Source organism: Neofelis nebulosa, chromosome 13 (assembly GCF_028018385.1).
Source record: "Neofelis nebulosa isolate mNeoNeb1 chromosome 13, mNeoNeb1.pri, whole genome shotgun sequence".
NCBI classification, from domain to species: domain Eukaryota; kingdom Metazoa; phylum Chordata; class Mammalia; order Carnivora; family Felidae; genus Neofelis; species Neofelis nebulosa.
The window spans coordinates 6980122-7194093 of record NC_080794.1 but is presented as its reverse complement, the minus strand read 5'-3'; the positions used below and the strand labels follow the sequence as shown (position 1 = coordinate 7194093).

At 43.6% G+C, this 213972-nt stretch overlaps 2 protein-coding genes and 1 pseudogene across 11 annotated transcripts; 1 reads left to right on the top strand and 2 right to left on the bottom strand.

The window, feature by feature from the left end:
* The first annotated feature begins 68686 nt into the window (after nucleotides 1-68686).
* On the top strand, nucleotides 68687-145492 carry ERO1B (endoplasmic reticulum oxidoreductase 1 beta). 6 transcript variants are annotated; one of them, XM_058696223.1, is made up of 18 exons: nucleotides 68690-68970; nucleotides 78820-78939; nucleotides 84880-84963; nucleotides 94616-94657; nucleotides 96907-96989; nucleotides 101434-101507; nucleotides 106392-106512; nucleotides 106633-106679; nucleotides 110281-110292; nucleotides 112161-112187; nucleotides 116021-116113; nucleotides 116240-116486; nucleotides 117273-117342; nucleotides 121527-121613; nucleotides 122782-122915; nucleotides 128508-128564; nucleotides 131417-131624; nucleotides 144769-145492. In XM_058696223.1, exons 1-17 carry the CDS (start codon nucleotides 68869-68871, stop codon nucleotides 131586-131588), a joined length of 1572 nt encoding a protein of 523 aa, XP_058552206.1. In that variant the 5' UTR covers nucleotides 68690-68868; the 3' UTR covers nucleotides 131589-131624; nucleotides 144769-145492. The 6 variants fall into 6 exon arrangements, with proteins under 6 accessions (XP_058552210.1, XP_058552208.1, XP_058552209.1 ...); XM_058696222.1 differs by lacking the exon at nucleotides 144769-145492 and having other exon boundaries at nucleotides 131417-135566; XM_058696227.1 differs by lacking the exons at nucleotides 84880-84963; nucleotides 144769-145492 and having other exon boundaries at nucleotides 68687-68970; nucleotides 131417-135566.
* Nucleotides 123033-186548, bottom strand: GPR137B (G protein-coupled receptor 137B). Of its 5 annotated transcripts, none has more exons than XM_058696230.1 (7): nucleotides 185946-186546; nucleotides 164765-164814; nucleotides 158494-158716; nucleotides 155568-155717; nucleotides 152692-152820; nucleotides 140033-140157; nucleotides 123033-123164 (listed from the first exon to the last, which is right to left on the bottom strand). In XM_058696230.1, the coding sequence occupies exons 1-7, from the start codon at nucleotides 186357-186359 to the stop codon at nucleotides 123110-123112; spliced, it is 1146 nt and encodes a 381-aa protein (XP_058552213.1). In that variant the 5' UTR covers nucleotides 186360-186546; the 3' UTR covers nucleotides 123033-123109. The 5 variants fall into 5 exon arrangements, with proteins under 5 accessions (XP_058552213.1, XP_058552212.1, XP_058552211.1 ...); XM_058696229.1 differs by lacking the exon at nucleotides 123033-123164 and adding an exon at nucleotides 131842-131976 and having other exon boundaries at nucleotides 185946-186547; XM_058696228.1 differs by lacking the exon at nucleotides 123033-123164 and adding an exon at nucleotides 137670-138527 and having other exon boundaries at nucleotides 185946-186543.
* Nucleotides 186549-213364: 26816 nt separating this feature from the next.
* Nucleotides 213365-213693, bottom strand: LOC131492574 (cytochrome c oxidase assembly protein COX20, mitochondrial-like; annotated as a pseudogene).
* Nucleotides 213694-213972: the final 279 nt, after the last annotated feature.

The following is a 213972-nucleotide window of genomic DNA, read 5'->3' as shown; positions in this document are numbered from 1 at the left end:
GCCAGATCTCTCCCATATTACAAAATCCCATGGTAGTAGCATCCCTTGAATAAAATCTTCACTACTGCCTTTAGTATGTGTCCTGAGTAATTTGTTTTTGTCTTAATAGTCAAGAAGATGCTAATGGAGAACCATGACAAAAAGCATAACTTCCTATAATGGCCATTTGTTGGGTTTACCTGACAAATATTCTTTTCTTCTTCCTCCAAGGTACTATCCTCCTCAATTCCAATGCTTGGTAGAACTGCCAGCTGGCCCAGGGGTGGGCAAGTGAGTCAGATGAGGCCAACATTAAAATTCTGATGAGAAATTGAATCTTGAGGATTCAAACCAAAGATGAGAAGGGGTTGATGTTCCATTATTCTGATGGTCCATTCATTCTTGCTTTCTTGGTTCCTGGATCTACTATAGCTCCTGCCTTTCTGAAGATAATGACCACTCATCTGAGTACACTGTTCACAGAGTCCCTTTATAGTGGCCCATGTGGGCCAAGGTGATGGAGCATAATACGTTTTGGTAAGTTTTTAAAGATGCCTTTGTCCCCGTTGCACATGGCCATTGGAGACAAAAGGTCTGGGTGGGAGTAGGATGATGGGAAAAGGTGAAGTTATAGCTACCCACTGATTTTGTGGTTGGTGGAAAGAAAGCAACACCCACATACAGGGCCAGGGGTGTAGGTGAGTGGAGTGAGTATTCTTGACCCTACGAGGAATGGGGGAGGGAGAGATATTAATAATCCTTGTCTTCATAACTGCCCCTGAACCTTCCTCACAAAGAAAAATGTCCTAGTGTGGCCCTCCTAAACTTTGGCAAGCCCCTTAAATTTAACTGACTGCTGGGTCTGCTATTCCCTGCCAGATAGCTCTGATCATGATTTGATTGCCATTTATTTTAACTGGACAGAGGAGGCTGCTGGAAACAGCAGGTGATGGCCCCAGCTCCCGCACCTTCCATGCAGAACATCTGTCAGCACCTATGGACATCTTCCCCACCCCTATTCTTGTAAATGTCACTTAGTCGTTACATGGGATAGACAAATGCTGCTGGTTGGTGGTATGGACACACCAGATAAGCTGGGCCTTCAGTAAAACGAGGGATAGCTTTAATGACTGAAACTGAGCTGGGAACTCTAGGATTTACCAGCCTGCCAGAAAGTCACCCTGGAGGCACTTAACCTTTGCCCTTCCACAGATGTGGGCTTCACTTGGGGGTTTCCAACAAGCACTTTCTTTCTAGGGGCCCCACGTGGACCTCTGGCACTGCACTTCTTGTGTGTAATTCAGGCACTAATTTGCCTCCTTCCTGAAAACATATGGACTTGTATTTTTGGGGTGGGCCTAAGAGACCTTCAAGTGTTTAAGGATACACCACCAAGATGTCATGTAGCCCTAAGATGATTGCAGGGATCTACCTACAATAAGGCTACTCTTCGGTTACTCAGGAGAGTATTTCAGAAGAATAACTGACTTATTACGTATGCACATATTGCAGACAGTTTTCCCTAAATGGGAGTCATCTAGTCAGGAAAGGTGGTACAAAACTTGTTCCTGACTTTAATGGACTGATCACCAGTTTGGCCAGGGGAAGCCGTCAGGCCAGCCTAAACCCACTGCCTGGGGTTATTATGGATGTCAGAAATACCCTAGACTTCTTCCTTGAGGACCAAGGCAAAGGCTGTGCAATCACAAATACATCCTGCTACACCTGGGTTAATGCCTTGCAATGCCTTGCACCCCATGGAAAGGTCAGTACAGAACCTTAATGACAATAATGGTGTATAAGATTTGTTCAACTGGTTGGGTCTAGGACCCTAGAGGGCATGGCTGAGTTTAATACCACAAGATGGCCTCATCCTGCTGCTTAGGTCCTATTGATAGTAACTTTAAATGCTATATGAGACCACAGGAATGGATTTGCTCCTAGCCTCTATTGGTCAGAGTTTCTTACTTGAAGGAAAATTCACAAGAAGCCAGGAGAATATAGAAATAAGGAGTAGATACTACGGGAGATGGTTCTCTCCACAGATCTTTCTATTTCTGCACATCTTGTGTGTAGAGGCATTGAAAGTCTTTGTTCCAGACTGTCTTTTCGAGGATGTTTATATAGTGAATATCCTTAAAATATTGAAAGAGTATCTCTTTCCAGAACAGATGACAGGTTTGCTTCTTGTCCCGTATAATAATGATGATAATGTCTCCCTCTAGGAAAAGTTCAACCAGACTTACTGTCCATTATAAAACACTTGGGGTCCCTAGTCTCAGGGATCCTCTGAAATGCAAGCCAGCCGTGTGCACAGCATCGGCCAGGGCTGCCCCATGTTACCTTCATGGTACCTGGGGAATGGGGGAACCAACGTGAACATGAAGTTCATGCTATTTGTTGTGCCGTTAGTAATAAAGTCCTTCGTTTCTGACCTAAATACCTTGTTTTCTGCTAGCATCCGTGACATTGTGGCAGGCTAGCCACAGTAAAAATTTCAGACTCTTCACAATTCCTGATAAAAAGTAAAGTAGGCAGTTGAATTTCTAGATAGGGAGTTCAGAGGAACGGTCTGGGGCTTACAGGTCCTGAAACATCCCTCATGTGCAGATGAAGAGTCTGAACCTTAGAGATGAACAGCTTATCCAAGGTTATGGCAAGGAACTTAGACCCAGGTGTATGTGCTTCTTGGTTAAGAATGGCTGTGAAATCGAGCTGCCTCAAGTCTTGGTTCTTTTTGCTACTTCTTCTCAGACCCTGTTTCGTAATTTAGGAAATGGGGATAATAACAATATTGGCTAATGGGTTATTCTGACTTTTCAATGTTTTAATCCTTGTCAGACATTTACCACAAAGCTGACAACGTGCGTGCACACACACATGCACACACACAGCACTCAAAAAACTGTTTCCTAATATTAACATTACTTATCAGTGCACTTTGTACCCACCACCAATTGGCTGTTTTGTCAAAAACTGATAAAAGCAGAACCGTCATATTAGGAACTCCTACGCCAAAGCATAAAGGCTACGAGAACTGGGAGGTTTTGTCTCAGCTGTGCATCCATGATTAGAAGGTGACAAAACAGGCTGTGGGGACATGAGGCTGTTTGCCTCTTCATGAAGCATCTAGAGAAAACTTCAGGAGTTTTCTCTAAGATAACACCTTATCTTCCAAAGACCACCTAGGACAAGCCGGTGGTCTGTTAAAATCAGAGTCTTGACTCAATAAGGTGAGGGAGAACGTTCCACAGGCACCATAGAGTGCCGCTCGTCACAAGTGAGGAGAAAAGCATCTTTTTCAAAGTTGGGCTCCCACTGAAGGAGCCTGAGACAGGTGCATGGGAAGCAGAGGTCAGTTCTGGATTGGATGCTCTTTCAGAGGCGAAATTAGTAGAGGCAGGAATTAATCAGGACTTGGGTGCTGCCTTAGTCAGGTCAGGCTGCCAAAACAAATGACCATAGATTGGGTGGCTTAAACAGCAAACATTTATTATTACTTGAAGTTCTAGAGGCTGGGAAGTTCAAGATCAAGGTCCTGGCAGATCTGATGTCTGGTGAGAGCCTGCTTTGTTGTTTGCAGACAGCTGTCTTCCTGTGGTGTCCTCGCATGGCAGGTGGCTGGAGAACGAGCTCTCACATCTTTTCTTAGACAGGCATTCATCTCATTCACGGGGGCTCCAATCCCATGACCTAGTCTGAAAGGCCACACCTCCCAATGAGCGTTAGGATTCTGACATAACGAACTTGGGGAAGACACAACATTCAGTCCATGACAGGCGTTGTCCATGAGGACAGGGTAGCCTAGCATTGGGTATCCCCAGTAACACATGGGACTAGCAAAGCAGATGAGGGGGCATCACTGGTAAGAGACCAGTAATTCCTCAATATGGGAGTCCTCGCAGCATTTTACAGTTATCGTGTGACCTTGGAGAAACAGTGATTCCTGTGACCTGGGCACCTGCCCTTATCTGCGCCTGGCCTCCTGGCCTAATTCTCAACATGGCTGTTTCTCCCATCTTCAGCACAAACTGATCTCCACTTTTTTAATCCTGATACATTTTGGCCCTTTTCGAGTTAGTACATTGTCCTTCAGAATTTGGTACTTTTGTATCTCCAACCATAGGAACTGCCAAAGGTCCAGGGTCCGAGGTCGCTGACCCCAGCCTCTTTGCTATTTCACAACGTAGGGACTCCAGTCTTTCCTGCACCCTGTGCTTCTGCCAAAGGGTTCGTGTACATTGGCTTCTTGTTGTTGTTGTTGTTGTTGTTGTTGTTTTTAATGAATTGCTTATCCATGTGTTTGAATGGTGGCAATCACAAAAGCCGTCCACAGGGCTTTCAGTGAAAATGGTGTCAAAGCTGCACCCAGAAGTCGCTGGAGAAAGTTCCAAGAACTCTCAGTCGCTATGAGGCTAGAGGGAGAGAAAGAAAGAAAGAAAAAAAAAATCTGCCTCTCTAGTTTTTGAAAGTCTGGGCAAAATGCTAGAGCTGTGCATTCAGCAGATGGAGACTCCATGCAGGGAAGCCCTCCTGGGCCTCATTCCTTGTGCTCCTCCTCCAGGAGTGATCCTTAATTTGAGACTAGCATTTGGGAAGGAAGAGGAGCAGAGTGGGGTCCAGAAGGAGGGACCCACAGACCGTAGGACACAAGAGGGCGGGGTGCAGACTCTGTAGCCAGGCTGGTTCCTCCTCTGTGTTGACGTACAAGTGGGCGCAGTCCATCAGGCACAGCGGTGCCTTTGACCCCTGTGGGGGGCTGTGCAGCACCACAATCTTGGAAAGAGAAACGGCTGGTCGAGGTGACTTATTTTCGGCCCGGAAGGAGATGATGGCAATGTAAATAAAACAACTAAAGAATGATGTTGGAACTTGAAGGATGGTCTTATATATCTCAACTTTCTCTCCTGGCTTCCCTCTCTCGGTATTGTGCTCTCAAACAAACTTTGGGCTCAATATTCCTGTTCGTTGACTTACTCTCGTGTTGTGTCTTTTCTGCTACTCAGCCCAATCTGGCAAATTCTTGAACTGCGAAAACTCCCTTCCCCTCTCAAGATCTCGTCTCAATACCTCGTCTATTTTCTGCATGTGCCATTGTCTCTTAGCCCACTAAAAATGTTAACTACAGGTATTGTAGAGCCCCATTCTGCCTTTAAAAACAGATTCTCCATTTATAGAGATTGTCACATCTCTTTCATGGTGTCAGTTTTTCCTCAAAGGCTTGTGATGGTTGGTTATTAACAAATCTGACTTGAGAGTCCCTGATACCTTGTGCTCTCTGCACCACAGAGGGTGGCCTGGGAGGAAGTCGTGCCTGAAGGCAGACCCTTTTCATGCTGTTGCCTGGCTCAAAGTGAGACATGAAGCCTTCATGTGTCACTTTCCAACTTTACGTCAAGGTGATGATAGGATGATCTGATACGTCAAAAAAAAATTGTATTTTTATTGTGTCTTCATAGCTTAGAAGTGAACAGGCATATATTATGGGGATGCCGAATAAAAAAACATAAAATATTAAACATTACTTTGGGCTCTTTTATAGAAACTGCTATGCAGAAAAAATACTTTGCATTGTCAAATATAGAAAGAATTGATTTCTTTTAAGTCATCTTATAGATCCAAAAGCTGTCTTCATGTAATCATAGAGAATATTCTTCTCCAGTTCTTTTTTTTTTTTAATTTTTTTTAACGTTTATTTATTTTTGAGACAGAGAGAGACAGAGCATGAACAGGGGAGGGTCAGAGAGAGGGAGACACAGAATCTGAAACAGGCTCCAGGCTCTGAGCTGTCAGCACAGAGCCCGACGCGGGGCTCGAACTCACAGACCACGAGATCATGACCTGAGCCGAAGTCGGCTGCTCAACCGACTGAGCCACCCAGGTGCCCCATCGAGTTCTTAATTGATAATTAAGTAGCAACAGACAGATCCTCTATCTTTCTAGATTTCTCTTGAAGCTTTTGTGTTAGCAACCCTTCCAATAAAAATCTTGAATGCTGATGAAATACAATTATTAGCTTGAATCCTACTAGTAACATGAATCTCTGAATCCACATAAAATTGAAATATGTTTTAAGTTGAGCTCAGAATTCTTCTGTCTATTCATGCTTCTTGGGGAGGGGTTCTTGGTACCCTTCAGGTAGACAGCCAAGGGCACATATAGTTCTCCACAGCTCAAGCTTAGTCTTATGGAAAAGCTTGAACTAACAAGATTCAAATATAATATTTCTCTTTTATATTACTGTCCTTCAGATGCATTAATTTTTTTTAATCATAAAACTGTATTCTAGCGGGCTTATGCCAAGGGCAGGATCAGACTCCCCAAGATTGTAAACACATAGTATTTTCCTTTTTGGAAATTCCCTCTCTTCTTCCCTTCCAAAAGAGAGGAAATTTTACAAAACTAGACAAAATACATGAGGCAATAGTTTCCATACGTTGTGCCAAAGTGACACAGATGACAGCCCCTGAGAGACGGGACAGTCAGGATGTGGCTCCTAGAATGGCCCCTAGCACTCAGTCTAGGGACAATTTCTTGACTTCAGTGCAGGTACCTGGCATGGGGGCCCCACTTCTGTGAAGAAGACCCTGGTGTGTGGGGCTACTGGGGTGGCTGAATCCTGCCGGGCAACCACAGGTGGGCGGTCTCCCCACAGCCCACAGACCATGGCGCCCACCACTGTGCTCCAGAGCTTTCTGTGGCCTGCGATCTGAGCTATGCTCCTTTCTCCCATCTAAAAAGTAGAATGCCTGTCTTGTTATTTGAGCTTGAAAATATTAATTTTAGGGGCACCTGGGTGGCTCAGTCGGTTAAGCAAGCGGCAGAATCTTGGTTTTGGCTCAGGTCACGATCTCATGGTTCATGAGATGGAGTCCCCCGTTGGGCTCTGTGCTGACAGTGTGGATCCTACTTGGATTCTCTCTCTCACTCTCTCTCTGTCCCTCCCCCACTTATGCTGTCTCTGTCCCTCTCAAACTAAATAAATAAACTTCAGAAAGAAAGAAAGAGAGAGAGAAAGGAGGAAAGAAAGAAAGAAAGAAAGAAAGAAAGAAAGAAAGAAAGAAAGAAAGAAAGAAAGAAAGAAAGAAAGAAAGAAAGAAAAAGAAAGAAAGAAGGGAAATATTAATTTTAGGTAAGGATAGCTAGGAAGATTGTGAACAGGGTCGGGAAGCTTGGAAGTCCTTTGCTATGAGAAGCCGATATCATCATTGGCACCACTCTGGTGATTTTTTTTTTAATGTTTATTCATCTTTGAGAGAGAGAGAGAGGGAGAGAGAGCATGTGCACATGCTCACACAAGCGGGGGAGGGGCAGACAGAGAGAGGGGACAGAGGATCCTAAGCTGACTCTGAGCTGACAGCCACGAGCCTGATGCTGGGCTCAAACTCATAAACCACGAGATCCTAACCTAAGCTGAAGTCTGACGCTCAACCAACTGAGCCATCCAGGCGCCCCCCACACTGGTGATCCTTAAGTGAATAGTTACCAGAAAGCCAAGTGCCAAAAGGACAGTATAGAATGTTGGCCTTTTGACTTTTCTGTCGGCAACTGTGAAGCTGGGGAGATCCTGGCCTGGCTGAGGATTTTGGATTTCATTTCCTCCTAGCCCTTTGACCTTTCCCTGAAGCCCTGAAATAAAATGGTTTGATCCTGCGCCCCCCCCACCCCCGCCCCTCCACGAAAGAGGACATTTGGAGCCAACTGCACCCTGAGGAGTTCTCTGCTGTGCTATAACTTAAGAAATATGGTCTTACCCTCTGCTTGTGTGATCGTGGTTGGTCCGTAATTCTTGATTTCTGTAACCGTATGATCTGAGATGCTCGTTTATGGCAGCCATATCCAGTACCCAAGTGCTCTGATATCTCACCTATCGGTTAGTATGACTTCCTCCACATATAAAAGACTAGACCCCAACAGTGTTTTCACCTTAGCAGAATTCACTGGAGGAAGGGCTTCATTTCCTTTCACCTGGACCAGAGAGTGGATGAAGGAAGGATGCAAGAAGGATGAGATCGTTATCCCCGAGTAGTACAGGGCAGAAGGCGCCACCATTAGTCCTAACTCAGCCTTTGCTAGAATCCATACCAACCACAGGGCGGAGACGGAGGGAGGCTAAAACATGACAGCAGCAGGCTTGAAGAACAAATGTCCTCTGTGGGGGCCCTCATCCTGCTCCACATAATTGTAGTTTATTGGGAAATGTCTGTAACTTGAGTTCAGGTGCAAAAAGACACAAAGTATTTAAAAATTTATTTACATTTATTTATTTATTTTGAGAGAGACAGAGACAGCGTGAGCAAGGGAGGGGCAAAGAGAGAGGGAGAGAGAGAGAGAATCTCAAGCAGGCTCCACACTGTCAGGACACAGCCTGACATGGCACTCGAACCCATGTACCGTGAGATCATTACCTGAGCCGGAGTTAGATCTTTAACTAACTGAGCCACCCAGGTGCCCCAAGACACAAACTATTTATTTATTTGTTTGTTTGTTTGTTTATTATATTTATATATTTTTTTTATTTAATTTTTTTTAAATTTACATCCAAATTGGTTAGCATGTAGTGCAACAATGATGTCAGGGTAGATTCCTTAGTGCCCTTTACCCATTTAGCTCATCCCCCCTCCCACAACCCCTCCAGTAACCCTCAGTTTGTTCTCCATATTTATGAGTCTCTTCTGTTTTGTCCGCCTCCCTGTTTTTATATTATTTTTGCTTCCCTTCCCTTACATTCATTTGTTTGGTCTCTTAAAGTCATCATATGAGTGAAGTCATAGGATTTTTGCCTTTCTCTGACTGACTAATTTCACTTAGCATCATACTCTCCAGTTCCATCCACGTAGTTGCAAATGGCAAGATTTCGTTCTTTTTGATTGCTGAGTAATACTCCATTGTATATATATACCACACCTTCTTTATCCATTCACCCATCAATGGACATTTGAGCTCTTTCCATACTTTGGCTATTGTTGATAGTGCTGCTATAAACAAAGGGGTGCATGTGTCCCTTCGAAACAGCACACCTGTATCCCTTGACTAAATGCTTAGCAGTGCAATTGCTGGGTCGTAGGGTAGTTCTAGTTTTAGTTTTTTGAGGAACCTCCATACTGTTTTCCAGAGTGGCTTCACCAGCTTGCATTGCCACCAACAGTGCAAAAGAGATCCTCTTTCTCCGCATCCTCACCAATATCTGTTGTTGCCTGAGTTCTTAATGTTAGCCATTCTGACAGGTGTGAGGTGGTATCTCATTGTGGTTTTGATTTGTATTTCCCTGATGATGAGTGATGTGGAGCATTTTTTCATGTGTCAGTTGGCCATCTGGATGCCTTCTTTGGAGAAGTGTCTATTCATGTTTTTACTCATTTCTTCACCGGATTATTTGTTTTTTGGGTGTTGAATTTGATAAATTCTTTATAGATTTTGAATACTAACCCTTTATCTGATATGTCGTTTGCAAATATCTTCTCCCATTCTGTCGGTTGCCTTTTAGTTTTGCTGATTGTTTCCTTTGCTGTGCAGAAGCTTTTTACTTTGATGAGGTTCATTTTTGCTTTTGTTTCCCTTGCCTCTGGAGATGTGTTGAGTAAGAAGTTGCTGCGGCCAAGATCAAAGAGGTTTTTGCCTGCTGTCTCCTCGAGGATTTTGATGGCTTCCTGTCTTACATTGAGGTCTTTCATCAACTTTGAGTTTATTTTTGTGCATGGTGTAAGAAAGTGGTCTAGGTTCATTCTTCTGCATGTTGCTGTCCAGTTTTCCCAGCACCACTTGCTAAAGAGACTGTCTTTATTTCACTGGATATTCTTTCCTGCTTTGTCAAAGATTAGTTGGCCATACATTTGTGGGTCCATTTCTGGGTTCTCTATTCTGTTCCATTGATGTGAGTGTCTGTTCTTGTGCCAGTACCATACTGTCTTGATGATGACAGCTTTATAGTATAGCTTGAAGTCTGGGATTGTGATGCCTCCTGCTTTGGATTTCTTTTTCAAGAGTGCTTTGGCTCTTCAGGGTCTTTTCTGGTTCCATACGAATTTTAGGATTATTTGTTCTAGCTCTGTGAAGAATGCTGGTGTTATTTTGGTAGGGATTGCATTGAATATGTAGATTGCTTTGGTTAGTATCAACATTTTAACAATATTTGTTCTTCCTATCCAGGAGCATGGAAACTTTTTCCATTTTTTTTGTGTCTTCTTCAATTTCTTTCATAAGCTTTCTATAGTTTTCAGTGTATAGATTTTTCACCTCCTTGATTAGATTTATTCCTAGGTATTTTATGGTTTTTGGTGCAACTGTAAATGGGATCGATTCCTTGACTTCTCTTTCTGTTGCTTCATTGTTGGCGTATAGGAATGCAACTGATTTCTGTGTGTTGATTTTATATCCTGCAACTGTGCTGAATTCATGAATCAACTCTAGCAGTTTTTTGGTGGAATCTTTTGGGTTTTCCACATAGAGTATCATGTCATCTGTGAAGAGGGAAAGTTTGATCTCCTCCTGGCCGATTTGGATGCCTTTTATTTCTTTGTGTTGTCTTATTGCAGAGGCTAAGACTTCCAATACTATGTTGAATAACAGTGAAGAGAGTGGACATCCCTGTCTTGTTCCTGACCTTAGGGAGAAAGCTCTCAGTTTTTCCCGATTGAGAATGATATTAGCATTGGGTCATTCATATATGGTGTTTATGATCTCAAGGTATGCTCCTTCTACCCCTACTTTCTTGAGGGTTTTTATCAAGAAAGGATGCTGTATTTTGTCAAATGCTTTCTCTGCATCTATTGAGAGGATCCTATGGTTCTTGTCCTTTCTTTTATTGATGTGATGAATCACGTTAATTGTTTTGCAGATATTAAACCAGCTCTGCATCCCAGGTATAAATCCCACTTGGTCATGGTGGATAATTTGTTTACTGTATCATTGGATCCAGTTGGCTAATATCTTGTTGAAGATTTTTGCATCCACGTTCATCAGGGAAATTGGTCTATAGTTCTTTTTAGTGGGGTCTCTGTCTGGTTTTGGAATCAAGGTAATGCTGGCTTCATAGAAAGAGTTTGGAAGTTTTCCTTCCATTTCTATTTATTGGAACACCTTCAAGAGATAGGTATTAACTCTTCCTTAAATGTTTGGTAGAATTCTCCTGGAAAGCTATCTGGCCCTGGACTCCTGTTTTTTGGCAGATTTTTGATTACTAATTCGATTTCCTTACTGGTTATGGGTCTGTTCAAATTTTCTATTTCTTCTTGTTTCAGTTTTGGTAATGTATATGTTTCTAGGAATTTGTGCATTTCTTCCAGATTGCCCATTTTATTGGCATATAATTGCTCATAATATTCTCTTATTATTGTTTTTATTTGTGCTGCGTTGGTTGTGATCTCTCCTCTTTCATTCTTGATTTTATTTATTTGGGTCCTTTTCTTTTTCTTTTTGATCAAACTTGGTAGTAGTTTATCAATTTTGTTAATTCTTTCAAAGAACCAGCTTCTGGGGCGCCTGGGTGGCGCAGTCGGTTAAGCGTCCGACTTCAGCCAGGTCACGATCTCACGGCCCGTGAGTTCGAGCCCCGCGTCAGGCCCTGGGCTGATGGCTCGGAGCCTGGAGCCTGTTTCCGATTCTGTGTCTCCCTCTCTCTCTGCCCCTCCCCCGTTCATGCTCTGTCTCTCTCTGTCCCAAAAAAAAAAAAAAAAAAAAAAAAAGCGTCAAAGAACCAGCTTCTGGTTTCATTGATGTGTTCTACTATTATTATTATTTTTTTTTGTTTCAATACCATTAATTTCTGCTCTAATCTTTATTATTTCCTGCTGGTTTGGGGTTTTATTTGCTGTTCTTTTTCCAGCTCTTTAAGGCATAAGGTTAGGTTGTGTATCAAAGATCTTTCTTCTTTCTTTAGGAAGGCCTGGATTCCTATATACTTTCCTCTTATGACTGCCTTTGCTGTGTTCCAGAGGTTTGGGGTTGTGGTGTTATCATTTTCATTGGCTTCCATATACTTTTTAATTTCCTCTTTAACTTCTTGGTTAGCCCATTCACTCTTTAGTAGTATGTTCTTCAGTCTCCAATTGTTACCTTTCCAAACTTTTTCTTGTTGATTTCGAGTTTCATAGCGAAATTATGCACGGTGTGATCTTGATATTTTTGACTTGCTGAGGGCTGATTTGTGTCCCAATATGTGGTCTGTTCTGGAGAATATTCCATATCCACTGGAGAAGAATGTATATTCTGTTGCTTTAGGATGAAATGTTTTGAATATATCTGTTGAGTCCATCTGGTCCAGTGAGTCATTCAAAGCCATTGTTTCCTTGTTGATTTTTTTGATTAGATGATCTGTCCATTGCTGTGAGTGGGGTGTTGAAGTCTCCTACTATTATGGTATTACTATCAATGAGTTTCTTTATGTTTGTGATTAATTGATTTATATATTTGGGTGTTCTCACATTTGGTACATAAATGTTTACAATTGTTAGGTCTTCTTGGTGGATAGACCCCTTGATTATGATATAATGCCCTTCTGCTTCTCTTGATACAGTTTTTATTTTTAAAGTCTAGATTGTCTGATATAAGTATGACTACTCTGGCTTTCTTTTGTTGACCATTAGCATGACAGATGGTTCTCTATCCCCTTACTTTCAATCTGAAGGTGTCTTTAGGTCTAAAGTGGGTCTCTTGTAAACAGCATATAGATGGGTGTTGTTTTCTTATCCATTCTGTTACCCCATGTCTTTTGATTGGAGCATTGAGTCCATTAATGTTTAGAGTTAGTATTGAAAGATACGAATTTATTGCCAATATGCCAATTCTTACTCTATAGCTTGTAGAGTTGGAGTTTCTGGTGGTGTTCTCTGGTCCTTTCTAATCTTTGTTGCTTTTGGTATTTATTTATTTATTTATTTATTTATTATTTATTATTTTTAAAAAAAATTTTTTTTATGTTTATTTTTGAGACAGAGAGAGACAGAGCATGAACGGGGGAGGGGCAGACAGAGAGGGAGACACAGAACCGGAAGCAGGCTCCAGACTCTGAGCCATCAGCCCAGAGCCCGATGCGGGGCTCGAACTCACGGTCTGTGAGATCGTGACCTGAGCCGAAGTCGGATGCTTAACCGACTGAGCCACCCAGGCGCCCCTATTTATTATTTTTTAATATATTTTCATCTTTTCTCCCCTCAGAGAGTCCCCCTTAAAATTTCTTGCAGGGCTTGTTTAGTGGTCACAAACTCCTTTAATTTTTGTTTGGGGAACTTTTGATCTCTCCTTATATTTTGAATGACAGCCTTGCTGGATAAAGAATTCTTGGCTGCATATTTTTCTGATTGAGCACACTGAATATATCCTGCCACTCCTTTCTGGCCTGCCAAGTTTCTGTGGATAGGTCTGCTGTGAACCTGATCTGTCTTCCCTTGTATGTTAGGGACTTTTTTTTCCCCTTGCTGCTTTCATGATTCTCTCCTTGCCTGAGTATTTTGTGAATTTGACTATGATATGCCTTGTTGATGGTTGGTTTTTTGTTGAATCTAATGGGGGTCCTCTGTGCTTCCTGGATTTTGATGTCTGTGTCTTTCCCCAGGTTAAGAAAGTTTTCTGCTATGATTTGTTCACATAACCCTTCTACCCCTATTTCTGTCTCTTCCTCTTCTGGGACCCCTATGATTCTGATGTTGTTCCTTTTTAATGAGTCACTGATTTCTCTAATTCTTACATTGTACTCTTTTGCCTTAATCTCCCTCTTTTTTCCTGCTTCATTATTCTTCATAAGTTTGTCCTCTATATTGCTGATTGTCTATTCTGCCTCATCCATCCTTGCCACCAGGGCATCCATCTGTGATTGCTGCTCAGTTATAGCATTTTTTATTTCATCCTGACTAATTTTTACTTCTTTTATCTCCACAGATAGGGATCCTAGTCTATTTTTGACTCCAGCTAGTATTCTTATTATCGTGATTCTAAATTCTGGGTCAGACATCTTGCTTGTGTCTGTGTTGGTTAAATCCTTGGCTGTCGTTTCTTCGTCCTCTTTCTTTTGGGGGTGAATTCCTTCGTTTCCTCATTTTGAAGGGAGAAAAGGAATCAATGAGGTAGAAAAATGAAAATGAAAAAAATTAAAATTAAAAAATATTAAAATTAAAAAATTAAAAACACACACACACAAAATTGAATAAATGATGCTAGATCCTAGGTGTGTTTTGGTCTGGGTGTTGAAAGTGGCTTGATAGATTAGAGAAAAAAGGGGGGGGGGAAGGAAATCATTTGAGAATTGGAAAAAATGAATACACTGGAGTAGACTAAAATGAAATAATGGAAGTAAAATAGAATTTGAGAAAATTTACACAAAAGTAAAGAATATAGTAGAAAAAATTAAATAAAAATATTTATAATAAAAACTAAAAATAAAAATGATTTTTTCTCTCTGTATTCAAGAAAAATAAAAGAAATGAAAAAGAGAAACAAGAAAAGTAAAAAAGGAAATTGTTTGAAAATTTGAAAAAGTGAATACACTGTAGTAGACTAAAATAAAATGATGGAAATAAAATAGAATTTGAAAAAATTTACATAACAGTAAAAAATATGGTACAAAAAATTAAAGAAAAATATTTTTAATAAAAATTGAAAATAAAAATGAATTTTTTTCTCTTTCTGTATCCAAGAAAAAGAAAAGAAGTGAAAAATAGGGGAGAAAAAAAGAAAGAAAATTGAATAGATGGACCTGCTAACAGATTGAAATAGGACTGAAATTACTTCATTTTCCCCTATAAGTCAGACTATGAAGTGCTTTATAGTCCATAAACTAAGCAGGCGGTGAGACTTGTGTTCTTGAAGAGCAAGGTTGGCCCCATTGGGCGGGGCTCAGTGTAACAGCTCCGTTCTACACTAGATGGCGCTGCTACACTACTGGGGTGGAGTGTTGTGGCACTCCTAAGTGCGTATGCGCATGCGCGGGAGTGGTGAAAATGGCATCACCCAACTACCCAGTCTCTAGTATCAGACCTCTGTTCTCCCTGATCAGCAATCGTGCACCCGTGCTCTGTCTTCAGCTCTCATCCACTCCCTCCTTTTTCACTGTCCATGACCAAGCCCCAGGCAATACCTCTCTCCCGAGTTTTGTTTCAGATGTGGCTGTTTTCCCCGGCCCCTTACTTCTGAAGGACCGCGGCTTTGATTCTTTCCACCCCTCTGTGGGAGGGTCTCACCGAGCAATGGCCGAATGAATGTCAGCTGCACCCAGGAACGCTTGCTGGACCCTTCTGCTGCCAGTGCCCCGAGACTGCGGCCAGGTGCCACCCGCCCCAGAAAAAGTTCGCGAGATAGTGTAGCAGCAGCGCCTCAGGGACTGTGGAAAATCACAACACACATCTGGCACCAGGCTTCACCCTTACTGACCTTGTTCCAGCACCAGTGAATGTGGCTGTTCTCTGGGGTCTGTTGGGACCAGGTGGCCTCAACAGTCTCTACAAAATGTCCTTCCAGCAGTGGAACCACTCTTCCCTGTGTGGCCCAAGAACCTCCCAGAACCCACTCTGTTCCTGGGGATTCGCCCTTCCCACCAGAGCACCGCCAGGTATGGAGCTGCAGAGTTGCAGACAGTGCGCTCTCCTTGTTTACGGTCTTAATGGAATTTAAATCCTCTCCTTCCTCCTTTCTCCCTTTTTAGTTTAGTCCCTGCGGCTGTTTCTCATTTTCTACTTTCTCTCCGGCTGCTTTTGGGAAGGGGGGCTTTTCCTGTATCCCCCATCCCCCCTCCCCCCAGCCTCTGTCCTCTCTCCAACGGCAAAAGTGGCTGCCTGCCTGCTGTGGCTTCTCACTCCCCAAGTTCACCTCTCTCCGCCATGTACCTGCTGAATTCTGTGGTTCAGGTTGTGCAGATTGTTATGTTAACCCTCCAATCAGTTTTCTAGGTGTGTAGGATGGTTTAGTGTTGGTCTGGCTGCGTTTCATGGACGCGAGACACACAAAAAACTTCCAAGCTGTTCCACCGTCTTGGCTCCCCCCTGCCCCCCCTCCCCGCTCTGTGTCAAGACACAAACCATTTAAAACTATTATTAGCAATCCTTAACTAATGTATTAGTAACTATATGATTGATATTAGTAATTTAAGATTTTAAGCTAGTTTTTTAATTTGAGATAGTAATTTTTTGTGACATTAATGCTTCAAGATAATAGAAACTAATAAGCATTTTATGGAGTTTACGTATACACATTGTAAGATACCAGGAGATGGACAAGCTGGATAGCAAGGGAGATGTCAAATTATTGGACGGAAACACACATGGTTAAAGAACTTGCTGTAAATTTGATATTAACATACAGCATGGTTTATATAATCTTGGTCTTTTAAATATTGTTTTAAATTTTCATGTCCTGATAACATGGTCCTCAATAATATTATGTTTTACTGAGTATTGTCAGCTGATACCTCTATGGTAGGCCTTGGTCTGGAGAAGTGCTGAGAAGGTCAAGGTACAGCATCAATTTCAGTACCCCCACTTCGACAACATTAAATACTATTCATTCCATGCCTTCTATAAAAATTAAAATAGCAGTGGGGCACCTGGGTGGCTCAGTCAGTTGAGTGTCGGACTTCGGCTCAGGTCGTGATCTTGCAGTTCGTGAGTTCGAGCCCCACATTGGGCTCTGTGCTGTTGGTGCGGAACCCACTTCAGATCCTCTGGCCTGCTTTCTTTCTCTCTGCCTCTCCCCCACTCACGCTCTCCTTTCAAAAATAAACAAAACATTTTGGGGCGCCTGGGTGGCACAGTCGGTTAAGCGTCCGACTTCAGCCAGGTCACGATCTCGCGGTCTGTGAGTTCGAGCCCGGCGTCAGGCTCTGGGCTGATGGCTCGGAGCCTGGAGCCTGTTTCCGATTCTGTGTCTCCCTCTCTCTCTGCCCCTCCCCCGTTCATGCTCTGTCTCTCTCTGTCCCAAAAATAAATTAAAAATGTTGAAAAAATAAATAAATAAACAAAACATTTTAAAAAATTAAAATATCAGCTAATGTTTACTGAATGTCCACTCTGTGTCAGGGCAGGCTGTAGGATCGAGGATCTCATAGAACAAGATGAGCATCTTCCATTTAAAGAAACTGAATAAAGCTCACTATTCTCGTTGAAAGTCCTTGTTTTGGTTTTTAAAGGCATTATTTAGTGCCGCTGGGGGAAATGGCTTCTGATCCTACTTTCAAATGACAATCGCTTATTCTGTGAACTCACAAAGCCAAGCCTACGCCAATGGGTTCAGGAAGGGATGGGGGACTAACAATTATTTCCCAGTTGAGTTTCAGTGAAATCTAAATGTAGTAGGTACCTATTAGGTGGTGTTTTTATCTTTCTCCACTGCCACCCCCAACCTGCATCCCTTTTCAGAAAACTGCTCATTCATAACTACAGGTTGGCTAAGGGAGCAGCCACATTTGGATAACAGGGCCTTGAACCTGGTACAAGAGTTAACCGCTTACCATGCTGAACCAACCAAATCCATTCGCTGAGAATTTGGAGGGATTACCAAGATATCCCTTCACAGACCCAGGTGGGTTTGAAAAGGGAGGGAGTAGGAGCCTGGCACCTGGGAGTGTCCATGTCCTGCTGTATAAACTGAGAAGCAGAAAAGGCTAGTCCGCAGTACAAGGCGAAGAGGAGACAGATGTTCAGAGAGGAACAGGGGTACGAGAGTGTGGATCCTGGTGGTGTTTGGTTGCCCACTTCTGGTGTGTTTCTGGGATTAGATGTCCCGCAACCCCCATTCGCCTAAGCCAACTTCCGCAATCAGAACGCTAAAGACCAGACTCCCATATTTCAAAGAAAATATTTTCCTGTTTACTAAACACTGGAGAGAAAACAAAAATCAGAAGCACTTGTTTCAAAATCAATGCTAGTATATTCCAGGAGTCATTAATATTTTGGAATTAGATGCCTTCTCCTCCTTCCACACCACTCCCTTAGAAGAAAGGTAAAATCCAGTATAAGGTGTAATGACTGAGGTAGAACTATCCTGGTCCTGGGTCCACAACTTCGCAGGACTGTGACCTTGGATGAGTTACTATGCTTTTCCAAGGAAAGAAAACTCTAAAGGTTGCTGGAGGATTAAAAATGTTCAGTACATGTAAGGCTCTGAGAACAGTCCGGCACACAGAAAAATGCTGAATAAATGGGAGCTACCATTGCCCAGGCCATGCTGTGTTCTCCCCTTGCCAGAACAGAGTACAAGGGGTCATTTATACCCTTTCCCCACCCTGCAATAGATGCTCTGCACTCTAGAACTGTCCAGTGATCAATCAGAACTCCAAGTGAGTGCTATTTGAGTCAGAGCCAGCAATGTTAGCAATACTTCAAAAACAACTTCTCTGGATTATTTGTTTTTGGGGGCATTGAATTGGTAAGTTCTTTATAGATTTTGGATACTAACCCTTTATCTGATATGTCATTTGCAAATATCTTCTCCCATTCCGTCAGTTGCCGGGTGTGCTGTTTGAAGGGACACATGCACTCCAATGTTTACAGCAGCATGATCAACAATAGTCAAAGTATGGAAAGAGCCAAGTGTCCATCAACAGATGAATGGATAAATAAGATGTGGTATATATATATATATATATATATATATATATATATATATATATACACACACACACACACACACACACACAATGGAGTATTACTCAGCAATCAAAAAGAATGAAATCTTGCCATTCGCAACTGTGTGGATGGAACTAGAGGGTATCATGCTAAGTGAAATTAGTCAGAGAAGGACAAATACCATATGACTTCACTCACATGAGGAATTTAAGATATGAAACAGATGAACATAAGGGAAGGGAAGCAAAAATAATATTAAAACAGGGAGGGCGAGAAAACAGAAGAGACTCTTAAATGTGGAGAGCAAACTGAGGGTTGCTGCAGGGGTTGTGGGAGGGGGGTTGGGCTAAATGGGTAAGGGGCATTAAGGCCTCTACTCCTGAAATCACTGTTGCACTCTATGCTAACTAACTTTGGTGTAAATTAAAAAATTAATTAATTAATTAAAAAATAAATACATTTTAAAAAATGAAAAAGAATAAAAACAACTTCTTCTCATAGCTCCCTTAGAGGAGGCTGTTGGTCACCCATCATTGCAGAGCATTCACTTAAATATATATAAGTATATATTTTTATATTTATATTTATATTTATATAATGCATATAACTGCATGTAATAATTATAATGGGTATAATCTGTATCTTATGATACTTTGTTTTCTGTGCAGCTTTTATTAAAGAACTAAAATTTTTTATTTCAAAACTCCATATTTTGAATATGTTAAAAAGCCAGATAGTAAAATTAGAAATCCATCAATTGTGCTGGATGGCTAATGTATGGGGAGGGACTGGAAGGAAAGAGGTGGCATAGATGACTGTTGTCACACTGGGGGACACACGCATTTCGGGAAAGAGGTGGCATAGATGACTGTTGTCACACTGGGGGACACGCGCATTTCAGGAATGTGATTCGGCCTGGCAGTCACTCCTATTAGTGATATGGAAAAACAAAAATCCTGTTAAGCACTCATTTAAGGACCAAGTGCAAAGGACTGTTTTAAAGACCTCTAGAATAGGTACTCTTGTCTTTTTTCCAAACAAGAGCACAGCATTTGAAATATAAGCTACAATTTTCTTTTTCTCTTAATGTTTTTTTTTTTTTTTTGAGAAAGAGAGAGAAAGCACGTGTGCGTGCATGCGAGTGGGGGAGGGGCAGAGAGAGATGGGGACAGGGGATCCAAAGCAGGCTCCTTGCTGACAGCAACAAGCCCAATAAGGGGCTCGAACCCACGAACACCTGAGCCGAGTTGGAGCCTCAACCGACTGAGCCACCCAGGTGCCCCTAAGCTACAACCTTCTTAAGGAGAAGGTGGAGTCCTTGAAGGGAATCAGAAAATGGAAACCAGTGATCAAGGACTGTGACAAGGCAGAAGGGATTCTACCCCTGAGTGGAGATTGGGGCACAGATGGTGGGGAACAGAACCTCGCCCCACTGAGCCTGCACAGGAAGCACCAGACTCTTCAGGGGGTTCACGGGTCTGACCCTTGGAGAAGCAGCAGCACCAAGCAAAAGGGAGCAACCACATAAAACCAATAAACGCGGTTTTGAATGAACCAAGGGAAAAGGCAGTGAACTTAAAAAGTTCCAGGCTGGTGTAGAAACCCAGTGTTGCGAGGTTCCCGATGCCTTGGGGTACAGATTGACAGGAGGGAGGAACTCAGGGCCAACACAAACTCCCCTCCATCAGCCTCCTATGACTCGAATGGCTGTGCATTCAGCCTTTCCCTGTCTGCAGTCAATAGCTCCATGACCTTGTCCCGTGCTACCCCAGGTGATGTTTACTTCCCACTGTCTAAATATCAGTGGTGCTGATGTGGAAATGTTGGGTTTTGGAGCCGACAGCCAAGAAAGAATTCCTGAGACGTCTTTGGTACAAAAAGGTGGCTTTATTAAAGCATGAGGACAGGGCCCGTGGGGACAGGGCGCTGCACTGGGGTTGTGACGGGTGACTGATTATCTACTTTCAAGCTGGGAAGGAGTTAGAGATAGTGTAAACCTCCAAGGAATTTTGGAAGCAAGGTTTCCAGGACCTTGAGGGGGCTGGCTGTTGTTAGGAAAAGGTCGTTTACTACTGTCTACTAAAACCTTAGTTATGAGACCCTTCATATGTATACAGGGGGCCATATGCTTGGAGGATGATTGCTAACATATCTCTTGGGGGGTTAGAGATAAAGGAAGTTTCCAAAGGAATTTTTATATGTTAAGGTAGATTTACAGTGTCCTGGAGCTTGGGATGTTAAGCTAAGATTGCCTTTTGCGCTTAGCAAAGTATCAACACGGACTCAGCTGAGCTCCTAGAAGAAGGTCACTCTGCCTGTTTCAAGGACTTGTCAATGGGCTGTAAGTACTAAGAAAATTTAATTTTTTCTTTTGCCTTTGTCCCCCACAGCAGTACTAGTCCTCACTGTGACCTCCCCAGGGTGGAGCAGGCTAGAGTTGGAAAGCGGGAGGAGTTAAGAAAAGGGTCCTAATGTAAAGGGTTCTGTTACATTACTCCCTGATCTGTTTCAGTCTTATTAAGAGTTGCAACATAGGGGCACATGTGTGGCTCCGTGGGTTAAGCGTCCAACTCTTGATTTCAGCCCAGGTCATGATCTCGATATCAGGGTTGTGAGCCCCTGTGGGGGGCTCTGTGCTGAGCATGGAGCCTGCTTGAGATTCTCTCTCTCTCTCTCTCTCTCTCTCTCTCTCTGGCATTCCTCCACTCATGCGCACAGGTACTCTCTCAAAAACAAATAAATAGGGGTACCTGGGTGACTCACTCGGTTAAGCACCCGACTTCAGCTCAGGTCCTGATCTCATGGTTTGTGGGTTTAAGCCCCATGTTGGGCTCTATGCTGACAGCTCGGAGCCTGGCACCTGCTTCAGATTATGTGTCTTCCTCTCTCTCTGCCCCTCCCCTGCTCATGCTCTCTCTCACTCTCTCAAAATAAGTGAAAAAATAACATTAAAAATAAATAAACATTAACAAAAAAGAGTTGCATTATACAAGTTAATGTGTGAAGAAATGGGGCAGAATTGTGGCATGAATTTTACCAGTTTTTTAAATCTTAGAGTCTCTTGAACATGTGTAGCACATTGAACGCTAGCCAAACTCATTATGTTGGTGATTTTAAAAAGATCTTTCTCCATGTGACATTTCGTATTATATAAACTCAGCATTATTAATAATAACATGAATTATTTCATGTTTTTCTCTGTTGTATGATAAAGAGAAGAAAGTTTTATTTTCTTTTTTTTTTTTAATTTTTTTTTAACGTTTATTTATTTTTGAGACAGAGAGAGACAGAGCATGAACGGGGGAGGGGCAGAGAGAGAGGGAGACACAGAATTGGAAGCAGGCTCCAGGCTCTGAGCCATCAGCCCAGAGCCCGACACGGGGCTCGAACTCACGGACCGTGAAATTGTGACCTGAGCTGAAGTCGTCTGCTTAACCGACTGAGCCACCCAGGCGCCCCGAAAGTTTTATTTTCAAGAAATACTTTAGGGCAAAAAAATGGTCTCTTTCATTTTGGTTACTCTTCATTCCTATTATTATTTTTTTATTCTGCATTTGATTTTTTGTTTTTTTAGAGAGAGAGGGGCAAGCATGAGCCAGTAGGGGAGGGGCAGAGAGAGAGAGAGGGAGAAAGAGAATCCCAAGTAAGCTCCATGCTGCCTGCACAGAGCCCGATGTGGGCTCGATCCCACAACCCTAGGATCATGACCTGAGCCGAAATCAAGAGTTGGACATTTAACCAACTGAGCCACCCGAGTGTCCCATTCCTATTATTGTTTAAAAGAAAGAGAAATGTCTTGAGAAAAGGCCAGAAAAACTTAATGTCAAGCAAAAGGTCACTCGTATAAGTCACAGATACAAATCACCAGTGTCCCATTTACAGTACAGTGTGGGTAAGCACCAATATCCAGCTGGTTCACTCTCACAAATTAGTCTTGCCATTAAAAATACAAAGTATGTTATTATATTTTCGTCCCAACACTGTCATGTTGAAGTAGAACACCCCGTCGACTGTTTCCTCTTTCATTAAAAAGACAAGTCAACCAAAACACAGTCACGGTAGAATGGCAATACGTTTGCTAGCATCATGAAAATGCAGACAGTGCAATTGAAGTCGCACAATCTCTTAACACTGTAGTAACCTAACAAGGAGTTCTGGAGCCTTTGTTATTTAAAAAAAAAAATGTTAGCCCTTTAACATGGTGCTTCAGAGAAAACCTCTAGCTGATGGGATTCTATGTACTAATACTGAAACCAGTAACCAAAAGGTTAACGGGACTAATAAACACAGCTGTAGACTAATAAGCAGAACTGCAACTTTTTACCCAGGTCGCGTTCATTTGCCTTTGCATTTCCCTGACTCTGCTTAGGTGAGGCAGATTTGAGGCTCTCCTTCGGGTCTCCTCCTTTGGCTGCCTCTCCAATAAACTCTTTCCTTGCTGCAGATTCCACGGAATCGTCTTCCCAGGGATCATCTTCCAGGGATCGTCTTCCCTGTGCATCAGACTGGCACACTTGGGTTTGGGTACACAGCAACAGGTAGGATGATCATTTAGACATTCCGACTCCGATGAACTTCTTGGAAGAAGGTACAGCAAAACCCTGGATTGCGAGTAACTTGTTCTGCGAGTGTTCCACAAGACGAGCTAACATTTCTATTACATTTTAACTTGATAAACGAACGATGTCTTGCAACGCAAGTAGTATCTGATGTGAAACATCACATGATTACAACTGAGCCAATGGTTCTCCTCTCTCATGTGCACGTGCTGCGGGATTGTAGTTGGTCGTCTCCCTTGCTCGGATGCTGGCTGGCAGGCCATGCTGTTTGGCCGAAATCAGTGATTTTTCAGAATGTTGGGAGGTGCCCACAACTGGCACTAGTGTATTTTTTGTCACTTCAAAGTGCCTATGGACAGTCCTTTGTTTTTCCATACAAGAGTGAGCTTGCCTGCAGATATAGACCCTTTCCTCTGCTGGCTTATTGCCGGTTACATGAAATACAGTATATGGCAAGAGTTTATTAATACTGTACTGTAGTCAACAACTGTGCAAATGTATGCAATGGCTCCCATGCAGAAAAAGGTTCAAAAGAAAGGCGGTAAGAAGAAGGAGATGATTACAGTGGAAGTTAAAATGGAAATCGTCAAGAAATAGGACTGAGGTATGCGAGTGACCAAAATTGCAAGATTTTATAAGAAGTCTACGTCTGCATCTCGTCTGCAGAGGAGGAGGAGAAAAAGGTGGAGAAATCCCTCTGTTCAAATGAGATTAGGGAGATGTGTAAAATGGTTGACACAGTGCCAAATTTTGCATGTGTTCCTTGTTGAAGTTGCATGAAAAGAAAGAGATTCCATTGAGCCAATAGATAGCAGTGATTCCATTAGTGATAGTGAAAGTCATCCTACACAATAACCCTCCTCTCTCTTGTCTCCGTCACACCAGCCATGAAGCTTTTCAAAGGTAAGTGCAGGTGAATTTGTTTACTTTGTCTTAATATTTTGTATTTTCTTATTATTTTGTATTATATGACAGTATTGTAATCATTTTTATGTGAATGTTTTTGAGTTGTGCAACAAATCATCTGAGTTTCCCTTATTTCTTACGGGGAGATTCACTTTGATATACAAGTGCTTGGATTACAAGCATGTTTCTGGAATGAATTATGCTTGCAAACCGAGGTTTTACTGTACATCCTTTGCTAATGAAAGATCACTTTTCATCTTACTGCCTCTTCAAGAAATGCCAAATGTAAGCCATCTAAGAGAAATATTTAGGATATTGGAGAAATCTGATTCATCTTTTACTTAGGTAAGTCTCTTATAATCATGAAATGTACTTTTCTGAAATAAGCCTTGAGGAAGAATGTCAAGACAAAGTATCTTAGTACTTTCTTCCTAGAAAGCGAATTCATGCCACATATATACTGGTGAAGTTATAGAACAAAGATACACTAATCATCATGGTGATGGTATATACATTAAAGCTTGGGTGAATAAATTCAATTTCTACAAAATATGAATTTAAAGATTATATTTCCCTGTAGCAAAACATAATATAGTATTTTACAACAAACATGTAACCCTACACTCAAGATTAAGAATTAAATTCCAGGGGGTGGCTCAGTCGGTTGAGTGGCTGGCTCTTGGTTTTGGCTCAGGTCACGATCCCAGGGTCGTGGGAGTGAGCCCTGTGTTGGGCTCCGTGCTGAGTGTGGAGCCTGCTTAAGATTCTCTGTCTGCCCCTCTCTACTGCTCGTGGGCTCGCTCTCTCTCTCTTTCTCAAAAAAAATTTTTTTTTAAAGAATTAAATTCCGGGGGTGCCTGGGTGGCTCAGTCGGTTGAGCGTCCGACTTCAGCTCAGGTCACGATCTCACGGTCCGTGAGTTCGAGCCCCGCGTTGGGCTCTGGGCTGATGGCTCAGAGCCTGGAGCCTGCTTCGGATTCTGTGTCTCCCTCTCTCTCTGCCCCTCCCCCATTCATGCTCTGTCTCTCCCTGTCTCAAAAATAAATAAACATTAAAAAAAAAAATTTAAAAAAAAGAATTAAATTCCATAGGAGAAGAAAAAAATTTTGTACTTAAAAATAGATTATTACAAGAGACTGTTTGCCCTTCATAGAAGAAAATTAGCCAGAAACTCAGTTTCATAATGCTAAAAATCACAGTATATTCAGCTATGCCTTAACCCCGCTTGGCTAAAGTTTTTTGCTCTTTGTGTCATTATGATGACTGATAAAGTCAATATTTTTCCTCCCCCTTTTTTCTCTCTATCCAAGAATAACAAGTTCAGTGTTGCTTTCTCAAAAGTGCTTGCATCATTGATCTTACCCTCTCAAGGAAATATACTAGGGTTTTTTAAATTAAATTTAAATTGAATAGAAGCTAAATCAAAGTATTTAGGGTTTATAGTTTTTCTTTCCACAAGAGGCACCAATTCTAGGATGGTCACCTGAGGAAGCCTTTGGGATTAAATGGAAAATTTAAACAATATCAATGGTTCAATCAACAGATACTTACCAACAAGTGTGTGAAGGTGAAGTATGTGTGGTTGACTTTCTTGGTCCAATCCAGAGCCACTGGGCAATTGCCATGGTCATATTGAAATGGCCCTACCCTAGGACTTCCCTCATCCTTAATCTCTTGTGTCCTAGGCTTTCAAGCCACCCCCTCTCTCCTGTACCCAATGCTTTGCTTCAATGTGGATTAGGTTCTATAATCTTACCATCACCAAGTTTTAAAGAAAATTCTCAGCTTTCATCTATTTCACGATCTTCTAAGTTGCAGTCCTGCTCAGAATTTTGCCTTCTAACACTACCTGGGTCACTGATCATTTTACTTCCCAAACTGTCATTAATTACAGATTTGCTAATCAGGGATTTGCAGTCTGAAACTTGAGCCATGATTTTGTTAGGATCAGAACAAAGAATATAGAGGGCTCCAGAAATAAAATAATTGAATTTAAGAATTTAGGAAAGAATAACACAAGTGTCCGGGTGCCCGGGTGGCTCAGTGGGTTAAGTGTCGACTCTTGATTTCAGCTCAGGTCAAGATCTTACTGTTCTTCAGTTCAAGCCCCATGTGGGACTCTGCCCTGTCAGCCCAGAACCTGCTTGGGATTCTCTCCCACTCTGCCCCTCTCCTGCACTCTCCCTTTCTCTCCCAAAATAAATAAATAAACTTAAAAAAAAAAAAAAAAGAATTACACAAGTGTCTGCCTATACACAAACACTCCTCACGGCCCCCCTGTTGTTGAAAACTCAGGAGAAAGAGAACATGTCCCCTCTCACCTCCTCAGTCTTTGGTAGCTGGGGTTGGCTTCCTCACTAGGAAAAGCAAAGGATCTCCCACCCACTGCATTGCCACAAATTTGTGGTGTGATTTCAGACAACTAGAGTAACTTCTTGGTATTTTGGTACTAACCCCATGGGACTGTTGGAAGAATTAAATAGGTTAATACTTGTAAAGGGAAAAGGACGATGTCTGGCACGTAACAGCTATAGCAAAAGTAATACTTGCTTACCATGCAATCCAGTTTCATGGATGTCAACATACCCTTGGTGTGTGTGTGTGTGGGGGGGGGTGGTTTGCAGAATTTCAGAGCAGGGATTTAAAAAAAAAACTGTAGGGGCGCCTGGGTGGCGCAGTCGGTTAAGCGTCCGACTTCAGCCAGGTCACGATCTCGCGGTCCGTGAGTTCGAGCCCCGCGTCAGGCTCTGGGCTGATGGCTCGGAGCCTGGAGCCTGTTTCCGATTCTGTGTCTCCCTCTCTCTCTGCCCCTCCCCCATTCATGCTCTGTCTCTCTCTGTCCCAAAAATAAATAAAAATAAATAAATAAAATAAAATAAAATAAAAATAAAAAAAAAACTGTAAGAATCCACTACTTTATTTCTAAGAAATTGGGGGAATTTCTGTGGGACCTGAATTTTAAAGTGTTTGACCGAGAGGACAATAATTTTGAATCCGGAGAAAAGTATTGCTATGGGCATAATCACCCCAGTGTGCATCCAATATGCTCACCATAAAAGTCAGTTACATTTCAACAGTTTTCTGGGTTACCTCTTGTAAGCTTAGACCTCGTGGTGCTCAGGTTGAATGGTATAAATAGATAAGAAATCTGTTGGCACAATGGAACAGTGATTCTCAGACAATTTGACAGTTGTCTATGGGCATTTTTGATTGTCACAACTGAGACAGCACTCAAGGCCTCACGGATAGAGGTCAGAGGTGCCGCTCAACATCCTACACTGAGCAGGACAGCCGCCCCATACCAAAGAATTATCTGGGCCCCAATGACTGTAGTGCCAAGGTTGAGAAATCCTGATGTAGAGGAAGGATTACCAAGACTTGGCATGATGAGAATATTGGCTTTGAGCCACATGAATGTTATTTTCATTCATGCCCTTGCTATGGTCCCAAAAGGACAAGAAAATTATTTTTATCTCTTGCAGAGAGAACTTTTTAATTAAAGACACAAGACAACCTGGTGTCTGGATGTTAGTGTCCTGTTTCCTTGGCCAACCCAGAGCACTCATGAATCCATCATCCTGTGGCAGGGATTCAAGTTATGTGCAAGTTCAGTAACAGGGACTTCTGGTCCCCAGTGTTGCCGCTGTGTGATGCCTAATTTGCTGGCCACCGTCATTCACACTGAACCCCAACCTGGCGCCCTGGTCTGAGATGACCAGCCAGCTACCTCGTAGAATGCCAGTGACTTTGGACTTCATTCTTCTTGGAAAAAGGAGGAATTTTTCCTTCACCAGGACAGACACATTCTGCATTTGGATTTGCCTTTTCTGTCTGCCCTGCCTCCCCAGCATCATTATCTGAGGATTGTCTTTTGTAGCAGGAAATGATCAAGACTCAAATAATGGGACAAGCCATTTTGGACTATAAAACACAGCAGAACAGGGGTGCCTGGGTGGCTCAGTTGGTTGGGCGTCAGACTTTGGCTCAGGTCATGATCTCATGGTTTGTGAGTTCAAGCCCCATATTGGGCTCTGTGCTGACAGCTCAGAGCCTGGGGCCTGCTTCGGATCTGTATCTCCGTCTCTCTCTGCTCCTCCCTCACTCGTACTCTGTCTCTCTTTCCCTTTCTCAAAAATAAATAAACATTAAGAAAAAATTTTAAAAATCTTAAAAAAAACCCTCAGTGGAACACATTAGAAAGAATAATCGAAAGATTTTTTTAAGATTATAAATCAGATTGTTATATCTCCTGGTTTAAAGGACAGTTTTATAACGATTACCCTCATTAAACAAAATTGGATGTAATTTATCACTAAACCTGGTTTAAAGATGGGATAAAAGAAGTAGTTTTAATTGAAATAAATGGACAGGAAAAGCAACAAAAGATCTTATTAAAGTACAAATATCACTGGTTACAGTAAATATATATATATATAAGCAGAGTATTGGAATTGTCTGATAGTGGTGGATAAATAAATTATAACACTAGTGCACAAGAAAATGAGCAAATGTTTGGGAATAATCATAACCACAAAAATCTGTAATGTATACACAACATAAGGAATAAATTCTGGTATCAAAACTTAAAAAGATTATTTTTTTAAATAAATAAAATTTTTAATTAAAAATTATTTTATCATGGCTTGTGTAAAAGAAATACTATTAAATTGCAAGAGATCTGTTGCACCACTTAAATAGGTGTTTGATCAGTAGTTGAAATGTTGAAGAACAGATTAAGTTCTGACTTTCTGTCGATTAATTTGGAAAAACAATTCTGTTTTGAGAAGTGTGCTTTTAAAGCAAATTAGAAATGAATTGTGTAAGACACTTTTCCAAAAGGAGACATCCGGATGGCTAACAGATAGATGAAAAGATGCTCGGCATCACTCATCATCAGGGAAATACAAATCCAAACCACAATGAGATACCACCTTACACCCGTCAGAATGGCTGAAATTAACCACTCAGGAAACAACAGATGTTGACAGGGATGCGGAGAAAGAGGAACCCTTTTGCACTGCTGGTGGGTATGCAAGCTGATACAGCCACTCTGGAGAACGGTATAGCTGTTCCTCAAAAAATTAAAAATAGAACTACCCTGCAACCCAGCAATTGCACTACCAGGTACTTATCCAGAGGATAGAGGAGTGCTGGTTCGAAGGGGCACATTCACCCCAATGTACATAGCAGCACTATCAACGATAGCCAAATTATGGAAAGAGCCCAAATGTCCATTGACTGATGGATGGATGAAGAAGATGTGGTATATATGTAATAGAATATTAGTGATCAAAAAGAATGAAATCTTAACATGTGCAACTATGTGGATGGAACTAAAATGCACTATGCTAAGTGAAATAAGTTAGGGAAAGACAAATATCATGTGCCTTCACTCATATGTGAAATTTGAGAAACAAAACAGATGAACATAGGGGGAGGAAAGGAAAATAAGATAAAAAGAGAGAGGGAGGCAAACCAAAAGAAACTCTTAAATACAGAGAACAAGCTGAGGGTTACTGGAGGGGAGGGGAGTGGGGGGGGGATGGGCTAAGTGGGGGATGGGCATTAAGGAGGACACTTGTTGGGATGAGCACTGGGTGTTGAAAGTAAGTGATGAATCACTGGATTCTACTCCTGAAACCAATACTACACTATATGTTAACTAACTTGGATTAAATAAAACAATTTTTTTTAAATTTTTTTTAACGTTTATTTATTTTTGGGACAGAGAGAGACAGAGCATGAACGGGGGAGGGGCAGAGAGAGAGCGAGACACAGAATCGGAAGCAGGCTCCAGGCTCTGAGCCATCAGCCCAGAGCCCGACGCGGGGCTCGAACACACAGACCGCGAGATCGTGACCTGAGCTGAAGTTGGACGCTTAACCGACTGAGCCACCCAGGCGCCCCGAAAATAATTTTTTAAAAAAAAAATGAATTGTGTAAACACAAGAATACAAATCTCATAACCTTTATTAAATTTTTAAGTAATGCTGCAGAAAAGATTGCAGACTACCTTCCCTGCAGATCACAAGATAGCTGCTAATAGCTTCTAAGAAAGGACTTCTTTGCTTACCTCTATCCTGGTCATAGAATGAAAGCTCCTTCCAGAAGTCTGACTCGACCAACATTGGTCACCTACCCAACCTTGAACCAATGATAATTGTCTGGGGTTGTCATGCGTTGATTGGTTCTAACTTTGGTTTCTGGTTCTATTACCATAAGACCAATGGACTCAGCATATTTGGCTTCGAGCCCTGTGGCTAGGAGAGAGATTATTATCTCTAGAATCACATGGATCATAAGGGGTACAAATGATTGATGAAAATGGGGGATCTGATGTAAAAGAGGTGGGGATGGATAGGTGCTGAGGGAAGAGTGTTCACAAGGAGCAAATTCTCTTTCCCTTGTTGTGAGAGTCAGTGCCAACACTAACTCTAACTCTCTCCTTCTTGTCTGTTTTCCTGGTTGAGCAAAAAGCCAAAACTAGTCAATGGCAACACCTATTTCAGCAAAAAACTTACTATGTCCTGGGGGTGGTATAGAGAGAGGAAGAACACATCAGTAAAACCTTTGGACCTGGAGAACGAAGGGTCCAGGGGAAAGGAAGCAGATGATTCATGAACTGTAACTCTGGGAAGAATTCTCTTGTCTTTCCCTCATCCAGCTCTCCTCTTGGGTTCCTATATCTCTGCATTCTTCTATGGGGAAAAATAAAACTGTATGTGTCACTAACTCAAGGCATCTGAAAGGCAGCAGCCAATCCCCCATTATAGTCGCTCTTGGTAGCATAGATAAAGCCGACTCACAAGGGAGGGCAGACCAAAGAGAAGATTCCAGAAACTGAGCAGGGCTTTGATAAAAATGTGCCTGAAACCTAATCTACTTTCTCACTTCCCGTTCATGAGAAAATAAAATTCATTGTTTTTTTATTCAGTTCTAAATGGAGATTTTGTTATCTGCCCACTGTCTCCCCCAAAGCCTCTAAATTGATATTTTGTGATACAATGAGGTCATGAAGAGAATAGTGACCCTCTGAAGTCCATTCTGGGATCTTCCTTAATTACTAGTCCTAATAGCAAAAATGCATGAGGACTACTCTTACTTTGCACTGGCAAAAAGACCATGAATTCCGCCCTCAGGAATAAAACTTCAGGCACTCTGCTAAGCACAGATCCCTGACCAGCAGAGCTGCTGGCCTGATGGGGGAAGGAAGACGTGAACACCAGCTGTATCCTCTGACCACGTTTTACTTCAATCTGTACTTCCTGCTTTTCTTTGTCTTCTGTTTATTTAAAAAATTTTCCTTCTCTTTATGCCTACCTCTCACATCATTAGCAGGAGTTTGGGCAATGGTTAAATTCACCGTGGATTTCAGCATATTAAGAAAATATTGGGGGGGGGGTGCCTGGGTAGCTCAGTGTGTTAAGCGTCCAACTCTTGATTGCGGCTGGGGTCATGATCTCAGGATTCATGAATTCGAGCCCAGCATCAGGCTCTGCGCTGACTGTGTGGAGCCTGCTTGGGATTCTCTCTCTCTGCCCCTCCCCCACTTATGCATGCACGCATTCGCACACACACACACACACTCCCTCTCCCTCTCTCAAAATAAATAAACTTTAAAAAAAAAAGTAAGGAAGTATTTGGATGGAATAAGAAATGGAATGTACTTTATTGGGAGCTTGTAAACTCTAAAAACATCTAAGTCTTTATTCTAGATGCAAGAGGTAGGCATGACTTTGGGTTGTTTTTCATTGGTCAGGGAATGAAAGTGTTTACAAGTTGCATATGGAAATTTGCAGAATCTCAGGAACATTTTGGGAAAGCCTCAGAAGAAGGATTTATAGTGTACATATGTGTGTATTCTGGCAAGTTAAGTACTATAATGTGGTGATGTTGGAATATAGGTGTGTTTTTTCCTGCCCAGCACCCATCCTTTGGAGAGTACCCACTCCATATGGTACTTGATATGGGGAGGGAGCAGGAAGAGGATGGGAGAAGCTGGGAGAGCTGTCAGACCTGGATACTCCCAGGAATGAGCTTGTCTCACAGCTGTGCTGAGCTCACTGGTGGGCTGGGAGCAGCCTGCGGGCAGCATGGGCTCTGAGCTAACCTAGCGATAGATTCCAGAGCACAGCATCTCTGAGATCTGAGAGGTCCATTCTCCTTGCCTGCACGATCAGTAAGAGAAGGGAACATGCCAGCCTATCCACTCCCACTACAAAGGAAGTGAGACTAAGCGGGTCAATGACATACCCTTTCAGGAATTTCGATTCCCAAGGAGAAAACCCACAACAGACTTAAGGTCAGAAGCAGAGTCACACTATGGCAGGACCCACAGGAAGGTTCCTGCTGCTGAAGACTTTGGTGCTGCCATAATCGATTCCAAGATTTTTTTGGTTCAGCACTTTCTTTGACTATATGAACTGTTCAGTATAATTGTAATACATCCCTTTCTTTTGAAAAATTTTGGAATTATTTTCTATTGCTTGTATATGTCAAAGAATCAGCTGAGGTGGGTGAAAGGGGCTAGTTTTTGAAAATAAAGAAATGCTTTTAGAGAAATATAAAAGTTCGTACATGGTACATAAGTGTAAAAATCTTTAAAAATTACATGGGGTGCCTGGGTGGCTCAGTTGGTTAAGCATCTGACTTAGGCTCAGGTCATGATGTCATGGTTCTTGAGTCTGAGACCCATGTTGGGCTCTGTGCTGACAGCACAGAGCCTGGAGCCTGCTTTGGATTCTGTGTCTCCCTCTCTCTGCCCCTCCCCTGCTCGTGCTCTGTCTCTCTCTCTTTCTCTCTCAAAAGTAAACATTGAAAATTTTAAAAATAAACAAAAATCTTTAAAAATTACATACATGATATTATGTGTTCTGGAAAGCTGGTTTTTTGTTTAGTATATGTTTCAGATTTCATCTATGTCTATAGTTCATTACGAAATACTCCACTGATTGAATATACTGTTCATGAGAATGGTATACCATTCTTTTCTTCATGAACAGTAAGAAGAGTTATACCTTTTTGCAATTACAAAGCTGAGAGTACATGTATGTGTCTTTTGTGCACCTATACAAACATTCCTGTAGAATTCATACCTAAGAAGGTAACTGCTGTGTCTTAAGGTACCCACTTCTGGGTATTGCAACTGGGTATTGCCATTTGCTCTTCATAGTGGTTGAAAATTTTACTCTCTTTCTTTAGGAATACAGCAAATTTCTCATTGTTCCACATCATTGAAATACTTGGTATCTTTAGATTCTTAATTATGGCATACTTACAAAATGGAACATTATTTGACAGTAAAAAGAAATTAACTGATACATACTACAACACAAGTGAACCCTGAAAATACTATGCTAAATGAAAGAAACATGTCCCAAAAGACTACATATTATAGGATTCCATTTGTATAAAATGCCCAGAATAGGCAAAGTGACCAAGACAGAAAGTAAATTAATGATTTCCAGGGGCTGAGGGGTTGGAGGGAAAGGGGGGATGCATGCCAGTGGGTATAGGGTTTCTTTGGGGGATGATGGAAATGTTCCAAAATTGATTGTGGCGATGTTTTCACAATATTGTCAATATACTAAAGACATTGGACTGTGCACTTTAAATGGGTGAATTATATTGTATATAAATTATATCTCAATAAGGCTATTATCACAAAAAATGTTTGGAGACTACTGGTCTACATAGAGTAGGAAATACTAGACACAGTAATAGCGTAACTGATGGAGAAATGTGAAACAGAGAAGACACTGATTTGTATTGCTTACCGCAGGTGGAGTAAATCAGAGGTGACAGAGATTTCAGATAGACTGACAGAAATGTGGGATTATGAGTTGAGATGACACCTATGTGGGAGAGTGTACAGATCTTGTTGGCATCACTTGTGTGTCTCCAACAGCTGTGATTTCAGGGACTGTCAAAGTCTAGTGATGTTGAGTGGCAGGGAGCTTGGGTGTCCTACACAATATAATAAGTAGATGCTGCCTTCTTTCTTTCTGATGTGCTGTAGTTAAAGGATTTTGTGAACATCCAAGTTAGCCAAAATTGCAAGTTCTTTTTTAAATATTTAAAGGACAGAAAGTAATTTTAACTGCGTCAAATGTGGTACATCGAGGACTAGGATTGACTTCAAACTACTGTGTGCACTTCTTATTCTTTTCTTTACAAGTTTTTATTTATTTATTTATTTATTTATTTATTTATTTATTAAAAAAAATTTTTTTTCAACGTTTTTTATTTATTTTTGGGACAGAGAGAGACAGAGCATGAACGGGGGAGGGGCAGAGAGAGAGGGAGACACAGAATCGGAAACAGGCTCCAGGCTCCAGCCATCAGCCCAGAGCCTGACGCGGGGCTCGAACTCATGGACCGCGAGATTGTGACCTGGCTGAAGTCGGACGCTTAACCGACTGCGCCACCCAGGCACCCCTACAAGTTTTTATTTAAATTCAAGTTAGTTAACATACAGCATAATATTAGTTTCAGGTGTTCAGTGCAGTGATTCAACACTTGTACATCACCCGGTGCTCATGACAAGTGTACTCCTTAATCTCCAGCACCTATGTCACCCATCCCCCCACCCTCTCCCCTCTGGTACCCATTAGTTCCTTCTCTATAATTAGGAGTCTGTTTCTTGGTTTCTCTCTCTCATTTTCCCTTTGCTTATTTGTTTTGTTTCTTAAATCCCAAATATGAGTGAAATAATATATATTTGTCTTTCTCTGACCGAATTATCTTGCTTAGCATGATACTCTCTAGCTCCTTCCATGTGTTTGCAAATGGCAAGATTTCACTTTTTATGGCTGAGTAATATCCCATTGTATATAATGGATATTACACACACACACACACACACACACACGCCACTTTTTCTTTATCCATTTATCAATTGATGGACACTTGGGCTGTTTCCATACTTTGGCTATTGTAAATAATGCTGATATAAACATGGGGATGCATGTATCCTTTTGAATTAGTATTTTTGTATCCTTTGGGTAAATACCTAGTAGTGCAATTGCTGGATTGTAGGGTAGTTCTATTTTTAAGTTTTTGATGAATCTTCATACCGTTTTCCAGAGTGGCTTCATCAGTTTGCATTCCCACCAACAATGTAACAGGGTTCCCCTGTCTCCACATCCTTGCCAACACCTGTTGTTTCTGGTGTTGCTGGAGTAGGATGCTTAACTGACTGAGTCACCCAGGTGCCCCCCATTTTGAACTTATTTTTGTGTATGATGCAAGAAAGTGGTCTAGTTTCATTCTTTTGCATGTTGCTGTCCAGTTTTCCCAACATCGTTTGTTGAAGAGACTGTCTTTTGCCCATTGGATATTCTTTCCTGCTTTGTCAAAGATTGACTATATAGTTGTAGGTTCATTTCTGGGATTTTTATTCTGTTCAATCTATGTGTCTATTTTTGTGCCAGTACCATACTGTTTTGATTACTACAGCTCCAGCTTTGTTTTTCTTTTCTTTTCTTTTCTTTTCTTTCTTTTTTTGTTTTTTTAAAGTAGGCTCCATGCCCCAATTCAGGGCTTGAACTCACAACGCTGAGATCAAGAGTCAGATGCTTAACCAACTGAGCCACCCAGGCACCCCTGTTTTTGTTTTTCAAGGTTGCTTTGGCTGATTGAATCAGGGTCTTTTGTGGTTCTGTACAAATTTGGGGATTGTTTGTTCTAGCTCTGTGAAAAATGCTATTGGTGTTTTAATAGGGATTGTATTAAATGTGCAGATTGCTTGGGGTGGTATAGACATTTTAGCAATATTTGTTTTCTAATCCATGAGCATGAAACGTCCTTCCATTTCTTTGTGTTGTCTTCAATTTCTTTCATCAGTGTTTTATAGTTTGCACAGTACAGGTCTTTCACTGCTTTGGTTAGGTTCATTCCTAGGTATTTTACCTTTTTGGGTGCAGTCATAAATGGGATTGATTCCTTAATTTCTCTTTCTGTTGCTTCTTTATTAGTGTATAGGAATGCAACAGATTTCTGTACATTGATTTTGTATCCTGCAACTTGACTGAATTCGTCTATCAGTTCTAGCAGTGTTTTGGTAGTCTTTCAGGTTTTCTAATATAAAGTACCATGTCATCCACAAACAGTGAAAGTTTGGCTTCTTCCTTACCAATTTGGATGCCTTTTATTCCTTTCTGTTGTCTAAATGCTGTGGCTAGGACTTCCATTACTATGTTGAATAGAAGTGGTGAGAGTGGGCATCCCTGTCATGTTCCTGACTGTAGAATAAAATCTCTCAGATTTCCCCATTGAGGATGATGTTAGCTGTGGGTTTTTCATATATGGTCTTTATTATGTTGAGGTATGTTCCCTCTAAACCTACTTTGTTGAGGGTTATTTATCATGAATGGATGTTGTACTTTGTCAAATGCTTTTTCTGTGTCTATTGAAATGATCATATGGCTCTTTTCCTTTCTCTTATTGATGTAATGTATCACATTGGTATGTTTTCAAACACTGAGCCTCTCCTGCAACCCAGGAAAATATCCCACTTGATCTGGTAAATGATTTTTTAATGTATTTTTGGATTGCGTTTGCTAGTATTTTATTGAGAAATTTTGTATCTATGTTCATCAGGGATATTGGCCTGTAGTTCTGTGTTTTAGTGGTGCCTTTACCTGGCTTGGGTATCAGGGTAATGCTGGCCTCATAGAATGAATTTGGAAGTTTTCCTTCCTTTTCTATGTTTTTTTGGAATAGTTTGAGAAGAGTAGGTATTAACTCTTCTTGGAATGTTTGGCCTGTGAAGCCATCTGGTCCTGGACTTTCATTTGTTGGGAGTTTTTTGATTACTGATTCAATTTCTTTGCTGGTTATTGGTCTGTTCAAGTTTTTTATTTCTTTCTGTTTCAGTTTTGATAGTTTATACGTTTCTAAGAAGTTACCCATTTCTTCTGGGTTGTCCAATTTGTTGCTATATGTAATATTATATATTATATATATATAATTATATAATATTATAATTGTTGGTATTTCTGTGGTGTTGGCTGTTATTTCTCTCTCATTTGTGATTCTATTTAGCACTGTTTTTTCCTATTTACTTATTTATTTATTCTTTTGAGCCCACACACTCACGTGAATGGGGGAGGGGCAGAGGGGAAGGGAGAGAGAGAGAGAGAGAGAGAGAGAGGGAGAGAGAGAATCTTAAGCAGGGCTCCACAAGCGCTCTCTCAGGACTCCCCCTCACAACCATGAGATCATGAAATGAGCCAAAAGAGCCAAAATCAAGAGTCAGTGCTTAGCCCAATGAGCCACCCAGGCACCCCTAGCCCTTCTTATTCTTGTCGGAGAGCACACCTGCTTGTCAGCACTGCTTTCTCATTCTTTTTGTTTTGTTTTGTTTTCTCATTCTTGATGGAGAAGTGAAATTATAATGCTTCTTATACTATATAGTACCTGCTCTAAAAGATGCTAAATAGAGCATAAATCTGGAATTCCCGGTTAGTAATGGGAGAAGCTACATTCTTAATTGTGGTTTTGGTGATATTACTCTCTTGGTTCATAGCCACTTACATCTGAATGGGTTTTTATTATATATGGGACTATAGTTCTAGATTTTCCAGAGGTCTTGATTTAGCATGGTTTAACTATTGTCAAAAATAATAAACAGTGAAGGATATCTAAAAGTGATCCAGAGGGGCGCCTGGGTGGCGCAGTCGGTTAAGCGTCCGACTTCAGCCAGGTCCGTGAGTTCGCGCCCCGCGTCGGGCTCTGGGCTGATGGCTCGGAGCCTGGAGCCTGTTTCCGATTCGGTGTCTCCCTCTCTCTCTGCCCCTCCCCCGTTCATGCTCTGTTTCTCTCTGTCCCAAAAATAAATAAAAAATGTTAAAAAAAAAAAAAAATAATAAATAAATAAATAAAAAATAAAAGTGATCCAGACTAGGATATTCCCTTAGAAAGTATCTCTCTATCTACATGTCTATCTATCTATATAACATTTATATGTTATATATTAAATACTATAAATATATAAAAATATAAAATCTCGGACCATATATACCAACTTAGAGGTTTGAAAATTTCCTCATGAAGAGTTATCATGAATAAAATTCTCTCTTGAAAGACTGTAGTTTATTCACTTATGTCCATACTATTTTAAGAGTTTTCAAGGAATAGTCACTTCATAAGCTAGCTCTATGTTGATCATCATTATAGTTTTCTGCAAGCATGACATTTGGAACATATTATCTAAATAATTCTGGAATTTGGACTTCTCATTTTTCAAAAGCTTCACTTGTGAAATAAAAACTTTAAAACACTATGGTCTTGGGGCACCGGGGTGGCTCAGTTGGTTAAGCATATGACTCTTGGTTTCAGCTTAGGTCGTTATCATGGTTCGTGAGTTCGAGCCCCTCATCAGGCTCTGTCTGTTAGCACAAGATTCTCTCCCTCTTTCTATCTCTACCCCTTTCCTGCTCATGCTCTATCTCTCTCTCTGAAAATAAATAAAATAAACATTAAAAAATTTTTTTAAACGTATAGTTTTAAAATGTATATATTTTAGAGGTACTTGGGTAGCTCAGTCAATTGAGCATCAGACTCTTGATTTCCACTCAGGTCATGATCCCAGGGCCATGGGATTGAGCCCTGCATCAGCACCACACTGAGCATAAAACCTGCTTAAGGTTCTCTCTGTCTCCCTCTGCCCCTCTCCTTCACTTACACGATCCCTCTCTTTCTCTCTCTCTCTCAAATAAAAAAAAATAGGGATACCTGAGTGGCTCAGTTGGTTAAGCATCTGACTCTTGGTTTCAGCTCAGGTCATGATCTCATGGTTCATGAGTTCAAGCCCCACGTTGAGCTCTGTACTGGCAGTTCAGAACCAGATTAGGATTCTCTCTCTCCCTCTCTCTCTGCTCCTCCCCTGTTCATGGTCTCTCTTTCTCAAAATAAATAAATAACCTTTTAAAAAATAAAATTAAATAATAAAAAAATAAATAAATGTAAATATTTTATGCTCTGAAGATGATTTGTTATCAAGCAAGCCCTGCCAAAAGACCATTTGACAAAATGGATTTTCTGGATGCCTAGAATCTTTATTAATAACACCATTGCCTTAATGTCCTGTAAGGAGATGTGTGCATTTTAGCAAGGCTAACTGTTTTTTAACCTGGAAAGAGCCCCTAATTGAGTAAATGAATCTGGTGAAACGTAATAGGCATCTGGTGAAAAGGGCTGATGTCAAGGAAAAATCCTAAAAGGCTGGAAAAAGGATGGCCACTTCAGTGGCTATTAGGAGTCCGGGAGGTGTGGACACTAGTGAACCAGGCGGCTGGGGGTGGCATGAAGGGGGTCTAGGGGAGTGGTGCACCGACTCATTCTCATGGCGGCAGCATAATAGTCTGTAGGTCAACAATTTGCAAGCCAGAGGGGTTGGGCCAGAGGAGTCTGAAACCCTCACAGTGGAACATTTCCCAAAGGAAGCTGAAGAATACTGAGCGTTGAGGTTGACCTCTTCTTAGCTAAGCCTAGGGCTAACGACGTTAGGGATTCTCCCCTCTGCTTTGGTGGACTCTCCATGATTAAGCTTCACACAGTGTCTCTGTGCACCCGGCCAGCTCCTTCCCTGAAGGTGGAGTTCAAAGTCAATCAATGCTCAATCCCTCACCATTTTCGGAACCAGCAGAGGCCCTTCCTTTCCCAGAAGGCACAAGTAAATCTTCTGCGTTGAATAAAATTATGGGAAATGCAGCTGCTTCTATTTCTGCCAGGGATCTAAGAGCATGAAACATATTTCCCTTATTCCACTTTGCTCCTGTATACTGATTAGTACTTAGGTTCTTCAGTAACAAATCACTGAGAGCTTGGAGAATAAAAGTCAGGCCAGACAGACTCTTTTTTTTGAATATAATTTATTGTCAAATTGGCTTACATACACCACCCAGTACTCATTCCAACAGATTTCTTTTAAAATGTTTTTAATGCTTATTTATTCTTGAGAGAGACAGAGCATGAGTGAGGGAGGGGCAGAGAGAGAGGGAGACACAGAATCCGAAGCAGGCTCCGGGCTCTGAGCTGTCAGCCCAGAGCCTGACACGGGGCTCAAACTCACGAACGGTGAGATCATGACCTGAGCCAGAGTCCAATGCTTAACCGACTGAGCCACCCAGGCTCCCCCAAACAGCTTTTTAAAAATGTTTGTTTATTTTTGAGAGAGGAGGGTGAATGGGGGAGGGATAGAGAGAGGGGGGGGACGGAGGATCATAGTGGGCTCTGTCCTGACAGCAGAAAGCCCGATGTGGGGCTCGAACTCACAAACCGTGAGATCATGACCTGAGCCGAAGTCAGATGCTTAACCGACTGAGCCACCCGCGTGCTCCCAAACAGACTCTTAAATACAGTGGTTGCCAGAGGTGAGGTGGGTGGGGGAGGGAATGGGTGAAATAGGAAAAGGGGATTGAAAGGTACAAACTTCCAGTCATAAAATGACCAAGTCACGGAGAAGAAGAGTACAGCACAGGGACTGTAGTCAATAACGTTGGAATAACAGATGGTGACAGCACCTGCCATGAGCATTCTGTAATGTACAGAATTATCGGACCCATATGTTATACACCTGGCATTAATATATAACATGGTATATTAAGTACAGTTCAATAAAAAGGAAAAAACGCGCCAGGGAGTTGGTGTTAGAAACCCGCTACTAAGCCAGTTAAGGTTCCGCAGTGGTTGCAGAACCCGAGCCCCGGAACCAACTGTCTGGTTCAAACTGTGACTCCACTGCTTCCTTAGTACCTGCCTGTGCTTAACCCATCTGTAAAATGGGGATAATCAACTACCTCTTTATGAGGTTGTTGTGAGGATTAACTAAGTGAATACTCAGTGCACCATACAGCTTGCTATTATCAGAAAAATGTTATTTTGGAAATGTGAGGAAAGCTGGGCCTCAGAGAAGCTAACCGACTTGCCCAAAGTCACACCACTTCAAAAAAAAAAAAAAATAGAAAAACTAGGTGCCGAAATTTGAATTCCAGTATAAATCTAAACATAGTCCTCTGGGCTATTTACCCCACCCCCCAATTTTGTCATAATGATGTTGAGTTTGTGTGATTGCTTAATATATGTGATTTGTGGGGCGCCAGGGGGGCTCAGGCAGTTGAGCATCCCACTTCAGCTCAGGTCATGATCTCACGGTCTGTGAGTTCGAGCCCCGCATCAGGCTCTGTGCTGATGGCTCAGAGCCTGGAGTCTGCTTCAGATTCTGTGTCTCCCTCTGTCTCTGCCCCTCCCCCGCTCATGCTCTGTCTCTCTCTCTCTCTCTCTCTCTCAAAAATAAATAAACATTAAAAAACAAATAAATAAAATGAAACTGAATGCTTGTGATTTGTACGTAACCAGGTTTTGCTACAAATCCTGGTCACACTGGAATTCAGTATATTATAGGAATCAATTGCAGTAAGTATCCTTACAAATGACTGTTTGAGCTCTTCAAAGAGGAAGACAGGTTCAAGGCAATAAGGAAAGATTCATAAGGCAAAGCTGGTACAGGTCCTATAACCCAAAAGGCAGGGGAGGAAAAAGCCTCTCCAGAAACATCGGACCCCAGATAAAAAGGTTTGTCCAAAAGGAGAGAAAACGAAAAGCTTATCACCTGGTACTTGTTTTGGGGTGTGCAAGAACAACTTGGGGTTGAGGGGCAAACTGGGTATTAAAGTCTAGAAATCAAAAGAGGCCTCTTGGACTAAATGGCCTGGCAAACTTAATGGACACCAAAAAGTTCACTCAAAAACATTTTTATTAGTTCAACGTCTATCAGCAAAGGCCTTATACATAACAAGTGTTCAAATCATAGTCATAAAACCTCAGCTGAAAAGCAGCTTCGTGATCGCTCACAGATAAGGAAAGCGAGGCCAGGACAGAGAAATGACTCGCTCAAGGTCACACAGCTGAATCGAAGCCGAATTAAAGTTAGACTTCAGGAACACGGATATCGGCAGTTAGGGCCATGACCCTGGAATCGGATCGCACGGAGCCACATCTGACATCACCTCATGCTTCCTCTAGTACGTCCTGGGGGGAACTGTGAACTGTCTCTGGACTTCCACGTCCTCATTTCAACAGCAGGACGAAGAGCAGTGCTTGCCTCATTTGGTCGATCCGATGACATGATCCGCAAGAAACCCCATAAAACCTGGCGGGCAGCGAACCCTCCAATGCCTCTGCTGCTGACATTATTGGAGGCCAGCTACACAGTCACAGATCAGTCATTTCATGAATAAATGATTAGAATGGACCGTTTTGTTGGGCTGATATAGAAAGGAACTTCCAGACCTTTCTATCCGCACCCCCACATCCGCTCAAAGCAGTAAAGCCATGGGCAACTGGCACCTGCTGGTATAATCAGGCCTGGCACTAGGCGTCTCCTGGAACAGGTTCGCTCGGGGGCACCGAGCTCGTGAACAATGGGTGCCAAACAGGGTCTCAGCACAGTGGTCAGCCTGGAGGCTACCCCGGCACATTTGGGCTCGCGTGCTCCTTTCATCAAGACTAGCAGCTTTCGGCCTGACTTGCAGGCCCCTCGGCTCCCTTCTTGTGTGCCCCAGGTCACAGGCTCCCCCTTCTTCCTACCCACGACTGCTTCCTCCTTAGTCTGCTGGGGGAACCTGGAGATACCGAGAGAGAGAGAACTCCAGCTACAAGGGGACGGTCCCAGAAGGGTCTGGCTGAGGGAGAAGTTAGTAAGCTGGGACCTGCAGAGGAAGAAGGGAGGACACTTGACCTTTCAGCTTTCACCCGGGGCCACCGGAAGCCGGAGGAAGAGTTTTTGCAACTTCTAGTGATTGAAACACTGATTCTGCAGTCTCTCGTCTCCTGAGACGCGCGCTGTCGAACAGTACCGGCTGGGCCACGGAGGTGTTCCCCCCTTGGCAGGTTGTCGAGGGGCTGCTGGTGGTGCTGGCTTCGAGGGGCTCCTCTGAGGCACGGGGAGGCGAGGGCAGGGACAGGTGCCAAGTGCAGCCAGGACTACAGTGGGTGGGTGGGAAGGGGCTAGGCCCTTATGGTGATTTCTCTGGTGGAGAAGTTGATGAGAAATGACGCCAATAAAGTCACTAAAATGTAGGCAAATTAGTACTAGAAGGTTTTTTTTTCCTTGTAATGTTTATTTATTCTTGAGAGGGAAGGAGGGGCAGGGAGAGAGGGAGACACAGAACCCAAAGCAGGCTCCAGGCTCTGAGCCGTCAGCCCAGAGCCAGACACGGGGCTCGAGCCCTCGAAACTTGAGATCATGACCTGAGCCGAAGTCGGACGCTCAACCGACTGAGCCACCCAGGCGCCCCAGTACTGGAACTTTTAAATGTATCTGCCATGCCTCTTATCTTTGGGTGAAATTCGTCATTAGCTGCTAAGCTCGTTCTCCTATATAACCCAGAGTGTTTTTGCGTGTGTGTGGTAAAATATACATGATACAAAGATTGCCATTTCAGCCATTTTTAAGCGCACAATTCAGTGGCCCTGGTGCATTCATAATGCTCTTGCAAACGTCACCACTGTTCATTTCCAGAACTTTCCCATCATCCCAAACTGAAGCTCTGTATCCGTTAAACACTAAGTCTCCATTCTTCCACCCTCCCTCCTGGCCGCTGTAACTTTTATTCCACTTTCTGCCATTATGAATTTGCCTGTTCTAGGTACCTCATGTAGAAGGAGTCATACAATTTTTGCTCTTTTGTGTCTGGCTCGCTTCACTTAGCAGGTCTTCAGAGTTTGTCTATGTTGTAGCATGTGTCAAAATTCCCTTCCTTATCCGGGCGCCTGGATGGCTCAGTCGGTTAAGCGTCTGACTCTTGGTTTGGGCTCAGGTCATGATCTCGTAGTTCATGGGATCAAGCCCTGAGCTGGGCTCTGAGCTGACAGAGCCTGCTTGGGATTTTCTCTCTCCCTCTGTCTCTGCCTCTCCCCCGCTTGCATTGTCTCTCTCAAAATAAATAAATAGACTTAAAAAAAAAAAAAAAGAATTCCCTTCCTTATCAAGGCTGAAAAGTATTCCATTGTATGCATATATCACATTTAGTTTATCCATTCATCTGTTGATGACCCAATGTGATTTGTAAGCAACTAGATATTTACTTTCCGAGATCTCGAAACATTTTGAAATGTATAATAACCTTTCCTGTATGTGATCTCTTCAGTGTTTGAAGACTGATTACACTTTTAAAACATACAGAGTTCTGCCCTGTTTGCTCTGTTTACCTCTGTTTTCTCCTAGGTAAGTCCCTTTATTTTCTCTCTTCCATAGCATCACCTAGCCCCGTGGATTTGGTCATTTTAGATCATGGGCTTACCTTCCTAGGTGAGACTCTATAAAATGACTCTTCCCTCTATTTGTACCTCCTCTTCAGAGAGTGGGAGTGAGGGTCCAGGGGAGCATCACAGACAGATGCAGGCCAGTTTCCAGGGCGAATGAGGGAGAGGCAGGGTGTGCTATCCACCCCCACAATTCCAGCCTGATGGCTGATTCCCCTCCCCTCCTAGTGCTCCCAGCCAGAAGAAGACAGGGATGGACCCAGTTGGCTGAGCTACCTTCGTTCCCGCCTCCCAACCAGTCAGCTTGGCTGTTTTTCCTGGTCCTCCCCCTGGGCTGGTTTCCCACACCTCCATCGCCTCATCTGCAAAATGGGTGTGAAAATAGGAAGAAAGGTTCTAATAGATTAAGTGTTTACCCTCTTTTCTTCAGTATTTCCATTAGAGAGCGTCTTGTACGGCAATATCAAGGGTGAATAATTCTTTTAAAGAGACTGTATTTTAACCTATGGGGTATATAAGTAATAGCATATAAAAAAGGACTGGAGTTCTTAAATTATGTCCTCTTGTTTAAAAAAATTCATTTGTATTTATTTTGAGAGAGAGAGTGTGAGCGGGACAGAGGCAGAGAGAGGGGGAGAGAATCCCAAGCAGGTTCCATGCTAAGCACACAGCCCGACTTAGGGCTCAGGTCTTGAGAACCGCAAGATCATGACCTGAGCCGAAATCAAGAGTCTGACACTTAACCGACTGAGCCACCCAGGCCCCCCTGATGTTATATTTTAAATGTGGCATTATTTAAATGTATATTTGGAAAACAAGGCATTAAAAAATCTCTATCGTGTCAGGAACTGTGGGTTCACAGTGTAACTTAAACTAATGATGAAATGATGATCCATCATTCTTCTTAAGTAAAAATCATTCTCTTAAACCTGTGTGGATAACATCACCAGTAACACCAGCTACTGAAAAATATATAGAACATTCGTCCAATCTAATTACCAATAGCTCTTATTCGGCACAACAATTTTAATTTAAAAATGGAACCAGTGTCTTTCATAAAGAACTTCTTTGTGGATAAAGATTTACTCCTCAGCAAGTATTGGTTAGGCAGAAAAGACAAACATGAAATTTCTAAAAGAATTTTTTAATGTTTATTTTATTTTTTATAGAGACAGAGGATGAGCTGGGGAGGGGCAGAGAGGGAGACACAGAATCCGAAGCAAGCTCCAGTCTCCGAGCTGTCACCACAGAGCCGGACATGGGGCTTGAACTCATGAACTGTGAGATCATATCCTGAGCCTAAGTTGGACACTTAACTGACTGAGGCACTCAGGCGCCCGCCCCCTGAAATTTCTAAAACTCATATATGGGCTAATGACAAATACAAGTAAGTGATGACAGAGCAGAAGGCTTGAACTAACATATTTTGTAATACTGTATTCCTATTTTAAATTAGTTTTGGTTGAATAAATTGTGACAAACCATCGTGAAGTTCTGCCTGCCAGCCTGCACTCAGGAAAGCAGTGGGGCCCTCAGTTCCTGGTGTCTCTGGCCAGGCTCGGCTCAGTACCACCAATGCGAGGATCAGATTTGGCTTGAATCGTAAAATATGAGCTTTCTCTTTCCTCTTTGTCATTTCCCCTTTTAGTTTTTGGGGAGAAGGAAATGTTTGCTCCAAAGATCCAAGGTGTGTTTGTCTGGATATTATTTATCCATTATTATAAAGCTATGTAAGGTAGTAAAGACAAAGAATAGTTATTAGGCCCTGTAACCAGAACTGAATGAACCATGAACAGCAATCCATCCAGCAAATACTCTGACTTGCACCAAACTACTGTCTGCTAATTGCCTACAAGGTTTGAAGAGCCAATGATTTCCTTAACGCTATATAATGCATCAAGCAACATATGCTATTTCGTGAAATCTCCGCCCACGTGGCTCATATCCACAGTTACACAGCATGTAGGGTTCAAAGTCAAACATAAAATATTGCTTAACCAAACAGCCATTAGTATATACTTTCCAAACTTCTCCCGGTTTGGGCTACCTTCCCTGGTAGAATATTCCCGTATAACATCGAGCACTGCATTCAGACCCAAATATGGGCAATCTTCTCATCAGCTTCTCCATAGAGATAACTGTGAAGACCAATCTCCACGTCCATTCGACAAGTGTCTGATGACCACTTTTATATTAGCCTCTTGTCTTGGGGCTGAGCATTCAGTTGGAATCAGTAAAGACCCTGCTCCTGCCTCCACGGAGGTTAAGAGCTTGGTGTCATTTGGTGGAAAGTTTGTCACGAAGCTTACTTTTGGAATTCTTGTAATCCACAATATGGTTCTGTTTTAGCCCCTGTCTTTATTAGGCAACTGGATCTGCCTACAAAGCTTGGACAATTCTTGAAATGAAAGGAAAAGTATGCAGACATGGCAAAGAGGCTGTACACACAAATCCTACCTTACTTCATTTTACTCTTGCAGTGGCTTTATCAGGCTTGAGGAAGGCAGCTGTATTTGCCCTCACTTTCTAGATGAGGATGCACAGAAAGGTAAGATGACTTGGTAGAGGTCACTGAAAGCTACCTGGTGGTTGAGGAAATACCTGGGTGGCTCAGTGGTTAAGTGTCTGACTCTTGATTTTGGCTAGGGTCGTGATCTTACACTTCGTGAGATCAGGCTCTGTGCCGACAGCCGGAGCCCGTTTGGGATTCTCTCTCTCCCTCTCCCTCCCTAAAGCACTAGAATTTTGGGTTCGTGCCAGGCAGGTTACAGTGAGTGACATCGTTGTTTTTTGCTCTTTTTGTTCAAAGTCTACTTTCTGTTTCCCTCCGAAGTGCTCACCATTGCCTGAAAATAAAAGTTCTAGTTCATCACTTGCGGTGGACGTTGAGCATTATCAGAATTGGCGTCTCTTCCAGCCCCTTTACGCAGTTGTCTTATCAAATTCCCCCTTCAAGAAATCTTTTCCAGAGACTTCCCATGTTCTGGAAGTGTGGACTTAGGACTGTTTCCTAGAGTTGCTAGTGAAACTTCAAGAGCTGGAAAGGGCATGTAGACAGTTCAACATTTCCCTCGGTTTAAAAGATCACAACCTTCAGGGGCATGTGGGTGGCTCAGGCAATTAAGCCACCAACTCTGATTTTGGCTTAGTTCATTATCTCGTGGTCTGTGAGATCGGACTCAGCATCGGGCTCAGCTTGGAAGGCAGAGCCTGCTTGGGATTCTCTCTCTCCCTCTCTCTCTGCTCCTCCCCTACTCATTCTCTCTCTTTCTCTCTCTCTCAAAAAAAAAGATCACAATCTTCAGAAAAAGATCCTATCTTTTTCTCTAGCTAGTATGACATTTTTAGTGTCATCACTAACTTTAATATTTTTACAAATTTATTATTTATTGGTTTGTTTGTTTTTTTATTTTACAGGGAGTGAGCAAGAGTGGGGGCGGGGGCTCAGAGGAAGAGAGAGAGAGAGTTTTAAGCAGGCTCCACACTGAGCACTGAGCCCAACGTAGGGCTGGATCCCTGTACCCTGGGATCATGACCAGAGCCGAAACCAAGAGTCAGATACTCAACTGACAGCACCCAGGCACCCCTGAATTTTATTTATTTTTTTTTAATTTTTTTTTCAACGTTTTTTTTTTTTTTATTTTTGGGACAGAGAGAGACAGAGCATGAACGGGGGAGGGGCAGAGAGAGAGGGAGACACAGAATCGGAAACAGGCTCCAGGCTCCAAGCCATCAGCCCAGAGCCTGACGCGGGGCTCGAACTCACGGACCGCGAGATCGTGACCTGGCTGAAGTCGGACGCTTAACTGACTGCGCCACCCAGGCGCCCCAGTATTTTTTAAAAATTTAGTAAGTAATAATACCCTAGCTGACTTAAACACTCATTGTATTTACTTACAAGACTTAGTACGGATAGAAATGAAGGAAAAATCAAGGACCATTGCTCTACACTTGAACCCTCAACTGAAGAATGAAGTCTTTGTAAGAAATTCTTTCCTTTGTGGGTCAGAGGGAGGAGAAGGGAGGTGTGCACCAGATTTGCATTTAGGCACGGGAAGTACTTTGAAGTGAGATTATATGTCCAAGTAGAACAAAAAATAAAAACCTTTGGGAAAGAGAGGAAATAAATGACCCATTAAAAATTAGTCTAAGGGCACTTGGGTGGCTCAGTCGGTTGGGTGTCCAACTTTGGCTCAGGTCATGATCTCACCATTTGTGGGTTCGAGCCCCGCATCCGGCTGTGTGCTAACAGCTCGGAGCCTGGAGCCTGCTTCAGATTCTGTGTCTCCCTCTCTTTCTGTCCCTCCCCTGCTCATGCTCTGTCTCTCTGTCTCTCAAAAATAAATAAACATTAAAAAAATTAGTCTAAAGTTTAAAAAAAGGAGGAAATATTGATTTAAATGCTCTCTTACATCAGAATTTTGTTAAAATGGCAAATATAGGGGAGCATAATATTATTTACATCAAAACATGCACTTTTGAAGATGTGTTGTCTTGGGGCAGCTGGGTGGCTCAGTCAGTTGAGCATCTGACTCTTGATTTCAGCTCAGGTCTTGATCTGGAGGTTCATGACTTCAAGCCCTGTGCCAGGCTCTGCACTGACAACTTGGAGCCTGCTTGGGGTTCTCTCTCTCTCTGCCCCTCCCCTGCTTGTGTTCTGTTTCTTTCTCTCTCAAAATAAATAAATAAACAAACTTAAAGAAGAATTCTTTGAAGACGTACTGTCTTGTAATGAATTACCTGTGTAGCTCCATGATGGAGAATAGCCACTTTAGCAGGAAAAGTCACGTCTCACCTGAGAAGATACCATAACTCAGAGCGCTAATGATGGCTTCGCAATCTATATTCTTCTCCTGAAGTTTTCTCTCCTTTAAGGTGGCCGTTCTTTCCCTGAAGAATCTTAGATAAGATATAAATGCAAGAAATGAATACTGCTGGCTTGGAACTGGCAAAGCACGTGTCCTGAATCTTCAAAGTCTAAAACCTTCCTCATAAAATGTCCAGCATGGTGAGCAGAAGAAGGCGAAGGGGCTCTGTTGGATGTAGATTCTATGCTCACTCATTATATATAAGTCCCTCCCTCCCTGTAGCCTTAAGTGCAGTGGATTTTAGATTTGCTCCTCAGAAAGACTGAACGTTGTATGCCGAGGCTCTTCGTACCTCTTTAGACCACCCAAAATCACAACTGGTAAAACCAAGAACTGTAAGACAGACTAGGACCTTGCTACTCAGATTGCCGGGGTAGACTGGCAGGACCAACTGCACCTAGGAGCTTGTTAGAAATGCAGAATCTTAGGCTCCCTGCAGACCTCCTGAATCTGAATCCGCACTTTAATGAGATTCTCTAGTGACAAAAATGCTCATTAGAGTTTGAGAAGCACTAGACTAAAACACATCCCAGTGTCTTAGGATTTACCAATATGGTGCCCGCTTCTGCTCCCTGGCAACTTTACGGAAGTAGCTCCCGGGCTCCATGGAAGGATTCTTCTCCGATTTTTCCTATTGAATGGAGACGAATGAGTGAAGGATTTCTTGAGGCATGGTATACGCTTAGAGTGTTCTGTCTTTATACTAAATTAAAAATAGGGGACTGATGTTCATCTGACATGACAACAAATAACAAAATAATAACTCCCAATCTAGCAATCACAATAATTCAGAATTTCTAGGCAACAATATTTTAGTTCAACAGTCTGAGGACCACTATTCACAATTCCAAATTTGTCTCTGCTTTGTATAATATATTTGCTTTATGGTTTGCTTTCACTTTTGTCGAGCCAGTAGCATTGGTTGCTTATTATCAGGAGTAAAAGTGAACACTTCTGCCCACTGTATCTTGGTGTTGGAGTCACCAAGGAGAATGCAGTACAGTCTAGCACGGAATGGAATACCCCTTTGCTCACAGGGGAAGAGATAAGTAAGATTATCTTCAGTAGTGGGTTTTGGTCTCCTATGGCCAGCAGACCCTGCCCCCTAAACAACTAGCTCTCAGACACCCCTCTGAGCCACACAGCAGAAGGACCCTGTCCCCTCTCCACAGGAGACAGATCTAGCAGCAGGATCAGCCAGGTGCCATATTATACACACGCTTAAGCAGGATAAAGGATTACACATTGAGTTGAAAACAGAGAGAAATATTCCCATACCAGGTAACAAGTTCAACACAGGATTTGGTGACTTTTTTCTCTTGGTTAGACATGTTCCAGACCCAAAGCCTAGCCTTACGCAGCAGATGGGGGTTGAAGAACTGCACACAAAAAATTCCTTTCCGCATAGTTTTTATTTTAGTATTCCTCTATGTTATGTTAACTTTGTATAAAGCTATTTCATTGAACGGTAACTTAAGTGGAGAAGGTTTACAAACTGAGTTAAATCCCATTTCCCCTCGTAATACTGCGAATGCTGAGCCGAGAACTACAGCTTTTTGGGGTACTCTCTAGTCGATAAGATAATGCCATTAATAACTGCCTGAGTGTATGCTGTGAGCCTTAACGGTGGCACCAACAAGGGAAACAAGTGAGTATATGCGTCATTCCTTGACCAAGCGTTCAGTTTTGTATTTGGTCTTTCTTCCACGGGGTGGCTGTACTGGAGCAGTACGTGCTATTCCTTGGCTTTATGAAATGTCTTTATAGAATTTCCAGTGAACAGGATCCCAGTGCTCCCAGGGTGCTGCTAATAATAAACTCGTTCCACAGTGGCCTAGCCATGTAACCATCTAACCATGGTATTGAATGACTGCACACTTAGTACAAGTGGTCACAAAAACTATACACAATCTGACAATTGTAATGCTTACATTTACATGTAATAAGTCATGCCAGACTGAGCTTACTTTTCACACACTATGGGGACATTAAGGATGCTATGACGGTTCTGTTACCTACCATAACTTTGTGGACAGCATCCTTCATTGAATGGAAACCGTTAATTTTGTTGTGATAAAATTTACCAATTTGCTTTGTTGTTTTGAAATTGTTTAATGATTCCTTTGCCACGTCTTAGTTCCAAAGGTGCTGTCCTATATCATTTACTATTAACTTGATAGGTTTGCCTTTCAAGATTAGATATTTTATCCACTGAGAGCCCTTTTGTATGGTGTTATGTAGAAATAGTTTAATTTTTCCCCATAATAAATTGGGTTTCTCAACAGCGGGTAGTATGTGATCTGTCTTTTCTCCATTGGTTTATGGTACCACGTTTATGGTATGTTTGGTTCCATACTCATACATTCCATCTCCAAGCTCTCTCTTCTGTCCCGTTGAGTGATTTCTCTGTTCTTGGGCTAATATCATCATTTGAAAATGTAGTTAAATGGCTTTGGAATACGTCATAATACCTAGAAAAGCAAGTTCTTTCTCTTTTCTTCTTTTTAAAGATTGACTTAATTATTTATGGATGTTTATGTATATAAAGTTTAGAATAAATTTATTTGGTTTCTCAAGAAAACTACAACTGGATTTTTGTTTGGGATGGCACTAGATTTAAAGATTAACTTGGGGAGAATTGATATTTTTGTAGTATAGATGTATTCCCTCCCAAATCATGGGATATCGTTCCTTTTTTGTTTCCTTCAGACCATCTTCTAGTCAAGTATACATCTCTTATCTCTTACTTCCCACATAGTGTTGGTCAGGACCTCAAAATACTATGTTAAACGGTAGCGATGATGTCAGGTATCACTTCTCTCACTTACTATCTTAAAGGTATCTTAAAGATTTTCCATTAAGTATAATTTTTGCAGTAGTTTTGGTATAGAAACTTTATTGAATAAAAGACGTTTTCTATTCTTAATTTGCTAAGAGTTTTTTTCCCCTCTTAAAACTAATAGCTGAGTTTTATTTTTTTCCATATCTATTGATGATTATATAGGTTTTCTCCTCCAGTCTGTATTAATTGATTACTTAATGTTATTCCACTCTTTTTTTTTTTTTAATTTTTTTTTCAACGTTTATTTATTTTTGGGACAGAGAGAGACAGAGCATGAACGGGGGAGGGACAGAGAGAGAGGGAGACACAGAATCGGAAACAGGCTCCAGGCTCTGAGCCATCAGCCCAGAGCCTGACGCGGGGCTCGAACTCACGGACCGTGAGATCGTGACCTGGCTGAAGTCGGACGCTTAACCGACTGTGCCACCCAGGCGCCCCAATGTTATTCCACTCTTATATTCTAGGAACAAACTAAATTTTATCTAATCTCCTTTATGTCCTGGTGGATACATTTTCCTTTTTCATATTGTCCTTGTCTGGCTTTACTATTAAAGTTATACTAGTCTAGCAGAACAGATTAGAGACGATTTCCTGTCTTTATTTTCCAGAACTTTTACAACTTTTTAAATTTTAATTTAATTTTTTTTTATTTTAGGGAGAGAGAGAGAATGCTAGTGGGGGAGAAAGGGCAGAGGGAGAGAGAGAGAGAGAGACAGAGAGACAGAGACAGAGAGAACCTTAAGCAGGCTCCATGCTCAGTGCAGAGACTGATGTGGGGCTCGATCCCACAACCTTGGAATTGTGAGCAGAAATCAAGACTCAGATGCTCAATCGACTGGGCCACCCAGGCATCCTGGGAGGTTTTAGAAATTGGAATGATGTATTCCTTTCAAGTTTTGGTAAAACTTACTTTTAAACTGGCCAGAGGCAGGCATTTTTCTTTTGTCAGGGGAAAAAAAAAAAAACATAATAAGGAAATAGACATGTATGTATACATACACATACATATGTGTGTATACGTTTACAGAAGTATAACATACATCCAAAAGCGTGCAAAAGACATAAATGTATACCTTTATTTTCACAAAGTAACTTTACTCATGTAATCACTTGATCAAGAAACAGAACATTACCCGATCACTCCTTCCCAATTTAATTGCTATTAATGTCTTTTTAAACTCCGCATGAGACAGACATTAATGTTACTTAAAAAAAAAAAACAAACCAGATAGTGTGTGTTTATATTAATTTGTATTTACCAATTACCCATTTTTGTAGCTCAGACTTTCCTTTGGAGGAAACTTTGTCTATGAGGTTTGTTTTAGTATGTGTTAGAGATAATCTCTCTGGTTTTAGTTACTATAAAAATGTCTTTATTTTGCGCTCAGTTTTGGAAGATAGATTTGATGGCACATAATTCTAGGTGGCCACTTATTTTCTCTCAGACTTTGAAGTTGTTTATTCCGCTCTGTTCTCACTTACACTGCTGCTTTGAGAAGTCTGCAGCATATTTGTTTGTCTTTCCTTCGGAAGTGATCTGCCTTGTCTCTGTGTTTGCTTTTAAGATTTTTTTCTCATTTCTGCAATTTCACTACAAAGCATCTGCATGTGGGGTTCTTTTTTTTTTTTTTTAATTTTTCTAGTGTTTATTTCTCAGAGGGAGAGACAGAGAGGAGACAGCACAAGCGGGGAAGGGGCAGAGAGAGAGGGAGACACAGAATCTGAAGCAGGCTCCAGGCTCTGAGCTGTCAGCGCAGAGCCCGACATGGGGCTCAAACTGTGAGATCATGACCTGAGCCGGAGTTGGACCCCCAACCAACTAAGCCACCCATGCACCCCTGCATGTAGGTTTCTTTTTATTCATCTTGCTTGAGATTCACTGGAGTATTAAATTTGTGAATATGTGTATTTTTATCATTTCTAGAAAATTCTTGGTCACTATCTATTTGAATATTCCCTTCCTTTCATTTTCTTCTTTCCCTCCTCTTGACATTTTTGATTCAATGTTTGTTGGAACTCCTCATGGTAGATTTTATGTCTCTTACCTCTTTCTCATATTCTCCATCTTCTAGTTTCTGTGCTGAAATCTGGGGACTTTCTCAGAATTATCTTCCAGCTAACTAATTCTCTCACCTGTGTATAGTTTTTAATCCAGTTTGAATTTGAAATATCCCTGCTTATATTTTTCATTTTTTAATTTTTTTTTTTGGTTATTGTTTTTATGTCAATTTCAATCATCCCTTGCTGTTCATTTATTTTTAGAATTTTGTCTGCACTTAATTTGATTATACTTGAACCCTGTCTTACGTATTTTATATTCAGAATCTGGTAAAAATTCCCACCCTTGGAGTCTTGAGGCATCAATCTGTTATTTGTTTTTTTCTGTTGACTTTTATTGATAGCAGATGATTCATGTATGTCTGGTGATTTTTTGAAATTGTGATTCACCCATGAGTAGAGTGAACAGGTGGGAATCCAGAATGCCTAAATCGGAGTTATCTTCCATCAAGAGAGCTTTTGAGTTAGTAGCTACCAACATGGAATCACTTGACTTTGATTTGCGGATCTTGGTTTAAATGGGCAGCCTTAGGTTGGACTATTTCGTCAAGCAATGAGCCACAGGCTTAGCCTACTAATCATAGAAATGTTACCTACAATTGCCCCAGGGAAAAGACAACTTTCAATTCACTTTCACCTCACTAAGACTTTTAATAGCTTTACTTTCCTTTGGCTCTCAGTCTTTTGTTTGGAATAACTTCCTCACAATATGAAGTACAGTAGGGCCACTTCCTGTTACTGGCAGGGTAAGACCTTGTTTTGTTTTGTCTCCTTTTGATTACGTAAGTGTTCACCATCCGTGGGGTTAAGAGAGTCTCCTTTCCCTTGTCCCTGGAGGAAAGACAGGAGACGCGGTGAGGCAACAGCGATAGACGTAGAGAGCGAATTCCTGCTCGGAGCTCCTGTTCTCCACCAGGTAAAAACAAAGGTGTGTTGTTTTTGTTACTGTTTCTGTTAATGCATCAAATGTGAGAGGGAAATGAAGCCAAGAGTAAACACTGAGTGATATCCGATCTTCCTTTCAGATGTCTGTTTATTGTGATAAGTATGCACAGAAGATTGCCACAAGGGAAAATCCTATCCGAGACTACAAACACAGGTTAAAAGACTTAGAGAGATGGACACCGTGGCCATCGCTGGATGTACTGATTGAAGAGATATGAGGGGCCGGTGGTGGCCAAGTCTATTTCAGATTGTTGAAATACACCATGAGCATGTCAATGCATCCTCTTTACCTCGCTGTTTATTTGTTTGTTTGAATTTCTCTTGTTCTATTGCAATGATCCCTCATAATGATAAACCCTCCTGGCCCTTGTCAGTTGCTACCATCACAACGTGCTTTGGTTCTATAATGAGGTCAGAGAAACAGAAATATCTGTGCCATCAAGGCTTTTTTATTGAGGACACTGTGTTGTCTTCTCTCTTGTAACTCTTTTTTTTTTTTTTTTACTGTTTATTTATTTTTGAGAGAGAGAAAGACAGAGTGCCAGTGGGGGAGGGGCAGAGAGAAAGAAAGACACAGAATCTGAAGCAGGCTCCAGGCTCTGAGCTGTCAGCCCAGAGCCTGACACGGGGCTCGAACCTATGAACTGTGAAATCATGACCTGAGCCAAAGTCGGACACCTAACTGACTCAGCCACCCAGGCGTCCCACAAATAAAACATTTTTTATCATGAATTTCCATGAAACCCAAATATAGTAGCTATCTGCTGGGTTGCCTCGATCAATCTGCTCCCCAGTCCACTCCCAAGTGATTTGGCAACTGTCCACTTTCATCCACCCCGTTCAAATAACAGTATCCATGTTGATACACATATGGTGAATCAGAGGTGGTTACTTGGCTCCATCAGTTTCTGAAAATTTGGAATTGGGACTAGGCGATTATATTCTCATTCTAGAAAGGAACGAGAGAGAGGTAGGGCTTCTGCTATGTTTTGCGTATATAGAAGGATAAGCAGAGAAAGCTGCTGGGTGGTGAAAGAGAAGAGTTGATAGCCAGAAAAGGGCACAGAGATGAGAAACACTGAGATTCCAGAGGAATTTGGGTCCTAATTCCAGTTTAGTCCTGCAGTCTTGCTTCTTTGCTCTTGTGGTCCATGAGTCACTCTTGTGGTCCATGAGTCACTCCCGTGTCCTTGTAATACATTCCTCCTTGCTTAAGCTTGTTCAGGTAGCTCTCTATTAATTTTGCACTGACATAAAATTGGAATCACTAATTATGCCTGCAGGAAATGTTTTTTCTGTTTGCCAAAGGCTGAAAAGGAAAATTAGAACTGTAAACGTCTGTGTCTTGATCAGCTCTGCGCCATCTAAGAACCATGAGTAGGCCTAGCGATCTTGGCAAAAGTCACTAAGCTTCAGGGATCAATTTGACTTTTGTAAGTCTTCCTTTTCTGCCTTACTCCATTTGTGGGCCCACCAAATGAGTCCCCATTCTGAGAGAACTTGAAGAAATGCAGTAGGGAATCCTTAGTCATGTATCAAATAACAAATTATACAACATTGGGTTAATTATACTTATGTTGTGACACTACATCTTACCTCCTGAGTCTGAACCAGCAACAGTATAGAGATCTTGGATGGTACTTTCCCTCAGTACTCTCCCGTGACCCGGAGCACCAGAAAAAAAATCACTCACAGGTTGCTTTCACTATTTGTTCCTGTACATTGTTTTAGCTATTCTGAACGGGAACCCTACTCCCATCCTTGGCCAGGGCAATTGTATTAGCCTAAGTGCTCACGAGCTTATTTTTGTAAATGAGGATTGTAGGACATTTGTGCATCATGGGTTAGAAAGTATTTGGCATAAAGTCTACACCACGTCTGTTCAACAAATATTTATTGTGGTTCCTGTGCGTCAGGTGCTATTCTGTATGCTGAGGACACAGCAGAGGACAAATCTTACTTTTTAAAAAAAAAATATTTAAAAAAAATTTTTTTCTTTGATGTTTATTTATTTTTGAGACAGAGACAGAGCATGCATGGGGGCGGGGCAGAGAGAGGGAGACACAGTCTGAAGCAGGCTCCAGGCTCTGAGCTGTCAGCACAGAGCCCGACGCGGGGCTCGAACTCATGGACCGTGAAATCATGACCTGAGCCGAAGTCGGATGCTTAACCGACTGAGCCACCCAGGCACCCCAAATCTTACTTTTTTAGTTGAAAAGAAAGGAAATATGGGGCACCTGAGTGGCTCAGTCAATTAAGGTCTGAGTCTTAACTTCAGCTCTTGAAATGATCTCACGGGTCATGAGATCGAACCCTGTGTCAGGCTCTGCACTGATAGCACAAGCCTGCTTGGGATTCTGTCTCTCTCAAAATAAATAAATAAACTTTTTTTTAAAGAAGGAAATGAGCAAGATAAATAAACAGATTGTATTTACATATAGTGCTAAGGAGAAAATAAAGCAGAGAAAAGAGAGGAAGTATCAGGGCAAGGGGAATGACAATTCTAGGCATGGAAGGCTCACTGAGAAGTTGGATTTTGGGTGAGTATCTGAAGAAGGTGAAGCAGCAGGCCATGTAGGTGTTTCGTATTTGGAAGAGAGTGTGGCAGGCAGATGGTTCAGCTGCAAAGGACGGCGGAAGCTTGCTCAGTATATCTGAAGAAGAGTAAGAAGGCAAACACGGCTGATGATGAACGAGCCAATGAGAAAGTAGACAGAGATGAGGTTAGAGAATAATGAGCGTCAGATCATGTGAGGTCACTGTAAACACTTGGGCTCGTGTGATGAGTGAGGAGAGAGCCATCGAAGGGTTATAAACAGAGGAATGACATGATCTGATGTATATTTTGACAAGAGTACCATGATTGTTTTGTTGAGAAAAAATTAAAGGCAGGTAAGAAAAGAAGCAGGAGGACCAGCTAGGAGGCTCTTGCAATAATCCATGTGAGAAACGATGGCGGCTTGAACTAGGGCAGTGCTGATGGAAGTGGTGAGAAGGGACCAGATTCTGGATGCGTTTCGAACAGCAGCATGAGTTGCTATTGGATCAGGGTGGGGTGAGAGAAGAAGAAAGAGAAAAGACAACAGCATAATGTCGAGAATTTGGGGCTGAATCACGAGAAGTAGGGAGTTGTCATTTTCTGACGTGGGGAAGATGGCAGAGAAGCCCACTGGAGCAGGATGCTCATTAGACGTCTGCAGTTGAACGGGAGGGAGTCTAGGCCAGAGATCAATATCTGGGAGCCATCAACCAATGGCGGCATTTAAAGAGGCGGCAAGAGATCGACAAGGAAGTGAGAGTAAATAACGAAAGAGAGGCCATATTTACGGAGATGATAATGAACCCGCAAAGGAGACTTAGAGGAAAGAAACCGAGGGGTAGAAGCAAAACCGGGAAAAGTCAAGTGAAGAAAGTGTTCCAAGGAGAAGGTGACCAGCGGTGCCAAATGCTACTTTAGGTCAGGTAAATGAGGACTGAGAACTGACCTTGGATGTAGCAATACAGAAGTCAGTGGGGGAGCTTCTATAAGAGCGGTGTTGGTGGGGCAGTGGGGGCAAATAATTAAAGTGGGTTCATGAGAGAACAGGATGAGCAGAATTGGACACAGCAAACATAGATAACTATGTTAAGGAGTGTTCCGTAAAAAGGAAGTCATGGCAGATATAGGGTCAAGAAGCAACATGCAGAAGAATGAAACTAGACCACTTTCTCACACCATTCACAAAGATAAACTCAAAATGGATGAAGGACCTGAATGTGAGACAGGAAACCATCAAAACCCTAGAGGAGAAAGCAGGAAAAGACCTCTCTGACCTCAGCCGCAGCAATTTCTTCCTGGACACATCTCCAAAGGCAAGGGAATTAAAAGCAAAAGTGAACTATTGGGACCTCACGAAGACAAAAAGCTTCTGCACTGCAAAGGAAACAATCAACAAAACTAAAAGGCAACTGACGGAATGGGAAAATATATTTGCAAATGACATGTCGGATAAAGGGCTTGTACCCAAAATCTATAAAGAACTCACCAAACTCCACACCCGAAAAACAAATAATCCAGTGAAGAAATGGGCAGAAGACATGAATAGACACTTCTCTAAAGAAGCATCCAGGGGCGCCTGGGTGGCGCAGTCGGTTAAGCGTCCGACTTCAGCCAGGTCACGATCTCGCGGTCCGTGAGTTCGAGCCCCGCGTCAGGCTCTGGGCTGATGGCTCGGAGCCTGGAGCCTGTTTCCGATTCTGTGTGTCCCTCTCTCTCTGCCCCTCCCCCATTCATGCTCTGTCTCTCTCTGTACCAAAAATAAATAAAAAGCGTTGAAAAAAAAAAAATTTAAAAAAAAAAAAAAAAAAAAAAAGAAGCATCCAAATGGCCAACAGGCACATGAAAAGATGCTCAACGTCACGCCTCATCAGGGAAATACAAATCAAAACCACACTGAGATAGCACCTCACGCCCATCAGGGTGGCTAAAATAAACAAATCAGGAGACTATAGGTGCTGGTGAGGATGTGGAGAAACAGAAACCCTTTTATACTGTTGGTGGGAATGCAAACTGGTGCAGACACTCTGGGAAACAGTGTGGAGGTTCCTCAAAAAATTAAATATAGATCTACCCTATGACCCAGCAATAGCACTGCTAGGAATTTACCCAAGGGATACAGGAGTGCTGATGCATAGGGGCACTTGTACCCCAATGTTTATAGCAGCACTCTCAACAATAGCCAAATTATGGAAAGAGCCTAAATGTCCATCAACTGACGAATGGATAAAGAAGATATGGTTTATATATACAATGGAATACTACTTGGCAATGAGAAAGAATGAAATCTGGCCTTTTGTAGCAACATGGATGGAACTGGAAAGTGTTATGCTAAGTGAGATAAGTCAGGCAGAGAAAGACAGATACCATATGTTTTCACTCATATGTGGATCCTGAGAAACTCAACAAAAGACCAGGGGGAAGGGGAAGGGGGAAAAAAGTTACAGAAAACAAAGGAGGCAAACCATAAGAGACTCTTAAATACCGAGAAAAAAACTTTGTTGTGGGGGTGGGGGGAGGGGAAAGGGGGTGATGGGCACTGAGGAGAGAATCTGTTGGGATGAGCACTGAGTGTTGTATGGAAACCAATTTGACAATAAATTTCATATAAAAATAAATAAATAAATAAAAGATGGGAGTAGGAACGCCTGCGTAACTCAGTCAGTTAAGTATCCAACTCTTGATTTTGGTTTGGGTCATGGTCTCATGGTTTGTGAGATTGAGCCCCGTGTCAGTCTCTGTGCTGACAGCGTGGAGCCTGCTTAGGATATCTCTCTCCTTCTCTCTTTGCCCCTCCCCAGAGCTCACACACTGTCTCTCAAAATAAATAAACTTAAAAAAAAAGATGGGAGTACTTACACGTTGTTACATATTGTTAGAATCCGTCTGCAGAGTGGGAAAGTCAGCATTCAGTAACATGAGAGAATTGTTACAGCAATGCACTTTAGTTGGCAAAGGGAACAGAGCTAGGGTGTAAGGGGAGGGGTGGGCAAAAGATGAAAGGCAGACACAGGTCAGTGGATAGATGAGGGGGTGTGAGACATGGCTATACTTTGGTTTCTGTATGCTTTCTGCAAATGAAATAAAATTTCTGGTTAACATACTTCTGCTTTAAATACAAAGATAGCAATGGCTGAGGTACTCACCTTGGGATAAAAAATCTCTCTGTCTCTCTCTCTCTCTCTCTCTCTCTCTCTCCCTCTATCTACTTACGTATATCTACTTACGTATTTATTTTTGAGAGAGAGAGCATGAGTTGGGAAGGGGCAAGAGAGCGGGACAGAGGTTCTGAAGCAGGCTCTATGCTAACAGCAGAGAGCCTGATGCAGGGCTTGAACTCACAAACCGTGAGATCACGACCTGAGCCGCAGTCAGACACAACCGACTGAGCCACCCAGGTGCCCTGAAAACGCTATCTTTATAATCTGAAAAGTCCTAATGTTGCTAATGTGGTTGCTGTGAACAATGAGAAAAATGGTGTACTAATACTCCAAGATAGCACGGTGGATTTTCTCCCAAATAGTTCTTTCTGACAGTTATCTGGATGTTTTAAAGTGTTTCCTTAACGATCAACTCTATTAAAATAAGCCCACAATGATTAGTTCTTAGATAAACACCAGCTATGTGTTAGTTTAGATCTTTGAGTCCGAAAGTTTTTCTTGCTATTTTTTTTTTCTCATGGTATGCTGCATTCTTGTTTCCTGGGCATTATTAAATGTAGTCTAGTCTATTTCAAAAGTTGGTAATATCTGCCTGCTGATTGCTCCATTCACTCAATTTGCAATTTATAGCTATTTTCTTGTTCAAGCTATTAAATGTGGGAACATGGGATAATAGGCCATTTACTGAATTGCTGATACTGATGCTCATACTGAAAATGGGAAGGGAGAATGCTAAAATATTTAAAAGATGTTAGAAGAAGGCTTTTTGCTTGTCCATTGGTTTTTTAAAAAAGGTTTGGTACAGTACTGTTTTTTAGGTGGAATCCCTGGAAGTCAGGATTGAAAAAGTCTCAAAAATTTTCTGGCCCGATTCATTTGACGCTCAAACTCCCTTACAACACCCCTGCTGAGAGGTTGTCCAGTGTCCAGGGAAGTGACTACTTTACTCCTCTACATCATAGAAATTAGCAAACAAAAAACACATTCGTAGCTTTTATTTAAAATTACTTTTCAGGACAGTCAAGAGGTTTTCCATTTGTTATGCAAAAAAATATATAAATCAGAATTAAACCTTTTTACATAGATACAAAATGGGACATACAGATAGTATAAATACCTTGTGCAGCGGGCTGAGATGCTGAGAACCCCAGCTAATTCTGGTCTGAAGCACCAGTCACTTCACAGGTGGGAAGTCTGAGCTATAGGGTGCTATCTATCCCAAAGCTACCGAGGAAGGTCTTATGTCTACCTTCATTTTCTTTCGTAACCTTGACAGTGTCACAGACACATCTCTTGTCTCTGATTTAGTGCAAGAAATCTGTATTGCTACCTTGAAAATCCCACCCTCCCGATGCATAATTTTGGTCAGGAGATTGAGATGATAATCATTAATGCTTTGTAAGATACCTGGACATCACTACGCATCTTTTTTTTTTTTTTTTTCTCTTGAAATCACATCATGCAGAGTGAAGAGACACCATTTCGGGTTAATGAATCTGGGGCTCGTTTCGCTTTATTCTACATCGTTAGAATTAATTCCAACTGATATGGACTTTGCCATTTGTGACATGAACCTCAGGGCAGGAAGGCTTATTAAAAAATAATTTCACTGGGGAGAGAGAATGAATAGGTGGGACAGGGGATTTTTTAAGGCAGTGAAACTATTCCACGGGATACCACAAAGGTGGACACATGTCATTACACGTTTGTCAAAACTCATGGAATGACTAACACAAAAAAATGAACCCTAATATAAACTATGGGCTTTGGGTGATAATGATGTGTCAATATTGGTTCATTGATTGTAACAAATGTACCATTCTGAGGGGGGCGGGGGATGTTGATAGTAGGGAAGGCTGTGCAGGTTGGTGGGAAGCGTGTATGGGAACTGTATTTTCAGCTCAGTTTTGCTGTGAACCTAAAACTGCTCTATTAAAAAGTAATTTCACAAAGTTTTCAGATACAAACATACGGTTTTCAATAAGCAGGACTTCTAATTTCCAAAGTATTCTTTTGTTATTAAAAATCTTAGAGCCATTTTGGGGGCATGTAGGTGGCTCAGTCAGTTAAGCATCCAACTCTTGATTTTGGCTCAGGTCATGATCTCCGAATGGTGAGATCAAGTCCCACGTCAGGCTCCACGCTAAGCATGGAGCCTGTGTGAGATTCTCTCTCCCCCTTCTCTCTACCCCTCCCCACCAAATATATATACTTAATAATAAAAAAAACCCCCACAAAACCTTGGGAATGCAAGCTGGTGCAGCCACTCTGGAAAACAGTATGGAGGGTCCTCAAAAAACTAAAAATAGAACTACCCTATGACCCAGCAATTGCACTACTAGGCATTTATCCATGGGATACTGGTGTGCTGTTTAGAAGGGACACATGCACTCCCTTGTTTATAGCAGCGCTATCAACAATAGCCAAAGTATGGAAAGAGCTCAAATGTCCATCGGTGGATGAATGGATAAAGAAGATGTGGTATATATATATATATATATATATATATATATATATATATATATATATAATGGAATATTACTCAGCAATCAAAAAGAATGAAATCTTGCCATTTGCAACTATGTGGATGGAACTGGAGGGTATTATGCTAAGTGAAATTAGTCAGAGAAAGACAAAAATCCTATGACTTCACTCATATGAGGACTTTAAGAGACAAAACAGATGAACATAAGGGAAGGGAGGCAAAAATAATATAAAAACAGGGAGGGGGACAAAACAGAGGAGACTCATAAATATGGAGAACAAACTGAGGGTTAGTGGAGAGGTTGTGGGAAGGGGGATGGGCTAAATGGGTAAGGGGCATTAAGGCATCTACTCCTGAAATCATTGTTGCACTATATGCTAATTTGGATATAAATTTTTAAAAAATTAAAATAAAATAAAATAAAAATGCAAAAAATATATACATATAAATATTAAAAAAAAACCTTAGAGCCGTTCTTGATAAATTAGTAAATTTTTATACATGGCAACTTGATAAGGGGACTTCTTTGATAAATTATTTTGTATAGTGAAGAATCACTCTAATTTAGTCGTATGATAAATTCAGGGAAGTCTGAAAAAAGCAACACAGACCAGGAGCGTGAGATTTCAAGACATTTTAAAAAAAGAACCTGAAAACTGGGGGAAAGATTCTCTTGAGTAATTGCAAAGTTATCTTTAAAATAACTGAACATTTTCTCTGGGTTTTCTGATTGTTTTACAATCCAGTGACAATTGCAGCACGGTAAAAATTGGTAGTATTTTGTAGGAAATTGTAGTTGATTTTATTAGATAGCAGAATAGAGAGTGAATCCCTGGGATCATGAAAGAAAGGAGAAGCGTAAATGACCCATTTCATTCTTGGGGGACGAGGAGAGTCCTAAGAAAGAAATTTAGGTTGGTGGCTCAACCTGTTTCTGTGGGTGACTGTGGACAGTTGCAAACAATGAGAACCCCGCTGGGATTCCAACCCTAAGAGGTATCAGGTAAGAGGTACTTATGGTGCCTTGCATAGTATATGCCATGCTCCTCTTTTTTTGTGTTTTAGAAAAGAGCACAGAGTTTATGTGTAACATTGTGAATGCAAGATGGCCATTCCGCTCAAGTAGAAGATCATCCTTGGAGACTGTGTATCTATGAGGGATGATCAAAAACCCCTAGATGGAACAAAGGGGAATAATACAAAATGGAAACCAGCAAGTATGTGATTCTGTTAAGGCCAAATGGAATCCAAATCTGAATCAAGATGTTGGCAAATGAGAGAGAATGATGCACAGGAGGTTAGGATCCTACACGATAAGAACCAGATTCTGCTAGGGGTCGGGGATGGAGAAGAGGGGCTGGCAGGGCAGTGATGGGGGAGGAAGTGTGAATGTGATCCTTGGAAAAGAAGCAGCAGCACAAAGCCAGGATGAAGCAACTGGCTGGACTCGATATACCTACTTGATTGAACTAAGGGAAAAAGCAACCGAATTTGGAAAAACGAAACTTCTTGAGGTTCCAGTGGCTGGGGGGAACAGACTGACAGGAAGGAAGAGCTCAGTCAGTGCCAATGCAGAAACACACTTCTAGCAGCCACTTAGGACCACCTATGACCTTCTCTGCTTTTCCCTCCCTGCCATCACCATTTCCATGACCTTGTCCCCCTCTACTTCCTGTAATGTTCATTTTCACATCATAAGAACATGCTCAGTGTTAGCCCTTCTGTGACGTGCCCTAGACCCTATGTGGAGTGGACCGGAGTAGCAGCTGGAATAAAGTCACACAGTCCCAATATGCAGGCCAGTTACATAGGACTTTGTGATTATGTGCAGTCTTTTGCATCATAGAAATTAGGTGGGAGAGTGAAATTGGCAGAATCCTGATTCTGGTTTTCTCAATTATTTACATTTAGGAGATTTTCCCTCTGATTGCATTACATATTAACTTTTAGCATAATGCCATGTGTTTGTTCCATAAAAGAAGGTTTTATCCAAACTGCATATATCTCCGTGCAAACTCCTTTAGAAGTGGAAATAATTCCAACTTACTCCAGTTTATCAGCTTTAATGCTGTTAAGTGAAAATGCTTGAGAGTGTCACAGCTGAGTAAATATTAAAGAAAAACAGTGAATGCTTTAGGTAGGTAACTAATAACAGGCCACTAATAACTGGCCAAGGTCTTTCATTTTAATTACTTTTAATCCCTATTAGTTGTCAGAAGAAAAGGGGAAGAAATTCCCTCAGTAAAATTGAGAAATCCTATCATCACCCAAAAATTCCCTTTATAACTAAGTTGCAGGTGGAAATCTACTTTCAAAACAAAATTGCCGTGGCAGGTTGTTAATACACCAGTACAAATACACTTGTTTAAACACAACAGATTGCCACTACTCAGCAGGTTTGTTAACCACAATTCAGCTTGCCATCAGAAGTGAAAATTATTGATGTTATTAAATTTCCACCCCATTACCTTGGCTTTTATTTAGAACCATTCATCAACGATTTCCTTCATTAGAAGTCACAAGTTAACCCAGCCAAAAAATCATCAAAGAAACACAATACATTTGATGGTATCTTGGAAGCCTGAAGACAGTGCAGTGTTGCTAACTCCCAAAGTCTCTTAAGTGTTACAGTAATCTGTTCAAGACCAGTCTCAAGCCATTGCTTCAACCACCACGAGTAAAGACATTTCAAATAATGCTTGAGGAAAAACCAAAATGCTTGAAGTAACGGATTTCCAGTAATTGGTCTCAACCAATCCTCTGACAAGTCCATTACTCTCCTCAGTCTTTTCGATAGGGCCCAAATACACCTCTGTTTGAGCACATGTAATCCCTTGCCTTAATGAAAGGCTGCCCGTTCCATCTTCCTGGCTTCTCCAGGAATATTCCTGTCCAGTGAAGCTACTTCCCAGCTGTCCACAGGAAACGTTTAGGGACACCCATCCAGGATTGGTTCTGAGACAGATGTCTTCTAAAATAAATTGAGATCGTAAGTAATATCAACCAAATAACAAATGTGTATCAATTACTGTTCATGCGAACTGACATAGCCCCTAAAGAGAATATAGTATAAAAAGATAGAGTCCTCTGACACTTTACACTCTAGACACCTAGAATATGCATATACACTGGAAAAGCTAACCCTAATACAGAGCGGGCAGACTGTTAGAGTTAAATGAATGTCATGGGTAGGAACTGCAATAGGAATCTGGATGACCCACTCTAGACTTTGGGATGACATAATTAGGCCATCCTCTCAGAGAGGATAGAGGTATGGAGCGGAGAGGAGGGGAGAGAAAACAAAGAGATAAGAGGGACGGGGAATCATTTGTATTTGAGAGCAAAATGGAAAAAATCTGCGATGAATAGAAACTTGGTTTTGTGCATGTTGTCAATGTGACTACATTTCAAGTACCAATATTCTGAATAAGACTAATCTTGACTTGGGGCGCCTAAGTGACTCAGTCGGTTAAGCGTCCGACTCTTGATCTCAGCTCAGGTCTTGATATCAGGGTCGTGAGTTCAAGCCCCACATTGGGGCGTTGGGGTCCACGCTGGATATGGAGCCTACTTAAACAACAACAACCAAAAGAACCATTCATCTTGACTTAAGCCCATTATGACACTACTCATTGAAAACCTGCAGCACACAGAACAATTATTAATTATATTAATAACAATATCAATAATTAATATTAATAATAACATCAACATTAATATAATTAATTATTGTTATTAATTATCGCAATATAATTAATAACAATTAATAATAATTGCTTCAGTTTCTGTATCTCGCTCTCTGCCCCTCCCCCGTTGGCGCTTTGTCTCTCTCTCTCAAAAATAAACATTATATATTTTTTTTAAAAGAAGGACCCTGCACTTGGTTTAATGACCTAATATCACTGTCTTGAAATTCTTACCATGTTTTGAAGCAGGACCCTGCATTTTCGTTTTGCACTAGGCTCCACAAATTATGAAAATGCTCAGAAAGGTATAACACACTGTGTTGACTGATTAAGGTCCCCAAAGATGTGTGCACACCCTAATCCCCAAAGCTGTGAGTGTATTACCTTATAGGTCAAAAAGGACTTTGAAGAAATGATTAAGAATTTTAAGGGCTGGCACCCACCCATCCACCTGCCCAATAAACAAGCTCTCAAAAAAAATTGAGATGGGGAGATTACCCTGGATTATCTGGGTGGGCCCCATGTAATCACAGGGGTCTTTATCAGAGGGAGGCAGAAGAGTTAGGGTCAGCAAGAGAAGGCATGTGACAATGGAAGCGGAGGGAGTGAAATGTGATAATGTGGGGCACAGTCATGACCTGAGGAATGCAGGTGGCTTTTAGAGGCTGGAATGGGCGAGGAAACATATTGCCCCCTAAAGCCTTTAGAAGAAATGCAGCCTGGCTGATATAATTTGGGGTTCCAGTCTTCGGAAGCTTAGGTCACTAAATTTATGCTAATTTGTTATAGAAGCGGTGGGAAAGTAATACACACTACATAAATGTATGGTGTTGCATTACTAATTCTCTAGAAATCAAGGCTATTAATAAAACGAGTAGCAGCCATCATTTATTGAACACTTCTTTGTGCTAGGCACCCTACTAAGCCCTTTATGTATGTAATCTATGTAATCTTACGTAATCCTAGAATATCTGAGGTGGGTATTATTGTCTTCACTTACAGATGAACAAATTGAGGCTCACAGAGGTTAAGTAACTTGTCTAAAGACACATAACAAACTAGGATGTTTTAGAGGCGGGAATTGAACCCGCTCTGTATCACTTCCAGTTCTTCTATGCGTATAGCCCCGTTCCAATACATCATTATAAACGACTGGGTTTGTTTCCATTCTTCAACGTGCATTGTGTTTCTCTCATCAGAGGAGAGGGAGTGGGCCGGGGAAGAGAGGACATCCACGTCCGGGGCGTATAAAATAAAAGAGGAGCCGAAGTCACCTCTCCAAGTAGCAGGTGGAGGTGGCTGATTCTTATAAGGCACTTGCAGTAGATGTGAAGCCACAGAACACTGAATGAACCAAGAAAACGCTTCGGCTCGAAAGTCGAAGATCCTGCACCACTGGTTCCTCATTTGCGTAGGTAGCGGGCGGATCCCGAAGCCTGGCGGCTGTGCGATGTTAAGGAGCAACCGTACGGGGCGGGGCGGGGCGGGGCGGCCCCCCCTCCCCCCGGTTTCCAGGAGCAACCGCCCGGGGAGGGGGAGAGGAGACCGCGGCCGGCCGGGAGGAGCGCTCCCCGCGCCACCTCCTCTTGTTTTGGAGGCCCTCGTGGTCCTGCCTCATTGGCCGCCGTGGAGCCCAAGGCCCCGGGGAGGCGGAGCGGCCTCCGCAGTTGTAGTTCCCGGGTTCTCGCGGCCCCCTGCCCCGCCTTCCGGCAGGAGGCCCCCTCGCGGCCGCGCGAGACCACAACTCCCACAAGGCCCCGCGCTCGGAGGGGGCGTGGCCGGGGCGAAGGGGAAGCCGGGGGCGGGGCCGCCTAGGGGATGAAGTGGGGGCGCTCGGCTCTTCAGCCTCACTCGCAGCTGCCGGGAGCTGGGGAGAGCGGCCCCATCCTCGGGACGGGCGTGCAGACCTCTGACCCTGGAGCCTCTTAGCCGCCGGGAGCCGTCCCCTTGGGTCGTCGCCCGGGCCGCCCGCCGTTCCCCGGCCCCGAGGGGCCCGGCCGGCCGCGGTGTGGGGAGAGGTCAGCATGAGCCGGGGGCCCCGGCGGGCCGGCGCCGGGCAGGGGGCGGCGGCCGCAGTGCAGCTGCTGGTCACCCTGAGCTTCCTCCCGAGCGTCGTCGAGGCCCAGGTGAGCCCGAGTGATGGCGGGGCGGGGACGCCGGCCGAACGCCCGCGGCGGTGGCGAACGGGCCGGGGCTGGGGCTCCGGGAGAGGGCCGGCGCCGGACCCCGAGGGGGATTTCTGGCGAGCGGAAAGGGGCCGGGGTCTGGAACCGAACCGTCACGTCCAGGAAACGTCCGCGAGCCGCGTGCCGTGTGCGGGGGATGGCGACGCTCGCGGGGTGATGGCAGCAAAAAGAGGAAGATGGTGACGGTCCCCTGAGGTGTTTTCGTTTTCCTTTTCTGATTTTTTTTTAAGCGGCTGGGAGTGTGGCGGGAGAGGAGACGGGAATGAAAACGTCATCCGCGGTTTGGGGGGAGACAACACGCGTAGAAACGGTGAAGCCCTCCCGTCCCTCCCAGGAGGGAGGGGAGGTGGACCCCGCGCCCCGCAGAAGTGGGGTGGATAGGGAGGGGACGGGACTCACCAACTTGCTTGAACTTCTGGGGCTCTCTAAGCCCCTCGGCTGCTACCCTCGCTCTGGCATCTTTCCTTGGGACTGCTGTATTTCCACACAACTTGTGGCACCTCCAGATGAGCCCAAGCAAGCGACGTGGGGGCGGGGGCGGGGGGGGGGAAGCTGGCCTTTGCAGGTCTGTGAGCAGCGAGGTGATGGCAGGAGGGTGAGCTAGAGTTGAGGGGCTGCCTTTGTGAAACAGTGTTACTACAGACGTGTTGTCACCACGCCGGACGTGGGAAGGTTAGCTGACCACACAGCCTTGTGCCTGGAGAGCGGTGCTGACTGCTTTTCTACAGAAGGTTCTGAATAGACTGCCAGGTGCAGCCGCGCCTCGTCTGCACCTGCTGCAAAGTGGCAAAACTGCTAAGAGAGAGAGAGGAAAGAACCGTGTCTCAGGTGGCTCGATAATGAGGGGAGATGTCATTGTAGGCAATTAATACTCACTGCTGAGAAAAACCGAAGCTGTGAGCGGAGCCGTGTAAACATGTTTTTCTGACGGTTCGCACGCTGTTTTCAGGGCGTTAGGGTGTCCTGCACTAAGTCCCAGAATGCCTGAATAGCCTGTTTTGTTCGCGTTTGGGTATTTTTTAAAAATGAATGATGTGCTAAAAATAAAAGGGGGCAGACTTGGTTTTGGTATTGGTGAGCGTGTTAAAATGCAGATTCTCTGGCCCTGCCGCCGCCACATGTTCTGATTTAGTGGATCCGGATGTGCCCCAGGGATCAGCAATTTTAAATGAGCCCTGTAAGTAGCTGTAATGCAATTATCCTTTGAGCTACCTTTTGAACCCCACCTAGAAAACACTGAAGTAGCGGAAATCTGGGTGGGAGTATCTACTATATTAATAAAAAGTAAATTCCCCAAATTACCTTTAGCAAAATTATTTTCTAATCACTGGTTGGGTGATTGTTTTTGAGTGGCATGTACATTTAGATATTTTTCTAAAATGGGATTCTTGTCATTTTTCCTTTTTATGCCTTATATTAATTGTATATGTTGCCATCAATCTAGAAGCTTCATTTTAGTCATCTTTATCTGCTAGTTACATGTGTTAATGTTTTATAATTGCACGTTACACATGCAATTTATTAAGGTAAAATTTTTATTTTATTGTATTTAAATGAATATATGTAATTTCATCATGTCCAAATGAATACCTGTAGTTTAAAAATTAAAGATTTGTGCATATTCAAAGTAGCATTGTTCCAAACAGTCCTCCAAAGTGGATACGTTTGGTTTTTGTTTCCAGTGGTACTTTCTAATATAGAAGTTGGAGCACATTTTAGATAGTACTTTAATCTCTAACACGTTTAAATATACATTATCTCATTTTATTGGATACTTCTCAGAAGTGGGGCTATTGAGGTAACAAGTTCAAAAAGCTTACATGACTAATACCACACTTGTTAAGTGAACAAGGTTGAACTGGACCCCTCGTAGGCCCCGTTTTCTTCTGTGCAGTACATCTCTGTATGCCTGCTTCTTTGGGGTATAGAAATCTGAGGGAGACCCAGGAAAATAAAAAAAGTGCAACTAAGACAGTTCTTTCTTGGTGGGGGGTGGGGGGGAGGAAGCCCAATAAAGCATAAAGGGAACAATTCGATTTAAAATAGAAAACACCTGGGGCGCTTGGGTGGCTCAGTCGGCTAAGCGTCTGCCTTCAACTCAGGTCACGATCTCGCAGTTAGTGGGTTCGAGCCCCGCATCGGGCTCTGTGCTGACAGCTCAGAGCCTGGAGCCTGTTTCAGCTTCTGTGTCTCCCTCTCTCTCTGACTCTCCCCCGTTCATGCTCTATCTCTCTCTGTTTCAAAAATAAATAAAAACGTTAAAAAAAATTTTTTTTTAAATAAAAAAAGAAAACACCTCCATTTAAAAGAAATCATTTAAGGAGAGGACTATATCGACTATGTCTCCTTGCAATGAAAGCATAAAGTTATTTTTGAACACAAAATGATAGGCATTTGTATATCTCATACTCCGTTTTCTTATAAATTAAATGTGAATGGGCTTTGTAGTCTGGAAAGCACTAGAAACTAAAGACCTCGTGCATACAAATGATATGACAAGTTAATCTTCCTGTAAAGAAGTAATTTTAGTCAGATGTATTTTTAAATCTTTCTAAATGCATTTCTGAGGTGGCATGAAATCAAAGAATACATAGAGCTCCCCAGCCCCCAGTGGAAAGTCAGATCTTGAGACTCAAACAGTGCTGCTCCAATCCATGACCCTGAGGATTTCCCCCAAACCCTGAAGACCCTGAGTTTCTGCTTTAATTGCTCCTTGGTGTGGAATGGACAAGAAATGAGGGTTGTGTGCCCAAAGAGAGGAAACTAAAAGACCCCATCATAAAGCTTGAACACCAAAGAGCTACGGCCTCAACATGAGAAATGAATCCTACCAGGAATAAGGGGAGAGTAAGAAACTTGCCAGGGAAGGGGAGGGGGGGAAACTCCCTCGAGAATTTGTAACCATGAACTTGTTCCTATAAAGGTTTGCAGGCCAAATTCATGCCACCTATGCTGGGAAAAGCTTCAAGTGGAAAATTTGATTTATAGCAGACCCAGGTTGGTATGCCCCCAGCTTACTGGTAAAAGCAAATGTCCATCCCCTCTGGAGGAATTTATTTTCAACCCAAACCCTAAAGAAGTCTTCAAGAGCCCGTGCCAAGGAGAATAAGCAGCTAATAGTCAAAAATCACAAAACACAAGGCACCATGAATGAGATAATGGAAATATAGCCTATAGAAAAAGACCTGTGATAACCTTAGATTCTGAAAATATCAGACATAATTTAAACACATGAGACATAGTGAATTTAAATACAAAGGGGTGGGGGGCAAAGATAGGGACACTGACCTGAAACTGTGAAAAGGTACCAAGAGATTTTAAAGAATGATCAAAAAGATTAAAACAGTGTGATAGGATTTCTAGAGATGAAATTAAAAACTCCATGGATGGATTAAATAGCTGATTATATCCAGCAGAAGAAATGATTCCTGAATCAGGCAACCATTTTATGTCTTTTTCTAATCCTCTGATACTTTTCCTTTTTAAAAATTTTTTTTTAACGTTTGTCTATTTTTGAGAGACAGAGACAGAGGGAGACACAGAATCCGAAGCAGGCTCCAGGCTCTGAGCTGTCGGCACAGAGCCGGATGCAGGGCCTTGAACTCAGAGACCCCAAGATCATGACCTGAGCTGAAGTTGGGTGCTTGACCGACTGAGCCACCCAGGTGCCCCACTTTTCCTTTTCTTCGTTTCATACTTCACACTAACAATGTAATCCATATTTGTGCACCCATTTGTCTCTGTACCCTGACATTTTGCCTTCCAATGGATTACCATAGATGAACTGTGAACTCTTACCAAAAGCCAATCCCTCTCATATATTAGGTCCCAGTTCCTTCTTTCAAGATCGTGTTTTGAGCAAATCTTTTTTCTCTCCTGGATCATTAATTTTTCCTTGTCTGATGGATTGTTACTGTCATCCTAAAACATACTGTTAATTCTGTTTTAAAGTTCTGTCTTGACCCACCCATCTTTTCTGGCTCTGCTCCCTTTTTCTGTTCCCCTTTATGGAAAAACTCCTCAAAGGAATTACCTTTATTTGTCCTATTCTGGTCCTCTCGCCAGCCTATTCCAGTCGGACTTTTGCCCCTACCTCTCCGAAACTGTTCTTGTCAAGGTCATCAATGTCTGTCTTGTCACTAAAGCCAATAGTTTTTAAACCTTAGCTTTACCTACAGACAGCATTTTTTTCCCCACAGCTCATGGCTTACTCTCCTTGAAATACCTTATTTCTTTGGGCTTTCAGGATACTGTACTTTTCTGATTTTCTTCCTTTCTTTTAGGCTAGCTGTACTAGTGTCCTTTGCTTACTTCTCCTCTGCTACCACTGACCGCTAGTTATTTCAGCCTCAGGTTTCAGGTCGTGTACTCTTCCCCTTCTCTATCTTGGTTCTCTCATTCGGTTTCTCAGCTTTAAATACCACCTATATAACTGATTGTCAAAATCTCCAGAACAGGATTCTCAGCTTTAGATCTGGATAGGCGGGGCACCCGAGTGGCTCATTTGCTTGAGCGTCCCACTTTTGATCTTGGCTCAGGTCATGATCTCACGGTTAGTGGGATGGAGCCCCTCACTGGACTCAGTGCTGACAGTGTGGAGCCTGCTTGGGATTCTCTCTCTGCCTCTCTCTCTCTGTTCCTCCCCTGCTCTGTTCTCTTCTCTCTCAAAAATAAATACTAAAAAAGGAAAAACCTTGGAATTTCCAGAATAATCGGAATGCCTTTTGTTATTTATAATGAGCCCCTTTTAATCACACCTATTTATCCTAATGGGAACCCCTAGATCACCTCAGGGTGGTACTGATCATCAGACACGCCAAGTGATTAGAGCATTGGAATTTTAGCCCCACCCATGACCACTGGGACGGGGAGAGGGATGCTGGAGACAGAGCTCCGTAAAAGCTCTTGGGGCGTCTGGGTGGCTCATTCAGGTGAGCGTGTGACTCCGCTCAGGTCATGACCTCACAGTTCCTGAGTTCGAGCTCTGAGTCGGGCTCTGTGCTGGCAGCTCAGAGCCTAGAGCCTGCTTCAGAATCTGCTTCCCTCTCTCTCTGCCCCTCTCCTGCTAGCACTCTCTCAAAAATAAACATAAAAAATTTTTGAAAAATATAAAAGCTCTTAAAACAAGATGGTTGAGCTTCCAGGTGAGCAAAACATAGACTTTCTGGGAGGGTGGCTCAGAGGCATGGAAGCCCTGAACTTGCACTCCCAGTAGCTTTCCCTCTGCACCTATTCCATTTGGTGCTTCCTGAGTTGTATCTTAACAATAAACCAGTAGATGTAAGGTAAGTGTTTCTCTGGTTCTATATGCCATTGCAAATTACTGAACTTGAGAGTCATTGGAACCCCCAGTTCATAGCCGGTCAGTCAGACGTACAGGTGGCCTGGAGCTTGGCGGTGATACCTAAAGTGGGGATCGTGGTGTGTGACTGAACCCCTAATCTGTGAGGTCTGCTCTAACTCCAGAGAGCAACAGAACTGAATTGGGCGCCCAGTTCGCGTTGGAGAGTGGGAGAATTGGTTGGTGTGAAAAAACGCCAGGTTCCAGTAAAGGCCAGAGTCTTAAAATGGTCTCCTATTTCTCCTTTTTACATACGACATAGTCCTTGTCCTATTTCCTCAGGAACTTCAGGTGAGCATACTGCCTCAGGGCATTGAGCTTTGTATTCCCAGTGCCTGGCATGCGTGCCTCCACGCTCCCACATAGCACACCCCCCACATAGCGCGGCTTGTTCTTTTCCCCCTTGAAGTATTACCAAAATTTGCCAAAATTTCACTGAGACCTTTTTAAATTATACTTTCTAAAATAGTAGGAGCTCAGTTCTGCACTGATGGTCTCCATTCCCTAGTTTTCCTGTCCCTTTATTACCATCTGGAAGCCCCTGGAGGGCAGAGATTTTTGCCTTTTTTTTTTTTTTTTTTTCCTTCTACTTCTGCATCCTCAGCACTTAGAACAGTGCAAGGCTCATGTTAGGTAGGTCCTCAAATAGGTTGAATGAGGGGCGCCTGGGTGGTTCAGTCGGTTAAATGTCCGACTTCGGCTCAGGTCACGATCTCGCGGTCCGTGAGTTCGAGCCCCGCGTCGGGCTCTGGGCTGATGGCTCAGAGCCTGGAGCCTGCTCCGATTCTGTGTCTCCCTCTCTCTCTGCCCCTCCCCCGTTCATGCTGTCTCTCTCTCTCTCTCTGTCAAAAATAAATAAAAACGTTAAAAAAAAATTAAAAAAAAAATAGGTTGAATGAATGAATGAATGAATAAATGAAGGGAAAATAAATGCAAATTCAGAATGAAGCCCAGAAAAATAATGGGATAGTAGATTTTAAAGAGAGCTTATGAGACACGGTCTAATTTGTGTGATTGGAGTTCCGGAAGAATGTAATAGAGTGGGGAAAGTGGTACTGATTCCTGCAGGTCAGTATGAAAAAGACAACCCAGTAAAAAAATGAGAAAAAGGGGCATCCGGGTGGCTCAGTTGGTTAAGCGTCCGACTCTCTGTTTTGGCTCAGGTCATGATCTCATGGTTTGTGGGTTCAAGCCCTGCATTGAGCTTCGTGCCGGCAGTGTGGAGCCTGCTTAGGATTCTCTCTCTCTCCTTCTCTTTCTGCCCTTCCCCAGCTCTCTCTCTCTCTCAAAATAAATGAACTTTAAAAAATCTTTAAAAAAAGAAAAATGAGAAAGGACAAACAAGTATTTCACACAAGGAGCAATTACAAATGTCTTATAAAACATTATACCTCATTAGTACAAAAATCAGATACCCTTTCGTTCTTACTAGATTGGCAAAAATTAAAACAATATCCAATATTGGTAAGGAGATAATTCAGCAGTAATTCCATCTGCTGTTGGATAGGGTTGTAAATTGGTAACCTATTTTGAAAATAAGCTATAGTAATTCCACTTTAAGCATATAAGCTGGAGAAACTCTTATACATATACGTAACGAGATCATGGCAAACCTTTGTGTAGCATTATTTAGCTAAATCTGGAAACAACCTACATATGTTTTGTATTAGTTTCCTGTTACTGCTCTAACAAATTACCACGAACTTAGTGGCTTAACGTGGGTTTCACAGGGATAAAATCAAGGCTGCCTTTTTTTTTTTTTTTTTTTTTTTTTTTTTTTTTTTTTTTTTTTTTTTTGGAGGCTCTAGGGGAGAATCAATCCTTGCCTTTTCCAAGCTTCTAGAGGCTGCGGTGCTTCTGGCATGTGGCCTCTTCTATCTTAGAAGCCAGTAGTGTAACATCTTCCAGTGTCTCTCTGAGTCACACTCTTGTCTTCCTCTTTCAAGGTTCTTAGTATTGAGTCCACCCAAATAATCCAGTATAATCTTACCATCTGAGGATCCTTAACTTAATCATGTCTGCAAAGTCCCTTCCACCGCATACAATAACAGATTTACAGGTTTTAGGAATTAGGGTATGGATATCTTTGGGGGGCATCATTCTGCCTACCTTATGGGTCAACAGTAGAACAAATACATTATGATATTTTCATGTAATGTAACATTTACAGCAGGGAAAATGAATGAGCTACTAGAAAACTCATTATTTTGGGTAGATGTCAAAATGTTAGCAAAAGAAGTATATTACAACATAATTCCCACAATAGATTCCATTAATATTAAAGTTCAAAAATGAGCTCTTAAGTATATTGCTTCAGGATATATATCACATGTGATGAAATTACAAAGAAAAATAACAAAAACAAGATATTCTACCTCCATGAGGAGGAAGATGAATGTAATTAGAAAGGGACTTAAAAAAATAGCTGGGGGCGCCTGGGTGGCGCAGTCGGTTAAGCGTCCGACTTCAGCCAGGTCACGATCTCACGGTACGTGAGTTCGAGCCCCGCGTCAGGCTCTGGGCTGATGGCTCAGAGCCTGGAGCCTGTTTCAGATTCTGTGTCTCCCTCTCTCTCTGTCCCTCCCCCATTCATGCTCTGTCTCTCTCTGTCCCAAAAATAAATAAACGTTGAAAAAAAAAATTAAAAAAAAAAAATAGCTGTATTTGTATTTTTTAAAAAATTTTGGTGATATACAGGTTTTTGTCTTAGTAGTTGTCTTTAAGAGTTAGAAGTAGGTACGTGACAATTTTGTATACCTTACCCCAACCCCTACCACAATTAAAACATCTTTAAAAAATAAACTGTGGTGGTTTACTAACTAAAAATAAACAATTTAAGAAAAATTTATACGAAAGAGAAATATCTGGAGAAAATATTTTTAAAACATAGAAAGCTTTTGGTTCTTATTTCTACCCCCCCATCCCTATTACTTAGAATTTGAGGTTTTATAAATAGTAAGCTTGAGAAATGGAATGAATTTCAGTAGAGTTGGTGACAGGATCTTAGTAACTAGGATAGTAAAGCATATGGAATTCTAGAGCTAAAATTCTTGTTAATGATCCTTTGTTCTTTAAAGAGAATGTACCTCTGACTCTTTATGTTGTAGAGAGTTTGGGGACTTATTTACAGCCCTAGGGGCAAAGCCTGAGAAAGAAACAACTGGGGTGTTCTGGTTTCCAGGTTCTGGTCATTCTTTGCATAGATTCCTCCAGTGGATCATGTGAATGACCTTTAAAAGACTGGGTCCCCTTTTTGTTTTTAAATTTTAATTTCAATTGAGATAATTGTAGGTTCCATGCAGTTGTAAGCAATAATACAAAGAAATGCCACCTACAATTCATCTAGTTTTCCCCAATGGTAACATTTTATAAACGTACAGTGCAGTATTATCACCAGGACATTGGCACTGATTCAGTCTGCTGGTCTTCAGATTCCCCCTTGTCTCATTTGTGTGTGTATGTATTCTTTTCACTTTTATCATGTTTAGGTTTGTGTATCCACCACCATGGTCAAGATACTGAATAATTTGATCACCACAGGGATCCTTCCTCTTGCCCTTTTATAACCACACGACCTCCTTTTCAACCTACGCCCCCACTCCGCCTCCTTCCCTCCTCCAGTCTTTAACCTGGCAACCAATAACCTGTTCTCCATTTCCAAAATGTAAAAATGAAACCACATAGTATGTAACCTTTTGGGGTTGGCTTTTTTCACTCAGCCTGATTCCCTGAAGATTCATCCAAGACGTGGATGTCAGTGAGTCCCATTTTTAAATTTAGCGGAAGAATGTTTTATGGAAGTTTTGGATTCTGAACTCCCTTTGTAAATATCAGTTTCTGTTGCATTAATGGATACTTTGAGTAGTGGATAAAGCATGTATTTTTAAGTGTGATTGACTTAGGACTAAGTCTCATTGCTACTTGGGAAAAATTATTTTAACCGTGCTCAGCCTTGATTTTCTTAGGTATAAAATGAGGATAATACCTATTTCATAGAATATTTTTTTAAAAAAGAGGTAACATGTAATGTTCTTATCACCATGCCTATCATATAAGTGTTCCATAAATGGCAGTGGAAAAGAAAGATAAGGCTACTCCAGCAATATTCTTACAGTCTGTGACTTCTAGGTTAATCTTGGAAGAAATGGCTTTAGCATTCCAAATACTTGTTGGAATTTATGTATGTTTCATATATTTCTCTTTAGCCATTAAACATTAATGCTTAGTTCTTCAGAATAGGTGTATCTGATCCTTCTATTGTGTCTTAATTGGCCATAGTAAAAAGTAAATGATTGCTTTAGTGTTTTATATCTCAGTCAATGAAGACTTGTTACCTTGAATTAACAAATTATCTCTTTTACATAATATTACAGATTTGTTAAGGTTGAAATATCAGTAATGCACATATTTAAAGTTTTATGTTTGTGTATATATTTTCCACCCCACAGGTCACCGGAGTCCTGGATGATTGCTTGTGTGATATTGATAGCATTGATAACTTTAACACCTTCAAAATCTTCCCCAAAATAAAAAAATTGCAAGAGAGAGACTACTTCCGTTATTACAAGGTACAGTTACAATTTTTGATTCCATTCGTAGCAAAGGTTTTTACACAGCCGTCTACAGATGTGACTTTTATGACCCTTTTGAAAGCCCATTTTGACTCTTCTCAGCACCCTCTGTGTGTTTTATCGTTGGAATGTATTAAGTATTGTGGTGAAACCTGATAGTCTTTTTGAACACAAAGAATCTGAACCCTCTTGCTGTGTCTGGGGGATTCGTCATCTTTCAAGTTTTGTTTTTGAGACAGAGACTCATTCCACGGAAGCTCAAAATGCCAGACTTCCTTGGTCAGCCTTCCTTGTGACGTTGCCTCCTCCATCTAGACACCGACCCAGGTTCTCTGCTGTGCTGATGGCAGTGGCCTGTGTTAGCATTGTTAGCTGTACAAAGTACCCCTGCGGCAGACATTCACCAGAAGGGCTGGCCCCCAGGCTGAGGGTACAAGCACCATGCATAGTAAAACTGCAGAATCGGTTCTTAAACCTAATAGTCGTCTCCAAGTATAACCATAACAACTTAAAGGGAGGAGAAATGAGGTAACATTCAAAAGAACGGTATTTTAAATTTAAGAACGATATTTTAGAAGCTGCTGTTCTGCTTAGCCTATGCTCTTGTGCTCAGCATTCAGTTGGGTTCATAAGTTCTCTGATTTTCATTTTTAGTTTATTTTAAAAATTGAGCATGATTTTACACTTTTTTTTAATCCTTATCCTACATAGGCTATCTTAGTCTTTAAATATTTTTGAGGATAAAAAAAATTTAGAGGAGGAACTAATGGCCATTCTTTTTATGGTACCACCAAAATCTTGAATCAATTTCCCATATTTTTGCAACACTTTGTACAGGTGTCAGATTTCTGGCAGAACACTTCTATAAGTGTGTAATTGACCAAAAGAGGGAAAGACACTTTGGTTAGCAATCCTATTTGCATAAATATAAGGGAAGTGACTGTTTCTTAAAGGAATATTAGAGGATGTTACAGAAGAAGGAAAAATGAAAGTTGGATAGGCAGAAAGAACAATGTTCTAAAAAAACGTTCTACCCAATTTAACAAAATTGCTCCATGTGTAATGGGAACATACTCCTGTTCTCCCAAGGGAGGGTCATGCAGTAATCTAGTTAATGGATTTATCTCCATGGCAAGGATAGCAGTGATACCCACTCCTTTTCTAGTTCTGTCAACCTATGAATTAAACTAAAGGGACATTTAATCACCACAGTATCCTGTACGTTTACCAGTGGCAGAAAGGAAAGCTAAGAGAAGAGGTGAACTGTAAACATGCACATACATACTGGTGATTGAGCACACAAGGGTGTACAGGTTGAGGCACCAGTCTGCCCCTGTCGACTGGTCAGCTGGCTGTTGTAGTTGGTGTTTACAATTTCTTGTACTATCCATTCCATTCCTTTAGTCATGGAGTATTTATTGAATGATTATTCTGTGGGAGGCCCTATTCTAAGTGCTGTGGATACAATACTGAATAACACAAAGACTCTGACTTCGTGAAGCTTTTATTCTGATTAGGAAGGCAAACAATCAACAATGAAATACAATTTCATATGGTTATATGGTAAGTGCTATGGAGAAAAATAAAGTAGGAGATACAGAGTAATTAATGGGGTGGGGATGGTAGGTAGCTTTATCTTTGACGAGGATGCAGGAAAGGAAGGTATTCCTACTCTGCCATTTGAGTGAAGACCTACGTGACGTGAAAGCCATGACGAGATATGGGGAAAGAACATTCCAGGGAAGGGGAGAAGAACTGCAGGTGTAAAGGTCTAGAGTGTTTGAGGAATAAGAAGACAGGGATAGGCTGGAGCAAAGTGAGTGAGATGGAGAGTTGGAAAAGTGGGTAGGGGCCAGATTAAAAAAAAAATTAGAAGGCCCTATTCACCACATAAGGATGTTGAATTTTAGTGTAGGTGTGATCAGTTTCTGGAGGGATTTGTACAAAATAGACTAAGGGTGTGAGACAGGAAATAGAGAAAAACCACGTAGGAGGCTTCTGCAGATGGAAGGTAAAGGGTTTGGAATAGGGCAGTAGACTTGGAAGAGGTGAAAAGTGAGCAAATGAGCATTATACCTAAGAGGTCACACCAAAAACTTGTCTGATGGTGTGAATGTAAGCTCTGAGGGTAGAGGTGAAATCAAAGATAATGGTGAGTTGTGAGCATACTACAAAAAAGTATGTCCTGACCAAGTTCATCTTATTCTAAGAATGCAAGGACAAGGCTTTTAGGTCTTTAACACAATTAAACACACATTCTTGATTTTTTTAAAAATAGCAATGATGGATACTTCCTAAACATGAACATTTTAATCCTAACATGAGCATTGCCAACCTCTTACTTGCTGGGAAATAATAGAGGAGTTCACAGTTAGGTGAGGGACCAAGACAGAGGCACCCATATCTCCTTTACTGTTGGAGGGATTAGTATATCACAACAGCTAGAGGATAAACATTTTTAAAGAATAAGGAAAACGGTCTCCTTTTATAAATGACAGAAGTATACTAGAAAACTCAAGTAACAAAATGAACAAAAGTGATAAGAAATGCATTAAGCTCGCAGGCTATAAAGTTAATGTACAAAAACAATATCTTCATAAATACAAACAACAACAAGTTAGAGGATATGATGGAAAAGAAATCCCCATTTACATAAGCAGTGAAAAAAGGTGAAATATATAGGAGTGAGTCAAAAAATGTGCAAGACCTAGAGGAGGAAGCCTCAAAACCCTACTGGGAGACCCAAAAGTAGGCTTCAAGAAATGGACAGGTGTGGCTATAGCTCAAGAGGTTGGTTCTCTCCATGTTGGCGTATACGTTCAGTGTGATCCTAGTAAAAGGACCAATATTTTTTTCCTGGAGCTGGACAAGTCGTTGCAGCCTCAGTTCTCTGGGCAGCAGGTGAGACCGTGGTTGGTGTGCAAGAGGTTACTGAGGGACTGCTCGTGGAAGCGACGGCTCAGGGAAGGACCGGGCGGAAGGGAGGCGAAGCTCTGGGAGTCCGCCTCTGTGGAAACCTCAGGTGACCCTCTGGAAGCCCTGGAGATGGGATGGCCCTCCAGAACTCTCCCCCCTTGCCAGAGAGACCTAGGCCTCTGCAGCCCTCCATCAGTCATTTGCAGGCCGCCGTTGGAAGGAGTGGTGTGACCTTGTGCTAAGTGGCTGTCTTCGGCTGAGGCCAGCTGCCTGCAATGTTTTTGGAAGCCCGGGGTAATAAGCCCTTCCTGAAGGATGACGTTAGCAGCATGTTCCAGTGTCCACCACAGTCCACTCCTTGCTCTGTGTTACTAGTTTTCTGTTGCTGCATGACAGATTAGTCTAAAATGTAGCAATTTAGGGGCGCCTGGGTGGCTAAGTTGGTTAAGCACTGGACCTCAGCTCGGGTCATGATCTCGCCGCTCCTGAGTTCGAGCCCCACATTGGGTTCTGTGCTGACAGCTCGGAGCCTGGAGCCTGTTTCAGATTCTGTGTCTCCCTCTCTCTGCTGCTCCCCTGCTTGTGCTCTGTCTCTCTCAAAAATAAATAAAAATTAAAAAAAAAACACATTTTTTTAAATGTTTAAAATGTAGCAACATAAAGCAGCAAACTGAGAAGGTGGGATTTGGGGAAGACCTAAAGAGAGTAGGAGAGCAAGCCATGTCGATATCTGGAGGGAGCACACCCCGTGCAGAGGGACCAGTGGGAGCAAAGGCCCTGACACTACAGTGTGCCTCCTGTTTTGAGGAACAGCCCGGGAGCCAGTGAATAAGGGGCAGAGAGCAGACGGACAGGCCACTTAAGGCATTCCTGACCATTACAGGGACTTGGGTTTTGAACTAACCCAATTTTTAGAAGTATTGGATGTGGAGTGAGAAAGTAAGGAGTCAAGAGTGATGCTGGGATTTTGGCCTGAGGATCTAGAGTAATGGGGTTGCTGTTTTCTGAGATGGCAAGAAGAATGTACTGTGGACAGATCCAAGAGGCATTGGACGCATAAGCCAGGAGTTCAGGGAACCTGCAGTTCCCAAAAGAGGTTGTCTTCGGACATCCCGAACCCTCTGCCTGGAAATCTCTTTCTGTAGGAAACCTGTATCCGAGTCCTCCCCATTTTACATGTAACTGGAGGGAGGCCTCCCCTGATTAACTCCACGGTCAGAGCTGACCTCGCTCTCCTTGTGTCACCAGTTCCATGTGTTTTTGCCTCTTCCTCTGTGACGTAGGTGTTATTCACTTCATTTAACGGCTATTGATTGAACTGTCTATTAAGTATCCCAGGCACTGGGGATAGAATAATGAAGGTGAAATCTCAGTCCTTACAATGGGAGATGCAGGCAATAAGTAAATCAGAAATAGGTAGTGGTGAGTGCTAGAAAAGAATAAAAACAGGGTGTAGGGTGCATACTGAGTGCTGCTTTGGAGAGTCTGGTCAGGGAAACTCTTTGCCGAGGTGGTATCTGAGAGAGCCCTGGCCGAGGTGAGGGGAGCAGGCCCTGAGACCTGGAGGAGCAACAGGCCAGGCAAAGAGGAGCCACTGTAGAGGCCTGGAGACCAGGAGCTGGGTATGTTCCAGGCCGGAGGGGGTATGTTCCAGGCAGGAGGGCCAGCGTGGCTGGAGGTGCACAGGAGACCAGGTGAGGGAGGGCCTAGTGGCGCTTGCTACAGAGCTGGGTTCCTTCTTAAAGTGCCGGGAAGCCACAGGAAGGTGTTGAGCAGGGACTGGTACCGTCTGAATTACGTTTCAGAGGGATCACTGTGGCTGCTGTATAGTAGAAGCAGGGAGCATGGGGTAGTCCTGGGATTCCCCTCCCTCCCTCCCTCTCTCTCTCTCTCAAAATAAATAAAATTAAAAAAAAAAAAAAGCAGTGGAGGTGGTGGGAAGAAGTGGATAATGAATTGTGCATGGAGGTAGCAGAGGGAAGAAACAAGAATAAAACTTTGATTTTTGGCTCAGGCAATCCATCTGGCAGTCCTGTTGAATCACTTTCTGTTAAGTTCAACATAAGAAAATCCAGAGTTTTTAACAACATGGTTAAAATGGTCTGTCCCTGGGGCGCCTGGGTGTCTCAGTCGGTTGGGCGTCCGACTTCGGCTCAGGTCATGATCTCGCGGTCCGTGAGTTCGAGCCCCGCGTCGGGCTCTGTGCTGACAGCTCAGAGCCTGGAGCCTGTTTCCGATTCTGTCTCTTTCTCTCTTTCTCCACCCCTCCCGTGCCCATGCATTATCTCTCTCTGTCTCAAAAATAAACGTAAAAAAAAAAAATTTTTTTTTAAATTAAAAAAAAATAAAATGTTCCATCCCTTTCCTATGTCTGCACTCATTCTCCCACTAAAAGTTGGTTAAACTGGTTTTGTTTTGTTTTCCAGTTCTCACAACTGTTCAAGCTCTGTCACCTTATCCAAATGCACAATTTCTCCAACTTGATCCATCCTGAGATATTACCTCCTCAGAGGCTGCCATCCACCAGCCCCATTATTTTCCACTGTGAAACTCTGGATTTTTGTTTGTAATTAAACATTCATTCCTTCCAGTAGATTATCAGTTCCAGGGGGAAAGTGCTTTTTGTGTCTCTTTTTGCCCCAGAACCTCCATGGTGCCAGACAGATAGTGGGTGCTCGGTGCACGTTTAGCTGGCTGGGCGCATGAGCGAATCCTCACGGGTAAGGTTAACGGCATGGTGCCGACAGTTGTGAAAATGCTTTCCAGGGTCTGCAGATGAGCAGTGTGCTTGGACTTTATTCCTTTTGGGAAGTGTCAGAGGACTAATAATAGTTATTTTTTACATTAATATTACACCTGGGTGTCTGAAAACCTACAGTCATTTAAGATTCTGAACTCTATAGATGACACGGGAGAGGAAACTTTTTCTTCTTACTCACCAGCATGTCATTGGCGCCCACACAGTGACACTTAGTATGCAGACTGTGACACTTCTAATGTTAATCCAATCTCTCTCTCAAGGTTAATCTGAAGCGACCATGTCCTTTCTGGGCAGAAGATGGCCATTGTTCAATAAAAGACTGCCATGTGGAGCCCTGTCCAGAGGTAAAATAAATTTAAAAAATATGAATAGGGAAAACATTGCTTCCTCTTGGGCTTTTAGACAGACATGAACTTTATATTTTATTGATGGATTTAGACCTGTCATCAAATTCATAAACTGTGAGATCTCTCCTTTTTAAGTATTTTTATTTTATTTATTTATTTTGAGAGAGAGAGAGAATCCTGGGCAGGCTCCACACTCCGCGCGGAGTCCATCGTGGGGCTTAATCTCACAACCCTGGGATCATGACCTGAGCTGAAATCAAGAGTTGGATGCTTAATTGACTGAGCCACCCAGGTGCCCCTAGCTCTCTCCTTTTTACTGAGATTATTAAAGATTTTATACTCATTACCAAAATGGGTTTGAAGACGCTTGTATCCAGTGGTATTGATGATTGGATATGGAAGTATAGTATGATTCTAAAACAGATGGAAAATCAGGGGCCTGTTCTAGGATTGGATCTACAATGTCTGACGCTTATTTCATGCTTTATTGGATGTGCATCTTGTTTCATAAGAAAAGTAATGCTACCAGGGGCGCCTGGGTGGCTCAGTTGGCTGAGTGTCCGACTCTGGATTTCAGCTCAGGTCATGATCCCAGGGTCATGGGATCCAGCCACGTGTTGGGCTCTGTGCTGAGCGTGGAGCCTGCTTAAGATTCTGTCTCCATCTCTCTCCTCCCCCTGCCCCTCTCCTTATCTTGTACTTTCTCTCCCTCTCCCTCTCCCTCTCCCTCTCCCTCTCCCTCTCAAATAAAAAGAAAAGTAATGCTACTGGACCTTCAATTTTACATTTAGAGTGGGAATTACCATGGATAAAGTGGGAGAATCTCAGGCTTGGTATCAGGTTTGCACTTGGTCTTGTTATATTAAAAAAAAAAATAGCTATACTTATATTTTAGACTTCAATTTTTGGCATCTAGCACAATTAATTCTTTTTTTTTTTTTTTTGAATATATGAAATTTATTGTCAAATTGGTTTCTATACAACACCCAGTGCTCATCCCAAAAGATGCCCTCTTCAGTGCCCATCACCTACCCTTCCCTCCCCCCCCCCACCCCCCATCAGCCCTCAGTTTGTTCTTATTTTTTAAGACTCTCTTATGCTTTGGCTCTCTCCCACTCTAACCTCTCTCTCTCTCTCTTTTTTTTTTCCTTCCCCTCCCCCCATGGGTTCCTGTTAAGTTTCTCAGGATCCACATAAGAGTAAAACCATATGGTATCTGTCTTTCTCTGTATGGCTTATTTCACTTAGCATCACACTCTCCAGTTCCATCCACGTTGCTACAAAGGGCCATATTTCATTCTTTCTCATTGCCACGTAGTACTCCATTGTGTATATAAACCACAATTTCTTTATGCATTCATCAGTTGATACAATTAATTCTTAAACAGTAATTAGTTATGAGCTATATTTTCATTCACTTTTTTCTTTTCTTACCTAATCAGTCTATAGTTTGTTACCCTTAAAAATGGGGGGGGGGGAGGGGGAGCCTTATCTGAAGCAACGTCCTTCCTAAAGGGACAATTTAAAAAAATTCTAATTTTCCTTTAAGAATAAAATGTTTTAACTTTTTAGTTTGAAATAATTTCAGACCTACAGAAAAATTGCAAGAATAATAATATCAGTCCTCATATACTTTTTATTCAGATTCCCTAAATGTTCATCATGTTTGCTTCATTATTCTCTCTATACACATGTTAATATTTTCTGAAGCATTTGGGTCTAAGTTACCAACATGGTGATCTTTTACCTCTAAATACTTGAGTGTGTATTTCCTTAAAAACAAGATTATTCTCTTACCTAACCACAACATAATTAACAAAATCAGGAAATTAACATTAATTATAATACTGATGTCTAATCTGTAGACCTTGCAGCTGACTTAATAATGTGCTATATAGCTAAAAAACAAAGTGTGAAAACATAGTGTTGTGTTCATTTCAGGTATACAAAATAGTGATTCAACAGTTCCATACATTACTTAGTGCTCATCAAGATAGTGTACTCTTAATCTGCTTTGTCTATTTCAGCCCCTCCCCCCCACCTCCCTTCTGGTAACCATCAGTTTGTTCTCTATAGTTAAGAGTTTGTTTTTTGGTTTGTCTCTCTCTTTTTTGTTTTTTTGTGTTTTTGTTTTGCTTTCGTAAATTCCACACGAGTGAAGTCATATGGTAATTGTCTTTCTCTGACTGGCTTATTTCCTTTAGCATTATACTCTCCAGATCCATCCATGTTGTTGCCAAGTGGCATGATTTCATTCTTTTTTATGGCTGAATAATATTCCTTTGTATGTATATGCTTCATCTTTTTCCAATCATCTACCGATGGACACTTGGGCTGCTTCCGTAGTTTGTTTATTGTAAATCATGCTGGAATAACCTAGGGGTGCATATATCCCTTCAAATTAGTGTTTTTAGTCTTTGCATAAATACCTCCTGGTGCAATTGCTGGATTGTAGGGTAGTTCTATTTTTGATTTTTCAAGGAACCTGCATGCTGTCTCCCAACAGTGGCTGCACCAGTTTGCATTCCCACCAGTAGTGCACAAGGGTTCTTTTTTTTCCACATCCTCGCCAACACCTGTTACTTGAGTTTTTGAGTTTAACCATTCTAAAAGGTGTGAGGTGCTATCTCATTGTGGTTTTGACTTGCCTTTCCCTGATAATGAGTGATGCTGAACATCTTTTCATGTGTTTGTTGGCCATCTGGATGTCTTCTTTGGAGAAATGTCTGGGATTATTTGGGGTTTTTTTTTTTGGTGTTGGGTTGTATAAGTTCTTTATATAATTTGGTAACCTTTTATCAGATATGTCACTTGGAAATGTCTTCTCCCAATCAGTAGTTTGTCTTTTAGTTTTGTTGGTTGTTTCCTTTGCTGTGCAGAAGGTTTTTATTTTTATGTAGCCCCTAATAGCTTATTTTTGCTTTTTGTTTCACTTGCCTCAGGAGACATATCTAGAAAGATCCTGTTATGGCCAATGTCAGAAAAAGTACTACCTGTGCTCGTCTAGGATTTTTATGGTTTCAGGTCTCACACTTAGGTCCTTAATCCGTTTTGAGTTATTGTGCACAGTGTTAAGTGGCCCAGTTTCCTTCTTTTGCATGTAGCTGTGCAGTTTTTCCAATACCATTGTTGAAGAGACTGTCTCTTCCCCATTGCATCTTCTTGGCTCCTTTGTCAAAGATTAATTGACAATAACATCGTGGGTTTATTTTTGTGCTTTTTATTCTGTTCTGTTGATCTGTGTGTCTATTTTTGTATAAGTACCATATTGTTTTGATTACCATAGATTTGTAATGTGACTTGAAATCTGGAGTAGCTCCAGTTTTGATTTTCGTTTTCAAGATTGCTTGGCTGTTCTGGGGCTTTTGTGGTTCCATGCAAATTTTAGGATTATTTTTTCTAGTTCTATGAAAAATGCTATTAGTATTTTGATAGGAATTGCATTAAATATGTAGGTTGCTTTTAACATTTTAACAATATTTGTTCTTCCAATCCATGAACGTAGAATGTCTTTCCACTTCTTTGTGTCATCTTCACTTTCTTTCATCAGTGTTTTATAGTTTTCAGAATATGGGTCCTTCACCTCTTTGCTTAAGTTTATTCCTAGCTATTATTTTTGGTGCAGTTGTAAATGGTATTGTTTTCACAGTTTCTCTTTCTGTTGTTTCCTTATTAGTGTATACAAATGCAACAGATTTTTGTACATTGACTTTATGTTCTGAAACTTTATTGAATTCATTTTTCAGGTCTAGTAGTTTTTTGGTGGAGTCTTTACAGTTTCTGCATATAGTGTCATGTCATCTGCTGATAGTGAAAGTTTGACTTCTTCCTTACCAACTTGAGTACCCTTTATTCCTTTTTGTTGTCTGGTTACTGTGGCTAGGACTTCCATTACTATGTTGAATAAAAATAGTGTGAATAGATATTTTGGTCCTGTTCCTGACGTTGGGGGGAAAAAACCTCTCCATTTTTCCCTATTGAGTATAATGTTAGCTGTGGGTTTTCCACATAAAGGCTGTATTATGTTGAGGTATGTTCCCTCTAAACCTACTTTGTTGAGGGTTATTTATCACGGATGGATGTTGTACTTTGTTGAATGCTTTTTGTGCATCTATTGAAATGATGGTATGGTTCTTGTCCTTTCTCTCATTGATGTGGTGTATCACACTGATTGATTTGCAAATATTGAGCCACCCTTGCATCCCAGGAATAAATCCCACTTGATTGTGGTGAATGATTTTTTTTAATCGGTTGTTGGATTTGGTTTGCTAGTATTTTGTTGAGGATTTTTGCATCCAAGTTCATCAGAGATACTGGCCTGTAGTTGTCTATTTTAGTGGTGTCTTTATGTGGTTTTGGTACAAGGTAATGCTGCCCTCATAGAATGAGTTTGGAAGTTCCTTCCTCTTCTATTTTTTTGGAGTAGTTTGAGAAGAATAGGTAGTAACTCTTCTTGGAATGTCTGGTAGAATTTGCCTGTGAAGCTGTCTGGTCCTGGATTTTTGTTTGTTGGGAGTTTTTTGATCACTGAATTTCCTTATCGGTAATCAGTCTGTTCAAATTTTCTATTGCTGCTTCAGTTTTGGTATGCTACATGTTTCTAGGAATTTATCCATTTCTTCTAGGTTGTCCAATTTGTGGGCATATACTGTTTCATAATATTCTCCTACAATTGCTTGTATTTCTGTGGTGTCAGTTGTTATTTCTCTTTCATCTGTGATTTTGTTTGGATCCTCTCTCCCCCTTCCCCACCTCTCTCTATGAGTCTGGCTAGAGGATTATCAATTTTGTGATTCTTTACAAAGAACTGGTTTCATAGATCTGTTCTATTTTTTTAAATTTTCTGTACCAATTGTGCTCTAATCTTTATTATTTCCTTCCTTTTGCTGGTTTTAAGTTTTGTTATTCTTTTTGTAGCTCCTTTATGTGAAAGGAGATTTTTCTTGCTTCTTGGAGTAGGCCTATATTGCCCTAAACATCCCTCTTAGAACTGCTTTTGCTGCACCCCAAAGATTTTGGACTGTTAAATTTTCCTTTTATTTGTACCCGTGAAAATTTTGATTTCTTCTTCAATTTCTTAGTTGACCCATTCATTGTTTAGTAGCATGTTAGTTAATCTTCATGCATTGATGCTCTTTCCAGATTTTTGTTTGTGGTTGACTTCCAGTTTCATAGCATTGTGGTCAGAAAAGATGCATGATATGACTTGATCTTGAATTTGTTGAGGCTTGTTTTATGGCCTAATAAGTGATCTATTCTGGAAAATGTTCTGTGTGCACTTGCAAAGAATATGTATCTGCTGTTTTAGGTTGGAATGTTCTGAAAATATGTTAAATCTATCTGGTCTGGTGTGTCATTCAGAGACACTCTTCCCTTGTTGATTTTCTGGTTGGGTGATCTTTCCATTGATGTAAATGGGGTGTTCTAGTCCCCTATTATTGTATTTCTATTGATCAGTTTTTTATGTTTGTTATTAACTGTTTTGTGTATTTGGGCGCTCTCAAGTTGGGTGCCTAAATATTTACGGTTGTTGTATCTTCTTGTTGGATTCTCCCCTTCGTTATTATATAGTGTTCTTCTTTGTCCCTTGTTACAGTCTTGTTTTAAAATCTATTTTGTCCAGTATAAGTATTGCTACTTTGGCTTTCTTTGGCATCCATTTGCATGATGCCTGTTTCTTTGTCACCTCACTTTCAATCTGCAGGTGCTTTTAGGTCTGAAATGAGTCTCTTGTAGGTAGCATATTAGATGAGTCTTATTTTTTTTACCCACACTGTCATCTGATGTCTTTGGATGAGAGCATCTAGTCCATTTACCTTCAAAGTAGTTATTGATATATATTTATTACCAAGTTGTTACTTGCTTTGTGATTGTTTTGTAGTTTTTCTCTACTCCTCTTGCTCTCTTTCATAGTGTTTTGGCTTTCTGTAGTGATATACTTGGATTCCTTTGTCTTTATTCTTTGCATATCTATTGCTGGTTTTTGATTTGTGGTTACCATTAGGTTTGTACATAACATCTTCTGCATAGCAGTCTATATTAAGTTGATGGTCATTTAAGTTTGAACCTATTCTTTCTTCCTTTCTGCCTGACATTTTAGGTATATGGCGTCATTTTTATTTTGTGAATCTCTTGACTGATATTTATGTATATATTTATTTTTACTGCTTTTGTGTTTCCTACTTTTTATAATAAGTCTTATAGTCTTCCTTGCCACTCACAGAGTCCCCTTTAACATTTCTTGTATGGCTAGTGGAGTGGTCATAAACTCCTTTAGTTTTTGTTTGAGAAACTCTTTGTATTTTCTTGTATACTGAATGAGAGCCTTGCTGGATAGAGTATTCTTGGCTGCACAGTTTTTCTTCTTAGCACTTTGAATGTATCATGCCATTCCCTTCTGGCCTGCAAATTTTCTGCTGAAAAATCAGCTGATATCTTTATAGGGTTTCCCCTTGTATGTAACTTGTCTTCTTTTCTCTTGGTGCTTTTAATTTTTTTCTTCATCACTACTTTTTGTCACTTTAGGTACTGTGTGTCTCGGTGTGGACATCCTTGGGTTGATTTTGTTGGGGGATCTATATGCCTCCTGGATCTTGATGTCTGTTTCCTTCCCCACATTCAGGAAGTTCTTAGCTGTTATTTCTTCAGATAAAATTTTTGCCCTCTTTTTCTACTTCTTGTGGGATCCCTGTAATGCGAATGTTATTATGCTTGATGGAGTCCCTGAGTTCCCTAAGTCTGTTCTCATTCTGTGTAATTTTTTTCTCACACCTACTGAGCTTGATTACTTTCCATGATTGTGGCTTCTGGGTCATTAATGCATTTATCTGTTTCCTCTAGCCTGCTATTTATTCCATTTAGTGTGTCTTTAATTTCACTTATTGTATTCATCTCTGACTTATTCTTTTTTTATCTCTGTGTTAAGGGTCTCACTGATGTTTTCCGCTCTTTTCTCAAGTCCTGTGAGTATGTTTATGCTCATTATTTTGAATTCTCTATCAGTCATATTCTATCCTTTTCTCTTTGGTCTCTTGCTGTGCTTTTGTCTTGTTCTTTAATTTGGGACATGTTCCTTTGTCTCCTCGTTTTGTCTAATTCTATGGATCTGTTTCTGTCTGTTGGGGAAAGTCTGCTACATCTCCTCCTCTTGACAGTAATGGCTCTATGAGGAAGAGGTCCTATAGTGCCCTGCAGTGCTATGTCTCCTGTTTTCCACGACCCTATACTTCAGGGAATGTCTCCTATGTGTGTTGCAAATGCCCTGCTCTTGTGCCTTGGCCACTTTTTTCCTTTAGTCCGGTCGTCTGCAGAGGCTCTCTTAGCCCATTGTGGGCCGTATTCGGTCCCAGACCTGTGCCGCACATTTTCACAAGGTGTGTGCTTCTCTGTTTGTGAGATGAAACCCGTTGCCTGCACTGGGGGAATGGAGGGTGTGTGGGTGGGGCACCAGTTGTAACAGGATCTGCCATGAGCTTCTGCAGAGCCCACGCTGCTGGGACCTATGCCCTGCAAAAACCCATGGGTCAGGAGAAGCTGTGTTGCTGATGTGATGTTTACATTGGTCTTGCGGGGGAGGTGATTCGCAGCCAGGACTGAGGAAAATCTGTTGAAAAGGGCAGATCGGCCAGGCGTGGATGGGTGGGGCTTGCTGTGAGCAATTTAGGTAGGGAGTGTTGTGCAGCACTGGTTCCTGCCGGTGCCTGTGTGTTTCTGCTGGGGGCAGGGAGTGGGGATTGTGGGAGGGGGTTGCGGGGGAAGGAGGGAAATAACACCTGCCTCTTCCTTTGTACCTGGAAGGGTCTCCCAGTGATCCCTGCCTCTCTGGACTTGCTCTGTGATTAGTAAATAAATCTCAGTCCCATGTGCCGTGGGCATTTTTCAAACTGCTGCTTCTAGGCTGTATCTACCTGGGCCGTTTGTCATGCTATCATTTTAAGGGCAGGAACTCTGCTTCCTAATGCCCTTCAGGCTCTCCCACACCAGAGCTGCTGATTCTTAAAATTCCAGGCTTCAAGTCCTGCTGGTTGTAGGAACTCTTGTAATTTGGACCCCCTGGCTTTCAGAGCCCAATGTTAACTGGGATTGGTCTTCCCTGTGCAGGCTCCCTGGTGTGATCATCTATTTCTCCCCCTCTCCGTGCCCCCCCCCCCCCCCCTCGCTCAGAGAAGAGTGAGATGCGCCCTCTTCTCTTCCTTGGTTGTGGAGTTTGTTCTGCCAGTCTTTGGGTTGTTTTCTGGGTTATTTGTGCTGAGGTGAGTGTTACCTAGTTGTATCCATGGGACGAGGTGAGACCAGGGTCGTCCTCCTCCACCATCTTTCCAGCCTCAATCCCAGCCAGATTTATTTCATGCTTGATTTTAGTCATTAGTTTTACATTTATCATTACTTCTAATAATTCTCTCTTGTGATTGTTACATATTATCCGTGACAGTGATCTGTGATGCCTACCCCAATATTTCTAAAAGGCCTTGTTATTAAGATTTGCTTAAGTCAAGTTACTGCATTTAGCATCAAACCTTTAAAAAAGCTGCTGAAGATTTTGATTTTAGCACGTTATACTACACTAGTTAGAGGACACACTGTAGCCAGCAGTCACTTTTGGTTAATATTTATTCCATATTTTAAATTCAGGGTCTGTGGCTGTTAGGTTTGACTTGAGTTTTATAGTCTTCTCTCTTTTGCCTTGTTAGATGTCCTAGGAAGCACTGAAATGATAAAATACTGGCAGCACGTAACATTTTAATTGATTAATCTTTTTATTGATGAGGGAAATATCTCTTATCATCATTACTATTATATACATTCTTCCACCTGACAGGAAGATATTTATTCTGAATATTTGGTTAAGTTCACCTGTGTTAAAATTTTATCATGATGATACATAAAAAAATTTTAAGAGGTAATTTTCTATACCGTAGATCCAGATGTTGAAAATCAGTCCCCTGAATTGATCAAAGTTATCAACCTGTGATTTTCTGTTTCAGTATGGTTTTTGTTTTAAAACTGTGTTTGATGAACCAGCTGTAATGATTCCTAGATTTATTTATTAAAGCCTAAAACTAATTATTGGCTTTGTAGGAAAGTGAGTCAAATTGGATCCACATGCAGATCTTCTGTTAGTAAACCCTGGTTACCTAGATTGATAAGCCCTAGGTTAATCCTGTGGACCAAAGAACTGACTCTTTTAGTATTAATCCCAAACTGCCTTCACTATAAATGTCAATTTAGAGCAGAATTTAAGATTGAGCATAAGATATTTCAAATAACTGAAAAATTTTAAAGCTTCTGTTTCTGTTGTAAGAAAGTTTATGGAAAAGTGATTTTTGTCAGGTTTTTTTAACCTAAAAATTATGTAAACTATTAGATACTTCATTGAGAATTTAAATTGTAGCTAATTTTGACACTCTTATTTTGTATATGTCATTTGGTTTGCTATACTATGATTTACAAGTTTGTAAATTGGTATACCTCTTTACGATTTATCTTAAAGAGGTAATATGAAAACAGATTTTGAATGAATGTATATTTTCTCATCATGGAATAAAATAAAATACCCTTTATTTGAGCAATGTCATCATTTGTGAAGAAATCTCAAAAAAAAAAAAAAAGCGATGGTCACTTTTTAAATTGCTGTTGTTGTTCTTTTAAGAGTAAAATTCCAGTTGGAATTAAAGCCGGGAGTTCTAATAAGGTGAGTCCCTTTTCCTTGAGTATTTCTGCTTTACGTTATGAAATTTACCATTTACTGCTTGACAGTAGTTACGGAAGGAGAACTGTACGGTGGTTAGTTGGGAGTGGGCACATTTTGCCCCAGAATCTCATATTTCCAATTCTTTCAGCAACAGAGAGCTTGTGTATTTTTTTTACAGTTAAATTATATACTTTTTTTTTTTTTTAAGATATTTCAATTCTGTTTTTGGAACCTCTAGAAGAACTACAGTAGTGTAATGTAACTACAGTGTCAGATGGCCTACTCAACAGGTGTTTTATCATGCATGTATTTTTAGTTTTCGGTTTCAACTAGTCAACCTGTCATATTCAGGATTATATTGTATAAACGGCTATTAAGGTATTAGGAGCATAGTACTTTTCAACGGCATTAAAATACTCCTTTATTAAAGATTACCCTCCCCCCCTTTTTTTACCCTTTCCCTTTTAAATTAAAAAAAATTTTTTTAAATGTTTGTTTATTCTCGAGAGAGAGACAGAGACAGAGTGTGAGTAGGGGAGGGTCAGAGAGAGAGAGGGAGACACAGAATCCGAAGCAGACTCCAGGCTCTGAGCTGTCAGCACAGAGCCTGATGCAAGGCTCGAACTCCAAACTGTGAGGTCATGACCTGAGCTGAAGTCAGACCCTTAACTGATGGAGCCCCCAGGCGCCCTTACCCTTGCCCTTTTAGAAGCATGCCGTAATTTACTTAGCCGTGCATGTTTTTATGTAACAGTGTACTTCTAGTTTTTCACTATTATGTGTACATAGTAAAGATCATCATACCCTCTCTCTCCCTGTTCCCCCTTTCCATTTTCTTTTTGCGTTTTCTCCCGTGTGGTCTTTTGTTTGTGTTCACTCTCTTTAATTTATTTTTGTTTCAGCTCTGAACTAAATACACAGTGTTAGAGACATTTGAAATCTCTTCTGGACTCCTTCCCAATCCCATTCTGTTTCCTCCGTCCCCAGAGATAGCCACTTTTCTGAAACTTATGTGTGTCCTTCTGTGTTACTTAACTTTTCTACTTCTAATGCACATGTAGCCACAAGTGACATATAGATCTTTTTACTTTTTATTATTTTCTTAAACATTTATTTATTACTGAGAGAGAGAGAGACAGAGTATGAGCATGGGAGGAGCAGAGGGAGGAGGAGACACAGAATCCAAAGCAGGCTCCAGGCTCTGAGCTGTCAGCACAGAGCCTGACGTGGGACTCAAACTCACAAACCACGAGATCATGACCTGAGCCGAAGTTGGACACTTAACCAACTGAGCCACCCAGTCGCCCAACTTGTAGATCTTTTAATATGAAGTTTAAACATTAAGATTATGCTTTTTTATTTCTTCAGGTTAAAAACATTTTTTCAGTTACCTTTACTCCACATTATGCTTTTGTCTCTGATGTAGCTTTGTTAATTTTAATAGGTAGTATTCTATTTTTTTTCAATGTTTTTTTCAATGTTGTTTTTTTTTTTTTTTTGAGACAGAGACAGAGCATGAGCAGGGGAGGGGCAGAGAGAGAGGGAGACACAGAATCTGAAGCAGGCTCTAGGCTCTGAGCTGTCAGCACAGAGCCCGACGTGGGGCTCAAACTCACGGACTGTGAGATATGACCTGAGCTCAAGTTGGACACTCAACCGACTGAGCCACCCACGCGCCCCAATAGTTGCATAGTATTCAATGGTATGATTATGTCATTGATTAGCTCCTCCTCTGTTGATGGACATTTCACTTGTGTTGACTCTTTTGCTATTACATACAGTGAGGCACTAGCATTTCTGTCCTTTGTCTCATTGTACATATGTAAGACTTTTCCTAGGTCTGTATTTAGAAGTAAGGTTGCTGGGGCATCCGTTATGCTGTCCCAACATGAGATAGTACCTAATACCTTTCTAAAGTGGTTGTACCTTGTTTTTAGTTTTGTTTTTAAATGTTGCTGTGGATATGGTTTCAGTTTTAAGACTGCTGGTTCAAGGATATTATGCATTTTTGCAGCTCCAGATAAATATTGTCAAATTACTTTCCCAAGACGGTTTTCTCAGTTTAGGTCATCACCAACATACCAGTACTAATTGTTTTTAATGTCTTAGCTTAGTTGGTGGAAATTTGTGATGCATTTTGATTTGTATTTCTTACATATGTGAGAGATTTTGATGTATCTATGTCATCACTGTCAGATTGCCAGTCGTACTTGAGATTATTACTAAACTTCCTATGAACTTCCTTTCAGTACTCAAAAGTGGCAAACAGCACCAAAGAATTAGAAGATTGTGAACAAGCTAATAAACTGGGAGCAATTAACAGCACATTAAGGCAAGTTTATTTTAGGAGTGTTAAAAAATATTCTCTTGTTTAGTATATTTATATCAGAAATCTTCTGTTTGTGATTTTGCTTCAAGTAATTCTTAAAAGGAAGAAGTTATTTTTATCTTAAATTCCATGATTGCTTTGCTTCCTCCTGTGAGCTGATTTGTTCTTAAATTGCTGGAATGTATGATCAATAGTGACTTTATCAAAAAGTAAAAGTTTAGAAGGTTGCTCAACTAGCAGGGCTTATGGGCCTATTTTTCCTGGTTATTATAGGAAAAGGAACTTGAACCTCTAAGTCTTTTATAAATAGTAATTCAATCTGTAGGTTACATTTTGAATGGGAAAAGTTATTACCATAACTGTTAAGTTTCGTAGATTCTTTTTCCTATTGACTTTTCCTTATTCTAATAAAAACCTGCTTGGGAAGGCCAGTGTAATTGTGAGTGGTCTCAGATTATGCACTATGAAATGATTGTATCTATAGTTGAATCTGGGGAATGGAGTATCATTGAACTTCTTTTGAATTTCCCTTTTTGTTTAGGTTGGCATCTATGTACTATAACTGTACACTTAATAAACACTTAATAAAGTTACCAGTTTTATTATCTATTGAAGAACAATTCTCTAGAAAACTAGAGAAGATAATATAATAATATTCCCGTGTCCTTCACTCCAGGTGAATAGTTGTTAACTTTTTCTACCATGTCTTTAAGAAAAGGGAAATACCAAAGATAAATTTGAAATCCTCTCTGGACTATGCCCCAATCCTGTTTTCTTTCCTTTTTCCTTAGGAGGAGCTACTCTCATGAATTTGCTGTATACCCACCTATGTTTTTCTTTTTATCATATATATCATCTTTATTTCGTGTATGATTTTACTTTTCCCTTATATAAAATAATACTGTACTTAACAGACTTCAACTTTATTTTTATACTTACGTTTTGCTTTTCTAGATCTGTCTCATTTTTTTAACTGATGAGTGGTTTTTACCTCATGAATATATCATATTTTACTTCTCTGTTCCCATATTGATAAACACTTGAATTGTTCAAATTTTTACTTCTATAAGTTATGCCACCTTGAGCATCCTTGAGAAATTTTTTTTGGTGTACACTGGGAAATTTGCCCTATGCTAGAAAAACTGCTGGATCTTCCTGTTGCCCAGGTGCGCCTATTCGTGTTACTGCCTGATGGCTTTCCAGAATACTCGTGTGGTTACATACTGCCTCCGGGACTGAGAACTTGTTTTGTTCTTCACATCCTTGCCAAAAATGGATAATGTTTGACTGTAAAGTAGTACCTCATTTTTGTTTATATTTTGTTACTAGTGAGTCTGAGCATTTTTTTGATCTGTGTATTGAACATTTATGTTTTTTATTCATTCAGTAAATGAATGCCTGCAATGTGCCAGTCAGTGTTCTAGAATATTAGGCATTTAGCACTGTACATGGCAAATTCTTTTTCTCAGGAAGCTTAATCCTAGTTGGAGATATGCAGTAACTTAGTAAAATGTATGAGACGTAAGTAAAATGATGATGAGTGCTTGGGAGAAAAAGAAAACTGAGAAGAATGATAGAGAGCTAAGAGTGGCAGGGCGGGGAGGGGAGGGAGTTGCACTGTTTCCAATGGGTTGGTGAGAGAAGGCCACAGTGATAATGGGACATTTGAACAAAATGCCCATGAAGACATAAGTCCTGTTATGGCTGCCTGGGGCATGAATGTTCCAGGCACGTGTAATTGTTAGTAAAAAGAACCTGTGGCAGAAGCACGCATAGATTATTTGAGGAACCACAGAAAGTCCAGTGTCGCTGGAATACAGCAGTCACAAGATCCTAAGGGTGGACGTAGGAGTAGGGTGGGGTGGAGATCTTGTAGAGCCTTGAAGACGATTACGAATATTGCTTTGAGGCTAAGTGGAATGAAAAGTCACTGGAGGATTTTGAGAGAAGGTGTTGAGGGAGGCAGGTGTTCCACTGTGGAAGCCTTGTTATGTGATTATTGTAGTGATTCAGTTAAGATATGATGGTGGTTTCATTTAGACTAGGGCAATGGCAGTGGAAATGATGACAAGTGATCAGATTCTGGATGGATTTTGAAGATGGAACGGACAGGGTTTGCTGTGGGATTTGATGTGAGGTTTGAAAAAAGATAGGAACTGTGAATGACTACAAGATTTGGAACTAGAAAAATGGAGTTGCCATTTACTGAACTGGGATACCTACAGGAGGAACAAGTTTGGTGGAAAATCACAGTTCAACCTTGGACCTGTTAAGTTTGAGCTGCCTATAAGACATCCAGTTGGAGATGTCAAGCAGGCAGTTGGATATACAAGTCTCAGTTTCAGGGGAAGGAGAAAATGTCATTCAGTAAATATATGCTATTCAAAAACTATAAACCTGAATAAGATTACCCAGGAGAGAATATAACTAGAGAAGTCATCAAGGGATTGGGCCTTAAGTCATTCTAAGATTTTAAGGTAAAGCCCCTGTTCATACCTACAAGTGGAATTAAGTAATACTGCCACGTGGTCTTCCAAAATGACCACTAAAATACATTGCCACTAGTAGTATACGAGATTTCCTTATTCCACGTCTCCAACAATTGGTCTGTAATTTTTTAAACAGCTTTATTGAAGTTTAATTGACATGCAGTGTATTGCACCTACTTGAAATATACTGTTTGATGTTTTGACAAGTGTGCACTCATGAAAATCTGCATTATCAAGATAGTTGTCCTACCCACCACCCTGAAAAATTCTCTCATGGCCTTTGGAAAGGCCTTCATTCCATTCTTTCCTGCCCTGCGTTTCCCACTTTGAAGGCTCCTGCTTTAACACACAGCACCATCTTGACAGGAAGCCCTGGTTTAAGCCCAGGAAATTCTTATAGAAGTAGCTTGGCATCCATCTTCAAACTGACTTTTAGAGAAGCTGGGCAAGGTTCTTTTTTTTTTTTTTTTTTTTTTTTTTTTTTTTTTTTTTTTTTACATTTTATTTTTGAGAGAGAGAGCAAGCACAAGTGGGGCAGGGACAGAGAGGAAGACACAGAATCTGAAGCAGGCTCCAGACTCTGGGCTGTCAGCCCGGAGCCTGATGCAGGGCTCGAACCCACAAACCATGAGATCATGACTTGAGCCAAAGTTGGATGCTTAACCGACTGAGCCACCCCGGTACCCCTGGATGAGGTTCCTTCTAACTCATTTGTAAAGCAAACTGGGCCAGCTCTGTTAGCTTTAGGTTAGTGTTGCCTGTCTTTTCTGTTGCTGTGGCTTTCAGGCAGGGTTTAGGATGAAACAACAAAGTGTCATCAAATAAGTATGCTCAAAGAAAAAAGTTTGTTTTTCTAAGTCAGATTGTTAACAAGAAAATTGGAATTTATGTCACAGTGGCCTTGTTCTTGACTATTTTCAATGGAAGATGTATCTAATTAAACCTAATGATAGTTACTTTAGCTGTAACTGGAACTTAGACTTTCTCGTTTTATGGAATTATATGTTTCAGCTGAGTCAACTAAGGTACGAGTGTTTCCATTAAGTTTTATTATTAAGTTAACTCGGTATTCCCACAGTGAATTGAAAACATTTATTGATAAAGTTGGGGTAGTCCAGTCAGTCAGCCTTATATACTTCTCGTAGTGGTTATATAATGTAGCAGTTTTTCAAATACAAAATAAATTCTTGGCTATAAAAGTAACACATTTAGGAACTACCTGATTTAAACTTAGTACACAAATAATTTTTTCTATCTTTTTTTCCCCCTATTGTGTAGTGAATAAAGAAGAGTAATAATAGTTCTCGTATAGATGTTGCCAGTCTGGGTTTAAGACAGAGAAGGTCTGAACATAGGTTAAAGTAAATGTAGGTCGAAGTTTATTGGAGAGACTGTGGTTCCTTTATCAGTTCTCCAAGTAGAGATCTTGATCATAGATTTTGTTAAATGTGAGGTAGTATGTAAAATGAATGATATGTCCTGATTAAAAATGATATTGGTGTTACCAGTGAATATCACATTGGAAGGGACATCCTGGAAATGCAGCTTTTGGTGTTTTTGTCCTATAAATAACAGAAACAAGTTAAAAGAATTATGAAGGTAAATTCAATTCCTGCTTTAGAAAAAAATACCACAGTTTCTAAGTTAGGTGAAAAGGCTAGCTTAAATTTTAACTAAATCTCATATATATTTGTAAATTTTCTAGTTAAAGTAATTATCGCAGTAGGGCTAATAATAGCTTTAGTATGAATAGAAATCCTTCACGGGAGAGTTAATATCTGTGTTTTTCATAAAACTTGCCATCATTCCTTCATGTGACCACTAACTGAATTTGTGACACTATCTAAATTAAAGATGTGACCTCGGGTTATCTGTTTTCAGTTATACAAGATGCAGTGTAAACATTTTCAACTCCAGATTTAATCATTTTTTTTCTTTCTTATTCCCTCCTTCCCTAGTAATCAAAGCAAAGAAGCCTTCATTGACTGGGCAAGATATGATGATTCACAGGATCACTTTTGTGAACTTGATGGTAATAAAATAAACTATTGTAATTAAATTCTGTTCACTCTAATCCTTTTATAAGAACTTGAAGTCAATGAAAATATACTCAGAATTAGAACTTGAACACACTGGATGTTGCTGTGTGGATCTTACTATTGTTCATAATGGCATTTATTGAGCTTACGTTCCAGACCCTGTGCTAAGTGCTTGAAGTGCGTTATTTCTCATCTTTGCAGTTACTTTATTTTTAATTTTTTTTCATGTTTATTTTTGAGAGAGAGAGAGAGAGAGAGAGAGCAAGTGGGGGAGGGGCAGAGAGGGAGGGAGACACAGAATCCGAAGCAGGCTCCAGGCTCCCAGTTGTCAGCATAGAACCTGATGTGGGGCTCAGAGTCATGAGCTGTGAGATCATGACCTGAACCAAAGTCAATGCATATCCGACTGAGCCACCGAGGGGCCCCTTTGCAGTTACTTTAATAAGTATCTGTTATTTCATATCCAAGGAAATGGAGTCTCAAAAAGACTGGCTTAGCCAGGATCACACAGTAGCAAGAGGCTGAGATGGGATTCGATCCCAGATCTGAATCCCATATTTTCTTCATGACATACCATCTCCTGTGGACCTCTGTTTCAAGCCACTTAGTTTAGGTCTGTGAACATATAAACATGTTCACAATGGAATTTTCTGGACGTCTCAACAAACTAACATAAAGATGCCCTGCAGTATTGGGGAGGACTCTAATTTGACTTCCCCATAGCCCTCTTGCCAAGAGTCTGCAGAATGGTACGAAGAGAGGGCACTATTTACCAATAACTACCATGACTCCTATGGCAGAAGGGAATTGGAGTGACTCAGAATTTTTCCTGAGGAGAATATTTCCAAGAGTTTTGTGCTGAGTAGGCTTAAATCATTCATTTGGCCTCTCTTCACTTTTTGCCTTTACATTGTGGGTAGTGGAAAAGAATTTGGGATAAAGCCTGCCCATTTGGAGATAGCAGAAGTTCCTCTGAATTCTTAAAGCATATAGAGTGGTCATACTGCTTTCTAGAGGTTTTTGGAAGATTCCTCTGTAGAACTGTGCTGTGAATCCAGTCTGTGATGGAGTAAGTCACAGTGAGCTGCTCCAGTAGTACGGGAAATTGAGACAAAGCCAGGAGGTGGAACGTTCTCACCATGGTTTATATGGTTTCAGCAAGGACATTTTTAAGAGATCTGAAAAAAGTGTCTTCGGGTATCATAACTCCTGTTACGATATTTAGAATGGCCAAAGGTTTCGTCGAAGCAAGCCGCTGTACCTAGGTTAAGAATTAACATCACTGCTTACTCTTTCATTTGCTCTTGGGTCATCATTCTAATTACATTTAATGTTCAACACTCACGGTCACTTCCTGCCAACTTATTTTACCTGTTCGTTATTAAAATAAAAAATTTTCAGTAGTGCTTAGTTGACAGGTTTTTTACATTAAAAATCATTTCTGTGAATATTTCTCTCAGTAAATGATATCAATATATATTTCTCTTATAGGTATTTAGTAAACAATACTACTCATTGGCAGGGATCACCTGATATGATTAAATTGACGTACTCAATTACCTCATCAATATAAATAGTATTAACTAATTTTTTGACATTAGCTTCTTGTATTGTAAAAATGGAAGAAGTGTCCTAAAAGAATTGACATCGAATCATCCCTTAAGATTTTTAGGATGGCATAATTAAAATAATTAGTGGTGTTTATATTTTGTGTAGTCCTTAAACACATGAACCGTTCTGCTAGTTGGATTACCACTGCTCTTCCGGGTAGTAATGTTCGTGTGTCTCCCAGTGATTTATACGTACAATTTTTAGTAAAAGGTGAAAGATTTATACGATCTGAAGAGAAACCAGAGTATTATATGTACAATTTTTAAAAGCCCATCAGAGGAGCTTTAGAGTCACTGTTGAGTAATTTCAGTTATCTAAACTCACTGGATCAAAACAACAAATCTGAAGAATAGTCACCCCCATTTACTGGAATGTGTTTATACTAAGCCTGTGTGCTCGGCTGCTTTGTTGTTGTTCTGTGTTTGGAAAGGAAGATGATCTTCATAGATCAAACGGTAGGTTTTTAAATAATTTAGCAGGTCAAGGTAAGCTGCTTTCCCTGCTCATTTTGTCATCGTCGTTGCTGTCTTTATGCATGGCTGGCTGCTGCTTTTGCTTCAGGTTTCTGCTCACATGTCACCTCATCAGAGAAGCCTGCTGTCACCTCCCTGTATGAAATGGTAACCACTGCCCCTCTCTGTCTGCACTGCTGCCTGCTCTCAGACCACTGAGAACTACCTGAGCGTGCGTGGTGGGTTGTTTAGGTTATCTGCTTGTTGTCTGCCTTCTCCAGCTACAGTGAGAGCTCCTCTGGTCCACTACCACACTCGTGCCCAGAACCGTGCCTGGACGTGGCATATGCCACCCTAGTGCCTAGAACAGTGCCTGGATGTGATACATGCCACCCTAGTTGTTTATGTGGTATATGCCACCCTCGTGCCCAGAACAGTGCCTGGACGTGATATATGCTCAATATACATTTGCTGCATGACATTGTTGGTTCAGATATAACTGAAATAGTGTGATTTTTACTTTTATTTTCTCCATTATAACATTAATTTAAACATAACGTAAATTTAAAATGTTTAAAACAGTAGTTTGTGAATCTGGCTGTGTATCAACATTACTTGGGGACTTTGTGAACCGTAGGTTCTCCTCAACTGAGTATACTTTAACAGTGCATTACTAGCAATCTGGGATCAAGCTGGTGACGGAGGATTGTAAGCTCAATCCTGAGTATACAACAGGATTTTTTATCCGTGTCCATATGCAGAAAGCCTGTGCACTAAGTTGGGGTACCAGCACTGGTGTGTTTGTAGGGGGAATGCAACCTATGTATGCTGCCCCCCACCACCCATCTAGATGTCACAAAGTTCTTGCCGGTATGGGTCAGGGGTGGACAAACGTTTTCTTCTGTAAATGGACAGATGGTAAGTACTTTAGACTTTATGGACCATACGGCTTCTATTACAGCTACTCAGCTCTGCCATAATAGTGTGAGACAGCAAATGAATATGGCTTGTGTTCCCATAAAACTTTCCTTACAAAAAGTACACACTAGACTAGATGTGCCCTTTGGGTTGTAGTTTGCCAACCCCATTCTGTAGGTTAATAAGACCCACTTTTTCATCATTTGAAAAAGTAATACAATTTTTAAAACCACTTTTGATTTAATTTAAGGGAACATACATTAAGAACGTTGAGGTGCAAGTTTTAAACGTTGATATAATTGACTTTTGTGATTTGTCACTGCCTTAGCTTACATTTTTTTTTTAAGTTTATTTTTCAGAGAGAGAGAGAGAGGGTGCATGAGCAGGGGAGGGCCAGAGAGAGGGGAGAGAGAGAAGCCCAAGCAGGTTCTGCACTGTCAGCCCAGAGCCTGACACAGAGCTCCATCTCCCAAACCGTGAGATCATGACCTGAGCCAAAATCAAGAGCCAGACACTCAACTGACGGAGCCACACAGGCGCCCAAAATTACAGCTTAAATCCTTGTACTTTAATATCTGAATCTGTTTGTTTTTCCTTATTGGTTGGTTAGTTGCTTTTGTTGGGTGAAGGGGTTGATAGCAGTCCATTGTGTGCATTTGTAGGTGAGCCTACAAATGTGTAGGCTTACATGCACACACATTCTTTATACCTGTGTATATACGTATAGATCCATGCATATAGGTGTTTATGATATGTTTAATATTGTAAAGCTTATGTAAAATCAGTTTTGCAAATGAGTTTAATTGTGAACAACTCAAAGAAATTAAAAATCTGTAACAGAAGCTAGTGAATTGTAAAACTTTTGTTTGAACTTTCCTATAAAAGTCACACTTTGATTCACTTCATAATTTGAATCTTTTTGTAATGAAGATTTTTTAAATTATTGTTTTTAAATCTTGAATCAATCCATGTCCATGGGCAGTTTCTGTTCATCCATCTGTAAATTACCTATTTTCTCTATCTTAGCTTGTATAGCGGAATGTCTATATAATGTTAGGGCTAGAAATAGAGACAGTATTCTTCATGTTTCTGTTGTCTGTAAGTTAGATATAACTCATTTAGTAATGACAAGTTGTAATTATCTTTGTATTCTTCCTACTTCCTTACAAAAGCCAAGTAGTTCTTGGAAGGTGTACATCAGGATTCCATTTTACTCTTAATGGTGATGGGTAATCTCTGTCTGTGGTCAGTGAATATTGTTAGGTAATGAAAAGAAGAGGGGCCGTATTTTAATGACTGTGTTTGGCCACTGTTTTAAGTCAGTGCCTGTATACCATTGATTTGATCTCATGACACCAAAAGGGAGGAAACATACAACTAAAGGAATACATCTGGGCCAACATATATAGCGCTCCAGCTTACATGCATTATGAATCATACATTTGGGAAGCGTGGTCAGTATAATTTTTCTATTTCTAGTACAATATATATTTAGTAAAATAAAAAAATGGTTGCAAGCATGTGTGTAGGTGGGTGTATGCATAGGGAAGAAATAAAATACTAGAACAAGTTATATTCTGTTTGGTCATTTCGATCCTGGGTGGTTAAAACTTAAGAATAACGAATGCCTCTAAGAAGGGGAGGTGCATTCCATTACTGAAGAGAGTATCGAGTATCGGAAGGAAAGGGAGGAGTTGTTTTTTCCTCTCTCTCAAGTGTAAGTTACCCTGGGTCAAGTATAGTCACAAGTGTGCTAACCATTCTACCATTTACATTGGAGATTACCTGAAAAGCTGGCCTTTCTCTAACCTTTGGGTGGTTCTGCTTGTGTTATAATGTGAAATTTCAGATAACTGGTGACATAGAGGTGGTTTTTATAACTTGTTTCTTGTTCAGATGAGCGATCCCCAGCTGCTCAGTATGTCGACCTGTTGCTGAACCCAGAGCGTTACACTGGCTACAAAGGGTCCTCTGCATGGAGAGTGTGGAACAGCATCTACGAAGAAAACTGTTTCAAGTAACTGGAGGGAAAACGGCTAAAGGGAGGATGGAGTAAGGGGGGTATGGTTCTGCAGGGAAAATATTACATACAAAAATCAAACCATTTTATGACTGAGTTTCACACTTGCTTTTTCAGGCCTCGATCTGTTTATCGTCCCTTAAATCCTCTGGCGCCTAGCCGAGGTGGGTGTTTCATACATTTTCATGCTTTCAGAGATGATTTACAAAATGTCTTTGTAACTAAACAAACTTTGAGTAAATTTTCAACTGTTTTATGTTTTTCTTAATTTGAATGATCGGAAGTATAAGATTAATTCGTGGGGTGCCTGGGTGGCTCAGTCGACTAAGCATCCAGCTCTTGATCTCAGCTCAGGTCATGATCTCACAGTTTGTGGGATTGAGCCCCACATCGGGCTCCTCACTGACAGTGCGGAGCCTGCTTGGTTCCCCTGTCTCCCTCCCTGTCTCTGCTCCTCCCCCGCCCCTTTCTCTCTCTCTCTCTCTCAAAATGAATAAACATTTGGAAAAAAGTATAAGATTAGTTCATAATGGAGTCTCAAGGTTTCTATATGTTTTATTTAATTACTGACATTTATTGAGTGCCTGATACTCCCTAACCTAGGAGTTCTAGGTGAAATAAATCAGAATATATGAGTAATGCTTATATATCAGAGGTTTCCTGGGGAACTATTAAGAATCTGGATTTCCAGGCCCTATCCTCTACCAACTTAAGTCAGAATCTTTGGGATTAGCCCCAGGTATTGTTTTGTTTTAATTGTCCAGGTGATTCCAATATGCAGGCAAGTTTGAGAACCAGTGGCTTATAACGTGCTTCTCAGACTTCAGGTGTGCTTACCAAGTACCTAAGGGCCTTGTTGAAATACAGGCTCTGATTCTGTAGGTCTTGGGTAAGGCCCAAGATTCTAACAAGCTCCCAGGTGATGCCTAGGGTTCTTGCTGATCCATGTAGCACATTTGAGTCCTAAGGATGTAGAGGAGTCAGAAAGTTAGGTTGCCTGCAGCTTTACTCTAGACCTGCTGTGTCCAGGCTTTACCACTTGACACGCTGGGCTGTATCGAGGACGTGAAATATGGCTAGTGTAAAACCAAGTTTGACATTTTACTTAATTTGTTTAAATTTTAAAATGGAAGCAGTGTAAAATACTTCTACCATGGAACAACTTTATTCTTTCGATAGGACTGCTTTAACTCTTGCCTCACATCATGTACAGTTGTTGTAGTACATGTATACTTTTTACTTTTTAAAACATGGGTATTCGAAAAACCTTTAGTAGAAATTTTTATTAGAAAAAACTTTACGCATGTGGCTAGTGTTGTATTTCTGTGGGACAGCATTGTTGTAGACAGTTGGAGGTTAATCAACGTGAAACTACCTGGGCACATCGTCAGTCGGCTCTCAACAAGGAGCCAAACTCTGTTAGCAACTCTGTAATTGACTTGCGCTTTTGATGTTTTCTTCAGGCCAGGATTGATTTTAAGAACTTGAATTTCCCTGGTGTAGATTTGTATCTTTAAGGCATCTTTAAAGGTTGACTGAATGGACTGCTTTTAGCTACTCTTTTACAATGTAGCAAATGTTCTTTGCTTAGGGGAGAAGGGAATTGGATCATGAAAAGGGTGTGCATGGTTTCTCATCCTTTGTCTGTTTTGCTACTTTGACCTTATAATTTATTATTATAAACGTGGAAACACAAAAGTTATATAAAGTAAAAAGAGAAGGCTCCCCCCACACCCACCCTGGTCCACACACTCTGTTCCATAGTGGAGATCTTGAAAGGCATTCTTCAGACCTTTATTATGATTAGTTTTTTGTTTGTTTTTTAGGATTGGAGTTCAAACATTAAAAATTGAGGTATAATTGACATACAACATTATATTAGTTTAAGGTGTAGAACACAATGTTTACATATTGGTATATATTGCAAAATGATCACCATAGTAAGTCTAGTTAATATCTGTGACCATATGTAGTTACAGAATCTTTATTCTTGTGATGAAAACTTTTAAAATCTACATCCTTACCAACTTTCAAATATGCAATACAGTGCTGTTAACTGTAATTGACAAGCTGTTCATTACATCTCCAGGACTTATTTATTTCATACCTGGAAGGTCGGTACCTTTTGACCACCTTCACCCATTTTGTCCACTCCCTACACCCTACCTCTGACAGCCACCCATCTGCTCTCTGGATCTGTAAGCTTGGGGAGTTTCGTTCTGTTTTGTTTTGAGATTCCACATTTAAGAGAGATCATACGTTATCTGTCCTCTGACTTCTTTCTTTCACTCAGAGTAATATCCTTAGAGTCCATCCATGTTGTCACCAGTGACAGGGTTTCCTTTCCTTTATGGCTGAGTAATATGATCACTTCTTTTTTTTTTTTTTTTTTTTTTAACATTTATTTATTTTGAGGGCGGGGGAGGGAGAGGCAGAGAGGAAGAGAGAGAATCCCAAGAAGGCTCCCCTGCTTAGCACAGAGCCTGACATGGGGCTCAATCTCACAAACCGGGAGATAATGACCTGAGCCGAAGTCAAGAGTCGGACGCTTAACCGACTGAGCCTCCCAGGCGCCCTCGATCACTGGCTTTTAAAGTAGAAAATATAGTTAATTTAATAAAACCATCACATCCCAAGAAATACTTCATGTCCATATTATGATAAATTAGAGGCGTGAGACCACTGGAAAGATGAGAGGAAGGAGAGCACCACGTAGGAAAAGATGGGAGGCAGAGAAAGGGGGGAAAAACAGCCAAGAAAGAGGGGAGACAAGGGACCGGGGCGGGGGGGGGGGGGGGTCCCCAGCCACCAGGTGAGGGATCCATGCAGTAATTCAGTAGCTCTGGCCAATGCTCTTTGAACACCATCTCTGCTGAAACTGCTGATGTCGATTCACAGCTCCTCAACCTCCTCAACCGTCTCCACCATGCTGCTTGCTGTTCCCCAGCCAGACAGCTAGGCATGTACAACTGGCTTTCCAACAGTTTCCACAGCAGAACCTTTCTTTCTGAAAATGAAACCTTGTATCGGAATGCCACATACAGAGCTGACAAAGGCAGAGCTGCTGTGGATCCCTAGAGCCCAACCTTCTAGTGCTTCTCCATGTCTGGGGAGCTCTGCAGCACCTGCAGTGAGGCTTTTGCGGATGACAGTTTGGGCGGTACTTTTATTAAGGTGTGTCCGTGCTGAGGAGCAGTACCTGGAAAGAGAGAAGTATCCGGCATGGAAACAGCAATGTTCAGAGCGGGTTGTGCACATAGGATGAAGGAAGCAGCTGGGTCTCTTTGTTAATTATTGAAACTAGTGATCTTCAGGAGTATTTTCAGAGGCTTTTAAAACATTTTTTAATTTATTTTTGAGCGACAAGAGTGTGAGCAGGGGAGGGGCAGAGAGAGAGAGACACACACAAAATCAAAGCAGGCTCCAGGCTCAGCTGTCAGCACAGAGCCCGATGCGGGGCTTGAACCCACTAACCGGGAGATCATGACCTGAGTTGAAGTTGGATGCTTAACTGACTGAGCCACCCAGGCACCCCCAGAGGCTTTCTGATATTTATTGTATAAAACATCTGTGAAAATCTTGTACATTTTGGCCTCCATTCTTACCAAGAAGTCTCATTTGGAAGATCACTATACACCGACCAAGGTTCATAGTGTAATTAATAATTTAACACAGTAAGTTTTAATCTGATGTTAATTAAATAGGTTTAAAATCTGAACTATGGAAGACAGTTTCTAAAATCCTGTTTATTATTTTCTCTTTTAGGAGAAGATGATGGTGAGTTAAAACTGTTCTATTTGGGTTTGCCTCAAGTGTAGAGAAAATGTTTTTAGTGAACAAAATTTGATTTTTCCCTCTATTCAAAAGAAAATGTTTATCCTATTTTTCCAGAAATAGCCACCAATGAATGGTGACAAAAATAAATGTTTTATAATGTATATTTACCCTATGTTTGAAAGATGTATAAATTCCATCTTAAATATTGAGTGTAGAAACCAGGATTACATTACAAGTTCCCCACTTTCCGGTTATTAAAATCTGCTTGAATATGTTCTGTAGAAATGGAGACAAGATAGTTTTACCAGATAGTTTGTCTTGTGCCTTTATTTTCTTATTGTCTTTGTAATTTGTAACCTCTGTTACAGTAATAAGTAATCTGATGAATAGTAATTTACCACCAATTGATTACTCCAGGTTACCAAATGAATATCAGTCATAAATTGCCCCCAGACAATCAAAATAGTTATTTCAAGTGGATGTTTACTTTTCTGTGCTCAAGGCAGTGATGAGCATTGTGCAAGATAGAAAGATGTGTAAAAGATGATGCCTTGCCCTACAGATGCTGACAGTATGTAGCAGGAATGACCAGCACTGCTCATAAATAATGGCAAAGAAGTGCTGCACATACATAATAAAACAGTAAGTGAGCTAGCTCTTTAGAGGTGGGACAGATCCTGTCCCACTGATCTGGAGGCTTAGTGGAGGAAGTGGCATTTGAGATGAGTGTTGAGTAATGGGACAGGTTTAGGCTGATAGAAATTGGATCCTGTGTGCTATTAGGAGGAAATAGCATGGACCAAGGAGTTCAGAAGAGAAGAATCAAGCGTGTTTGGGGAGACCGTGTTAGCAGTAGGGAACGCTTCATACAGTAGTAGTTTAAGTTGGGGGAGAGGAGCAGAGGCCACATTCTTGAGGATTGGGGAGCTCAACTTTTCCTGATAGCGTTTGGGGTTTCTTGAGTAAACAAGTGAGATTATGACGAATGGTCCTTAGGCAGAGTATGTGGAATAAGTTCATCTGTGGGAAGATGTTTGTGTAGTTTTGCAAAGTATGAAGACTCTCAGGAGACAAAGTTATTCCCCACTATCTAATTTATCCCCTAGACTCCTTGCTCAGCTCATCTATGTGTTGAGTTTTTCTTCTGCTTTGCTTTTCTCAGGTAGAATAAAGATAGGTAAGTCACAAAGTCTATTTTGATGAACTAGATTGATGTTTATTGGCTGCCATTTTTTTTTTTTTCTAGTCAGAACAGCATTGGTCTAGAAATAGCTCTTCTAGCATTAGTACACGGGTAAGTCAGGTCCTTCCATACTTCAGGCATTGATGTTTCTGAAAATTTTTTTTTTTAATTAAGGGATTTTAAAATTACCTCTTGCAATTTAGGAGTTCTAGATAATTGAGGAAATGTATCTAGCTTTACTGCTCAGGAAAACATGGAATAATTACTAATTTGATTTTTGGATTATAATTCACTGATTTTTTCTAGAAATTTTAAGGCATTATATGGCTGTTATGAAAAGCAAATTTAAGATTGTTAAACTCTTTCACCACCATACTTAGGGATGTTTAAGCCTTCTAATGAATAATATTACATAATATTTTGACTGAAAAATTTCTTAAAAATTTTGCTTAGTCAAGTATCATTTATAAGAAAAATTTCCCAAAGTTACTTAAAGTACTTTGGGGCTTTATTTTCTAGAACCATATGCCTATTTTTCTACTTCACATGAAGCAGTGGCCATTTCTAGAGGTGTTCCTTAATCTGTCGTAGGAAATACTTTATGTGCTTAATTTATTCTGATTTGTAGATGACTGTTTAAAATATTTTAACCCAATTCTGTGTGTATCTTTTTTTTTTTTTAAAGGAGAATCGTTCTACACGTGGCTAGAAGGTAAACTTACACATCTGCATTTTAAATTTATTAGTCTCCTATAAAAATGTATGATTGATTGAATATATTTTTGTAAGTTCAGGATTCATTACCTAGACAACTAATTTTTACAGTGTTGAAAGAAAATAACATATTGTAGGTTGTTGTATTTTAGGATATAATTATTTGAAGAATTTGAGGTTATTGGTCAGCCAAAAATAATCAGCATTAGGGAGATATACACGGCATATACTGTCCTCGGGTTTTCATAACTGGCTCTTCAGTATTATTTTCATTCTGTTTGAACCACTCATCCAGACTGCTTTCCTAGTAACCATTTTGCAAATTTGCTTTGTAGGTAGAGACCTTCTTGTTGGAAGGAAGTACTTGTTATATATATGAAAATGAGGGAAGGTACATTTGATTTCAGAAGATTATACAACGTTTACACATGTTAAGATAGTCTAAACTTGTTTAATTAAAGGATAAAGCAATATAGCTCCCAGTAGATACTTTGCACTCTTACATTTTTTGGTGTTGAAAATATAAATACTAGTAATGGAAAACTGAAGCATTCTAGGATTTTAACAACTTCAGTTAAAAACTGGATATATGAGGGGCGCCTGGGTGGCTCAGTCGGTTAAGCATCCGGCTTAGGCTCAAGTCATGATCTCAGGGCTCGTGAGTTTGAGCCCTGCGTCGGGCTCTGTGGTGACCGCTCAGAGCCTGGAGCCTATTTCAGATTCTGTGTCGCCCTCTCTCTCTGACCCTCCTCCGTTTATGCTCTGTCTCTCTCTGTCTCAAAAATAAATAAACATTAAAAAAAAAAAACTGGGTATATGCTTTTTAAAAATTTACCAAGTTGTCATTAATTTATGAAAGCAAAAGTTAAAATGTGTCGGTGAAAGATAAGCAAGTTGAATGATACAGGAAATCATAACCGTATAGGAACTCTGCAGAGTTAAACTAAGTACTTTATTTTATGTTTGCTAATTGGTGATGTTACCTTGTGAACATGATTTCTCTTTTTTATTTTTATTTATTTTTAATTTTTTTTTTTTTTTTTTTTTGATAGAGAGTGCAAGCAGGGGAGGGGCAGAGAGAGAGGGAGACAGAAGATCAGAAGTAGGCCCTGTGCTGGCAGCAGACAGCCCGATGTGGGGCTTGAACTCAGAAACCGCGAGATCATGACTTGAGCCAAAGTCAGACATGCAACCAGCTGAGCCACTCAGGAGCCCCCTGATTTCTCTTTTTTAATGTAGTGTGTACCTTTGTTGGCCATTATTAAGGTGAACATTATTGATGTGCCAGTACTACTAGGAATTATATTGATAAATGGCCTATGTGGAAGAAAATTCTTAATTTTATTTCATTAGCTGTATTCTAAAGATACAAATTGTGAAGAGTAGTATTTAGGTTGAGAGAGGTGGTAAGGGACTCTGAATATTGATAATGGAGGATGAGAATGAAATTTACGGGCAGTATTGAATTTTCTAGGGTATTCTTTATTAACCACTTTTCTAGTGTCCTACTGATGGGAGTCCCTGAATACTGATACGTGGTTTCAGAGAACACTCCTATATATAGGCAACTGATTGAACTTTTCTGAGATCTAGTTCCCTCATCTGGGACATGAGATTAACAATGGCCATCCAGTTCACCTACACTGTACGTGTAGATGATGCCTGTAAAAATGCCTTTGAAAATCACTAAACAATGTGCAAATATCAAATAATACTGTTACAGTAAATCTAGCCCTTTTGTGAGAGAAAAAATTACATATCCGTGTCCTGTAATGCACTTGTTGAAAATGAATCTGGGTGAAATTAAATCCAAAAGAAAGAGAACCATTGTCTAAATTGGATAGTTGAATTTGCTCTGTATTTTTAGAGATAGAAATTGGTAAATTTTGCCTTTGTAAATCAGCTTCTGTAGATGGTACTTAACATGACTGTGATGGCTTCGTCATGCCTGCCAGCAGACTGCAGGCAGGGAAGAGCTGGCCAGCAATTTCCCACAAGGTGTGCTGTGTGTTTTATTGGTACACTCAGTTGGCACATCTTCTGTTATTAACCATTTTGCTTAAAGTTACCTTATTTTCACAGTTTATGGAAAGACATTTCTACTCCTTCTCACTCCTCACCTGTCCCCATTCCAAGTAAAGGGTTTTGAGGGCTTTGCAAATTAGAATTGTCTCCCAGTCTGTGTTCTTATTTTTAGGCATATGAATTTTCACAAGCCGTGCTTTGCCTGTTTTCCCTTCTCTGGTCTTTAGACACTTTACTGGCTGTAAACACTGCTTACAGAGGTGCGTTAGAAGGAAAAGAAAGTGAACTATACATCTGATCATTTTGCTACTTGGTAACAGATTTGATGAAAAGTTTTACTAGAGGAAAAGTTAGTTCATTAAACTTGTTCATGATGTTTATATCCCTTGCTACCATGAGCGTTCAAACTGGGCCATATACTTGTAGGAAGAGGCTGCAAAAAAGAACTTAATTTCTACTTTTTGGTCTCCATCCATGACAATGGGAATATTCTAGCAAGAATTCTAAATTAGGGAATGAGATCTCAAAAGAATTATATTTTCCTGTTAAAAGCTACTTGCTTCACAGCTATATAGGGTAGAACATCAGGTAAATTGAAGATCTAAAACATCTTGGGGAAAATGCAAGGCCAGCCGCATACGTACTCTTATATTTAAAACATCCCACAGCTTACAAGTGCGGTTTTTTTCTTAGTTCCTTCCCACTGTTGAAGTTCATTTTTCCTTCACGGGGAGAGTTTACAAAAAACAAAAAAAAACAAAAAAAACAAGAAGCAAAAATGACAAAAACAAAAAATCTGTTGGATGGTAAGAGAAGGAAAAAGCCAAATGTTCTGCATTCAGTGGATTCTTAAAATCTAGGTTTTTGCATTTTTATCTATTCGAAAAATTTTCTATGAAGAATATTTTCTAGAATTTTTTTCTTTTTTTGTGGTTAAATATACATAACAAAATTTACCATTTAAATATGCGTAACATAAACTTTGCCATCTTAATTATTTTAAGTTTAGTTTAGTGGCATTAAGTACATCCACAGTGCATATTACTTTTGTAGTAAGAGTAAAAATGTAGGTAGGGATAGGATAGGGTAGTGGAATTATCTTGATCTCTGTTTGAGCAAAAGCCTGTGTGGCTTAAGGCTATATAAAATCATTTTCCATCATATTCCTGTACTCCGTCTGATCTGATTCTACTCAGAGGAAAAGGTCAACCTACTTTTTTTCCTTGGTTGAAATTCCTGGGTAATCCAGGTTTCCCAGGTTTTGCCTCCTTACCAAGTGGACCATATAGTCCAGTGGAACTAGAGGATTGTAGGGTGGAGGATTAGTAAGACACACTAAAGAATCCGGAGGAAGAAGAGAAATGGAATGCGGTCTCGTCTTCCTCCACAATCAAGTAGGGTCGGAGAATCGACAGCCATAGGAAAGGGAAAGGGAAAAACAGCTGTTGTTAAGCCAAAGCAGTGGCTTTCTAATTATATTGGCTTACAGTTTAGCCCTAACCCATGAAAAGTCTGTGCCACTGCTTTCTGAGTAACGTGGGAACTTGTCAAGTACATCCATACTGCTTGGACCTCCAGGGCCCAGCATTTTCTGTCTTACTCTGCATTAGGTTAGCATGTGCATAACTCCATTCAGAAGTCAGAATCTTCTAGTAAGAGAATCTTGATCTAATCATTTTGTTATTCCTTGTTTTTAATTTCCTTGAACCTTCACTTTAAAAATAAGCCTGTGTACTGAATCTTCTTGATTCAGTATTTCTGTTATCTAAATGGATGTGATTTCTTTTTCAATTTTTTTCTGAATAGGTTTGTGTCTGGAGAAGAGAGTCTTCTATAAGCTTATATCGGGACTTCATGCTAGTATCAATTTACATCTGTGTGCAAATTATCTTTTGGAAGGTAATCCCATTTTTATGTAGAAATCTTCTATTAATGTAAAAATTGTTGGGGGTGGATATATATTCTCTAGAGAGGGAAAAAAACCTACTTATTAAAGGTATGCTGTGTATTTCTCTTTCTCTGTAGAAACGTGGGGTAAACCTAGCTGGGGACCCAATATGAAAGAATTTAAACGCCGCTTTGACCCTGTGGAAACTAAGGGAGAAGGTCCAAGAAGGCTTAAGAATCTGTACTTTTTATACTTAATTGAGCTTCGAGCTCTATCAAAGGTCGCCCCGTATTTTGAGCGCTCAATTGTTGATCTTTACACTGGAAACGTAGAAGAAGATGCTGACACAAAAACCCTTCTACTGAATATCTTTCAAGATACAAGGTAAGAATTGACTACCAGCGATCTGAAATTCTGCACTCTGAATATGAACGAGATAGTGCTTGAAATACAACAGAAACTGATTCCTGAAAGCCAGTTAGGAAGAGGGAGGGTTACACGTGAGAAGGAAAATGCTCAGAAGGACAGCAGAGCAAGTGTAACAGCCTGTCCACACTTGTGAATAGCCTGTATTTTCAAACATAACTTTACATTTTATGTGGTATCAAAGTTTAATGCTGTTTTAATGTATTCTGCCAGTTTTGTATTCTTCCCATCGCTGTTCAAATTCAGATGCTGCTGTAAGGGGGTTAGCATGACGGTAGATACCTGAGGGAGTGTTGTTAGCTTTACCTTCTAGAATACAACCCCTTTTGAAAATGCTGAGTTTGTAAAATTTGAGTTTACTGGTTGTTAAAATGAGCATGAAGGAAACTTGGATTAATGTGTTTAAATTATGCATTAAATTTTCAAACCTTTTTTTTTTTTAAAGAGTGTTGCACATTTTCCACATAAATTGCTTTTAAACTCATTTTTTGAATTATTTTTTATCAAGTAATTTCTTTAAAACATTGGTCTTCTAAATTACAAAGCCATGTTTATGTTGTTTTACTCTTTTATTGAGTAGTTTACATGTGAGCTGTTTGCCACCTTCCTGTGCTATTGAACTTCACACACGTGTAAATTATGACGTGTAAGCATTTGTTCAAGGGACAGAAAATTTCTGCCAGAGCTCTACGGCATAGTACTTGAATTTTTCGTCTGTAACTTACAGTCTTGTTATTTCATCAGGTCCTTTCCCATGCACTTTGATGAGAAGTCCATGTTTGCAGGTGACAAAAAGGGGGCCAAGTCATTAAAGGTAAAAAGTTTGAGCTTGGGGGCTAGGGTGGGGAGCAGTTTACTGGCTGTGTTTTAATCCTGTCCATCTGAACTCTTTCCAGTTCTCTATCTTGTTGAAGTTGGTCTGATTGGATTTTACTACAGGTGACACAGAAAACCTCTGTACTTTTCAATTCCCCTTTTCTCCTTTCTGGTCTGGCCAACTCTCAGTGAATCCTCACTTGTTACTCTGACCAATGAATATGGAACCTTTGTAAATGTAAATGTCTTTTTATTTATTTATTTTTTTATTATTTTTTTAATTTATCTTATTTTTATTAGCCTTTACATGAAGTCCAAGGTATATTTTTTTTTTCAATATATGAAATTTATTGTCAAATTGGTTTCCATACAACACCAGGGCTCATCCCAAAAGGTGCCCTCCTCAATACCCATCACCCATCCTCCCTTCCCTCCCACCCCCCATCAACCCTCAGTTTGTTCTCAGTTTTTTGTTGTTTTTTTTTTTTTAATTTTTTTTTCAACGTTTTTTATTTATTTTTGGGACAGAGAGAGACAGAGCATGAACGGGGGAGGGGCAGAGAGAGAGGGAGACACAGAATCAGAAACAGGCTCCAGGCTCCGAGCCATCAGCCCAGAGCCTGACGCGGGGCTCGAACTCACGGACTGCGAGATCGTGACCTGGCTGAAGTCGGACGCTTAACCGACTGCGCCACCCAGGCGCCCTGTTCTCAGTTTTTAACAGTCTCTTATGCTTTGGCTCTCTCCCACTCTAACCTCTTTTTTTTTCTTTTTTTTCCTTCCCCTCCCCCATGGGTTTCTGTTAAGTTTCTCAGGATCCACATAAGAGTGAAAAACATATGGCATCTGTCTTTCTCTCTATGGCTTATTTCACTTAGCATCACACTGTCCAGTTCCATCCACGTTGCTACAAAGGGCCATATTTCGTTCTTTCTCATTGCCATGTAGTACTCCATTGTGTATATAAACCACAATTTCTTTATCCATTCATCAGTTGATGGACATTTAGGCTCTTTCCATCATTTGGCTATTGTTGAAAGTGCTGCTCTAAACATTGGGGTACAAGTGCCCCTATGCATCAGTACTCCTGTATCCCTTGGGTAGATTCCTAGCAGTGCTATTGCTGGGTCCTAGGGTAGGTCTATTTTTAATTTTCTGAGGAACCTCCACACTGCTTTCCAGAGCGGCTGCACCAATTTGCATTCCCACCAACAGTGCAAGAGGGTTCCCGTTTCTCCACATCCTCTCCAGCATCTATAGTCTCCTGATTTCTTCATTTTGGCCACTCTGACTGGCGTGAGGGGATATCTGAGTGTGGTTTTGATTTGTATTTCCCTGATGAGGAGCGACGTTGAGCATCTTTTCATGTGCCTGTTGGCCATCCGGATGTCTTCTTTAGAGAAGTGTCTATTCATGTTTTCTGCCCATTTCTTCACTGGGTTATTTGTTTTTCGGGTGTGGAGTTTGGTGAGCTCTTTATAGATTTTGGATACTAGCCCTTTGTCCGATATGTCATTTGCAAATATCTTTTCCCATTCCGTTGGTTGCCTTTTAGTTTTGTTGGTTGTTTCCTTTGCTGTGCAGAAGCTTTTTATCTTCATAAGGTCCCAGTAATTCATTTTTGCTTTTAATTCCCTTGCCTTTGGGGATGTGTCGAGTAAGAGATTGCTACGGCTGAGGTCAGAGAGGTCTTTTCCTGCTTTCTCCTCTAGGGTTTTGATGGTTTCCTGTCTCACATTCAGGTCCTTTATCCATTTTGAGTTTATTTTTGTGAATGGTGTGAGAAAGTGGTCTGGTTTCAACCTTCTGCATGTTGCTGTCCAGTTCTCCCAGCACCATTTGTTAAAGAGACTATCTTTTTTTGAGAAGAATGCTGGTGCAATTTTGATTGGGATTGCATTGAATGTGTAGATAGCTTTGGGTAGTATTGACATTTTGACAATATTTATTCTTCCAATCCATGAGCAGGGAATGTCTTTCCTTTTCTTTATATCTTCTTCAATTACCTTCATAAGCTTTCTATAGTTTTCAGCATACAGATCTTTTACATCTTTGGTTAGATTTATTCCTAGGTATTTTATGCTTCTTGGTGCAGTTGTGAATGGGATCAGTTTCTTTGTCTTTCTGTTGCTTCATCGTTAGTGTATAAGAATGCAACCGATTTCTGTACATTGATTTTGTATCCTGCAACTTTGCTGAATTCATGTATCAGTGTAAATGTCTTTTTAAAGGTCTTTATCTTGAGAGCAAGTTTTCTTACTTTAAAATCACAGTGTGTCCTGTTTTGATTCTAAAATCGTGAACTGTTAGCCATTTTGAAGGCAATAAATACTGTATTTTTTCTAAAGTTTATTTAATGGGATATCTTCTGGAATGTTCCAGCTTCTGGAACTATTATGTCTTTGTCTTTATGGACTGACCTAAAAGGCAAAAAAATTACCTGCTAACCTAGGATATCAGAAGGAGACTATATTGAAGGAACCTTATCAAACTTCATGTTGGCAGCTCTTTATTTTCATTTGCTTACAGTATGTTAGGGAATACACTCTACCCCTAAAATGTTCATAAAAATAGTGGAAATGGACTGGCAAATAGTCTTCTAGTGCAGCTCCACAGTCCTTTGTAAGCAGTTCTGAAATCCAGAAAGCTCCAACACGGTAACGTTTTTCTTCTGTTTGGTGCAAATTAATTTGTTAGCAAAACCTGACCAGAACTTATACACGAGTATTCATAGTGTTTTTTAAAAATTCCTCTCTGTATGAATATTCTTACATTTTGCAACAGAAACATTAATGTATTTGATGACTAGGTTTTGCCACACACTCCGGTGGCATGTTTCGTAATAAATCCTGTATGTACTGTATTTCTGAAATTTGGAAAATTCTGAATTCTGAAACACACTTGCCTCGGAGATGTCTTAGTTGTGGATATACTATAAGAACTACTAAATTAGCACCGAGTGATGCTTCACTCTGGAAGGGGTTTCTAGGGGCTTCTGAAGTGAAGTAACAGTTCCCTGTATACTAAATACAACTCTATTTTAGTTTTGGAAGATTGTTGTTTGATGATTATTTGAGGGTCATGTTGCTGTTGTGGTATGTAATACAACATTAATATGTTTTTGTATTGCTGCCTATTTTCTCAGTATTTATACAAATGTTATACTTTTGGATAACTGGATCTTTCTGTGGAGGAGGAAGGTGGGAGTGAGAAAGGAACTAGCTTTCAACTAGAAATTGCTGGAAATTGTGTTTGCTGTTTTTCAAAGCGTATAAAGGGGGACTTCAGTTCACTTTTCCATCTGCTCCTAAGAACACAAACTATATGAGAATGGAGAGCAGAGGACTTGTGTTCTTTCTGTTGTCTTGTGGCTGGGATACTGCTTCTTGGGAACCCTTTGGGCAGCCGGACAGGGCTTCTGGTGGCCAGAGTTTTCAGGCCACTTGCCTCTAGCTTCATACAATAAAATGTTTACCTCGGTACAATGAAATGAAATTTATTTTCTATGTTTGCCAAATGCAAAAGATGAGGAAACTCTCTTAACTAGTGTTATCCTCAGAGGAGGCTGGTCTTAGAGTCCTAGAAACCATGATTTAGAGTCTCTCCTGTGTAGGAAAGAGTTACAGCACAATACAAGGTCCAGTAGGCAGCCGTCCCTGCAGAGGCTGCCTGGCAAATGTGGGGATCGCACAGCCCTGTCATCACCGGGGCTGATGGAGCACCCATTACAGTGTGTGGTTCTAAGGGGAAGGATGAAAATTGATCATTGGTCTAAGGCCGGCTTTCTGATGTGGCCTCACGCAAGCAATATGTGAAAAATAAGCCAAACGTAATAGAGAGGTATTTGCCCCTTGTTCTATGCAGATATCAAATGGAGGCAGCAGTGAAGTTCCTTCAGAGTAAAACCCACCTATCATTTATGTTCCTTTCTCCCATAGTGTTACTTTGTAGAGAGTAGCACCTCAATAAAACATTTGTGTTAATACATAGAATGACTTGTATAAACTTCTGTGGTCCGTTTTATGTACCATGTTATGTCATACAAATGCAAATATTTTTCTTCTTTGCTGTTGAGAAACTCCTTCATTAATAAGCTTCAGAACTTTTATTTCTTACAATTCAGACCAATGCAGCTTAATTTTAAACCTCTAATGAGCATAAAAAATATGTTCTGCACGTTAGGAGGAGTTCCGCTTACACTTCAAGAACATCTCCCGAATAATGGACTGCGTTGGATGTGACAAATGCAGATTATGGGGGAAATTGCAGGTTTGTATTTTGTCTTCTGTTTTAAAACTATTACTAACCTTGGGGCGCCTGGGTGGCGCAGTCGGTTAAGCGTCCGACTTCAGCCAGGTCACGATCTCGCGGTCCGTGAGTTCGAGCCCCGCGTCAGGCTCTGGGCTGATGGCTCGGAGCCTGGAGCCTGTTTCCGATTCTGTGTCTCCCTCTCTCTCTGCCCCTCCCCCGTTCATGCTCTGTCTCTCTCTGTCCCAAAAAAAAAATAAATAAAAAAAAAAAACGTTTAAAACTATTACTAACCTTAAATTTTCCTCCTGGGAAGTTGCAGGTTTTTAGTACAGTGCCCTCATTGTTCACTGAAATAGAGGATCTAAAGTGTGGATTTCCTGCTTCTTCGATGAAAAAGATGAATATATTAAATCTGTGTTATATGTGTAAGAATGTCTCTCCTGTCTGTGTTAATGATTTTGGTTTTATTGTATTTGTTTCTATTGGTATAATCTCAGATTCATTTTTTCTTTTTCTTTTTTTTTTTTTTTTTTTAATGTTTATTTTTGAGAGAGAGACAGAGTGTGAGCGGGGTTGGGGCAGAGAGGGAGAGACACACACGGAATCCGAAGCAGGCTCCAGGCTCTGAGCTGTCAGCACAGAGCCTGATGGGGGGCTTGAACCCACATAAAAGAGGAGTTCTGCCAAGCAGGCCCATTTCTGTGTCTATTCAGTGTGAAAAGGATTGTTTGATACTTTTTCTTATTTCTTTACAAGTATAACAAGAAGTCCTGGAAAGATCAAGAGACAAAATTTTTTCTCTAGTTCTAATAATTGATAAATTTTGAAGTGTGGTTTTCACTAATAGCTTCTACGTTTTGAATTGCTAGGGGCCATAAAGATTGCTTTCAGGGTTACATAGTGAACACTGTTATTCTAATGGGATATTTTCTAGGTTAAAGCATTTTAGTAATTTATGTCCAACAAGTGTTAAGTTATTCAGGTTCCTTAATAGTTTAGATACATTTATCATATACATAATGTGTGAGGAAGTAGAAACTGTAATTTCAGTTTAACATTTTGGTGAAAAGTTCAGTTCATATGAATTTCTTGACTCTCATCACAGTGACTGCATATTCCTTTTAACCTTTATAATAATTATTACTACAGGAATTTAATTGTTAACATGTATCACTATTTTCTTTAGACTCAGGGTTTAGGAACTGCCCTGAAGATCCTATTCTCTGAAAAAGAAATCCAAAAGCTTCCAGAGAACAGCCCATCTAAAGGCTTCCAACTCACCCGACAGGAAATAGTTGCTCTTTTAAATGCTTTCGGGAGGTAAGAACGGTTTTCACAGTGAAGACTTCTTGGGTTTTGCCGGCTTCAGCAGGACCACAAAGATCATCTTCTCTGCTAACGTCATTTGCTTTGTTTGGTTGGCAAAGAGAAAGAATTCTATGGCATCCTACCTGTCCACACCGTCCAGGGTCTGCACAGGTCCCAGGAAAAATGAATAAAGTCCGATCGCCTTCTCAGTGTCGTGGGGCAGATACTCTCCTGATAATACTCCCTTCAGCTGGCTGTAGCCTGTTGGCACACAGCAGCAGGAGTAAGGAAAGGAAAGCTGGGTTGAGATGGTGATCAAAGAAACAGACGACACCTTCTCACTGCTTTCTCTTTCCTAAGCCGAGGCGGCATTTTCCCTTCGTTCATTCTTACCCCATTCTCCCAGCACAGACACAGAGTTCGCTTCTGGTTTGCACACAGATGGTTTCAAACAGAATTTGAGTGTTCCCCCAGAGAGGCCTGCAGTACCAGTGAACTGAGAATACAGAGCAGAAGGAAAAGAATCCCAAAGTCAAGTCAAGGAAGAATTGTTTTAAAAAATAGGGAACCACATGATGCAGAAATCATTTCTTAGGTTTTCTTAACGTGCATTTTTGAGTTAAAACAGGGCCATTAAATTAAATTGGCTCTTCCCCATCTTAGATATCACCTGTTGCTCCTGTGTATTTAAAGATGACTCTGTAGGTTGGGATTTCAGGCATATGACAGAGGACATAGGACATCAGTGATTAGTGCCTGATGGAAAATTTAGTTCACTCACTTATGAGGCCTATGAGTAAGATGGAACAGGAGAAACTGAATTAAAGTATTTAAATGAAATTTAAATGAAAAATATTTTTGAATTTTTTTTTTAACATTTAGTTTTGAGAGAGAGCATGAGCTGGGGCGGGGCAGAGAGAGAGGGAGACACAGAATCTGAAGCGAGCTCCAGGCTCTGAGCTGTCAGCATAAAGCCTGACGCGGGGCTCAAACCCACAAACTGTGAGATCATGACCTGAGCCAAAGTCGGACGCTTAACCAAATGAGCCACTCAGGCACCCCTTAAATGAAAAAGATTTTAAACAATTTAAGCATTTTAAATCCAAATTAAATTGAGGAAAAAAACAGATGTTCACGTCCTCAGATTTCTCTGAGTCTCCTAGAGAATATTCATAAATGCAACCCTTCTGGCTCTGGTTCTGTATCCAGAGCCTGGTGTTCTCTCTTACTGTTCTTTAAAGACAACCGGACTCTGAGTCCTCGGTTTGGAGTTCTAGAATCCCAGGCCTGCCGTGTACTGGTCGTGTGAGCTCAGGCAAATGACTTCGCTCTTCCAGCTTGTGCCCCTCTCTGTGACATATGGATGATAGAAAGTCGTCTCCCAGAGCTAACGTGATGATGACCTGAGATTAGACATGACCGTGCTTCTAAAACTACAGGATGCTACCTGAATTCCATGGTAGGGGTCCTGGTGATGGGGATTTACAAACCAGTGGAGGTTCAGTGCTCTTGTTATCGAGTATTTAAAAAATTGTCTTTGTGTCTCACCAGATGTGGGGAAACTGTTCTGCTAAGGGCAGTGACACTCAGGCTGGGATGGTCACACAGGGATACAGCCTAATTTAATCTCCTGTTTCTTCCCCAGGGAAACACAAACACTGGTTTATTCATGTGCTTTTTAAAGCTCTTAAAATAATCCTCTTCCCCCCCACTCCCAATTATAAAAGTAATTCATGGTCATTATAAAAAAAATTTAGAAAAACATATGAGAGTATAATTTTAAAAATAAATTTAAAACTCATTCATATTCCCACTACCCAGGACTATTTCAACATTTGTTGTATTTTTCATGTGTATTTCCCCCCTACTTCTAAGTAAAATATTTTTGTGTGCACGCATATATGTGTGTAGGTGTTAACAGAATTGAAAACATACTTTTGTTTATACATATAATTTATTGTCAGGTTAGCTAACATACAGAGTATACAGTGTGCTCTTGGCTTTGGGAGTAGATTCCCATGATTCATCACTTACATACAACACCCCAGTGCTCATCCCAACAAGTGCCCTCCTCAAGGCCCATCACCCATTTTCCCTTCTACCCTGCCCCCCGTCAACCCTCAGTTTGTTCTCTGTATTTAAGAGTCTTTCAGGGTTTGGCTCCCTCTCAGTGTGTAACTATCTTTTTTTTCCTTCCCTTTCCCCATGGTCCTATTAAGTTTCTCAAATCCCATATATGAGTGAGAACATGTGTTATTTGTCTTTCTCTGAGTGATTTATTTCACTCAGCAATAATACCCTCCAGTGCCATCCACTTAGTTACAGATGGGAAGATTTCATTCTTTTTCATCACTGAGTAGTATTCCATTGTGTATATAAACCACATCTTCTTTATCCATTTGCTAGTTGATGGACATTTTGGGCTCTTTCTATAACTTGGCTGTTGTTCATAGTGCTGAAAGCATACTTTTTATGTATTTTCCTGTTCTATTTGGCATTGTATTACAATCATTTCCTGATACGATTACATTTTTTAATAAGGATTATTCTTTTTCTTTTTGAGAAGAAAATATTATATTAGTTTTAGGTGCATGACATAATGATTTGCTGTTTGTATGTATTGTGGGATTTTTACTACAGTAAGACTAGTTAACATCCGTCACGACAGTTACAGAAATGTTGTTCTTGTGACAAGCTTTAAAGTTTACTTTCTTAGCAACTTCCAAAAACATAAGCATTATTGTATTTTTTATGAGGTTTTTCAGTTCCAGTATAGTTAACATACAGTGTTATATTAATTTCAGCTGTACAGTATAGTGACTCCACACTTCCATACATCACGTGCTCATCACAAGTGCATTCCTTAATTCCCATCCCTGCTTAACCCATCCCTCTATCCCCCTCCCCTCTAGTGACCATCAGTTTGTTCTCTTCTAGTTAAGAGTCTGTGTCTTGGCTTGTCTCTCTCTTTTAAATATGTGCCAATATTCTGTTATAAGGACACACTGCAATTAACTTAGCCCCACTCTCCTCTTAATCTTAGTTGAGCTTTATTTTTTTAATTCATATGAATCCTGTACATTTATTTTTTTCTTAAAGAATGTAACAGTTTTTGTTACTAATTGTTATTGGATTTGTTCATTATATCTTTTACCTGATTATCAGTCCATTTGTTTTTTAAATGTTTGGGTGTTTTTGTTTTTTGTGTTTGTTTGTTTGCTTGCTTGCTTGTTTTTGAGAGAGAGCATGCAAGAGTGGGGGTGGGGGCAAAGAGAGGGAAGGACAGAGGATCCGAAGCAGGCTCCAGGCTCCACACTGGCAGCACAGAGCCCAATGCGGGGCTCAAACCCACAAACCGTAGGATCACGACCTAAGCTGAAGTCGGACACTTAACCGACTGAGCCACCCAGGCGCCCCTCAGTCCATTTAAATAGTAAATGACTGGCTACACTAACACATACAAATTATTGTGTTACACCTCGGGGAGGTTGTGCATTAGCTTTACATAAGTGAATTCATAGTTTTCTCTGTCCAACAGCCTATTTAATACAGTTTTAGCTCAGGGCACCCAGCACCACATTGCTCTGTCACGCGATGCTGGTGAGCAGGGACATACGATGTGCACTGTCTTCAGTTCTAGCCACTGAACTGAAGCCATTTCAGCCATTTTCCAGGGAAAATGTGGTTTCTGTATCTTGAATACTCTGTAAGTATCTTTCCTACACGAACAGCCATTTTCTGCTAGTTTCTACATTTGTATCAAATGGTTTGCATACGGCATTAATATACCCGTTGGGTGTTACGATATCCTGTCACGCGCCTCTGAAAGAGAGAAGCAGCAGGTAGACACAGGTGCGCCCGTGCCCTCCTGTGTACGAAGGTGTCACACGTCTCTTGGGTAATACGTTGTGAGGTCTGGGACTCCTCTCCACAGAGACTGTGCTGTGATGGCCCCTGGCAGTGCTGGCCAGTGTGTGGTCTCTGTGTGAAAGGAATCCCTGTGGTTAATTTGTGTGTAACCTTGGAGCTTTCTGATCCTCTGCTGTCTGTGTCTAAATCAGACTTCGAGCATGCTTTTTCATCCTGAACACCCCTCCTGCTATTTACTCAGCTCTCTTTTCTTTAGTTTTGGGCCTTGGTTTCTTTGCTGTACCTTCATATGTATTTTGACAGGTTTTTTTTTAGAAGTAGGTACTTTAACACACATGATTTTACACATTTATTTTGTTTAATAATTATACTGCTTTTTTCTGATAATCAAAAACTGTTTCAATCCTTTAATATTCTGAGGATTAGAGTAAGAATTCATTTTCTATTAATCCACATCTTGCAAGCATCTTAGAAGAGTATAAAGAAAACATTGTTGAGACTCTAGAGAGCATGGACTTTTTGAGAGGCTGTGTGGTCATGGGATATGATGGACAGGTTGGAACCCATCTATTAGTTGGGTGACCCTGAAAAAGTACTGATTTATTTGAGCCTCAGTTTTCCTCAAATAGGACATCAAGGTTAATTTTAACTACCTTGTAGAATTTTTTCCTGATGACTGAGAGTATGTGTGTGATGTGCTCAGGACATTGCCTGGCATATCCTAAGCTTTTGATATAAGGAAACATATTAAGTACTTAGAGGAAAGAAAGACATTTAATACTGCATACTACATCATCTTATGTTCTAGAAAGAAAAACATTAGACTTTATTCTGTCAACCCTAAATTGTACATAGGGTAACTGAGCTTATAGAATTATTTTTTGTGATTCCCATTCCAGAATTTTTGGGCCTGGACCCAGAAGCATGCATGCATTCATTAACTGATTCAGTAATTACTTATTGAACACCTTCAATATTGATGGGCATAGGGCACAGGTATTCACCATGAGATAAATAAACCATCTTTACCTCGTGGGGCTAATAGTCCCCCCATGTGGTAAAAAATCCACGTATAACTTTGGATTCCCCCGAATTGTAACTATTAATAGTCTACTGTTGATCAGTAAAACCTTACAAATAGCATAAGCAGTCTAATAACACCTATTTCATACATTATATGTATTATGTACTGTAGTCTTAGAATAAAGTAAGCTGGAGAGAAGAAAGGTTATTAAGCAAATCATAAGAGAAAATACATTTACAGTACTGTATTTATTGAAAAAAATCTTTGTGTAAGTGGTCCCTTGCAGTTCAAACCTGTGCTCAAGGGTCACCTATAGTGTGTTTGGGGAGCGACAGGGAAGGACTGAATATTTGGAGAGGAAGGTGCACAATGAATTTATATGACCAACTGTAAATGATTTGAGATTCTTTATTGTAATGAGTTATTCATATCACGGTTCCTGTCATTAGTCTAGAATCTGTTGTTAATAAGTGACATAGCTCCTTTTTCCCCTTCTAAGCCAAGACTGAGGAACCATACCTGTGTGTTTTGTCAGTCTTTAATCGTTAATTACAGCGTGCTCATTTAAAAATGGAACTTCCATTGTTCAGTGTTACTTACCTTCTTTTATTTTGGATTTTGGTTTCAAATTATAGCTCATATCACAGTATCAATAATTTGAAATATGTGCACATATTAACTGTCCTAATATGTTTTTTTTTCTTTTCTAGGCTTTCTACAAGTATAAGAGAGTTACAGAATTTTAAAGTCTTATTACAACACAGTAGGTAATAAAGGCTTTTATATGTCTAATTAGAGACATAATGTGACTGTGTGAAGCCTGTTAGTCTTGGACATTCAGCAGAAGGAGACTAATCTTCAAAGACTTGAAGAAAGAATTCTGAACTCTTAAAGAGAAAATTCAAATGTTCACTTGAATATTTATGATTCTTAATAGATTGTCAATTAGAGATATTTATAAATGAAGTATATGCTTTTAAAACATGTAAGTTATACTAATTCTGTGTTTAATTTCATGTTTCCACTTGTTGAATACTCTGCTATTCTGTTTAGAACTGGTTTTGTTCTTACTCTATTATCCTTGATTTCCAGTTGTCCAACTTATATGACCATCCTGATAACACTGTTAGCAGTCTGTTCTGGAAGAAGAGAGCTAGAGAACAAATGTTGCTTAGAGCTGATATCCGTGATAAAAATTTATCAGTGATCTTTGAAACGTGTTTGGATTAGCTTTGCCTCATTCTGGGTGTCACCCTTTGTAACATGGAGGCGTCGGTGTGATGAATGGTACTTTCAGTGTAAGAATCCCCATCCCCAGGACCTCAACTTCAGTTTCCCTGGTGTTTATGTAAGATTTTTAGTTGCTGTTGTTGTGGCTGTTTTGGTCTAAAGGCCCTGCTTCAGTAGAGGTGAAAAAGCACCATCCCCTGTGCCGGCTGCCCGGCCGGACCCCCCAAGTGTGCCGTGGGCAGGTCTTCACCTAGAGCCTATCCTATATACCCATTTCCTTTGACTCTGTATTTCTCTGTCCGTACTCGAATTACAGAATTTTTGTTCACTTTGAGAAAACAAAAAAATTGCGTAAATATTTAAGTTTTGCCTTGATAAAATGTGAATGGGATTATATGGATCTGTAACGCCACCTTCAAACATTATATGCACAAAATTTACTCTTTTAAATGAAACATTTTTAAAGGAATTTTATTTTTATTTCATTTTAGAATACAATCTATGCAATCCCCTGTCAACCTGAATATCTTCGGTAGGTCATTCAAGCAGGTAGAGGAGTTCAAGCCTCCGTGATGCTCCCCGTCCCTGCCTCTCTTTTCCTTTCAGTCCCTTGTATATAAATGGTACCTTGTGGGACTTGTACCAACAAGTGACTCTCAAGTCCTCAGCTTATTTTCTCAAGCTGGAGTTTAGATATCCTTAATATTTAAAATACTCTTTTTAAAGCTGTTAGAGATAGATTAATTTGGAAGGAGGCATCTGTGTAGAACTAATGCGGGGACATTTCTCCTTCAGTCTTTTATGAAGTGCTCTTAAACCCACATCTCACCTGCCAGAGTCTGAAATGTGTTCATTGATGATTTAGTGGAGTGTTTTAAATTGTGCTTCATTGGCTCACCCCTCTTTGAAAAATACTCGGTCATCCCTTGGAGGGATATGGCTGAAGGGGAGTAAGGTCTCACTAGTTAATTATTTTCTTACCCAATTTCTAGCCTTTATAGACCCAGGGGTTTTTTGTTGTTGATGGTGGTGACTTGTTTGTTTGTTAAGTCGAATAAAACAGACCCGCTTGACTGGAGAGCCTTCTCTACTTTTTCTTTTCATTCTTAGGAATGTAAGTATTGTGCAGTGGGAGAGGGGGACCTTAAGGTAAAAAGTGAGTAAGTAATCTTATTGGTAAATTAGTAAGAATTATTCTTAGTGTTCATTCAGAGTTTAAGAAAATGTGAAAGTTTTGCACTTTGTCTATTACTGTAAGTTTAAAAAATCGTTTGGTAGTGTTACTTTACTGTTCCTTCCGTTAAAGATAAAACTGTTATTTAAATTCTGTTGACTGGAGAAAATCCTTGGTCATTTCCATTTATTGCTTTTTTTCTTTATGTGATTTGCTTGAAGCTTAGGAAAAATTGTATATCAGAGTGAGTTCTAGGAAATTAAAAGGTTAGGATTCAGTTCTTTTCAGGGTTTTAATGGATGTTTTCACTACCAAGAAAATAAACAAGTGAAGTATTCTTAAGCTGAAATTTATGTAACTTTATTTTACCGCAAATTGGATGGGGGGGGGGGGCAGCCTACATTTTCACGTATGTGTGTATCTCCTAAATGTATGTGTAGGAACCTCTGTTTTGTGCGCCCGGTGATACTGTATGATCTTTGTGATATAATGTGTTTTTCTAAGTCACAGACCCCCTTGTGCAGGGACACTAGAGCACTGAGTGTGTCGTGAAAACACGTGGCTGGTATCTCCTCCCGCATTTTGTCTTCCTCTCGTCACCTGATTTAAAAATCCAGCACTTGGGGCGCCTGGGTGGCGCAGTCGGTTAAGCGTCCGACTTCAGCCAGGTCACGATCTCGCGGTCCGTGAGTTCGAGCCCCGCGTCAGGCTCTGGGCTGATGGCTCGGAGCCTGGAGCCTGTTTCCGATTCTGTGTCTCCCTCTCTCTCTGCCCCTCCCCCGTTCATGCTCTGTCTCTCTCTGTCCCAAAAATAAATTAAAAATGTTGAAAAAAAAAAAATTTAAAAATAAAAAAAAATAAAAAAAATAAAAATCCAGCACTTGATACTATAACTGACAGAAATGATTGTACCGGCTGATGAAATAATGAAAATGAAGAAAAGGAAAATAATTCCTTCCTTCAACAGCATGGGTTTATTTTTTTTCCCCTTAAGTGGCATCTATGTAAGTTAGAAATATTATATATTAAAACTGATAAAATTTGAATGCTTCTCCTGTGTTGATTCTTAGATTATCAAGAGGATCAGACAGAATACTAAGTTTTCAGCTTTGAAATTTAAGTCAAACATGCTGACACGATAACGTTGTGAATTACTCAATACTTGTCAGCTCTGTGTGTATACGAAACACTGCCATATTTTTGGACTTGACCTAGGTGCCACTGTGAGAAAGGACAGCTGTTTCCATCTACGTCAGCATCACCTTCAGCTGGAAGTTGGGGGACAGCCGATAGTCCAGCGCTCGGCAGTTTGCAGCCTGAAGTGCCCGTGGAACCCCTGGCTGTCCACCACAGCAGGCAGACTGCTTCCGTGGGATCGCGGAAATGATTTGGTGAAACGTCACAGACACAGACATGCCCGCAGGTGGGTGTGCGTTCTAGCTTCAGATCTGAACAGGTGCAGCTTTGATTTTGAACACCGTTCTAATAATGTGTTGTGGTACCCACCAGACTGTAGAAAATGTGAATTAAAGTAAATGTTTCTGCGATCTTTCTTTTCTTGTTCCCTTCCCCCCCCCCCCCCCACCTCCATCCCCACCCCGCCTTTGAAATGTTTCCTGTGATGAGCTGAGGATTTGATTACAGTTAGTGGAGAACTGAGAGAGGACGGAAGCAGTCAGAGCTGGTTTCTCGGAATGGCAGCCACCGGCCTCCAGCGTGCAGGGTTTCCTCGGGCTCCTGGTCGCTGCGGCAGCAGCAGTACGTAGGTCCGGTTACTAATCCGTTTTAGGAGAGAACGCAGAAGAGTGGATGACTAACTTGTCCGTAGTCACAAATTGTAGGTTGTGGGACTAAAGCTTAAAACCAGCAAGTCTGACTCCATGTCCCTTGCTCGGAATGTAGTGTATCTGTGTTATCACAGAAGTTGGCTTATAATACTCAACTAAAAATTGGGGACTTTGGAGTATTTTTGGACTTGTTTTGAGTCACAAGGCTTTTCAAATATTCTTTATTTAATTTTCCAGATAAGTAATACATTCGCATGGTTGAAAAACCAAAAAATAGCAAAGGCCATACAGTGGAATGTCTTCTTTCTGTCCTTGGCCAACCTCCCATACTGCGGACCTCCGCCACCCTTCACCCCTCACCACAGCCTCTGCCCTTGGTCTCTTAGGTTTCCATCCACACTCTACTTGGGCTTTACACAAGCAAATACAAATGTAAATGTAAAGTCTTCATTTTGCCTCTCATTTTTACCCAGGAGTAGCATCCTATACATACCATCTGCTTTTATTCACTTAATTTTTCTTGGTAGTCTTCCCATATCACTAGTTACTTCACTCATTAAATAAACTTTTTTTTTTTTTTTTTTTTACTAACTGCTCGATATTCCATAGTGTGAATGGACAGTCGTTTAATGAACCAATGCCCTACTAATGGGCATGTGTCATTCCACACATATGTAAATATGTACTTGTAGAATAAATTCCGCAAAATGGAATTGTTGGGTCACAGGCCATATACATTTATAATTTTGAAAGATACACAGTTTCCCTCCACGGAGGCAATTTTACCGAATTGACCGATCTACCTGCTTACCCGCCACCTTACCTACATGGATGTGGGTTTGATGTTTGCTGTTCTGATAGATACAAAATTGTGTATCAGTGTGTTTTAGTTTTGATTTTTCTTATTACCAGCGAGACTGACTCCTTTTAACATGTTTAAAATCCATGTTGTTTGTACATCTTTCCTTTTGTGTTCATATCTTTTACCCATTTTTGTACTACACCGTTGATCTTCTGTTTCTGCGAGTGCTTTGTTACAGATATTAAGCCTTTGTATTTTTTTTTTTTTTCTATTTGGTGTCTGTCTTGTGACTTGGCTTATTTAGGATAGCTTTGCCATGCAATTTTTTTTTAATGCAGTCTAATTTATCAGTTTCTCAGTGGTTTCTGGACTTTGAGTCAGAGTTAGGAATCCCTTCTTACTTTCAGAGCAGTGATTCACCTACCTTTTCTTATAGAACTTTCATGGCTTTTTTTAGAGCGGAATTTGATCCTTTGGAGTATGTCCTGGCATGGGGTGTAAGTTATGGATTCGACCCAATTTCTTCCTGCCTGATTACTCAGTTGTTCCAGTGTCATTACTGGACAGTTCATCTTGTCCTCACCAGTCTGAGATGCTACATTTATTGTATCTAACACCCTACATGCATTTAGGTCTGTATCTGGGTTCTCCGCTGCATCGGCCTGTTGACTCAGGTACCAGTACCACGGTTAATTACTCGGGGTCTGTGTTTAAATATCTGGTGTGGTGGTCCCCTCTTCTCCCCAACCTCCCCTTTTTTTAAAAAAAAAGTTTTCTTTAGCTTTGCTTTATTCCATATGAGTTTTAAAAACATTCTTGAACATACAAACCATGCTAGAACTTCGCCCTATTCGGTGTTTTCTCTGGAGAGTTGCCCTTTTAAGCACCTAATGTGTCCCTACTCTTTTTATTCTTTACCGGGTAAGAATCTACTTTTTACTGCCTGTTGTGTTCATTATTTCAGTGTTTCACCTGCCAGTGCCCAGACAGGTGAGGGCCACGACTGGGCAGGCGGTGCCTGTGTAGACCTATTTTCATCTCCATGCTCCTGTTTTAAGATGGAGTTCTCAGATGATTCCTTGAGTTCTCAAATGATTCCTAGAGGCTATCTTTACGTAAAATCCTTATTTCCTTTTTTATTCCATTATGAATTCTTTACCCGAAAGCTACATACCTGTCAGACTCCTCAGAAAGCAGGGATAGGCCGTTATAGGAATATTATACTTGTCAAATCAATACATAGCAGATACAAGTGCAAATCAAAGAAGTTACCCTTAAAAAAGACACCGTCTACCACAAGAACAGGATTGGACTGTTCATTCACTGTTGTGGGTGTCGGGACAAATATCCCAGCCATCATGTAGCTTATGAATTACGTAACCTAACTAGGCTATCCCTAGCTTCTAGCGAGGACACACCCAGGAATAGCTAACATAGAAACCTGTCTAGCAGAGAAGATGCCCTCAGTGTGAACACATCTTCGTGTCTCTGACGATGCCATCAAGTTGTCACAGATGGATTAAAATCACACAGTAACACCCCTCGCTCACAGCAGAGTCCACATTCTTCAGGCAGCACTCACATAAATTATTTAACTTTCCATACGGATTTCCTTCACAGAATATGCCTCCGAATGGGAAAGTGTCCTCCACTGCGTAGGTGTTGGGTCTGCAAACTTCAGTAAGGGGACAGCAGGCCACGGGTACTCGGTAACACAAACTGAATGGCTCTGACAAAACATTTGTTCTTCCTAAACATACCGTTTTATATCTCAATTAATGCCCGAATTCAAGGAGCACCATGTGGGGACCGCCAAGGGACTGGAGGGGCTGTTGTCGGTTAGCAAGATTCGCGGGAAACTGAGGTTCAGAGAAAGGGAGGGATTTAGAGGGAAGTCACAAATCTAGCTTGAGGAAGCAGGCATCTGATCTCCAGTTTTGGCCACGCTGAAGTTCAGAGGCAGAAAACCTGTTCTGGAGATAAAGAGGCTTAATGTTCTGAGCCTTAACGTTGCAAAAGGGAAGACAGATTTGGAGGCTATGCTGGAATGAAGTATTAGTTTCTGGGCAGACAGAGGAGAGGTTTCAGCCACAGGTCAGAGAAAAGATGAAAATCCAGCTTTGGAGGAACCAGGTGGATTCCATCAGGAGCTGGTGATTTGGAGCCGAGGACTTGGATCCCCTAATTGATGATCGGGGCGGTCCACCTCAGAACTCCACACGGAGGGACCCTCCGTGAAGGCCCAGGCCCCGAGGAGCTGTGTGACCGGCACAGGGAATCCACAGTGATATCTAGGTTGGGGGTACGGGGACATCTTTAGCTACTTCCAGGTATTCTGACCCACTGGCACAAGGCCTTTGCATATATTCCTGCTAAGGGCCGAGAGGAGAGTTAACGGAAGGGTGCTGCTGAGTTTACACCCTGGACCCACAGACTGGCAAACACCCAATAATCCCAGTGTCTAGCACATAATAAGCACTCTATAGACACTGACAGGGTTCCACTCCCTTCGTTCCTTAAATGTTTCCTCACTTGAATCGCTTTACGGTTTCTGATGAGAATTCCATTATTTTAGCCTGATCCTTTCCAACAGCTCCTCTCTCTCGACCATGAGAAGCCTTAAAATAGCATTGTGCATAGTTAGAAACTTTTTTAATTAGTGAAATTCTCACTAACCTGGGACAAAAAATGGAAAGGCCTAGGAGTTAGGTCTTTGATGGACCTGACACTTGTCTAGGTTTTATTATACATCCTCTAAAGTGAAAAGGTATTTTTTTTTCAACGTTTTTTTTTTTTTTTTTTTTTTTTTTTTTTTTTTTTTTGGGACAGAGAGAGACAGAGCATGAACAGGGGAGGGGCAGAGAGAGAGGGAGACACAGAATCGGAAACAGGCTCCAGGCTCCGAGCCATCAGCCCAGAGCCTGACGCGGGGCTCGAACTCACGGACCGCGAGATCGTGACCTGGCTGAAGTCGGACGCTTAACTGACTGCGCCACCCAGGCGCCCCATCCCATTTTTAACTTTTAAACGACCAGGGTTTAAATTTCATCATGTTGCCTTAAAACAGGAGGACACGTGGATATTTTACAACCAGTAATCCCCACTCCTTGTCTTCTCTTAGCCTTTCATATTTCTTTTCTTTTTTAAATTTTTTTAGTATTTATTTTTGAGATAGAGAGAGAGCATGAACAGGGGAGGGTCAGAGAGAGAGGGAGACACAGAATCTGAAACAGGCTCCAGGCTCTGAGCAGTCAGCACAGAGCCCTACGCGGGGCTCGAACTCACGGACCGCGAGATCGTGACCTGAGCCGAAGCCGGCCGCTTAACCGACTGAGCCACCCAGGCGCCCCAGCCTTTCATATTTCATGTAAGCAGTAGTAGCTTTGTTAGTGTACCTATTTCACAACACTTAGGAAACTAAAGGAAATTTTCATTTCCCTTTTCATACCATACCTGTAACATTTCACAGGGTACACGTGGTCATTTACTAGGAGAGAGTTTGATACAATCCTATTTTTTACATTCTAGATGTGTTTACAATACTTGTGCTTTAGCAATACTTTTTAGAAAGGGGAAGAGAAATATAGGCTCTTAGAACATTTTTATCCTTTCCAGTAAAAAAAAATAGTTCAAATAGCTTTATCATAAAAATAGAATTTTGGCTTTTATCGGTGAATGCTGGGTATTTACTTTTCCTGCCAGTAGTGATAGAATAATGTGTTGATACAGCAGGAGTAGAATAATTGGATGATTTTAGTGATTTATTACTATATTAAAAAAATATACCTACCCTTGAATGATCTTAAGTACTTTCTGAAAGCATGATCTAAAGTTTTAAGCATATGCTGGGGCTGCCTTTAAATTTTCCTAAGTATTAGTAACAAAGACAGTATGACAAGTCAGGTGTTCTTAAAGCTATTTAGAATGACAACTTACAATATAATAGGCAACCCAAGTAATCAGTGCAAATTTTGCTTCAGTGTACAATTTTCCCTGACAGTAACTATTTTCAATGATGTGTGACCCCAATTCTTCCATATACTAAAAGGCAAGAATGCTGTTATGTGGGATTCTGCAGGATAAACGTGTTCTGTACAAATGACATAACCCAATCACAAACCATTTATGACTTGAGATGGCAATTTTAAATACTATCAAGAGAAAGTAGACTTGATCTCTGTGAATGAAATCAGTGCCCAGAGATAAGTTATTTCTGAAGACCACAAAAAAAAAAAAAAAGACATTTTGAAATGGGTTTCATCCTGAAGGCAGAGCTTATTAATATAACTTTCTCTTCATCTCCTCCTGTCCCAAGATGTAAGATTTCGTAGGCAGAGCAGATACTTTCTGGTAACAGCACTTCCTCTAGTACCTTCTCTCCGATTTACAGAAGATGGGAGCATTCAACCGACAGAGCCATGCACCACGGTTTTGCATTAGAGGCAGTTTTACTTCTAGAAGATCTTGGAGGTTTCAGAGTAGCACCTGTGGCTGGGGAACCAGTATTTGAGGACAGGGGTCTCATTTAAACGGAAGAGGACTTCTAAGCAATCGTCTGGAACACACCCTTTTGCGTGGCTAAGAGGCAGGAATCCTGCTACAGAAAACTGCCCTTTTTAAAGTTGCAGTTTCTAATAGGCTGCTCGTAGCGCTATTTAAAAATAAAGGGCATTACTCGAGATACGGAGATACGGTGGGAAATTACAGGAAACCTGTTGAGTCTTCTGGATCAAGGGCATTTATGACTCATCCCCTTGCGAGAACCTCTCCTTTGTTCCTTGAAGGTAAGGAACCATCGGTGCTTTGGGAATGGCGCTGTCCTGCAGAGGCCCTCAGGTACCGCTTATCAGATTTCACCGGGCTGAAAAACCAGGCAAAGTTTCCACATAGAGCAGAGCACGTTTAATAGTGTGAGTCCACTCGGTTTTTAACACACCGACTCATCACCGAAGCGTATGCATTAGTGCCCTGTTGATACCACCTTTTTGGCAAAATTTAGGAGATTAGTTGAGGGAACAACTGCCTGGACCTTAAAGAACTCAGAGGAAGGGGTCAATTACCTGGTACAAGTCCTGGACATTCTCCTACATCATAACTTTTAACACTGGAGTTGCAACTGGCTTTCCGAGATGTCAACTGTATTTCGAGTTGATTCAGAAGCTTCGGATCTGCATGACCCGAAGAGGTGAGGACCTAAAGAACACTTTAGTCCAAAAGCCTTAAACAACCATCAGACCGTGCACTGTATGCTTTTAAAGTGAATTATGCATAAAAGTCTGTGCAAACTACAAACATATATTGCAGTAACATTCTCAAAAAATCCTAGTATATATTTTAGCATTATTAAGTTATATAAAATACATCTTTATAAAAGTACAGAATTTTTTTAAAGTTTAAATTATACCCACTGAAATAGGTGGCCAGGCTCACTTTTTAGTACTAAAATAAGGTTTTTATCAATCTAAATTATTGCTTAGTCCTATGGAGCCATTAGAAACCTGTAACAAATAAAAATCAAGTCCTATTTCTTAAGGAAAAGTGCCTTATTAAAAATTCAGCTGTCATTAAGTTAGTCTCTCTGAAGCCTCTCACTTGAGGAATCTTCCATAAAATTTTTTACTGATGCTGCCCCTGGCTTGGCTTGTCAGGATCCAACATGGAGTCTGGTTGGAAAGTTCCCACCTGTGCCAGGAAGCTGTTTGTTTGCTGTCCCCAGTCATAGTAGTCTGGAGCAAAACTTAAAAAGAAAAAGACATATTGGTGACTTGGAACGCTGTACTTCCTCCTGATGACCTATTTTAGATGGACAGAACTGGGGGTTTTGTAGATAAAGTGTAGACAAGCCCAGTTTTTTAAAGTAGCTTCTTGAAGTCCATGTGCAGTGGCCAGAAGTTCACCCGCAAAAACCTACTGAACGCTGTGCAGCCCAGAAGCATCGTATTAGAACCGTAAGCCAATCACTATGTATAACAAAATATTCCACCAGCAAATTGTGTCTGACAGCTCTGGACAGGTAACTTCGCACTGATTTTTGTCATGTGTCGAACACTCGTAGAATCAATAACTGCCCTGTTGGGCTTCTGTGAGTTAATACCTGTAAAGTGCTTAGAACAGTATCTCAGCGTCTAGTAAGCCCTCAACAGTGTACTTTTTATATTCTTCTTCTCACCTTCCATGTAATAGAAAAGGGATCATCTTCCACAAGGGGAGTGAGGACCCTCTCAGCTCTAGGCTGCCTTTGGCAGGTGAGAGGCCAAGGCAGCTCCAGCAGGACAGGGAGGGACACACATAGCGAGAGGGAAATGTGGTGGGGGAAAGGGATGAGAGAACATTCTAGGGAGGAGGGTGAGAACAACTTTTGACCTCGGGAAGTCCTTGGTTATTGGCTCCCCTCCAGATTTCTATGTTCTTCACATCTGCTGCTGTGGTCTGTGGATTGCTGTGCTTTCCCCAAGCACCATCTTGGATTCTGTCTGGTTCGCTGCTCCCTCATCTAGTGAGCAAACCATGTGTCCCCCAAGCTTTTCCTCAGTTCTGTGTCCCTAACACAAGGGCGCCTCTCACGTTTTCCAAGGACATTTATTGTTCGTAATAAGGAGTAAAAAAGCTAGCTTATCTTCTATCATTCCATCCTGAGGGTGGAGTTGGTGGGGGGGGAGGATAATTTATGTTAAAATGTTAATGATCACCCTTTAAATGTACAAAGGATTGCAAAAAATAATAATAATAATAATAATAATAATAATAATAAGCTTTCACTTCCAAGAAACACACTTCCAAGAAAAGAGGCCTGAAGCCTCCCTTTCACAGCAAGCGAACGGGGTCCTGGGACCGCAAGCCCCAGCAGAGAGGCGCTCGGTAAGCACCAGCTCAGCCCTTTTTGCTTCTCTCCCTGCTGCTGGCCCTGAAGTCCCAGGTTCACAGGCCGCAAGAGGGGACACGATGATCACTGGGCCCTGGGGAGTGGCTAAGCATCACAGGCTGAAAAGGGGGAAGGGAACCCCAGTAGCTCCCGCCCCTCCTGTCTGCCGCAGAGTAAGGAAGCATAATCCTGGGGGCGGGCCTCTCAGGCTGCACTTAGTCTGCTAGTCAGGGGCTTCTCCTCCCTCTGTTTCCTCTTTGCCGCACAGCCTCCAGCTCCAGGGCTATTTTACATGGGCGTTTTCTCTTGGTTGAATCGATTTCACCAGTGCAGTCCTCAGCCTACTAACCACGCCTCTCTACCTTGAACTGGGGTCTCACCTTCCCTGAAGTCCCTGAGGGGCGATGTTCCAGGCAAGGTCATCATCACTATCGTATCTTCGAGGGTTGTCAAAGAAGTAAGATCTGGGGCTGAATCCGTGGCTGGGGACCATCCCAGGGTTCGTCTAGAAAGACAGTTAATTGTTCCGTTACTTTGAGACACTATGCCTTCCTCTAGACAAAGACAAGGAAGATTCTTTCTTGTTGGAAATTGAAGATTCTGTGCCCATCTGAGTGGAGGATGTACCTGTTCAGTGTTCATTTTAGTTGCTTTTATATTTAAGAGGTGTTAACTTTTTCTTTTCTCAGTATGGACAAAATCTTCTTTCAGAGTTCTGCTTGCAACAATGAATTACTGTTTCAATCCCTTACTGAAACACCAGGCACCGCCCAAAGTAGCCAAACTCCATAGTCCCGAATTAGCTACAAACCTCTATAAACATGTGGGCATTTACCACAAGTTAAAATAGTGAAACGATAATGATGAAATAATTTTGAGAAGGTTTTGTATCCAGTTTCCATATCCTGCTTCTATAATCCTTTCATCCTGTTTCCCCATGCTGAGCTCACCTTTCAAAAGATTTCAAATGACTAGTTTCATTAAGCAGAAGATCAGAACTGCATCATATGGCAAACCAAAGCTGGCATAAAATACAGAATTCGTTTGACACCCTTGTGCGTATCACTACTGGTCTGTTTTAGAGTTAAACAAGAGTCTGAAACAAGGTTGCTATATGATGGTATCTATATGGAAATGCCTCCTTTTCTAAGACTAATCTAGCAAATACAGGAAACAACTTACACAAGGTGGGATGCCTGAAAATTTATCAATTTGTAGCAGTTCAAGAATGTCTTTGCAGAAGAATGAATTTGGATCCCTAACCTCACACAGATACAAAAAGTAACTCAAAACGGATCAAGGGCCTAAATGTAAGAGTAAAACCTGTAAATTGTTGAGAAGAAAAATAAAGGCACGGATCTTTGTGACCCAGGAAATTTGGCAAAGGATTCTCAGAAATGGTACCAAAAGCATGAGCGACAGAAGAAAAAAACATGATTAAAATTAAAAACTTCAAAAGATACCATCAAAAAAGTGAAGAAACAGCCCAAAAATGGGAGCAAATATTTGCAAAATCCCTTATATGACAAGGGACTTGTATGTAAAATACACAAAGAACTCTTACAACTCAATAATAACTCCATTTAAAAATGGGCAAAGGATCAGGGCACCTGGGTGGCTGTCGGGTTAAGCGTCCGACTTCAGCTCAGGTCATGATCTCGCGGTCCGTGAGTTCGAGCCCCGCGTCGGGCTCTGTGCTGAGAGCTCAGAGCCTGGAGCCTGCTTCGGATTGTGTCTCTGTCTCTCTCTCCGCCCCTCCCCCACTCACACTCTGTCTCTGTCTCTCTCTCTCAAAAATAAACATTAAAGATTCCTTATTTTATAAAAGCAGGGGAAGCAAAGGATCTGAATAGACATTTCTCCAAGGACGATGTACAAATGCCCAATGAGCATGTGAAAAGATGCTGAACATTGTCAGTGATCAGGGAAATGCAAATCAAAAGACACAGCAAGGTACTAGCCAGCCAGGGTAGCGAGAATCAAAAAATCAAATAACAAGCGCTGGGGAAGAGGTGGAGGAGCCAGAAGGTTCACACGCTACGGGTGTTAATGTAAAATGGGGCACCTACTGTGGAAAAGAGTCTGGCAGGTCTTTTAGAAAACGTGGGACACCAACTTCCAGGACGACGGCAGAGTCGGAGGGGCCTGAGCTCACCTCACCCCACAGATACAAGCAGATGACACATCGGTGTAAATAACCCAGAAAACAGTTCAAACACTGACACAGCAAACTCCACAAGTAAACGCTGAGAAGGAGTCACGTCAAAGACCGTAGGGAGAGCAGAATCCTGCTCGGGAGCTAACGGGCGATGCCATCTACGGGTGGCCAGGACCTGTGGGCACAGTGAGGGCAGAGAAAGGGTTCCTCACACCCCCGGAGCCTGCATGGGGAAGTGAATCCCCGTAACATGTGGCTCTGGAAGCCAGAAGGGCCGAATTTCCTGCGTTCTTACAACCGGCTGCACTGAAAGCCTGGAACTTTGTAACTCACCAGGCTCAGTTCCGGAAGAGGCAGGAGGGAGAGGGGGAAACCGTGCCCCACTCTTAACGAGACAGCACACCAAACAGCCGGAAGCTGCAGTTTGAGAGATGCCTGGGGCTCACGGGAGCCAGAGTTGGTCACTAACCTCAGGGCCCGTACCCGAGGGCCAGATTTCACTGGGAGATGCCTCCAGGAGCAAAGGGGCTGCAGACACAGCCTCCCTATCCCACCCCCACCAGTAAACAGCCACCTGGGGGAGCCAGCACCGTGCCAGCACCCACGGCCTGCCTCAGCCCTGGTGCCGCGGGTCCCCTTCTCCGGAAGACAGTCACAAACGTTGCCAAAGCCGAGTGTCCCTACTGTGTGTTTTCGCAGGGCCTGGGTCCTGGCAGCAGTGGTGGGTCACCCCCCCCACGGAGCATGCTTGCATCTCGTGGAAGCTGCATGCCCTGCCCTCCGTACACACTGCAGAGCGGCCCTGGCCAGCCTGTCTCCGCAAGGCTGCGTGTCCCCTGTGGAAGAGGACCCGCACACGAAACTGCACGGGCAATGCACATTCCACTTGTGCACTTTGCAGAGCAATCCAGGCTGGTGGGGCTTGGCAGTGGAAAGACATCCCCTCTGTAAAAGGGCCAGTTCCACCTTCTTAAAAGTACACAGCTCACTACTACTTTCAAGGGCAGGAAAAGTAACTGACTTTTCTAACAGAATCAGGGGTGCCTGGGTGGCTCAATTAAGCACCCGACTTTGGCTCAGGTCATGATCTCACAGTTCATCCGGTGCTGACAGCTCGGAACCTGGAGCCTGCTTCGGGTTCTGTCTCCCTCTCCCAAAAAAAAAAACAAAAAAAAACCAGAAGTAGACAAAATGAGGAGATAGGAACATGTCCCAAATGAAAGAACAGGACAAAACCTCAGCAAAACACCTAAGCGAAACCAATATAAGTCATATGCCTCATCGAAACTTTAATGATCTTAAAGCTACTCACTGGACTTGAGAAAAGAGTGGGAAACATCAGTGAGACCCTTAACACAGAGATAAAATAGAATCAGAGATAAGACAAGATAATCTAAAAATACATTAGATTTAATAAGTAGCCAGCCTGAGGCACCTGGGTGGCTCAGTTGAGCATCCAATGCTTGATTTCAACTCAGGTCGTGATCTCACAGTTGGGGGACTGAGCCCTGCATCAGGCTCTGCTCTGAGCACCGGGCCTGGTTGGGAGTCTTTCTCTGCCCCTCCCCCACTCATACTCTCAACATTTAAAAAAAAAAAAAAAAGGCTAGAGGAAGCAGAGGAACGCATTAGTTACCGGAGGGCAGAGTGTTGGAAAGTAACCAATCTGAGCAGGTGAGAAGAAAAAACAAACTGTGCAAAATGAGAACAGACTTTGAAGCTCAGCGACTCCATCAAGCATCATAATGTTGCATGACAGGGATCCCAGAAAAAGAAGAAAGAGAAAAGGGAGCAGGAAATGTATTTGAAGAAATAATAACTGAAACCTCTGTAATGTGAGGAAGGAAACAGATACCCAGATCCAGGAGGCGTACAGATCCCTCAAAAAAATCAACCAAAGGAGGTCCACACCAGGACGTATGGTGATCAAAATGGCAAAACAGTGATAAAAGATTTTAAAAGCAGCAAAAGAAAGGACTGTTACGTGCCAGAGAAACCCGATAAGGCCATCCGCTGCCTTTTCAACACAAACTTTGCAGGCCAGAAGGGAATGGCATGATATATTCAAAGGAAAAAATCTGCCATCAAGAATACTCAACAAATAATCCTAAAATTTGTATGGAACCACAAAGACCCCAAACAGTCCATGCAATCTTGCAAAAGCAAAGCAAAGCTGGAGGGATCACAACTCCAGACAAGTTATATTACAAAGCTGTAGGCATCCAAACAGCGTGGTGCTGGCACAAAACAGACACATAGGCCAATGGAACAGAACAGAAAACCCAGAAATAAATCCACAATTATACGGTCAATTAAAATTCAACAAAGGCGGCAAGAATACACAATAGGAAAAAGACAGTCCCTTTAACAAATAGTATTAGGAAAACGGGGCCACATTTTTACACCATACACAAAGTAAACTCAAGATGGAGTAAAGACCTAAATGTGAGACCTGAAACCATAAACATCCTAGAACACAGGTAGTAATTTCTCTGACCGCACCCACAGCATCATTTTTCTAGATATGCCTCCTGAGGTAAGGGAAACGAGCGAAAATGAACTATTGGGACCACATCAAAATAAAACGCTTCTGCACAGTGAAGGAAACAACCAACAAAACCAACAGATAGGGTTACTATCTAAATTATATAAAGAAGTTATAGGGGCGTCCGGGTGGCTAGGTGGGTTGGGTGACCAACTCAGGCTCAGGTAGTGATCTCGCAATTTGTGAGTTCAAACCCCGCGTCGGGCTCTGTGCTCACAGCTTGGAGCTGGAGCCTGCTTTGGATTCTGTGTCTCCCTCTCCTCCTCGTGCTCTGTCTCTCAAAAATTAATAAACGTTAAAAAAATAATTTTAAAGAAGTTATAAAATGCAACATCCAAAAACCAAACAATCCAACTAAAGGGGTGCCTGGGTGGCTCAGCTGGTTAAGCGTCTGACTCTTGGTTTCTGTTCAGGTCCTGATCCCGTGATTCATGAGATTGAGCCCTGTGTTGGGCTCTGTGCTGGCAGTGTGCAGTCTACTTGGGATTCTCTCTCAAAATAAATAAACATTTTTTTTAAATGGGCAGAAGACATGAAAGGACATTTCTCCAAAGAAGACATCCAGATGGCAAACACACACATGAAAAGATGCTCAACATCACTCGCCATTAGGGAAATGCAAATCAAAACCACAATGAGATATCACCTCACACCTGTCAGAATGACTAAACTCAAAAACACAAGAAACAAGTGTTGGCAAGAATGTGGAGGAAAAGGAACTCTCGTGCGCTGTTGGTGGAAATGCAAACTGATGTAGTCACTGTGGAAAACAATATGGAAGTTCCCTCAAAAAATTAAAAACAGAACTACCCTATGACCCAGTAATTGCACTACTAGGCATTTACCAAAGGAATACAAAAACACTAATTCAAAGGGATATACACAACCCTATGTTTACTGCAGCATTATTTACAATAGCCAAATTATGGAAGCAGCCCAAGTATCCACTGACAGATGAATGGATAAAGAAGATGTGGTGTATATATACAGTGGAATATTATGCAGCCATAAAAAAGAATGAACTCTTGCCATTTGCAACAACATGGATGGTGCTAGATAGTATTATGCTAAGCAAAATAAACCAGTCGGAGAAAGACAAATACCATGTGATTTTCACTCAAAACAAATGAGCAAAGGGGGGGAAAAATAAGAACAACAAACCAAAAAACAGATTCTTAACTATAGAGAACAGTTATCACAGGGAAGATGGGTGGGGGATGGGGGAAATGGGGGAGGGGAATTGTAAGTACACTTATCTTGATGGGCACTAAGACACGGATGGAATGTCAACCTGCCAATATTATACACCTGAAACTAATACAACACTATATGTTAACCATACTGAAATTTTTAAAAAGTTCCACATAGAGTTACCACATGACCTAGCAGTTGCATTCCTAGATATATACTTAAGAGAAATAGAGACCTATGTTCACACAGAAACTCGTACGTTAATGTTTACAGAAGCACTGTTCTTGAGAGCTAAGAAACAGAGGGGCACCTGGGTGGCTCAGTTGGACATCTGACTTCAGCTCACGTCATGATCTCATGATTCGTGAGTTCGAGCCCCACGTCGTGCTCCGTGCTGACAGCTCAGACTCTGGAGCCTGCTTTGGAATCTGTGTCTCACTCTGTCTCTGCCCCTGCCCTGCTTGCACTCTCTCTCTCTTCATCTCTCAAAAATAAACATTAAAAAATGTTTTTATAAAGCTGAGAAATGGAAACAATGGGTAATTGGATAAACAAGATGTGATCTATCCATACGATGAAATGTTACTCAGCCCTAAAAAGGAACAAAGTACTAACACATACTGCAACACGGATGAACCCTGAAAACATCATGCCGAGGGAAAGAAGCCAGTCACGGAACACCGCGCGATATGATCCCATTCCTGTGAAAGTCCACAAGAGAGAGATGAATAGACACAGATTAACAGTTGCTCAGGGGCTGGGGGCAGGGGATGGGCAGTGATAGCTAATGGGTACAGGTTTCTTTCTGAGGTGATAAAAAACGTTCTCAAAAGTGTGGTGACGGACGTACGTATCTGAATACACCGAAAAGCACGGAACTGTAGACACGAAATGGGGAAACTGCACGGTATGGGGATTCTAGCCCATTAGAGCTGTTTAAGCAACAACAAAAATACTGAGATTCTCAAACTTCCCAGTGCATTCAAATCACCTGGGGTGCTTTTTATTGAAAACGTGGATTCCCTGAACCTACCCGGGAGATCCTCACCCGGGTCTGGAACGTGGCCTAAGAGTCAGTGCTGACAGTGAGCGGCCTTGGGACTCCATGGGGACGGGAGGGAGCCACACTGCGAGGACGGTCACATTGGCTTTAGTGCAGAGGCTTGTTTATACCGACTGGACGATGGGTACAAGCGGTAGATAACGTTTTAAAGAAACACCTCCACCTGCAGCATGTGCTTTTAAAGTCAACGAAACACGAGTTGTATTTTAAATCCGCCCCCCCCCCCCGCCCCAAAGCAACATTAGACTGTTTTTTCTCCAAGCAACGACAGGAATTACAGACAGTAATCAGATTATTACCGAGCCATGCATATTAGCAATGTAGCTGCCCCAAACCGTATGCCAAGGAGAGCCACCGCTCACCACAGTAATGAGCATTATGGACTCGGGGAGCCAGAGTGCATTTGGTCCCGGCTCTGTCTCCGACTGGCCGTGTGGACCCTGAGCCTCAGTGTCCTCATCTAAGTATGGTAACAGTTTACCATACTGTAAACTGTTGGTTTACAGAGGGTAAAGGATGAAAGCACCGATCAGAATCGGGCTCAGCACACACACGCACTGCACCGTACAGCCGTTAGCTACTTTCAGCAAACTGCACGCAATAATGGCATTAACTCTGCAGTCCTCTGCCTGAGGATGTTTTAGGCACACTGGTGCTTTGCCAAGCCCAATCTGACACTCGCGCCACCTGCTCGTTGGGAGTTAGTCCGTGTGTAGAAAAGGGAGGGTGTTTTTGTATTCAGGATCATGCATCGTTCGTACTGAAGTCACTTCCTCGTGGTAAATTAGGAGAAAATATCCTTGGGGGCATAAAGGGTCGCTGTAACTCACTAATCTGCTACTGTCGGTGGGAGCTTCTCGTGAGTGTGGTGCACGGACTCGAAGTCCCGGAGATCTTCTTCTGCAAGGTCATGACTGTTTTCATAACTCGTGTGTTAAGATGTAATCTGTCTTTTCCGTGGTCTCAACACTGGCACTAATGGAGAATCAAAGTGCTGTGGCATCGACTGCACCGGCCATCACCGCGTCCTTCCCCACACTGCACAGTCGGGTAAAGCAGGTCCAGTGAAGATGGTCTTCGGGGTGTCTGGGTGGCTCAGGCGGTTGAGCAGCTGACTTTGTCTCAGGGCATCTCACAATTCATGAGTTCGAGCTCCGCACTGGGCTCTGTGCTGACGGCTCAGAGCCAGCTTCAGATCCTCTGTCTCCCCTCTCTCTCTGCCCCCAACCCCGCTCTCCCTCAAAAAAAAAAAAAAAAAAAAAGATTGCCTTTGACAAAGAGGAAGGTATTAGTTGTATTAAATCTTAACCCTTGGCCCTTTTTTATTTTGGGGGCGGGGAGAAAGAGAGAGAGAAGTGGGGCTGACCTGAAGCAGGGATCGTGTTTTTTTTTTTTCCCCAAAGCAGGTGTCGTGCTCCCCCAATGTGGGGCTCGAACTCATGAAGCGTGAGGTCATGACCTGAGCCAAAGTCAGGTGCTTAAAGACTGAGCCACCCAGGTGCCCCTCGGACCTGTCATTTTACTATGTGATGTGACAAAATGGGACGTATGCACACAGCGCTTCTGCTGTGAGAGAGCTGTTTTTGGGAACAGACTCACAGCAGTGTGAGTTTAACTACCTCTTTCTGTGCAACTTAACTCAGACCATGCTTTTTTGGACGTGGGTATTTGACGGACGCTTGAAAGTAAATGAAAGAGAATGTGTGGATGGTATTTGTCACTGATCAAATCTGAGCTTTTAGGCCCAAATTAAAGCTTTGGAAAACCTGTATTCCCCACCATGAGCTAGAGGGCATCCCAATACTTAAAGAGTTTCCTGATGAGATCAGTGGTGATATTTAATGAATGAATTTTAGAAGATCTGCATAACTCAGTAAGCCAGTGTTTTCCTGATGACTAATGCATATTACAAACAATGCGTGGGTAAGAGATCCATTGAAAGCACAAGACAAACTGATGGATGTCCGTGTACAACAATCCGGAAAGTTCACTGGTATGGTTCTAGAGTCCACACTGCAGGTACCTTTTAAGAAACCACAACTTGTCAGTTTTGATGTGTATCAAAGAAAAATATCCACAATTACGTTCAAACTTATTAGAACACTCCACTGCAACCACATCTTTCTGTGAGGGGAATTTTCTTCATATACTCAACGAAAACAACATATTACAACAGAAGCAGAATCCAGATGTCTTCTATTAAAAGCAGGTCAACCCCCCCCCCCCCCAAGTTTAAAACAATGCTACTCTTCTATTTTGGTTTGGATAATGTTCTTTCTCATAAAAAAATTAGGGTAATGTTTATTATTTTTAGTGCATTTTTTAATGTTTATTCATTTTTGAGAGAAAGAGGAGACCGAGAGAGAGAGAGAGAGAGAGAGAGAGAGAGAGAGAGAGAGAGAATAGATGGAGGAGGGGCAGAGAGAGGGGGCACAGAGGATCTGAAGCAGGCTCTGTGCTGAGAGCAGCGAGCCCGATGCAGGGCTTGAACTCATGAACTGTGAGATCATGACCTAAGCTGAAGTTGGATGCTCAGCTGAGCCACCCAGGCTCCGCTGGTTTTAAATTACACACACACACACACCTCCAAACAAGAGCCTCTGGGGTGCTCAATAATTTATTGGTGTAACCCCTAAGAGCCAAAGCAATCTTGAAAAAGAAGAACAAAGCTGTGTCACGCTCCCTGATTTCAAACTATATTACAAAGATACGGTAATCAAAACAGTACGGTATTGCCATAAAAACAGACACCTAGAGGGGCGCCTGGGTGGCTCAGTCGGTTAAGCGTCCGACTTCGGCTCAGGTCACAATCTCACTGTCCGTGGGTTCGAGCCCCGCGTCGGGCTCTGTGCTGACCACTCAGAGCCTGGAGCCTGTTTCGGATTCTGTGTCTCCCTCTCTCTGTGACCCTCCCCCATTCATGCTCTGTCTCGCTCTGTCTCAAAAATAAATAAATGTTAAAAAAAAAATTAAAAAAAAAAACCAGACACCTAGATCAATGGAACAGAACTGAGGGCGCAGAAAGAACCCCATGCTTACATGGTCAATCACTTTATAACAAAGCAACCATGAATACATAATGGAAAGAGAACAGCCTTTTCAATAGATGGTGTTGGGAAAACTGGACAGTCACATGGAAAAGAATGGAACTGGACGACTATCTTATACTAAATACAAAAATTAACTCAAAATGGATTAACTACTTGAATGTGAGAATCAAAACCATAAAACTCCTCCTAAAAGAAAACACAGGTGGTAATCTCCCTGATGTCAGTCCTGGCAATGATCTGGCACCAAAAGTAAATGACACAAAAGCAAAACCAAACAAGCGGGACATCATCAACTAAAAAGCTTCCTTCCGGGGCACCTGGGTGGCGCAGTCGGTTAAGCGTCCGACTTCAGCCAGGTCACGATCTCGCGGTCCGTGAGTTCGAGCCCCGCGTCAGGCTCTGGGCTGATGGCTCGGAGCCTGGAGCCTGTTTCCGATTCTGTGTCTCCCTCTCTCTCTGCCCCTCCCCCGTTCATGCTCTGTCTCTCTCTGTCCCAAAAATAAATAAAAAACGTTGAAAAAAAAAAAAATTTAAAAAGCTTCCTTCCACACAGCAAAGGAAACCATAAACAAAATGAAAAGACAACATACTGAATAGGAGAAGATTTCTGCAAATCATATATCCAATATCCAAAATATCCAATATATCCAATCATATATCCAATCTCCAAAATATATGAACTCCTACAACTCAATAGCAAAAACCCAATTAAAAACAGGCAAAGGACCTGAGCATTTTCCCAGAGACCTACAGATGGCCAACAGGCACGTGAAAAGATGTGAACCTCACTAGTCATCAAAACAAATCAAAACCACAGTGCGCCACGGCCGCACACCTGTCAGAATGGCTACAATGAAAAAGACAAAAAGTAACAAGTATCGGCTAGGATGTGAAGAAAAGGAAATCCTTGTACACTCCTGGTGGGAATGCAAACTGGTGCAGCTGTGGAAAACAGTACGGAGGTTCCTCAAAAACTTAAAATTGAACTACCCTACAATCCCACAATTCCACTTTTACCTGTTTATCTGAAGAAAATAAAAAACATTAACTTGAAAAGACACATGCACCCTTGTGTTCACTGTAGCATTATTAACAATAGCCAGGACATGGAAACCACCTAAAAGTTCATCAATGGATGAAAAGCTAAGGAAAAGCTATTCGCGCTGGAGTATTACTCAACCAAGAAAAAGAACAAAATCTTGCCACTTGCAACAACATGGATAAACCTTGAGGGCGTTATGCTAAGTGAAATAAGTCAGACAGAAAATGATAAATACCGTAAGATCTCACCTAGGTGGACTCTAAAAGTAAACCAAGAAAACCCACATGGATGTAAAGATCAGATGGGTGCTGGCCTGAGGTGGAGGATAGGGGGTGGGCAAAATGGGCGAAGGGGGCCAAAAGGTACAAACTTCCAGTGATGAGGTAAATCCTGGGGATGTCACGCACAGCACGGGGTCCAGAGTTACTAATAGTGGACTGCATATTTGAAAGTAGTTCAGAGCATGGACCTCGAAAGTTCTCATCACAAGAAAAAAAAACCCTGTAACTACACAGTGATGAATGTCAGCTGGACTTACAGTGATCATTTTGCAATATATGCAGATATCAAACCATTACACTGTACCCCTGAAATATTGATATGTCAGTTACAGATCAGTAAAAAAAAAAAAAAAAAGAATCCGTGTAAAGTATCCTGAGACTGAAAAGTTTAAGAACCACTGCTCTAGAAAATGCCCTCAACAGCAGAGCTATTCAAGGCACTACAACCAAGTAACCCCAGCTACACAGAGTATGTTAAGGGTGACCTATTTCCCTGGACAATGAGATCTGAGAGTACAAATTGAGACATTATTCTGCATTCATTTAAGAAAATAGTACCTTGAACACTATCGCGTTAGCCTTTCTCTCGTTAAATTTGGACACCTGCTCTCTCCTTCAGGCTGCCTTGGGCTTAGGGAGCCCAGTTCTGAAGTCCCTGAAACACAGGGAAGTGACGAAAAGGCACATGATGCCTGGGTGAGGCCTCGCTGGGCACGGGAGTGTGATTAAGAGACCCCGCCCTATCCCTCAGTCAGGCAAGCAAGGCGCCCAGAAAACTTCAGGAAAGGAGAGAAAGCAATGCAGCTGGACTCCCGGCCTAGAATCCGCTGCCTGCCCGTCCGGTCCTGTCTCTTCGCCGGTGACCCCAAAGTGTTTAGGATCTGACTGTACAGACGCCTCTGGCTGTTCCCAAATCAAGTAAAGGTCAGAGGAAGTGCAGGGCAGCTTCCTAAAAAATCATGCAAGGGGAGGAAACGGATCCCGAGGTCTAAAAAACACTGCCCACCTGCCTGGTCTGCGGGGGCCTCGGTCAGGCTGTGCTTCAGGCAGGCTGGTTATCGGATCACTGCTTTCTTTACCGCCCACGCTTGGCTCACATTGGCCAAGACCCACTTACTCTACTTTTCCACGGGTTTCATAGATCAGCGACTCAAAATTCCAGCGCCGGTTAGTGTGGCTGGAATAATTCACGAAGCCGACACTCCCAGGAGTTTCCTCACTCTAGGAAGTCGTGCACGCTCTGTCCCGTCCTCATAAAGACATTTATATGAAGCTGGCTGAGGAGAAATGGGACCAAACTGGGACAATGGGGTCAGCACTTCTCACGGTGCTTCCTAATCACCGCGCCTCCGGCATAACACGGGGTGAGGAACTGGAGCCCCATTTTCTATTTCCCTTTTGCTAAAATCAAAGCTTATAGATGGGGTTCGCCCCAAGGCAAGGCTAAGATACTAATGACACTGTTGTTGCTTTAGGAAAAACAGCTGATCACTAGCTCAAGGCCTGAGAGACAACTAAAAGCATTAACTGAAGAATGAATTTGCCTCGAAAAGAGTTACGCAAAAAGACAGTCACAGACAGACATGGGAAATTTTTATAACACGACAGGACAGAAGAGGCACGCTACTGAAAATCTGAGAAGAAAATCTGATTGCGTGTTTTGTGACTAGAGGCAGATCTTTTCTGCAAACATCAAATGGTCTACTCACAAGGTCCTTTGTAGGGTTTCTAACGCGGAAGAAGTAGACGACCAAGGTGGTGGGTAAGAGCTCCCACACGAAAAGAACCACTCCAAACACCACATATCCGGCATCCCCCAGCTGGTTTTTCAGATCCGCCTGCGGAAAAGAGAGGAAATGGAGTCACCAGACTGAGGGCGGAGGAAAGAAGTCTGATCTGATTCTTCCTAACGTGAACAGAGACTAATTCTAATGCTACGATGTGCGTGCTGAAATCAGGCAAAACTAATGGTCCAGACCTCAGGTGGGGGCTTATTTCAGCCACACAGGAGAGACAGTTATCACCTGCAAGAGAATCAAGGACAGAAACTGCCCATCTCTGATGTTTTACTACTCCAGCCTCCAAAATCTTCCTCATATCCTAATTAAGTCTCCTGAATTTAAGTTGATTTTCTTTCCTTCAGCAATCAAATAATGAGATGTTATGTCACCCCCTCCCCAATTTTTAAGAGCGGCATGTAACTGTGACCCTTTGTCTCATCCCTAGGATAAACATGTCAATTTTTTAAGCGGGGGAGAGGGGCAGAGAGAGAGAGAGAATCCCACGTAATGGAGAAGGCAGAAGGATCGAGTTGAGGTGATCGGCCAGCTGTGGCCCGATTTTGGCACACTGTCTAGGTTTGAGATGCTGGCCTCTCTGGTGGAGTTGCCCAGACGCGACCATGTGTGCTTCTCACAGGCCGTGTGCCCTGCAGGAAGGGACGGACAACGCACCAGGCCCATTCAGCTGTCTCACTGGTCCGGACAAACGTCCTGGACTCTGAACAGTTGTTTCCAGACAATCTAGCCTGTGCAATTGATGGGTTGGGGCTCCTGGGTGGCTCAGTTGGTTGAGCATCCGAGTCTTGATTTTGGCTTGGGTCACAGTCTGTTGTTTAATGGATATGAAATTTCAGTTTGGGAAGATGAACAAGTTTTGGAGACAGAAGGTGGTGATGGTTGCCCAACAATGGGAATGTGCTTAATGCCAGTGATCTGTACACTTAAAAATGGTTACAATTGTAAGTTTTATGTATATTTTACACTCCATGAGAGCCTTTGTCTTACGAATAAGTCTCTAATTTATTATTGCTTAAAGTTTATATGTGTGTGTGTGTGTGTGTGTGTGTGTGTATTTGAAATATATTTATTTTGGGGCGCCTGGGTGGCGCAGTCGGTTAAGCGTCCGACTTCAGCCAGGTCACGATCTCGCGGTCCGTGAGTTCGAGCCCCGCGTCAGGCTCTGGGCTGATGGCTCGGAGCCTGGAGCCTGTTTCCGATTCTGTGTCTCCCTCTCTCTCTGCCCCTCCCCCGTTCATGCTCTGTCTCTCTCTGTCCCAAAAATAAATTAAAAAAAAAAAAATGTTGAAAAAAAAATTTAAAAATTAAAAAAAAAAAATGAAGTATATTTATTTTGAGAGAGAGAGCAGGAGTGGGACAGAGAGAGAGGGAGACAGAGAACCCCAAGCAGGCTCCACGCTGTCAGCACAGAGCCCGATGTGGGGCTCAAACCCACAAACCGTGAGATCATGACCTGAGCTGAAACCAAGAGCTGGACGCTTAACCGAACTGAGCCACCCAGGCACACCTCTCTGTCTAGATTTTATCCTAAACCCACTTTGCCCTTAGCTAACACACTGGCTAACTGCACAGGTTAAATTCACCAACAGGAAAAATACATTTTTATGTTTGATTTTCTCAGAACAGGGAGCACCTTCAGCAGTGCTCAACTTTCTACCATCCTGCACGTGTGGAATTGGTTTGGGTGGTGGTGGCTGTTTTAATCTTTTCTAATTATGACACCTTCCATGTGCCTGTCCTGAATTTCCCTTTGTCCTCACGTGTTTATTGTGGTCATTTAGTGCCTTCCTCCAGGGTCTTAATCCGGCCCAGGTTCTGAGCACCGCTGGGATTTTTAGAAGTGCGTTTGTATATGGTTGAATATTCAGTATTTTTCCAGGAAAAGTTAAGGGCTTTGCAATTCAATCCAGTAGACTCCTGTCATAAAACAGAAGTTCTGTTTCTCTCTTGTAATGGCCTGTGTGTGTGTTCTCCTCAGTGGACATAAGTCGCTCCCCCAGGCAGGGAGGGAGTCTGTGAACATTTGTGTCCCCAGCACCCCGTCCACGGCTGAGGACAAAGCGTCGCTATTTCCCAAGTGAGGTGATGACTTACGTTCAGTCTTTCTCAATTGGACAAAGCGTCGCTATTTCCCAAATGAGGGGATGACTTACGTTCAGTCTTTCTCATTTGGACAAGAATCCCAAATGATACATTGCTACCTTTGTTTGTGGCTTTATAATTTATGAGCTTCTAGGATATATTAAATGAGAAGAATATCAGATGGAGACAACTGCTAAAAGGAGCTTTTGCTAACACCTTAATACCCCAGTCATTTTTGTCTCGAGTTCCTCAAATGTTGTTGTTTACAGGCTCCATTTTTTTTTTTAAGTCATGGTTTTATGTATTTTCTGAAACCTGCATACACTGTTTTCCCTTGGCAAATTTCACCCCTTAAGGAAACCATCTCACATTTATATGGAAGCACTTAAAATTTTTTTTTAAGTACTGCTTGACAAGAGCCCCAGAAAGGAGAAAGGAGAAGTGCCTGCATGTCTGTGTGTGCATGTCTGTGTGTGTGTGTGTGCACATATATACCCTAGTTCTCTCAGAAACGTGAGCTGGAACAAGGCAGGTGCTACGATCCCATTTTACAGAAGAGGATGCAGATACGACACAGGTTAGCGACCGGCAAGGTCACCCAGCTATTTAGCCGCAGAAGCAAGGAGCTTATACCTCTCTGGCACATGGGATGCTGCGAAGCAAAGAGTCGCCATTCAGGTGACAGATCGCCGGCACCCACTGACCTGGTCTGATACATTGTACCAGTCGTAATCAAAGGAATGGACGTTCTTGCTCTGAGAAAACGAGAGGATGAACAGGTTGTAGCAGGCCCGGGAGGCGTAGAGGAGGATGACGGTCACTCCGATGGCAGTCACTTGACACACGGAGGAGCCCTGGAAGAGCGGGAGCCATGAGGGCTGCGCCCGATCCGGGTCCGGGACACCGGCCTCCTCCCGGAACCCGGCCTGTGTTCAGCCTAATGCCTCAGAGGCATGCGCTATGGTGCCCACGAGCCCCATCAAAGCCTCCACCCTCAGACATTAGACCCAAGCCCAAGCTTCACTGCATCCCACATCCCCCCTAAAAATTTTTAATTAAAAAAAATATTTTTTAATGTATTTTTGAGAGAGAGCGAGAGAGACAGAGCATGCGCAGGGGAGGGGCAGAGAGAGAGAGGGAGACGCAGAATCCGAAACAGGTTCCATGCTCTGAGCTGTCAGCACAGAGCCTGATGAGAGGCCCGAACCCACAAACGCAAGATCATGACCTGAGCCGAAGTCGGCCGCTTCACCGACTGAGCCACCCAGGTGCCCCTCCCCTCTGCAAATTTCAGCTTATCTTCATATAGATGCTTCAAAATCTGGAAGTCAATTTGCCTTAAATATGGGCTATTTGCTTAATGCAAAGTCAAGTGGCTTATGTTGTTCAATTTGCAAGACGACCCCTGACTTATGAGCCCAGTGCACAGCCTGTGGCCCAGGGAGAGCCCATCTCAGCAGGATGGTAGCTGGGAGAGTGCGATCTCGCTGATGGTGGCTCTGGGCAGGGAGCACTGCCTCAAAGTCCAGAATCTTCTAAGCCGGAAGCTCTGGAGTCGCAGTGTCACTCTGGACTTGGAAGTACATGGAAATTGGTGATTTGTGCCCCAATTTAGGAAGCTATCGATTTACAGTCAATGGGTGCCAGCTAGAAACACACAGTTGACAAACATAACCAAAAAACTGAAATCGATTTTTGAGATTTGCGTTTGGAAGTCACTAGTTAACGAGATAGTATTTTATTTTGTCAGTAGTAGGTTATTCGCTTGTTTGCCACAGGGGTGACCTAAATGGTCTTTTGGCCGTCTGAAATTTAACCCTTCCTGTAAAAACCACAATTCTGATTTTTGTGGGGTTTTTTTCTGTAAAAAAATTTTTTTTAATGTTTACTTATTTTGAGAGAGAGAGAGAGAGAGAGAGAGAGAGAGAGAGAGAAAGAGAGAGAGGACGCACAGGTAAAGCATAGAGGGAGAGAACTTATAAGTGGGAACTACTCTGGTTGTACCGAAGTCTTTTGGGATTTTGCAAGAGGTCAGCCACTCACAGGATGCCTGGTGATGGCTCTGTCTTTTTTTTTTTTTTTTTTTTTAATGTTTATTTATTTTTGAGACAGAGAGAGACAGAGCATGAACAGGGGAGGGTCAGAGAGAGGGAGACACAGAATCTGAAACAGGCTGAGCTGTCAGCACAGAGCCCGACGCGGGGCTCGAACCCACGGACCCTGAGATCATGACCTGAGCCGAAGTCGGATACTTAACCGACTGAGCCACCAGGTGCCCCACGGCTCTATATTTCTGAAGTCAGAGGCACAGATTTTAATCTATTGGTCACTGCTGAGGACACGACACTGTGGAGACAGAGCTGCCTCACGGTCTGCAGACCAAACATTTACCGCAGCCAGCTGGGCCTCGGGGCACAGAAGGCAGCCAAGGGAGTCTGCCGCAGGACACGGTTGCGGAAGGTGAGAAGCAAGGGAGCTACGGAAGTCACTCAACCATTTTACAAATGAGAAAAGCCAAGGTCCACAGAGGTCAAGTGACTGGTGTGCTGGGGCCGCTCCCCGGCCTCCACACTTCACTGAGCTTCTCGACAAAGGAAAACTTGGGATCAAGCCGCTCAGGGGCACCTGGGCACCACAGCCCCAGGAGAATATCCACAACCCCCCTTTTTTTTTTAATATTCATTTTTGAGAGACAGAGACAGAGCGTGAATGGGGGAGGGGCAGATAGAGGGAGACACAGAACCAAAGCAGGCTCCAGGCTCCGAGCCATCGGCACAGAGCCCGACGTGGGGCTCAAACTCACGAACCGCGAGATCATGACCCGAGCTGAAGTCAGACGGTCTGAGCTTAACGGTCTGAGCCTCCCAGGCGCCCCTGTCCTTTCTAACTCCAGGGAAAGGAAGGAGAAAACAGAGACTCGAGGGTGTGCCGTACAGCAGCAAAGCGAGAGAAGGGGCCAGGAGCCTCCCTCTCATAGCATCTGCCTCCATCCCTGACCAGTCAGCAGGAAAGAGACGTTGTTCTGAACCCCAGGGGGCGCTGTCCACACTGGGATGTCCACCATCCCCTGACATGCAGGCCGGTCCCGAGGGGAGCGTGAATTGCACCTGACAGACCCCAGGGCCAGCCTGCCGGGTCCCAAGTTGAGCTGAGCATCCACTGAGTGTGCAACCCAGGGCGAGCTCCTGACCTCTGCGCCCTGGTCCCCCGGTCTATGAAGTGGGGAATAATACCTCCCCCCAGGGATTTGTGAGGATTACATTAGCTTCCCCGTGTAGAACGCTTATCTTCTATAAAAGTGCCTGGAGAACAGGGGTCACTGGGTGTGTGTTTCTACGAATATTATCAGCGCAGTCAATCCTGCCAAGTCCTTTAAACATGGTATCTATAAGCCAGAGATGACCTCTCTGCCAGGAATTCTGCACTCTTGGTTCCGTTGAGCCAGCTCGAATGGAACCCTCCTCGCATACAAAGTTCACGAACTACACAGCTCTGTGTTTTGGCAACCACGGCACGGCTAATCATTTCTAGGGCAGGTGTGAAAGGTATTTGTTGAGTTGTCTGTTTGCAACCAGGAAACTATTTTCAGAGTAAGTTTACTGAGGGGATCTTGACCGTCATCCCACCTACCTTAGACTCCAAGTAAATGTTGGCTAAGGACATCTTCGAGATTTTGTAGAGACAGATGGAGAGCGAGACGGCACACAGCACAAAGAGAGTGTCATTAATGGCCACACGCACGGAGACAATGACCTTCCTCTCCCAGTTTCCCGTCTTCACCAACACCGCACAGGTTAAATTCACCAACAGGAAAACGAGGCTGATGAAGAGTGAGGCCAGGTAGAGGGGTAACCTGGAAGCGACCAGTGAGAAATGTCAGATGCTGCCTGCACACTGGCTGTACATTCTGGATCCATCCAGAAGGAAACCGCGGTATTTTCTGGTTGGCTGCCAGAAGCAGAACGTACCAGAGTTATCCAACACCTACGAGGGCAGATTTCGGAGGTGGCTGTTCCACGATTCAAATTACAGATAAAAGGGGTGCCTGGGTGGCTCAGTCGGTTAAGCGTCCGACTTCGGCTCAGGTCACAATCTCGCGGTCCGTGAGTTCGAGCCCCGCGTCGGGCTCTGTGCTGACTTCTCAGAGCCTGGAGCCTGTTTCAGATTCTGTGTCTCCCTCTCTCTGACCCTCCCCCGTTCATGCTCTGTCTCTCTCTGTCTCAAAAATAAATAAAGGTTAAAAAAATAAAAAAATAACAAATTACAGATAAAACTACAAGTTGTACCCTCAGGAAGGTGCCCTCGGAGCCACCCTTCCCTGCGTCCGGGAGGCCATGCGGACTGGGTGGGACAGCGCACGTCTGGACTGAAGCCCCCGCTGAACGCTCACTCCTCACGAGGACACGCTGAGAGTGAAGCGCATGGGCTCCAGGTCAGAGGAGGGTCTCAGGGGGGCACCAACAAGGCTGCGCTCGGTGACCCTGGGCAAAACCACCCCGTGGGAGCCTTAGCCTCGTCATCTGAACGCAGACTAAATAACACCTGCTTTGCAGGGTGTTGTTGAGGACTAAGTATGTGTGTATACAAGGCTGTACCCCCCAAAAAAGTCATGGATGGAGGAGGGAGTCTGGGTGGTGCTCACATTGACCCGGAAACACTCACTACTGAGGCAGTATTCTGCGGCGATGCAAATCTGCCCAAGCATCTTGCCCGAGGCTGAACGGATGCAAGATGTCTAGGTCGCTGTCAGTTTTACCTTGTAGTTTCCCAGATCTCCTCACATCCTGGGTGACTGGTGCAAGGTCTACAGAAAGACTTCTCGGATTTACTAGAACCAAAATCAGCAGCCTCACGCTTATCTTCAAGACTGTCCATACCCTTCACTTCCTTCGGCAGATATGCAAACAAGGAACAGACCTGCTTGGCTCAAAACCAGACTGGTCTAACTGGACTACATTTGGAAATCCAAAAGATGGAAACCGTCGGCTCGAAGTGGTCTGGAAGCTACAGAATGACACCGGTGTCTTCAAAAGCTGTTACAGACCGGGACCCAGAATCCCGGATCGTAGTCCCAGCTCCAGACCTCATGGCAATGACGGGACCCACGGAGGGAGGGGCAGAGGGAGAAAGAGAGTGTAAGTAAAGGGTGAGGAAGCCAGACATAACTCAACACTGACCGTGTGGCACCCAGGGCAGCTGGTATGAGGTGCCTCCCTGCCACACGTTTCCACCTTGGGTTTGCAACCAAGCCTCCACCACACCCTCCCTCCTTTCCATCACCCTGCCCTGCCCTCACCTGCCTGGCGTGACCCAGAGAAGAAGGGTGTGGGCGACACATGGAGCTGAGACGTCAGGGGAGTCTCTGGGCCACTCTGGGCTGCGTGTCCTTATCCGAGAAACAGAGACGAGGATTCCTATTCTGCCTCAAAGAGCTGCTGTGGGAATCCAGCGGGTCCTGCGCCTTCTGGTTTCTCCTCTGTCCTCACCCCACGGAGCCTCAAGGTCTCACCCCAGCCTCTCCTATTGTCCACAGAGTCTTTACCTCTTCCTGTCATTCCTTCCTCCGCAGGTCCTCCCCTGCTGACCCCACGTTCTCCCAGGCCCCCATGACCCACTCATCAAACCCAAAGGTGCCAACTCTTGGCCGCCACCTTGCCCCACCTTCCTGGTGCTCCCTTGTCCATCACTCCACAGCCCTCACCTGCCTCACGTTCCCCTGTCTGAGCCTGCCCCTTGGATAGCCCCTGGTTCCTCTTCCTCCCCTTCCTCCCCCAAAGTGATGACATCCTTGGCTCTTTCCTCTACCCCCCGTTCCCTGGCAAATACGTTCACTCTTACAGCTTCTGTACAACCAAGTTCAAAAAGATCTTGTCTTGAGCCACTGCCCCCGTCCTATGACCAGACCCACATTCCAAACAGCTGCCACCCTGTCACCTCAGACGGTGTCCAAGCCTAATTCCCGACAGTCCTCCTCCAGCACTTCTCTCTTTTCCTGTTTCTATGAAAGGCACCGTCATTTTTTTTGCAGACTCCTAAACTATAAAGATCTTCCTTGATTACAACCCCGGTTTACTGAGCTGTCAAGGTCAACAGATTCTTTATTCCTGCTCCCCGGTGTGCCCCCCTCCCCTCCTCACCAACCACATGGTCCCATGCCTTCTGTCTAGAACCAACGTGCTGGTGTCCAGATTGACCCTCACCCTGAACCCTCTACTCTGCCACACTCCCAATCAGTCTACGGAGCTAGGTCAATCGGTGGGTGCCCCACATGCTAATTAAGCCAGTCTGTGTGTTGTCGTGAAGGCCCACAGATGTCCCCATCTCCCCCTGTCTTTACCCAAGCTGATCTTTCTGCCTAAAACCTTCCTGCCCCGTAATTTCTATCCCGGCCTGCTCTGAGTGCTTCTAAGACCACCTGCCAAACAGAAACCTGTTATTGTCTTTTTTCTCTTTTTAATGTTTATTTATTTTTGAGACGGGGGGTGGGGAGAGGCAGAAAGAGAGAGAGAGAGAGAGCGCATATGAAGCAGGTTCTGTGCTGAGAGAACAGAGCCCCATGCAGGGCTCGAACCCACAAACTGTGAGATCATGACTTGGGCCGAAGTCCGATGCTTAACCGACTGAGCCACCCAGATGCACCGAAGCCTGTTTTTGTCTTAAATGAGCTGTGTTGTGAGACGTGAAACAATATGGAAAAAGTACTTTTGCTCCAACATTAAGGTAAAAGTCAGCTAAATCGTCAATGTGGTAAAACAACTCCATCCTGGGAAATGTATATGAAAACCTATGATGGAAAACATCACTGTGTTTCCTCAGGGCTGGAGGGGGGTTATGTGGGGAGGAGAGTGGGGGAGCTCAGTAGATTTGGTTTCTTTCTTTCCACAGGTCCACATTCCAAACTTTCAATCTTTTTCTATTTTATCATTTTTTACAAAAAAAAACAAAAACAAAAAACAAAAACCCTTACAAAACTTCACTTTTCCTCCTGGGTCTGCAGCTCTGCAGAAAAGAGATTTAGGTGGTGGGCAGGGGTGCAGAACAGATTCTAGGGCAAATGTGTGTTTCCATGGCAACAACATTGTACACTCTCCCCCAGAATTACTGCCTTTCAATTCAAACCATAGGGTCAGGATAAACAGCCTATGATGAGAAAAAAGGCCAAAGGAGAAGAAAATCAGTGGGGCCCTGCATCTGGGAAGACGACTTTGCTCATGAACCCAGAGGGATCAGCTTCTGGCTAGTCCCCAAGCGCAGAGACGGTGAGCCTTTGAGGTGGCTCCTAGAGTCCTGCCCACACGGGCCTGGGGACAGAAGTGCCAGCTAATGCAACATGACAGAACTTTGCTACCTTGGCTACCTCCTTCGGGGAGGGGATGGCGCTAACAGATTAGAGAGCGTCGTTTCCATTTCTCTTCTTAGATCTCAGATTCCTTACAGAACCGGAAAAGCAAAGCCTGGCTCATTACATTTTTACTTACCAACAACAACAAAAAAATCAAAGGTGGAGGGAAAACAGTTTAAAAGGCTTAAAGTCAGGGCGCCTGGGTGGCTCAGTCGGTTAAGCGTCCGACTTCAGCTCAGGTCACGATCTCGCGGTCCGTGAGTTCGAGCCCCGCGTCAGGCTCTGGGCTGATGGCTCGGAGCCTGGAGCCTGTTTCCGATTCTGTGTCTCCCTCTCTCTCTGCCCCTCCCCCGTTCATGCTCTGTCTCTCTCTGTCCCAAAAATAAATAAACGTTAAAAAAAAAATTAATTAAAAAAAATAAATAAAAGGCTTAAAGTCAAAGCGTTCTCGAGCACCCAGCCCCGTAGGTTCGAGCCCTGCATCGGGCTCTGCACTGACAGTGCTTGCTTGGGATTCTCTCTTCCTCTCTTCCTCTCTCTCAAAATAAATAAATAAACTTAAAAAACAACAACAACATCGAACTGCTATGGGAGTAGCTTGGGGTGAGGAGTTGCAGCTAGTTCTAGACTAAGGACTACTGTTTCATTTCAAATGAGTCATGATTCAATTAGAAAAGCCAGTCTATTTACAAGCCAATGTATCAAAGCATCTCAAGGGATAAATCATGGCCTGAAATGTCTGCAGGGGCATCTGGCTTAAGGAAATGGGGAATCAAGCAGAGGAGATAGAAGAGATAAACGCGAATAACTCTGAGGATTTATTATTAGACCGGAGTTAACAGGCTTCTCCCACTGAAACCTTACCCTTCCTGGCTTCAAGAAACTCTTATGCCTTCTCCAGCCCAAGCATCGCATCCAGCCGGGTTTCTCCTGGTCTCCTCCCTTCATTTCTGCAAATCCCCTCCCACTAGAAACAGCCTATCCTACTGTCTGCACTTTGGTTCCAGAATCAAGTACAGTCCCCACACACTCATCTTCTCACCGAAAGGAATCCCATCCCCCAAGTGCTCAGGCTGAAAATTTTCTGACCAGTGCTTTGGGATTTCACTTCCAGAAGACACCTTACTACCCCAGGCTCAACCAACTGCTTCCAAGACAAGACCAGCTCCGTGATCCAATCAGAACATTCTTCCTCCACCCCAATCTTCATCCATTCTTGGCTCCCCAGTCCCCAAAGCTGATCTACATTTCCAGAGTCAAGAGGATGGAGGCAGAGATTATGGGTGCTGAGGAAAGGCCAGGTATTTGCTTCCGGAGAAGTTAACTTGGGAACTGCTCCTTTAAATGGTTCTCCTTATTATAATATTATTATATTATATTATATTATATTATATTATATTATATTATATTATATTATATTACATTTACTAATATATAATATTTATTATTATTATTATATTATAATAATAACATTATTGCATGGTGGACCCTAAAATCCCAGTTGAGTAGTCTGGTAGAAACATGCACAAAGTAGTGAACAAAGACATCAAGATGAGCTGAAAAAAAAGAAACGTGGCCAAGACTTGTCTCTTGATCTGAGTACTGTCGTATCACTTCCTCAATTTCAGTTTTCTTGGATATAAAATGGGAGATCAAAATACACACTTCCATGACCTTACAAGTTCTCATCGCAAGAAACAACAATTTTTGTAACCATGGATGGTAACGCAGGTTAACTAGACTTACTGAGGCGATCATTTTGCAATACACATATACCAATATCAAATCATTCTGTGGTACACCTGAAACTAATACGACATTGCATGTCAATTACATCTGAATAAAAGTACATCTTTGGAATTTGAAACAGAAAGCATTTATACATTTAAAATTATATATTTACATAAAACATGATAGGCACACATTTTTACACACTTTTCAAGGAACAAAGGAAATACATTCTCATTTTGATTCAAGGAGGTAACTGGCCAAAGTCGCCTTTTCAGAAACGTCCGCCCATGGCAGTGGGGCCCTCCTGGGCAAGGACATCAGAACACCGTATGCTGGCCTCACCCCTTCCGAATGCCTGGTCTCCCTTTCCCCCTGACCAAGTCTCACATTCTTGAAACCACTGGTTCTTTGCTGTTGGGGTGGAGGGTGTTGGGGTCACAGACCTCTCTGAAAATTTTGGGAAACCCATGAGCCCTCTCCACAGAAAAACATGCCTATCGACCTCTTCACATAAACGTGGCATGTGATTTAAGGCATTTCCTTCCAGATTATGAGCCTCTCCTCTCAGCTCAGCACAGACTGACTTCTTCCACAAAATTCCCGTGACTCTCACAGTGCACAGAGCCCGAGGCAGAGACTGCTCCTGCTCCTGAACAACCACTGCTTTGCCTGATTCTGTGAATTTTTGTGTTGTTTAAGGACCTCTTTACAGAGTGTTTGGTTCTCAAGGACGAGGACTACATTTCTGCCTCAGGGTGCCTCGCCGAGTACTAAATAGTCAAAAACATATTTGCTGGACGCGGATGGAAATTCCCCCGGGGTACTTACCGGTATTTGAGTAATTCTGGAGAATATTTTGACTTGGCTTTGAAAATCACCTGCAATGACAGAACAACATGGCGGGTTGGGGATGCGATACATTGACACCAACAAACCAACATCATTGCTTGAACGCCCCTTTCCCTTTATACCCAGGTGCCAGGGCACAGCTTCTGAAATGCAGAGATCTGCTTTGTGAGAATGTTTGTTAAGCTAAAGATTTTTTAAGCCATCCATACAATTTTCAAGACAAAGGTATTTAAAAATGGTGAAAATGGGGGTGGGGGGACACCTGGGTGGCTCAGTTAGTTAAGCATCTGACTTTTTGTTTTGATTCAGGTCATGATCTCATGGTTGGTGAGTTCAAGCCCTGCAACGGGCTCCATGCTGACAGTATGGAGCCTGCTGGGGGTTCTCTCTCTGCCCCCAACCTTGTTCTCTCTCTCTCTCTCTCTCTCAAAAGTAAATAAAGCTTAAAAAAAAATTTTTTTAATGATGAAAATGGTAAAAAGGGGAGAAAATGTAAAGGTATTACTGGTCAACCAGTGCCAAGTATTTCTCTTATGATAAGATTCATATTTGAAGGGCGCCTGGGTGGCTCAGTTGGTTGAGCGGCCGACTTCGGCTCAGGTCATGATCTCACAGCTCGTGAGTTCGAGCCCCACATCAAGCTCTGTGCCTGGAGCCTGCTTCGGATTCTGTGCCTCCCTCTCTCTCTGCCCCAACCCACTTGCATTCTCTCTCTCTCTCTCTCTCTCAAAAATAAATAAACATTAAAAAAATGTAATAAAGATTCATATTGGAGCCCATACTCCCACCAGAGATAAACAGTCTACCCTTACCTTTTCACTGGCACCAAATTCATGCTGTTTGAACATAAGCATCCACGCACCCAGGCCTCACACTTTGCAGCCCACTTTATTAATGTCCCTGGTCTCTAGAAGCATCAAACAACCATTATCTATAGGAGAAAGGTCACGTGTTGGGAATTCGCCACAACTTTTGCGTCCTGCACAATTGCTAATGCGTCCATGCAGGGTGCAGCGGCCGTCCTGGCAGAGACTCTGAGAGGCGATGAGCAGAGAAAGCAGGCGGCAGCTCCCTTCAGCCCAGCCGCGACACGGCAACGACACGTAGTGCACATGCACGCAGGGGCTTCGGGGACAAGCTCGGGCGGGTGCCGGGTACCGCGCGGGGCTAGGACACTGCAGCACACGAGCTCATGCCCTGGCTCTCCTGGACCCCTGGTGTTTGCAGGGCGGGGGTGACTCTGGGAGAAGGGAGGGTATGGGAGAGTAGAGAAGGGGCGACCCTTTTCCAGGGATGACCTTGCCGTGGATGGGGAGTATGGGAAGCCCCGCATTCCCCGCTACTGAGCGACCCCTCTGCACCGAGCTCCCGAACATGCTCTCCAGCTTCGCAGCTCTCTTTGTACTTGGGACGTCTCATGGATTTTGCTCAGTTCCTGAAAATATCTAAGGGGCAGATACGTTGCCAGAGCTGGAAAGCGTGAAGGAGGGGCAAAGGGAGAACGGGGTGGGCATAGTTGGGGGGGGGTGCGGGGGCAGCTCTGGGATCTGAGAGGTCACACAGGTTAAATATTGGCGCCCCCCCTCCCCCCGAACCCCCGGGTCTGAGGAAGACGCAGTGAGAAATCCGTTTGCAAGAGGGATATCTGAAAGTAATCCCAGGAAATTCCTCGGTGGATCCCAAGTGCCTGGCCAAGTCTGCGGAAGCAGATGTCACAACGGAGCCTCCATGATGGCTCTAAGGGCCAGTTCCCAGAACACGTATGCAATTTCCCTCTGGGAGCCTTCTAAAAGGCCTTCTTCTGAGGACCTTCAGTAGTTAATGCCCTCTCTCCACCACTATGGAAAACAGTATAGAAATCCTCCAAAACATTAAAAAAAGTATCATACAATCCACTAATTCCACTACTGAGTATTTACCCAAAGAAAACAAAAATACTACTCTGAAAAGATAACACGCACCCCTATGCTTACTGCAGGATTATTTCCAATAGCCAAGATACAGAAGCAACCTAAATGCCCACTGACAGATGAACGGATAAAGAAGAAGTGATATGCATACACGATGGAACATTTCTTGGCCATAAAAAAGCATAAAATCTTGCCATTTGCGACAACATGGACGGACCTATAGGGTATTATGCTAAGTGAAATAGGTCAGAGAAAAGAGAAAGACCAACACCGTGTGATTTCATACAGATGTGGAATCTGAAAAAGCAAAACAACAACAGACAAGCAGACTCTTACATGCAGAGAACTGGGGTGGTGGGGGGATGGGCAAAATTGATGAAGGGGATATTCAGAAGTATAAGCTCCCAGTTATAAAATTAGTAAGTTACAGAGATGAAAAGTACAGCATAGGGAAGACAGTAAATGAGGTAATAACGTGGTATAGGGATGGTCACTATGCTCGCCATGGGGAGCCCGGAGTAGTGTACAGACTTGTCGAATCACTATGTTGTACTCTGGAAAACTAACGTAACATTGTGTGTCAACTATATTTCAATTAAAAGAAAAAAAAAATCACCCAGGGAACTTGTTAAAGATGCAAATCCCACAGCCCCACCCTTAGAGGTGCCAACCTGGTGGGTCTGGGGAGGGGCCCAGGAATCCACATTTTAATACATTCCTGACCCCAGGTGATTCTGATCCAGCTAGTCCAAGGACCACCTCATGAGAAAAAGCGCTACTCTTGAATAGCTCTGCAATCATTAATTTAAAACACACTGAGGGGCGCCTGGGTGGCGCAGTCGGTTAAGCGTCCAACTTCAGCCAGGTCACGATCTCGCGGTCCGTGAGTTCGAGCCCCGCGTCAGGCTCTGGGCTGATGGCTCGGAGCCTGGAGCCTGTTTCTGATTCTGTGTCCCCCTCTCTCTCTGCCCCTCCCCCGTTCATGCTCTGTCTCTCTCTGTCCCAAAAATAAAATAAAAAAAAAAATGTTGAAAAAAAAAAAAAAATTTAAAACACACTGAAAGAGGCCACCACGATAATCACACGACACTGAGAGGTATGATGCAAAGAACAAAGATCAGGGGATGCTCAGGGTCCGTGGACAGCCCCCCAGACATATACACTCCTGCCCTCCCTCAAGTCTCCAATAACAGGCTGCCAACGGGGACCCTCAGGCACAGACTCTGTATCTGGGGGAGGAGGGACCACACCTATTCCCACAGACTTTACAATCAGCAGAACTACCAACCCTCCTTTTAAAACACATTTTCAGGTGGCTCAGTCGGTTAAGTGTCTGACTTCGGCTCAGGTCATGATCTCATGGCTTGTGAGTTCGAGCCCCGCATCGGGCTTTGTGCTGACAGCTCAGAGCCTGGAGCCTGCTTCAGATTCTCTGTCTCCCTCTCTCTCTGCCCCTCCCCCATTTGTGCTCTGTTTCTCTCTCAAAAATAAACATACATCTAAAAATATAATAATAATAATAATTAAGAATTCATAGATATCAAAGTGTGGAAAAAACCACAGTATTTTTTTTATGAAGTTTATTTACTTATTTTGAGAGAGAGAGAGAACGAGTAGGGGAGAGGCAGAGAGAGGAGGAGAGAGAGAATCTCAAGCAGGCTCTCCACTGTCAGAGCAGAGGCTGATGCCAGGCTCAAACTCACAAACTTGGACCCTGAACCAAGTGAGCCACCCAGGTGTCCCGAAACTACAATATTTTGAAAAAGTGCCTGACCTTGTCAAGTCAATGTGCAAATATTTTTAACGTTGTGCCACACTTAGTGGGGCTTGGTCAGTGGCAGGTAACTTCGGCCTGAGTGACTCAGTTTACTCGTACACACCAGGCCTATCCCGGTGCTCCCGGGCATGGCCCAAGGGCACTCCATGGGATAGCGTCCCCCGGACGGGGCACGACTAGGTGGTCACATCCTGTGGACTCGGCTCTGTGCCAAGTGCCTTCAAGAGGCCTACAGCTGGAGGGGAGACACCCAGAGGAGACAAGATGGGACGCAGACCAGAAAGAGGCTCTGGCCTCAGCGGGTCTGAGCGCAGGGAGCTGACATGCAAGCCATGGGCTCCAGCGGTGGGCACCTCGGCCTCCTCTTGTCTCGCCCAGAGTACTGCCCCCTCTGGTCCTTGCAGCTCCTGGTGGCTCAGAGACAACAGGAGGGAGTCTGGGTGGATCAGGGTCTACTCAGGCGAACAGGGCTCCCTGCTGCTCCCGCCACCAGCCAGCGCTGGGTCTTCAGGCTGGATGCGTGGAAAGAGTCCCCACCTGCCCACCTTCTTTACAAACCAAACAGACGTTTCTCAACTTCCCACAGCCCCCTGCCTCTGTAGCTCGCCTGCATACGTTCGTAAACTGCACAGAGTCAGGTGCGGGGGGACTGCCTCCGAGGCCAGCCTGGACCCCAGAACACCCCTCTCGGAGCGTGGTGAAGGGCGGCATGCCCAGCCGCGACCATCAAAAACTCAGTCCAGGATGCAAGCCTCATAAGCAGTCACACGCTTTGCTCCAACAGTTCCGCTTCTAAGAAATTTCCTCGGAGGCACAGCTTTCCAAGGTGTTCCCACAGAACTGAGAATTCATCAGTGTTAGGGAAATAAATGTCACGGGATCAAACACATTTAGGAACTGCTAGGCTAAACAGTTTTTCCCTGCAGGAATGTCCCAGAGTCTGGAAAAGACTCCGATCTGCTGTAAATCTTTGAGCAAAACATACGGTAGGCAACAGTTTTCCAAACTTACTTGGCCACGTAAGGTCTTCTGAATAAGTGTTCCAGGGAAAAGAGTTCGGGAAAAGAGTTCGGCACTAAGCATGGACTGTTCACTGCGGACTTAGTAAGAGTAATGATGGCAATAATAATAGTCACAACAAACAAGAAGGAAGGATAACTTTTAAATGATACTCAGACTTTTTCCCCTTAAACACAGACAGCAGCCAAGGAGTGCGCTGAGCACGGGGGCCCGTGGGTGAGGGGTTCCACCCTGAGGGACCACAGAATGACCTGTGCAATAAAAGAGGGGGAAACCCCACAAAACTCAAACTCCCGCCTTGCCCGGAGGGACAAGGTCATCACCAGGGAAAGGCACAATCTGATCGTAAATCATCTGATCCTCTCTAAACTCAAAGCCAAGGTGATAACCACATCAAAATACAAGGCTTGTCCATGATTTGTAAAAACTCAACCCGCTGCTGACAATTTGTGATGAGTGTATGCCTCGAATGCAATTGAATCTAGTCAAGCCATGCTGAGAACATCTTCCTTTATCCTTCAAGTTAATCCTCCAAAAGTCAAGTTCCTTAAAGCTGTATTTAAATTCCTGCCATTTTAAAGCGCAATATATACATTCCATTATTATATACCACCCCCCACACACGTACAAACACACATGTGCATATAAATACACGTACGTGTATATTTTTTACAGCACAGTTTCTGCCTCCATTAATGAAAAGTGCATAAATGTCCGGACCAAATTTCCAGCAAAATAAATCCAAACTCTTCTGCTCACCCCTAATCCAATCTGTGCTCCAAGAGACGTCATTAAAGGTTGGTTAGTGCCCAGAAGTGGAGCTAAGCATTCTGGGTAATCCCTGCTCTCTGGCCCGCCAGGGATCCCTTATCAGGCTGCCCATCTCCTCCAGTCCACTGCTAGCTCCCGCTGACCTCGGCAGGAACTCGGTCGGGAGAGGAGACAGCTCCTGAAGGGCAGGCACACAAAGATTAATTATCCTTGCCTATTTTATGGTGCTCCTGACGGCAGAGGCCCTGCCTGCTCAGTACAAAACCAGACCCATAAAATCAGAGAGGAGGAAGTCAGGGACTGTGTGAATAGCTAAGGAAAATCTGAGACCAGACAAAAATCCGTGTCATTCCCACTTTCAGATTGATGGCGTTCACATCAGGTCACCTGACATGGCGCACGGAATCCGGACTCAAGAACTGTAAGACGGAGAAAAGTTGGTCCCTGACCTCCAGAAACTCACAACCAGACACAGACATGCCAGTGATGTGAGGAGGGCAGAGGTGTGGAGAGGCATGAGTGATTTGAGGGGGTGTGAACGGGTGTAGGGAAGTATAGGGAGGTGTGAGGGGGTATGAGGGGTGTAAGGAGGTATGAGGGGGTGCGAGGGGGTGTAAGTGGCTATGAGGAGGCAGGATGTGGCACGAGGAGGCAGGAGCAGACCTGAGATGACGTGAGGAGAGGAGGACGGCCGAGGGGGGCACCTTACGGCTCCGGGACGGCAGTGGCACAGCGGCAGGGCTGGGAAGCAGCAGCCCGTGGGCAGGAAGGCACGTGTGTCCCCGGGTGGGACATCACAGAAGGTGTTCACCGGGGGAAATGGACATGGGAGCTGTGCTTTCAGGGGGCGGGGGGGGCAGCAGGGATGACGAGAATCGGGGTGGGGGCAGCAGGGGGACGAGAAGCAAAGGGCCCGCCGGGGGCTTGAGAGGGGAGGTGAAAGTGAAGGCAAATCCAAGGCAGAAGGCAGGTAATTGGTGACCCAGGTCTGGGCATCTGGGGAGACACAGGGAGCTTCAGGCTATAGGGGTCTCCTTAGGAGTGGTAACAGTGTTGTAAATCTCACAGGGTGGTGGCCGTGTGGAGCGGGTTGTGTCCCCACCCAAGTGCAGGAGCAGGAAGGAAGCAAGCAGCAGGCCAAGACAGGGGCCTGGGGAGGGGACAGGCCACGGGAGAGGGGCCTGGGGAGGGGACAGGCCCCAGGGAGAGGGGCCTGGAGACAGGAGGTGTGAGAGAGAGGCTAGATGATGGGGGGTGGTGGAGGGCACCCTCAGAGGGAGGCCCATGGCAGGGAAACTGAGACAGGAAGGAGGGGCCGCAGGGCGTCACAGGGACAGCAGGGGGTGGTGGCCCCGGGGGACTGTGAGGTCTGGCTGGAGCTCTGATGAAGGGAGAGCCCCAGCTGCCTCTTGGGGAATGAGAAGGGTGAACGAAGGGGTCAGGTCTCCTTTCCCCGACATCCCTTTGGTGTCTACACAGTCGGTGAAAACCCCAGGGTTTTCAGGGGGGCCCCATGGCGGTGAGGGCTGGGAGGACAGGGTAGGGCAGGAGCACACAGCTGCTGCCCTGGAAGGTGGCTGCTCCATCACAGAAATACAGTGTTTCCCATCGCAGACGCCCCACGGGCTCAGCATCATTCTCACCACTGTAGAAAGTCCTGCCCAGAACGGGTGCCCACGGGAGGAAAGCTAGCTGACTTTCCCAAGATGTCATCTGGGGTTGCGGACGTCACTGTGCAAACCTGCCTCCTCAGATTCTGATTTAAGACCCAGTTCCAGGTAGACATGGGTTGGAACTGGAAGCTGTCCCCCAGTTGGCCCCTGTGGCTGGGGCAGAATGTGACCCCCCCATCCACTATGGGCCCTCCGAGGTCCCCTTGGTAACCCCAGGCCCTTTGCATCACCTTTCAGATGACGCAGGAGGGCTATAGATGACGTACTTGCTTGGACAGAAGCAGAAAGGCTCGAGAGCGGCTGCTGACCTCTGCCTCCTTCCCCTGGTAAATTACAGTCCCTGACCCTCTCACCCACCCCGCTCGACCTTTTGAACTCCTGCCTATTTTTCCTCCTACTGACTCAAGTTGGCATTTGCTGCCTTACAATCATTTTTCCTAATGTCACGTTGGCTGCTTCTGGCAGAAACTCCCCATGCTACTCTTTGCGTGTAGGACGGTCTCCCTTGTGCATTCAGCGAAACTAAAGTAAGCTCTCTGGCCCCAGAGGAACTGTCTGCAACGACTGACTGAACTTCCAAACGTGCACTTGATTCAGAGTCTCATGCAGACATCCCGCCTGATGAACTCCCACCAAACACGACCTGTGTCTCCGGGGCTCCATATCCCCGGAAGCTCTGCCGCTTGGAAATGAACACGCAGGGCGGACACCCCCCAACTTTCCCACCCATAACAGTCTCCAGACCCCACCGCCCCAGCTGCACCCCGGATCCTCAGTGCCGTGGTCCCTGGGAGAGTCTCGCAGGAACGGAGTGGGGCTGACACTGTGTGCACCACACAGGCTGAGGTCGGAAGAAACCAGGTCTCTCTCGCTCACACACGCACTACTTTTAAATGTATGTAGGCACGTTCATTTGAAAACTTCGCAAACTTACAGCTGTTTAAGTTTCATGACAGAATATGTCACGTATACCCAAAGAAGTAACACAGTAACACAGCCAGTACTCATGTACCCACCACGCAGGTCAGGCCACCTGTTAACGACCTGCAAGGTTTGTTCCAGGTCTGTTTTATTTTTAATAAATCAAAAAGATAAACACGATGCTCCCAGCATCTCTCTCCCCCACTCTGACCCCTCCCTCCTCTGCACAGATCATTGCTTTCTGAATGTAGCATTACTATACCCAGGAGAGGTTATACTTTTACTATGTACGTAGGTATTCCCAAATAACACATCGCATATAAATAAATATGTACGTGTCCACAAAGTAACACATATCACATATAACAAATACATAGTACCTTCTTGCCTGGTTTTTCACTTCATCTGAACATGTTACCACCTTCCCTACCTTTGTGCAACTTCTTTGTTCACCCGCTGTGACGTGTCTGCAACATTCGAAGGCTGAAACACACACCCTGCTTCATGCATTCTCACTAAGGCCGGGTATCCCACTGTCCACAGGCCACAGCTGTGTGTCTGTCTCTGGCACAGAGACATGTAAAGCTGGTGAAGAGTGTGGACTCGCTCTGGCTCCCCTGGACTTGAATCATGGCTCCACTAATTATCAGCTGGGTGACTTTGGAAAAGTCACCTAACCTCTCTGTGCCTCATGTACCGCTTCTGTAAAATGAAATTAATAACAGTGCCCACCTCATAGGTTTCTGTGACGATTAGGTGGATTAACACACACACACACAGCACTTAGACAACCGTGGCCACCCTGCAGACACTGTGTGTTTGCTACCCCCTGCTGCTGTTACTATTGTTAGTCCTTGTGTTATGTTCTCAAGCCACGATTCTAAATGCACAACTTCTAAACTGTGACCACGGAGGCTTTCTTGACCATAAAAGGAACTTTCACACTCGAAAAGATTAGGAACCATGACACATTCGCTCTTTGCTCTTATTAAGGTCCCTCTGTGGTGCCCACTTCCTGACATATTGGGGAAATTATGCAAACCCGGGGGCCTGTTCTCCCCAGGTGACAGTCATTAGTCAGCTGCCTCAGTGTTTCCCCATGCTGAGCACCCTCATTCACCAGAGCAGGGTGACATGACAAAGTCCCTGAGACCCAAATGTGGGATTTCTCCCTTTCTGTGGCAATCCTGGAGATGAGCAAAAGACAGCTCTAGGGAGATCAGCTGTTCAGGTCTGCTCTCTATGAAAACAAGGGCAAGCACGGTGTCTATATCTTTGCAGAGACTGTCCGTGTCTTTATTTTTTTTTTTAATTTTTAATTTTTTTAACGTTTATTTATTTTTGAGAGAGAGAGAGAGACCCAGCGCCAGCGGGGGAGGGGCAGAAAAAGGGAGACACAGAATCCAAAAGAGTTCCAAGCTCTGTGCTATCAGCGCAGAGCCCGATGCAGGGCTTGCACTCACGAACCACGAAATCACAACTGAGCCGAAGTCGGACGCTTAACTGACTGGGCCACCCAGGCGTCCCGCTGTCTGTGTCTTTAAAGCCACAGAACCCCATGAAAGAAAAAGGTGTATGCTGTTCGTGCCTTGTAATTCTGGGGTGCGGTAGCCTGGAGGCAAGGTGTGCTCCGTCTGGGTCCTGGGCTGGCCAGGTTGTGAGGGACCCGCAGGGAGGTGACGGGGGGCCAGGGTCAGGTCTCCACCTCCCCAACGCCTGCTTTTGAACTTGGCAAGCTCACGGCCCCAGGAATGAGTCCTGCTCAGCCTCACGCTGACCTGAGGAACACGGGAGCCCCCAGCACCAGGCAAGCTTCTTTCCTACGTGATCTCAGGACCGACAGTGACGCTGCCTCCCCGTCTGCACGTCTGTAAAGCCCAGAACTCCCTGCAAGTACCGACAGTGGGTCGGTCCCCTGAGAGTCTGCTGTCCTGTCCTGTCCAGCGGACCCAGAGCCACAGATGCCTTTCCGGGTGTCCGCGCGTGCATGCACGTGCGTGTCTGTGTTACCCCCGCAGCCCGACTAGGAGCTCTGTGCAGCAGGAGCCGGGCCTCACACCTAAACTGCCCCCGACACTCGGCCCTCCTCTGAACGGCAGGGGGAAAGGCCTCACCGTCTCTACCTGCCTCCTCCCTTCCTCTCCTGTTTGCACTTCCCACTGGTCAGGCCGAGTCTGCTCTGTCTCTACCCCTCCCTGTCCTTCGTCAACACAACCTCGCTCCACCTGACAGTGCCCACACCGGCCAGGCTGCTCCAGAAGGCTCCGGGCCCCACACTGATTAAGGCAGGCTGGCAGGCAGCCCAGGAGGGGCAGTGGTGCCCGGGAGTGTGCACCTCTGTCCGGAGGCCCTCCCCTAACGACGCACCGAACCCTGGCCCTCAGTTTTATCGCCTTTCCTTGTCATCTGTCACTGGAGTATCTGGATTCAGGGGCACAGCTGGCCAGATGGCCGTGAACCTGCTTTGCTCAGCCCCGAGGACCCCTCTTTACCTTCCGTGTCTATCAGTGAGACAAAGTCCCAATATCCACGAAGGTGCCTTCTACCTTTAAAACTCTAGGACTTGGCGCCTGGGTGGCTCAGTCAGTTAAGCCACCGACTTTGGCTCAGGTCACGATCTCACGGTTTGTGGGTTCGAGCCCCACGTCGGGCTCTCTGCTGACAGCTTAGGGCCTACAGCCTGCTTTGGATTCTGTGTCTCCCTCCCTCTCCGCCCCTCCCCGTCCTCTCTAAAATAAGTAAAACGTTAAAAAAAAAAAAAAGAAAGAAAGAAAAGAAACTCTGGAACATGAAGTGCCTTTCTGGAGGGCAGCCTGCGTCCTCCGCCCAGGGAAGCCCACTGTGACTGCTGCGGCCTTGCGTCCAGGTGCACATGTGCCCCACCTGCAGGGGAGGAAGGAGGTGGGTCCCACGGCCCCCAGCAGCAGAGACCCACCCTGGCCTGCCAAGGCCGCTGGGCAGAGGCCACAGGGAGAGGCGGCCTCCCTCCCTGTGGGACAGGCGGGGACTGACAATGCGGATCGGCCTCCCTGGCAGGATTCTCTCTCTTCAGCCTCATGTATAGGAATGACCTTGGCCACACAAGGCGCCATTATCGTTACTAGGTTTCTGAACCACTCCCCTGGCAACAGAGGCCATTCCCGATTTGCCAGTCAAGGCCCTGCCTGTAATTGTTCCGGATGTGCTGAAATAAGTAACACCTTAGCGGCACAGAGGCCACTCTGTCCAGCACGGGAAGCTCAGCCGGGGGTTACCGGCCGGCCGGGCCCAAAGGCTCCAAGAAGGCAGGTCCCCGCGCCCCTCCAGTGCGCCACGTCTCGCTACGCCACGGATCCTTGCAGGAAGGTATGCAGAGCTACAGAATAGGTTAGCGGTGAAAATGCCTTGGGGGTTCCCCCCACAGAACAACCTTCTGCCTCAGAAATGAGGAGGATCCTGACACTTCCTGGGAACTCTGGCCCTTGCTGGGGGCAGTGAGGTACCTGCTACTGACTGCTAACTTGCGTTCCCCCAAATTCACGTGCTGAAGTCCTGCCCCTCAGTGTGATGGTGTCAGCAGGGTCCTCCTTCAGCGGACCTCAGAGAGCTCTCTCTGCTCTCCGCCAGGTGAGGACTCAGAGGAGTCACCATCTGCAACCAGAAAGCGGCTCTCGCCACAGCCCAGCCACAGCGACGCCCTGATCTCAGACTCCCAGCTCCAGAACCGTGAGCAGCAAATTTCTGTCAAGCTGCAGAGTCGGTGCGGTTCTGTTCCTGCAGCCTGAGCACACAAAGACGGCAGAGACGATGCTCCCTGCATCCTGCCCGGAGACAGCCGCCATCCGTCTGTCCTAAGAAAGCAATGCCGTCTGGCAGGGAGAAACGGCTCACGGGGAGGGCGGCCCCGTGCTCCTGGAGCTGCCCCCCACCCCCACCCCGGCTCACCGCTCACCGTGGGACTCGGGGCGGGGCCGACAGGGACCAGGATGGGGAGGGACAAACCCACATCCCATCGGAAACAATGAAAAGGAACTGAGAATGTCCCACCCCAAGTGGACAGGACCCGGGAGGATACATCTGTGAAGGGCTGTCCCGGGAGGAAGGACTCTATCTGTTCGGCATGACCCCATGGGGAGAAATGGGAGCTAACCAGCCATCCCCCCCAAGTACCACCCTTCTGTCCAGATACTGCTCTGGGCCCCAGGAAGCCGCCACCATGGACAAACCAGAGCAAACAAGATTTGCCCTACACTTCAACGGTAACAAAAGCCACTGGTTCAACCTTCTGTTGGAGACATCCCACTTTGTGTCACCACTGTGAGGACTGTGACCAAGTAATGTCGGCCAATGGCATGAGAGATGTTCGTCAGGTAGTCTGCTTCCCCCTCAACACCCAGTTCCTTCAAGGCAGCAGCCACGTTCGACCTTAATCTTGTCTACACGGCATCTAGAGAGTAACAGGTGCTCAGAAACACGAGACCAGGCAACCCCAACGTCCATCCACGGTGGAAAGGGTAACCACCCGTGGCAGACGCCCACAACCGAGCATTATCCAGCCTTGAAAAGGAATGATGTCGTGGGGCACCTGGATAGCTCCGACGGTTAAGCGTCCGACTTTGGCTCAGGTCATGACCTCGCAGTCGTGAGTTTGAGCCCCAGGTCGTGCCGTCGGCTGTCAGCGCTGAGCCCACTTCACTTCCTCTGTCCTCCTCTCGTTCTCTGTCCCTCCCCCACTCACTCTCTCTCTCAAAAATAAAAAGACATTTAAAAACTTTAAAAAAGAAAGAAATGATGTCATGATACCAGCTATGACGTGGATGAACCCTGAAAACATTATGCTCGGTGAGAGAAGCAGGCACACCAGGGCACTTGCTGGGTGATTCCTCTGATGAGAAATATCCAGAACAGGTCAACTCGCAGAGACAGAGGGCACTCCGTGGCTGCCCAGAGAGCGCCTACCCGATGGGTTTGGAGTAATGGAAACATTCTAGAATTAAAGAAAGATGACAGCTGCATAGCACGAATGGCCTAAATGCCACTAAACAGTACACAACACAAATTAGTTGTATGTTATGTGCAGTTCACCTTAATTTTATTTTTTAATGTTTATTTTTGAGAGACAGAGGCATGAGTGGGGGAGGGGCAGAGAGAGAGGGAGACACAGAATCCGAAGCAGGCTCCAGGCTACAAGCTGTCAGCACAGAGCTCGATGCGGGGCTCGAACCCACGAACTGCGAGATCATGACCTGAGCTGAAGTCAGACGCTGAAGTGACGGAGCCACCCGGGTGCTCCCCACCTTAATTTTAAAAACATACCTTGTTGAATGAATGAAGTGAATCTCTGGGTTCTGGTGCAAAGGTGTGTGAAAGCTGTATGTGGACACAGCTTTGTGCTTGTGCTGTCCCCTCACGACAGGAGTGCGGCCCTGACAGGGGCCTAGCCACCTAGCCATGGTGGGCGGGAGGGGTTGTGGAGGGGAGCTGGTGGTGTTCACATTCTGCACCCTTCTCTCCCTGTGACCACCGTTCGTGCACCATGCCTGATGGACGACACAGCCCCCAACAGCAAGCCCAGGAGAGCAGCGTGAGGCAGGTGCAGCCCGGGAGCCAATTCCATTGCAATTTTACTCCGTGGATCACGTTTAGCAAGTATGTCTGCAATTAAAGGGGTAGAGAGCCGATGATGTCACAAGACATCGAGCCGGTCGAGGCCCCTCATCTGTCTCTCCCCAGCCCCTGGCAGGGGAGGGGAGAGTGAATGATGCTCTCTAACCATGAGACATATGAAAATCTGAGTCCATTTCCAATGGGTCCCAGCAAAAATAACAAGGTAAAGATGGGGCGGGAGCTTGGTGGTAAATGCTGGGTTTGTTCTAACCTCGTCCCAAGGACCAAATGCAGCCCGCGGTCTGTTTTTGTATGGCCTGTGAGCTAAGAATAGCTTTTACCATATATATATATATATATATATATATATATATATATATATATATATACACACACACACACATATATATATATATGTAAATAAAAGAATACACAGCAGAAACCGTATGCAGCTCAAAAAGCCTAAAACACTGACATGCGCACCCAGCACCACTTCCTTCCTCGGGGCCCTCCACGCACAAATTTGAGGAAATCAACCCACATGTAGAGAAAAACCACTCGGCCTCAATCTGTCCCCACTGGTTACCAGACTCCACACTTCAGCCCCAGGATAAATAAACGGTAAAATATTTACAAGCCTTTGCAAACCTCCGTGAATGCCAACGTGCCAGGTATGGTCTGAAATTGTTTGCTGAGGCTATTTCTGTCCCGGGAAAACCGACCTGCCGGAACGTCAGGGCTGAGACAGGCCCACAAACCAGGAAGAGCCTCTTCTCCTCTCACTGGAGCTGCAAGAACAGGAACCGACGGCCGACAGCAGCGCTCCAGATCACATGATGTGTTGTTCTCGAAAACCGAAGAAGTTCAGGGTGATGTCACGGGGGTGAGCAGCCTTTGAGCCCGTCAGTGTCTGTCGTCTAGACAGCCCGGCCCTCACTGCCCAGCCCAGCACCTCCAGGAAGAGCCCCTCCCAGGCACTGGAAGCCTCAGGCATTTAGATGGGGGACACATGAAAGCCCTGTCCTTGGGGAGGGCACCCACCACCCTCCCCGGGAATGATACCCACCTGGGGACAGTGCTCTCTCCCTGCCTCCACCCCCAACCCCACAGGCCCTGCTCATCTGACCTGGGGAAAGACAGGGAGGAAAAAGATGCCACAAAACCCTGTAGGTAGCAGGGTGTGTGGGACCCAGACCAAAGCTCCCGGTGGGGACAGGAGCCGCAGGTCTGGGCTCGGTGCACACGGATGAAGCCAGCAGCGCTTGGGTCGGACTCTGCTGTTGGGAAATCAAGGCTTCGTGGTCAGTGGGGTTTGATTTCACATATACTGTGTGAGTCTAACCATTCCCAGGAGCGCCGAGGGCATTAATGAAATATGGCTCACCTTAGGTCGGCACCAAAGCAGTAATAACGGGAGCAGGGAGAATTAAAAGCTTGTGCTGCAAGGAGAGATCTTGGAAGCCAGGCTGTGGAATTAGAAGCCTTCTTCCTGGGGGAAATTTTTAGAAAGCTGGGAAGCTACTTCCTGGGAGAGGCTGGTGCTGGGCGGTAGACAAGGTAAATAAAGAAACTTGTCCTGGGCTCTGTGTGCCCATGCCCTCGTAGAGGCACATACACAGACATATACACAGATGCTTACACACACACACACACAGGAAGACATGCAGGTACATACACACACAGAGGCATGCACACGGGCACGCACACACAGGTGTACACAGAAAGACACGCACACAGATGTACACACACACAGGTACACACACAGCTCTGGAGGCTGTTAGTCCACTGACTGACCACAAGGAGCCTGTGCCAAGGACAAGGAGATCATGGGTACAGTGCACAGAGGTGAGGCCGAGCATATGCCCTGCCTTGGTGTGACTGGTCCCAGCTTTGAAATAAGGTACCTGGGGGCTGTGAAAGGCTTGCCTTGTGTGTTCCTAAGCTTCTTACTTCTTCATAATCACCAACAAGCCTACAAGCATCCCCCCGCTCAACTCCTGGATCAGGGCTGGCACACAACAGGTATTTAGTAAATATTTCTTGATTAAATGTGATAAGACTTGTTTCTTCCTAAGATCAACACCTCCCTTTTCCTGGTGGGGGAGGCGGGGGGAGAGAGGATCCCTGGACTCGATTCTGGTTGCCTCCTGGCTTCCTGTCAGCAGGGCTGAGGACAGGGATGCATTTTGAGTTGGGGGGCGTGTGTGCACCAAGCACAGGCTCACAGGTCCTAGGTCTCATCCCGGCTCTTCACGCCAGGCTGGGTGACCCTGGACAAGTCATTAGAATTCTCCTGGCCTCGGTTGGCTCTCCTGCAAAATGAAGGGCCGGGCGGCTGAGCCTCCCACTCTCCCCGGCTCCTGGCTCTTCCACACTCTCCCTGAGGCCAGGCCATGCGCCACGACCATATTACAAACACAAATGCCGCCACGCGGTGGTCAAAGTCATTTTGGTGACCCGATGGGGTGATAAAAGGAGAGCCAGCACTGGGGTGTGGTCCCTGCCGCTAGAGGCAGAAAGAGGACCTTAACTGAGGTGCAGAGAGATGCCGCACAGACAGTATCTCCTTTGACCTCCAACCAGGAGGATGGGCACCATGGTGGCCGCTTCCCCAGGGAGGAAGGTCAATAACCAGCCACGGGAGCCACACTCGGGGTAAAGCCAGGATTCGAACCCAGCTCTGCCCAGAGTCCCTGCTCCTTCCATTCCCAGTGATGCCTCCTGATTCATAGGCCTTTACTGGCACATCATGAGCCCCAGGCCCCCATGATGTGCTCCGACACCCACCATGGCCCCCAGACCCCCAGGATGAGCCCCGGTCCCCACAGTGACTCCGACACCTCCCATGAGTCTCAGCGCCCCGCCCCCCCAACCCCCCTTGCAGCTTCCCAGCTGCCCCGTAAGACGCGCAACGGTCCTGGCTCCTGCCTCAGCATCCATTAATCACACCACATCTCCCCCCACCGAGAGGGCGCACCTCTCCTTTTCCTTCCTCAAACCACCCTACTGTGATGGCAGGAATCTGTCACCGGGCTCAAGACAAAGCTGTAGCAGCAAGAAGCTGAGCCCCCTCCACTCAACCGAACTCAGGGACCCCCAAGAGTCTGGGGTCCAGATTCGTAATTCCCAGTGAGAATGGCTGGAAGACACAGCTGCCCGGGGATCACCGAGCCCACGGCCACACCACCACGTCTGCAGACAGACCCGCCCTGCCCAGGGGCTGCCCTGGCCCAGGAGCTGGGGTGGGAGGCACCGCAATACCTCAGCCCCACGTGCCTCGGGTGTCAGGGTCCTGCTCTGATGGAAACCCCTATGTGAAGGGCAAATGGAAGGGCAAATGGTGCTAGAAGAGCAGGCTCTGGAGGAAAGGCCTCGGTTCACGCTTCGGCCCCATCCCTTCCGAGCCAGCAAGGAGCCGAGGGGGAGCTTGGTGGGGGGCCGGCACGGGTGCTGGGGCCCGGAGCCAGAAACGAAAGGTACTCCGTGCTCCGTGTTCCGGAGAGCGCCCCAGACATCTGGGCCGGCCGTTCACACCCTTCACGGGGCCTGCTCAGAGTGGGCACAACCATCACTACCACTAGCCGACTCCCCACCTTCCAGGCCATATGACAGGGCAGAGAGTGGAGACAAGGAGTCATCAATCAGCCTGCCGGCAGGAGGGCAGCATTCATGGTGGAAGATGTGACCGTCACCCCAGTTCACTGGAGACAAAACTCCAAGGGAACTGCTCAGGGGGATCAGGAAGCAGGGGACCTGGCCACCCTGCTCCCCGGGCAGGAGCCGCGCTGGGAACGCTCAGTCCCAAGAGGTGGACACCTGAGAACAAAACGGGTTGTGGAGAGAGTCCTGCCAGAGGCCAGCCTGTGCCATGGAGGTCTGAGGACACCAGGGACTCAGGAGCAGCACCTGCCTCCACCTGGGACCTGTGTGGGTGGCGGGGCCCCCAGGAGGGCAAAGAAAGGAAAGGGGCAGGTGGGGACCTGGGAGGAGACCTCGTGTGGGCACCAGCCCATGACCTGTGTGGCCCCACCCAAAGCCAGGATTGGACGGAAGGGGGGCGGGCAGAGGGGGCCAGGACAAAACCGAGTCCACGATGTAGACATGACCACATGGCCACATGGCAGGGTTACCCACAGAGCCAGAGGCGAACAAGCTGGAAGTGAACAGGCAGGGAGTCACTTGAGACAACCCTGTCCACGCCCCACCCCCCCACCCCCACCTTGGGCCAGTCCCAGAAGAGCCAGATTCCGAAGACGGAAGGGGAGAGACTTAAGAGTGCAGCCCCTGAGGGACCGGACCGCGGCACTCGGATGGTCAGGGCACCTCACCGGGTGCTGCACAGGCTGCGTCTTCACCTCTCCGACCCTCGGAGGAGAGAGTGAGAAGATCCTTCTCACGGGTCATCAAGGAGGATCCACAGACACGTCACTGAGCCCCAGGCGCAGGGCCAGACACAGATGACAATGACAGTAAAAACTTCCTCCAGCTCCAGGACCACCTTCCAGTTCCTCCCCAGGCTTCTGCCACACCGGTCCCCTGCCACTGCCCTCTCCTTCCCAAGCAGCCTCCCAAACTGCCCCAAACCCACCTCTTCTCTGAGGACTCGGCTCCCACTCAAGCCTCCTGAAGCTTAAGCATACACTCCCCTAGATCCCTGAAGTCATTGCTTAACTGTGTGGTACACAGTACATTTTGTGTCTCCCCAGCCAGGTGTTCGCCCTCGCAGAACAGGTGTCACGTACGCAATAGGCTATGTTCTCCCAGAAATACTGTACCACACGGGACAGGCCTGACACTCAGATGTCAGAAGTGTGGGTGGGTCTCCCGGCTCTTCTGTGCACTGACCATGTGACCCTGAGTGAGTCACTGAACCTCTCTGACCTTCCCCAAAAAGGGAACACTATCTGAGGACTGCCGTGAAGCATAAGGCAAACCACTCAGAACTGTGCCTAGCACACAGGAGGCGCTTCTTAATTATTTCCTGCTACCCCTCCCCCAAAATATGATGTACTTGTTCTGAGATGGGACTGGGCAGCAGGAATTCTTAAGGCTCTCTCTCCTGGCAATTCCAGTGGTTGAGAACCTTGTCTAAGAGAAGGCACATGGAGGAGGGGGGCACCTGAGGGGCTCAGTCAGTTAAGCGTCAGACATCAGCTCAGGTCGTGATCTCACAGTTCATGGGTTCGAGCCCCGTGTCGGGCTTTGTGCTGACAGCTCTGGAGCCTGCTTCAGATTCTGTGTCTCCCTCTCTCTCTGCCCCTCCCATGCTCATGGTCTGTCTCTCTCTGTCTCTCTCTCTCTCTCTCTCAAAAATAAAGAAACATAAAAAAAATTTTTTTAAATAAGAGAAGGTACACGGGAGGGAAGAGGAAGAGAGTGACGTCAGAGCTGGGCGCCGAGCTGAGCCCCAAAGGGTGACTCCCTTTAGAACTCCTCAGAAATATCAGAGCATTTGTCAGGAAGCCAAGGGATGGCTCTGCAGGGTCTCGGATGCCAGCACGGAGGCACCGCCTTCCTCCGCCAGCCACCCTGGATACATAAAGGGGAAAAAAAGACTGGGAAGATATAAAGAGGCCAGAGCTTGAGGCCTCTTGGCCTGAGCAGCTCTGTCTGCCTGGTCACTCTTTCCCTCACTCAGCATTTACTTGCCAACCAGCAGACGGTGCAGAAACTGTGGCCCTGGCCCTAGTCCAGCCGAGCGGAGGATTTGCGTGTGATTAGCAGAGAGCTATGGCACTGCCCTACCTTTCCCTTTTCTTTTTTTTCTTCAAAAAGGGGCACAAACGATCTCAGTACAAAACACGATCGCTGTCACCGTGCTGGAAGTAACATCAACCCATCTGACTTTTTTTTTTTTTTTAATTTTTTTTTTCAACGTTTTTTATTTATTTTTGGGACAGAGAGAGACAGAGCATGAACGGGGGAGGGGCAGAGAGAGAGGGAGACACAGAATCGGAAACAGGCTCCAGGCTCCGAGCCATCAGCCCAGAGCCTGACGCGGGGCTCGAACTCACGGACCGCGAGATCGTGACCTGGCTGAAGTCGGACGCTTAACCGACTGCGCCACCCAGGCGCCCCCCCCATCTGACTTTTGTATCTTGCAGGAACTATCTCTTTCTGATCCCACTAAAAAGCTGGAGTAGTCTGCAATGTAGCTGACTGCCTCAACCAACTTGGGAGCTTAAAAGTAGTAGCTGGAGAGATAAAACCCACCACTTGTGCACTGGAAAACAGTGCTACATAGAACATATCAGCAGACTTCAAGTGTGGATCCATTTTTATAAGGTTATAACAGCTACTAAATGGTACATGTGCTATTTTGCAGTCAGAACGTATTTTCACCAGATTTCCAGTCATGGCCTGCTTCTACCTTTTCTGGCCTTTCTTTTTTTTAAGCAATGGCATTTTCTTTAGAGAAACAGGGACGCTGTGAAAAGGAATGTAATGCCTGCTTGCACAAAGCCTCTGCCCATGAGAGAGCTCTTAAATCAACAGGTGACATGGGCAGAGTCCTAGTGAAAATGCATGCTTTAGTGCTTGGAAAGCTAATGAGAATCAGAGATGATGGTGATGGCATTGTGCTATTAAACCTTTATGCAATTCTTTACACGGTATTTGCACAGCACTTTACAATAGCTGTCCTTTTCTCAAGGCAGCGGTCACAGCAGCCAAGTCGATTCACATGGTCTCCCATTAGCTTATTAACAACATGCCTCATAAACTGGTTCCTCTGTGCCCGTAAAAGAAACCCAGTAAACTTTATGGCTTTTTCTTGGGGGCCTCTCAGACCGGCTCAGACAGCAAGCCTGACCTCCTGCCGCAGCAGCTGGGGAGCTGGGTGTAACCCCAGACTGCTGTTTAGCAACCCTGTGAAATGAATTAGTAAGCTCTAGTTCATTCAAGAGGGCTCCTAAGCTGGAGATGAAAAACATCTTACCCGAAACGGGACAATCCCACCCCGCCATCACTCAAAAGAAAAAAAAAAAAAAAGAAAAAAAAAAATCGGCGTCTGGCCCAAATCTGGAGGCCAACATGCGGATGACCTTTCCAGGCTCAGAGTTAGGTGTCCTGGGATGACGGGATGGAGGAGAAATTCTACAGTTCAAGTCTTCCTGGCGGACACGCTTCCCACGGTACCGACCCTGATGTGTGTGTGAGGGAAGATGCGGCTGTGTCGGGACAGTGAGGGCCCGACACCCACTGGACCATGTTGAGCTAAGGGCAAGGACAGACGTGGTGGCCTCCGGCCCTGACTTCCTTTCGCTTTCGCCTTTTTTTGGGGAATACGAGGGCGATACCTGAGAGAATGGCCTGCAGGTAGGACAGGGCTCGGGTGACCCCAGCCCAGTGCCTTTTCCCATACACTGTCAGCCCTGGGGCTCTGTGACCGCCCCCTGGCAGCCGTCGCCCCGCATCTGGCGCCGAGCAGGGCGGGGAGCCACCTGCCAGGTGAGCGCCCGCCCAGGTGCCTCCCGCTCGCGGCGCTGCGTTCCGCGACTCACCTGCGTGAAATACAAGTTCATCAGCGTGAGGGTGAAGAACTGGAGGCACACGGGAAAGCAGTAGAGCAGCCAGAAGACGAAGGGGCTGAGCGCATTGGCCGCCACGAAATCTTTGAAGTAGAAGGAGAAGAGGACCGTCCGCAGGGAGGCCCAGAAGAGGCAGAGGAAGAGGAAGACGCTCTGGTAGCTAAGCCGCTTGTGGCGGTAGCGCAGCACCAGCCAGAGCTGGACGTAGATGAACACGAAGAGCAGCGAGTAGAACACGGTGTAGACGATGGTGAGGCCGAGCTTCACGTAGGGGGGCACGGCCGGGGTCAGCGTGGGCGGCAGCGAGTCGTTGCGGAGAGGGTCCCACGGCGGAGCCTCCATCGGGCCGGGGGCGCTGCAGCGGGGCCGGGGGCGCTCGGGCCTCATCGGGGCTCGCCGCCGCCGCCCCCGCGGGGGTCTCCGAGCATCGCGCTCCGCCCGGAGCCCGGCGACTGGAGGAAAGAAAACAAGCCGCACTTCCTCCCCCGGCACCACATGATTCACTGGGGCGGCCTTTGTCTGCGATTGGCAGCGCCGCGCCCGCCGCCCCCGCGCGCCCGCCAGCCCCGCGCGCCCCTGCGCCACCCCGCGCGCCCGCGGGCGCCCACCCCGTGGCCCCGAGCCGCACGCCCTCTCGCCCCGCGTGGCCCCGCCCCGCCCCCCGCACTGCGCGTCCCCGGCGCCGCCCGCCCCCCTCCAGACACCGCGCCACTACTCTGCCCCGCCCCCGGCTCCGCGCGACGCGCCCCAGCACCGCACCGCCCCCTGTCCCGCCCCCGCCAGACGCCGCGCCGCGCGCCCCAGCACCGCACCGCCCCCTGTCCCGCCCTCGCCAGATAACGCGCGGCGCGCCCCAGCACCGCACCGCCTCCTGCCCCGCCCCCGCCAGACACCGCGCCGCGCGCCCCAGCACCGCACCGCCCCCTGTCCCGCCCTCGCCAGATAACGCGCGGCGCGCCCCAGCACCGCACCGCCCCCTGCCCGCCCCCGCCAGACGCCGCGCCGCGCGCCCCATCACCGCACCGCCTCCTGCCCCGCCCCCGCCAAACACCGCGCCGCGCGCTCCAGCACCGCACCTCCAGCTGCGGGATACTGTGTGGGGCGCCCCATCACCGTACGGCCCCCTGCCCCGCCGGGCACCGCGCGCCCCAGCACCGCACAGCCCTCCCGGCCAGACACCGCGCCCGCGCGCCCCATCAGCGCACCCGTCCCCTGGTCCCGCACCGCCAGACACCGCACGACGCGCCCCAGCACCGCAGAGCCCCCAGCCAGACACCGCGCCGCGCGCCCCAGCACCGCACTGCCTTCCGCCACTGGGTCTCCACTCCGCACCGCCGCCAGGCGGACTCTAGGCTCTGCCTGCGGCACGGCACGCCACCCCGCTCCCCTCCCCCGCTCCGTCCAGCACCCGAAGCCCCCCCACCGACCGCCTGCCCTCGGTTGGTGCTTCTCACTGCCTCCCGCTACCTGCTGATGATTATTTGTTTCGCACAAGTTAATTCTTTTATTTCAAAACAACAAGCTCAGTCTTTTTTTTTCTTTTTTTTTAATTAAAATGTATAACTGTACGACTCCGGCTATGAAGTGGTGGCGCTTTTCCTTGGAAATCTCAGGCTGGGGTGACATTTATTTCTAAATCCAGAAAATGCCCAAGATAAAGTTTGTGTTTTTGAGGTCACGTATACCGCGAGTGAGGAAGGGAATGGTTCTGTGGCTGCTGCCTGGTCCCGGTGGTAACCCGGTAACCGGGGCATTTTTCTCCCGGAGATGCATACAGTGCGCCCCTCACAGCGCCCCTCGCCTCCCAACGGCGCGCGCAGTTAGGACAGCGAGGAGCGTGGGCGGGGGGAGGCTGGGTCAGCGCCACCGAGGCCACAGGACTCAGGGGTGAAGCGTGACTGCCCTGGGTGTGCTGCCTCACATTCCAGTCCAGCCAGCGGGGTGTTCTGTCCGCCAGACCCCCAGACCCCTCATTTGCGGCGCCAGAGAGGATCGATGCTCCCAGAAAACTTGACTTAGTTTACACCCCAGGCCATCTCTCCAGGTTACCCCGGGATGCCGGCAGTTGTGGAGTGCTGGGGACAGAGAGGGGATGCCAGGCTGACCCCTGGAAGCACTCCAGACAAGCGGTTCGGGTAAACAGAAGAAAGAGGCCCGAATCTCCAAGGCTCCAGTAATTTCTTGTGACTCCTTTTCTCATCTGTAGAGTCAACTTCAAGCGAAATTGTGGGTGTTTCTAAAACTGGCCCCGCGGAGCCTGGATCCAGCCCTGGTTTTCCTCCAAATTAGTGTTTACACTTTCCCGATATATTCCAGGTGCTTCACCAAGGCAACGTGTACCTTTGGCGTCAGGCTCGTGTTCCAGCTTCTCCAACTTTCCCTTCTCATCGCCATTCGAAGAGGAAATACCGCGGTGCCTGGGTGCCTCAGTAGGTCGAGCATCTAGACTTTTGATTTCTGCCCAGTTCAGGATCCCAGGGTTGTGGGATCAAGCCCCACCTCAGGCTCTGAACTGAGTGTTGAATTTGCTTAAGATTCTCCCTCTCTCCCTCTCTTCCCCTCTGCCCCTCTCCCCTGCTCACGTGTTCATGCTCTCTCTCTCTAAAATAAAAAATAAGTAGAGAGGAAATAATCCCCCACCTGTCATCTTGTTCCCCTCAATCCCTTCTGCACAGAGCAACTGCAGTGAGCTCTCTGAAGAGTGAGTCTGACCATGTTGCTCCCAGGCTTAATAATATTCACTTGTCCCTCACCGATCTGAGGATAAAGTCCACACCCCTACCCAAGCGTACCTCCCTGACTTGTCTCTCTAACAGGTGTTACAGAGTGTTAAACAACTTTTAACTCCCCTACACCTAGAAAACTCTTTCCACCCTTTCCTCCGACAACTAGCCAAATCCTACTCATGTACAAGGAGGTTACTTCCTCCTGAAGGTCTCCCCAGACTATGCCACCCGCCATCTACTCAGGATTAGGTTAAATGCACCACCTGTGTGATTACAGAGCAACCTTGCACAATTTGTCAGTCACCCCAGTTGTCTGTAAGTTTCCTTCAGCTAGAAATGATGCCTTGTTTATCAATGTCTTCCCTGTGTTTGCCTGGAGATTAAAAAAATATCTGTTATTACCTTATTATACTGAAAGAATATAGTTTGTCATCAGAGGCCCAGGCTCTGATATTTCTCTTTCACCATGTGAGACCTCTATTCACAAGACTACCTTAGGACCCAATATGGCTGCCAGCTCTCCAACCATTGCATCCACCTCCCAGGCTGGCCTTAGGAAGAACAGGGGAGAACTAGAGGGCCCTTGTCCTTTCCTGTTTATGGAGCCTTCCCAGAAATACCACAGAATGCATCCGCTTTCCCCTCATTGTTAAAACTTAGTTACCTTAAAGAGGCAACTGCAAGACAGATTGGGAAATGTAGTTTTTATTCCATATGGCAACATGCACAGCTAGAAGTCAAGGTTCTATGATTATGCATGAAGAGGAGAATGGATTTGGGGAGGAATTAGCAGTCTCTACCAGCATCAAATGTGCTTCTCACTATTCTTAACATTTTTGAAAATAAAAACTATGTAAAATAAAAATACTTGCACTTAATAGAATGCAACATGCCTGGGCACCTGGGTGGCTCAGTCCTTTAAGTGTCCGATTTCAGCTCAGGTCATGATCTCGCAGTTCCTGGGTTCAAGCCCCACATCGGGCTCTGTGCTGACCGCTCAGAGCCTGGAGCCTGCTTCAGATTCTGTGTCTCCCTCTCTCTTTGCCCCTCTCCCACTCCTGCTCTGTCGCTCTGTCTCTCTCCCTCTCTCCCTCTTTCAATAATAAATAAATATTAAAAAAAAATTTTTTTAAAAGAATGCAACATGCCTTGTACACTTGAAAAATACCTTCACTCCTCCTCACCAAGGGGTCACACTGAAAGGCCATTTCCTGGGTCCAGCTTGGAGTCCAGCACCTGTGGGGGACAGTCATTCTTCCTTTCATTCTGCCACTGCCCATCTCAATATTCTGATCTCTTAGATTAAGTTATCCAGTCCTAATTTATCTTATATAAACGGAAGAGAAATAAAAATACAAGGCAATTAGTTAAAATAGATATAAACACACATAAGGCACAGCAAGGAAGAAAATATAAGTAGAAGTTAGAGTTCATTATTTTTGCAACTCGTCACAAAGCTATAAGTCATAAAACGATACCAATTTATGACTCCTCTCTTCAATGCATATTACAAAATCTCCATTTCTCTTTATCAAGCATCTCAGCTAATCAGGAGATAACCCTCATGTCTGAGGGATCTGAGTATGTTAATTTTTATTTTAAGGTTTTTTTTATTTATTTGAGAGAGAGAGAGAGAGAGAGAGAGAGAGAGAGAGAGAGAGGGAATGAGTGGGGGAGGGGCAGAGACGGAGAGGGAAACAAAGAATCCAAAGCAGGCTCCAGGCTCTGAGCTGTCAGCACAGAGCCTAACACAGGGCTCAAACCCACGAACCATGAGATCATGACCTGAGCCAAAATCAAGAGCCAAACACTTAACCGACTGAGCCACCCAGGCACCCTGAGTATGTTAATTTTTTTTAACAAAAAGTCATTTCCCATTGGACATCCCACAGTAAGAGACACCAGCACGGCTAGCTTCTATGGGCCTCCTTTTGCCCATTGTGTGATGGCAATCTTTTTTTTTTTTTTTTTTTTTTTCAACGTTTATTTATTTTTGGGACAGAGAGAGACAGAGCATGAACGGGGGAGGGACAGAGAGAGAGGGAGACACAGAATCGGAAGCAGGCTCCAGGCTCTGAGCCATCAGCCCAGAGCCTGACGCGGGGCTCGAACTCACAGACCGTGAGATCGTGACCTGGCTGAAGTCGGACGCTTAACCGACTGCGCCACCCAGGCGCCCCGAGTGATGGCAATCTTACATCCCCTTGAGTGTCACTATCATCACAGCCAACAGTAGAAGTGACCTTTCATGCAATTTCAGCCCCTGGCATGAAGAGTCTGGAATAGCCAGTATCTCCATTTCGATCTCAAGGGAGCTATGCTGGAGTCCCCTGGGAGAAGACTTCCTCCTCAGTCGCTATGACCTTCAAACTCACAAAGCCCAAAGGAGAAGGGAACAGAAACAAAAACTTTGCAAGTGGGTCATTTGGCATATTAGAGATGCCATCCCCTTGGATCCTGTACCCACGTATCCTGGCTGCAGGAGAAACACCATATATTGGCCTTGAGATCAGAAGATATCCTATGTGTGCAGGACAGTCATATTGTCCTTGCAGGTGTATCTTCCAGCATGCAGTATCACCAAGTCTATAACTGTCATTCCATTATTCTTTAAGCCCAGCTGCTTCTAAGGGACAGAAATTAGCCCACCTTATTTCTTCTTTTGGTGCAAAGTGAGGTTCTTAGTCAGAAGCAATATTGTGTGGAATACCATGATGATGAACATGCCATTCAGAAAGTCTGAGCGTGATAGCATAGGCATGGTGGGAAAAGAAATCCAAGTTCAGAAGCATTGTCTCTTTCAGTGAGGACAAATCACTGATCCCCCTCCGTGATGAAAGAAGTCTATATAATAATCTGCTTCCAGGTGTCTGTGTAGGACCTCCTCTGAATTTGGTGCCTTTTGCAAGACTCATTTGGTTAGTGATGCTGGAAAGAAGCCAGGTCAACCGTGGAAGGGGAAGTCTAAGTTGCTTAAAACAAGGCTAAGTCTCTGCCTACATGGTCACTGTGTCCATGAACCCACTGAATAAGCAGTGGACTAGCTGGGGAAAGAAGCTGACTTACATTCATGGTGCTAGCTAACCTCTCCTCTTGAATACTGAACGTCTCCAGTGTAACTGGGTCTTTTGGTGACCTGACTTGGTGGCTTGATGGACCAAAATAACATTAGGCTCAAATGGGCACCTCTAGACTACATGGTAATCTGAGTTTCTTCATAAGGCATTCAGTTTCTTTCATGGCCCAGTAGCAAGCCAAGTTTTTTTTCTCAAAAGGAAAATAGTTATTTGACAAAGAAGGTGTCACTGAGAGTTGACACTGTGATTCTCCTAATAGGGCTTATCACGAGTACCATACATATGTCCAATCTGCCATTGGCACTTGGAACACCATTGGATCCACTGAGTCGAAGGCAGCAGAACAGATTGTACTGCAGCGTGAACAAGATGGAGAGACTTCTATATCTCTGGGCCATTCCTCAAAATTAGCACCCTTTGAGTCACCCAGTAACTCACCCAATGTGACAAATGTTGCTTCCATTGAGGACTTCAAAGCATTGTCTCTCTTTCCTATAGGAGGTTGTGTAAGGTACAACCGCTCATCCTTTGCTTTGGAGAAGCTACCTCAGCCTGCTGAGATCACTAGACTCTCTAAAATTGGCTCCAAAGGGGGGTGGGGTGGCGTCTGGGTGGCTCAGTTGGTTAAGCATCCGACTTTGGCTCAGGTCATGATCTCACAGTTCATGGGTTCGAGCCCTCCATCGAGCCCTGCATCGGGCTCTGTGCTGACAGCTCAGAGCCTGGAGCCTTCTTCAGATTCTATGTCTCCCTCTCTCTCTGTCTCTCCCCCACTTGCACGAGTTTGCTCTCTCTCCTCTCTCTCTCTCTCTCTCTCTCTCTCTCTCTCTCAAAAATAAATAAATAAGCATCTTAAAAATAAGTAAAATTGTCTCCTAAGGTCACAAGTCCCTGTATATTCATGCAACGTATTTCCCACACTATGATTTGCATGTTTCTTACCAACACATCTAGAATATATATGATTTGTGCTGTTGGGCCCCTCGAGCATGATATCATCAATGGAGTAATCACTGTGTTGTCCTAAAGAATGTTGAGCTGATTACAATTTCTATAGACCAAACTGTGATGTGGAGTCGGAGTTGACATAATACTGAAGCAAGATGGGAAGCCGTCCTTGCCAGATGAGAGAAAGCAGTTTTGGAGTTCTTTGCTTAATGGGAATGAGAAAAAAGCATCTTCCCCCAGGAGCTGTGTGGATTTGCTGTACAAAGTTACCACCTTGTGAAGCTCATGATAACTCATTATCACTAAGACCCGTCCATCTTCTACATCAGCTGGACCGTTGAATGTGGATGTTGTCGGAAGTTACCACTTCTGAAGCGTTCAAGTTCAGGCCTAAGAATTGCATATGGGTACAAGTTGTCTGTTGATGACGTGTCCAAGCTGGAGCATCCTGGTGTGGATTACGTAGGGCCATGGAGGACTACCCATCTATTTCGGTGCTAGGACTCATGGTCAATTAGTTTCTGCCAAAGAGATCTGATGTGTAGATAATTCTGATTCCCAGACTGGCCCTGAGCCAGTCAGCAGCCTTTCCACTGAGATGACCTTGCCTCTCCTGGTGGTTGTGCCCCCACTGACCTCTGACGCCCGGAATCCTGGCAAATGTGAGGGAGTCTATTTGACTCCAGCAGCTCTGAACAGCATCCCTGATGTACATAAAACAGCCATGGCAGTGCTTTTGAGAGGTGGTGGCATTTCCCTCACCAATGTATTTCTCAGTGCCTCGATGAAAGGGGTATCTCCTGGTCCCTCTTAGGGAACAGAGTTAGGGGATTGGTGAATGGCTCAGACGCAGTATATCCACACCAACGTTCCTATTTCCTTGGGCTCCCACTTCTCCACCATGCCAAAGGAATTGATGCCTTTCAACCTCTCTTGGTGTGGGCCACGGGGTTTCATTCAACCAAGCAAGCAAGCAAGCCAAGGCTTAGAACCACTCCCCCTGCTCCAGGAAGCACACTGAGCGAGAATCTCTTGGGAAGGAGACATCCCGTTCCTCCCTCCCCGGTTTAACACCCTCAGAATTGATCCCCACATGTATTTCCAAGACTTTTGCCAAGATAAAGAGCAAAATCTTGCACTTACTTTGGTGTAGAAGTCTCTTCCATCCAGGTTTGGCTTTATTACATGAGACACGTGTTGGCATTTAGCTCTGGTTTTGGTCTGAAGACCATGAGAGGTGGCAAAGTGACTTCTCAGGCAGGAACATTATAGGTCTTCAAGCACATGATGAACAGCAGGGAGAAGGGGCTACTTTGTAAAACAAGGGAAGCTTTGTGTTCTGTGAGTCCTCCGCCCCGTGTGTCCCATTTCTCACTCTCTCCAAGCAGTCCCTTAACTACCAATGAGAGACGAGAGGAGGTTGTGAAGCTAACAGATGTTGCAAATCAGGAACCCACAGAATCTGCCTGCTGGTTTCAGTTGCGGTTGCAAAAAGATAAGGTATTCTTTCCATAGTCATTGAAAGCCCCTTGTTTTCAGACTGTGCCTTGGACGAGAAGTTAAGACCTTGCCATTCGCTTCTTAATCTTTCCAGCCATTAGGATCAACCACTCCATCCCCACAGTTCTTGAATTCTTTGCTCTCTTCTTGCTGTTTTCTGGAAGCAATGGCTTGGTTTCTCAATGCCCTAACCTCAGTGGGACCTTCACTCTACTGGACGGCCACTGCAAGTGACAACAAGGCATCATTTGCGCATGAACTGTCTTAATACTGCTTGAATTTCCTTTGTCATGAGATCCAAACAGGCTAGATGATCAGTCTCAAATTCTCTCCCATTTCCCGAGGGTATGTTGCTGCCATCACTCCTGGTGTCAATTTGACGTGGAAGTTTGTATCACAGGCTATACCAATGCTGGACACTGGAAGCTGCCTGTATCCACTGGGGATGAAAACGGTTGCAGATAACAGAAAACCTGGTTAATAAATAGGTTACAAATAAATGTTTATTTTTCTCACATATCTAGAAGTCAGTGGTTGCAAGCATGGATTCAAGTGTCCAAAAAATCTGCCAAGGACTCTGGCTCTTTGGATCTGTTCTACCACCCTTAGTATATTGGCTCTAACAATCCTGAGAGTTGTTACCTCGTGGTTGCAACCTCATGGTTGCAACATGGCTGCTGAAGCCCCAGATAAGACATTTGTGTTGTCAAGGCAGAAACTGGGAGAAGACAGAAAGCGTGACTCTCATATCAGGAAGGCAAGAGTTTTCCCAGAAATCTCAAGACAAAACTCCACCTATATTAGCCTGGCCAGAAGTGTGCCGAACAGTCATCTAGTGACAAAAAGGAATCTGAGAACCTACATACTTGGCAGGACCAGGGTCTATATAGTAGGGGCAGGCAAGGGGTTGTAAAGGCTGTACGGGGCTGTTGGGTGAGGGAATCTCTCTCTAGAATAGATTATGCAGCTCATGCTTCTTTGAGTCAAGAACTTCTAAGTCAAAGTCTGGGGCAAGGCCATCTGTTTGGTAGAGCCTTGGCCATGTTCCCACATCCTAGCAGCAATGGTGGCTGGAAGCATAAGCATCTAGCATCTTCAGCGGCCGAGGTGGGAGTTTCTACTTCCTAAAGCAGGACATTCCCCAATGTAGGAAGAGAGTTCAGATGCTGGAGGGGCCCAAACGGTGACAGACATCTTCCTTCCTACATCGTTGTAGACCTTCCCAGATTATCGTCTGCATGCAGTTACAAGTTTAGAATGAACTTTTTTTGGGAAACAGAATATTTGCATGAAATTATTATTTTTTAATTATCTGTCAGCTGTCCTCAGATATTCTTTTAAATACTTAAAGGGTGAGAAGGCAGCACTCCAAAGAAGGAAATCTGTTCTGCACCTTGGCTTGTTGCTGAGGTCCAGCTTACCACCAGGCTTCTCTTCCGGCTCTGTACTTTCTGTCTTGACTGAGGGTGCAGGTATCCAGGAACCTGCAGCCGCACAGCTGCCCCAGACCTACTGACCACAGCGTGCCCACCCTCCAGGCCTTTCCAGCACCCCCACCCCCCCCACCCCATGCTCCAAGCCCCATAAAATGCATCTGTGTTCCACTTCGGAGGACTAGAATTTCCAAGGTAGTAAGTAGCTCACTTAAACAAATCCTTGCTGGTACTTTGCTGGGAGAATGCACGCTGTCCTATTCGGTACTGCTGATTGCAGCTACGGAAATGCATGAGAGTTAGAAACCACATAACCACCACAGCCTGACCATATTAATAAAGGCCCCGGGAAGGCACACACACTAACGGGGAGAAGCAGTCAACTGAAGAAGGCATGGCCCCCGAGGCAACAGAAACCGTCCTTATTCACATTAATAGATGTGCATTGTTAGGTGAAAACTACCTCATCGGTTCCAGTAGCCCCAGAATTATTGTCGTTTCACATTTTTAAAACTCAGCGCCTGGAAACTTTGTGTCATGTGGCCGTCAGTCTCTACATTCCACTCCTGAAAGGTTTCGTTTTGCTGTAAGAGACGATAGGTTTGTCCTGCCTCAGCAAACCTAAACTTACAGAGAAGCATAGTGATCGCTTCATTTTCGTGATCAGCACGTATTAGATGTTTGATGGCTGCAGTGTTTGTTCTTAGCCATTTCTTGTGGGTTTCTGGTCTCATTTGCATTCTTAAACTTTGAAAGCTAAGAGTTTCAAACATTTCAGGAACGCTGAGACATTCATGGGGGAGTAGGTGAAATACCATGAATGAGAAGGGTTTTGTAAGCTGAGATTTATTCTTAGGCAAGATTTCAGCAAACAAATCTCACTTTTTGTGAAATACACAAAAAGTGACTTACACACCTCTTTTTTTCTTTTGCTCTCATGCTTGTACTTCCTAAATTAAAAGACTACAAAACAGATCAGATTTTTTTAAACGACTTTATTGGATCCACCAAATGAGTGGATTTTAAAATTCACCCATTTCAAATGTACAATTCAGTGATTTTTCATCACCTCGCAGTGCAACCATCTCCATAAAACTGTGTTCGAATGTTTCATCCCTCCCCCACAAGCAGCGTATCAGATTTAAATTCAGTCAGGTAGCCAGAGTGGGGTTATTTGTAACAAACTCCAAATCTAGGACAATGCTGAACCGGTATCTAAGCAAACAGGCAGACGGTGTAGGCCTCCCGGGGTTATTCAGTAACCGCATTAAAACTTTGGCATTAAGTGGATCTGGGGCAAAAAGGGAACTTAGTGCACACTGAGGCCCACAGCGCTCAAGAGCATGGAATATTGCCTACTTGCCTGGAAACGGAGCTACCAGTGAATCCCCAAAAGCCTGGCAACATCACACTCTGCTCCAGGGGAGTACTTTTCAGGGGTTTGCTCAAGTTTTGGTGGGGAGGGGAACTAGATCCAGTTCCTTCCAGGATTTCTTGGAAAGGCACCCAAGCTGCCTGCTATGCTCCATATTCCTCTTTGTAGCCCATTATCGTCTCCGGACAACGTAGCGCTTGAACAGGACACGGAGAAGCGAAAGCAGATTCCGCAGGGCCTGGGAATAACCATATCTTATTTTCGGGAGTGGAAGGTGCATGCACAGCAGGGAGAATGAGCTATTAGGATTAGACCACGGGTCTGCTGGGCACACACACATTTAGCCATGGAGGGTGGGGAACGTCTGTTCCAGTGAATTATGTAGAAAGGCTCGCCGATAGCCACAGGGCAGGGCAAAAGGGTGAGAGGTGTGTGTTCGGAGTCATTCTGAGAAAGCAGTTCCAGAGGCTGGGCTCGATCCAGGTTTTGTGGGGCCTGAAGCTTCCTCAATGTTGGAAACCCTCTTTAAGGAAAGAAAAACAAAACTACTAATACAAAACTAGGTAAAGTGAATATTTACTTGAACAACAAATTACAAAATTTAAGAAGCCAATCAGCACCACAAATATCACAAAATCCAGAAGAACAATGCAGGGATTTTACTAATTAATTGCCTGAGGCATTTCTAAATACTTTTGTTCCCTTTATTTTCTGGCCGTATACGCCTCTTCACATAAGGATGATTCTGCAGTATAATCTTCTGTGGAGAGAAGAGAAAGATAATTCTTTCCTCGAACATGATTAATCAAATACTGTTTTTATTACCAAAGTTCAGGGGAGTTTCAGCTTCCTCACTTGGTAATGTTAGTCATGTAGAGCTTTAAGATTCTTGTCCGTTTGGGAAAACTTCAATGAACTTTTCTTTCACTTACAATCCATAGCTTGTAGGGCATCTCAAGCTTTCTTGTGCAGTGCTGAATGTTAAGTGGTCTTTGAATCAAGGGCCCTCGTTGCCCAGTTGGTTGTGATGTCCCTGTTGGGGTGTATTAAAATTTCAGGCTATCTTTATATGTCAGGTCCAGCCTGTTGGAAGGGAAAACAAAGGCCACAGTAAGAAAAAATGCAGGCCGGCACTTGGGGCCCCAGGCTGGGCCACACCCAGAGATTCATTTGCGTTGCTCCTGTGAGGCAGTGCATAGTGATGCTTTGTGCTTGGAGAGGGAAGCATGAGCTCCCGGCCCACGGTGCCAGGGAGCGGCCTCCACCATCAGCCGTCTGGAGACCAGGGCAGGAGGGAGCGAAAGAGGAGGACGGAAGGCAAACTGAGGACCGTGCGGTGGGCAGGGCCGGGCCACGCGGTCAGGGATGGTAGGACGTCACCAGCAGAGGCCTGGATCTGGACGGATGCCTTCTAGAGTAGACGGAGAATTGAAACCTGGCACAAGAGTATTTAGCAGCAGATCCTAAACAAAATGCTTGCCAACTGGGCTCTTGAAGGGGGAAGCAGCACTGGGGAGAAGAATTCTAACAGCAGTCATGCCCGGTCGCTTGTCCTGAACGGAGGATAAGGAAACTAACAGTGTTCGTCTGCTCGGGCTGTCGTAACAAGGTACCAAAGAGTATGTGGCTTAAACAACTGAAACGGACTTCCTCACGGTCCCAGAGGCCAGGGGTCCACGGTGAGGCCTCTTCCTGGCTTGTGGGTGGTCACCTTCTTGCTGTGTCCTCACATGCCCGAGTGAAAGTAAGCTCTGGTGTTTCTTCTCATAAGGGCACTAATCCTACCATGAGAGCCCCAGCCTCGTGACCTCTCCTCACCCAATTATCTCCCAAAGTCCCCAACTCCAAATACCATCACACTGGGGGTTGGGCTTTTGACACATGACTTTTGGGGGAGACAGCATTCAGTTCACAGCAGCATATAAATGAAGGAAAGGGTAAAGCCCAGGGAAGCACAGGGCTCAAACGAGTGGGGGAGAAGTGGAGCCACACAGGCAGTGAGAGCCAGTCTGGGGAGCTAGTGGGTGGGTGAGCTGCCCCCCCCGCCCATAGGAACAGCACAAAGCCACACCACAGCCACAGCGGCCCTGGCCCGTCCACCACATGCTGCCTCAGCGCATCTGGGTCACGGGAACAGCGCCAGCCTTCTGCTTGGACGAACTCAATGACCAAGCTTCAGAACAATCTCCCATGACGATGCAGTGAGAGCCCTCCACCAGAGGGCAGGCAGCCCGAGCCACTGCCCGTCAGCTGAGTAGATGGCTGAGCCGCGTGGCTTTCTGGAGCACACGGAAGCCCCAGAGGAGGAAGAAGGACATTCGCAAGCCCAGCGCTAAGCTGCTGAGGCCAGAAATGGGTCACTCTGGAACCTGTGTGGGATGGACAAGTACCGTGCCTCACTGCTTTAAACACAGACTTGCTAGGGCGCCTGGGTGGCTCAGTTGGTTAAGCGTCTGACTCTTGATTTCAGTTCAGGTCACGATCTCACGGTTTGTGAGTGAACGCGGACAGCACAGAGCCTGCTTGGGATTTTCTCTCTCTTTCTCTCTCTGCCCCTCTCCCCAGCTCATGCTCTCTCTGTCTCTGTCAAAATAAATAAATAAACTTTAATAAACATAGCCTTGCTGATAACCATGGCTCTTCTGTCCAAACTAGGTGATCAACCCACAGGGCTACTGTGAAAAAGTGAAATAAAATATGCATATGAGCTCTTAGCCCTGTATCTAGAAGATTCCGCCAGTTGGGAGCAGTGAACGGTGCTGCTGTTGAAAGTTCCAGGGTGGTGATGGGGGACCGTCAGTGGTGAGAGGTGTATTCCGCTCTGTCGGTCCCCTCCGACCTCATTCCCACTGTGATGGCAGTGACTCAGCCACATGTGCCCTGAAGCGAGCAGTCACGTAGGAGACGTATGACCCCTCAGCTCCAGGGCTGAGAATCACAAGGTCAAGAGGGAAAGAGAAGGAAGTGCAGCATGAGGGAAGGCTCAGGGGACATGTAAGAACGAGGAGTGCACAGAACAAGGTTTGGCGGATGGAACAGAAGAGGGGTCCGGTCTCACAGGTCGTGTGGGCTGTTAGGGGGAATGGGAAGCAGGCCTGGGATCACCAGAGGAGGCTGGAACCTGAGAAGGCGGGGGGAGGAGGGCTGAGCATGGGAATTAAAAATGTTTGAGGAGAAGCAAACAGGCAAACAAACCAACAACGATCATCTCTAAGGTGTTAAAAGAAAACATTTTCAGGCATAGTATTTCATGCATTCCTAAGCATATTCCCGTTAATTTAACATACTGTTCTCTCTGGGTGATGAAAGGCTCAGAGAGGGTAGGAGAGTCCCTGAAGTCACACAGCTCACTGAGGGCAGAGCCGGCCCGGGAAGTCTCGCATTTAGCTCTGAAATGCTGTACAGTTCTGCCCAAAAGCACAGTGATGATCACCCCCCCTCAACACACACACACACACCACCCCCCACCACCCCAGCACCAGGGCAGCTGACTTTATAAACTGTAACTTGCCCCACCTGGCCTACTTCCTTTAATATGTAGCCACGTGCTGGACTCTGGTCAGCGCAGCAAGGGCAGCGAGCCCCCGGGCCAGGGGGCAGCCCAATCTGTCACGCTTCAGTAAGAGCTGCTCAAGTGACCACTTGGCAATGGCATTTTAACTATGAGCTGCTTTTCGGGCTCGGCCTCAGTCTGGATCCCGCATGACTCTGCAACAGCAAGTTGTAGGAGACTCAAAACTGGCCTGTAGGCTGCATCTCTGTGAGCACTGGTGGGCTCCCAGGAGCTAACGGCCAAAGCACCACGGACGAGCCGGTCCCCAGCAGGCCCGCCCAGCTGGTCACCTGCAATACAGGCATCAGGCACTGAGGCAGGTTCTGAGAATACAGAGGTATTTACTACACAGGCCTTGGTCTTGAGGAGCCCAAGGCAGAGATGCTCACAAACACCACGTAGCCGGGGAAGCTCAGAGGCGGGAGGTTCAGCCTGCGGGTGGGGAACTTGGGTGGACTCCCCAGCCGGGGTGGCTTGGGGGGTGTCAGCAGGCACTTGCAGAGCTGAGGGTGGCGGTTTTGGTTGGAAAACCATCTGGGGGCTCAGAGGTGAAAGCAGACCCCCGTCTGTCCAGCCCATGGAGCGTCCCCTGCACTAGAGAGGGGGCAGCAGTGAGAGAGGAGCCTGGCCAGCAGCATTGACCAGGAGCTGCTGAGTTAGGATCATTCTGCAGAGACGGCATTAGTCAGGACGCTCTAAGTTGCGAACATCCCAAACCACCTCCAATGAACAGAGCTTAGGGGGGCAGAGGTGGGGTTGGCCTTCAGGGTGTTGGGGTGAAGCCTGGGCAGGCCCCCGGAGGTCCCCTCATCGCAGGTCAGCTTCTCCCCACAGCAGGGCTGTGGCTGCTGCTGTGCACACGCACCTTCTAAGAGTTGGCCGGGAAGATGGCTTCTGTCCCCAGGCACAGTGGGGACACATACTCCTCCCTCCCCCTTCTGGGCAGAAACTCCTTCACAGGTGGCTGGCGGAGCCTTGTGCCTCAGGGTGGCGTGGCGGCTGGCTCTAAAACACAAGACAAGGAACTTCTCTAGTTGGATACGTTTGACCCCCTGAAACAAAGTCCCACAGGGTGGGTGGCTTCAACCATAGAAGTTCGTTCCCTCACTTTTCTGGAGGCTGGAAGGAAGTCCACGAGCAAGGTGTCCACAGGGTTAGTTTCTTTCTGAGGCCTCTCTTCTCGGCTGGCAGATGGCCACTCGTCACTGTGTCCTCACATGGTCTTCCTCTGAGTTGTCTGTGTCCTATTCTTTTCTTATAAGGACACGAGTCATACTGGATTACGACCATCCCACATGAGCTCATTTTACCTTAATTCCCTTTTAAAGATCCAACCTCCCAATACAGTTACATTCTAAGGTACAGGGGGTTAGGACTTCCACGTATGAATCTCGGGGGGGACAGGAATAACAGGGCATCCGAGGTGAATTGTGACTAGGAGGTAAGAATGCACGTGATATCAATTTCTAGTGCTCATTGGGTTCTGTCTTTGTGCCAGACACTGTTGTAAGACTAAGACCTTTTCATGAGGTAACTAATTTTATCCTTGTAACAATCAATGAATTACGATTTCCCAATAAACTTCTGACATCCATTAAAAAACAAAAAGCAAGGGGTGCCTGGGTGGCCCAGTCGGTTGGGCGTCCAACTTCAGCTCAGGTCATGATCTAACGGCTCGTGAGTTTGAGCCCCACGTTGGGCTCTGTGCTGACAGCTCAGAGCCTGGAGCCTGCTTTGGATTCTCTATCTTCCTCTCTCTCTCTGCCCCTCCCCCACTCATCCTCTATGTCTCTCAAAAGTAAATAAACGTTAAAAAAAATAAAAAACAAAAAGCAAAACCAAACAAAGGCTCAGATGTAGGCAATGGTCTTGGAAGAGAGCAGGAATGGTGCAGGCAGGCTGTTCATTTTAATAGTCCATATTCAGCACGTACATTGACTGCCCTCCTTAAAGTACACTGCAAAGTCATATTCCTTCTTGCCCAATTTTTTTTGTTATAATACCTGTTAATCACTTTCATCAACAGATATCTATGGAAGATTTACTCAGTACTGGGCAGAGAGCAAGATAGTTAGAAAACTTGCAGGTATAAGACATAATCCTGTGGGCGAAATATTTCCATGTTTGCTTGTATATGGATAAAGAAACTCTGGAATGCTATAAAAGAAACAAATAGCAATGGTTAGCTGAGGGTGGGATTGAGCCCATGGTAACAGAGGCCTGGAGGATTGTCACTGTATGCCTTTTTGTAGGTTTTGATATTTTCTGAACCATATATCTGGATGGCCTATTCACAAAAATTAGGTTAAAAAAAGTTAGATGTGGGGCGCCTGGGTGGCTCAGTCGGTTAAGCGGCTGACTTCGGCTCAGGTCATGATCTCGCGGTCCGTGAGTTCAAGCCCCACGTCGGGCTCTGTGCTGACAGCTCAGAGCCTGGAGCCTGTTTCGGATTCTGTGTCTCCCTCTCTCTGACCCTCCCCCGTTCATGCTTTGTCTCTCTCTGTCTCAAAAATAAAAACGTTAAAAAAAAAAAATTAAAAAAAAAATAAATAAAAAAAAGTTAGATGTGAGCTCTGCACCCCCCCTGCCTCCCTCCGCATCCCACCAAGGCATCTATAATTTGTCACTTTTAGATCAGGCTTTAACTGGGGTGGCTTAGTCGGTGAAATGTCCAACTTGGGTCCAGGTCATGATCTCACAGCTCATGGGTTCGAGCCCTGTGTCGGGCTCTGCACTGACAGTTCAGAGCCTGGAGCCTGCTTCTGATTCTGTGTCTCCCTCTCTCTCTCTGCCCCTCCCCTGCTTGTGCTCTGTCTCTCTGTATCTCTCTCTCTTTCTTAAAAATAAATAAACATTTAAAAATTTTTAAAAAGTGATAATAAAAGATCAGGCTTTAACTAGCAGTGAGGTAAATCTAAAATTATCCCACCTTCTTCACCCAGTAGCCTCAGAACGTGTGTGACTGGAACCATTATCCTTGCTTTGCAGGTAAAAAGCTGAGCCCAAGAGAGAGTGTGTGCACTGATCACTCAACACGGGGGTAACTGAGCCTAAACTGGGGGCCTGATTCTCCGATTTCTAATTTGGGCCCCTCCTCACCACATACCTAGTTGGTCCTTAGAGAAAGAAGATAATGAAAGATACCATCATCATTCATTCAACAACTACATTTTGAGTCTCTGGCAAACAAAATGTACACGGTCCCTGACCTTTGGGGGTTTATGTTCTAGGGGGAAAAACAGGCAGAGACTCAAGTGAGCATATCATTACATGTGGTGGTAAGTTCCACAAAGAAGAAAAGAGATGCACTGAGCAGGGGAGAAGATGGTGGAATGCAGGAGGATCCCAAGGTCACCTCAACCCACAGACACATCTGGAAAACACGCACATCAGTGCAACAAACTCAGGAAATGACCTGAATCCTGACAGAACAGACTTTCTACGGTTACTCGCAGAGAGGAGGTGAGAAGGGTAGGAGGGGCAGAAACATGGTCAGGAGGCAAACTTCTGAAAGGACTAACCACAAACAGGAGGGACGCCCCAAGCATGGAGAAAGATGAGGAGCCGACCCCACACCCAGCATCCCAGACACAGGGGACCTGCTCTGGGAAGACAAGTCCCCATAACATCTGGCTTTGAAAACTGGTGGGGCTTAGCTTTGCAAGATTTTACAATCAGTGGGGCTTAACTGAGGGTACTTTAAAAGTCAGGGGGCTTAGCTCTAGAAGAGCTGGAGAGTGATAGGAAACTGAGTCCCTGCTCTTAAAGAAAAAGCATAACAAACAGCTCTATCACGATCCAGCATTAGAAGCACAGTTTGAAAAGCACTTGTGGTATATGTGAACACTGATTTATACTAATCTCAGAATGTGTGCTGGAAGGAAAGGGACCTTTTGGAGACTTCTCCAAGAACAAAAGAGCTGGCGGAGGTCATTTCTCCCCCATCCAACCCCCGTGTGGATAGACTGACACTTCCAGAAACCAGTGTGAACACCCGCCACCCATCTTGCCAACACCACAGCCCTGCCCCAGTGTTCTCCTCTGTGTCTGCTCTATCCAACTCACCTCACTCAGCAGGTGTCCCCCCGAAGTGACTTCTGCTACAACACATCCTGAAAACAGCTCCGGTGGGGTTCAGTGCCACTCCAAAGCGACAGCTGCCCTGGGGACAGGGGAAGATGACCTCACACAACACTATGACTGCAGCCCCAGCAGACAGGTTAGGGGCAGGCCTCTGGTCAGACTGCTGACATCACCCGACTACAAGCCCACAACAGCCCCAAGCTGGCCCCTTAACAGCACAGGCTCCAAACCTTGCCCAGTGTGCCTAAGAAAGGCAAAGTGGGCCATGGCAGGCGACTAGCCTGAAGGCAAATGTGGCTCAGTCACAACAGCAGGGTGCACTCAACCCACACAGGAGACACCCCTGAAGCACGTGGTTCTGGTGAACAGGGGACATTGTGCTACAGGGCACCCCAGGACCTCTTCTTCATAAGGCCACTGCTTTCAAGATCAGGAGACACAGCTGATTTTCCTAACACATAGAAGCAAATACAGAAAGTTAGAAAAAATGAGGAGACCAAGGAATGTGTCCCACATGAAAGAACAGGACAAAACCATAGCAAAAGAGCTAAAGAAACAAAGATAGGCAACATGCCTGATAAAGAATTCAAAGTAATGGTCATAAAAATAGTCACTGGGAAAAAACAAAAAAGGTAATCACTGGACTTGAGTGGAGTGGACGATCCCAGTGAATCAAAGAGAAAGAAAATATAAAAAAGAATCAATCAGAGATGAAAATTTCAGAGATGAAATTAAATACATTAGAGGGAATCAAACAGATTAGAGGAGGTGGAAGAATGCATCAGTGAGCTGGAAGACAGTAATGGAAAGCAACCATGAACAGCAAAAAGAAAAAAGAATAATAAAAAATGAGGTTAAGAGAACTCAGAATCATGCATAATAATGTTTGTATTATAGGGATCCCAGGAGAAGAGAGAGAAAAGGGGGCAAGAAATTTATTTGAAGAAATAATGCTGAAAAATTCCCACATCTGAGCAAGGAAATGGATATTCAGATCCAGGAGGTACAGAGAGCCCCCAACAAAATCAACACAAGGGGATCCACACCAAGATAAACAGTAGTGATAAAGAGAGAATTTTTAAAGTATCAAGAGAAAAGAAAACAGTTATGTACAAGGAAAATCCCATAAGGCTATTAGTGGCTTTTTCAGCAGAAACTTTGAGTCTAGAAGGGAGTGGCATGATATATTCAAAGTGCTGAAAGGAAAGAAACCTGCAACCAAGAATACCTAGTAAGGCTATCATTTAGAATAGAAGGAGAAATAAAGAGTTTCCCAGACAAATGAAAGTTAAAGGAGTTTATGACCACTATACCAGCCATACAAGAAATGTTAAAGGGAATTCTTTGTGTGGAAAGAAAAGGTCATAATCAGGAGTAAGAAAATTAGGAAAAGAAAAAAATATCACAGGTGTAGTAGATTAATCAAATCAGTAATCAAAAAACTCTCAACAAGCCAAAGTCCAGGACCAGATGCCTTCACAGGCGAATTCTACCAAACATTTAAGGAAGAGTTAATACCTATTCTTCTCAAACTATTCCAAAAACATAGAAGATGAAGAAAAGCTTCCAAATTCATTCTATGAGCATTACTCTGACAACAAAGCCAGATAAAGAGACTATGAAAAAAGAACTACAAGCCAGTATCTCTGATGAACATAGATAAAAAACCCTCAACAACAAGCCAAATTCAGCAATACATTGAAAAACTCATTCACCACAACCAAGTAGGATTTATTCTAGGGATGCAATAGTGGTTCAATATTCACAAGTCAATCAACCACATTAACAAGAGAAAGGATAAAAACAATATGATTTATATAAATAGATGTAGAAAAAGCATTTGACAAAGTACGACATCCACTTATGAAAAAACTCTCAACAAAGTAGTTTCAGAGAGACCACACCTCAACATAATAAAGGCCATATATGAAAAATCCACAGCTAACATGATATTCAATGATGAAAAACTGAGAGCTTTTCTTCTAAGATTAGGAACAAGACAAAGACATCCACTCTCACCATTTATTCATCATAATACTGGAAGTCCTAGCCACTGCAATCAGACAAGAAAAAGAAATAAAAGGCATCCAAATTGGATAGGAAGCAAAACTTTCACTATTTGCTGATGACATGCTACTATACACAGAAAACCCTAAAGACTCCACCAAGAAACTACTAGAATTGATAAATAAATTCAGCAAAATTACAGGATATAAAATTAATGTACAGAAACCTGTTGCATTTCTATATACACTATTAATAAAGTTGCAGATAGAGAAATTAAAAAAAAAAGTCCCATTTACAATTGTACCAAGAATAATAAAATACCTAGGAATAAACTTAACCAAGGAGGTGAAAGGCCTATATTCCAAAAACTTTAAAACACTGATTTAAAAAAATTGAAGACAACACAAATAAATGGAAAGATATTCCAGGCTCATGGATTAGAATAATTAACATTGTTTAAAAGTCCATATTACCCAAAGCAATCTACAGATTTAATGCAATCTCTATCAGAATACCAATAGTATAAGGGCATCTGGTTGGCTCAGTCAGAAGAGCATGTGACTCTTGATTCTCTGGGTTGTGAGTTCAAGCCCCACATTGGGTGTAGAGATTACTTAAATAAATAAACATTTTTTTAAAATGTTAAAAAATACTGAGCACATACACCACAAAACTAAAATGAATGATACTAAAATCTGCATGGAACCACAAAAGACTGAACAGCCAAAGCAATTGTGGAAAAGAATGAAGCTGGAGGTATGACAATCCCAGACTATAAGATATACTACAAATGTGTCGTAATCCAAACAGTATGGTACCGGCACAAAAATAGACACATAGATCAACAGAACTGAGAACTCAGAAATAAATCCACAATTATATAGTCAATTAATCTATGATAAAGAGGCAAGACTACGCAATGAAGAAAAGACAGTCTCTTCAGCAAACGGTGTTCGGAAAACTGGATAGCTACATACAGAAGAATGAATGTAGACCACTTTCTGACACCATACACAAAAATAAACTCAAAATGGATTAAAGACCTAATGTGAGACCTGGAAATATAAAGTTCCTAGAAGAAAACATAGGCAGTAATTTCTTGGACATCAGCTGTAGAAACATTTTTCTAGGTATGTCTCCTTTGGCAAGGGAAAGTAAAGCAAAATTAAACTATAGACACTGCACCAAAATGAAAACTTCTGCATAGTGAAGGAAACCACCAACAAAAGTGCACCCTACTGAGAGAAGATATTTGCAAATGATATATCTGGTAAGAGGTTAATATTCAAAATCTCCAAAGAATTTATACAACTCCACACCAAAAAAGCCAACAACAACAACAACAACAACAACTAAGCAATCTGATTAAAAAATGGGGAGAGGATGTGAATAGGAGACATTTTTCCCAAGAAGACATAAAGATGGCCAACAGACACATGAAAAGATGCTCAACATCATTAATCATTAGGGAAATGCAAATTAAAACCACAATGAAAATCACTTTTTTTCTCTAGTCAGAATGGCTAGAATAAAAAATATAAGGAATAACAAGTGTTGTTGGTGAGGATGTGAGAAAAAGGAACCCTCATGCACTGTTGGTGGGAATGCAAATTGGTGTAGCCCCTGTGGAAAACAGTCTAGAATCTCCTCAAAAAATTAAAAATAGAATTACCATACGATCCACTACTGGTTATTTACCCAAAGAAAATGAAAACATTAATTAGAAAAGGTATATGCCCCCCTATATTTATTGCAGTGTTATTTACAATAGTCAAGATGGGGAAGCAATCCAAGTGTCCATCGGTACATGAATGGATAAAGAAGTGGTGTAATACATACAATGGAATACTACTCGGCCATAGAAGAGAATAAAATCTTGCCATTTGCAACAACATGGATGGACCGAGAATCCTCTAGGAGTCTAATTCTAATGCTAAGTGAAATAAATCAGTAAGAGAAAGACAAATACCATATAATTTCACTCATGTGGAATTTAAAGAGACAAAACAAACAAACAAAAAAAGAGAAACGACAAAAACCGGACTCTTAAATATGCAGAACAAACTTGTGATTGCCAGAGAGGAGGTAGGAGGAGTTACGAGTAAAATAGATAAAGGGAATTAAGAGTACATTTATCTTGATGAGCACTAAGAACTCTATGGAATTGTTGAATCATTATATTGTACACCTGAACTAATATAGCACTGTGTTAATTATACTTGAATAAAAACATAATTTATTATGTTGAGATGCCTTGAAAAAATAGCAAAGCAAATCTATGTCCAATGCAGTAATCTAGATGCAGGTCATGGTCACAGGTGAGTGAAGCAATGGGGCTGGCATCCTGATCTGTGACAACTGGTTTCAAGGAAGAGACTTTTAGCATGTCAACAGACAGTGACACTTAATAGGCCTAAACACATTTCTTGGGAGATTTTTTTTTTCCAAGCAGAAAATTCAAAGTTTTTTTTGTACTTATTAGCAATACTGCAGTGGACCCCAGCACTCTACGGTTGAAACCTATCAACACTAGAAAGGGAGGCTGTTGTTACAGCAGAGGCCATTCGGGACAACCAGGAGCTTATCAAGTAAATACACAAATGAAAAAAAAAAACAATCGGGACACACAGTAGGGAAAGAATTTTCTTCTACTCATCATAGATTTCAGATGACATTGTATAATAAAAGCAAGATTAACAAGGCAAAAACAAATAAAACTCCCCAAACCCAAGTTTATTAACATGTATATCTCACATCTCACATGTACATGGGACAGAATAATTCAAAGATGTGGCTTAGAACTTTGGGTTCTATAACATAAACAAAGAACAATACATTTATAGAGAAATTAAAGACAGAGAGAGAGAGAGAGAGAGAGAGACAGAGGGAGACCATGAAAGGGAATAACCAGGGTAAAACTTGAAATCCAGTGGTCAGGGAAGACTCTGGTGGAATGACATTTTGGTTGACATCCGAAGAGCTGCAGGAGGGTCTGTGAAACACAAACAAGATTGTGGGAGAGAAAAAAGTTGAGGACACAAAGGGACGGGTCATTCCATGAGTCAAAAATCTGTGGTCTTTGAACATGTCATGTGTGGGTTCTGTGTTGCCCCATTGACCATCAAATGTGCCCAGCTTGCTATCTAGTAATTTGGGATGAAAAACGAAGTAGGAGCCATGCTCCTTGGCCTCAGGAAACTTACCAGGTGATAAGTAACCCATGAAACAATCGGAGTCAGAGAGAATCATGAGATTGGGGAGACAGAAGGAGGGATGTAAGTGGCTGTATTCGTTTGGTAGATGGTGAAATGCAGAAAACCTAGCAGGCAGGGAAAGGAAGCAGGTGGATCAGGCTATCAGAGAGGCAGAGTATGGTCTTAGGGTCAGGAATGGTTTTGAATCCCCAGTTGTGTAATGTTGGGTGAGTTCTTTTTTCTCTCTGACCCTCAGTTTCCTAATCTGGCGATTAAATCTTGTATTTTCTACCCCTTTTGTGGTTGTGAATATTAAGTAACGTAAGATACATGTAGGACTGTGGAGAATGAAATGCCTGAACCCCATGGCCGTCTAGGACATGGAGGTGGACCATCTCCCCTGGGGCAGCACTTGGTGAATTTCCAGTGTTTGCTGCAGCCACGAGCTCAGCCTCCTGGTTAATAACCAGTTTGGGGGGTACAGACAGCAGTCCAAATCTGTGCCCCCTAATTAACAGTCTTGACTAAATGATAGGTGGGTTTTGTGGAAACCGCTCACAACCACTAAGGAAACCATCTGGGTTTGTAAGAGGTAATCTGTCTCTCTCTGTTTTTCTCTCTCCTTTCCCTCTCAGCAGTGGCGCTGGCCAGATCTCTCATTCAGTACAGCCATCTTTCAAAGAACTCTGAGCAGGTTCTATATCACACAGATGAATCAATTATGTCATTTATCCCAACTCATAACATGTGAAAATAGTTAAAACCAAGAGTGCAGTGAAAGTCCTTTCTTCCCAAGAAGCACCTCAAATAAATTGGGCATTTACATAAGCAACAGTAATCAAGACTCGGGTCGTAGTCATGGGCGAGTGGAGATAAGTCTGTGACTACCCGCACCCTAAGAGGATTCAGCCATTCCTTTCATAGTTTGGAAAATGTGAATCAGTTCAACCTTAAAAGTACTGAACAATCTTTAACTGCCAATATTTTCCTCTTTCTGAATGTCAGAGTTGAAAGATCTCTAAATATCCCTTTGGTGTACACATGAAGAAGGCTCCTGGGCATTATGAGGTCATGCAGCCAGTTAGTGGCCGATCTAGAAAAGAAGACTTGAGGACCCCGATGTAGCTAAGATCTCTTTCAGCTATAGCACTCTGCCTTTCTGTCTTGTGTGAGCCCATATGCAGCCACAAGCTCTTGTAGGCTGTGATCGGGGACAAGCAGACCCCCTAGTCTGGGGGAGGACAGAGTGACATCCTCTGCTGAAGCACAGTGCTGGCTCTTGTTCCAGAACATACAGCAGGAGGTGGGAGAGGGGCTCCCACCAGATGCTGGTCTTCTTCACTGTTGTGGTGTGGCTTTATAATACCAGCTATAATAAAACTCCTCAATTTGGGCTGTCTATAAAATGATTTCTGGTAGTAAGTCTTTCTACCCTAGTCTAGGGTTGCAGCACTTACTCTGTTTTCTTATTTTCCTAGGACCGTGCAGGAACTGCATCCATTTCCTCTCGGCATCTTGTCCCTGGACCAGGTCGCTCAGTACTAAGAATATTTATAGTGGAAGGGCGGGACTTTTGAAGACCTGGCTTTCAGTCCTAGCTGTACCCTTTAATGATTTTGAGATCTCCATCAAGACATCAATCTATTTTCTAGAGCTGCTTACATTTATTAACTTTTTGTCCAACTATAAGGTATCATACTAAACACTGAGATATAAGAGGGCAAGCAAGATCCCTGCCCTCCAGGAGATTGCCCTGTGGTGGGAGACAGCCACACAAGCAATCATAACTTACATTCTAGAGTAGAGGGACTACACGTATGCTGACGATGTATAAGCAGCCTAGTTCTCCAACAGTGGAACTACAAATGGTTCTATGCTGCAGACTTTAAAGGGGTGCTACTGAGGACAGTGTTTGAGGTCATGGACAGCCAGGTTAGAAGGAGCATTCTATATCTAAGTAAGGAGCTTGGGTTTTATCCTGTCAACTCACGTCACATTTGTAGACTTGAGGCAGGATCCGATTTCCCTCTAAGAAATATCATACTGGTTGGCAGGGCAGGCCTAGAGGCAGGGAAACCAGACAGGTGGTTCTGGGAGTGGAGGTGAGTTCCTGAGCCAGGACGAGAAGTCAGAAGAAAGATCCAAGAGGTAAGAGGAAACCTAGGAGAGAGGGTGTTAAAGAAATTTCAGAAGGAGAAAATTTCCAGGAGGGATTAGAAAACAGATTTTCCAATCCTGCAGACCAGAAGTAAGCAGCCCAGGACATTCTGCCACCAGGACATGCTGACAGCCCTGTGATGGGACCAGTTCCAGGGCAGCTGTGGGCAGAAGCCAGACTGCAGGTGTTGAGAAGAAAATGGGAAAGGCAAGGCAAGGACAGCTAGAAGATCTCGGTTTCTTTACCTGACCATTAGGACAGGAGTAAAATGTGTTATGTGACTATCCATTCAGAACCCTTTACGATCCCTTGGCTGTGGACGAAAATGTCCTGGGGGTGGATGGAGGCGACAGCTGCATAACAGTGTGAATGCACTTAATGCCACTGAAATGTACACTTTAAAAAATGGTGAAAATGGTAAATTTTATGTTGTATCTATTTCGATCTTTAACAGGTTAAAAAAAACCCAGCTTACAGAAAACTGAAGCATTCCGTACAATTTTGTTTACTTATGTAGAAGGCTTAGAAGCAGCATGCACCGGCCTTCGCTGCAGATTTGGACATGTCCTGTAGGACATGCTGGCTGGGCAACCGGCACGGGGAGGCAGCATCTTTTCAGAGCCACACGGTTGTTTTCACCTGTTCAGACTTCCTTTGAGGTCGAGTGAGAAGCTATACACGAAAACACTGGATAACACAATGCGTGTCAAACGATCATGAGGTACGTTATTATTAGTGTTCCCCTGATCTTACTATTTTGTATTGCAGTAACTGATACAGTTTAAGCTCATTTTTATTTTCACTGAGTATTTGAAAATATAGAAAGCCATCAAATAAGATTAAAATTAACCATTGCTTCACAACCTGAAAATACTGAATTTTATAACATGACTTTTAATAACTTTTCTTACAGTTGATATATTTATATCCATTGTTGAAAATCTGGGAAATAAAGGACATTCAGATCTCCCATAATCCCACTGTCTAGAGATCATTTGGCATATTAATGATAGTTTGTCTTTTCGATGCTCTTTAAACTATTGGGGCGCCTGGTGGTTCAGTCAGTTAAGCATCCAACTTGGGCTCAAGTCATGATCTCGCAGTTCTCACGCTCTGCCTCTCTCTTTCTCTCTCTCAAAAATAAACATTGAAAAATTTTATTTATTTATTTATTTATTTATTTATTTATTTATTTTTTTTTTTAATACACGCTTTATTTACTTGATTGAAAGTCACGGCACGTACAAGGTGTACTAGCGTGGACCTCAGTGAGTTGTAGCTGGGTTTTCTGTGCTCGAGGTCACCCCACTGCCGCCGTTGCCATTGGCTGGTTTTCTTTGAGGATCAAGGTGGGTACTTTCATATAAAATCTTATTTTTAATTCCTTCTCTGGCCATTCTTTCCTGGATTCTTAGCTTTGCATAATTATACCTACAGTGGAACCAGCATCCTAATGTCACCAAGATAAATCCTCCTACTCCAACATCACATGATCTTCTAATCCTACTAGTTAACAAAAAATGTCCAAGGCCAGCCACAACAGATCCTAATGAACCATATAATACTGAATCTCGTGCACAGGGGATGTTCTTGACATCCAAAATTCCTAGGAGCTTAAAGGTCTTCCCCTTGGCGGGCTCGCCGGGCTCCGGCGCGGCGGCCATGGCCTCCGGCAACACTGAAAAATTTTAATTAAGCTATATTATTTTCTAAGCTGTTTATTTTACTAAATATAACATGTTTTCTCATATTATGAAATATTCTTTTAAAAATTTATTATTATTATTATTATTATTTTTAACGTTCATATTTTGAGAGAGACAGAGTGTGAATGGGGGAAGGGCAGAGAGAGAGGGAGACACAGAATCCAAAGCAGGCTCCAGCTCTGAGCTGTCATCATAGAGCCCGACGAGGGGCTTGAACTCACTGAGCCATGAGATCATGAC

Coding starts and splice junctions, on each gene's coding strand:
- GPR137B (XM_058696228.1), bottom strand. CDS start 186,359: ATGAGGCCCGAGCGCCCCCGGCCCCGCTGCAGCGCCCCCGGCCCGATG. Junction 158,717..164,764: donor CCAGAATTACTCAAATACCG/GTAAGTACCCCG, acceptor GGTCGCTTCCAG/GTTACCCCTCTACCTGGCCT. Junction 152,821..155,567: donor GGTACAATGTATCAGACCAG/GTCAGTGGGTGC, acceptor TCTTTTCCGCAG/GCGGATCTGAAAAACCAGCT.
- ERO1B (XM_058696223.1), top strand. CDS start 68,869: ATGAGCCGGGGGCCCCGGCGGGCCGGCGCCGGGCAGGGGGCGGCGGCC. Junction 78,940..84,879: donor ACTACTTCCGTTATTACAAG/GTACAGTTACAA, acceptor CTCTCTCTCAAG/GTTAATCTGAAGCGACCATG. Junction 96,990..101,433: donor GCAATTAACAGCACATTAAG/GCAAGTTTATTT, acceptor CTCCTTCCCTAG/TAATCAAAGCAAAGAAGCCT.